General features: G+C 35.3%; 1 protein-coding gene and 2 pseudogenes across 2 annotated transcripts; 2 read left to right on the plus strand and 1 right to left on the minus strand.

Moving 5' to 3' along the window:
- Nucleotides 1-5,160: 5,160 nt before the first annotated feature.
- Nucleotides 5,161-7,836, minus strand: LOC104654822 (annotated as a pseudogene).
- Nucleotides 7,837-13,742: 5,906 nt separating this feature from the next.
- ANTXR2 (ANTXR cell adhesion molecule 2) lies at nt 13,743-171,187 on the plus strand. Of its 2 annotated transcripts, none has more exons than XM_030916282.1 (17): nt 13,743-13,858; nt 15,814-15,885; nt 17,968-18,039; nt 31,275-31,356; nt 31,830-31,937; nt 32,085-32,153; nt 32,948-33,028; nt 51,247-51,307; nt 53,714-53,812; nt 55,591-55,660; nt 68,389-68,467; nt 79,209-79,304; nt 101,112-101,156; nt 102,008-102,100; nt 107,832-107,999; nt 108,305-108,385; nt 167,939-171,187. In XM_030916282.1, exons 3-17 carry the CDS (start codon nt 17,975-17,977, stop codon nt 167,975-167,977), a joined length of 1,236 nt encoding a protein of 411 aa, XP_030772142.1. In that variant the 5' UTR covers nt 13,743-13,858; nt 15,814-15,885; nt 17,968-17,974; the 3' UTR covers nt 167,978-171,187. The 2 variants fall into 2 exon arrangements, with proteins under 2 accessions (XP_030772142.1, XP_010352424.1); XM_010354122.2 differs by lacking the exon at nt 13,743-13,858 and adding an exon at nt 13,935-14,854 and having other exon boundaries at nt 167,939-170,413.
- On the plus strand, nt 30,104-30,207 carry LOC115896303 (annotated as a pseudogene).
- Nucleotides 171,188-288,358: the final 117,171 nt, after the last annotated feature.

The following is a 288,358-nucleotide window of genomic DNA, read 5'->3' on the forward strand; positions in this document are numbered from 1 at the left end:
TGGGATACTGATAGGCAGCAAAATGACTAGAATTTAAAAACTGGGTTATGAACCAAGTGGTGTCAAGATACATCAAGGACCTATGAGAAGAATAGCTACAAGATACATTGAGATATAAAGGAAAGACCAATGTGAACTGAAGCAGTTAGGTAAGGTTTCACAAAGAATTTTCACCTTTCCAGAATCTTTAGACAGAATTTAAATACTCAAAAAAGTATTCCAGCCTTCTGCAGTAACACAGCTCAGCAAATGTTTAATAAAGCCTCTATTATATGTTTCTAGTAAATCACAATTCTTCTCCTTAAGAAATTAGTAACAGATAATAACTATCTGAAAATACTATAATGTAAATGAAACAAAAACTTTTATGGCTGAAATTGGGGGTGTGGACTGGGGATAATACCAGCAGTAATGATGAATTGAAAAAGTTACATGGAGGAAAGGGTATATGAAATAGGCCTAGAAGGTGAATAGTATTCTGTCTACATGAAATGGAACTTGAAGCCTGAAAAGCATTAAATTTTTAAAAATAAATGTTTAATTTAGGGATAATTTTAGATTTAAAAGGGTTGTAAATATACTACAGACTTCCTGCATGGGTTGTAAAAGGGTTGTAAATACACTAGAGAGTTCTTTTTGCCATTAACATCTGACATAACCATAGTGCTTTTGTTATAACTAAGAAATTAACACTGGGCCTGGCGCAGTGGCTCACACCTGTAATCCCAGCACTTTGGGAGGCCGAGGCAGGCGGATGACGAGGTCAGGAGATTGAGGTCACGGTCAAACTCCGTCTCTACTAAAAATACATAAAATTAGCCGGGTGCAGTGGAGGGCGCCTGTAGTCCCAGCTACTTGGGAGGCTGAGGCAGGAGAATGGCTTGGACCCCAGAGGCGGAACTTGCAGTGAGCTGAGATCTCACCACCGCACTCCAGCCTGGGCGACAGAATGAGACTCTGTCCATCAGTAACCGACTGGATTAAGAAAATGTGGCACATATACACCATGGAACACTATGCAGCCATAAAAAAGGATGAATTCGTGTCCTTTGTAGGGACATGGATGCAGCTGGAAACCATCATTCTCAGCAAACTATCGCAAGAACAGAAAACCAAATACCACATGTTCTCACTCATTGGTGGGAATTGAAAAATGAGATCACTTGGACACAGGAAGGGAAACATCACACACCCGGGCCTATTGTGGGGTGGGGGGAGGGAGGAGGGATAACATTAGGAGATATACCTAATGTAAATGACGAGTTAATGGGTGCAGCACACCAACATGGCACATGTATACATACGTAACAAACCTGCCATTGTGCACATGTACCCTAGAACTTGAAGTATAATAAAAAAATAAAATAAAATAAAATAATAAAATAAAATATAAAAAAAATAAAAAAAGAAATTAACACAGGTACAATGCTACTCTAATAGTATTGGCACTAGTTAATACTATTACTAAAATCACTTTATTATAATTTCACCAAACTTCCCCTAAAATAGTTTCTGTTCCACAATCAAATTTAGGAAACCACACGTTTTGTTGTCATGACTCCTTAGTCTCCTCTTCCTGTATAAATTTTGAAATGATCCTAAATTTACAGAAAAATTGCAAGAACAAAGAAATGTGTTTCCTGAATCATTTTTGAGATTGAGTTGTTGACATAATGGCCCATCATGTCCAAGTACTTCAGTGTTTTTTCGTCATAAAAAGGAATTCTTTCATGTAACCACCATATTTTTCCAGTTGTCCCAATAAAGTCCTTTAGAGCAAAATTATCCAGTCCAAAATCACATATTACATGTAATTGCCATATCACCTTGGTCTTCTTTAATATGAAACAGTTGGCCGGGCGCGGTGGCTCAAGCCTGTAATCCCAGCACTTTGGGAGGCCGAGACGGGCGGATCACGAGGTCAGGAGATCAAGACCATCCTGGCTAACACGGTGAAACCCCTGTCTCTACTAAAAAATACAAAAAACTAGCCGGGCGAGGTGGCGGGCGCCTGTAGTCCCAGCTAATGTAGTCCCAGCTACTCGGGAGGCTGAGGCAGGAGAATGGCGTAAACCCGGGAGGTGGAGCTTGCAGTGAGCTGAGAACCGGCCACTGCACTCCAGCCTGGGCGACAGAGCCTGACTCCGTCTCACAAAAAAAAAAAAAAAAAAAAAAAAAAAAAAAAAAAAAAGAAACAGTTGTTCAGTTTTTCCTTGATACATTGAAGAATACAGGTCAGTTATTTTGTAGAATGGCTTTCGGTTTGGGTATACATGATGCTTTTTCATCCATCTATAGCGGGAATATTACCAAAGTGATCTTGTATTCTTCTCATTACAACCAATCAAATAGAACATAACTTAGTTTTGTACCAATATTGGTGATGTCAATTTTGATAACATGATTAAGGTAATATCTGAGAGGCTTATCCTATGTAAAGTTACTTTTTTTCTCTTTGTCATGCATAAGTATTTTGGGGAGATAAATTATGTAGTGTTCAGTTCTATATAAAACTTTGAATTTATTCATGTATTTATTTACATCAGTATGGAATCATGGTTTTCTATTTTATCCAATATATTATAATCTGTTTCTATTACCATTAATTTTTAGAAACTTTTAATTTAGAATTAATTAGAGATTCAAAGGCAATTATGAAAAAAAAATACAGGAAGGCCCTGTGTATCCTTCATCCATTTCCCCCCGTGGGAGATCAAAACCGGGAAAGTGACATTAGTACAATTCACAAAACTTATTCAGATTTCACCAGTTTTACATGTGTGTATAGTTATCTGCAATGCTATTACTTGTGTAACTTCATGTAACCATGAAAGCAATCAAGGCACAGAACTGTTCCATTAAAATGGGTTCCCTAGAATTACCCTTTATAACCACCCCTACATCCTCTCCCCTGAAATCCAAAACCCCTGACAACCACTAATCTAACTTCAATTTCTATAATATTATTTCCAGAACACTATATGAATGGAATAATAATGTATATAACTTTGTGAGGTTAGCTTTTTATGCAGCATACTTCCCTTGAGATGGATCCCAAGTTGTTGCATGTGTCAATAATTTGTTCATTTTCATTGCTGAGGAATAGTTTATGGCATGGATGTAGCACACTTTAATCACTTACCCAGTGCTAGGGTTTGAATGCACGTGTCTTTCCAAAATTCGTATGTTGGAAATTAAATTTTAAGGTGATGGTATTAAGCGGTAGGGCCTTTGGGAAGTGATTAGGTCATGAGGGCTCTTTCCTCAGGGAAGGGATCAGTTCCCTTATAATAAGGTTTGAGGGGGCAGGTTCAGGCCTTTTTGCCCTGCTTTCTGTCATGTGAGGATGCAGCAACAGGGGCCGTCTTTGAAGCAGAGAACCCTCACCAGACGCCAGATCTGTTGGTACCTTGATCTTGGACTTCCCAGTCTTTGGAACTGTGAGGAATATATATATTTAATCAATTATCCAGTCAGTATTTTGTTATAGCAGCACAAATTAAGACACTCACTGAAGGACATTGGGTTATTTTTGGTTTAAGCATATTATAAATAAAGCTGTTATGACCATTTATATACAGGTTTTTGTGTGAACCTAAGGTTTGATTTCTCTATAATGTCCACTAATGCAATTACTGGGCCACGTGGTGAGTCCATTTTTAATTTTTAAAGGAACTGCCAAACTATTTTCCAGAACAACTGTACTATTTTGCATCCCCACTGGCAATGTATGAGATATTCAGTTTCTCTACATTCTCATCAGCATTTACTGTTATTACTGTTTTTTATTTTGGCCATTCTCACAGGCATGTAGCAGTATCTCACTGTGGTTTTAATTTGCATTTTCTTAATGGTTAACAATGTTGAATGAGTTTTATGTGTTTATTTGTCATCTGTATATCCTCCTTGGTGAAATATGTGTTTAAATATCTTGTTCATTTTCTAATTGAATTGTTTCATTTTGGTGCTCATATTATCCTAGATTTTTTGGATTGGAGCTTCTTCAAACTGACTTCTGCATCTTTCGGTCATGCCCCATCATTCTTCGAATACCTCTTACTTTCTGGGACAAGATATTCTAAGTTCATTGATTCCTGACTCACTTTGAATTTAAACATATCTTTAAGAATTCCTAGTTCACTTCAGTGGAGAGTGACATTTAAAACCAAGAAATAAGCATCAGGTATGCCCATTGCTACTGTGGTTCTCAGGCTATCTAAGTAGACAGAGCTATATATTTGCATGTACATGTACACACACACACACACATACACACACACACACATATATATACTGTGTATACTGTTTTACATATATATACATAGCAATCTCTTTGGTTTTGCTTTTTGAGGTTTCAGTTACCCACAGTCAACTTCAATCTGAAAATATTAAATAGAAAATTCCAGAAATAACAATTCATATGTTTTAAATTGCACACTGTTTTGAGTAACCTGATGAAGTTGCACACTGCCCTGCACTATCCTTCTCAGGAGGTGACTCATCCCTTTGTCTAGCATATCCACCCTGTATATACTACCCACCTGATGGTCACTCAGTAGCTGTCTTGATTACCAGTTCAAGTGTCCTGGTATAGGGACACTTGTGTTCAGGGAACCCTTGTTTTATTTTTATTACAGTAAATTGCTGTAATTATTTTATTTTATCATTAGCTGTTAATCTCTTACTATGCTTGATTTATGAATTAAACTTTATCATAGGTATGTATGTACAGGCAAAACAAGTATATACAAGGTTTGGTACTATCCATGGTTTCAGACAACCATTGGGGAACTTGAAACATATTTCCTGCAGATAAGGGGGAAGGACTACTGCATTTGCACACACACTCACATCTATATCTGTAATTATATATATGAATTCACACTTATATCTCCAGTTGCAAGCTAGCACCACAGGATTTATTCTAGATTTTTCTATTTCATTATTTACAGCTTTCTTCTCTGATGGTAACTCCCATTATCTATACTATTTTGACTTAATCCCTTGCTATTGTCTGAAAGTTTACATTTCCCCCAAATTCACATGTTGAAACCTAATTCCCAATGTCATAGTATCTGGGCTGGAGCCTTTGGGAGGATATGCAGGTGAAGCCCTCATGAATGGGATTAGTGTCCTTTTAAAAGAGGTCCCAGAGAGTTACCTTGTCCTGTCTGCCATCTGAGGACAAGATGGCTGCCCATGAACCAGGAGGAAGATCCTCATCAGATGTCAAATCTGCTCGTATCCTGATCTTGGACTTCCCAGCTTCCAGAACTGTGAGAAATAAATTTCTGTTGTTTGCGAGCCATGTAGTTTATGGTATTTTGTTAGAGCAGCCTGAATGGATGAAGGCACTTCCTGAGTGAACCAATTTCTCATCACCACTGTTGCCCTCTCCAACACAAATTCTCTCATTTTGCTTAAGTTCTGACATGAGCACCACCTTGCACTTTCACTCAGGCTCTGGCACCAGTCATGAGCTGCCTCTTCCTACCCTGTGTGGACATTCTCCTCATCTTGCTTGAATCTCTACCTGCGGCTTCAGGCTTTACATACCTTTACCCTCCATGTCGAAGCCTTTCGTCCTCTCTCTCAAGCTCTGACACGCTGCACTTGGTTGCCACCTAGGCAACCCACCTGGGCTATGACACACAACCCTGGGTGTCAGTCAGTCAGTCAGTCATTCCTTTGACAAGCTTCTCCCTATTCTGAAGCCCTCCTTACCCTGCTTATGTTTACATACCTCAGCTGGGCTCTCTCCCTGACCAGAATTCCTCTTCAAATGCTTTGGTTCTTATACCCTGTGCTCTGCTGCAACAGCCCTACTCACTCCTCTCGTGCTCTGGCATCCTGAGACGGCTTCTGCCTTCCAGTGTTGACCCTCTCTCTCCCTGTTCATTCTCTGACACCCTGTGTGGGGATGACCCCCTGCATGGAGGTCCATGTTTGGGCTCCAAATACTCCACAGTGAACTTTCCCCCATGCAGAAGTCCTCCTAATTTTGTTTTTTTGAAGTGTGGACTTTAATGTTTATTTACAGGACACTGCAAGATATGAAATTCCACATAGAAATAAGAAACCCATTCAGAGGACAAGCTTCATACAGTATGTACAGTTGGAACTGCTCAAATATAGTTTCAGTGTAAAAAGTGCTACAATAAGAAACCACATTTAAAAAGAGTTCTTAGCAGAGAGACAGTAAGACAAAATACCAAATATAGTACACAACAAATATATACCTCAGCTACATGATCTAAAAGTTAAAGGTTACAGGAGTCCCACACTGAACTTGGAAGGTATAGCCTTCAGAGTTAGTTTCTGTCACAACATTTTGATCTTCCTCTTCCTTTACTGAGAAATTCTTCTCAATTAAGCTTAACAAAGCCTTATACACAGACTCATTTTCATGGTTTTGTAGAGCTTCAATGTGTCTAAGCCTCCACATTCTTCAATCATACTAAGTTTCTGTTTCACATAGTTTCTCAGCAGCCTGAAAGATGTTTGAAATGGCATTCAGGATAACCAGAATAATCTTGGTATCTTTGGAAGTTAAGAGGTTCATCAATGGTTCTATTATGCCACCATGAATGAGGTATACAACCTGTCCAACTGTTCCACCACTGGTATAGCTGGTCACAGCACATACAGCTTGCTTCTGTGTCTTAAAATCTGCCCTAGAGAGAATGTTGTGAGGAATGGGACTAATCCATGATTCACAAATTGCTGTATCTGGTCCTGACGGACAGCTGTGATGTTTGACATTGTCCATGTAACTTCCTTCTGAATGTTAGTTTTGGGGTTGATGAGCAGGCTGGGGAAGACGGCAAGTGCTCCTGCGTTGATCACAACCTGAGTCTCTTCATCTGTACCAGTGACAATATTCCCTCTGGGTCTTAGTACAGGAGTCACAGTTGGCAATTCAGAAGCTCCTAGAAGCTTCACAAGTTGGGGCACAACTCCTGTTTTCAAGAACATGGCAATTCGTTTATTTGGACCATCAGTAAGGTAAGAAGTAGTCCAACAGGTATCTGCTAATACTTCTGGATCATCATGATGCAGGAGCCGAACTAAGGTAGGAAAAATTTGCTCAACAGCATCTAACAGGGGTGCAGGATTATTGTAGCAGCAGACGATTGAAAGTGTCCAGGTAAGATGACATAAGTAACCACATACTAAAGATGACATGTCGGGAACTGCAAGAAGAGCCAAGAGTGGGTCAACTGCACCATACTTAATAACCAAGTCTCAGAAAACTAAACCATCACCTGCAGTGTTTCCTAGAGTCTATACTGCTTGTTCACTGATGTGAGCCTGGGGAGATGCCAATAGAGAAATGAATGCTGGGATGGTACCTCCATCTACCACAGCGTTAGTTTATTCTGATGTCCCAGAAGTAATGTTTGTGAGTGCCCAAGAAGATTCAAACTGAATGGGACTACAATCAGTTCTGCCCAAGAAGGACACAAATTTTGGAATCAAACCAGCCCAGATTATGTTGTCTGTGGGGGATTGTTTTGATCTAGAAAGCAGTTTCACGGCAGCTTGAGTAGCTTGGAGCTGACTTTCCACATTATTGCGATTTGTGCTGTTGACAATGTCATCAACAGACCAATTTATAGTGCCCGGGTTTTTGAGGTTTTCCTCCAGTAGAGAAGCAGCAGCATCAGGAAATGAGCTTGCATTTCTCCTCTTCAGCATTTGGTCATCCTTCTTAGCTTTCCTCAGCTTCACATTGACTTCTATTCTGTGACACCTCATTTCTGTGCTGTCTTTTCACTTGTTCTTGAATCTGTTAAGTCAGGCAGCTGGTATATTAGTATTCTCGTTGGTAGACATGGTTATGAGACAAAGGAAGGAAAGCTACAAAGCAGGCCCAGGGTTCCACAGGAAACGATGCAGGGATCGGCGGCTGTGGGGCAGCTGCGCTCAAAGCGTCCACTTCGACTCAGCTCAAAGACAGTGCTGTTCTCCTGATCTTAATTATGGTCAGAAACCTCACCTCCTTCCCACCTCCAGGTAATCTGCTCACTGGCTTATTTCTCTACTCCTCATGCTGGGCCACCTTCCCAGGTAGACACTTTCTTCACCCTTCTCAGCCTCCAATGCTCCATGCCAGGCTGTCCTTCCCTGCACCATGGGGACACTCTCCTTTCCCTGCTTGGCTTTGGGCACATTGCTTGGACTACTTTACTGTAGCTCTGCTCCACCCTAGCATCCAGTGCTTGGCCCACCTAATGGCTTTTGACCTAAATTGTTCAGTAAAGGAATGGAAGGCAAGAGAAAGAGATAGCATTTGATACCTAGAACACAGTATCAGGGAAATGGGAGTACAATACAAGGTAAATCCAAAAGGTATACCTGTGCATAGGAGGGGAATAGTGACTCTCATGGTTTCTCTGGAGCATCAAGTATATGAAGGGACTAGACTTGTTCAGGTAAGGATACAAAGCTAAGTTGTAATGCTATCGTGGAGGGCCTTCCATTGTAAGGAAACCATATTCCAGTGCAGTAACTAGGTAGGTGATTAATATGATTGGTTTTATACTTCAGGTGATTAATTACTTTGAAGTATGGAGAAGGTATAGGACGAATAGAATACTATTAGAGTATTTCCTTTGAGAATTGCGAAACTGACCTGCACCAAGGCTAAGGTAGAGGGCATGAGAGAAGCGACGCAGTTACATGACTTTAGCATTTGAGGATGCCAATCCAAACCTGAGCTGCCTTGTGAAGGTCTGACATTGCACATGAGATAGGACTTTCATCAAACTAGCTGCCAGGTGTTTTTTTTTTTTTTTTTTTTTTTTTTTTTTTTTTTTTTTTTTTTAGATATTCTGGATGCTGTAGTTGTAAGTGCTTTAAGTTGCCTCACCTAGATTCCTCCTTCAGGGCTGAAACACTAATTTCCCCACAGCCAGGATTTTTCTGTTGACCGCTCACAACTCTCCTCATAACGGCTCCAAGCTAAAAGAAGCTGGCATTGTTTAAGGTTATGCCTTCCCCTTGTGGAGGGGAAGCCCACATTTAGTGAGTGATCCATGAGGGGAAACAAAACCCTGGCTCCCTTGTCTCACTCAATTCAGGGCAACTATGAAAGGCTATCACAGCTCCAGAGTTACCTTTGGTGGTTGGCTGAAGCCTCCTTTGGAATTCCATCATGGTTCAAGTTTCCCTCTGACAATTCCTGCTTCCCTCATCCCTTCATTGAGGCTTTGCTGCATGCCTCAATATACCTCCTGCATGCAAATCTCTGAATCTCAAGTCTGTTTCTGAGAAACTCAACTGGAGACACATTTGGTCTCAAATGCAGATGTTAGTAATCATTCTCTAACATTAGTTAGCACCCCCTATTGTCATACATAAAGATATTAATTTAGACGCAATTGCACCTTCCAAAAGCATTTCATTCACTCTCAGGAACTAGTTCAGACATTGACGAAATCTAGGTCTTTAATGACTATACCTGATAAAAGTTGAAATAAGCTTTATCACTTATAGGTAGTGAAAATTTATTTTCTTCCTCTGAATCACTGTAGACATCATATAATGAATCATTTCCCATGTGACATGAATATGAATCATTTTCAGTGTGGTACTCAACTTTCAGGAGAGTCACGTCTACAGTCGTGTATGCCATAAAAGATGTCTACTTGTAAATAATATAGATTATATAATTTTTTACACATAAAGAATACTTTTATTATTGTTGCTCATTTGCCTTTTTGTTTATTTGTTGAGGTATGGGGTGACAGAAATAAATTAGTGATAGGAGATTGAAAATACAAACTGCTTGAGAAACAGTTTGTGTTTAAAACATTACCAGATACACAGTAGGTATCAGTAAACATTTGTTAAATATAATAAAAGACCAGTAAATAAGTAATTAAATGTAATTTAACATGTAATCCATCGGAGCTCTGCAGGTAGGAAAAAAAAGGACAATGATAGGGGGTCTAGTGAAGACTTTAAATCATCAGTTGTCAATCTCAAGCTATTCTAACTGCATTAAACTGAATTTAAAATGTTTTGAGGTTCATTAGCATTTTTATTAATAAGGTGATACATTCTAACACTGAGTTAGCAGTTTGATTTAATACAAATAATAATTTCCAAAGAGTGGGAGCATTCATGGATTGTAAACCCAAATAATTCAGTGGACACACAAATAATTAGACAAAAGAGAAACACTTTAGATTTATTTACCTACATAATGCAGTATAGAGTCTCTCTTTCTCTCTCTCTCTTAAAAAATCTGCATTATTCCTCCCATTCTTGACATCAAATTGAAAGTTAAACAGGGTCCCAGCATGACTGTCATGGTACAAAAGTCAGTTTGAAACCTTACCTGGCTATTCTCCAGCTGATACAATTCCTGGAGTGCTCTCACTGATGGAGGAGAAGGGAAAGTACTGCTGTTGCTACCAGTTCTTTTTCACGGCTTGGAGAGATTTTCAAGTCTGCTTTTGCTTTCATCTTCCCTCATTATTGCTTAGGAAAAGAATGACCAACAGTTTTGCTTGCCAGGAACTATCCCAGGGACTGCCCTAATTGTAGCATGGAAAATCCCATGTCTATGGGACGGAAGACACCCCTCAGTCTGTGACAAATTAGGACAGTTGGTCGCCCCAGTAATTAATGATCTTCTAATTAATTTTTATTAAATGAAAGTGATTTGATTAGTTATTGGTCTGGGCCAGATGAGGCCATTTTTTGCTTTGCTGTAGATCTTACGCGAGCAAGCCAGTGAGATGAAACATGCTCCAGAACTGGGATGAATTCTTTACCTAAGCAAACAGATAAACAAAAGAGTGGTACTATTTTTTGGTACGTCAATATTCTCTGCTAGCCTTGTACTCAAGAAAGAAGAACTGAGTTGGGGGTACTCTCAGAAGGCCTGAGAATCTTGAGGAAGAATGAGTTTTAAATTCGAGGTATTTTGCTTTCGTTTGAGCCTAGGACAAGGTGGATTCTTAGACCAGCTTGGGAAGTCCCAGAAGATGAGCAGGCAATTAGTTAAGAAGCTAGGGATAAAGGAAACCAACAAATGTGAGTTTTAAAATACTTCCTCAGAAGGTTAGAGTAAATAGTTAGCATCATGTCTCATATTTCTTTGCCTTCTGTCTCCTTCTAACATGAACCAATTGTCACTTTTTTTTGACATACCTTTTTTTCCCCAGATTTTATTCAATAACATGCTGATGTGGCATATAATGTCTTTGATTCTGTCTTAAGATTAAAGTTGAAAATGGAAACCAATTTCAACCAGCAGTGAATAAAAATCCTTCAAACTTGAATAAGCTGTTGATAGAAATTTCCTGAAAATGTCAGCCTGTTTCAGTTCTGTTACGGAAGGTCAAGGAGACTTATGCATTCGGGTTGGACCCAAATGTGAAATGAGAGGTGGCAACACATACTTGGAGACTGGAGGGCTGCAGAAGTAATCAGAATGTTAGAACCTCAAGAAAGGATGAAACCAAGGAGGACAGAATTAAGGTGCTTTAAGGACTTTCTTAGGACTTTCTTAATTAGTCTCAGGACTAATTAAGGACTTTCTTCTAGGGCTTAATTGTCTGAAAATTATAAAGAGTGTATGTTTCCTTCTTACAAAAGTGAAAGTTATTTTCCATCTAGTTAACCCCTTGCCCCTCAGTATCTTCCTCACTCCATCAGGTAAAAAGTGGCAGATTGATGCAGTTGATAGTGGTGGAATTTCCATCCCTAAGTGACCAGTCGGCAAAGAGTGAGAAGGGATGTTAGCCACCCTCCATTCAATCTTTGACATTTGGAATGAGCATATTTTCAAAATGGAGGTCTGCCTGTATATATTGAGGTTTTCATCAATTCGTAACTCTCAGGTTAGCTGCTATAGTGATGATGGTCCAAGGTACCATTTCATTTTGCCTTTGTTAAAATAGAGATGATAAGACTGACAGAATGTACTCTCTGTCCGTAAGACATCAAATTATAAAGAAGACCTAAGACCTTTCCAGGCAAACTACCTTAAAACTACTACTTAAAAAAATAAACTATATTCTAACTGCCACAAGGGTTTTCTTTTTCTCTAGCATCTAAACAAACACTGGCCTCAAGATAACCAATATTGAAACAATTGCATCTTACTGGCTGCAAGACACTAATTAAATAATCCTCCACACCTACCCCTGTTCCACGAGCCATAACTACAGCTTTGACTGGACAAGAGACTGATTTTAATAACTTCCTCCTGATAAGAGACCACTGACCACAGACTGGTTCTGGCCGGTTTACAGAGGCTGTGGCACTGAGCACCTTCATGTCTTCTGTTTCAGCTTTTCACATACAGGGCCTAAATATAATACATTTAATTGTTAAGTTTCCACCTCAAAGTGAACATGGGACATATGAAACATGCATGTTTGCTTACTAAACATGCATGTTGCATATGTCCCATGTTCACTTTGAGGTGGAAACTTAACCCACCTGCTTCAGAAATATGCATAGCTCATGTACCCCTTGCTTCAGGAATATTCATAGTTCCTCCTATAACCTGTTGAATATGTATATTTGGCCAACTCATTCAGCATAAATTCCTGTTCTACCCTTACCTCCCTCAGAGTGCCTGCTTTTTATCTCTGCCAGAGGCTACACTTCCCAGCCTGTCAAGATGTCCAGCCTGCAGCTGTAACCCTTTATAAAAAATGAAGTTCTCCTTTCCAAATTTATGAACCTTAGGATTGTTTGTCTCCTATCACACTCAATATAAAATATCTGAATTCCTTATCTCAGTAAACAAAGCATCACATAATCTGGCCCTTGCCTATTTCTCTTACATCATCTTGCCTGCAAAGCTCCAGCCACACTGTTTTTTCTTTCCTTTTTGAATATGCTAAGCTAATGCCTATGGACCTTTGCAGTATCTTCAAATGTTTCCCCTTAGAGCTCTTGGAATGACTGGGTCTTTTTTATTAGTCACCAAGTCAGTCATTCTTTATCATCAAAATATTTTAAGTTTCTGCAAGCCACCTTTCTAATATGGACATGTTTTCCTTGCTTATGTATTTATTTCTTATTGTCTGTTTTCACTCTTCAGCCAGACTGTCAGCTTCATGAAGGCAAGGGCTTGTTATCTTGTTCTGTGCACTAACCTCCACTTCTGGAATAGTGTCTAGCAAATAATAGGCACTCAGTGAATCTTTGTTAAAGTAATTGATTTTTATCTTCAAAGAGCTGACATATCTGGTTGTATATCAAATATAATAAATGAAAAGTTAAATACATACGGCAACAAACAGAAGAGATGTATATGTAAGTACTACATAAAGCATTGATTTTGTTAAAAATGAAAAGTTAGTAGGTTCTAAAAGCCAGTTTTGACTAAGGGAGGGCGGAAGTCACGGAGGTGAGGGGAAGACAGAGGAGGGAGGGAGAGCAGAACTAGTAGACAGAGGATTTGTGCACAAACTTCAGCGCTTGCACAAGTTTTGCAAAGGAGACCTAGCTTGCCCAAAGCTGAAATTCTCCAAAACTGGAGCTTGCAGGGAATGATAGTGGGCTGAAATATTTTGAGGTACAACTTTCCACTCCCAAAGAGGCTTGCTATACCCTCCCATTCCCCACTCTGGTCTTTCTTTGGCTTGGCTTTTTTTTAGGAAAAAAAAAAAAAAAAAAAAAAAAAAAAAAAAAAAAAAAAAAAAAAAACAAAACTAAGCAGGTTTCTTTAGAAAAAAAAGAGGAAGTTCATAAAGAGTGTTTGTAGGGGGTGGGGTGGAGTGAGGAGGCCGTCACCTCCCATGGAATCCTTAGTCTTGGATTTGTAAACCACGCAAAGGGGCTGTTTTAGCACAGCTGCTAAAATAGGCCAGGCCTGCAGGATATATGGGTATGTCTAGTTTCTACAGAACTTTTGTTTTTCTAAACTCTTTCTTCCTTTTCCCAAATCTGGCAAGCGTTAGTCATCTTCAACTCGGCAGAAACCCACAAGTGTGCGTGTGTAGCTCAGAGGCTTCAGCTGGGGCCCCGCCCTCGTCCCCGGGCGCACACTGACACACGCAGCCTAGACCTGGCCCGAGCGCGCTCCTGGCCTCGGCGTGGCTTCTCTCCAGCCGGGAGTCCCAGGGCCAGCTAGCCTCCTCCCCTAAAGGGGACGGCCCGTCAGCACAGTGCCAGAGTCCAGCACCGGGAGGAAACTTTCGGAGTGCGGAGGGAGTTGGGGTTGCCGGAGGAAGGGAGCGGGAGGAGATCTCCACTCCCAGTTTGTTCTGCCGTTGCCGCGTCCCAGGGACCCCTTGTCCCGAAGCGCACGGCAGCGGGGGGACTTCAGCCCTTCGGGCAGGGTGAGCTCCAGGTCCAGGTCCGAGGCGGGCGCTGGAGGCTCGGCCCGAGGCCGGAGAGGAACTCATCTCGCGAGCTGTCGCCGTGGGCCCGCATTGTCTGCAGGAACTCTCCGGAATCGGGAGGGGGAGGACTGGATCGCGCTTCCACTGGGATTCGTCAAGAGTTCCGGCGGCAGCTGCGGCGGTGGCGGAGACTGCCTTTGTCCTCTCAGGACCTCCCTCTCTCCCTCACTCAGTCAGCTGGTGGGTCCCGTTGCCGCAGGCGCCGGCGCCTCAGCTGCTCGCCGCCCCCCACCCCAGAGTGCATCCCGAGTGACTCCCGGCACCTTTGCGACCCTCCGAGCTGAGGAGACTGCGAGCGAGAGGGAGTCTCAGGCTCCCGGCCGCAGGATGGTGGCGGAGCGGTCCCGGGCCCGCAGCCTCGGGAGCTGGCTGTTCCCCGGGCTGTGGCTCTTGGCGCTCAGCGGTCCCGGGGGGCTGCTGCGCGCCCAGGAGCAGCCCTCCTGCAGAAGAGCCTTTGATCTCTACTTCGTCCTGGACAAGTGAGTGTGCGAGGGACGTCCAGGGTCTCCTGGTGAGGGCTGCACTGGATCAGCTGGGGCTGAGGCTGAGATGCGTGTGCGCGCCCCGGGGAGTGGTGTTGGAAACCCGCGAAGGGGTGCCCTGTTGCTGTCTTCTTCCAAAGGGCTAGCGCTTCGGATCTGTGTAGGCGGAGATCAGGGGGGTGGGGGGTAGTGATTGGACCCGCGGGCTACTTGGCTCTTTGGGGAGTTAGGGTATTCACTGTTTGCCAGTCTTTGGGCCTCTTGGGAAATGGGAATGTGGCCTGTTGCGGGCCAGCTCCATCGGCCACTTAGTCCTTACCCACCTCCTCGACCCCCGCTCGTATGCAGGCTAAAGTTTGCCTGGTTTTATCCTAATCATAGCGCTTTCACTGGAGCCAGGAAAAGCCTAGGGTTAACATGCCCAATGTGGTTTGCATTTCTGCGAAGTAAGGTTTCTGTGTTTACTCTGAAGAGCTGGGTTCCACCGTAAACAATTAGCAGGCAGGTATTGCCCCCAGAAAATGAGCTGACTACCTCTTCTTCTTCCTCCTCTTCTTCTTCTTCTTCTTCTTCTTCTTCTTCTTCTTCTTCTTCTTCTTCTTCTTCTTCTTCTTCTTCTTCTTCTTCTTCTTCTTCTTCTTCTTCTTCTTCTTTCTTCTTCTTCCTCTTCCTCTTCCTCCTCCTCCTCCTCCTCCTCCTCCTCCTCCTCCTCCTCTTCCTCCTCCTCCTCCTCCTTCTTCTTCTTCTTCTTCTTTTTTTTTTCAGATGGAGTCTCGCTCTGGGGCTGACTTCTTTAACTCGGTAGCACCAAAGTTTCACCTACAGATACCCTTACTTAGCTTGACAAAGAGGCCAGGTGCCCCCATGTTCGTGACACTGAAGAAGGAACCATTTCAACATGTTTACTTTTCAGTTCCGTGTTTTGTTTCTCTGATCAGTTCAATTTCATCTTTCAGGTCTGGGAGTGTGGCAAATAACTGGATTGAAATTTACAATTTCGTCCAGCAACTTGCGGAGAGATTTGTGAGGTATCTTTCTTATTTTACTTTTCTAGGCAGTGGAGAAGTAGAGCAAAGTGTAGAATTTCCCTTTTCTGAAACCTTTTATGGGAAAAACTTTTCCTGAAATGTTACTTTTAAGTGCCTCAAGGTCGTTATTGCACACATGGTGTTATTAGGACAGCCCTTCAGTCCTTGAGGGATTATTTCATCTGGATCCCAGAACTTGGCTCAGACTCCGAGGAAGCATCTTCAAATACTATTTCAAATGTCTTTTTCTTTCCGAATTTTCATCTGTTTTGAATTTCAGTTATGCTTTCTCATAATTTATCACATTAAAAAATAAATTTTATGCGAATAGTATCCATAATATATTTTCCTTTCCACACATTTCTTAGCATTATAGAGGTCCTCATTAAAACAAACAAAAAGTGTTGGAAAACTTCAAATGAACATGTGTTAATAACCCACTACCAGAAAAGGCACTTGTGTGTGTGTTTAAAGCAACGACTTGTGTTTACACAATGTGTGGGTGTGTGGTTGGTTTAAAATTTAACTGTTCTATATATGCAATAAGCATCACCAGGAAAGACTGGTTTCCTCTCCTATAAAAAGCATTACTGGTATGAAATCCAGCTTACTCTCTTATTTAGAGGTAACTAGGAATTAGTGGCATCTTTGATTTAAAAATAACCTCAGGACACTAGGCTTTTGAGGCTTTATTTTCCTTTTTTTTTTTTTTTTTTTTAAAGAAAAAATGCAACGAGCAAACACAAGTTTATCAAGATAATGGAAAGGACATGAATAGGAACTGTATCATTAAATATTGCTTCTTTCAGTCTTGTTAGCCCAAATGTTTTCTGTAAAACAGGCTTGGATGATCAAAACATTTTGAAAGTCATGTTGCAAGTAACTTCAAACAATCTGTAGAGGCCTAGGCAATCCTTGCTTTCAGTTATTGGCAGCAGTAAAGTTATCCCTATAAAAATGTATGCCTGTCCATGTTCAATCATCAGTCCCTTGCTTAAGAAGCCAAGTTTAACACTCATTTCTGGACAGGGTCTGAGGTAAAACTGTCTAGGAAAGAAAAACAAACAAGATCCTATATCCTTAAATGTCAAAGGCAGAACAAACAGTTGTTTATAAATTTTCTAATTTAATCCTTCAACGTGCAGAGGGTGTCATGTAGATTTTGATCAAAAGCAATGAATCACATCACTACAACATTGTAAAGAAGCAAGCTCTTATCTTACTCATTGATCTGGTTTTTAAGTTGGAATTCTATAATACACAGTTGTCTGGCTCAAGCCTAGTTGCTCAGTTACTAACAATACATTGTAGGAAGTGAATAAGGGGTGACTAATGAAGAGACTGACTTTTATAACATGTAGAAGCCTTTGAGAGCATTCTAGTTTTCAGTTTATAGATTCTAGTTTCATATCTTCAGTTTTGGACCTTGTAATAGTTGCAGAGAGTATCTGAGAAGCAAGAGCCATTCTGTGAGAGAAATGCCTAAAACTTGAAAGAAATAGCTAACTGGGGTACTTGTTGCCAATGGAAAATAGGATGCTTGAGACTTAGAAAATAAAAAGTGCCTAAGCAGAAAGTGATTTATCAGTTTCTTTCACATTCTCCATGACTCTTTAAGTAGTCTTACTTCAGGATATGAGTCTTTTGTATAGACTCATATCACAGTTACGGTCATTAAGTCAAACTGGGTACTCTCCAGCCCTAAGTATTGATAACCATAATCACTTTGAAGGGCCTGGCCTCCTTAAAGGAAATGTTGTAGAACACCAAGGGAAGAGAAATTTTCTATGAAAGAATTTTACATCAGCATAGAATTTATCTTTCCAGTTAGTCTCTTTCTAAATGCAAGTCCTTATGGGTCATGGAGGAGTATGTGAGTGCTGGGAAGCACTGACTAAATCCAACATGACTTATGCAACAATGTTAAGCAGAGTTCATCTATTTACTTAGGGAATGCCATTTAAAAGAAGACTGGACCATTCAGTGAGACCAATTTTAAATAAAACTCCATAACTATACATCTGTATTGTATCAATATTTCTTTTTAAAAATGTTTTAACTGCCTCTTTTCTTATTTTGCAGCCCTGAAATGAGATTATCTTTCATTGTGTTTTCTTCTCAAGCAACTATTATTTTGCCATTAACTGGAGACAGGTTAGTGCATTATCGTTTCACTGCAGGCTTTTAGTAGAGATGAATTTTAAAGGCGTGATTGATACTTCCAAGTGGTGATTCAGGCCTCTCAGTGGAATCGAGCAGATGCACAGACAATTCAGTTCTCTAATAGAAGGGAAAGGAGGAATGAGTAATATAAAAGAGCAGTTAATCTGAAAATCAATATCATTTATAGTGGCTGTGGAATGTGCAGTGAAATCTAGATCCCTGTCTTAGTTGTATATTCACTACTTCCTACCTTCCCCGGCCTCTCTGTTACTGTAATTAGTTCTGCATTTTTCTTGTTTAGATATATTAATCAACCAGGAATTTGAAGAACATTGAGGGGGATAAAGATATGGATCCTTTTGGATAATTTCCTAGATTCAGCAGGCATCCTGGATTTCTGGTCTTTTTCTGAGGTCCACTGATGCTGAATATATTCACCTTTATAAAGGAACTTAGGATATATCAATATGTATATCAATGTAACTCTATTATCTATCTATCTATCTATCTATCTATCTATCTATCTATCTATCTATCTATCTATCTATCTATGTAATCTCCTTAGTGCTTTTTAAAAGGTGTCTTTTTCCAAACCAATGTCACAGTGTTTCATAAGACCATTTCTATGTCATTCAAACAGTGTCAATGACAAGTTAGAAATAGTCATTGACATATTTTATGTTCTTTTTATTGTTTGAGACAGAGTCTCATTCTGTTGCCCAGGCTGGAGTGCAATGGTGCTATCTTGGCTCACTGCAGCCCCCACCTGCCGGGTTCAAGCAATTCTCATCCTTCAGCCTCCCGAGTAGCCGGGATTATAGACACATGCCACCACTCCTGGCCAATTTTTATATTTTTTTAGTAGAGACGGGTTTTACCATATTGACCAGGCTGATGTTGAACTCCCGACCTCAAGAGATCTGCCTGCCTTGATCTCCCAAAGTGCTGGGATTATAGGTGTGAGCCACCACACCCCACCTCACTGACATATTTTAAAGAATGGGATCCGTAGTGTGAGGGAGCTTTCATTCTTCATTTTTATGTCTACTTTATTTAACACAGAGTATGTAAGCTAGTTTTTGGCCAATAAATTCTTGTTGAATGAATGAATGAATGAGTGGTTTCCTCTTATTTTGAAATAAAATTTCTCCGAACCGTAGTTTTAGCAAGGGAAGCTGGTATACTTTGTTTTGCATGATATGTGAATTTCTGAAAAGTTAACTGTGAAAACAGTTTTTTGTAAATTAAATTTTCCCTTGAAAAGGTCCAGAAAGATATTATGATACCTAAAGAAACTGGGGAAGAGAACTTGTTTATAATTCACTTAATTGATTTAGAAAATTATCCATATAAGATTTTAATCTTTGCGCTTTTAGTTTTCCTTTTCCTAGAGAGGAAATCTCTCTGCAGATGCTGAGTGCAGCCTAGGATCTTGTCTTCCCATTGATACTTCTCCTTTCTTTCTTTTTTTATTTTTATTTTATTTTAATTTTAAGTTCTGGGAAAAATGTGCAGGGCATGCAGGTTTGTTACATAGGTAAATGTGTGCCGTGCTGGTTTGCTGCATCTATCAACCCATCACATGCATTAGCTATTTATCCTGATGCTCTTTCTCCCCTGCAGCCCCCACAGGCCCCAGTGTGCATTGCTCCCCTCCCTGTGTTCATGTGTTCTCTTTGTTCAGCTCCCACTTACAAGAACATGCTGTGTTTGGTTTTCTGTTCATGTGTTAGTTTGCTGACGATAATGGCCCTCCTTACTTTCTTGCGTGGATGTGAATCTCATCAGGAGCCTGAGCCATGGTAGTCCACAACCCATGTATGGCAGCTTTCTATACCCAGTGATTTAACAGTTCTTGCCTTTAGGAAAATAAATTTTCTCCATTGCCTAGCTTAATTTCCAAAGAAACAGCTTTGGATCCAGCCTATCCAAAGAAAAAAAAAAAAAAAAAAAAGAACCATTTTAACATTTATGGCATTCCTATATATAGAAAAACACTTAGCACCATGCCAGACTTGTAGAAACTCTCAGTCATTGATAGCTGCAAACATTGTGCCAGGTTCTTTGCTAGACACTTTGCATACAGTTCCTCAGCACTTTGAAGATGAAGTGTAGGTCACTGGGTGACCAGATTGGTGTTGCTTAGACATGCATGGAAGAGGTTTAAATCTTTAACTTGCGTTAGTGATTCTTCTTTCATCAATGGTTGAATCTAATAGGGCAGACACCGAAATAGGTTACAGAAGAGGCCTTTCTTTCAAGAGGCAGCATAATGTTGCAGCTAAGAGTCACTAGACTGAATCTACCTGCGTGTAAATCCTGGCTTTCCAATTTACTAGCCAAATGGTTAAGGACAAGTTGCTTAACCTCTGTATGCCTCTTCTTTTTCCATCCATGTAATGATGGCAATGATGATGATGATGCTAGTAATACCTACCCCATAAAATTGTTACATGTATGAAAGTTGATGAATGTGAAGTATTTAGAACAGAGTCTCGTATGTAAGTTTTCAAGAGATAAAGGCTTTATCACTATTATTATCATCTGGAGCTAGGCAGTATACAGTATTTTAATGATCAGAGAAGAATCATGCTTACATAAAGAAAATATTGCCCTGCTTAAAAGGATTTATAATATTCCAAGAGGAATTTTAATAACACTACTTGCAAATTGTTTTATACATAGTTGGTTCCTCTGTCTCTTCCTAAATATAAAAACTTTAAGTTTTAATAAATTTCACTATTTGTGGCATTTTAATTGGTTTGGGGTGGCAGAAAATAACACTGAGAATGCTTAGGCTAGAGTTCCAGTTTTGCCACTGACTGATTTGTAAACTTGGGGCAAATTGTATACCAGTGTATCAGTTTTTATGTCCATGAAGTGCAGGACATAAAATCTGCCATGTTTTCTTAGAGTTATTGTGAAGATCAAAATAAGATAATGCATATAAAGTTACTTTGTATAGCATAGAACAACCTCCAATAAAGGACATTATTTTCTTCTTCTATATTGCTGTTTTCCTAATGTTATTTAATTAAATCAGTAACTTCTCAAGATTCTATGGTCCTCTATATTTGGATATAGGGTCACCTTTCTTCCATTACACACTTTTAAGTGTGAAGAAACAATTTGCATGTTATATGCAGATCAGTAAACAGATGTTTCCACAACTATTGTGAATCTTTGTTTCAAAGCCTAGAAGTTGGAATTCTACATACAAACTATTAATATCTTGATGTCATGAATTACCCTCACAAATAGATCAGAGTGTGTGAGGAAAGCAAAGGTTAAGCAAAGAAAACCAAAGGTTAAGCACTGCAGGTTTCACAATTTTGTTTCTAGCACTCATAATTCTTCACAATCTTGGTAAGTAAGTAGCTCTTTCATGTTTCTCAGAGTGTTGCTAAAGATTCTCAGTAGAGATGAAGCAAGATTAGAAGGTAGTAAATACATACCACAGGGCTGTGTCTTCTGTTACGCTTTCAGCATGGTATCCGGTACTATGTAAATGTGTGAATAAAGTAATAAACATGCCAAGAAATGATGTTATGCATTTTATGTACTCATAACTTAAAAACCTTATTCTTTTCAATACTTTAATTTGAAATACTCCCTTCTTTTCTCTTGCTCTCATTATTTTTACCCTCCATATGTCTGTTAGGCCATTCATCCACCTACCCACCCACCTACCTAAAGACTTGCTTATCTTATATTCAATGCATTGAGTACTGTGGAACCTGGGGTACCACAAAGATAAGTAATCTAGTGTGAGTGTGAGTAGAGGGATACACATACACATAAATAGCCCAGGGATGTATTATAGGGTTAGGTAAGAGAAAAATGCCAAGTGTTGATTCAGTATGAAAATACCCAGCCTTTCAATAGTAGAGAATTTGGAATCAAGACTAATAAAAAAGTATTTTTAGTTATTATTTTGCGTAACTGGGGATAGTGAATTAAACTCAGTTCTATATTATGCTAATACTGTAACAGAGATTTAGTTGAAAATATTTATTGAACAATTATTATGCACCAGGCAGTATGCTAAATACTTTCCATGCATTGCTTCACTTAGTCCTTGTATGAACTTCATGTAATAGATACTGTTATTACCTCAACTTCACAAATGAAGAAATCAAAACTGACAATGAAAAAGTGGCTTGTCCAAGCACACACAGTTAACAAGTTGCAAACAGTATATTGGCTATAATATAATCTTTTAAAGTTAAAGCAGATATTCCACTCTCATGCTTAAAACAATCTAATCACTTAGACTGGAAAGCCAGTGTTTCCCAAAGGCCTAAACACCCCATCCTAGTGCCCCAGCCAGTCCTCTCCTGCAACATCGTGTGGCACAGTCTAGCTCAAGTGGTCTTCTTTCCATTTCCTAAACAGACCAAGCTTGTTTCCACATTAAGACCTTTCTCTGCTGTAGATCTGCACCTAGCCGGCTCATTCTCGTCATTTAGGTTTCATCTCACATGTCACCTTTTCTGAGAAGCCTTGCCTGGCCACCAGGTCTAAAGGAACCCCACCTCTCCTCCCCAGTAATCTCTTACAATACTATATTTAGTTATCACATTTTCAAGTTGTCCTGTTAGTTAATTTATTTTTATCTTAATGACTCTAATGTAAACATGAAAGCAGGAATCCTCATTTGTCTTGTTCCCTCATGTATCCCAATACAGAGCCTGATGCTCAGGAGATGCTCAATAAATATTTGTTGAATGAGTGATTGAGCTGATACGACTTCGGAACCTTAGTTATTGGCTGCCATCACAGATTGTCTTTTTTGTGATTATACCACATAATAAATAATCTTATATTTGCTATTTTTCTTATTCCTACTCTTACAAATCAGTTATAAATATTTACAACTCCCTTTCATTACACTTGCCCCCAAATTGAAAATATCTTGTACTTGTTTGACCTGAGCACAATAATGAATTACTGGGGGAAAAAAATCTTCCATAGGCAAACTTGTAGGAAATTATAGAAAAGTCACTTAATTAATTTTGAACAATATACACATTTCTATTATTTGAATTTTTTTTCTAATTTTCTCTAATTTCTTAATTAGAATTTTTTTTTCTAATTTCTTAAAAGCTGAATTAAAATTTTACTTGTGGAAAAATTGTTCTTTATATATAGTAAGTAACTTATTAATCGCTACATTCTTTTTTGAGGAAACTTGGTAGTTTCTATAAAAGTCTAGAAGGTTCCTATCAGTAAGTCTACTTTTTGGGACTAGGTCCTACGGAAATACTAGCATTAGCATGGAAAGGTAGGGCTATATACAAAATCGGATACTGCAGCATTGTACATAATAGTGAAAAACTGTATTCAATCTAAATGCTTATCAATTGATGATACTATAAATTAGAACATATACATAGGATGGAATACTATGCAGTTATTAAGAAATCAATACATGTTTTCAAGACAATCTATAGGAGATATATTAAGTGTAAAAGCAAGTTGCAGACACTCAGTATGACTTTATTTTTATAAAATAAAAGGAAAACAAAATCCTTAACTGTTCATATGTTGGGGGGGTGTATGTGATTGAAAATGCATGAAAAGAAGTATAGAGAACATACAGCAAATTGTTAACAATGACACTGTCTTAGGTATGATATTGAAGGTGGGAAAATCCTTCACAATTTTAATTTATATATATATGTGGTTTGATTTTATTTCAACAAGAATATTATTTATAAAAAAATGCTGAAATTAATGTTACTATCTTGGAATCAAAATGGAATTCACAGGTTGGAAACAAGAAGCATTCAGGAATAGAGCATATTCAACCATTACTATGGAGAGTCCTGAGGTTTTTTGTTAATGAAAAGACCGGGATTGGACCTTGGGCGGAACAGGCATAGGAGCTACATACTAGCTATGTGACTTCTGACAAATTACTTAACCTCTTGCTGCCCAGTTCCTGGGCCAGTTAATAAGAGTGAATTATTCCTACCATACAGCAATCTTGAGATAAGGAAACGTGTATAATGCATGAGAAGGACTAACTATGGTTCTGACACATAAGAACACAATGGGTATTTATAACTTTATCAATTCACTTTTATTTCTTTGCTTCTATCACCTATCTGCAACTACCTTTCAATTTTTTCTCATTTATAGTTTTTCATTTTCCTTTTCTTATTGTTTTGATGATTAGATAGGAAGGAGGCCAAGGCTAACATGGGGTTGGGTAGTTATCAGTGGACACCATCCTTATTTTCATCATGATGTGCCAGGATTCGAATAGATGTTTAAATAAATCAAAGGGCTATGCTCAAAGTGACACTGCTAAGCAGCTAGAGCCGGGATTCACACCCAGGCCTGTTCTGAGCATGAGCGCTTCACCACCACACTGTACTCACACTCTCTAGGTTCCCCTTCTCCAGGTTTCACATTTGTCAGAATTTGTCACAACTCAAAAACATCGTCATTCTCTAAATTTATTCTATTCTTAAAAACTAATGAGGGGGTGAAAAGATGAGACAATAGTTGGGTTAGCTAAAAAAAAAATTCCATTAGGGAAGTATTTAGTCCTGTTTTGAAAAGTTTGTTTTGGCCACGCCTTGTGCTAACCCTGAGGGGTCCAGACAGGGGAGTAACTCAGATTCCAGTGATGGACATGTTAGCGGTCACTTTCACTGAAGTCCCACATTGTTTTATGAGTATGTTCTAGAAAATTAAGTACACTGTTACTCATGCCTGGGAGACAGACCTGGCATATGGAAGTGGTAAAATGTAGGGGTCGATTTTTCATGATTTAGTAAGGCAGTGAGTGGGAAAATGGAGTAAAAATATGCAAAATGCAGCAGGCCTGAACTTCAGGTGTGAACTGAGTACCACACTTTGGTAGGTGCAGGCCAAATTGGAGAACACTTCTGACAAAATTCGGATTCTACAGGGTATTTTGTAAGCAGATATTTCTGGATCTATGACTGCTACCTTGGATTCTCTGGTTTGGACTCTGGACCACAGAAACCTTGGCATACGTTGGCATTAGAATGACATGTTAAATAAACAAAAGCATATTTTTACATAAACTATGGTAAGATATGGCTAAAACCCGTTAGTTCCCAGGATTATAGAATGTATTAGTAATGTGTGTATCTTTAGAAAAATCTTTCACTCTTTGAAACCTTTAAACAATTTTTAAGTTGAGGAACTCAGTGAGAACAAATTACTTGTTAGATTTTCATCCGTTAAGCAGTATGTAGTGCAGTAGTATATAGTAACACAGTTAAATAGAGCAGATATATGTGAATGAACATATTTCTCTTAATAGAGTTTTTCTCTATTTTTCTCACTTGGGTTAATTTTGTGGTTTATTAATGGAAGGAGACAATAGAAGTATCAAAGTTTATTGAGCAGGTACTATATATTAAATATTTTACTAAATTCTTCATATGCAATATCTCAGATAAATTACAATTGTAAGTGAATTCTAAGTGAATTATAAATGATTAGTAATTTTGTATAGTCATAAATAACATCTTGAGAACATTTTTGTTTCATATTCTACTCAATCTATTAAATTTTACCCTAAAAGAAACATTTCAATTGGATGTTATGTAACTGGCTAATTATCATAAAACCCTTATGTATTACTACATTTTGTTTTGGAATTACTGTTTATTTCAAGTACATTAAGTCTCTGGCTTATAATCTATTGAGAGTAAAGAAAAGAATTTACTTAGGATATAAATACCTATGGCATTCCTGCAATTATATAAATTGGCATTTGACAACATGAGTGTGTGAGTCTTTTTGTTTTAGTGGTAGATTATTTCTTTGGTGGCTTCCAATAAAGCATAGAATACACACACACACGCATGTGTACACACACACACACATACACACTTTTTACTTTTTAAAATCTGGGGCTAGGCCTGTGATTTATTTACTTCAATCAGTAGAATGTGCAGACATGAACATGAAACTGCCAGTTTCAGTTCCAGGCTTAAGATTTATTAAGGCATGGTAGTTTCCTCTATCGTGTTCTTGGAAACCATCTGCCATGTGAAAACTTTGACTACTCTGAAACCACCATGCTAGGGAGAAGCCCAACCTAGCCATGTGGAGAAGCCATGTGGAGGAGAATCAAGACTCTGGTCAACAGTCCTAGCTGAGCTCCTAGGCAATAGCCAGTATCAGCACTGGCACCAACTTGCTAACCATGCGAAGACATTCCGCTTCTAGCCATTCCAGTGGCTCAACTGGCGGCATGTGAAGCCTGAGAACTGCTCATTCAATGCACAGTGCCATAAGAAACAATAATTTTGCTGATACCACTAATTTTGGGGTACACTAGACTCCCCTTATCTGAAGGAGATCTGTTCCAAGAACCCCAGTTGATGCCTGAAACAACAGATAGTGCCAAACCCTATATATGTGGTGATTTTTTCTATACATACCTATGATAAAACTTAAGTTATAAATTAGGCACAGTGAGAGATTAACAACCATAACTAATAACCAAATAGTACATTTATAACAATATACTGTAATGAGTCCTTACAGTGGCCCCATGGGGGAGATACTTATATTCCTATTTTATAAATGAAGAAACAAGGTTGAGCTTGGAACTAATCTCTATTCTGTCTATAAGCTCATGTGCATCTTCATCCATACCATCCCAGAAACTATTCATGGTTTAAGAGATTATCCTATTTACCCAAAACTCTTACACAGAACCAATGACTGGCAAAATAGGTAATGCAAAATGCATTCCCATAACACAAGAAAGTTTTAAAATTAGGTTAGATCCGAGGTTCTTAATCCTGGCAGCACATTAGAATACTCTGGGGAATTTTCAAAGGCCAGTGATAACCCTGACCCATCACAAACCTATGAAGTAGAATCTCTTCAAATAGAGTCCAGAAGAGTTTTCGAAAATCCCCTCAAATGATTCCAGGGTGCAGCCAGGGTGGAGAACCACAGTGCATCTATAGAGCTTTATGTGAGTGACTCCTGGACTGAGTGCGAGGAATTCTCACATCACTGTGTAGAAACACAGTGTTCACATATAACAGATGCTCAACAGATGAGTATGGACTCATTGACTGAAATCCTGAAAGAGCTTTGAAATCTGGAAAGTTAAGATGATGTGCATTGGAAAGTTCAAGTACTGTACAGGCACATTGTAGAAAGAAAAACTAGGAGATACTGAAAATAAAATTATGGCTTCCTTGTTAGTTGGTCAATTCAGGATTCTCTGCAAACTATTTTATGATACCATGATTTCAGCCTATCTTTATTTTAGTTATAATGCCATGCATACCTTCCACATCCAAAGTGTTTCAGAGAAAAGTCACTGATATAGTATAGTGCATGGCAGTTGTGGTGGCTATTTTCCCTTCCCTTCCTCACCCCTCTCCTCCCCTCTCCTTCCCTTCCCTGCTCTTCTCAGCAAAGAAATTAGGGAGATACAAACAGAGCTGAAAGTGAAAATTTCATACATTAAAAAATTAGCCAAGGCTGGACATCGTGGCTGAAGTGTGTAATTCCAGCACTTTGGAAGGTCAAGATGAGAGGATTGCCTGAGACCAGGAGTTCAAGACCAGCCTAAGCAATATAGTGAGACTGCATCTCTACAGAAAATTTAAAAGTAGCCTGGTGTGATGGTATATGCCTGTAGTCTCTGCTATTTGGGAGACTGAGGTGGGAGGGTTGCTTGAGTCCAGGGATTTGAAGTTGCAGTGAGCTATGACTGTGTCAGTGCACTCCAGCCTGGGTGACAGAGTGAAACCCTGTCTCCAATATATATAAAGCCTCTAAATGAAAGCAAGGAAAACACCATATACATATATGGTGTTTGTGTGTCTCCTCTTTCTCTTCCTCTTTTCCCCTCCAGTTGATAATGGAATTTGGTGCCCCGATTCTCAATTAAAAAAACCCCAGGGCTTTAATATAACATTTCGTTTGTTCAATTCCTGTCTCTTTCACAAAAGTATTTGAGGCTGCATAGAAATTAATAGTGTTGCAGAAAATTAATAAAATATAAAAAGAAGAGTGCTAAGATTTTGGAAAAGGGGATGAAACACTATGATAACCACAGGAACTTAACAGAATTGTGTGAATGAGTAAGAAATTTACTGTGGGCTTCCCCAGTAGTCAGTACAAGAAATAAGTTTGCATGGTTGTCAAGTGCAGAAAAGAGGAAGTACATAGCAACTACTTAGGGGTGACAAAGAAATTTCTGCTTTGAGACGTTATAGGGAATGATGCGTGTCATGACAGCAACATCCTTGACAACTGCTTCACAACAAATACAAAGTAGTTTCAATATTGCTTTTCCGTGTAGTTGAAGACGTAACTTTAAAGCCAAACTCAGTGAAGCTGATCTTCTAAGATGTTGTATTCGAGGAGTTGAACTTATCTTTATAACATAACCTTTCTTCTTCTTCTTACCATTTTAGTCATTTTCTCCCTTGCTTTCATTTAGAGGCTTTTTTTTTTTTTTTTTTGACATTACAGTGTGGATGAATGATTTCTGTTTTTAACCTACCACATTATTTTGCTCCTTGCCCGTTAACTGTTTACCAGTTGAAAAACTTAATATTTATTTTCAGTTGCTTGGGATTCTTCGAGGGTCTGAAATCTGTCTTCCCTGTATTGTTTTGGCCTTTGTTTCCTCTAAAGTGACACCTTGTTGATTGATAAGAGGCTGACAGATTTCAGGTAGTTACCCTGAAGGGAGTACAAGGCCAGGACTCACATGTGTTTTTCTTGGCTATGAAAAAGGGGCACTTTCCTCTTAGGATCATGCAGCTGGCTGCAAAAGTAATGACGGGATTAAGCAAAGCTTGGAATCTTATGGTGCAGATATAGGTACGGATAGAAAAACCACAAAGTGCTCTCTCTCTTCCAGTGTAATAAGCTAGCAGATACCTGCCTGTACCAAAAAATCCCTTGAATCCATGTTTGGCAAGTTCCTTTAGCTTAAAGTCTTGTGCTGGTGTTGTCTGGGCCTCAGCAGCAATTGTGAGCTGATTTGAACTGAATGGAGAAGTCTGTCTCATGTAAAATCTGTTTGTGTAAACTTGCATTTCACTTTTTGGCAGCAAACATTAATGCTTGAGGACACACTGCCACTCATTTCTGAGAAGCACCAAATATTTGACTTTTATCTGCATTCAGACAGAATCAATTTCAAGTTGTTTCTGTAGCTATCAAACATAAATATTTTAGATAAAACAAGCTTATGAATTACATAACTTATGCTATCATCTTTGGAATTATAATTGTTTTATGGTATATTGAAAAATTTATTGAACACTTACTTTGCAAATGGCATTATAATAAGTACAGAGCAGGGGAATACATCATAAATAAAAGACATGGTAATAGCCTAAGGTAAACTTTCAGTGTAGTTGAAAAGTGAATATTTAAATTAAGTTAAATTAGTTCATTTATTAGAAAGTTGAATGTTTTTAGGAGAGAACTTTTTTATCGTGGTAAAACATGAATATGAGTATGACTAGAAAGCTTGAGGTGACTCAGAAAAAAAGAGTGTCATGAACTTAAAGAAAGGTTCAGAATAGGTGGACTTTAAACCAAGTATTTAAAAAGACAATTAATAAGAGTTAATAGAGATGAGTGAACCAGGAAAGAGAAGGATTAGGGTCATACCTTGAACATTGTCTTCTGTTTCCTGGAAACTTTATGACATGGAAAACTTGCCTGGTGATATTTTTTATTGCGATATAAAAATACAATCAAGAAGTTACTTTTAAAGCATGTATAAGGCTCTGGTAAACGGATTATTTATTTCAATTATTTGAAACACAATATTGCCACATGACAAAATGTTTTGAATTTTTTCGACATTTTGTAACAGCATGTAATATAAACGTATACACACATATACCTATACATATAAAATGTTGTGGATGGCCCTAGTAAGTTCCTTGATGTTAAGATGATACTTCTTATACTTAATCTCCTTCATCTGTCATCCTCAGTGAGTACCCTTCATGTGTTATTTAAAATTTTATAATTCAGTTTATCATTTCAAGAATTTTAAAATGCACTTCTTATCACTTCTCAGCCTTTTGGCTAAGATCAAGTGTAGTATCCATTCTCACAAGTTTAAAAAGGCATTTTTTTTTTTTTTTTTTTTGCTTATATTGAAAAAGTCTTAAAACAGTATCTTCAGATCTTTTCTGATCTTTTAAATTGATTATAAAACAAGTTTTGAATTTAGTTTGGATAATTTTGCCACATTATTTTACTTATCTCTTAAGATAAGTGGTTTTATTTATTTTCGAGGAGGTTTCAAATCTGTATTTTAAAAACTCTAAAAATTGGGTCTTCCCTTAACTCATACACATAAAATAGCTCTTAATAATATTGTAGTCATACCCCACTTGGACAAACTCAGTTGGGATAGTGAATTAGTCATGATGAAAGAAATTATTCTATAGCTTTTAGTTGTTTTCATTCATAGTGTCTATTCCAATAATTTCGTTCATGAAAGAAATTATTCTATAGTTTTGGATTGTTTTCATTCATAGTGTCTCTTCCAAGAATTCATTACCTTCTAATTCATCCATCTATCCATGCATTCATCCATCTATCTGTCCATCAACTTATTTTTTCATTCATTCATGAAATATGTATTAAGTACCTACTGTGTTCAAGGGAATGTGCAGGTGTCTGTGTGGGTGAGAAGGTATCACAAAAGCAGATAAATCATGAGACCTGCGACTCCGGGAGACAGTAAGAAAAAATGTTAATTTCTGTAAGTAAGGGCTAAATAATGTGCTTTAGCAATTCGCAGATAACAAGGAAAATTTCCCACTTTTAGGGAGATGGAGTGAGTGTTTCAGAAATGCTTTGTCATTGAAGCTGAGCTACTCAATTCTTGTATTTTTGTGGATGAGGGAAGGTATGTTTTACTCCTTTTAGGAAAACAAGAGTGATTGAAGATATCTGATCTCAGCTCAGAAGGCCTAGAATATGCTAAGCTTTTTCAAGACATTGTTAGCACATCAGTGCCTATTTTTGGTAGATAATATACAGAAGTTATTAAATACTTACTAAAATGACAAAAAGTATAGGAAGTTGTCTGCCTTCAAAGCCCATGTTCTTTCCTCTGCTTCCTACTGAAGAAAACTTAGTTAACAATACTGCCATGTTTTCCAAGAAGTGTTTATTGTTATCTTTGCTCTTTGCTCATTTTTTCTTATGTTTAATATTACTTTCAGAGGCAAAATCAGTAAAGGCTTGGAGGATTTAAAACATGTTAATCCAGTAGGAGAGACATATATCCATGAAGGACTAAAGCTAGTAAGTTCTTTTATATTTGTAAGTATGGGAGAGAATGCTTTCTTATTCTGTGGTGAAATATGACCCTCTAGCAAAGCTCAATAACCTCATTACATATTTATCTTAAAGTTTTTAAAATGCTTTTAGTTGTTCTAGAGATGAGACAAGTAGAAAAAATTATTTACTCTGGTGATGAGAAAAACTAAGATGGCATTTTGCTTTTTAAGGAAGTTTCCATTTCCCTTGTGCTCTTGTGGTTATATTAAGATTAAGCAGTCACAGTTAAAAATCTATATAATTTAAACCCAATAGTAACTACTCTGTAATGTGAATATATGCATATTTCAAATAAAATAGTTAACACAAATTACCCTGTTTTAAAAGCTAGCCAGTAATATTTTGATTTTGTCAGACTTACAAATTCAGCTTGATGGAACATGCTGGTTAAAAGTTAAAATTAAATTGTGAGTTGGATAATTATTCTTCATTTTCAGGCGAATGAACAAATTCAGAAAGCAGGAGGCTTGAAAACCTCCAGTATCATAATTGCTCTGACAGATGGCAAGTTGGACGGTCTGGTGCCATCATATGCAGAGAAAGAGGTGAGTATTGAACTGAGACTGTTCTCTACACCCCGCTGTACATTGCTGTGTGTCTCAGAATGTATAGCTCGATATTTGAATAATTCACTTTCTCCCTCTCCCCTCTCTCTCTTTTTTTCTCTCTCTTTCCTTCCTCGATCTCCATAGGCAAAGATATCCAGGTCACTTGGGGCTAGTGTTTATTGTGTTGGTGTCCTTGATTTTGAACAAGCTCAGGTGAGTTACAAGAGATCTGCAAACTTTAATCTAAACCACATAATTGTCTTAAGGATAGTTTAACAAATTCTTTTCACTGATGACATTGTGACACTGGTCAATTGTTAAAGATTTTTTATAGAAGTGGCTGTAGGTTTTGAGTTCTACCTTAATAATGTAAGAATTTTAATAGGTTTTGTTACTGAAAATGAAAGTTTAAATCTCTCAATTGTTTGGTTTGGTAAACTAATATAAGATAAACATTTGGCCTGAAATGATACACATATTTCTTTTTAACTCAACTGATGAAATGTTATTATATATATATTATATAGTCATTCTAATGTTAGAATTTCTATTTTATTTAAAATTTGACTCTCAAGGTATGCAGGAATTTCAGAAGTCCATCTAATGGAAGTCTGATCATGTTTCTTACAAAACCATTTTTTTCTTGAGATTTGAGGGTTTATATATTTGAAAATGTTTCACTCACGAAGTTATTTTACATTTAAATTTTTGCATGAGCATGGCTTAGACTCCTGAGTCTTATGCTGTTGACAGCTATTAGAGTTCTGCACTGTTGTGAAATTGCACTTGGGGTCAACTTAAAGGTACTCTGACTGATCTCAATTCATTTTGTGGTAATACATTTAGAGTAACACTAGTATCATCACCTTCAATTCCCGGCCTTGAACACTGGTAAATTAATCCTGTGGAGTAATTTTTCAGATGAACATAACTGAAATGTAATGAAGCTTATAAATTGTTGTATGTATCAGCCATTCCTTAATCAAGTCTTCCTCTTCTTTCTAAAGCTTGAGAGAATTGCTGATTCCAAGGAGCAAGTTTTCCCTGTCAAAGGTGGATTTCAGGCTCTTAAAGGAATAATTAATTCTGTGAGTATTTCCCTGGGAGCAGGAAGGGCTCATAATTTTCTATATTTTTTTAAACTATAAGAAGTAATCTTAATATCCAGTGCAGGTGGTCATTATCTAGAGGAAAGAGGTTAAGAAAGAGATTTGTTTAGTATTGCAAAGAGTGTAATTCTAAAGATCTGAATTTTGTTTGTAACTGACATTTGGTATTAATTCTTGCATGTTGGGCTCTGTGAGACTGGGTTTGTGGTTTCAAGTTTAAGATTTTAAGTTTCAGACACGTTCACACTTTGATTATGGAGTTAACTGCCTTAATATCCTGAAAGTTTCATAGGTTTTATAGGAGAAATTTAAAATAAAAATTTGGAATGAAATGTGTGATAACTCCCTTCTCCAAATATAGTATCTGTTAATTATATCAGTCAGGCAACTTGAACTAGTGGCTATTTGACTGCATTTGTTGTTCTTTCCATTTAAATGATTAATAGTTTCACTAGAGCACATAATATTTCTGTTTGGAATTCAGTTGTGCTGTCTCTGGTGATCATTAGAATCTGGGCTATCCTAAACAGGGTTTGGGGAAGGAGAGTGATGAAATGCAAAGCAAAACTCCTGGGCTTTCATAGCTGAGGTTTATGTTTCATTTTACTGCCTTTTGCTACAAGCACTAGGAACATTTGCTATTAAGTATTTATGATATTTTGGTAAACACCATCCTAAAATGGAAGTGAATAATATATATTCTCCAAGCCAAAGCATTAAAAAAAATCTTTAGGGGAAAAATGTCAGTTTCTTCTAACATTTGGTTCTGGGATTTTAAATTTCTCTTTAGAGATCATGTTTTTTAGAAACACAAAGTAAGATTTATTGAATTTGTTTTTAGTAGCATGTAGGCTTTTAAAAAAATTAATGGAACTTTTCAGAGAAAACATAATTTGGTTCCATCACATATCCGTACGTCTTGTGGACAAACCAAATGTAAGTGCAGAATGGAACAGAGATTCAATTATTTTTGTAGTTTACATATATTGTTGTGTTTAGGTTTTCGGGAAAAATTGCAGTGTAAAAAATAGTAAATAATTTTATAGCTGAATTCAGGATAAGTAAAACTGATACAACTGTGATTTAAGTTTTAAAATACAGGATACAGTACTGACAAAGTAAAAAGGAGGATAATTTCACCCTCTAAATAAACAAATCAGTGGATTGTATTTTAAATAGAATTTTATTTTGCTCTGGGATTTGTAATGATTTTTATAGTTATACTGGGAAGGAGAAAGGACTTCTCTGGACTATTCCTTTGGAATTTATTTTTTTATATGTAAAAGGTTTAGCTCAGAATTACCCAGATGATGGATTAGGTTTCCAAAACTCTATCTTTATGGGTAATAACTATAGATTTCCCCTTCAAGGAATTAGTAGCTGAGTTCCAGAAGACATCGTATCATTGTTTTATTATGTTTGTTTGATACACTTAATTCTTCTATATTTATTAGGGAACCTTTAGAATGTCATTTCTAAGTATGGCCATTTTGCCTAAAGTTCTTGATGGACTTTAGCTTCAGTTATGTTGAAAGATTTTGCATGAAATTAGGAAAATTTGCATTATTTTAGCCACAATTTGCCAAGAAAATCTCTTGAGTGTTGTTTGGAGGGAAAACATGGGTATAGTTTTCATGTCGATACAGTTAAATTTCAGCTATGTGCTCACAAAGGGAAGAGTAAATTATTCTTAGAAAAGTCACCTTTTGGGGAAACCCTGTAGTATCTGGCAGAGTTGGCAGGTAGATAGAAGAAGCCATTACAGCCAAACCTGGTTTCATTAATGGTTGAGAGTTTTATCAATGTGATGATAGTTTGAGATTTTTGCCCACTTTGTAGAAATTAAAGGCAATGTAAGCTTTCATGTATCTTCAAGGGCAAAGATTGCTCCATCCCTCATAGTATACAAAAACTATAATTTTGCCTTAAATTTGAATTGTACTTTATAATTGCACAGTACCATCTGATTTTTAAAATATACATATTTGATCTTTAAAACCAATATAGTGTTTCTATCACAGGGTTAGGAGAGATAGAAGAGACTATACTCTGTTCTTTATGATTTATCAAGCTAATGGGTGAAATTATACTGTGGAATGTATTTATGTAAAGCTAAGTCAATAGAAGGAATAAAAAATAATTTTTTTCCAGCTAGTTGTTTTTAAAATACATCCAGTCTCATTGTCAGTGCATTAATTTGTTTGAAGTTAATCCTCGAAAAAAATCTACAACATGGTTTTCATTGTTTTGTTTGTTCTCTCTCCCCTCTAAAATCCAATGACCAAGATGGTCTGGTCCCCTTAATGTGTAAGATATCATATATTGTTAAGACATCATTTGTCTAGAATTAATTTCTTAATAGCAAAGATTAAGGAAGTTTTATTTTGGAGCCTTTCTTCATTGTGGTTAAAAATAAAGAAGAAACACTGTAGTAGTTCTGTCTTTTACAACTCAAAAATCAAGGGACTGAAAAAGGCCTTTGTTATGAATATCCTGCGTGTTAAAATTTTAATGCCTCCTTTAACATCTATTTGATTCAGAAAATCATTTTAAACATTCTGTTTTAATTTTGGGGAAAATGCATTGTTTTAGTATTGTTAGATTTCTATTCAGGCAAACAAGGTATGTAACATTTTGGGGGAATGTTGATGTAATTTCCAATCTTAGCTAGTTGCATATGAAGGTTTATAATTCAATATCTCAAGTATATGCTGGAAGAAAACATTTCTTCTTTTTCACCTTTTTTTTTTCAATGAGCTCATTCTTTCATTAGTTTTTTTACTGAGCCCTTACTATTCTTAAGGCATTGTGCTAAGGTTAGAAGAAGGGATGTAAACTTAAATAAGATATATTCTCTCTAAAGGGGCGTGAAATTAATGATTATTTGAGGTTTGGAGTGTGGCAGTCCCCTGAAAGATTTACAAAGTGTTGTGGACATTTAGAGGAGGAAAATTTCAGAGAGTCACCCTAGGGGATAAAAAATAATCTTATAACGCAATTGGTGTTGAATGCCAATGTGACTGTAGTGTAACGTGACATAAAGACAGGATAGGTTTAGTTATACGAAGTTATGGGAGGCCTTTCATTGTGAAATTTGAACTTGACTCTGACAATTGGGATAGACTTAATCAGAAACAAAGAGCACAGAACTTCAAGAACTATCTGGGCTGAGTAGCTGAGGTGTAGACTGAAGTGTGGTTCGACTAGGATCATAGAGGGTATGGGGGACAAACATTGACAGGTCTCCTGGATCCAGATTATGGAGACTTTCACATACTTGTTTTGAGAATAGGCTCTTATTTCATAAATAAGTAGGAAATTATGGAAGATTAGTTTAGAGCATGGGATTTATATAATGGCCATGCAGGTTTAGGAAGAGTACTCTTATAATAATGTACAAGATGATTTGGAAGATGATGATGTGTTATAAGTCTTTTGCCGTTATCCTGTGAGACACAGTGAAAGGAAGCCCAACGTAGTGGAGACAAAATGAAGTTGGGAGTAGGAAAACCTGGGTGTGAATTCCAACTCTGTCTCGCCAGGTAACCTGGGGTATGTCCTGTAATGTAATTTCTCTGAGTTTTAAAACCCTTAGTCAAATGGGAATAGTGATTTCCATTTCATTGTTTTGTTTTTTAAATTAAATGAGGTAACAATTGAGAATGACCTAAGTCAGAAGGGCTTGGCTTTAAAACATTTGGTAGAAAGCTAGGCATGGCAGGAAACTAACCCGGGGCTAGTGATGGGGCTCCTGATCCTTCTTTAGAGCAGTCCACTGAGAGACCTGACCCCTAGTCTACTTGAATAAAGTCTTAGGTACAAAAGGACATGGCACTGACATGTAAAAGGATCAAATTTAGCATGTGAGTCATGACAGCAAGGATTTTTAGATAGTGTAGCACACAAAGTCAAGCATGTGGATGTGCTCTGGTACTAAATCCTCAAGCCTTAGGATCAGGACCTAGCCAATAACTTGGAAACAAAATTCAGTATTCCCACGACAAAAGCTATGTAGAATTTCTGGACCCCACATTCAGAGGAGAGACACAATTCCTGTGGTGGGACTTACAGTACTAATTAGAAATTCAGAGAAGAAACTCAGTAGTCTTGAAAGAAACAATGGATCATCATAGTTCCTTAGGGATTATTCTTGGCACTGGGATCCTGTCTTTCGCAATGAAACTAGGTCAAGGATCATGAGGGAAGCACCTAATAACCTCTTTATTCTGGCAAGAATCATGTCAGGAACAGGGTGGGGCTAAACCTCCAGGTATAAAATCTTTGACTGTTGTTGAGCTGGGCTCTGAGGGACATGACAAATGTTAGCTGTCAAATGTTAGTTGTTACTATTAGTATGGGCAGTGAAACTGGAAGTAAAACGTTAAATCTGGGAAGTATTAAAATATTAGTAGGACTTGAGAGCTCACTTGCTATAGGGTTCGAGAGAGAGAGAGGAGTCAAAATTAACTTGTGCATTCTGTCCCTGACTAAGATGAATGATTGAGAATAGTTAGAGTGAAAACTGTTTTTACACAGGGGCAATCAGGTTATTGTACAAAATGGAAGAAGGCATAGGGCAGAGAGAGAAGTTGATTTGAGCTTGAAAACAAAAGCCCAGTGGGGGATATCCTTTAGGGAGTTAGAGGCCAGGTGGAATAGAAAGGTTAGAAAACCTTAGGACTGAGTCATTTTGCTTCCTCTTTTTCCTTCTCCCCGTCCATTGTCCACAGACACAAGCACATATATATTCTATTTTCCACTTTTCACTTCAGATTATCTTTAAAAACTTGGAATATTAAATTATTTTTGTGTTCTTGGAAAGGTGATTGCATGGTTTATATTTGAAAATGAGATTTTATTTGAGCTAGTAAAGGTCAGACTGAGATGTGAGTACCCTGTGGGTTGTAGTTCAATGTTTCATAATGCAGAATGTGGAAGAAAACATTAAAAGTAAAAGAAAACCACAGATTGGTGAATAATATGGAAAGAATAAAAATCAAAATTTTCTGTGCTTTCCTCCCCTTTTGTAAAAACAGGACCGTGGCATGTTTGACTATTTGGAATTATTCCCGCATTTTTTTTTTTTTTGTAAGAATACCTCAGAAAATATTAAGCAGAAAGAGATAAATCAGTTGTGAAGCATGTTTCATAAATAACCTTGGTTCAGAAGAATTGAGAACACTTCATCTTAGGTGATGGTAGTTAATGCCAGAGTTTCTAAGTTTTTAATGGGAAAGTATACAAGCAGACATAGGAAGGGAACGATCATCCATACATTTAGGACATTTAAATAAAACTCAATTAGATAGTTTCTAAAGGGAAAAGTGAAATTTCAAAAAGTAGCTTCATTCATAGTGCTGGAGATATAAGCTTCATTTCACTTTTGGAATGAAATTGTTTTCTCAGTAATTTCTGTTGTTGTTTGTTCTTAGAAAAATATCTAAAAAGAAAAGTGTCTAACACTATATTTTAATGGAATGAGAAGATATTGCAAACACATACTCTCTTAAGGCCAATCATTTTCATAGAAGAGAGTACCTAATAAACATGCTGATAATACCTTAGCTTAAGTGACTTTAGCACACCCTGCTATGAATGTTGATCACTTAGTTGTGAAAACTTCTATTTGTAAAATCATGGTTTGATGAAAAACCCAAAGTCTGAGCAACTATAAAGATACATTCATAGGAAAAACAAAACTGGTAGGCCTTACTCAAAACTGGAAAACGGATTCAGGACTCCTGTTGAAAAGGACTGGCCATAATGTAAGAATAACTGTACATCAGATTATTCTAGGCTTCTCCTTGTCCAAGGATCATTAGTGCTGAATGTAGATGAGGTGTTTCATCATAATAGCTTTCACATTAATTGTATGAAGGTTGAAACGGTATTGCCCCAACTCCTGTTTTTTCTTTTTTTTGTTTTTTGTTTTTTTTTCACCTAATGCTTAATATAGTGTTGGGTAAGTAGTCATTGCTTAATTCATAGCTTAATTCATATTTCTGAATTATAAATAAATACAATCTCTGCAAGTTTTAAAAAATATTCTTATATTTTTGTAATATAGTTATGGTATATTGGAGCATTAAAAATTAACCTCTGATTCCATATGCATTAGATAAATAAATAAAATGAATGAATAAAAATCTATGCAAGTTCTTAAAAGGGTTTTTATATTTTTCTAATGTAGTTATGGTATATTTGAACATTAGATAACTAACCTCTGATTTCATATAAATTTGATTTCATCCTCATATTTGTGTTTCACTGTATTAAGACTCTTTTGATTTCCCATGACAAGAACTCAGTTAATACTAGTTTAAGGAAAAGAAAAAAAGAATGTTACTGGCCTGTAACTAGGTGGTCCAGAGAGGGAAATTACCTCAGGTACAGCTGGATCCAGGGAATCAATCATGTTGTTAGGGTCTTCTCTCTTGGTAAGTTTTGCCTATGTTTCTGTTTGCCTCATTCCTTGTTTAGATGAATGGTGGTGAACTGTAATTGCAAAAGGAGGCTTACCTGGTCCTCAGCAACTACATTGGAAAGTGAGGGGTGTTGTCTCTGCATCAGCATATAGGGTCCCAGATAAGAACTCTAATAGATTCAGTTGAGTCATGAGCTCATTCCTGTACCAGTTCTGTTGGGGGCAAGGGAGAGAGGAAGAAGAAGGTACTATGATTCACAGCCTCACTAGGACCACATGGAGTGGAAAACAGTTTCCCAAATAGAAAGGGGCATTATTCATAGAAGTGTAGGGGTGCAAAAGTGTCCAGGGTAGGAACAAAAACATCAGTAGCGATGACAGCTCGCTATATTCAAATACATTTAAAATATTTTGACATGTATTCTAAGAAGACACCTCATTCCTTCTAAATCCCACTTGAAAATAAACACAGAAAGTTTCCTTTAAATTATTCATTTTATTAACTGATCTTATTTTGGCCTCTACTGTCCAAAGCTGTATTTGTATTTGCTTGAAAATGTTCCCCAATCATATTATTCTTTCCTTTTTTAAAAAAATGTGGTTGGGATTGTAGTTTAAGAAAATCAAATCCACTTTGAATAAATAAGTACAGCTTTGTGATAGTTTGTGAGAAAATTAAACTAAACTGATGACATTTGGCTACACAGATAAAATTAAATTCCAAATGTTAATTTCTTAATATTAACCTGTTGGACTATAAAAGGAGATGTCCTATAGAGGCTTACCTGCTCTTAAAAGCAGATTCAATTGAATGGAAGGAAATTGAAAAAGTGGAGAAAATGGTTAGTATTTGTGACCAAATGTACCATTTGGTGTACATTATAATGAGGGAAAGTGTATAATTTCTCAATTATACTTCATTTTCCCCAAATATAATAATTCTCAGTTTATTCAGAAGCATTTGTTGGGTATTGGGCTGTGTTCAAGACACTTTTCTGTGTTTTGTGTTACCAAAATGGATATGGCCCCCAGACTTTTCAGAGCTTACAATTTTTGGGATGTGTGTTTGGAAAATTAATAGAATAATTAATAAAACTTTTTTTCTATTATTGTTGCATAGGGGAACATTTAATTTGTCATCCTGGATTTCTGAAAAATCATATGCAATAAATATAGACTTAGACTGCTTGGCAGATATACTTCTTGTCTTAGTAAAACAAGAAAGTGGACAAATAGGGCTAATAAACATTATAAAATAATGTTTGCATCAGAGTGAAAATTATGCCGCGAACCAATTTCTTGAAATTCTGAAATAGTCCATTTATTATTATTTTATCTTATAAACTCAAGGCATTTTTTATAGGAAGCTTATTTATGTTCTAAGCTATAGCATTAATGGATTATTTTGAGTTTGTGGTGACCAAAGACAACAGCAACAACAACAAAACCAAAAAGTAGAGGCAGATAAACTTGTTTCCAATCACAACCTATCCATTTTTGGCACTCTTTTCTATATTGTAATGAAAGAACAAGACTACTAATATGATTTATTTTAAATATTAGAATTGTGAGATGTGGAAGAAACTAAATTTTTAAAAAAGATTTATTATATGGGGGTATGTTCATTGACAGTGTAATCAGAACTATCCATCTGTTTTGTTTGGAGCTCAGAAGAGTAAAAGACGATGATTATGATTTACCTTCTTCCACAGATCTCTTAGGGTAAAAGTTTGCTTAGAAATTTGTCATGTGTGCTTTTATTACTTGCTTACTTGCAGGGCAGAAGAGAATCCATATTTAGAAACTGGTCAGAGTGTTGTGTGCTGTATTGAACAACTGATATTTTGAAGCTCTAAGCATTTTTAAGGAATGAACTCAACCAAAACATGTGATTATAAAATAGCAATTGTTCTTAGTTGAAGCATTACCTCTTAGAGAAAAATGTATTTGCCTGGGATGTTTGAAAGCCATAGAAAAAAAAATAAAAATCACACATCTGAATATTAAAAGATAAAAAGGAAACAAGACAAAAGGATGAGAAACACGTTTCCAGTTGTTTTTGCTACTTATTTTATGCAATTAGATGTCTGATTACAAAAGTTTCATTTTGTTGGTACTTTAAAACTAATACTTTTCATATATTTTTCCCTGGTTTAAACTTGAAATCTTTTGTATTGGGGATGAATCCTGTAGTGTTTAAAGCTGCTCAATGAGTCAGAAAAATAAAACCTTGCTTTTTTAGACTTTATTACCCTTAGCAATATTTTCTGACATGCTGTGGGTCATGGAAATTGGCAGTTTCTGTCTGTTAAGGCCACACCTAGAACACTTGTAAATTATCTGTGAGGATCGGTTGCCAATGATGTTACAGATCCAAAATCAGTGTCAAAAAAATCATGGCTGAGATGAATATTTAGAAGTTTTAATAGATTTGTAAAAATTTTGGAGAAGTTTAGGTAGCATATGTGAATGTATATATAAAGAAATAATCTATTTTGGGGAGGAAAAAGCCTTACTATTTAGAGTTGATCTTAAAAAAAGTTATTACAGAGGAAATTAGTTAATGGGATTTAATACCCTTTTTCTCATTTTATATATTCTACCTAAAATAAGACTTAAAAAAAAAAAGATAACACATATCTTAAGTTTGTTTCTTATCATGTTGTTTTTGTTTTCATTATTTTTGCATCTGGTCCGATATGCCTTATAGGTACTATTAATTGCCAAAATTTGAATTTATCCAAATAATATTTTTTCATTTTGCATAACTGAAAATGTGATTTGATTAATTCAAATAGCTTCTCAGTAAGCTCTGTATCTTTTTACATGCATAATTCTTAGTGTTATATGCCCTGTTTTTTATCTTATAGTCTAATGGCCATGCTTCTTATTAAAAAGTTTTGCATTTACTTTTTAATTAAATAGAATAAACATTCATTGAGCAGCTGCTATTCATAAGATATTGTGCTATATACTTTTTATATTAGATTGAATTTTGAATATGTAGTATTATTCATTTTAAAAGTTTTTATTTCATTCTTCTGGAATGGGTTGCATTCTCTTTTCCAGATATAGTATTCTTCCTGTTGCCACTTAGAAATTAGAAAAAAAACATATGGATTTTAAAATATGTCTAGGCTTATGTTAATTGTCAGAAGTGTTTTTGTTATGGTGAAGCTGGATGGTTGATCTTCTAAGGTCTAGCTCCTAGATTTTTATCTCAAATTCAACATAAACTTCAAAGACAACATAACATTTTGATTTTATCTTCCCATCTTAATTTATTGCATGATAAATTATTATCTTGGATCGACACCAATAACAACTCTCCATAAATCCCGTATTTAAATACCAGAAGGAAAGGCCACAGCTATATCCATTGTGTATGTTTTTCAGGCCATGGTATTGCTTTTATTACTTCTTACATGTCCTACATTTGTTATTATAGCATGTGTCTATTATGTAAACATATTCAGGAACTTACAAGATCTCAATCAAGGTATGATTCCACATGAATCCTCTAAGAAAGAAGTAATTAAGTCAAGGTTCTCACAAAACTCATGCCTTCTGATGATTTCTGGTTAGTTTTGCTATGGATGTTTCCTTGATAATACTAGCAGTTTGTCTTTACCATCAGTTATTATTCAGTAGTTATAAAAACTTGATTGTAACCATATAGACAAGCAAGATAAGAAAATTCTTTGTAACCAGTTGGATTCTTGGCGTATTTGTCCCTCTGACTGAGCATTGGTTCTCAACCCCCAGCAAACCTTGCCAATTCTGATTCTAGAGTGAATTTCTGCTTCTTGTCACGTAGAAAGGAGATTTGGCCTATGGTGAAACCATGCAAACTGACTGTATTACACTAGATATAGACTTGATGCAAATTAATTTGGGACATTCCTAGAGTGTCCAGGCTTAAACACTGTTCTGATGCTTCATTCAAGTTGGGCTTCAGAGAAGAGACAACAGTAGAATCTACTTTCATCTGCTGCCAAACGTCTATAATCTCAAGGAGGCCAGCAGGCAGGGCAGTCACAGCGGACTCTTAAGGCTGGATCTGGACTTGCTGCTAACTGAAAACGAACCCAGAGGGATACATAAGCAACTTTATCTTATCCTACACTTCTCCCTTGCCAAACAGAAAAATGCCATGAAATTAGTTAGCAGTGTTCACCGAACTATTGAGAGTATTTTGCTTATGTGAATTGTAAAAATAATGCATCAAAATTTTATATGATCAGTTAGAAGCAACAGAAAATGTCATTATAATTTATAAGGAGTTAATGTTATTCTTCCATCAGCAGTTTTGTCCCAAAAACTCTGCAAAGGGAAAATACTTGGGTTTTGAGTTTCTCATGTTAATATATGACAGACTTTTTACCATACATTTTAAAGGAGGCATTCAAGACACATACATCTTAAATAGGAGAGAAGGTTTCAATGAGAAAGGATAGTGACTATTATTGCAGAGATCAAATATTTAAAACTATCTTTAGGCATTTAATTCACGGGCACAATAGGTTGGAATGTAGACTTTTTATACCAAATATCAGAATTTAGAAGTCAATATGTTTTTAAAAATTTTGTATTTGTATAAATTTTGGGGGTACAAGTGTAATTTTGTTACATGAATATTTTGCTTCAGGTTGAAGTCAGAGCTTTTAATATGGAATAAGATACATTGTACCCACTAAGTAATTTTTCACCCTTCACTCCCCTCTCTCCCCCATGCTTGTTAACTCTTTTCTATTGTATATTTTCAGCAGACTAAAAGCACAAGTCTTACAAATAGTATTGTGTATACCAATAGCTAATTTTGCCTAGACGGATTCCTCCTGGAAGTTCATAACTTTATCTTCTGCCTAACCTGTGCCCTATGAGAAGCCACCATAGGTTAAAAAGGTTTCAGATATCCCCTGATTCACAAATATAAGAGGGAAACAAACTAAGAAAGGAACAACAGAGAAACTGGTCTTATAGGTAGACCTGTTTTTCCAATGTTGGGATCCCGTTTTAGAAGATTTTCCCTCATGCTGCTCATATTTCTTGCTTTAAAATTGTTAGACTGCCTGAATTTCCATGCACAGTAATTTTTCATAGCTTAACAAACATCATTTTGAGTTTACAATATTGATTCACATATTCACATTCAATATAAAGTATGAATGAGTTCATGAGATAAGAATAGGTACATTGAAATGGAGTATTTGGGGAGATAAAGGAAACCTATATAGAGAGCATATTTAGAAAAGAAGTTACTGTGTGTGTCTAACAACCTAGGTGAGACAGTGAGGGGGAGAGGACCAAGGGCTAACATTCCATATGAAAAATTTACCCAATGTCTGCTCTATGTCCAGAAAAAGTATAGAGAAAGAAAGGAAAACACCCCCAAACTTTGGCCTCACATTTCTGAATGTCTTTTCTGTTCCCAATTCAGGTGAATTCTAAAATTTTAGAACTATGAAACCTAGATGTCATTCACATAGTTAGTGAAGAAAATGTGTTCTAATATCAAATAACAAATTTAATTTTTATAAGCAGAGTTTTGCAGTTTTCTAAGTGCTGTTGCCTTCCCAAACCAAAGTTAGGGCTTGTGGTAGCTTGTTGTTCTAGTATGACTTCTGTTGTCTTTCAGGTTCTGAACGATGCTGAGAAGTAAAAACTACGTGTTTTTATCTGTGCAAAACAAATTTGAGGTAGAAAGCATTAATACAGTAAGACAAGAAAGAAACATAATAATAAGAGAGAGGGCCCTAAGTATTTGGCTATCCTATAAGTTACAAATTCATAGAATGATTAAACATTTTAATTTATCCAAAGTCAATGGCATTAGGAATTTAAAAACAAACATACTTTCTATTACAAAGATGCATGCTTATGTTAGCACTGTTCACAATAGCAAAGGCGTGGAATCAACCCAATTGCCCATCAACGATAGACTGGATTAAGAGAATGTGGTACATATATACTGTGGAATACGCTGCAGTCATAAAAAGGAAAGAGATCATGTCCTTTGCAAGGACATGGATAGAGCTGGAAGCCATTATCCTCAGCAAACTAATGCAGGAACATAAAACCAACCACTGCACGTTCTCACTTATAAGTGGGAGCTGAACAACGAGAACACATGGACACAGGATGGGGAACAAGACACACTGGGGCCTGTTGGGAGTGGGGTGGGGAGAGGGAGAGTATTAGGAAAAATAGCGAATGCATGCTGGGCTTAATACCTAGGTGACAGATTGATGGGTGCAGCAAACCACCATGGCACATGTTGACCTATGTAACATGTTGACCTGCACATGTACCCCAGAACTTAAAAACAAATTTAAAAAAATTTGAAAAAAGGAAAAAAAATCCCAACAAATAAAAGTGAAAGCTTAATGATACACTTTTGAGGATAAGGAATAAGCCAGATTTTAGATTATTTTTGGTAGCATTACAGGAGTCCAGGCAAAACAGGCAGATACATTTCACTAGTTTGTTAAGAGTTAGATTTTGTAATGGTTAGATTATCCATCACAAACCTGGAGGGTGGTGGAAGGCGCTGGCTAGAAGAATGGGATTTGGACTCAATCAAACCTGGGGACAACATAGTTAAGAGCTAATTGTTCTAGGGCAGTTAAAAAAATCTTTCTAAGCCCCAGTTTCCTCATCTATAAAACATGGATAAAATATGTATTTATTAGACTTATGAGGATTAACTGAAAAAATTCATAAAAAGCACTTAGCATTGTTGCTGGAACATAAGTGTCCAACGAATGGTTAACGATTATCATGTTTGAAATTCTTTTGAATTTTGGACTACTGCTATTTGTACTTAATTAAGAAAATTTGACTTTTTGTCATCTATGTTAATGTTTGAGGACTTAAAACTAGGGATTAGGTAATAAGGTATTTTTTTTATTTGTAAATACTCCTTAATACTAATACTACTTTTTGAGTGAACAGATGCTTTGATAGTATACTTTTTCATGGTGATATCAAGTTCTTTGCCAATATGTATGTGTATGTGTCTATGCATGGGCATATATCCCGCAAAATATCAAATGATGAAATCTAGCATTTAGTGTGTGCATGACATAAACTACCCTAGTTTTATTAAGCACTTGTTTTATCTTTAAATTTGACCTATTGGTCTATGGTGTTGTTAGCTCTCTCTAACATCAACTAAGGCTATATTTAGTGGAAACTATTTTCTTTTACCATTGAAACATAATAAAGACAGATGACAGCGTATATTAGAGGAAAAGTCTTTACAATTTTCTCTGTTGTACATATGATGGAGTTGCAAAGTATTAAAGATAATTTGTCATTTATTGTGGATGGGACACCTGATCCAATGTTCAGTCAGTCAATAATATTATTTAATTTGGCAAAAATCAACTAGAGTGTTTAGAACGTTTCTCCTCTTTGTCAGTTGTTTAGAGATGACAGTTTTAATATAATAGACTCATTTTGGTTTATGCTATTTTTTTTTGTTTCCTTTCAATTTTTATTTTAGATTCAGGAGGTACGTGTGTAGGTTGTGCAGGTTTGTTACCTAGGTGTATTGCATGATACTGAGGTTTTGGGTACAGTCGATCCCATCACCCAGGTACTGAATATAGTACCCAATAGCTAGTTTTTCAACCCTCATCTCCCTTCCTTCCTCCTCCATCTAGTTTTCCCCAGTGTCTACTATTCCCATCTTTATGTCCATGAGTACCCAATGTTTAGCTCCCACTTATAAGTGAGAACATGCAGTCTTTGGTTTTATTTTATTGCATTAATTCACTTAGGATAATGGTCTCCAGCTGCATTGATGTTGCCTCAAAGGACTTGATTTCATCCTTTTTAATGGCTGTGTTTTATTCCATGGTATGTATGAGCCACATTTTCTTCATCCAGTCCACTGTTGAAGGGCACCTAGGTTGATTCCGTGGCTTTGGTACTGTGAATAGTGCTGGGATGAACACGCGAGTGCTTTTTGATGGAAGAATTTATTTTCTTTTGGATATGTATCCTGTAATGGGATTGCTGGGTCAAATGACAGTTCTAGGTTCTTTGAGAACTCTCCAAATGCTTTCCACAGTGGCTAAGCTAATGTTACCACTAGCAGTGTGTAAACATTCCCTTTTTTCCCACAACCTCACCAGCATTTGTTGTTTTTTTGACTTTTTAATAGTAGCCATTCTGATTGGTGTGAGATGGTATCTCATTGTGGCTTTAATTTGCACTTCTCTAATGATTAGCAACGTTGTGCATTTTTTGGTATGTTTGTTGGCCATTTGTATGTCTTCTTTTGAGAAGTGTCTGTTCACTCATTTTCGTGTCTTGAACATTTCAACTTGTATAATTACTTGGTGGGAATAGACTATTAACTTTTGTTTTTGTAAAACTGTTCAAAAAATTCATGGTGTAAACTATTTGCATTCAGACATCAAATTATTTTGATTTCTAGTTATTGCTTTCTTAATATTGGAACATGGTAAACTCTAGATGGAAAAAGACAAATTTAGAACAAATTTTACTTTCTAAAAAGGCATAAATTCTCTTCTTACTCTTCTCCCTCCTCTCTATTTTTCATTTGGAAATGATTTTGATGAAATTTGTTTCAAATTATAGATTTCTGGATTTCCAGCATTCATATTTATGGAAGAACTAGATGCTTTATCACATAAATTAACTTTATCCTGGCTCGTCTGTGTCCTAATAAGATTGTTGGTTTGTTAATAAGACATTTTTAATATCCTCATTAATTTTTGTGTTCAATGTTTATTCCATAAGCACTTATTGGTTGTACTGAAGGCACAAAACAACATGTAAGGCTCTGAATGTGCTGTATAGTATAATGCAATGTCATTACTTTCCTCAAAAAGTTTGTTTTCTAGTAGAAGAGGTGAGTTATGCACTCAAATAATATAATTTAAGGTCCAAAGAGATTTTTAAAAAATAAAACAGACTTTAGAGAGGAGCACATGCCATGGAAATTCAATTAGGTAACATTAGATTGTGACACCAATGTTATGCTTGTGCTCTGACTACTTGCTTTTCAATGAATGTGTTACCTGGGTCACTTTTCCATTCAATTATATTATTTTTAGAAAAACTTATTTGATTAAAAGGATTAATTATGAATATAAAATTAATGTAAATGTATTGTTATTAACAAATATATGCTATACTGTTTACTGCAGGATATATCTAACATTAGCTATCCTTAATCTCTGCTTAATTTAACTTGATTTCTTTAAACTCAGACTTTAATGGAACATAAATTGCTGAATCATCCTGAACCTCTTCTTTAAAATTAAAATACCTTGTAGGGGATACACAGGGCCTAGCTCCAAAGATGTAGATCATCAATAGTCCTTGAGGGTGTTTCTTCTTCAGTCTTAAGGAGATCTCCTTAGGAGATTTGCTCATTTGACCTTGCTTTCGGAACTCTCATTTATTTAGAAATGTTTTGATGGATTAGATCAAATTAAAAGACCAAGTCAACATATGCACAATTATCTTAAACATTGTGAAATCTGATTGACTTATGGTCAGTACTGGTAGAAGAGAGAAAACAAATATAATGTTACAAATTCACTGAGGTCATTCTGGATGCATATTTTTTGACATGATCTTTAGGAAATCCTTTTGTAATATTTTTATTTACTTTATTCTAAGGAATTGTAGAAAAATGGTTTCTGTTGCCAATAGATGTAATCTTTAAATGTCTCATAATATTCCTGGGTACTTGAAATACTTTTTCAGTAATGCTGATAAAGCTATGGCTAAATAATAAAGAGATTGTAAACTGAAAGATGCAATTAGTCTCCTTAATAAGATCTGTTTTAAGACAAATTCCTTCAGGACTGATAACAGACAAAATAGATTTGGGGGTTTTGTGTCTTCCTTTGACCTTTCATTTTGATGGTTCACTGTTGTCACTGTTATCTCAGATTGGCCAAAGGTGTAGCTATAATGCCCATTTTTGTTATCTGGGACATTTTCAGCTTCATATTCCTTTGCAAATCTTTTCTATTCTATTTCGTTCAAAGTCTTATTATCTGAATTATGTCCAAAGTTTTAAAGATGTTAGTGATTTGAGATACTACCCTTCCAAGAGGGCACATTAACCTTTAACAAGTGTTCTTAATTCTTGAATCCATAAAAGTGAATGTTGGTTATTGTAGATGAAGTAGCAGACCAAGAGGAGGTATTTGGGTGCAGAAAGGTCTTTGAGTGCCTATGGAATCTCTTTGGTCATTTCTGGATTTAAATAGGCCTCATCTGCAGTTTCTCAGATATAAAATTTTACAAGGTTTATTTTCTAATCACAAAATCTTCAATCACTCTGTGAAAAGTTGAGTTTATTGGAAAGTCATCTTAAAAAGTACAAATGATTCCCTCTTTTCAGAGATGTATATTCAGCAACAAAGTTCCATGATTTGACACAGTTGATTTTAGGGGCTGAGAACTTATAGTTTTGCTGTTATTAAAGAAAGCACGGAAAGCATGTCTGTTTCCTGCTACAGTCCTTACTTCCTATTCTAGTTATGAACAGGAGATGCTAGAAACTGCTGTACATCATCTGTCTTCAACCTCTGCCAGGAAAGGAATGTCAAGAAAGACATTCTAGAGATCATCTGGAATTTGTCTGACTGACAATATCGTGCAGAGCAGGTCGAAAAATAAAGACAGGATTGTTGTCCATGAAGAGCAGCTTATTTCATCATTGTTTTTCAGCTGTAGCCTTGTCCCTTGTGTGGTAGTTTCTGTTTCTCAGAACAAGCTAAGAAGAGCAGTTTTGTTCCTGTGTTCTGGGAGTGCTTGAGTACAGAGTCTGTGTTTTTGAAAAGAATATTGGCTCATATAAGGAGTCTATGCTCTGCAGTTGTAATTTTTTATGCATATAAGAGGGAATAGCACCCACAAGAATTAAGCCTGAGAAATGGAATAGAAATGCCACTGTCCAATGAAGAGAAGTGCTTTTTACATTTTATCTTTATTTTTATTTATTTATTTATTTGTTTGAAACGGAGGCTTGCTCTGTTGCCCAGGCTGGAGTGAAGTGGCATGACCTCGGCTCACTGCAACCTCCACTTCCTGTGTTAAAGCAATTCTCCTGCCTCACCCTCCCGAATAGCTGGGATTATAGGCACGAGACACCATGCCTGGCTCATTTTTTGTATTTTTAGTAGAGACGGGTTTCACCATGTTGGCCAGGCTGGTCTCGAACTCCTGACCTCAAGTGATCCCTCTGCCTCGGCCTCGCAAAGGGCTGAGATTATAGGCTTGAGCCACTGTGCCCAGTCAGAAGTGCTTTTTTGTTGATTGAGCCACCACACCCAGTCAGCAGTGCTTTTTTATTGATACCATATTGGTCTTCTTAACGGAAAACATAACGGCGTTACTAAACAGGGGGTCAGATTTGTTATCTTGTTCTTGCTTGATTGGGAAGGTCAACATAGATTTTATGGCAGCAGGAAATTTTAGTTATCTATTCATACTCAAAGGTCATCAGACTTTGAGACAATGCTTACTTTTCCTGTGCTTATCCAAATTTACTTTAATCAAATAAAGATCCTACAGTACATAATCTTAAGATATACCCTGAAATACACTGCAGAAGTTTCTTAAGAACTGGTAGCTATATACGCTATAGTTAATAGATTTTCTCTGCGATCTGTTGAAGTATGGAGAACACCTCAAGGTTATTACTAATCTTATAATTTACTTAACATTGTAATTTAGATCTATAGCTTGGTAATCTTTTTTTTTTTTTTTTCTTTTTTAGATACTAGCTCAGTCATGTACTGAAATCCTAGAATTGCAGCCCTCAAGTGTCTGTGTGGGGGGTAAGTGTTTAGAATTTAAAAATATCATGTAAGAAATTGTATTTTTTTTCTAGCTAAAATATATGATATGAAACTCATGTTGGAAAAAGAATAGCAAAATTAACTTTTTTGGCATCTTTTTTGTGTAAGAATTTTTAAATAATTCCTTGAAATATTTCTATTTTAAATTCAAATTTTTAAGATTGGAATGTTATTTTAAATAATGAGCATATTGTGTGACAGGCTTTTAGAATCTTCTGTATATTTAGTTCACGTTTGAGACCTTTCTTATGGCAAATAAAATAAAATATGAAATCGTTTCTTTTGTCTGATTATACAAACAGTCAGATATATGTAGACTTTGAGCTCCATGCTTTGATGACCTGGCCAAAGTACAGAATCTGCCAGCTCAGGGCACATAAGGAAGTGACTTATGGACGGATGGCAGGAAGGAAGCAGGTGGCTTCATCAGCTGGTGCTAAGCACATACTCAGGTTTTCACACCTCCCAGCCATCCTTGCCCAGACAGAGTGTGATTCTTTCTGGCCTATTTTATTTCTTTTTCAAGCCTGACCTACAGTTCATTTTAACCTGACTTTACTTTAAAAAGGAAAAATATTGGGTCTGTTGGGGGAGAAAATATGTTGTGTAATTTACCACAAGAGCCTCCCAGCCTGTTGTGCGTGATCTCACACTCTGCATCTTCTAGATTCCCTAATGAATGAATATGGAGATGTTTAAGGAAAGTAGTGCATCTGAACATCCCAGGGAAGGATTATCTTTCCTAAAAGTGAAGGTTAATACATTTCTAGACATAACAAAGAAAAATAAATGGAAAAATAACATTAAAATAGTAACTATTGTTTATTAAACTCCTGTTTTGTGCTGAGTGTATACTGAGTTGTTTGCATTTACAATTTTACCTAATCCTTATAACAACACCATTTGAAAGTTTTATACATCCCTGGTTTACAGATGGGGAAGCTGAGGCAGAGACAGGTTCAGTACTTGCTACTGGTAATTACCCTGTTTGACCCTTGCCTGTCTGACTTTAATGGCCATACTCTTACCGAATCACATTTTAAGTTTTATCTGAACTTTATTTTAACTTGCAAGTAAAATTCCTTTCATAACACAGTCAATGAAAAGTGGGTTGGCAGTAGTTTCTTGCATAGTTAATGACTATATTATACTTGTATTATGTTAGATATGAGAAGTTTTAGAGGATTGGTGATGTTAAATTAAAATGGAGAACAGGCCTGAAGAAGCCCCAAGCTGGCAAAAACACTTAGGCCTCATAAGTAGCCTTAACCTTACTTGATTTGCAAATATAATTGGAACTTAATTTGAACTCTTTATTGCAAATGCCTATATTAAGAAAAATAGAATTTAAGTGCAACCAATCAAAAACAACCAGCAAACTTATATAACTAGGGACTTTCCACTGGGATAGACCAAATAAGGCAACTGCGTCACTGTAACCCATCAAATATTTTCTTTGGTTTACTTCCACGTTGGTTCTATAAAAGCCTCCCCCTTGTATTCCCTTGGTAGAGCGGTCAAACCACTTCTGATTTGGATCTGTCTAATTCAAGAATCGTCTGCTCAAATAAACTATTTAAAATTTCATTTGTGCTTCAATTTACCTTCTAAACAAGTGTTAATTACTATTAAAATAGTTGATATACTATCTTGCAGCTTAGCAGTAAACATTCATTGTCAAGATATTTGATCAGTTAACTTTCATTCCAGCCTATTCTCTCACTCTCCACTCTCTAACATCTTTTGGTGCTTGCTTCTATTATAAATAATGGTACAGTAAGTTAAATAAACTTTTGTGACTGGCCATCAATTATTAGCAATCCAAAATACATCATCTTTTGATTATTTATAAATTTGAAACAGAAAATGAATCAGGATTAGTAAGGTGAAGAAGTGGTTAAAGAAGAATTCTGTATGGAACAGGCATAAAGAAAGTACTACATATGACTTTTCTAAGAACTAAAGAACATACATAATTAATTAGTTTTATTTACATTCCCAAATCTTAATACCTGAGAGTAGGGAAAAATAACTTTTTTTTTTCCCTGGTATTTTCCTAAGGATAGAAATTGAGGAAGTTTGTATAGTATCTATCTGGGAATGACTGCTAATGCTTTCATTCGCAGTCACTACTGGGAATCACTTTGTTTAGAAAATAAAATAATGCATCCCCATGTGGCAGTGAATGGTATCTTCACTACATTTACCTAGTGGGTCTAAGAAGCCAGCATGGTTGGAAATATAGAACTATGTCTTCATTGCTATTAGTTAACATTCATGAAAAAAATTATTCTATGCACCTTAATGCTTTCATTTCAGCTTGTCTTTTTTTTTGTTTTTTGATAAAGCAGTGATTAAAATGTTTATTTTTCCTTTTACTTCTAGAGGAATTTCAGATTGTCTTAAGTGGAAGAGGATTCATGCTGGGCAGTCGGAATGGCAGTGTTCTCTGCACCTACACTGTAAATGAAACATATACAAAGAGTAGGTCCCCAGTAATCTCAGTATTGTCTTAATCTCTGCAAAGCACATCAGCATCAAATGTTTTCTTTTTTTCTCTAACTAAAGCTGTGACATATTTTTTAATCAAAGAAGAAAGAAATGAAGTCTGAATGATACAAATAGTAGTGATAATTACTTAATAGTTATTTAATAATGGCAACATTTGTTTATAACTTAATAAATGCTGGACCCTGTCCTAACTATCCTCATTGAAGAGATGATGGTTTGTGGCTAAAATAATGAAATTACTTGTATGTGGTGACACAGCTAATAATGGACAGAGCTGATATTTGAACCCACTTTTCCTGACTGTACTTGGTACCTACTGTGTCAACCACATAATTTAACTGCTTCTTTTCTCAGGCTTCTTTCTTATCACACTTGCCTTAAAATCTAATTATCTTTGGCTTCTCTCCTACTTCTTCCTTTTTTTCTTTTTTTTTTGTCACTTGTATTCTTTATCTAATTTCCCAATAATTTGTTAGTTTATTGAAGATAGTCTTTCTTTGCCTTATAGATTTTTGCATCTCAGATTCTCACCCAGCATAGTGTTGGTTGATAATTTTCATATTTACTGAATTGAGTTTTAATTTTCCCTGTCCTTGACTTTTAAAAAAGCCAAGAGTAAGTTTTTATATTCATTCTGAAAAAACCCTCCCTCTTAAATAGACCTTAGTTTTATGAGCATCTTGGGTATCTATATAAACATTTTTCTTTATTAATTATTATATTGCCCTTCAAAATTTATATTGTAAGGCAGACTTTATAACTCTGTAAATTCTGGTAGAGTTATTTTTTACATTCATCTGCCATTTTGCTGTTTATCTGAGTGTAAACACTCCAATTAACACAGCTTTGGCCATACACACAGTACCTATTCAATATGTGTTTACTGAATTAAAATGGTGAGGATCTCAGCATCATAAATGTTATAATTAATTCCTCTCTTTTCTATTAAGATCACAATTTTAGTAAGGCGAAAAATTTACAAACTCTCTTCATAGTAGGTTCCACAATTGAGTAGGACAAATTATTTTATTTTTATTCAGTAGTCATTTGTATCTAAGCATTAGCTTAGCCTAGCTCCTTTTGATTGCGTATTTGAGTTCATTATAAAATAAATGTATTTCATATTTAGCTACATAAGATTAAGTTTGTTAAAGTAAATCCTCAAATAAATGAAATTGGTATTTTCCTCTTTTAGATTCTAGAAGGATCAATTTGACTAAGTAACTTTTCTGCATATTTCTAATCTAAATCATTTTTCTTGTATTTTATTAAAGTTACAAGGGCGATTTAAGTATGCGACTTTATAAAATGCATTTATTTACTGTAGACACAAATGTTTTATTAAACTTGTGAAATAAGTTCATTTTCCTTTGGACATCTAACTTTCATCTTCCTTCATCTTTTCCAAAGTGTGCCTTTAAAATAACACAGAGCATTTATTTAAACAAATCTGAGATATTTAAAAAATTTAAGATAAAATATATTTTATAGTATCTAGAATGGTATGTGAACTTAGTCTAAGTCAAAATAATCCTAACTTATGATTTACCAGAACTATATGTCAACAGAGCATATAATCTTTCTTTCCATTTTTCATTCCCTTTTACTTCTCTTTCTTTAGGTTGTTTTATGTTAATATATCTAGTATTCCACATTTGAACTCTGATTGAAGCATGCTGTTCATATTATTAATGAAACTGTGTGAGATGCATAAAAACCCTTTTTTAATTCAGTGGCATTTTATTTTCTAGGTGTAAAACCAGTAAGTGTACAGTTGAATTCTATGCTTTGTCCTGCACCTATCCTGAATAAAGCTGGAGAGTAAGTACTTAATTTAAAACCATTTTATAACATTTTTAGTAAAAACTTATTAAAAAATGGTGACATATACACTGGTCATTTTATTCTATCTTTTTTTCGATATACAGAGCATTAAAAAGTAAGCCTTGGGCAAGCCACTTAGTACTAGGAAAGTAAGTTAGTACTTCAGCTATACTCTTAGTAGGTTGAAAATGCTAAAATGTGTTTTATCTAGTTTCTTCAATACTGATTAAAAAGGCTCTATGCATATTTATCTGGATGGATTTGAGAACTATTATTAGAACCTATAAATAATCAGAGCCATAAACGTTATTTTAAACACACACACAGGTACACACACACAGTTCAAAAGTGAGATTTTCAATAATTACTATAGTATTTAATAAATATTGCTATTAAAGAGCATCAAGAACATGGCTAAAAAAAGGCACACCTTGCACTAGGAAATGCTTGTACATTTGTATTAACTTGTGCTTTGTGTTCCATTTCCGTTAAGATCTATCTTCTCATCTTCTTTTGTGTGGCCAAAAAACCACGATATCTGCTAAAAAGAAAAATATGTTTAGTTTTGATGAAGGAGTCTTATTTGAATTGTTTATACACAAAAAATTCTACTGGTAATTTAGTGTCCCCATTTGTGATTTTTTTTTTCGGTTCTATGATGAAGCAAATGATTACAAATAGTTCAAATATTCTCTAGCCCAACAGTAGAGCATGTTTAAGATAGTTAATAGCATACAGTCTTCTAGGATCTCTTTATATAGATCTGATACTGAAAGCAGGGAGAAATTACATATACAAGGCCACAATCCAAAATCTGGATTAGTATTTAGAGACTGAAGATTATATTTTCCTCTGTGGAAACTAAGAAAATCATTCTAGCATTTTTAAGCTGACTTGAACATTTATCTTTTGTGGATACTTAAGTATTCAAGATATCTATCGTACATCACTTTTGGTCATGCAAGTAAATTGGAACAGTATCAGCTTTCTATTTTAAATAGTTTCAAAGAAGCTGCACAAGATAGCTTACAAAACCAAGAGTATTATTCATTTTCTGTATCATGTAATAATTTAGCCATAGGTAAATTAAATTGACATTGGAATTTGAGGCAAGTCAGTTTCTTGTGGAGTCATCTTAACCCCAAGCACACCATAGGACTCGATGGCTTTCTGAGTAATCGTGTCTGTATTAGCCATGATGCATCTGTTGACTTAAAGTTTAGTCTTGTTTTATTGAATCTGTAATTCCAGGTTGGTCCTCCTGATTACTTCCCCAATCTATCTCCCAAACTGTATTTTCCATTTTAGCCATTGGCAGCTTCATCATTTTTGTTGTTCAGGTAAAAATCTTTTGAGTCATTATTGATTTCTTTCTCTATCTTAGACCCAGTCTATCAACAAATCTTCTCAGCTCTAATTTCAAAATTTATCCAAAATCCAATCTCTGCTTTCTATCTCTACTGCTACCATTCTAGATAAAGTAACTGTTATCTCTTGCTTAGATTATTAGTCTCTCAACTGATCTTTCTGTTTCCGTCCTTCACAAGAGTGATCTTGTTAAAACAGGTCAGTTTATGTCATCTCTTCACTTAAGATTCTTGGTGATGAGTTCTTTACCCCACTCGGAGTAAAAGTCTAATTAGTGTAATACTATACCAGGTTCTACAGGGTCTTGTCTCTCACTCCCTTTCAGACTTCATCTTCTATTTGCTGTTTCTACTCAGTTATGGTCACACTGGCCTCTTTGCTGTTCTTGACCACATCTGCGCACTCCTGCTCCTGCACTTTTATACTTCTTGTTGCCTCTGCTTGGATTGCTCCTTCCCTAATCTAGAACTGTATATGTGAACTTAGTCTAAGTAAAACAAAAAAATCCTAACTTATGATTTACCAACACTGTATGTCAATGGAGCACATAAACTCTTTCTTTAAGTCTAGTTCAAATGTCACCTTCTCAGTAAACCCTTTTCTGATCAATCTATTTAATCATGCAATCTTTCTCTTTTGAGTCCCTTTTTCATGTTTTATTTTTTCTCCAAAGCCAGTTGTTTGTCTGTTATTATGTTTCTACTTCCTGCTGGAACATGTTTTATCTTGCTTCTTGTTGTATTACTAGCACTTAACACAATGTCCGATTCATAGTAGATTTACTAAATGTTTGGTGGATAAAAGGATGAATGAATTTTTCTCAAATATTTTTGTTTGCCAGTTAACATAAAGATCTGAAAGAGGTCATTTGATTGCTGGGATCAGGTACCTGTACCAGGATGGAGGAAAATGGTCAGAATTTTATTTTGGGGGCCATACTATTTAAAGCAGCAAAAAAACAAAAAACAAAAAACAAAAAAAAAAAACCTATTTTAAATAATAGTGACTAGGTAAGGAAAGTAACTTACTTTCTTCTCTGAAGTAGTTATAAAATGCATTATGCCTTTTTTATCCCAGGCACTGATTTTGTTTTCTCTAGAATTTGCCTTTGGGCACAGTCTTCTTTTGAAGAGAATACCATCGAGGCTAGTGATAAACTTTAATTATTTGTAGATAAGGTTAAATACCCAGGAGATACATTTTTAAATCACACATAGCATAATAAATATCAGACATGACAAATCATCATTCATTTAGATTTTGACATTAATATTTCACCTACAAGCAAACTGAGAATGTTCTGGGACAGAGATGTGTCTAAAAGAATTACTTTTGCCTTTCTTTCCTGGACCAGGTACATGATACTATTGAAGCAAAGCTTTAGATTTTATTTGTTAATGTACTGGGTATTTGGGGACATCATTATTTATTTTACTTAATATGTTGCAAGTAATTTAGACCTTTCCTGTGCCTTGAATTTTCTTCAGACACTTTAGTAGGTGATGAGCTCTCTTATGAGATTGGATTGAAATCAACGCAATTGAAACAGTTTAGCCTTGTAAGGTGACTGATGCTTAATATGTTTGCCTAATTAGCTTTTGGCTAAGGATTCAAACCCATTAAGTAGCTAGTTAGTCTATGTTTCAGATAAACACATCTGGCCCAACAATGAATGAAGGTTTTTCCTGTGTGAGGGTGACAGATGTGGTGATAGTTCCCCTCATTCTCTCACTTAAATAATTAACAACATGCTGGTGAAGTAACCCTAGACGGAGAGCCTCAAAGCCAGATGCACAGTCTCAGAGCTGCATCCATGGGCATGTGCCTCATCTCATTAGCCTGCTCTCTCTGTTCTTTTCTTTTCTTTATGTTATTTCATGAATTGCACTTTGCTTGAGGATTATTCTTGTAAAAACTTAAGTCTTGTGGATTTTGGTTTAAAAGAGCGTGTGGGAGATCGAGGACTAAGACTGTAGCCGAGTAGCTAGGACATAGGTCGTCATTTGGAATTTAATGTTATGGAGTAAATGAAAGTTAAAGTTATCTGGGCAAATCCTATCCAGGTATATCATTTTGGGCATTGTTCAGTGGGTCTTTCAATAACTTCTTTTTGATAGACCTGTCTGATAAATACAGAGATTTGTATTTATTAAATTTATTTATTTGATACAGATATTTAGGCTAAGACGAACAAACTCCTAGTATTTAAACAGAAAGAATGGTCATAGTAGTGAGGTTGTTGTTTTCTATTTCTTTTGTTGAACATAGTTTACTTTTAAAATGGTTTATGATTAAACAAACTGTTTTACCAAGAAAAATCTGCAGATTATTTAGGAATTTATTTCTAAAAGTGGTTCCTTTGTGCCAAACTGTCTTCCTTAGGTTTGAATAGGATGCATTCTCTGACATTCTTTGGATGTTCCCTAATCCAGGGCACTAGCCTCACAGTTTAATGTGCAAGTATTACAAGTATTTGCAACATGGGTTTATTCTCTGACCCTTGTTCTGTGAGATATCAACAATAGCACAGCTGTTCTGCAATAGTTGAGATCTCAAACCTGCAATTTGGCAAGAAGAACAGAACAAATTGGGTAAATATACATAAACACATTGTGAAGAAAGAAAAACAGAACAGAATGAACTGGAGTCTTATCCTACAGTTTGTTTGAGGGAGATGATTTAAGGAGGCATATGGTATAGTTAAATGTGCTTTCAAAAACATTGGCCACAATCTTCTGGCAAATATGAAATAAATATCTAAATCAGATGAAACTGATAGTATTAGTTCTCTTAAAAGGCAGTGTGGGAAGACACTTGACAGAGTGTTTTGAGTAAGAAGTGGTGGGACATCACTGTATGTGGAAAATTTCAAGGAAAACTGAAGGATCATCGAGATGAACAGTGTAGCAGAGTTGAGGTTAGAGCCTGGCTTCGTAATAGAATCTTTTATTTTCTTCAACTTTCTTTTTCTGTGTTAAGCCCAATCTATTTTTCCTGGAATAAAATTGATTAACTCTATTTCTCTTTCTTGGTTAGATAAATTCTGCCGTTACTATAGTTTCTGTTCTTTCCAAAAGCATACTTACATCTGTAAGTGTATGTGTGTCTATACAATCCCTAATTCTCTTATGTTAGTAGCAGGTGATACAACCACACATTATTCCTTTTGCTTCTTGTAAGGAATGAGATTTTATTTTTTTGAAAAATCATGGATAGTAAGACATTAGTTATGTCTTTATTTGAATATAAACATTAGAATCATGATGATATGGGGTAAAGCAAAAGGCTTTCTCTGTTTCTCTACCCCACACTTCCTTGGTGGAACATTTCTCTTTTCCTTCACATGGTGCAGTTTTCAGATTATATCTATCAATGTGATAAGTTCACCTAATCTGCATTGCCTCTTCATCCTAAGTATTATATACAGTTCTGGAAATGTCTTTTAACACATGAACACATGGAGGGGTGGCTAATAAGATGTCACCACATATGGAAATGTTAAATGGATACAATTTAAAATATTGAAAAAAATACTATTCAGATGTGATGCATTAACTCTCAAGACATTGGAAGATCTGTCACATAACAGACAGATTTGACTTAGTCTTTATCGGTACAGGAGGAAAAAGGGTGGGAGTTAAGGGGAAGCAAATTTCAGATCAAAATAAAGAAGAACTTTCCAAAATTTAGAATTATTTGGTAGATGTTTGGATCATAAGATGGACACCTATATGAGGATATAGAGGATATTCCTGAAATAGGTACTTAAATCCTCTTACATATCTGCTTCTAAATTTTATATTATCAAAGCTTTTCATTATTACTAAATGTATTAGTCCATTCTTACACTGCTATAAAGAACTGCAGAGACTCAGTAATGTATAAAGGAAAGAAGTTTAATTGACTCACAGTTTTACATGACTGGGGAAGCCTGAGGAAACTTAGTTATGGCAGAAGGCTAAGGGGAAGCAAGGACCTTTTTCAAATGGTGCAGGAGAGAGAAGTGCAAGCACAGGAAAAACTGCCACTTTAAAACCATCAGATCTGGTGAGACTTGCCCACCATCATGACAACAGGATAGTGGGAACCACCCCCATAACCCAAACACCTCCTATCAGTTTCCTCCATATGGGAATTACAATTCAAGAATGAGATTTGGGTCGGGACACACAGCCACACCATATCACTAAGGCACTTGAAATTTTTGGATAAAATGCGCTAGATTTGATTGATTTAGGCACTAAATTGACTGGATGATTGTTTTTTAAGTGTCTTTTCAGAATATTATTTAAAAAACACACAGCAAATAGTAAGCGCTTATTTTTAGTGCAGTATTCAGAACAATTATAATACAGCTTTCCTGTGATGTCCAGTAAATCTCTGAATATAGCTTTTTCCTTCTGAAATCTAGAAATCTTGCTAACTGCAATTTTTGTTTTACCTATATACACATATTGAGATGTACTAAAATAAGTCATTTAATTCAAAAATCTTTTAGCCACTTTTAAAAAAGTATCCTTAGTCAAAACATTAATTTACATATAAATTCATTAGTAGACTGAAGTGCCTTTAAACTATTGATGAATATGGAATCTTATCTTCCAACTTAAAATCTTTATCATACATAAAACTATCATTTAAAAAGCACTGCAGAGCATTAAATAGTAGCACTTGATTTCAAAATATCTTGAGTCACCATAATTGTAATAACTTTTTGAGTAGTTGCCAGTTTAATTTTCAGTATATGCAAATTGAAGGTAAATCATTTATTACTTCCAGCAAATGTCTTTCACAATTTTATTTAATTTTTTCATCCTTTTTAATGGATCATAAAATAACAATCTTTTATTGGATATGCATAAAGTCAGAAGCAAATGAATACTTTGCAAATAGGTTACTGTGGATTGAAATGTCAATCATAATTCATGGAGTATAACATTTCTCAGATCAGAGTAGCTTTGACATATGGCACTGAGCCATTCTCCTGTTTTGGAACAGTCATGCATCTTTAGACATTGAATACAAGTATGTGACTATTAGGACTCAGTGAGTTTTATTTACTTAACTATATATCATAGTACTATTTAATAATTTCTCATGTGGAATGACTTTAGTACATTTGAATTTAATTTTATTACAATTAATTGTCAGTTGACATGAAAGTGTACTTTAGTCAATCTTTTTGTTACATTAAATTGTTAAGCTTTCTTCTATCCTACTTTGAAAAAACATATTTTAATGGTGGAGCAAAGCATGGATTAAGATATTTGTAAGAAATATTAAACAATGTAGAAACAATTTATAGAAAATTAAGTTGAAAGAGTTGCCATTTCCCAGCATTATCTTCCCTTACCTCCCTGTATTATCTGCACCAGGTACCACTCTTGTCTCAGAAGGTTTTCCCTTGTCTTTTGTGACTTCATATTCTCACCCTAGCTGTTTCTCCTCTTTCTCCTCAGATATCTCTTTAGACTACTTTTCTTTTTACAGTCTCTTAACTGTCAGTGTTTTTTTTTTTTTTCTTTGAGATGGAGTCTCACTGTCACCCAGGCTGGAGTGCAGTGGCGTGATCTGACTCACTGCACTTTGGGCCTCCCTGGCTTAGGTGATCCTCCTACCTCAGCCTCCCGAGTAGCTGGGGCCACAGGCATGTACCACTATGCCCTGCTAATTTTCTGTACTTTTTGTATAGACAGGGTTTTACCATGTTTCCCAGGCTGGTCTCAAACTCCTGGGCTCAAGTCAGCCACCCACCTTGGCCTCCCAAAATGTTGGGATTACAGGTGTGAGTCACAGTGCCCAGTGTCCCCTCAGTTTTTATCATGGTTGAGGATACTTGACTTATAAACTTACCCTTTCTATGTCTCCCTTTTTCTTCCTGATGAGCTCCAAATTTCCTGGCAAGATCTTTTTATTAGCTTTAAGTCTGCTGTCCAAATGTCTACTATTCAAATGTCTACAAAGTCACTTGGATTTTCTGTAGGCACCATAAACTTGGAGGTCCCAAATTAAACTCACATCCTTCTGTTCAAACTTGCTCCTTCTGTGTTCCCTATGCAAGACTGCCCACCTACTTGTGTAAGACAGAAACTTTGAGGTCATCCTTTTTTCTTCTTCCTCACCTCCTACATCCAATAAATGTCCATGTCCTTTTTATTCTGACTTCTAATATATCTCAGTTTTTGTTTTCACACTAACCTCATTGTCACTATTTTAGTTCAATTCTACTTTGGTACTTATTTCAAGTACACTGAGACTTTCTTAACTGGTCTTTCTACTTTTGAAATTTATTCTTCAGACACCTGCCTTATACTGTAACAAGAATGACATTTGTAAAACACAATTCTAACTATATTTCTACCAATCTTAAAACTCTTAAGACGAATTCCAGATGTCTAAAGATGGCATCCAGGGACTCAATGATCTTTCCTCTGCTCCCTTTTTCAACCTGGAGCCATTTCATTCTTACTCTCACCCTCTTTTGTTACTGGAGTACTGAATCACTTTTACTTCTTTGACTGTTCTGTCCCTGTCCCATTCTTGCCTTCCACCCTGTCGGAGTGCTCCATCTGCATGGACTCCTTTCTAATCTCTTTTCCTAACTTCTGATCATTCTTTAAGCTTCATCCTGTCATTGACTTCCTGCAGGAAAACTTTGCTAATGCTCTCATGCCAAGGCCAAGTCTGTTGTATCTCCCACATGACCCTCTAGAACCCCTGTGCTTAGATCTATTTTATTAATATCACATTCTTTTGTAATTGTTTATGGGGCTTCCTTTTATTTACATTGTAATTTGTATTATTTGTTCCAGCAGCCCTTTTACCAATACAGTCCAATTATCATTGCTACTATAATCAATTAATAAGTACTTGTTTAATTAGCTAGTAATAAAATAAGTGACTGATTGAGTGATTTTACTGGCAAATATTCCTAAACCAATTTGGAGTGTGATTTTAGGCCTGAGGTTTAAGCACAGAGCTCAACATAGCTATAATGTTGGATTTAATCAAGGTCATATTTTATAACAGGAAGAATATAGCATTGAAAAAAATTTTTACATGAAACTTCCTGACATTATATAGTAGGCATTTTTAAAATAATTTAGCTTACAATATTTTTATATGGCAGTAAGCAGAATAGAAATTTATTAAATTAAACAAAAGGTATCACATAATGATTTTATTGCTGCTATATACATTGCTTCTTAGCTCGGATCTAAAACGTTTATTAAAAAGTACCTTGATATTCTAAACAATCCATTAGACAAATATCAAGGTGTTAACAGTAATTTATGTAGTGCTTGTTGTGTCCCAGGCGTTGTTTGTATATTTTATGTATATTATTTTACCAAGCTCTTTTCCTCAAAACAACTTTGAAATAGGTACAATTCTCCCCATTTTACACATCGAGAAATGGAAGATTAAAAATGGAGTGATGAGGGTTCAAACTCAGGACTCCAGAGTCGCCCAAATCCCCTTTTTCAATATTATTAGATCCTTGGGGCAAATAAAAATGAACTACTCTCTTGCTTCCCATATATGTTTGCAACTAAGTAAACACAATGTTGTTTTAATACATTTTGGCCCAAAAGAAAGCCTCTGTAACTGAGAGTATGGTTTCCACTGTCAGAAACATACTAACCAGAAGTAGAAGTTATGTAAGAGTAGGAATAACAATCCATAGATGGTAACAGAAATGACAGAAAATATGACAGAAAACATTAAATATGTATAATTGAGTCTTGAGGCAAAGAAAGCTCACAGAATTTGGTTTGGATTATAGGGGGTGGTTTTCTCAACCTGTGCCAGAAGAGGAGTAGCATAGCTTTGGGCAAAGGCACTAGCTTAATGATGGTGCCAATACCATCCCAATAATTTCAAAAATGTTTTTCTAAAAGAAGCAGCAAAGTTTAGAAGCTGATGTAACTATGTTTTTCATATTTGCAAAGCTTCTGAAAAATTTTCACAGAAAACATACATATATCTATACACACACATTCATAAATATATATATTCACAAATAAATATATTGCTTTAGCATATAGTAAATGCCATTCTAGTTAACCATGAGAAATATGTGAATGTAGTAAAAGGCTGGAAGATTCAACTGAAATTCATGTTAATGAGAGAAATGTAAATATAAGACCCTAAAATATATGTGGAGGATTAAAGTAGTGTATTGTAGAAGTGAAAGCATTTTGAGTACAGAGTCAGTGAAGTCCAATATTTGGGCAAGTTACCTTTTTAAGCTTGTTTCTTCATTTACAAAATGGAGATGATGCTAGTGCTGACCTCAGTAGGTTGCTGTGAGAATTAAATGAGAAGATGAATTAATGTGCCTGGTTCTTAGTAAGAAATCAACAATTGCCTGTAATTGTGAGTGGTGTTTATGGTTACATTTTGATCACGCTGCTACTACTACTCTCAGAAAGAGGAAGATATTCTTGTTTCAGTTCCATACATCATATATCATCAAGTGGATTTCTGTATCTGTGGAGACTTAACTCAGTTTTTTTTTTTTTTTTTTTTTTTTTTTTTTTTTTTTTTACACCAGCCACATTATACTAGACTGAGATTTTCAGAGAATGCAGTTATTTTGGTCGGTTACAAGATCATATCAGCATGCATTTCTACTATAGGAAAGAGTAAACTTTGTTTTAAAATTATATCTTCTGTTCTCATTTCATTTTGTTAAGCATTAAAAGTTTGAATGTTTCCTTCATTAGAGAACTTGTTTGTTTCTGGTGAATTTTAACTGTCTGATTATAAACAACTTTAGTCAACGTCTACTGATCCCTTAAAGTTGAATCAGTAAGGTAACCTGCAAGAATAACATATTATTATGAATCAAAATTATCTTTCCAAAAAAATAAAACCATGCCAACATGTCAGATGATTCCGGCCACATGCTTTAAAGTAGAGGAATTAAGAACTAGGGAAGACAATGTTTTATTTGATTATGCTTAGTCATTAAAAAAACAAAACAAGGCAGTCATTTCTTCAGAATGAGCAATTAGGTTTAAGTTTTCTTTCTTAATATGCCACTTGGCCTTCTGTGTTGGAATAGTTCAAAAGTACAGTTAATTAGATGTAAATATCCAGAATTCTCATTATTTTCTGGATTTAGCTAAACCATTTTTTTTTTTTTTTTTGAGATAGAGTCTCGCTCTGTTGCCCAGGCTGGAGTGCAGTGGCATGATTTCGGCTCACCGCAACCTCTGCCTCCCAGGTTCAAGTGATTCTCCTGCCTCAGCCTCCCGAGTAGCTGGGATTACAGGCACGAGCCACCACTCCCGGCTGATTTTTGTATTTTTAGTAGAGACGGGTTTTCACCGTGTTAGCCAGGATGGTCTCAATCTCCTGACCTCGTGATCCACCCGCCTCAGCCTCTCAAAGTGCTGGGATTACAGACGTGAGCCATCGCGCCCAGCCTAGCTAAACCATCTTTTTAAACAACGTGCTTTGAAGTACATACTTTACAAAGAAATGTTTTAATAAAAGTATTTCTGTATTTTGATTGAATTTAGCTTTAACTTTGCCAGGAATATCCTTCCCAGTAGCTTTATTGTATGAATCCAAACCAAATAGCACATTGAGAAAAGAAACACATTAAGGACTTCGATTTCATCATTTAATCAAGCCTCTCTGGTATGATGGAAAGAGTTCAAACTTAGAATCCTAGCTTTGTTACTTTGGGTAAAGTAATTAACATTTCTGTGCCTCCTGCCCCCCACCTGTAAAACTGTGAAACTACTATTTACTTCAAGGGCTATTGTGAAGGGTTAAAATAGATAATGCCCATAAAATGCCTAGGATAGCATTTGGCACATGGTAAGAAATGAATAATATTTCTCATCTCCCCTTTCTGTCAACAGCTTGAGATTGTTTCTGGGAGTTTGTTTTTTGTTTTTGTTTTTGCTTTTGCTTTTTTTTTTTTTTTTTTTGACAGAGTCTTGCTGCGTTGCTGATGCTGGAGTGCAGTGGCTCAATCAGAGATGACTGCAGCCTCAACCTCCCAGGCTCAAGCGATCCTCCTGCCACAGCCTCCTGAGTAGTTGGGTCTATAGGCACATGCCACCATGCCCGGCTAATTATTTTTATTTTTATTTTTTTGTAGAGATGGGCATCTCACTGTTGCCGAGTCTGGTCTCAAACTCCTGGGTTCATGCAATCCTCCCACCTCAGCCTTCCAAAGTGTTGGGACTATAGGCGTGAGCCACCATGCTTGGCCTATGGATGGATGGCTTTGATTTGTTTGCAAACCAATCATATGATAATATCCTTTGTAAACTGTTTTGGAAAAGAGCTCTTTCCGTACAAACGCTCTTGTCATTTTTTTCTCCTTTGATATATCTTGTTTTAGTCATTTTTTTAAATAAAAAGTTACTAACTCTAGGCTACCTAATCCCAAATAATCAATCTAAATTAATGAAATTTTAATGATTATTACTTGTTTTAGAATATTTGCAAAATAAGAACTATATTTTAACTATAATATTTATTAGCTAGGAACAAAAATTATTATCTCTTCTTTGTACCTTCGTTGGGATAGTTTAATATCTTGGGACCATCTACAACAAATACCTGCAAATAAATCCTTCTCTCTTCTTTCTTTTCTTTGTCGCTGTCTTTCATATTCCCTTTCTTTATATTTTATTTTTGACTGGTTTATTGCTTCCAGTTTTATATTCTTAGTAGTAATACCTAGAGACAGGAAAATAGGCTAAATGGGATCTAAAGCTTTTCTTTCTTTGTAGGTTTTTGTGAATCTGAAACAACCTCGGCATTTTTCTGGATTGAGAAATTTCTTAATGTGTGTATTTCTGTTACTACTTTGTAAAGAAACAATTAAACCACTTAATAGGTTTGCCTTACTAATAAGTAAAGACTAGAACTAAGGAAGAAAAAAGCTGGCATAATTTACCAAAAGCTGTGACTCTTACTCTTTTTCTTTTTTTTCTGGAAACCGAGTCTCACTGTTGTTGGCCCAGGCTGGAGTGCAATGGCATGATCTCGGTTTACTGCAACCTCTGCCTCCCAAGTTCCAGCAATTCTTCTGCCTCGGCTTCCTGAGTAGCTGAGATTACAGGCACCTGCCACCACACCCGGCTAATTTTTGTATTTTCACTAGAGACAGGGTTTCACCATGTTGGCCATGCCAGGCGTGGTGGCTCATGCCTGTAATCCCAGGACTTTGGAAGGCCAAGGTGGGTGGATCACCTGAGGTCAGGAGTTCAAGACCCTTACTCTTTAAGTATGTTTTCTGGCTGGTTTTGAATTATGTAAGGAAATAAAAATCTCCTACTCCTCTGGTTTTAATTGTATATAAAATTATTGTTTCTTCATTTCTTTTTCAGAACTCTTGATGTTTCAGTGAGCTTTAATGGAGGAAAATCTGTCATCTCAGGCTCATTAATTGTCACAGCCACAGAATGTGTAAGTAAAAGTTTGCATAAAGATTATCTTTTAAAATTAATTCCATCCAGAAAGTAATCTGTGGACCTTGGTGCTGTTGCAGACTACGATAAAGGAGATGCAAACAATAACATTGGAGACCACTATAAGGAAAAATTTTGTATAGAATTTGTTTTGGGTGACATTGCTTTTTTTTATGTTGAGCTCCCTTTCATAGGAACTTTAAGGTAGTATACATTTGATTTTGATATTTATAGAATTCAAAAGGCATATTTAAAATCAAGATAAGGTAAGAGAATAATTTGCAAATGAAGCACTTTTTTTCTTAAAACATTAAATATAGAAATTATGCTTTCTATAGATTCCAGGTTAGATTCCAGTATCTAAGACATTTATCATGGTTTGAAATCAAATTATTGTATCTTAATATGTGACTTTATTATTTTGTTCATTTAAAATATTGGTGCTTTCTGAATAAGAAGGTTGATTTTGACAGCTTGATACTATCTTAGTTCGTAACCACATCAAATGTGTATTTTGAGATTACTGATTTGCATTGCCTAAATGCAGTATTTTGAAACATAAACTCCATTCAGTACACATTTTCTTCCTTTAATTTTGTGGATTTATAGAAAGTTTCAATATTATATTATTGAACATAGAAACAGGAAGCATTAAACAGGACTAACCACGTGGTTATTATTTCTGAGTATATTTTGTAAAATATATATAAATCAAAGCAAAAAAAAGAAAAATTCCTGCCCTCCAAAAGACCAAAATCCTAAGTCTAAACATTTTCTCACATCTCACGGTTTCATGGTTTTGTATTTTGATCTACTAATTCAGGAGACACCCTTCCAACAGAAAACAAAACAAAACAAAACAAAACAAAAACAATTCAATGTTATTTGTATAGAGGTAGTTGTATTTCTCATTGTAAGACAATGCTTCAGGTAAAAGGAATATCTTATGGACCCTTGGGTCACTTTTTAACTCCTTGGATAAGTCTTTGCCAACACCTACTTCTATATTGAAAATAGCTAGGTTTTTTGTTTTTGTGTTTGTGCTTTTTGAGGAGGGATTTTTTTTTTTTTCTCCCATTTCTAGCGCCTGCTGCATTTTGTAGGTTTTGTGGATGTTGCAGTTTGCTGGTTTTCTGGTCCCTCAGGATGTGGTTGAAATTACAAATATTTGTGGTTTGTAGTTTCTCAGTGTTTAGCTCACTGAAATGGCATTCCTTCCTCATCCGTCTTCCTATTCTACACCTCCAAACTGTCTTTTTCTTCCTTTCTTCCATGCAAGCAGGAAAACAGGTCTTTGTTCCTATCCTATAACAATGCATGATTTTCACATGCAAGGATGCTGAAGCTAAATGACTCATCTGGGATGTATAGGTTGTGTGCTTTAAGGAACACTTTCTAGGTCTTGTTCCTGAGTGAGGGTGATATGACTCAAGATGGTTTAAGAGTGGGGATATTTCAGAAAAAGGATCATTGGTGTGTCAGTGATGAAGTGAGGGGAAAGGAGCAAGCTGTAAAAGTCAAGAAAGGGTCAAGGTGATTCTCACTAAGAAGGAAGGCTTTGAGCAAAGACTTGAAGGTAAAGGAGTGAGCCCTGCAGACCATCTAAAGGAAGAGTCCTGCACACAGAGGGAGCAGCTAGAGCAAAGCCTGAGGTGACAAGTCTCTGGCAAGTTTCAAGAAGAGCAACCAGCCAGTGTGCTGGAGTGAAAGTAGTGAGGGAGAGTGGGAGCCTCTGGATAAGGAGGAGAGAGTGGCAGGAAAAGGGCAGATCTTGTAGGGTATATAGTCATTGTCAGGACCTGAGCTTTTCTTCTGAGTGAAACAGGAAGACCTTGGAAGGTGACATGATTTGATTCACTGTTTTGAAAGGATCACTCTGGCAGCTGTATGAAAACAGACTTTGCGAATGGCAGCAAACGTGGAAACATCAAGCCCAATTCTGTGGCCATTTCAGCAATGCAGGAATCCTTCCCCACCCAGGGGAGGATGGCCCTACTGGGGTGATCAAACTGGAGATGGTGAGAAAGGGTTGAATTAGAATATATTTCACAGGGGAAGTCCATGGGATCCCTAGACATGTAGGATATGAGAGAAAGAAAGAAATTAAGAATAGTTCCAAGTGTTTTTGCCTGAGCAACTATTAGGTTTATGCAAAAGCAACTGTGGTTTTGCCAAACAGAAGGATGAATTGTCTTCAGGCACAGCAGTTTCTGAACAACGAGGAGTTCAGTTGTGGTGAAGTTGAACGAGAGATGTCTATTGGACATCGCAGTGGAAATGTCAGGCCCCTGGATATGTCAGGTCTGGAGTTCTGAGAGAGGTCTGGATTGTATGTACAAACTTTGGAGCTGTTAGTTGTTGATAAATTGATGGAATAAATTAGGCAACAAAATTCCACATAATATTTACGGGAAATAATGGCTTCCAGGAACTTAGAGCAAGAAGGGAAAGAGTACCAGAGAAAGGTTTTATGGGTGTGGAGGAACTAATTCAGACAGGGCCTTGAAGGGAGACTAGGATGTCAGCAAAGAAAGAGGACAGGGAGCATATTATAGAGAAAGAGCAAATGGGGTGGGAATGTGTTGACAAAATTGAGAGGAGATGCATTTGACTGGAGTAGAAATAAGCGGAAGAAATGATTGGAAATAGAAAAATTAGACCAGATTATCAACAACCTAAAAAACTGAATTGAATTTAGAGTTCATCCTACAGGCTGTGATTCCCAAATTCTACGGTGCTGAAATGAAAAAAGGAAAGAAAATGGATTATATTTTTCATATTATTAGATTTATTTTATTTTGAAATTGTTCTTTGTCCCATTTTAATTTTAAAATATCCTTTGATTGAGGAAATATACTTAATTTGTCAGGACCGACCTCTCCCTCCTTTCTTTATCCCTTCCTTCCTTCCCTCCCTCCATCTGTCCCTCCCTCCCTCCCTCATTCCATACTTCCTTCTTTCTTTTCTCCCACCTCCCTATTCCTTCAGTCCTTTCTTCTTCCTTCCTCATATTCCTCTCCCTCCTCCTGCTTCTTCTCTTCTTTTCTCTTTTTCCTTGTATGCTGTTATTTGGCAGAATTATTAGCTGGCAAGCCTATGTGAGAAGCTTTTTTTCAGGTTTTATTGGCTTGAGAAATCACAAGGTCTGACTCCAATAAATAATAATATGGTTTTAAAGGGCTTTGGACACACATGTAATGGTGAAACATACTATTTTAGGAAGATTAAATTAGTAGTGACATGTAAGAGACAGGACAGGAAAAGAAAAACAAGGCACAGAAAAAGCTTTTAGGAAGCAAATGCTAGAATATAGGCATAAAACTTTAGTTTCTAAATTGACTGATGGTGGTAGAAATAGTCCTAGAAATAGCCATGTAAATTGTATTAATGAAGAAATACATATTATAAAGTGACTTACTGGTGGTTATGGGGGAATGTTTGATTCCAAAATATTGAATCTCGTGGGCTGGAAGAATGATGCTGCCATCGGAAACATCCAAAGCGAGAGGTGAATCTGGAGATGGGAAGAATTTTCACTGTAGACATGTTCTGTAAGTGAGGTTGGCAGTGTCAAGCGGGTACTTGTAGCTCTAGTTTCACATCTCAGTGAGTGATCAGTACTGGAAGTAAAAATTTAAGTTTTACTTTTGCTGAGGTTGTAGGAAGGGGAGGGGAAAATGGGAGAATTTAGAGTCAATGTCATTTTGAAGTGGGGAGGCATACATAGAGTCAAAGAAAAAAATGCACTGGACAAAATTAAACAGGCAAGGAAGACCTTATTCAAGACTGTTGCAAGAGGGAAGGGTGATTGAATTTAACTGTGATCAAACAAAAATTTGGAGAATTTTCAAAGCTGGGACGGTGGGAATTATAGGCCACCAGTATCTGCTAATTGACCTTACCTAAAGGAAAAGTAAACTTTCTCCTACTTTCCTAATAGGAGGTAGTGGCAAAACTTGGAGCAAAGCATCACTGATATTAGGTTTCTCCCCTTCTACAGAGACCATGTGATAGGGGCACTATCTCCCTTGATGATGTCAAAGGAGTGGCTCCCAGGGCCTTGAGAAAGAGAGTCTTACAGGGTCTGTAAAACTGCTCAAAGGAGATTTAAATACCTTTCACTTTGGGAGGCCGAGACGGGCGGATCACGAGGTCAGGAGATCGAGACCATCCTGGCTAACACGGTGAAACCCCGTCTCTACTAAAAATACAAAAAACTAGCCGGGCGAGGTGGCGGCGCCTGTAGTCCCAGCTACTCGGGAGGCTGAGGCACGAGAATGGTGTAAACCTGGGAGGCGGAGCTTGCAGTGAGCTGAGATCCGGCCACCTGCACTCCAGCCTGGGCGACAGAGCGAGACTCCGTCTCAAAAAAAAAATAAATAAATAAAAATAATAATAATAATAAATGCCTTTCAAAAGGTAGAGAAATATTTTGTGATTACAAGTTTTTATTTATTTATTTATTTATTTATTTATTTATTTATTTATTTTTTTGAGACGGAGTCTTGCTCTGTTGCTAGGCTGGAGTGCAGTGGCGCGAGCTCGGCTCACTGCAATCTCCACCTCCTGAGTTCAAGCAATTCTCCTGCCTCAGCCTCCCGAATAGCTGGGATTACAGGTGTGTGCCACCACGCCCAGTTAATTTTTGTATTTTTAGTAGAGACGGGGTTTAACCATGTTGGCCAGGATGGTCTCAATCTCCTGACCTCGTGATTTGTCTGCCTTGGCCTCCCAAAGTGCTGGGATCACAGGCGTGAGCCAATGCACCCGGTCACAAATTTTTAAAAGTAGATTCTTAAAGAAAAGGGAGATCCAAGACCCACAGTCAGAAGAAACCTGATTTGATTGAAGTTTAAAGTTTAATCAAACTGAATGAATAGGTAAGGCTGTCTTGGTCAATAGAGTAAGTGAAGAAATAAGAGAAAGAACTGCTCAAGACGTGGGAAGACCAGACACCGAATGAAGAACACAAAGGAAGTTAGAATTCCAAGGTGAAGAGAGGGCACCAGTAAGTGCCTGGGAGAGGCCAAGGTGAGCCAGGGCTGAGAAAAAGTCCGAGGGGTCACCAGTGATCTCCCTGTGTCTGCCAAGGCTGGTGACTTGAAGCCTTCTCTTCCCTGTGACTTTTATTATTCCTCTAGTTATTACAGGCTAATAAATACTGTCATTCACTTTTTCATGTTGACAGTAATTATAGGATAATTATTTTTTCTCCTTAGATTTAACCATTGCTTCGTATTTAACCTCAAATACCTGTTGCCTGTGGGAGTAATATTACCATTTCATAGATATGAAAAATGAGACTTGCGCTGATGAGATGCACCTGCTGATTTGTGCATGGAATATCTATTGAAAATAGAAAAGTATAGTGGGTAATATTATGATAAATACCTGGACCTTGGATTTAAATAATATTTAGTCTTTCGGTCATATTTGCATATCGTGAACAGGTGAAATGCAGTTAGTGATATTGCTCATTGTGAGGATAATGCTTTTTACTTGCTCAGGCATTTGAAAGCCAAACAAAGTAAAACACTATTATTCTAGTCATTGATTAGTCCTTGTTAAAATCCCACAAATAAAGAAGCTCCTCTGTCTGCTTCAGGAACATCCAGGGCTCAGTCCTGTTAAGACCCTTAGGAACTGAGCTGTGAGTTCCTGTTTGCTTCTGGGCCTTTCTTACTAGCCTTGAGATGTTGATGGCAGGGCTTGTGCTGTGCTCATTGCCCGACTGTCCTTACACGGAGCAAGTGCTCCAAAATTATTCAGTAAATGAATGATTGAAAGTAACCATATATCTAGTTTAAAATGGGGAAACTAAGTTTTAGATTTAAGAGATTTAAGATTAGAGTCTGAGGGGGGTTTGTATTTAGACAATCCTTTATCTTCATCTCTCCTCAAAAGATCTTTAAAATGGATCTCTGCTTTTTAAAACATAATGGAGGCCGGGCGCAGTGGCTCAAGCCTGTAATCCCAGCACTTTGGGAGGCCGAGACAGGCGGATCACGAAGTCAGGAGGTCGAGATCATCCTGGCTAACATGGTGAAACCCTATCTCTACTAAAAAACAACAACAACAAAAAAAATTAGCCGGGTGAGGTGGTGGACGCCTGTAATCTCAGCTACTCCGGAGGCTGAGGCAGGAGAATGGCGTGAACCCGGTAGGCGGAACTTGCAGTCAGCTGAGATCGCGCCACTGCACTCCAGCCTCGGCGACAGAGTGAGACTCCGTCTCAAAAAAAAAAAAAAAAAAAAAAAAAAAAAAAAATAATAATAATAATAATAATGGAAAGATGTCCTTTTTTTTCTCTTGAAATCACTGATCTTCAGACTCTTTTGCAATAACAATACCAAGAACCTGTTTGCTGAGCTGTGCTCAGCACTGCTGTATATGTGCTAAATCCTTTATGGCTTCATTTAACACTCACAATCCAAGAGGAGGCTGTTCAGATTATGTTAATTTTACAGATGAGAAAACTGGGGAACAGGAAGATACCTCCAATATTCAGTGCACATTTATCCAAATACATTAGAAGGTGCTTCTTCTTATGTGGCCCCACCCCTCAAAGAGGTACATGGTTTGATGAGTGTAACATCAGGTGATTTCAGTCCTTACTGTCCCTGCAAAAGGGATACTTGAAGCCTGGAGGCTGTGAAAGGTTGTTACTTGCCCAGTTTTGCAGTCTGATAAATGCTAGAATTGAGAATTGAACCCACGTCTGTCTCCCTCACCCCCTGACTGAACACTTCCACAATCTGCCATTTTAAACCAGATTCTACATTGATTTATATAGGACAAGAGTTGGCAAATTTTTCCTGTAGAAGGCCAGATAGTAAACACATACTTAAGGCTTTGGGGGCCATATGGTCTCTGTCACAACTACTTAACTCTACCATTGTAGTGCAAAAGCAGCTATAGACATTATGTAAACAAATGGCTGTGTTCAATAAAACTATGTACACTGACATTGGAATTTCTTGTAACATATTCTTCTTTTGATTTTTTTCAGCTTTATGTAATATTGTAAAAAAAAAAAAGTTATTAGCTCGCTGGGGTCTTACCAAATAGATTGGCTGGATTTGACCCTTGTGCCGTAGTTTCCTAATTCCTGATACCAAATATTCCAGAAAGAATCCAGTAAATGAAATAATCATCTGTTTCATGACTCTATTTTCTTTCCCTAACTCTAAATTCATGAAACAAAATTGTGAAGACCCATTTTCTCTGTTCTGTGTCTGTTTCATTCTAATGTGGCTGCTGCGAATTCGCTATTTTCTAGATAGATTGCAGCAATAACAACTAACGCTCTTTTGAAACTTTCCAGTGATTCCTCTTTCCCATAGTTATGTTGCAAGGGCAGGAGTCACCCTGATTTATTTTTATACCTCTATGATTCTCTTCGCTAGAATTTTAGTTATATTTGGCAGAATAAAGTTTTTTATTGTATAACTGGCTTTTAGTGAAGAAAAGGAAATTAGATGCAGATGACACGGGCCCTGAATACACCCATCCCAGACATCAGCTCAGTTAACTGGGTACAAATTCCGGCTCTCCCATTGTGTTTGTTTTGATAGCCAGAGCCACTATCAGAGCAAGAAAGATGTTAGTCATGAAAGAAAAACAGTTTCATTTTGCACAAAACTTTATAAACATATGGGGGAAAGGTGGAACACACAGAATTCAGTCTTGTAACCAGATACCGTATTGCAAACTATGGACTTAAGAGTCAGATGAAGAAGAGTATGAAACTAGATTTGATTACACATAGATCTGTATCATGAGCGAAACTGGAAGCTTCTCAGTTTGACATAGGCATGCCTCTCTTTAGAACTCAGAAAGTTCTAATAAATATTTAGACTTAATGTCACTTTTCTTGAACAAGGTAGAAATGTTCTTAGCTTGCTGGAGTCTTACAAAATAGATTGGCTGGATTTGCCCCTTGTGCCATAGTTTCCTAATTCCTGATATTAAATATTTCAGAAGGAATCCAGTAAATGAAATAATCATCAGATAGATAGATAGACAGATAGCAAGACCAGGGGGCCTTTTTTGCTTCCCCTGACCCTTTTCCCATCATGCTTGACTTAAATGTATACTAGATCTGTAGGTCTTTAGAAAATGCATAATTTATTTTTATTATTTATTTATTTATTTATTTTGAGAGGGAGTCTCCCTCTGTTGCCCAGGCTGGAGTACAGTGGTGCGATCTCGGCTTACAGCAACCTCCGCCTCCCGGGTTCACGCCATTCTCCTGCCTCAGCCTCCGGAGTAGCTGGAAATACAGGTGCCCACCACCACGCCTGGCTAATTTTTTGTATTTTTAGTAGAGATGGGGTTTCACCGTGTTAGCCAGGATAGTCTCGATCTTCTGACCTTGTGATCCACCCACCTCAGCCTTCCAAAGCCCTGGGATTACAGGAGTGATCCACTGCGCCTGGCAATTTTTAATTTTTTTAAGACAAGTCTTTGGAATCAGTTGATATGATAATATTGTAATAACGTATATTTGTATCTGGAGGTGCATAATATTTTGTCAGTGCTACTAATGAAGGCATTTTTTTAAGGGAAAAATAAAAAAATTTAAGTATCTATCAGGGCTAGCCCATCTACTTTATGTTCTGTCAGTGCAATTTTCTGATTTTCCTGTTCTTGGCACATGCATAGAAGAAACAAACTCACCACTAAATTTTTAGCAGTTTCATGGCCTCTAGTTGCATGTCCTTATTTCTGAACACGGGTGTGAATTCTAAGAAAAGGGGAAACCAAATGTTCATAGAGCCCTTTTGAAAGTTGCATAGCACAGCCAAATGGTGTGCCATTTCTATGAGTGCTGTGACTGGATCCTCATGTGGGAAAGGCCTGGTGAGAAATGTATTCCTTCTGTACATGGACAGTCAAGTTAGAGGCTGTCTTGCATAAGACCATATTTTTGAAGGTGAGATCAAGATTTATACATTTGACAATATTTCTCCCATAGGGTACCACAGTTTTCCATACGTTTCTATGACATCCTTTTTCTGTTATATTCTTGTTTGCCTAGATTTTAGAGCTTAATGTGTTTATGCCTGTGGATGGTAGCATGATTTATTCATGAATATTTAGAATTTTGTAAAGAAAGATGCACTTTGGAATGTTCTTTCTAAGAACAGGCTACTTAGGTATTTGTCTGAAAATTTCTATAAAGTATTAGTATTAATCTTTCTCTTTTGCTCTTTTTCTTTTCTTCCCTGTTTTTTTTCTCTTAAAAAACACACACACACACAAAATAAAACATTATTACTGAGGATCCTAGAGATTAGGCATTTGGGAGATATCTCTTATTCCCTTGGAAACTATCTCTACAGTGAAAGTTCAGTAAACATTCTTCTTTGTATCCATGTCTTTTGCTGTCTTTTTTCTTTAGAGTTCATTCTCTCAGTGAGTAGTTTTCTTTTCTTTTCTTTTCTTTTCTTTTCTTTTCTTTTCTTTTCTTTTCTTTTCTTTTCTTTTCTTTTCTTTTCTTTCTTTCACTCTGTCTCTCAGGCTGGAGTGCAGTGGTGCAGTCTCAGCTCACGGCAACCTCCACCTCTCAGGTTCAAGCAGTTCTCCTGCTTCAGTCTCCTTAGTAGCTGGGATTACAGGTGCCCGCCACCACGCCCAGCTAATTTTTATATTTTTAGTAGAGATGGGGTTTCACCATGTTGGCCAGGCTATTCTCGAAGTCCTGACCTCATGATCTGCCTTCCTTGGCCTCCCAAAGTGCTGGGATTACAGGCGTGAGCCATCCTGCCTGGCCTCAGTGAGTAGTTTTTAAATGCCAGACATGGGCTATACAGTGCTAAGTGGGCTAGATGTAGCCCCTGACTTCCTAGAGCTTACAATAAATCATGGTAGAAAATATAAATTAAACAATCACAAAATTCATAATTAATTGATTGCATTGCATTGTAATAAGCACTAAAGATTAAAGTATAGAGAAATATGAGTTGTTTAATCAAAGGGGCATTTATAGTCAAAGGGTCCAAGGAAGACTTCCATGAAGTGACTTAATATGAATCCTGTAAAATGAGTAGGTTGTTTTTATATGAAAGGGTTTAAGAACAGATCCCAGAGTAGGTGCCTTAAGGCTGGAGGAGCTCAGTAGTTAGGAAGGGAAAGAACACCACTGTGGTTTTTGTGTAGGTCATATTTCAGCTGCAGTGAGAGAACATCTGATATATGAATGCATGAGATTACATTCTTGCATTGATGTGTATATACCATTTCCCAACCATTGTTGGGAAACCATTGTTGGTTTGTCATCTACTTGATAATTTTTTAAATATTCATCTTATTATTTAACTACGTGCAATTAATTGTGTTTCACCATCAAAAAGTCTGGAGGATTCTACCTAAATTCTGCCTATGGATATTTATACTTTGAACCAAGATAATCCTTACATGAAAGATAGGGACCAGTCTAATCCTGATTAGTGATTTTTTCTTACATTCCTTTCAGATATATTTGTAAAGAGTCTGCAGAATTTTGAGAAAGTTTGTGTTTATTATTGTCTGTCACAACAACATAACATAAAACATAATATATATTAAATAGAAGATAAATTTGTAGAATTTCAAGAAATTAAAATAATGTGGTTAAAATCTAGTTTGACATTATACTTTCCGCATTATTTTCTGGTGTTTCCTTAAAATATATATACATTTGGAATTTGACCATAAGCTGTGCTGACTGCTTTGTTTTTGTTTTTTGCCTACTTCAGTCTAATGGGATCGCAGCCATCATTGTTATTTTGGTGTTACTGCTACTCCTGGGGATCGGTTTGATGTGGTGGTTTTGGCCCCTTTGCTGCAAAGTGGTGAGTAAGAAGGATTTGCAACTCTACTTAAAAAAAATTAGAAAGATGTAAAGTAAGGTCTGAAATGTGAATAAATGCCATGTTACTCAATAACAGCGAAGTTTCAGTTTGCAAAATGAATTTTGTCTTCACTACTATAATAAATTCTAGAAAACGTGCAGGTCAGTAAATATTTATTTAAAAAATTCATCTAAAAAGCACTTTAAAATCAGGTTTGTGGGAAGAGGGGGAGAGAAAAATAGGGGAGGTAGTTCGGATAAAGTGTATTTTCCTTCAAGTGCAAGAGAAATTCAAGAAAATTGATGTTTTATTTTGGGTTCATTGAGAGGAGCTGATAATTTGTCAGTTTTTTAAGTGCTCATTAAATTATTCATTTCCTCTTTGAAGGGTCTGCCATTTCAGGACCTTCTCTGTTTGCTACTGAAAAATATTTGTTCAGAGATTAGTCATGCACAATTGTCTGCTAAACTGCTACTTTTTGAGTAATGACGAGGAGTTTCAGTTTGTGTCATTTTTGTGTGTTTGTATAAAGCCTGTGAAAGAATATGGGTGTATATCAGTTATCTATTGCTGCTGTAACAAATTTCCACACGTGTTGATTAAAAACAACACAAATTTATTATTTAACAGCTGTCTAATCACAGCTTTCACATGAGTCTCACTGGGTTTACCTGGACTAAAAGGTGTTGGCAGGGATGCGTTTCTTTCTGAATGCTCTAGGGAAGAAGCCATTCCTTTGCCTTTTCCAGCTTCTATAGGCTACTCACATTCTTTGCCTCATACCGCCCTTTCCCCATCTGCAAAGCCAGATGTGTTGCATCTTTTCGACCTGTTTTTCTGTGGTCACATCTCCCTGTAACTCTGAACCCAGCTGGGAAAGGTCCTCCGGTTTTAAGGAACCATGGGATTAGATTGGACGCACCTAGATAATCCAGGATCATCTCTCATCTCAAGATCCTGAACCTTAATCACTTCTGCAAAATCCCTTTTGCCATCAAGATAACATATTCACAGTACCAGGTAATTAAGATATGGACATGTTGGTTGGGGGGCATCATTCTACACATTTCAAGCAATCCAATTTAGATTGTTCAGGTTTCATAGAAAAAAAAAGTATCTTAAGGAAGCCCTCTTCCAAATCATGCCTACTACTGATTTTGAGAATATTCCTTTTATTATAAGCACATTATGTAGAACTTAATATTCTGTAGCTCATGGTAATGTTTTACATAATACTGTAAGATTGCCTTTTCCTCCCCGCTCTCATGTTTGCTGACTGATTTCATCATCCTTGCAATTTCAGATGTGCTTTGTTTTAGCCCTGCATTTATTATTAGTTGTACTTCAGTTTGCTTTCGTGAGGCAACTTTACAATTCTTTATCTCAGAGCAGTTGGCCCATGGAGGAGGCATACAATTAACTCAGATAACAGTAGAGACAAGAAGCATCCTGTCTCTTTGCTGAACTAATCAGTTTCCTGCCATAGCAATTTATGCTCAGTTTCCTGTTGTAATCTTGATTATCTAGTTATGGCTATTTTAGGGTGACTAGCATTCTTGAGTATCACATTAAAAAGCAAAAAGATGCCCTAATGTAATTTGTCTTCCTTGATTTTTTAATTTAAAGTTTGCAGTGGTGCATTCCCCCCCCCCTTTTCTTTTTTATCACTTTGCAATTTCATTTAGTATTGACCAGAGGGCTCAGAAGTGTCAAAGTGTATGATTATTTTTTAATTTTTAAATTTTTTTTATTATACTTTATGTTCTAGGGTACATGTGCACAACGTGCAGGTTTGTTACATGTGTATAAATGTGCCATGTTGGTGTGCTACACCCATTAACTTGTCATTTACATTAGGTATATCTCCTAATGTTATCCCTCCCCCCATCCCCCTCCCCACAATAGGCCCCAGTGTGTGATGTTTCCCTTCCTGTGTCCAAGTGATCTCATTTTTCAATTCGCAGCTATGAGTGAGAACATGCGCTATTTGGTTTTCAGTTCTTGCGATAGTTTCCTGAGAATGATGGTTACCAGCTACATCCATGTCCCTACAAAGGACATGAACTCATCCATTCTTATGGCTGCATAGTGTTTCATGGTGTGTATGTGCCACATTTTCTTAATCCACTCTGCTATTGATGGACATCTGGGTTGATTCCAAGTCTTTGCTATTGTGAATAGTGCTGCAATAAACATACGTGTGCATGTGTCTTTATAGCAGCATGATTTATTATCCTTTGGGTATATACCCAGTAATGGGATGGCTGGGTCAAATGGTATTTCTAGTTCTGGATCCTTGAGGAATCGCCACACTGTTTTCCACAATGGTTTAACTAGTTTACAGTCCCACCAACAGTGTAAAAGTGTTTCTGTTTCTCCACATCCTCACCAGCACCTGTTGTTTCCTGCCTTTTTAATGATTGCCATTCTAATGGGTGTGAGATGGTATCTCATTGTGGTTTTGATTTGCATTCCTCTGATGGTGAGTGATGATGAGCATTTTTTCATGTGTCTGTTGGCTGCATAAATATCTTCTTTTGAGAAGTGTCTGTTCATATCCTTTGCCTACTTTTTGATGGGGTTGTTTGTATTTTTCTTGTAAATTTGTTTGAGTTCTTTGTAGGTTCTGGAAATTAGCCCTTTGTCAGATGAGTAGATTGCAAAAATTTTCTCCAATTCTTTAGGTTGCCTGTTCACTCTGATGGTAGTTTCTTTTGCTGTGCAGAAGCTCTTTAGTTTAATTAGATCCCATTTATCAATTTTTTAAAAAAGACATATGCAAAATGAAATGTGCTCAAATATAGGTTTTGACCATCATTTTGGATATCAAGGAGGGAACCAATCATCAGGTGACTAGATCAGAGACTAGGCACATGGGACTCTAAAGCCTTGGACTCTGCAGGTCTCAAATCATGGAGTTACTTTCTGCAAGGCATAAAGAGGGCCCTTTAATAGTGGAGTATCAGGATATCAGAAAGGCTTCCTATCTTCAGAAACATCCTGGATGTTTATTAATTTCCTGACCTTATTTAATAGAGGAGACCACCTTTATTTTACCCTTAGAAATATAGATTAAAAAGCAATTTGCCCTTCTAAGTTCATATAAGTATGAACTTATATTTATACCTAGGTATAAGTGAATGATAGCAAATGTTTCCTAAAGTAGATTTTAAAGCAAGAACAAAGGAGAGGTGAAATTCTGAATTCAGCCCTTGGCTAATATTGATTATCTAGTAGATGTCAGTATTGTGCTAGGAACTGGGGATACAAAAATGCTTATAATATGATATGGAAATTCACATTTTAATATGGAAACATAAAAATGTGTGCAAATAAGTGTAAATGGAAGGTAATTGAAGTCCCAGTAGAGATGTTGTAAAGAACCGTAGAAACATAAAGGAGGAAGGGTTTGCCAAGACTACAGGGAGCATTTCAGAGAAACCTGGTTGACCTGATGACCCCCAATTCAGTTCTGAGTCATGAATAAGATGTTGGCAGTTCTTGAAGCACATTTCAGATGAAGTGCATGTGGAATCATGAGTTATTCTGATTGCTTTTAGAAGTGCTAGGCTGAGACCTACTGTGCTAGGTGAATGATGGTTTGGGTTTTGGCATGAACCCATTGGGGAGGACCTCCTATGTCTTGTAATAGAAAGTCTGATCTCTTCCCAGGGATGATGAGAAGCCACTGGAGAGATTCGATCAATCTAATTACCTGAAAGAAACTTTGCTGGCTTCAAAGTAGTGCTAAAGTCTAGTCCTGACAAAAATTATTTAAGACTGTATCCAACTGAGTTCCATTAACAATGGAAATGGAAAGGCAGTGACAGATATTGCACCTTAAATACGGCCAGAACAAAGTACTTCTAACAAAGTATAGATAGCTGGAATCTTAAGCTGAAATTAAGTGAACTAGAGAAAAATGAAGACGTGATGTAAAAAGGAGATAGTGTGATGATAACCTTGTGGAAAAGGATCTTGAGTTTTCAGAGGGTATTATAGTACAATTGCAGGGTGTTTATCTTATTTTGTTCCTTTTAGATTATATATTTGTGCAATGTTGAAATTAGGATGTGACCATTTAAGTAATTCTTAGTAGTGTTAAATTATTGGGGATCAATTTGACTTTGATTATCATTCCTAGCAATGAACTTTTTAATAGAAAATGAAATTCATCTGTTTCAACATGGTGTTGGGCAAATGTCTTTTTGCTTGAATGTGTTTTAAGAACTAGTGGCAAATATTTAAATCTAATCTCTCAACTGAAACATGACTAAATAACTTAAAATGTCTCTTCTTAGGCACATTTATGGTGTGTCAGCTGTCCACCTCTGTGAGCGTCATATGCTCAGGAGCTCTTATCAATACAGAGATCATGGAAAGAAAACTCCCTGAACAGAAGTCTCAATATCTGTCACATATTCTTCATCCAGTCATTTCATATTTTATAAAATGCCAAAATATGAAATACTAAGTCATATTTTATAACATGACTGAATCATTCATCATTCAGGGTTTAAAATCTCATAGACCTCTAATCAATGAGTCAGTGATGACAATGTTACTTGTATTTTAGACAGTGATTCTCAGGTCTTTTTTTCTTTTTTCTGCCTCAAATAACAGCAAGTCTTTCAGAACAGTGGCTGCCAGGTTTCCAATGGTGGCAGTTCTCCCAGAGAGGAAGGGGATTTGGTTAGACTGAGGCAGCTCCAGAGGTTATGCAGTTTGGAAGAGCCTCTTTCAACAAAATAGATAAAGATCCCTAAAGACATCCAGGTCTTAATCCCTGGAACCTTGTAATATTACCTGATATAGCAAAAGGGACTTTGAAGATGGGATTAAATTAAACATCTTGATATTATTCAGGGTGATCTAGATGGGTCATCAATGAAATCCAAGACTTATAAAAGGGAGACAGAGGGAGATTAGACTATTGATGGAAAGAAGGCAATGTAACCATAGAGGTAGAGATTGGAGCAATGCAGCCATGAGCCAAGGAATGCTGGCAGTCACTAGAAGCTGGAAGAGGCAAGAAACAAATCCATCCCTAGAGACTTCAGGAGGAACCAGTTTTGCCAACACCTGATTTTTAACCCTGTAAGACTCACTTCAGACTCCAGACTTCCAGAAGTATTAAAAAAATGTTTATGTGGCTTTAAGACACTAAGTGTATGATAATTTGTTACAGCAGCAAGAAGAAACTTATATATCTCTTGAATGTTTCTGATATTCCCGAGTTGGGGAATTTTTGTTTCCAGACAAATGCATTACAAAAAAGAAAAGAAAACAAAAACCCTGAACTTTTTATAGGGTACAAGCAATTGCAAAATGAGAGGCAATGAAATATTCTTTAAAATATTTGCAATGGTACCAAGGCTATTAAAACCAATATGCATCCTTTAAAATTAGAATAACCCCTCTGTTTTGTAACTTTGAAGATAGTATGCATAATGCTTCATATACTGAATAGAATTTACTTACTATCTTAGAGCAACAAGGGATTTTTGGAAGAGACAGGTTTACAATTTTCGGAAGTGTCTCACGCATATATGTTATTAGAATCATTTGACGACAGAGATCCATGGACAGCTTTCTCAGGGGTGAAATGATTTGCTAGAGGAGCCAGTACAGTTTTATTCATATTCAGATATTGAACTATTGAACCCCTTAAAAGCTAGAAATTGATCTTCACTCTATGAAGGAAAGCAAAAAATTTGAACATTTGACTAATTACTGTGTCTGTGAAACTATGATATATACCTGGTTAGCTGTACCAGTTTTATATCAGGGAAAAGAAACATATCAAAGTCAGAAACATCCCTTCTATGATGTTTTATATTAAATTTTTAGCCAAAATTTTTATAACATTACCCTGTCAGGTGAGCAAATGTTACCTTTTTGGAGATATTTAAGTAAAATTATAATTAGAAAATGATTTATGTATTATTTGTTTAAAATCTCTCTCCCCTTACAGACTAATAATTTCATGAAGGCAGGTACTGTGTGTATTCTACCCATCATTGTAAACCAGGCATGTTGCATGGTGAATACTTATTATTGAACGCATCTTCTTGACCTATCCCAATTCTTAAAATTGAGAAAATTGATATTGCTTTACTTGGAAATCAAATTCAAAATAGAGTACCTTTTTTGCTGGTTATAGTAAACAATTCTGTCAATTATGGAGAAATATTGTGCTTGAGAAAATTTATGATACAATCACTCTCGATATAATTTTCGTTGACTTCATTTAAACTTTGTTCTGTATAATATATGTACAATGGGAAATGTGGCCTTTGTAATCATTTTTAGTAGGAACTAAGATACAACTACATAAGAATTTCTTAATTGTAATGAAACTCTGAAGTAGAAGCGGTTTAACTTTTGTCTAGTTGCTGCTACATATACCCCACAGGGATGTCTCACCTGAGAATCGTGAACTTATATGGAAAAAAAATACATCTTTCTTTTTCCTTCTAACTGAAATCATCATTTTTTCATTGATTAATTTTTTACCCTGCCCACAAAAATATTAACAGTTATGAAAACTGTCACCAGCAGCAACCACATGTATCCCATATCACATTTATAGTTGTTCAGATTTTTTTTTTAAGAGTCGGGTTCTCTGTCACTCAGGCTGGAGTGCAGTGGCATGATCATAGCTCACTGCAGCCTAGAACTCCTGGGCTTAAGAGATCCTCCTATCTCAGCCTCAGCCTCCCAAGTAGCAGGGAATATAGGCATACACCATTACTTGTGGCTACTGTTCAGGTATCTTTGAAATGTGTTTTACAGGCATTGCTACTTTAAAATTATGATAGTTTCTAGACCTATTATGAGTTTATTATTTAATGAGTTAATAGAGAAACATACATATTTCCATATCTCATATTTTTAAAAATAAATTTGAAAATTACATTTCAATATGATTGGGGTCCTTTAACTTAGGACCCTTTTAAATTTTAAAAGGCATTTTAACTTAGAATAATTATTATGGGAACTGGTCCATAGATTCACCAGACTGCTAAGGGCGATGTAGTAGTCCATTTTTACACTCCTATAAAGAACTGCCTGAAACTGGGTAATTTATAAGGAAAGGTTTAATTGACTTACAGTTCTGCGTAGCTGGGGAGGCCTTAGGAAACGTACAATCATGGCAGAAGGTGAAGAGGAATCAAAGACCTTCTTCAGGAAGAAGGAAAGAGAAGCCTAGTAAGAGCAGGGAAAACTGCCTCATTAAACAATCAGATCTCGTGAGAGCTCACTCACTATCATGAGAACAGCATGGGGGAAACCACCCCCATGATTCAATCAGCTCTCACCCAGGTCCCTCCCTCAACACGTGGGGATTATGGGGATCACAATTCGAGATGAGATGTGGGTGGGGACACAGAGCCAAACCTTATCAAGGGGCATATAATAAAAAAGATTAAGGAAAAACTCCTGCCATAGAAGATCTGGTCAGACAAGATGCTTTTAATATGAGAATATTTTTTAAATTTTAAATCTTTCGGTTCATACTAAAGACTGTTTTCAAGAATGACGGAGAGATGTGATGTAATTTAAATGTTGCAGATAGTGTCCTCTGTGTGTCTGGGCCTTCCATACAAAAGTATAAATCTAAACCAATGATATTTGGAGACCTTTATCTAGTAAGCCTTATAAAAAAGGAGCCTTATGTACATTTGAATATTTAGGCACTACCATTAATGAATGATAGATTGTGTTCAGTTTTCACACTGTTCCATGAAGGGAAAAGTTATCATTTTTTGTGAAGTTATGTCTTAACATCTGTTTAAGAGTCTATATCCTGTTCATTGAGTATCCTTCCTTATATCCATCCTCTATAACTTCCTTTCTTTAACAAAGCCGTCATCAGCATCCTGTCTTTTTCCCTAGGTTAAAAAGGCAGGAGGCATTAAAACAAAACTTATCCTGTTTTGAATTGTTAGTTACATCAGAAATTATGGATGTTTTCATCATTGTTTAGATTAGAGGATATTTTGAGGTAAGAGCAAATTTGTTTTACAAATCAGGATAGGAGAAATGACAGTCCTATAGTTGCATAGTTTGGGGTAACCAGACAGTTCAGATGAATTACAGATGAGGTGGCAAACAAAGGCTTTCTGGAGTATTGTCAATTAGATTGTGTTATACAGCTGCAAATAAATACCTGAATATGCTGAAAATGACAAATATTCACTTGCTTTAGTGTCCTTGGCCAATGTTCTGAGCCTCAAGGGAAAATTGCAAATTCATTTTTCTTTAGTGCATTTAAGACATTACATAAAGATCTCATAAATTTTAATTTAAAAGGCCATTTACAAATGGTCTTTTTTATATTTTTAAAGCCCAATTTGCCTATAAGTAAGTTGATCTCACGCTATGAGGATATGTCTAGCTGGAACTCTATAGAATCATTTTCTTAGCCAGGAACAGCTGTGCTGTTCTTTTCTAAATAGTAATAATGCTGTACATTGCACTTGTTTTTTATTGTCGAGGAGGGCTCCTGGTACCTTTATTGAGGTACTTAGAGAGGAGCCTGATTTCTTTTTTGGAATGCACAATAAAATAGAAGTAATTTAAATTTTAATATGCCTTCCTTACACCATTAATTAAAATGATTTATGTTTGGTTGCCTTCTTGAAATAGAGTGTGATGTTAGGTCTTACTGCTTTCATGGTGATGTTTTCCAACAGAGCATCTTTTACGAAATAGTATCAAACTCATCCTGGTCTCCGTTTATTTGCTTTAACAGAAGCACCTTTACTTAACTCCTGGCAGAATACACACTGTTCTTCTCAGTCCTCATTTAGCATTCTAAATTATATTTATTGTCCAGATTTCAGGCTACTTATTTACTTGTTCAAAGTAGAACTATTTAATCATTGATGAGTTTGTCAAGGAGGAAAAAAAAGCAGAGGATGAGATAACTTGAATTATATTTTGGTCAGGATGTTGAAGGCTAGATGTTGAAGTTAGATACTTTGTGGAATTCAGAAAAGCAGGACCTCGCAAGCAATAACATAAGAACTTTGTGTTTACGTGTGTCAAAAGAAAGGCATTTTACTTCCTCTCTGATCTTATCAAAAAGAAAAGGGAGAATGAAAGGAAGACCCCCACATATTTTAAACAAATTCTTGTAAATACTAAGAATGTTTCTCTATTGTCTAGGTCCCTAGGCACCTAGATGACATTGCTGATAAATTGGGCATTTTTTTTGTCACTGGCAAAAATCAGTTCCGAAATACTACTTGGTCTACAGTCATTGTACAATATCTTTTTTTTAATCCAAGGCAATTCAATGTTGACAGTTCTTTTCACTCTTTTCTGAATATTGGAACATATGATTGCATCAAGCTGGCTGCAGGCTCCAGTGCTGACATTTTTTAGCGCAAAGAATGCCCATATCACTCGAACATTTGAAAAGTGTTAATGAGCAGATCAAAAGGACTGTTGCCTGAAGCAGCTAACTTTTTTTTTTTTTTTTTAAGAAATCGGCTCTCTTCCAAACTGAAATCTTCATTCTAGCAGCTAAGTAGATGAGATGTAATCCTCCCTGATGATGATAATAACAAATGAAAAAAAAATTGGAGAAGAATCAAACTCTGCATATGGTTCATAAAGTGGTGAAAGTGTTTTCCAGAATCTTCAATACAGAGCTGAAGGATGCTAAGTGGAAAAAATTCTGGCAACTAGGCAATATTATGCCTTTTAAAATCTGCAAATTCTCATAAAATATGGTGCATATGAATACATTCTTTTCTGAAATGAATGTGTATTCTTGCACTATTTGATATAAGAATGGGATTCTCATGACTCTAGTTTTTAATGTATTTTTACTAACAGTAAATCTTTCTTTTCTCCTGAACTAGTTTTACTGAAATGTAGGAATGTCAGTTGAACACAGATTTTTGCCATTTTTGGCTTTTGAGCCAAATGGCTTCAGATTATTTTCACCCTTCTTTGTTACTCATGAGGTTGTGTGGCAGAGTGGAGAGAGGGAGCATTTTGAAACATCACAAGAAAACCATTTTGTTTTTCGTCCCCAAATTTTTATGTGGGTGACATTGGGCATATTAGCTAAATGTTATATCTATATAAAATGGTGATAAACTCTAACTTACATAGTTATTAGAAGTTTTAAATATAACTATCTGTGTAATTATCTATCGTCTATCTATCCATTCATTCATCCATCCATCCACCCATCCATCCATCCATCCATATATCCATCCGTCCATCCACCCATCCATCCATGCAAGTAAGTAAGAACTACTCAACAGATCACAGGCTTTTTCTTCTGCACCCTTTCCCTTTGCAAACTAAACCTTATTTTAAAAAGATGTCATATGGCAGAAGTTGAATTCAGAGTTTGGAGATAGGTGGACTTGGTCCTCGATTTGAATCCTATTTGTGTGTATTCTCTTTGTATGTATTTGGGCGAGTTATTGAAGTTAGAGCTTTCCTCTCCTTATATTTAAAATGAGGATAAACATAGTGATTACACAGAGTTAGTATGAAAATAAAAGAACTATAGAGACAGAGTATGTGGCATCTGGCAGCACCAATAAAGGGTGGTTCTTGTTAATAGTGTTAACAACACACAGATGAACCTTAGCTCTGGTTCAGTTTCTGAAGGTGCTATTATTTGTTGTGATGGTGGTTGTGTCTCTTAATTTACCAGATCAAAATTTGATTTACGTAGAGCTTTGAGGGCTTTGTTTTCATTATTAACAATGTAGAAAATATACTTGTCAGGACTTTATTTCACTTTAAATTTATAATAAGTCATGAATTATTCACACAAAAGAATAATGGCACGCTACTGAAAAGAACTCTAATGTTCTTTTCTGGAATAAGGTGAATACAATTGCATATAGACATATGGCCGTATTTAACCATGGAAAGGCACAGAGGCAAAAACCTGGTGGAAACATTGTAATATGTATTTTTTATCATTTTATAAGAACTGTCATTTTGACAAGGACCTACAGTTAATCCAATTTATTTCCCAGATGAAGAAACTTAGTATACTTCTATCTCCCGTTCTACAATTGAGTTATCTGACTTTATTGATTGAGGGAAACATTTAGTGTTTCATTTTCTTAGGGACTAGTAATATTTCCATTTCATGTAAACCTGTTTATTATTTTTGTATATTTTTCCTCAATATTTTACTTACACATTTGGAAATCAACTATAATTTTTTGTGAACATTCTCAGTTCCATCAATTTCATTTTCAGTATATTTTTAGTACCTTCAGTATCTGCTGTGTGCAGAGCACTTTATTAGGCATGATGGCATGTATAAATAAGGAGAAATGATTATCGCCATTAAGAAATTTGTAATTGTCAGTGATAATTTAAAAATTGCAAAATCAACATATAAACCCAAATTAATGAGGCATAAATGGTTCAACTGTGCAGCAACATATACTTTAAAAAGTTTTATGTCTTCTAGATGCAACAACAGGAAGTTGGTGGGCTACTCTGTGAAGGCTGGTTGGGACGTAACAGGAAAATGATCATTGTATTTGGGGGAAGCACCAGGATCATCAGGCTGGCTAGAGAGGAGGTCCATGCAGGGGGATGTTTGTAGATACATGTTAGGCCTTAACTGTGGAGGGACTGACACCATGCTGAGCCATTTTAACAATGAGAACAGAAAAACTGGCTCATGTTTATGTGCTGCAAAAGGGGCTTTGATACTTTATCTTGCAGTTTATGTTACATAAAGGATCTCCAGTGAAGAGAAGGAATGTAAAGATGTCTCCCATGATACTATGTGAGTTTGACAACAGTGGTCATATGGGGATTTTAAATTGACATTCAGTTTTCCCATATCATTGTTAAACTGGATGCTGTATGGGATAATGAATATGACATTTTAAAAAAGGAAGAGTTATGGAGAGGGATGTTGAGTAATTCTCAGGAGGATGTAATACAGAACAGGGTTGGGGATACTATTTATGTCCTCAGAAATTTATATAACAGTGCAAGATGTACATGTAATAAGAAGAGTAAATTTGAAGTCCTCACAATGAAATGAAAATGAGTTCAGATATATTATTCTCAGACTTAGTGGAATGGAAGAATGTACCTTGATCTTTTTCTAGTGAGAGAACTCCAGAGAGTACTTTATGGAAATTCACAAAACTAAGAGTGGAAGCATTACTTGTAAGGTCTTTCCAAGAAAATTTAGTAATTTATTGATTCAAATTGTGAACACTGGGACTATTAGTTTTTTTTTTTTTTTTTTTTACCAGGGAAATGATCGATTAAGCTTCTGTTAGAAAAATATTGACCTGGCTACATAGGTTAAAATGGGGAATCAGTTGGAGATAGAGAAATAAGTTAGATGTCTAATTTAACTACAAGTAGAGCATTTAGTCATTGATGCAAAAAGGGCTATGGTAATTATAACTATCAATAAATTTTGTGACTATAATTAAAATTCTTAGAATGGGGTGCTGAGAAAAGATGGGGATGCATCTCCTTTGTCTGAGCACCATTCATTTATTTCTAATGGCTCAGCCATACTTAAAATGTTATCAGTTCTAGAAACCACACTTTGAAATATTGATCAAATCAATATGTGCTAAAAAAAAAAAAATGACCAAGATAACCAGATAACTCAGAACTATCTCATGAGAAATGTTTGATATATTTAGGTTCCAGATTGGTAGACTCAATAGATATACGGTAATTATCCTAGCATTCAAAAATAGGAACTGGTCTCCTCTGAAAGAGAGAGTGCGTGTGTGTGTGTGTGTGTGTGTGTGTGTGTGTGTGTGTGTGTGTATGTATGTGTGTGTGTGGTGTATTGCCAGACTCTAGGATCAAGACTAAAGACTGGAAACTACAGAGTGGGAAATGCTTTGGCTTCATTTGGAGGAAAAACTTTCAAATGATGTGGGTTCCTTGCCAATGGACTGAATTGCTTTGTAAGGTAGTGGATTTCTCTTTATTGCAGTAATTCAAACATAGTTAGACTACAACTTGGTGGAACTTTTCAGAGTATTGAAGTTTTGATTGTGTATGCATTGGAGGAGTTGAAACAATGTTGTACTGGATACATTTAAGGTACAAAGAATCTTGAGAATATGCTTTTAGGAGTGACCAGGGAAGGGAATGAAAAGAATCCCTTCTGCCGGGCGCGGTGGCTCAAGCCTGTAATCCCAGCACTTTGGGAGGCCGAGACGGGCCGATCACGAGGTCAGGAGATCGAGACCATCCTGGCTAACATGGAAACCCCCTCTCTACTAACAAATACAAAAAACTAGCCGGGCGAGGTGGCGGGCGCCTGTAGTCCCAGCTACTCGGGAGGCTGAGGCAGGAGAATGGCGTAAACCCGGGAGGCGGAGCTTGCAGTGAGCTGAGATCGCACCACTGCACTCCAGCCTGGGCGACAGAGCGAGACTACGTCTCAAAAAAAGAAAAAAAAAAAAAGAAAAAAAAAGAAAAAGAATCGCTTCTTCCCTTGTCCTTCCCTCAGCAGTCCATCTCCTTCCTTCCCTTTCTCCTTTTTCACTCTCTCAATTTGTTTCTTCCTCTCTTCTCTCCCTTTCTTCCTGCTCCTTTTCCTCTCTTCCTAATTTCCCTTTCTTCCTTCTTCCCTCTCTTTCTTTGTCCCTTCCTCCCTCCTTTTCTCTCCCCTTCTCACTTCTTTCCTTTTCCTCTCTTCCTAACTTTCCTTACTTCCTTGAAGGTCTAATTTGTGCTAGACATTCTATTAAATACTAGAAAGGCAGTGAGGAGCAAAGCAGACATAACACTTGTTCCCATGAAACTTACTATTTCTTTGTAGATAAAATTAATAAACTTACCCTTTTTTGGTAGATAAAATAATAAACTTGGATAAATTCTAGGAGAGAATAATGCATCTGTGCATATCAAAAGAATCATATATGCTTTGGGAAAATAGGGAGAATTCATCAGGGAGAAAGGAGGGTGGGGGATATTTCAAAGAATGTATTGGGCATGGAAATGGTTTGGTAAAGTCATTAGCAGGGAGAAAAGAGATTATGGATTATGCCAACTTTTTGAGGCTGCAACTGAAAAAAGTTATTCACTTGAAAGAAACAGGGAAGATTGGAAGGAGTGTTAGTTTTTAAATGAAGATGGTTAGGTTAGCTTTGATTTTGTTATAAAATGCTAGCAGATTTGGTTTTCATTAATTGTTTTGGACATGCAAGTTCATAGTCATATGACATGCTTTCTTTTTTTATAGAAGAAATACACCTGCAGTTTGATGAACTTAACTTTATTTTGTTTTATTATTGTATTATTTAAAATCTTAATTCTCTACTGGCATTTATTTCTGGGCTAATTATAAAAAGTCATAAAGTTTTATCTTTCACGTTTACCAAAATCTACTGGAATTTTGTGATTATTGAAAAAATAAAATTGAATTAAATAAAAGAGGTAAATAGGAATAATGGCTTTTTTGTAACATTCAAAAGGAGATTCAGTCAAATTTAATTACTGTCTAGTTGTATCTGTATTTTCGTCATTATTGTCTGTGTATTTTTTCCCTGAGGTTTGAATCTAAACTAAAATTTAGATGAGGAGAATATTATACACACAGAAAATTATGGGTCAGTTCTCTAAACATTATCAATAACATCAATAAAAACCCTTTCACTATGGAAAATGTCAAATATTTATGAAGACAGAGACTAATATACATACCCACAAAAATTAAAAATTAAACAAAATTTAAAAAACTAAGATAATGAACTTCCCATTGAGTCCTCATCACTCAGCTTCAATGATTCTCAACTTATTGTCAGTTTTTTTCTTTCAATTTTTATTTTAGATTCAAGGGTACATGTACAGGTTTGTTACAGAGGTGAATTATGTGTTGCTGGTGTTTGGTGTACAAATGATTTCATCACCCTGGTAGTGAGCATAGTACCTGATGGGTAGTTTTTCGATGCTCACCTTTCTACTAGGTCCTCACTTCAAGTAGGCTATGCTGTCTGTTGCTCCCATCTTTCTGTCCATTTGTACTCAATGTGCAGCTTCCACTTATAAGAAAGAACAGGTGGTATTTGGTTTTCTGTTTCTGTGCTAATTCTCTGAGGATAATGGCCTCCAGCTGCATCCATGTTGCTGCCAATGACATGATTTCATTTTTTTAAAAAATAGCTGTTTAGTATTCACTGGTGTATCTGTATCAGTTGTTTTTTTTTTTTTTTTTTTTTTTTTTTTTTTTTTTTTTTTTTTTTTTAGCCAGTCCATCATTGATGGGCATCTAGGTTGATTCCATGTCTTTGCTATTGTGAATAGTGTTGTGATGAACATACAAGTGCCTGTGTCTTTGGTAGAATGATTTATATTCCTTTGGGAATATACCCAAAAATGGGATTGCTGGATTAAATGTAGTTCTGCTTTAAGTTCTCTGAGAAATCTTCAAACTGCTTTCCACAATGGCTGAACTAATTTATATTCTCACTAGCAGTGTATAAACATTCCCTTTTCTCTACAGCCTTGCTAACTCCTGTTTTTTTGTTTTTTGTTTTTTCCCTTTTTAATAACAGCTATTCTGATTGGTGTGAGATGGTATCTTATTGTGGTTTTGATTTGCATTTCTCTAATGATTAGCAATATTGAGCATTTTTAAAATAAGCTTGTTGGCCATGTATGTGTCTTCTTTTCAGAAGTGCCTGTTCGTGTCCCTTGCCCATTTTTTTTTTTTTTTTTTTTTTTTAATGAGGTTGTTTGTTTTTTGCTTTTTGATTTAACTTTCTTACAGATTCTGGATATTAGACCTTTATTGGATGCATAGTTTCAAATATTTTCTCCCATTCGGTAGATTATCTGTTTACTCTGTTGACACTTTCTTTTGCTGTGCAGAAGCTTTTCAGTTTAATTAGGCCCTACTTGTTTATTTTTGCTTTTGCTGCCATTGCTTTTGGAAACTTCATCATGAAATCTTTGCCAAAGCCTATATCCAGAATGGTATTTCCTAGGTTTTCTTTTAGAGTTGTAGGTTTTATATTTAAGTCTTTAATTCATTTTGAGCTGGTTTTTATGTATGGTGAAAAGAAGGGGTTTAGTTTCGATCTTCCACATATAGCTAGCCAGTTATGCCAGAATCAGTTACTGAATAGGGAGTTCTTTCCCCATTGCTTGTTATTGTCAACTTTGTTGAAGATCAGATGGTTGTAGGTGTGTGGTTTTATTTCTGGGTTATCTAACCTTTTCTATTGGTCTACAGGTCTGTTTTTGTACCAGTACCGTGCTGCTTTGGTGTACTCTAGCCTTGTGGCATAGTTTGAAGACAGGTAGTGTGATGCCTCCTGCTTTTTTCTTTTTGCTTAGAATAGCTTTGGCTATTCAGGTTCTTTTCTGGTTCCATATGAATTTTATAATAGTTTTCTCTAATTCTCTGAAAAATGATGTTGATATTTTGATAGAAATAGCATTGAATCTGTAAATTGCTTTGGGCAATATGATTATTTTAACAATATTTATTCTTCCTATTCATGAGCATAGAATGCTTTTTCATTTGTTTTTGTTATCTCTGATTACTTTCAGCAGAGTTTTGTAATTCTCATTGCATAGATCTTTTGCCTCACTGGTTAGCTGTATTCCAAGGTTTTTTTAAATTTCTTTTTCTTTTTTTGACTGTTGTAATTGAATTCTTGATTTGGCTCTCAGCATGGACATTATTGATGTACAGCTATACTACTGATTTTTGTACATTTGATTTGTAATCTGAAAGGTTAGTGAAGTTGTTTATCCGGTTCAGGAACTTTTTGAAATAATATTTAGGTTTTTCTGAATATTGAATCATATTATCAGTGAAGAGGGATAATTTCGACTTCTTATTTTCCTATTTGCATGCCTTTTATTTCTTTCTGTTACCTGATTTCTCTGGCTAGGACTTCCAGGACTACACTGAATAGAAGTGGTGAGAGTGGGCATCCTTGTCTTATTCTATTTCTTTAGAGAAATCCTTCCATCTTTTGCCTGTTTAATAATAATGTTGACTTTGGGTTTATCATAGATGGTTCTTACTATTTTGAGGTATGTTATTTGATGCCTAGTTTGTTGAGAATTTTAACATGAAGGGATGTGGAATTTTATTGAAAGTCTTTTCTGAGTCTGTTGAGATGATCATGTGGCTTTTGTTTTTAGTTCTGTTCATGTGATGAATCATATTTATTGATTTACATGTGTTGAGCCAACTTTGCATCCCAGGGATAAAGCCTGTTGGATCATGGTGGATTAACTTTTTGATACACTGCTGGATTTGGTTTGCTAGTATTTTGTTGAGGACTTTTGTGTCTATGTTCATCAGGCATATAGGTCTGAAGTTTTCTTTTTTCATTATCTCTCTGACAGATTTTGGTATCAGAATGTTGTTAGCCTTATAGAGTGAGTTATGAAGGCGTCCTTTCTCCTCAATTTTTTGGAATAGCTTCGGTAGGATTGGTACCAGGACTTCTCTATGTGTCTGGTAGAATTCAGCCACGAATCTGTCCTGTTAGGGCATTTTCTGGATTTTTTAAAATTACTGATCAAGTTTCAGAACTTGTTATTGGTATGTTCAGGATAAGTATTTCTTTGTTATTCAATAATCAAAAGTGTATAGTTTTAGGAATTACCCTTTTTTTTCTAGATTTTTTAGTTTGTGTGCATAAAGGTATTCATAATAGTGTTTGAGAGTTCTTGTATTTCTGTGGGATCTGTAATGTCCCCTTTGTCATTTCTGATTATGCTTATTTGGATCTTCTCTTTTTTCTTTATTGATCTAGTTAGTGGTTTATCAATCTTATTTTTTGAAAGAACCAAATTTTGACTTTGCTGATCTTTTTTACAGATTTCATATCTCAGTTTCCTTCAGTTCAGCTCTGATTTTGGTTTTCTTTTCTTCTGCTAGCTTTGGGGTTGGTTTACTCGTGGTTTCCTAGTTCCTCTAGGTGTGATGTTAGCTTGTTAATTTGAGATCTTTCTAACTTCTTCATGTAGGCATTTAACACCATAAACTTTTCTCTGAAAACTGCTTTAGCTGTGTCCCAGAGATTCTGGGATGTTGAATCTTTGTTTTCATTGATTTCAAAGAATTTTTAAATTTCTCCCTTAATTTCACTCTTTGCCTGAAAGTCATTTAGGAACAAGTTTGTTTAATTTCCCTGTAATTGTATGGTTTTGAGAACTCTTCTTGGTATTGATTTCTATTTCTATTGTACTGTGTTCTGAGAGTGTGATTGGTATGATTTTGTTGTTTTTAAGTTTGTTGAGAATTGCTTCATGGCCAAGCATGTGGTCGATCTTAGAATATGTGCCATACGCAGATGAGAAGAATGTATATTTTGTTGTTGTTGGGTATTCTGTTGATGTCTGTTAGGTTCGTTTGGTTAAATGTTGAGGTTAGGTCTTGAATATCTTTGTTAGTTTTCTGCTTCAGTGATCTGTCCAATACTGTCAGTGGAGTGTTGAAGTCACCCATTATTATTGTGTGGTTATCTAAACTTCTTCATAGGTCTCTAAGAACTTGTTTTATGAATCTGGGATCTCCAATTTGGGAGTGTATGTTAGAAGAATTAAGTCTTCTTGTTGACTGGAAACTTCTATCATTAAGCAATGCCCTTCTTTGTCCTTTTTGATCATTGCTGATTTAAAGTCTGTATTGTCTGAAATATGAATTGCAACCCCTCTTACTTTTTGTTGTTGTTGTTTTCTGTTTGCTTGAAAGATCTTTCTCTATTCCTTTCTTTCAGCATATATATGTAATTTATGTGAGATGAGTTTCTTGAATATAGCATATAGTTGGGTTTTGCTTCTTTATCCAACCTGCCACTCTGTACCTTTTAAGTTGGACACTTAACCCATTTATCTTCAAGGTCAATATTGATATGTGAAGATTTGATCTTGTCATGTTGTTAGCTAGTTTTTATATAGACTTGATTATATAGTTGCTTTATAGTGCCAATGTGATATGTACATAAGTGTGTTTTTGTGGTGGCAGGTCTTACATTTCCATGTTTAGTGCTCCTTTTAGGACCTCTTATAAACATATTTGATAGTAATGGATTCCCTTAGAATTTTCTTGTTTGAAAAGGATTATATTTCCCCTTCACTTGGGAAGCTTGGTTTGGTTGGATTTGAAATTCTTGGTTGAAGTTTCTTTTCTTTCAAGTTGCTGAATATAGGCCCCCAATCTCTTTTGATTTGTAAACTTTCTGCTGAGAGGTTCACTGTTGGCCTGATGGGATTCCCTTTGTACTTAACCTGGCTCTTCTCTGTAACTGCCTTTAACATTTCTTTCCTTTGTGTTGAACCTGGAGGATCTGATGACTAGATATCTTATCTTTCCCAGTATATTTTAAAGAGTCTCTAAAATTCCTGAATATGCATGCCTACCTGTGTAGTGAGGTTGGGAAAATTTGTGTGGACAATATCTTCAAATATATTTTCCAAGTTGCTTGTTCTCTGTCTCTTTCAGAAATGCCAGTGAGTCATAGGTTTGATCTCATCACATAATCCCGTATTTCCTGGAGGTTTGTTTTTTCATTTTAAAAAATTCTTAATTTTTTTTTCTGGCTGCATTGATTCAAAGGAGCAGTCTTTGAGTTTTGAGATTCTTTCCCAGCTTGGTCTATTTTGTTATTAATGCTTCTAATTGCGTTATAAAAGTCCTATAGCAAATTTTTGATTTTCAGAAGTTCAATTTTTTTTTCATAAAATGACTATGTCATTTTCCAGCTCTTGGATAATTTTATTAGTTTCCTTGGATTGGGTTTCAGTCTTCTTCTGTATCTCACTGGGCTTCCTTGCCATCCAGATTCTGATTCTGTATCTGTCATTTCAGACATTTCAATCTGGTTAAGAACCATTTCTGGGAAGTTATTGAGGTAGTATGTGGAGGTAAGAAGACACTCTGGCTTTTAGAGTTGCCAGAATTCTTGTGCTGATTCTTTCTCATCTGTGTTCGCTGATTTTGCTTTACTTTTTGAAATTGCTGTCCTTTGGATGAAGCTATTTGCTTTTATATTCTTTGATGTTTTGAGGGTTTGAAGGCAGTATAAGTTGTATTTAGTTGATTGACTTCATTTCTGGATGCTTTCAGGAGCCAAGGCTCAGCTTAGCACTCCTGAGCTTCATGCCAATGCCTGGGGGACTGGGACTGGGCATGTGGCTTTGTTCTTTGACCTCTCGAGGTCAAGCACTTTCTGCACTGGAAGGGCTGAGTTGTTCCCAGACTGCTGACAAAACACTCTGATGGGGGCTGTTGGCAAAAGTGCTCCAGTGGTGGGGGCAGGGTACCACAGGAGAATGCCTTGAAGGAGGAGGTCACCAGAGAGTGGACACTAGTGGGGTGATGGTGTGAGGTGCAGACAAGTGAGAACCAACAGGGCAGCGGGGAACCACTGGTGTGTGTGCAGCGGTGGAACATTATTGTCAATCTTACTTCATCTGTGTCTGTATCCAATTCCCAACGCCCAAATTATTTTGATGAAAATATCAAAATCATATCATTTCACCTGGAAATATTTGTACATACCTTTAAAAGACAAGCAGTCTTTAAATATATATCCATGATCATAGTAACATGCTACACATTAAAAATAATCCTTTGATGAGGAAAAAATGGAACCACATTTTCAAAGTTGCTATTGTTTTAAACCTTTGAAAATTTAACAGCATAGTTGAAACATTTGATATCAGATGACATCAAGCTGGAACATTTTCAGTTTTGCCTCTTAGTATAGAGACTTTGATGTGTACCTGAAGTGGCTGAAGACATTGACACTTGGTCAAAGATTTTTCCATCATGATGGTGTGAATATCCAGATAGCCCAATACCAGTAAAGGTCATTTCAACTTAAGCCTTAGGTTCCATTCTATTCACGAGAAGAATTAACTGTATTGGGGGCTGAGGCAGGTGGATCACCTGAGGTCAGGAATTTGAGACCAGCCTGGCCAACATGGTGAAACCCCGTCTTTACCAAAAATACAAAAAAATTAGCCAGACTTGATGGTGGGTGCCTGTAATCCCAGCTACTCCAGATGCTGAGACAGGAGAATCACTTGAACCCGGGAGGTGGAGGTTGCAGTGAGCTGAGGTCACACCATTGCACTCCAGCCTGGGCAACAAGAGTGAAACTCCGTCTCAAAAAAAAAAAAAAAAAAAAAAAAAAAAAAAAAAAAAAAAAAGAATTAACTATAAAAGATTTCATGAGTAACGCATCACAGGAAAGGAATCTTGGCTAAGAAGTTGATGTGTTACAAGTAGCTTCAAGCAACAGTTTGTATCCTTACAGGCTGTTAGGAGACTCTCAGTTGGCGTCTCATTGTGGTCAGGTGCCAGTTTGGCTGGAGTCATCTGGAAGCTCGGTGTGCCTGGGTGTCCAAGATGGACTTTTCTCTTATATGTACCATATCTCCTCTCGAATGGCTGAAATAGCTGGGGATCAGCTGGTGTCTCCCTGTCACCACCCAGCCTAGATTAGTTTGGGTTTCCTCACAGCTTGATGGTCTTGGGTTAGATTTCTGACCTGACAGCAGTGTTCCTCAACAGTGAGTGTTCCATGGATGTCAGGGAAACTTAAGTTGTTTTGACCTGGCCTCAGAAGTCACATAATACGTTTTCTACCTTTTTCTGTTGGCCGAAAGCTAGTTATAGGCAATCCAAGATTCAAAGAGAGGGGCATAAATATTGGGGTGGCAAGGTTCATTGGGGGACTTCTTTGCACCTACCACAGTATTTTATGAATCTGATTGTTTTTACACATTTCATTTACTATTTCCCCCCATGCCATAGAAATTTTTATATTTGATTTTTTTTGACAGGTTATCAAGGATCCTCCACCACCACCACCCCCTGCACCAAAAGAGGTAAGTGAGTGCCTAAAAAACTGATATGGCTGTTTGTTTTTTCCCATATGCAGATACGTTATCCAAATTCAATTAATTTTGTCTGTTAGATAACTATGATACCTATGTACTGACTTTTTAATTTATAAAAATCAGTGGTTATTTTTCATCCTCTTATGATTTATTTCATATGCTAGAGGAATGGGACCTTCATACATTGCTAGATATAAACTGACCATTGGAATCAATAGTACATAAAGATTTAATATACTTTTTATACTACTATATCAATAGTTCTGATGTCACTTAGGTTATTTACAAAAAAGATCCAAGCTGACAGTTGAAAGATCCTATTACTTTCTTCAAAATTCTTGGTGCTTTTATATTATTCTGTTAGCCAGAATCATGTTAGGAACATGAAATAAGGAATGTGCTGGTGTTGAATATTTTCAAAAATTCTCAACTGCCTATCTTTTCAGTTTAAATTTCATAGCGTCCAAACCTACACATACATTGATGCTTTAATGACTGTTAAAATGCTGTCCTAATTTTAATATTTTATCTTTCTAAATATGAAGTGGTGAAAGATTTGAAATACCAAATGATTCCCATAGTTAAAGAGCAACTTCTAGTTACCTAGGGATGATGTAAGAGAGATTTTTAACATTTGAGGAGGGAAAGGAGTTCTCATATCCTGTAGAACTCCACTCAAAATTTATGCATGTAAGTGTAAATACATCCACATGTTCTATATATAGTTTTTTTCCATAGTAATGGAATAATTCAGAAAAATATTTAAATATGAGCCAGTTCTGACTAAACAGTATTTTAAGAAATTAATTAAAAACTATTTATAAAACATATTTCCACAGGAGGAAGAAGAACCTTTGCCTACTAAGAAGTGGCCAACTGTGGATGCCTCCTATTATGGTGGTCGAGGGGTTGGAGGAATTAAAAGAATGGAGGTTGGTATCTTAAAAAAAATAGAAGCTGCTAATCTGGGGTATGTATTCCTAGGACTATTAAGCAATGGAAACTGTACTTTTCACAATTCAATATTATAATATCATCTGTTTGTGCTTAACACTGGGTCTTTTCTGGATACATTTTTTTTCTATGGAATCATCCTAGCCACTGCAAAACTGGCCTAGAAGAACTGGCTTCCTTAGTCAAAGGATTGCATTGATAAGACCTCTGAATTCTAAGGGACAAAACAAAACTAGGGTTTTTCTTATTTTGGAAAAAATTACGTCATAGAATGTCAACTTTGAAGAAGCCAGCCACTTCAAGTTGCAACAATGTTCTTCTTTGTAAAGATCCAATAGTAATCTACTATTTGAGAAGAAAATGTTAAAATATTCAATAGCATGGATCTGACCTTATCACAAATACAGAGAAAGCACATTTAATACTTTGTCAGTTGCCACTTATGAACTATTGTAATTGATATTATATATCATTTATAGAATGCATTGAACTTTCGGACTAGCCCAAAGTGTTGATTAACATTGAACTTTAATATTATACCTTAAAAATCAAATAAGGTTTTCTTATCACCATGAACTATTTTTTCAAAGTGATATATTATTTAGTAATAAGCAATTATTAACAGCACTGAGGTCTTAACAGCAGTATAAACAGGCCTGCATCCCATCCCAAGGAGCAATTCAAGGAATTTTTTTCATGAACACATTGACTTTATTATAAAATCCTGGCATTCCTTCCTTATTAGTTATAATTTTCCTTTCCGATTAGAATGTGTTTTATGCATTTTACCATTGTTGCACATGTTTCTTATTGTCATATCTGCTTTGCGCCAGCAAAACTTGATAACCTAATGAACAACCCCACAATTAATGCAGTTTTCTCCTTTTATACACTACAATAAAATTCAGATTCCCGAGGCAAGTTTCCCTTTTCAGAATAAATTTTGCTCTTCTTCAGAAAAAAGCCCAGACATACTGAACATGGTTGCCATTCCCAAAGTGTTTATATAGGTCATCTGACAGTGATTCTTACTTTTCTGGACCACATTAGATCTTGAAACAATGGACATTTTCCCTGAGAGCCTGCCCTTTATTGTTGAAATATGCTCTGAGACAGATACCTCATTGCCAATTATCCATGGTTAAAGGCAATTGCTAGATTCAGTTAAGTTGGTCTTTGGAGAAGTTATTGCATGTGTTTTTGTATGCTAGAAACTGAGAATCGCAAACAATATAAGAGAACATGGCTAGGCAAGTTCTTGTTGTTTAACATGGAAGGTTATTTTCCTTTCTTACTTTTGTTGTGTCATTCTAGACGTGGAAGGGTGGGAAGAAAGTATATAGGATGTTCCCATATGTATAAAACATACACTTTTAAATAAAGCTGTTACAATCAAATATCCAAATATGATCTGTAACAACTTATTTTTAGTTGATTTCACCTCATTCCAAAATGTGTGTGTAAAAAGATCTGTATAACAGGGGAAAAAAAGACTTGATAGGATATACCAAAAATGTGAGTAGGTTTCTCTGGATGGAAAAATTTTCAATCTATGCTATATATTTACTTATTTTTTAAATGTATTTGAGCATGTAGTAGTTCATATTCAGAATAATAAGCTTAATACCATTTTGAAATTCACTCATGTAAAATACTGCATGATAATAAAGTAAGGATATTAGTATGTGAGCCTTAATTGAATAAATACTATTCTTGCTTTAAAAAACTAGGAATATGTCAGATTTTTGTTAGTTCAATATTCCAGTGTTCCAAAGATTGAGGTCTCTTTCTAAAGGAAAGGAAATGTGTGAGTGAGATCCTGAGTGGGTCCTGAGTTAAAAGGAACATTATTGGTTTATATTTATGACAGCCAAGAGCACACACACATCCCTAACTAAGCGATAGTTCAAGTTTCAAGAGTTATTAACTCTTAATATGTGAAATTATGTTGCCCACCCATCCTTTTCAGTTGAACAAAGTCTGTGACCAGAAACCTCAGCCAACTTGTAATAAATCTGGGTCCATTTTAGTTTTGGATAATTCTGACTACCTTGCATGAAGTATTCCATCAATAAGATGGAAATAAGAATGAGAATGAAGAAAAAAATGGAAAAGCAAGTGTGGATGTTACAAAGGGGAAACACAATACAGGTTGAGAGTCCCTTACCTGAAATGACTGGAGCTAAAAGTGTTTTAGATTTTGGATTTTTTTCGGATTTCAGGATATTTGCACATACTTAATGTGATATCTTGGGGAGGGGACCCAAGTTTAAACATGCAAGTTATTTTTGTTTGATATATACCTTATACACATAAGAGGAATATGTTTGACATACTCCTTATATACACATAAGAAGAATATGTGTATAAGGTGTATGTCAAACATAAATGAATTTAAAATATGCAATAAATACACAAACATAATGCACAAGCATAAATGCGTGTTATGCTTATATATTTTGTAAACAAAATATACAAACATAAATTAATTTTAAAATAGCACAATGTTTTAAAACAATTTTGTGCGTGAAACAAAGTGTTGACTGTGACCCAACAGATGAGGTCAGGTGTGGAGTTTTCCTCTTATGCTGCTAAGTGGCACTCCGAGGGTTTCAGGTTTTAGAGCATTTTGAATTTTAGATTTTTGAACTATACGCAACCTGTGTATAAAAATACACAATAACAATTGAACTGAGAATTAAGCATCATCAAACATTTTCAAACATGAATTTATTTAAATGTGGAGAGGGAAAACAGAAAACCACAATGTTTCATTTATCTGCTTATTTGTTAAGAAATCTGGAGTGGATGATGGGGAGTTCTCATTATGTTGCTCTGGCTGGTCTTGAACCCCTGAGCTCAAGCGATTCTCTCGATTCTCTCATGTAGCTGGGGCTACAGGCAGGTGTCGCCGTGCAAACAAAATTTGTTTTAAGAGCATGCTCATTCAAACCTGGAAGGTACTTCTCTCTCTCTCTCTTTTTTTTTTTTTTTTTAAAAAAAAGCTCTTAAACTAGGAAAAGTAAAGGAATTATAGAAATTATGAGCACATGTGAATTACAGAACACATTTTTATAGCTAAGGTTATTTTAAGCCAGTATAGGGATTTTTACCTAGAATATTTTTTCTTCCTTCTTCTTTAAATTAAATATTTAAACACTATGGTAATGGGAATTTTTAGAAAGCTGGAACTGAGATGATATTAATAACAGCTGTTAGCACAACTGATCCACAATACCTAATGACTTCAAATGTGTGTTTCTGCCAATTCAGTGTGAAACTGTTTTTGTTTCTTTTCTCGATTCTGAAATTGCTCCTCAATGATATAACCTCCTAGTCATCCAAATATGCTCTGGAAATTATGGAATTTTATTGCTTATAATGAAAGCCAAGTGGAGTTGGAAGAATTTAGCTATCAAGCTTACACTTATTTTTTTTTCCATAATAAAGCCCGATATATTAATTCTGCCAAGGCTTCCTTTAGCAGTCTATTCTTGTTATTCTTTTGTCCTTTTTAACTGTCTCAATGTGGTCAAACTAAAATATTAAAATTTATGCATACATACACATATACATATATATGTTTATTTAATTGCTTTTAAGAGTTTGAAAACTCAAATAATTTCTGGTTTCAGACTTCGAGTAAGTGAGAATTGTTTGTGGTGGTAATGATGTTAATGATGATTAAATAGCTCCTTCATGAACTAAAACTAATGAATTTATTTAATGAATCTTCTTTAGACCTCAGCAACTACATTTCTCAAGTACAGTCATTTGATAGTCTAGTACCTAGAAATGCCACGTTGGGTCAGAACTCTAGTTTAACTAGCTTCATATTTTTTTTTTTTTAATCTGAGAATAGTGCCAGTGAAACTAATAGTGCCAGAAAGAAGAATATGATTATCATGACCTTTGCAATATCAACTGTGAAACATAGGCGAGGGAGCTGTCTATGCTAAAGCCTATCATTTCTGAACAGATCTAAAGTGTATCTACCTCTCTTTCTACCCTGAATGACTTCTCTAAGTTAGGACATTTGTGTCTTTACTTAATTGTGTATCTTCTTTTTTTCCTTAAAATTGAGCCTGTCCAACTACAAGGATATGTGTCCTGATTTTAGAGTTTTTAATACAATTTAGCTGTATCTAAAGATTTTATAAGTGTTAGTTTATCTAGGTGATGACACTGTGTTTGGAAAGAGAAGGTCATTTCTCCGGAAAGAAAGCCAACTATCTAGCTCTAAAGGTTTAATGGTGTTTAAAACAATTTTAACAACCTCATAAAAAACATTCTAGTATCATTGATCACACTGAAAGATATAGATACATTTTAATGACTCAACAGGGCCCACTTGAAATTGAAAGCCCATTCTAAAATTGTAGTAAAAAAAGGTAAAAACACCTAAGTAAGCCTTATCAAAAAGACTGAATAGTTCTTTCCGTGGATAGTAATCTTCTCTATCCCTGCCCACTAATTCAGATCATTAAAATGCTTTAGGAAGTCTTAGGATTTTTTTTCTTTTTAGAAATCACTTAACTCTGGTGTGTCATAGTGTGCCCTGGGTAGGTCTTAGTATAGGTTTTCAGAGCTTCATTTCTCTGACCTTGCCCATCTTTGGTGATGTCCTTGGTTTTTGTAGGACTTTCCACTACTCCTGGTTGGACAAGCTCTTCTCCAGGGACTGCATCCTATTTACATACCCAGTTTGATTCAAATTTAGCTCTTAATTTCTCCCTATTGAAAAGTAAAGCAATCATTTGATCGTATGGTTTTTCAATGTCAAGATTTTTCAGAGGAGGAAATTTGCTATAATTTGTGGAATTCTCTACTGTTCCTGAACTTTTCTTTTCAAAGCAGTCTTTTCAGATTTGTCCTTCTCAATGAAAAAATCATATGCCACATAACCATACTCGGATGAGCTTGGGAACTAAAGGCTGAATACTACATTACAAAATAGAACTAAAAAGTAAAGAAAACTCATATATAATTATTTTACTTTCAAAAACTAAATGTTCAGATCATACTTTTTGCCTTAAACAAATGTGATGAAAAATTTGGCAGAAGCAACTCTTTTGTATAAAATAAATTTGTAAAATTCAAACCCATTTGAAACTTATTAACCCATTTCAATTCATGTTCAAATCCCTGCCCCGTCACTTACTAGCTGTTTGGCTTTGGGCACATCACTTAACCTCCTTGTGCCTCATCTGGAAAGAATAAAATGTAGTCTCTATTCACTGCATTTTTGTATGGATTAAATGCAGACTGACACATAGTAATCACTCAGTAAATGCTAACTATCATCATTTTCATGTATTTCTTCCAGTGTCATCACTACATATGGGTATGTGTTTAGCTAGCAGGGGAGAAAAACCAAATTAGAGAACAGGATTACACACTGTCATGCATTTCATATGTAAACCACAAATGGACTCTTTATTTAAAACTATGGAAAAATGGTTGCTTCAAATTTAGTTGGCTTCAGATTTTTACAAAGGGTCTTTTTGTCTTTTTGAATCTTAGTATTAAATACAGTAAGGAGTGGTGAGAAACCTATTCAGCCTCAGAAAAGGGGAAATTAGGAATTAGGATACCTGCTCATCTTCTTTTTTACTCTGAGATGTGAACTAAAGGACCATAGGCTCAATAAGAACCTGTTCCTCTAGGATACTTTATGTCTTATAACAGTACTCTCCTTTTGTTTTGTAGGTTCGTTGGGGTGATAAAGGATCTACTGAGGAAGGTGCAAGGCTAGAGAAAGCCAAAAATGCTGTGGTGAAGATTCCTGAAGAAACAGAGGAACCCATCAGGCCTAGACCACCGCGACCCAAACCCACACACCAGCCTCCTCAGACAAAATGGTACACGCCAATTAAGGTACGTGTCCAAATTTTGTGTAATTTAACTCAAAACTTCTGGAGACATTGAAACGTTTTTAGTACCACGTCTCGCCAACTACTTGAAAGAGGGTAGATCAAATTGCAGACATTCATTGTACACTCTTAGCAGCTGAATACTTTCTTGGCAATAAGAACCTCCAGGTTTTTATTACTTACTAGTTTACCTTATGAAAGAAATGAGGGTAAAGAAGATTTTATTTTCGTCGTTTTACATCTTCATGTATTCAGTACATAGAGATTGAGTACAGTCTCTGGGAATTCACAAGTCTCATTTTCCCTCAGGGTCGTCTTGATGCTCTCTGGGCTTTGCTGAGGCGGCAGTATGACCGGGTTTCTTTGATGCGACCTCAGGAAGGAGATGAGGTTTGTATATGGGAATGTATTGAGAAAGAGCTAACTGCTTGGGTCAGTATAATGAAGGCAGGGAAATAGTAATAAAAAATGATTTTAAAGCCCTATTGAACTTGAGGAAGGAAATCCTGTCAAGTGTAGATTTCTATTACATAGAGTTTTCTATAAAGTACCTGTTGTTAGAATGCATCTTCAAACTACATTTTTATACCATTCCTTTTTCAAGTAATTCTTTACAATACTGGTCATTTGTACACATACTTTAATAAGCACAATCATTGCATCAGCCCTTGACTTTGAAGACATAATGTTCCAACAGACTGGAATTTAGTAGCTGAAGTCCTTCTCTAGCATTTAGTAGCATTTAGTAGCAATAAGGCCTAGGGCAAAGGCCTCAGAATCTGTTTTATAGGTATAAGTATGTTCCCTGCCTTCAACAGTTGATGTAATCGAATTTCTTGACTATTATGTAAAAGTGGCTTTAAAGTTATAAAGCATTATAAAAATCTGTGATAGTGATAAACATACACACACATACACACATATGTATATGTATATATTTTTCCCCATCAGGGAAGTCTGTCTGAAGCTATATTTTTGTTTGGAAATGTGGCTACAATTCCTCTAGTTCTGTAATTTCTGTAATATACTAGTACTATTTTCCACTGTATTGATGTAACAAAAATTGATTAAAACCTTTTCATGTGTAACAATGGATAGGTTTTGTTCAGAGACAGTACAGTTCATAACAGTAGTGATGCAGGGCAGGTGAGCCCCAAAATTGAAGCTCAGCCTGGGAGAGTTCTTAACTTCACCTAAGAAGGAATCTGATGCAGGGCAAGAGGGTTCCCAAATTGGAGCTTAGCCCCGGAAGTTTCCTGGCTTCATCCAGAAAAGAATTCAAGGATGAGCCAGAGGTGTTGGCAACTTTTGTTGAAGCGACAGTGCATAGCAGCAGCGGAGGTACTACTCCTTGCAGAGCAGGGCTACCCTATAGGCAGTGTGCCCAGAGGAGCAGCTCAGAAGCAGTTCTGTAGTCATATTGATATCCACTTTTAATTATATGATAATTAAGGGGTGGATCATGCAGACATTTCTAGAAAAGGTGTGACAACTTCTGGGTCATTGGGTCGTTGTCATGGAAAGTGGTGGTAACTTCTGGGTGTTGCCATGGCAATGGCAAACTGACATGGCACCCTTGTCAGTGTGTCTTATGGGAAAGTGTTTTCGCCCTGTCCCTGTTTTAGTTAATCATCAGTTAGGTCTGGTGTCCAAGCCTCACCTCCAGAATCCAGTGCTGCCTCCTACCTCAGTAGAATTGTTTCATTGTGTGTCAACATGATCATTCCTCTGTTTTAACAAGGGAATAAACTTCATGAGCTTCAGCTTGAGAGGATTTTTTAAAAATCCAATTTGAGAAAATTTATTCCTGGAATTTTCCCAACAGATCATCCTTTACTGTTTGCTAAGACTGTAAGTAGAGAGAACTAGTTGGTTTATGAAGCATCCTCTTTCATTATCCAATCACAGTGGTTCTTCATAAAAAGTTTTCGCATAATGACATTTGTATCTTTTAAAATTCATCTGTGATCCAGAGTTCTGTTCTGGAACAACATGTACTAACTCTTCTTCCTCTTCTACATGCTACACTTTAACTTCACGTATTTTAAAATTGTTTTCTTGCATCATCTTAGTTTTTATTCCCCAGGTTAGACACTAGTTTATTTGTTCAATAATTTTCACCTTATTAAGTGCTGGGTATTGAGCTAACATTGAATGTATACTAGCCAACAAAAACAGACAGTGGTCTCAGCTCTCTTGCTAATACTTTATATTTTCTTTTAACTGTCATGATTGCAACTTAGTTTATAGTCTTTCATTATTCCCATTAATTTTGATTCAATTCAATAATTTTTGGATTATAAATATGTACAAGCAATGACATCAGGTGGTATCGAAGAGTAGAAACAAACAGCAGCCTCTGCCCTTAAGAAACCTAAACTTTGTTTGGGAAACAAGACATGTGCAAAAATAAGATTTATTCTGGAATGTGTTCTGGGTACTCTTGAGTGAATAGAAAAATAAAAACTAGCTCTCCCTAAGGAGAGATTAGGGAAAGCTTCTTCAAAAATATAGGTGCTCTGCCTTTGAATATAGATAGGAAATAGCTAGAATGAACATTTCCTTAGATGTGGCATCATGAGCAAAGTCACTGAGGCAGTGATTCGTGGTTTGCTAGATAATCTGGGATTCAGAAGTGAAAACCAGAAGGTTCACTGGGAATAGAAAAGAAGAAATATGTGAGTTTCGATAAATTGGTATGTTTAGTTTTTAAAATGATGCATTATAGTCATTCATTCAACAAATATTTACGTAGTGCCTAACATATATCAGGTACTCTGTTAGATACCAAATGGATTTAACATTCTTCTTAAATTATAATGCTGTAATGTTTCAAATGTTGCTCCAGCAGGTTCAGTTATTTATTTTTTCATGTTTGAAGAATAATGCTTCCCTTTCCATTATTTTGACCAAGATTTTCTTCCTTTTTCTTTTCTTTTCTTTTTTCAATCGATATGGTCACACTTTTGTCTAAGATAAGTCCAAAGCCTTTTTTCTAACTCTTGAGGTCATATTATTTCAAAATTCAGGATTTTTCTGATTTTAGGAATATGATATAGTCTATGTATCAAATATTATGTAAAGCATCATTCCCTAATCATATTATTCAGACATTTTGCTATTATATTTTAATATATATGAATTATAAAATTCATTGCTTCCAGATGAATTTTGGTGGCAAAAGTAGGATAAAACTTTCAGCTTTGAAAGATTCTGAACCTCAGAGGTTCAGAATACAGTTGACGTTTATTATGTGAGGTTAACTAAAACCCCACTTTTTCTACTCTACATCTATGCTATTTATGCCTTTTGAAAAATTTGTTTTTACTTAAGTGCAGGACTTCAGGCTTAGTAAACATCAGTTGTTGATTCAATTAATTGATTTGTTTTTTTATCAGATACATATTATGATTCTATGTGTGCCTGATGCAGTCTGAGTTAATCTTTTATCGTCATACCTATTCTTTTTAGCTTTAGTGCTTCTGATGTTTTCTTACCTGCAAATTTTTATTTCAAGCCAATGTTGAAACCTCAGTGTGGCATCCCATGAGAGCCCTTCCTCACAGATGGATGCTGCACAGTTAAGTGACATTACTATGTTAAAGCTAGGAACCTACCCAACAGTACAAATTCAGTTTACTACATGATTTACAAGGATATTTAATAAATTTTGTTAAATTCCTTGCTGAATTTAAGGTATAAGTATATCTGTCTATTCACCCATCCAACCAAACCCAACCACACATTCTTCACTCAAGAAAATCAGGTAAGCTTGGCATGATTTGCTGTTTTGCCTTTATGTTTCTTGCTAGTTTTTCTTTATAATATTTATTATTTTGTTTTAGACTGAGGTTTTATGTCAAGTCTGTAGTTATCAGCATACGACCTTTACCTTTTAGACAACTTGAGAAATCTTCGCCCCTCCCCAACATTTTTATTCCCCAGCTTTCCATTTTCAACGTTTCACAAAAAATTATTAAGCATATCTGAATGTGTCCAGGTGTGGTGGCTCACACCTGTAATCCCAGCACTTTGGGAGGCCAAGACAGGTGAATCACTTGAGGCCAGGAGTTGGAGACTAGCCTGGCCAACATGGTGAAACCTTGTCTCTACCAAAATATATAAAAATTAGCCAGGCGTGGTGGGGCACACCTGTAGTCCCAGCTACTCAGGAGGCTGAGGTAGAAGAATCACTTGAACCCAGGAGGTGAAGGTTGCAATAGTGAGCTGAGATCGCACCATTGCACTCCAGCCTGGGCAACAGAGGGACACCCTGTCTCAAAAAAAAAAAAAAAAAAAAAAAAAAAAAATCTGAATTTATGTCAACTCCACATCATCAACCAGGTCTTCTTTATTTCATAAAATTGACTCCCATTTAAATTCCCTATCCCACACACATATAAACCTTAACCTACATCTTTCCAGAGATTAGATCATAAAAATACACAGCAAGAATTATTCCACTACTTTAGTGAAATAGCTTTCTGTACATTATTAGGATAATTGAAGGGCCCAATATTTTTTAAGTTTACAGTATGTATTAAGAAACCATACTGTTTTGATTTCACTGTCTCTAAAATGCTATCATACCTCCCTTCCTCCCCACCTCCCTTCTTTCCTTCCTTCCTTCCTTCCTTCTTTTTTCTCTGTTTCTTCTTAAATACATTTATTTCCACTATGCTTTCACTTTGTTTTGACAATTTCTTATACTAGTTTATACATTTTTATATGTTAATTTTCCGCTGGCTTCTTGTGAACAAATGAAGCCTTCAGTTGCCCTATTCTTATAATCACCAGCACAGTAAATATCTTTATTGACAAAGGCAACTGTTTGACTCTGTGATACTTATGCCAAAAAGAATCTGCAGCAATCATAGGGCACTTAATCATGGTAAATATTTCAGTGAATTTTAAGTCTCTAAAATAATGCAAACATAAAAATATTATCCAAAAGGTAATATTTAATTATTTGTTTAAATAAAATTATATTTGCATGGGGCAGTGATGTAATCTGTATTGAGACTCTAATATCCTACAAATTATATTTCTATTTTGTAGAAAGAGCACATAGTATTTCTTAAATTTCAGTTCTTTTTTGCTTTAGAGTATCTTTCATTTGGGAACTTACAGTAATTTACCTATTCAGAAAATAATGACCCAGAGGCAGGAAGAATATCAGGAATTCAGAGTATATTTGGCACAGCTAATTTTGATGCATGACATTAAAATAGGATGATCTGCTTTGGTAATGCTTTATGCATGAGAAGACATCTATAGCTCACCATTACCTTCTACTTACTGTGGTTAGTTGGTAAAAAATTAAAGTTACTAAACCTTATGGTTTTTACCAATTTAGTTTATATAGATGTGGTTTATCTCATGGAATTACAGGGACTAAAGAAAATTAAAATTTAGGGAACTACAATGCCCAAGTGGTAGTATCCTCTACTTCTCTGGCTGTTCTTTGAATAACTGCCTATCCATCTACATTTATATTTGCTTGAAGAAAGGAGAAAATGAATTGACCTCAGAGTAGTGTGTGTATGTGTGTGTGGCTGTGTCTGTCTAAGTCCTAGCATAATCGTTCATTGAATGAGAAAAATTAGTCCTGGAGTTCTTTTGTTAGCTTTAAATAATCACACACACCTACGATTGGGCTCTAAACAAGGGTGAAATCCTATTATTTGCAAACTTATATCCCTAATGTCAATCACAATCTGATTACATGAAAAACATTGAGCTTAGACCAATTCATGAAAGATTTTATATTTTTAAGAGATGTCCATTGCCCTTTGAAAATGTATATCACTTTTATATCAACAAATCTATCTTCTCAACAAATTATCTGATATTAGGAATATTAGGAAATTTGTAAATAACATTGTATCAGCTTGGATTAGATACACTGATTCCTTCTAAAAGAATTGTCTCTGCATAGCAAAAAGTTCACTGGAACAAATGTTATTGTCTGTTAAAGTCAATTCTTTTAAAAATAAACTTTCTTACCAACATATAAATTGGTGAATATATTTTGCAAATAATTTTATTTTCCTGTGTTTTCTGTGCTCATAATGGTTTGTGTGTGTATATATGCATAATATTTACTTTTGATTATGCTTCTTATGAAGTATTTGTACCGGTATACAAGTTCCATGTATGTGATTATAAAGGAATTTGTACACTTTAGAAATCAGGAAGACTAAACAATTTTTTAAGTTAGAAATGAATGTAGCTTGATGTGTATTGTCAAGAAGTAAATGAGAATCCTTTCTCATATCTGATTTTTAAAGGAAGTAAAGTGACTAAAAAAAGGCAAAACAAACTTCATGCCACTTGAGAGACAATAAAACAGTGGTTTTCAGGTTGTGGCTAATGGTTCTAAGTAACACTACCTCTGCCTAGTCAACAGCATGTTTTCTACCTAGGAAAACAATCTTGTCATTTATTTATAATTGTTTACTGCAGATTCTGCCTCTTGAGACTCAGGTTTAGTTGTATAAACAAATCAGCGTTCCTAGAATTCAACCCAGAATCACGCACATTTACTATGTAAGCCCCGTCACGGTGAATTTCTAGCCAAATGCGCCCCTTTTATGGCTGGGAGGTCGCACCGGGCTAGTTTGCGGAAGAATTCACTGCTGAATTGAAGTCCTTGATCAAGTAATTGAAGTTCAGGCATAAAGTATCAAAGCGGGCGAGCAGTCTCCCGCTCGGGCCCTCTCTCGCGCTCTCTTCCGCGCGTCAGCTCCCGCTGAGGTGGCGGGGTCCGTGGGCCGCACGCCGGGCCCGGGCTTTGATTGCGGCGGGAAGTCCTCCGAGTCATGAATGTTTCAGCGCGGCGCGCGAGGTGAGGGCCGCGCGTCCAGGTGTAAGCTAGCAGGTTGTCGCTGACATCTGTTTGCAGCGGCGGCAGCGGCCTCCCCAGCCCGCAGCGAGCAGCCGGACTGTCAGCGGAGGTAGTTGAGAGCGGCAGAACGGTTTTGGTCTCAACTCGCTGCCTGGAGGACTGAAACACCAAAGGTAGGAATGGGGGTGGACACAGCTGCGCTCCTAAACTTGCCTTAGGCACAAATAAGAGATCTAATATAGTTTGACTCCGTTGCGGTGGGGAGACGAGGACAGAAAACCACTTCAGAGACAACTTAACGCTGCAACATCTGCCGCCAAGTTTCCAGGGAGTGACAGGGGACAGCAGGTACAGATCGAAGTCTCCACATAAACAACCTGCATTAAGCCGTGGACTCTTTTGAAGGGCCTCCATCAAACATGCCGGAGTCCGCAGCAGGAGTTTGTTTGGTTTTCAAAGCAGTGTTTTGTTTTTCGCAGTAACAAGGTAATTTATAAATGATGCATTACCATGCGTTCTCCTTTTTGATTTGAAAAGAGAGAGTTAGAGAAGCAGAAAGGCAAAGAAAGAAGAAAGCGCAGCGCTAGTTTTGGAGTAGTTCCACAAACCAATTAAATCTCCAAGGAGCTTCTTGGCTGTAATCGAGGTTATGTTAACCTTCAGAAGGCAGTCCCTCCTTCACCAGCAAGCAGACATAAAAGTGTGTATACAGCAGTTGAAGAATCCTAGTAACACTCGTCAAGTACATCCACCATTTGTTTTTAAACTTGTAAGGTTTCTTTTTACACGGAGATGAAATTGAATTAGACTTTTTGCAGATGGATGTAATTTTTTAGTAAAACAAAATTTACAAAATTATATTGACTTTAATTGATTCCTGTTCATAAAGACTTCTTTCCTATAGTTGCATATAAAAAAATAAAATGTTAAGTCAGAAGTAAGCAAACATTTTCTTTTTGGGCGATTCTCCTCCTCTACTACCTACATTCAGCCAGATACCAAATGTTCGAGAATTTGTTGACTTTTCAATGGAAATACTACAAAAACTCCTTAATTTTGCACACGTAAATATGGCATAATGGAATTAGTTAAAATATTAGCCTGATACGAAAGAGATGCTGGGAATGGTAAGACAATAAAGATTCTATAGTAACGTAAACTATTATCATTTGTATAATTTAGGCTCCCTTTCTTGAGAAAAAGGAGAGCTGCTGACTCAAAAGTATCCTTTGGAGAGGGAAGTAGCCAGGGAGCAATGGCCTCAGGGCAGATGGTAGTATGTGGCAAAGTTTTTATGTCTTGTTGAAATAAGCAGCATAAATATTTTTCAGTATATTGAGAGGACTTTTGTCAGTTATGCAGATAATTTCATTTTTTTGAAGTGATTGATGGCGGTTGCTTTCTCAAGAATATTCAGTCTGTCAGAACACTGTCTCAATCCTCCAATTTTTTAAGTCTACAGCAAAACCCACAAAAATATCAGAGAAGATAGGTTGCACAGGTCACTTAAAAGGAACCAGAGAAGACTGATAACCTCAAAGGCAAAGGCTTTGGGTTCTACCTCTTGTTTACATCTCTAGTTAGACTTACGTTCGTGCCTTTCAGTTCTGCTTCTGAATTTTCAGGCTCACACTAGCCTTGCCCTTTTTAATGGTAGCTTCTTAAGTGATTCCAACCTTCTCAAGGATGGCTCTGTACTCCATTATGTTTACAAATCACCCAGTGCTTAGCACTCTTAAACCACGTCATCTTCAAGTAGAATAAGCATCTGGATAGTAGGGATTCTGCATCATACTGCCATTATGTTCCCATCACAGTTGCGAAGTGTAACCACTAGTGGGTCTTTCAGAGCAGATTGAAACCTTCACTCAATTGATTTGATGCTTCAAATGTCTTCAGTGCTTAGAATTATGCTCCTAATGACTGCATTCTTTAAAAAAAAATCATTAAAATATATTTACATTGATAGCCTGGGCCAGTCAATATTATTACCCCATAGATCATTGTTTTTAAAAAAGGACTACGTTCTTAGATTTAGTTTTTAGTTTCCATCCAAATATTTTGTGCCATATAGCTGAACTTTGTAACAGATTTTAGGGGCTTTAGAAAAAAAAAAAAAAACCTTTATTGTAGCCTAATTGAGTCAGTCCTATCATACATAAAATGCCCATGTATTTTTATTCACTTCCTTCTACATGTTAAAGTGACAGAGTAGAAAATATAAAATGTTTAAAAAACTCTAAACCTTTTATTTGTGTAAGGTCTGAAATTTGTTATAGTTTTTTTAGGGCAATTCTGATGCAACAAAGCTGGAAAATAATACCACTAGACTTTTCCGTTCTTTATATTATCTTTAATTATTATTGTCTTTGGCCTTTACCTTTCAGGGCATCTTTAAAATACCATCATATTCCATTTAAATTAATGGAAGTAATTGACTTAAGTTTTTGCATATTTGAAAGATAAATTTTTACTAGAAAAATCCATCTCATGAACATGCCATTGTTACTACTATCCCACCGACTGTTTTAGGAGTGTGTGCATATAGCATGTTTATAACTATGTCTATATTCTTACAGAACATATTTGCTCACTGTGTATATCATCAACTGTATCAGTGGAAAATAAATTCGTGAAATAGAATGCTTGTTGATAACATTTCTTAGTTTCAATAAAATAATCTCTTAATTTGGTATGTAAATTGGCAAAGGTGTTGACTCAGTCTGGTTTCCTGAAAAATGCAGAATATGCAAAATTGAATCATTTAAATTACCCCCAAATTTATTTTTTTTCAAAGAACCTATAAACAGAACTTGGGTACTTTGTTGTCTCCCCTCCCCAATAGGCATTATTAGCTATTTAGTGGAATCATATACATTTTATGTATTAATTTCCAAGTTTAGATAAATATTTATCTTGATTAAAATTCATCAGCAACTTTTTGATAAACAAGAAACAAAAAATGATTAGTGTAAATACCACTTCTCAATGCACTGATTTTAGAAATGTAACTTCTTTCCATCATCATCAGTGAGCTTTGGCACTCTGAAGGAATACTGTTCGCTGCGTGTGGGGCTCACACCTGCAATCCCAGCACTTTGGGAGGCAGAGATGAGAGAATCCCTTGAGTCCAAGAGTTTGAGACCAGCCTGGGCAACATAGGGAGACCCCATCTCTACAAAAATTACAAACAAAATATTAGCCTGACAGAGTGGAACATGCCTGTAGTACCAGCTACTTGGGTGGCTGAGGTGGGAGGATTGCTTGAGCCAGGGATGTCAAGGCTGCAGTAAGCCATGATCACACTATTGCACTCCAGCCTGGGTGACAGAGCAAGATCCTATCTGAAAAAAAAAGAAGAATATTTTTGAAATGTCTTGGTGGTCCAGGACTAAACACATTATTTTCTGAGGCTCAACATATGGCTATGATGTAGAATACCTTGAAGACATCAATTAACATCATCCAACGGGGAGCAGAAATGTCAACGCAGATACAATTTTAACCTTTTTTCCCCCTGTTTTTTGGTTACTTTGTGTATGGTTTTTATATACTTTTTATCACAGAGGCTTAAATATGTATTTAAATAAATTACTATAATTTCTAATAATTTACAAAAATCTACATGATTCTACATGCGTTAAATACTCATTTTTAAATTTAGAACTCAGAAGACCCAGTCCGAGGGGGAATAAAGTGCATTTTTTTGTAGACAGTTTGTTGCATTATGATGGTGCCTTTATGTCTACCAGAACCTCATTTATAAGTTTCGTTTAAGGAAAGCTTTATAACTCAGTTAAGGAAATTGGCTTGAGTAGGAAGCTTTTATTGCCTCTTTATTCCTAAAAATGTACTTATAAATGCCTTTTAAACTTTGCTAAATATCTTTCATTTTTATTTATAAATAAAACACTAGGATTTGTATAACATAGAAAATAATATATAGTAGTATGCAATAGTAATAATTATATTCTCTAAGTAATTTCTTTAAAAATTTTTCCATATCATTTTTATTTATATTTTCCACTAATTGTACTCTGAATCAAATTCCAACCTCACACATTTAAGAATTTTGAAACTGATATAATTTTGAGGTATAAAATAAATAATAATTTATTTTTCAAACTTTGCAAATAACAAAAAAAAAAGAGAAGGAAACAGAAAATAAGGATAAATGAAAGAATACCCGTGGACATTTGTTTACCATTTTATTTTTTCTGACTTTGGGTTAACACTTTCTTAATTTCAAATAATTGCAAGATTTTTTTCTCCTTATGCTTTTAAAAAACTTATAAAGTTGGGATAGTTTCTACAAACTCATTGCCATTTCACAATAATTTCATTCTCTGATATACATCATCTCTTTCTCCTTAAAGAGCTGAAAAGTGAAAAGCTTGGAAAATGTGGCAGAAAGATACTTCAGGTTCCCATAATGCTTCTTAGTAAGCAGGTTAGTATACGGAAAATAATACACAATATATATATTAAATTTCATAATCATATCCAGTACTAATCATACTTTTGTTTTGAATCATATTAGAGTTTTCTAATTTTTTTTAAATCAAGCACTTTTGTTTCCTAGAACCATTTCCTGACATGAATGATTTCTTAATAGTTAATTATGAATTCACTGTATTTTATTTAAATAGCTTTAAGGCCAAACCTAGTGCAGATTGGTGAGACACACACACACAGATACAAGCACATACGACCATCTCAAATATTAGTTGCCTAAAAGAGTTAGTAAGTCTGTAAAACATTTCAATAAAACATTCAAATAGCATGTTTACATACATAGCATACAGATAAATTTCTGGAGTAGAGGAATTACTCTCCCATTATCTTTCTCTAATTCTTTCATTTCTCTCCCTTGTCTGACTTCCTAACATTGATTGAGACTTCCACTGCTTTGTCCTCCTCATTAGAGACATCGTTAGACATCATTCTTTTTTTTTTTTTTTTAATTATACTTTAAGTTCTAGGGTACATGTGCATAACGTGCAGGTTTGTTACATATGTATACTTGTGCCATGTTGGTGTGCTGCACCCATCAACTCGTCAGCACCCATCAATTCATCATTTATATCATGTATAACTCCCAATGCAATCCCTCCCCCCTCCCCCCTCCCCATGATAGGCCCCAGTGTGTTCTTAGACAATGCGACCTTCCCTCCTGAATTCCACTTGCGTGTCTCTGAGAGCTTATATGAATTTTCCGCTTCGACGCCCTGTTGTCACTACATTGTCTGTGTTTTACGGGACTTAGCCATTTTCCTCATGTATGTTTTTCAGATTGTAGTTATACAACTTTTCTTTCAATCATTTGCTCTATCCCTCACCAGATGTATCTAAACTCAGGCCCGCTAGACTGAAGCACACTACTGTGGTTCCCACAGCTCTGTGAGCAGGGTCAAGATTTTAACTTTCTAATTCTGGTTACAGTGTCCTATGCCATCAGATAACATAATTACCCTGTAATATGCATGAGATATTGATTTGAGGGACAGAATTTTGTATATTAGAGTTCCTCTTAGTTTTATTATAATTAAGAGTATAAATTATACATGAATGAATATGTGCATTAGATCCTAGTGATTCATAAGAGGTATATCATTTGAATTTTGTAGAATTTAAACATTTCTGTTATCTTTACTTATTATTTTACTACTTACAAAATTAAGCTACTGAGAAAATTAAGACAGAACAATTCTCAAATTTAACAAGTTTGAATTATTATTTACAAAAATATGGCTGAGAATGCTGATACATAAAAATGTTATTTATATGGGGCTAAAGTTAGTCATTTTGGATGATTAATTTTTAAATTATAATTAAATCTATTGAACATTTTCTGAATTATAAAAACACAACACAACCATTTTCCTTTAGGCTAAATTTTGAACCAATGAAGGCTTTTGATTTTTATTGTCTTTTTCAGAATTTTTTTTTGCTTGCAGTTGCATTTTTTTCACTTTTTAAAAACAGATTTGATCTTTATGTCACATTCTATTTAAGAAAAATTTTCAGTGATCGGAATTCTTGTGAGATCTGTATTTGTCCTAGCCAAATCATATATTTTAATGTTAATTAATCTTTTGCATAATCATTTATGGTGCTGGCCTATATATGGCTTATGTTAACGCTGAGTGCCTTATTAGTCCAGTTTACAGAAATGCTGGCTCTTCTCAACAAACAGTGAGAAGAGAATTTAATTCAGTTACTACTCTCCAGAAGAGGTGGGATGGTTTTAACTGTCCTCTGAATCCAGATTTATGAACTAGTCTTATGCTCTTAACTAGATTAGTTCCTTTTCCATTAACTGCTTAAAGTAGGACAGCTGTCTGAGCTGTTCGTTGTAAATTTGCCGATATCTACTTCCTTAGTCTCAGATACAAAAAGCAGCAGATAACAGGATCAAAGTTTCAGGACCTTTGATTTTCACAGCCTGAAATGAGCATAGAGGGGCTCATGAACGGGAGATTGGAAAAATGTGAGGAAGTGTTACATTGGAGAAAAGGGGATGACTGTTGTCATTAATCTTAATTAATTGCTAAGAGTTTTAAATCTGAGTTATTAATACTGATGTTAAGCTCTTAATACACTTTTCATGCTCTGGCATCAGATGCTCTTTTATGAGATAAGAAGTTTAGATAGGAGAGAAGTGTGTGTGTGTGTGTGTGTGTGTGTGTGTGTGTGTGTGTGATAAAATATTTTCATTTACATATTTCAAATATTTCCTTGGGTTAATATTCAGAACTTCACCTTTTGACAGTTACTGTAGGGTAGTTAGGAATGACAGACAAGTATCAATAAATTCAAATAAAATCCCTAGGTACAGCACCAGCAGTAAATCTGAATAATATTACTTTCGTGTTTACCAGCATACAAAATACTTCACTGAAGAGGAAATATCAGATTATGAGTTGATATAGAAGGAGAAAGAATCAAGAGCTAGAAAAGGAGAAAGAAAAGAAAAAGAAAAAAAGATGAAGAATAGGGAAGAGATATTATTTTAATTAATAATTTGCAGGCAGTAGGAAAATGAAGTGTTATTTAAATAATAAACTATAAATTATGTTTTTAAGATTGTATATTTCACTATTGCTGCCCTGAGCACTTGGAAGTAAACAGATTGAAACTTGAAATGACTAAACAGTCTTTTCTTAAAATTTTGTTTTCCTTCCCTTCCTCTCCCTGTTGCTGTTCCACTAATGTTTGTCTAGTTAATACCTTTTTATCATTAAGTCTATATTATTACTCTATGATATTTTTCAATGTAAAATTGCAACTCACCATATCGTTTATGAAAATTTTGACTACAAAAAAATGTCTTGTAACCCCTCAAGGGGAAATATTTAAAAAACAGATAAGGCTCAAAACTTCAAAAATATATTTGGAAAAAATAAAAAGAAAAGGTCTGTAATGAAAATATAGAGCACACTGAATTATTTTAGTTTTTACACATATATCTTACCTCTAATGACAGTGAAGTAAATTTCAGTAGTAAAGTGTAATCAGTAGCTTAGATATTCTTAAGTTTTCTACAAATTTAAAATCACAAATTTGGCTTTGAGATACAGTATACTTTTTGCAGCAGTGTTTTCTTCCTTTAATGATTATCTTTAAATGTAAGTAGGAAAACATACAAATGAAATAGTGTTCATTTGTTTCATTTGTCAACCAATTTATTTTGTACCTATTAATTAATTATCAAAGATGCAAAAATCTGCAGGTGTTAAGGATTTAGATTTTAATTTGTAGTCTGTGAATAATAACAGCTTTGAATTGGATAATAATGTGATGCAAAAGAAGTTAGAATTAGACTCTTGGAGGGTTCTCAAATTTGTAAAAGGAACGGAAATAATGTGTTTTCCTGAGTAACTTAGCCCTATGTCAATGTTTCTGCCTGTGTAGACAGCCTTTCATTGTGGGCTCCAAAAGGAATCACATAAAAATTATGATATAGCAGATCATATTATATGTGATGTAACAGGTCAAATTGGTGAATTTGGTGGATTGTCAAGTGATCAAGTGGATTCTTAGGTGAAAGAACACTTTTTTCCTAATACAAATCCACTCTGTTTTTTAGAACACAAATTTATGTTCATTAACTGAAAAACAGGGATTATTGGCTTCAGCTGTTTTTCTTGATTTGCAGGCGTCTCCTTCCTTGCTTCTCGGGAATAGAAGCTTGGGTTTCCAGTACTTCCAATGTTTCTATGAGTGTGTGTGTGTGTGTGTGCACGCGCGCATGCACGCGTGCACATACATATACTTGTGTGCGTGGTGATGTTTATGTGTCTGATGGGAGGTGGTAAGGTATTGTAGTTGTTGAGGGAACTCATAATTTCAGGAGAGGAGAGTACACTTTATTTTTATAGGGAAGGTTCAGAACTCCAAGTCAGCTAACACTGAACACCTACTATGTCTTATGTATATTTAATTATGTTATCACATTTTTGTCCTATATGTGCTGAGTTCGGTGTCATATTGTTCTCATTTAACAGATGAAGAATTTGAGATCTAGAGATGTTTGGTGAATTTCCCAAGGGTACATTGCCGAACGTAACAGAATCTAGATTGAGAGTCAGGTTTTAAAATCCAGTGAGTGCTCGTTATTCCATGCTGTCATTTTACAGTGCAGCACTTGATTCCTCTACCTATTCAGGTAATAACTGAATGACTTAGGGCAATTATACATGTAGGAGGCACTTTTAAAATGTCAGTTTTGAACCTGATGCTTCTGGTGCCTAGGTTATCAACTTTGTATCTATGTTTTTACTGATAAGTTACTTTGGCGTATATTCAGAATGCATGCGTATTACTCTACAATACACATATATAATATACATTTAATTATATAGGCATCTATAAATAATATTTAATATTTAGAAGTGGCATTAAATTCTACAGCAAGTTTATACAGAATAAGGAATTTGTACATCACAAGGAAGCTTAGAAGTTGTGTAATTCAACCCCTTCGTATACTGCAACTGGCATTCCCACTTCAGTTCTCTCCAAGAGGGACAAGTGTGTTCAAAAGCACAAGAGGGATGAACTAACTTATATATTCCAGGAATTGCACATTGCTTTTCAAACTGTAGCAGGAGACTGGGAGCTGAGAAAGTGAGTTATGCAAGAGATTAGGAGCTGGGAAAGTGAGTTATATGAAGGAGGAAAAATTAGAGCCATTCCTATAGCCCTTGGTGGCATATTGGAAAGAACACTGCATTGGGGGTCAGGGGACCTGGGATCTCAATACTGTTACTTCTCAGCTTCAGTCTGGCACAAATTTTCTAATCCTTCTGGTCCTCTGTTTTCTCATTTGTGTATAGAAAAATAAATGATCAAAAAGATCCCTTTGAATTCTAGCAGTCTTATTTTTTAATTTCAACCAACCCACCTCTATGAAAATGGGATTTTTCCTATGCTCAAAAGGGTATCCCCAAAACCCTGTACATTGCCCTCAGAGAGTAGGCCTTAACAATATTTGAACAGAATAATTCATGCAGGTGGAAATTCTCGCTTATTGTTTAGAATATGTTTAAATTAATTCACACTTTTTAAAGTAAATAGACATTTCATGAGCCCAGCAATAATGAATAAATATATAAACATTTTACAAGTTACTATAAGACTAAAAAATGGCATATATTCTGCATAGTATTTGAAGACATGCTCAAGTGACTATAAAAACACTATGATTCTAGATCCATAATGGATATCTTGCTACTAGTTACACTTGAAAATAACTTGAAAATAACTGCATATGAAAGAGAGTAAGGGAAATACAGGTTTTAAGAGATCTGTATATGTATTTAAATTTTATGCCAGTTTCCTGTCTTTATAAAATTTGCCTATTTCTCACTGATTTTCTTCTTTCAAAATAAGAAGAGATCAATGTGTGATATTAGATTATCTCCATTGTCATTTTGATATGCTGTATTTTGCTGCCTTGTGTTACAATTGTAAAATAATTTAAACACAAGCTATCATTTTATTTAATACTGTTATAAGCAAATGAGTACTAATGTGTTCTTGTCATTAAATATATATGGATACGTGGAGCTGTTCTCCCATTGGGTCACATTGAAATTGATTTTCCAACTTGACCTAACAATAATGGACAAATGTTAAATGAAAATCGATTACTTTTACTTAAATCAGCTAAAAACACTCATTTTATTAAGTGGTCTTTTTACCTACAGCTAACTAGATGACAAATAACACTTGTCTAGCCTCTGACCTCCAGCCTCTGACCTCCGGTCTGGCTTCTGAATGCATTTAAAAAACCTCTCAGTACAGATCATGATTTTTTTCTTATATGACATATTCTTTATTAATTAGATGAAAGTATATTTCAGATATTTTTTATAAATAGAACAAAATCCTGAATTAATATTATTTCAATCACAAATTCATTCTTTTTTAAATCTGGGGTCTTGCTCTCATCCAGGCTGGAGTCCAGTGGCACAGTCTTGGCTCATTGCAGCCTTGAACTCCTGGGCTCAAGTGATCCTCCTACCTTAGCCTCCTGAGTAGCTGGAACTACAGATGCCTGTCACTGGGCCCAGTTTTTAATTACAAACTTTTAAGCCCTTAATATTTCAAATATTTCAAACACGTATCATGTTACGCTAATTCTCAAAACAACTCACAGTAAAATATTTATATTGCCATTTTAAAAATAAGGAAACTGAGACTTTAAAATGCCAAGTAAGTCCAGACATGGTGGCTCATACCTGTAATCTCAGCACTTTAGGAGGCCAAGGTGGGAGGACTACTTGAGACCAAGAGATTGAGGCTGCAGTGACCCTGCACTTCAGCCTGGGCAGTGGAGCAAGACCTTGTCTCAAAAACAAACAACAACAACTATATAGAGATCTCAAGTTAACAGATTCATGCAGGTCGGTAGGTAATAAGTGGTATTAACTCTAATGTTAAATATGTTAATGAAAAATTTAATTCACGTAAATTTTGCTTTATGTTTCAAAATTTATTGGTCAGTTTTACAGAAAATGCACAGCAGTTTAGAGTTTAGTGTTTTAGTTATATTAATAAGTTACAAGCCCCAGGTGTTGAACTGGGAAAAATTTAACAATAAAATTAAATTGAAAAGGCCAACATATAAATGGGAAGTACTAGTGAAGTATTTTCATAACACAGGAATCACTAGTGAATATTTAAATATGATATATACAATACATAAATATTTAGTATCTTAGTTATATTATTGTAAATTTGGGATCAGAAAATTATTTGTGGATTGATTTTTAAGCACCTACAGATAGTGTCCAGAGGCCAATACTTAAGAATAATTGTAAAGTAGTATACTTTACTTACAAAAATGAAATATAATTAGCGGTAGAAAGTAAATCAACATGTTAGTCTTAATATTAAAATATTAAAATTGATTGTCATTTCTAACCTGTAAAATCAAAGCAAAAGGAGTTCTATCTGGAGGCTAAGATTATGACACAATCTCAAATTATATATTTCAAATATCAAAGCTCTCAGATTTACTATGGAAAAGGCATCATTTTTAGTTTAGGATACTGTTGGCGCAGTCATAATTTATTATTTATAATTCCCTCTTAAAATCTAGTTTTCAGAATCTTCATCATTTTAGACTTCCATTAAATTTACTTTGAATTTACTGTTTATTTCCCAGATCATTCTGAGAGCTTGAGCTCTTATTTTGATCTATGGGACAACTGATTTCACTTACCAAATTTATTATTTGATCTGTCTGAAAATAGTGTGCCCAAAATCATCTTACAAAAATTCAACCCTGAAATGGTTTTTAAAGTATTAATATCTTTTCAGGTACGTTAGTGACAACTGAGGCAAACGGGCTGCCAGCCATTTTTTTAATGAGAAATCCTTAGTGTGTGAGTACTGGGAACTGAGGGTTGAGCATCTGAAGGTCGGCCTCCTCTTCAATGTGCCTGCCTTCAACACTAGGTCCTGTGGTAGACACCTCAGTCCTTTCGTTCCTTATTTCACATGGAGGGGCCAAGGGTTCCCCATGATACAGCTGTCATAGAACTTGTTATTTTGATGAGTCATCTTGAAAGATCTTCATGTTGTGGCATGCTAATATTATATAATATTTTGCTGAGAAAAAAATGTTTTATCAAATTATAAGAAATAGTAGGTCTCCTTTATTCCCAGGGCATCATTCTTTGTATTCCCTGTTGTATAAAATAATAATGTTACTGTTATTAATAGTAATGACAAGATAGTTTTTATAACTGAAGGCATAAGAAAAATATCCATATAAACTACATTTTAAGACTTTTTATGCTCTTTATAGCAAACAGTTTTTCTAATCATTTATAAACATTTACTGCTTTGTTTCTGAAATCTTAGAAATAATAAGTGAAATTTTGGATTAATTAATAGTATTAATGAAAATACAATATATTCTCTATAAGATTACAGATGAATATTAAAACTGAAATTGTAAGTGCTATAATTTTTGGTTTTGGCACGTTGGAACATTTAACATATGAGCATTTAAACATTTGTGACTTTTCTAAATTTTTGGTGAAAATATTTTCTAGTAAGATTAGACAAAGGAAAATAAGCTACAAGTTATCAACAGGTTCTCAAGAGAAAAAATTTTTTTCTTTAAAAAATCTACTGAGTACTAGATAATCCTTACCTGCTAGGAATTTGTCATGGTCTAGATGGAGTGGGGGATAAAGTAAAACCTCAAAAATTATAACCCAAAGCAGAGCAAGCAAAATGCAATTAACAAATAAAAGCAGAAGATAAAGCCAGTTGTATAGTCAAGATGGATTCTGATTTCTAAATAGAATCTAATGAGAATCTAATCTAATTAGAATTATATATTATATATAATATATAACATATTATATAAAAATATATATTTTTATATAATATGTTATATATTATATTATATTATTATATTATATATTATATATACATATTATATAATATGTATATATTATGTATATATGTATATATAATATGTATAATTTATATAGGATATAAAATATGATATATGTCATATATAAATATATATTTATATATAAACAGCAAATAGTTTACATTTGAAAACTCCACAATTATAATTCCACATCAAATAATTTTGCTGGTTTGAAAAAATTTGCTAGAATTCAACATGATAGGCATAAAATAAAATAAAATAAAGTAAAATTAGCCATTTTTTTCCTTAGTACTCACTATTTTCAGGCAGTCTTTGAAACCCCAAAATATTTAATACATAGTTAACCACAAGTTTGTAATTACTTAAAGGGGCAAGAATCTACATATACAATGTAAAATAATGAAATATTTAAACATCAATTCAAGGCAGTAACAGAAGAGATTACACAAAAGTGATGCCTAATTAATTTCTAAATGAATTGTCTAGACATTAATTGCTATTTGAGTTATTAAGGAAGAATACTTCAGACCAAGAGGTAAGGTGAGGTTTTATAGAAGAGAGAGTTGAGTTAATCTTGAAGAATTTGTAGAGATAGATAAAGTAGGCACATTTACATTTGTTCTGGGACAGTGATTCAATTATTTTCTTCAGCAACTTCTGAGCTATAGGTGGGGAAATAATAGAGAATAAATCTAAGTCCTGTTTAGTTTTTTTTGTTGTTGTTGCTTTTTCTTTTTAGATAGAGTCTCTCTCTGTCCCCCAGGCTGGAATGCAGTGGCGGTATCTCGGCTTACTGCAACCTCCGTCTCCCAGGTCCAAGCAGTTCTCCTGCCTCAGCCTCCTGAGTACCTGGGATTACAGCTGCCACTATGCCTGGCTAATTTTTGTATTTTTAGTAGAGGCAGGGTTTCACCATGTTGGCCAGGCTGGTTTCAAACTCCTGACCATGAGTAATCCCCTTCCCTCAGCCTCCCAAAGTGCTGGGATTATAGGCATGAACCAGCCACCACGCCCAGCAGTGTCCTGTTCAGTTCTGGAGAATCTAGTATGTTAGACTAGCACTTAGCTATGAATGTCCAACAAATATTTATTGCTGTTTCTCAACTTTAAAATTTTAAATAAATCTGTGTCCCATCAGACAAAAATATTTTATTGAATTTTGTTTTCTTATTTTGTACTAAGACTTCATGAAAACAAGCTGGGTTTTTTGTTTGTTTTGTTTTGTTTTCCTATAAGTATTATCTTGGTGACAGACAGTATACTCTTGGAAGGAGTGAAGGTAAGAGCAGAAGGCAACTGGGCTAATGCGGGAACCACCCTGTTAGGGCCCCCATGAGACAGTAGCACTCCATCAGAATGGGACAATCTGAGTTGAAAGGGGGCTGCTAACAGGACTTGATTACTATGTGGAGCTAGGTGTGTAGCAGAGAAGAGAGGGAGAGGATAGAGAACCTGAGGCTGGTGCCACGGAGTTGAGCTTGAAAGAAAATATTGGAAATGCTCAGTAGAAAGTTAGGAATACTGGATTTGGCAGGAACATCAGGCTTGGACGTGCAAACTGAAGAGGCTCTTTTGATAATTGAAACTGTAGACTGTTTAAGGAACTGAGGATCAGTCTGGTCTACTTTAGTAGTGGATATTTTCTCTCTCATGCTCTCTCATGGGTCAAAAATGGCATCTATTTTTTTTTTTTTTTTAAGTTTGAAATAGCATCTTGACCTCTTCTTGGCATAATGTTATTTTCCAATCTTTGCCATTTTTGATAACATGGAATGTACAAAAACTGAAGTATCAGAATAATCCACAATGGGAGTGGAGAGGGAAGAGAATAAATAGTAGCTTTGGTTCGGAATGTTTTGAAGCTATTAACTTGCAGCAGCTATTTTCATAGCTTCTTTCTTTCAAGAGATATACTTTTGTAGCCACTGGAGATGTGGCCCTTTTTCTTCCAAAAATGATGAAGGGTTTTGTAAATCGACAAGGGTAATAACTAAGAGATGAGGGTCTACAGGGTCTTATGGGCCATGGTATCTGAAAAATTGGTGTTAAATAATGACATTTGTGAGGAATAGCACAAATAGTAACTATTAAATTCTTAAGTAGACTGCAGAAAGAATATGAGTAGAGATGATAAAGTACTTTTGGGCTGTGTTTCTTCAACTTTTTTAGGATTGATTATTCAGTGGTTTTAGGATGACTAGTTTAAAAGAAGTGAACAGATATTGAACAAAATAATAAATATCGAGTCAGAAATTTTTAGAAATGGAAGTTTTCTAATAGTTTTATAGATTTTATTATTCAAAGACAATAACACTGATATGATAGCAGTTCTTGCCCCTTAATCATAAATTTCAAATATAATAATCAGTTATATACTTTATTTTTAAAATATTGGATGATAATATAGTATTTGTAAACTGATGGATTTGCAGCAAACGTTTGCAAGAATGAAATTTATTTACTAACAGAAAGTAATTTTAGGCAAGATTTGATCAACTTGTTCAGGGCGGAACTTGGCTTAGGAGAAAACTGAAATTTATTCCATACCTTCTATATGCCAGCTATTTTACATTCCTTTTCTTATTTAATCCTCATATGAAGTAGGCTTTCTACTATGTACATTGGAGGTTAAAAAAGGTTAAACAGCTGGTAAGTTGTGACATTTAAACTCAGAGCTTCCTGACATCAAAGCTTCACTTACATTGGAGTTAGAAACTTAAAAAGATGATCTACTAAGAAATAAATTCTTGGGGCATTGAAGACACTGAGATTTTGAGAATACATTTCTGTAAGCAATACTTATCATCTACATTTTTTTTTTTTTTTTTTTTTTTTTTGAGGCAGAGTCTCACTCTGTCGCCAGGGCTGGAGTGCAGTGGCCTGATCTCAGCTCACTGCAAGCTCCGCCTCCCGGGTTTACGCCATTCTCCTGCCTCAGCCTCCCGAGTAGCTGGGACTACAGGCGCCCGCCACTTCGCCCGGCTAGTTTTTGTATTTTTAGTAGAGACGGGGTTTCAGCGTGTTAGCCAGGATGGTCTCGATCTCCTGACCTCGTGATCCGCCCGTCTCGGCCTCCCAAAGTGCTGGAATTACAGGCTTGAGCCACCGCGCCTGGCCCATCTACATTTTTTTAACCTGCCATATTGATGTGTACTTTTCCAGGAAGACCTCCATAGCGATAAGGATTATGACAGTATGGTCACCCACCTGGGACAGTGACAGCTGCTGCAGCTGAATCCAGTCCTTGTCATCATTAAAGACCTGCATTTGACACTTTATCCTAGCCATCCTTGTTTAGTGTACAGTCTCTTGCATTGGAATAATTACTACCCGTCACCCTCTATTTAACAGATAACTCTTAGTCATCCCAGACATGTAAGCGTCATGTCATAATGTGCCAAACCCATGTTATCTGTGTGTTCTCATCCTGTTTGTGGGTACTTGTGTCCTCTCTCTTTCCTTTTTTATAATGTTCAAATACATTTTATACCTAAATTGATGAATCTTCATTCTGCCGCTCATATTAAAAGGATTTTTCTTCTTAGTTTTGTAATAATAGCCAGACATTTATTAAGAAGTAATATTTTCTGAACATAAAGTATGGCCACTGGATTTAGAGTCTCTTTATCCCGTTAAAAATATTGGAGAGCTAAAGGAGAAATCAGAGAAAGGAATAATAGTGCTGACTCAAAGAAATGATGATGATGAAATTCAAAGTGTATAAATCATGTGCAGAGTGTATTATAATGCCTACATTAAAAACTTTGCTTTAATTCAAAGATCTAGGTTACTTACGGAGACTTCTCTCTGTTTCTCTGTTTCGGTTTCTCCTCCTCCTTTCCCTCCTCCTCCCCTTCCTTCTCCTTCTTTGCATTTAGTTTGAAAGAGAGATAGGAGAGACAGGCAGGGAATTCACTAAGTTACTAAAGTGGAAATGGAAGAAACCTCCATCGTGGTTTGAATCACGAATTTAAGTCATCATAGTAGTGTATATTTATTGAATGGGTTTAGAAATTCTTTGTCTCAGAGATTGAAGGTTGAAACTTATTTTTAGATTTGTATAATCTTTGTTTTCCTTAAAACCCTATTCATAGGCATCTGTTATGGTTTATTTTACTTAGAAGAGTTAATCTAAAATGTGCTTCTGAATTTCTGTGTATCTTAATTTGACACTTTAAGAAAACAAAATAAGTCATGCCTGAAATTTGGAGTAACACATGTGTTGTATTTATTATGCGACTTCAGCTTTATTTTCAAAAGTTCAGATTCAAATGTCAGCTTTTTAATTTACCTGCTTGTTGGTTTTGATTGAGTTCTAATCTGAGTCACCTTTTAACACCATTTTCCAACCAAGTCCTCCTATCTGAACCACAGAACAGAGAAGGTAATTTGAGGGGGTATTTTCCCAATTCTCCAAAGGGTGCCACATAACTAGCATAAGGCTTTAATGAGAAGTTAGTTTTTAATATTTAACAGACGGCTTTGAGCACTCAGTCCTAATGTACTCATGGAATCCTGGTTAAGAAAAGCTAATAGTTTAAAAAATAATTCCATCTTACATATTTTTTTGCCACTATTTCTATCATTAATTGAGAAAAAGTTTTGGTTTTGCAAGCTAGAAGTGAGTACAGTCAACTAGCAATTTATTGTATTACTCGATGAAAAGGAGATTTCTATGAAGCTAAAATTAATTTCTCAAATGCATACCTTCTGGATAAAGTATAATTTTATAACAGTAATGAAAAGGTAGGGCCAAAATCTGTTTTTACATGGGCTTATTCAAATCTATATTTGTGAAATTAAGTTTATGAATACGTTATGTTTGGGAAGAAGTCTTTTCCAGAGTTTTATAGTATTTACTGACAAAGTACTTACAAGTGGATACTAATTATTATGCATGTCTATACATTTTTGCAATAAGTTGTGCTATCACTCAAAAATGACCTTGCTAGGTGAGGGGGAAGGCAAGAGAGACATATAGTGCCTCTTGAGAGCAAGTGGAGTGATGCGTATCAGGAGACGACACTAAAGATTTATTGTCTGTGGCAAAGGAAACACAGGTCTCTGCTTATGCAGTAAGTGTTTTTGACATCACCCACAGTAAAGGGTGATTGGAAGCTATAGGTCAGAAAATGTTCCGCTGGGACAAAATAAAAAACTTTTTTTTTTTTAACATTATGAGTTTGTCTTGCTGTTTCATCTTTGTGGCACTTAAAATGTGAATGATAGTCTTGCCAAACCAATCCTTGTTGTGAATAGGACCTTGCTACCCAAGTAATCAGATTTATTTCACTGAACTAACATGCAAGAACAGATTCAGTTATAAGAGGAGGTAGCAATACAAAGCAGGATAATTACTTTTTTCTTTCAATTTCATATTTTGCTTATGAAAACTTTCTTTCCTGTTGACATGAGCTAGCTTAAAAACTGATAAATGGTTCATTTAGCATGAAATTCGAAGGAAAAACTATTCTAATGGGAAGAACTGAAGAACTGGGAGTAGCTTCTCTTAATGCTCTTAAAACAGCTTCATCTGACTGAGAAGTGAGGACTTTGATTCATTTAATACAACTGAGTTCTTATTTGCTTCTGGCCAAAAGAAGCAGGTAGCTTTAACACAGAAGAGATTAAGAGCAATTTGTATTATTACCTACATGGGCATTTAAATCTTTAGTAAGAAAAGCTAAAGCATGGTTTCCCTTTTGTTTTGTATGGTATCTAGAGCCTAAGGTTTTAGGATTAGTACCCTTAGTTCATAGGATATAAACTATATGGTATATATTTTTCTCTAACTTTAGGTAACAGCAACCATTCTAAACAAATAAATGTCTCCAATTAAAAACAAAAACAGGGAGAATTTGTTGATTCATCACCTATTCGTTTTTTTCTTATAAATGTATTTTTTTGAAAATGTTTTGATTTTCTCGATTTGATACAATATAACTGTAGTGGGTACTATGATGTGCTACCAGATAACCCTGCAGGATGGAGACACTCATTCCCTCAGCTGCCGGAAGGATTGGCTACTGACAATTTTGCAGTTAAGCTCCTCTTCAGGAAATTCCCCTCCACCCAAGATTACAGCCCCTGCCTGGGGCTGCCCATATTCAATGAGTGACTGATGTGAGATTGCAATGGTTGGCCTCCTGCCCTAATTAAGAATAGCATGAAAGGCCATTCCAGCTTCAGAGTTTACCTGGGATTGACTGAGACCTCTGTTACAAATGTGACACCATACAAATTCTCCTTTTGCCCAGTCGTGCTGCATTTCACAGAAACAGGGGTTGTTTCTGAAAACTTACCCCATGAAACCTCTCACACACAAACCTTCCTCTTAGAGTTTGTTTGCAGAGGTCCATGACATAACTTAGTAACCCATGTTACTATCTTGCCGTATCTAGATTCCAATTCCTGAATGTACTTTTTACTAACCTTGTGCCTTGAAGCAAATTTTCAGTCTTTCTAAACTTTCTTTTCTTCTTTTAAATATTTTAAATGGGGATTGTTATATATAACAACACTTACCTCATATGGTTGTTTGAAGATTAAATGAGATAATAAAGCATAAAGTTTAGTGACTAAAACTTGGAAGGTTTTTAATAAATATTTGTTATTGTTAGTTTTACCATGCTTACAGTTATAATTCCAAAATTTGTATCTCTATTTCTCACTTTTACCTTCATCTTACATTTTGCCATTTTACATCTTCTACTTTGAAAAAAACTTTCTTTGCTTTCAACTTTTTTTAAAAAAAAATTAGGATCATTATGCAGTGAGCACATCTAGGGCATATATTTATTTGTAGGAACAAATATGTTAAAGTAGGACCTATTGTGATGGCTAAAATACGTTTGATTTAGATTCTAGTTCGTTTAATTTAGACTTTTCTGACTCTGTGGGGCTCCTTTATCCATTCTCATCATATCAGAGGTGGGATGACTAAATCTTCTAGAGAAAGATGTCAAATGAATACTATAAAAGAATTCTGAATGGCTGTGATACCAAGGTATCTAATAAAAACTACATATTTTGGTTTCAACTTGTGTTGGAACTCTCAAGTCAGAAAATACAAAATTTCTTTCTCAGCTTTATTTTATGTTGTGTAAACCCCCTGCTTTATTTTTTGTGAAGTTTAGATATGTTAATACCTGTGAAGCACTTAAAAGATTGCCTGGCATAGAGTAAATGCATAAGAATTATTTTAGCCATTAATAACAATACACAAACAGTCAGTGAATTTCTTCTAATAAAATGATGTAAGATGAATGATGGTTGAAATGAAAATCTGAAAGCTGAAATTGGAATGGGAATTTTAAAGGATAAGATTATTCCAGGATTAAGTTAACTATTGTTAAATAACAAATGTTGAGGCATGTTCCTAAAAAAGAGATTTCCATACTAGACTTTTGTACATATTGCTTAACCTACTTAGTGTTCTTCTATTGGTCAATAAATTGCTGCATATTTGCTTTCTCACCATTGCCTTCAGTGAACCATTTTTTTATATAAGAAATGTGGCAGAAAGGAAAAGGCACATCATACTCATTAGTTAAATAACTCTAGGTATAGAAGAGTCTATCTCCAATAAAGCTGTTTGAAATCAACCCCAGATCTTGAGTTAAATAATTTGGGTAGTATTTTTAAAAACATGAATTTTTCTGTTTCAAATGCATTTATGCTTGATTTTAGAAAACTTAGAGTAGAAAATTGTGGTGTCATTAAACAATTACAAAACAACTCTGTAATTTGAATTAAATTTCTTTATCTTCCTGTTTGCAGGAGTCACTTTGTATGCTGAAAGCTCAAACTCTAGGGAGAAAACATTGGGCTAGAAAGGAGATTCAAAAGGGCAGAAGAGTCTGCCAGCAGTGGTGGACATGCTTAACGTATTTAAAAGATTAATGGGCTATTGAAATTAAAATTGCCAACACAAAGCATGTTGTACCAAACTCAGAAATGTATGTGCACCAACCATATGGGTTACAGCTTAGGCCAATGGCTTACTTTTATATTGTGACAGGCATAGTATAGGCAATTTTTTTTTTTAATTGTGAAGGCTGAAAAAAATACCTTTTATTTGTCTCACAAATAAGAAATACACACTTAAGTATAACAACTCATGTTCACATTTTTCCCCCAAGCAGTGCAGTACATCATGTTTTTGGTGTGGTGCCAGAATATGATACTGTAAAAATCTGAACATTTTTCTCCTACCACAGCAGTTTAAAATGGTCTTGTGATTTAATGATTTTTAATGAGTATAACAGTAGTAATTATTCCTACATATAATACAATATATTAGTCACAATGGATAACAAAGTAGCAATACTTAAGGTAATGTGTTACTTTTTCAGCATTATTTAAATTTTTCTGTAGGGGCTGAATTAGTTATAGAGAGCTTGGCATGAAAATGCAGAAGCATTTAGAGTACATTTAATGGGCTTGAATTCTAGAGCTCTCTCCTCTTTTCTGCCTTTCTGTCACTGTTCTGTGCTTCACAAAGATATCCTCTAGAGGAAAATATTTAGTAATTTGTATGAGCAGCACTACCAATGACATTAGGCTTTGCAAAGCCTCTGGCAGGTTTTAATTAGCTTGATTCAAACTCAGAAATGAATGACACTCTGCCTTCGGACTTAGCAAGAGAACTTGCCATTTTGTTCAGTGTCCTCCTTCCCTTTAGGCCATCTTCATCTAAATGGTCAATAACTATGTTTATGATCAAACTCATGTTAACTTTTGCAAAGAGTTGAAATATCCAATTCCTAGAAATGAGGATTGGATAGGGCAGTCATTTATGATTAAAAACTAGATAAAGCAGTAACCTGACATCAAATATCATTTATTGTTTTTGCTTAAAAGCAATCAATTATTTAGTCTTCTTAGGGGGTTTTAAAAACACTAGCACAGTGCTGGGTACATAACTGATGCTCAATATGTACTTAAACTTTCAAGTTGTTACCTTGTTAGTGACATATAACATCTTATGATTTATTTATTTCTAGTTTAGCTAATGGAACACATCTGTTTGAGTATGACACTATACCCTGATAGGCAGTACCTCTCTCAGGGTAGATACAAGTTGCAAATTAGAGTTGGGAAAAAGTGGCCCAAGCAAGTGGCACAAAAAGTCACTTGCAGATAAAAAGTTTTCTGTGAGTATGTAACAGTGAAACTTTCAATGAAGATAATGTCCAAATGCAGTTAATCAGAAATCAGCCAAACTAGCCTAAACATTTATGGATATTGCAAAGATTCTTCCAAAAGTTTTTTTCTTCTGCCCAGTTTTGTGCTGTTTTAGATGAGTGTATGTAATTAAGTTTCAAGGAACTTAGTTGAGCCAAATGTGAATCTTTTGAGGTTTTCCTATTACTAACAATTGCTTCATTAAGAGTATGAAATAGGCACCTGGTTTTTTTTTAATGCTACTGTTGAGAATACAGTGATTGATTCCTATTTATAACTGAATTAAAAGCTTAATTAAGTTAGTGAGGGTTTTAAAACTGTATAAAGTTAAGGCTAATGTATTTATTAAAAGTAAAAAATTATCAATACATTTTTTCTTCTTTGCAACAAAGATTAAAAAGAAAAAATGCTTTAAAATGGTTGAATGAATACATAATCAATTATCCATTGCTTGCTGACTTTCTGCCTAGCATTATGCAAGTGATAGAAAACAAAAGAAAATATAAGTATAGTTTTTACCATTGTATAGTACAATGGTAAAGTGTAGTACCATTGTACTAGGTGGGAATGATTATAAGTACAAAAAGGTGATTATAACCCATAGTGCAATGAATAATCAGAACTCAAAGTGAATTAGTTTAAATATTGTGCAATAATTTTTGAATTAATTGTTTTCTAATTATTTCATGTGTTAGTCTTTTCTTCTTCCCTTTTAGGTTTAATAAATGATTTTTATTCCTTTTGCATTATTTCCCAGTCCCTGAGACCAACTCGAATACTGTCGAAATATTTCACTAATTTCTCCCATCAGCAATTATACCTAAGCTTTTATGAGAACATAAATTATTTTAAAAGAAAAGGAAACTTTTGTAGAATTAGAAAAATGTGAGAATATTTTGATTGTTCATTTAGGTTTTAGTTGTGAGATGAAGGAGAAAACTTGTGTAGGAAGTATCTAAGCAAAGTTCTAAAGCAGTGCAACCAGTTTTAGTGCTAGGTTGTGAAGGAGAATAGTAATGGTTTTGAAAGAGAGTAGCAAGCTCTGATGACAGAAGATCTGAAAATAAGACAGTTAAATAGCATTATGTCATTTAAAAATTTATCTGAAAAGAGATCGATTAAATATTCTACAAATAAGAATGCCCCTGTAACTAATTATATCATTTGTAGTACTTGTGTAATAGTGATGATTAAAACATCTGAACCCTTTTAAAAAGTGGTATTGTAGTGATAGTAAAAATAATGTGTAGTTACTCTCTGCATTGAGAACTACGAATAATATCTCGAGATTAGAATATATGACCCCTGGCTAGAGGTTGTACACTTGCTAAATCCTAATTAATTCCATGTCCTTACAACTTTGGAATGGAATCATAGTTTAAGGTGCTGTTTTTTGTTTGGAACAAGCATTTATTGTTTCAGAAGAGAGATTCCACTAGGAGTAGAGTCATCCCCTCAGAGTACATCAGCCCAAGTGTCACTCTTTAATACAGCTGTGCAACAGCTGGACCACAATAGAAATGTACTATATTTTACTGCAATGAATGTGAAATATCAATGTTCCTTCCAAACACAAGTAGCCAGCGTACACACAAATGGGCACAGCTAACTGTTGCTAATTCATCTTAGATTTCCAAGTCCTTTGATTTAAGTATAGACGTGTTTTAAAATTTCTTCACATTACAATATCTGTATCCAAAATAAATAAGACTTTCTTCTCACTATCCCACATGCCTTAGCCATGCAATTATATTAATAAATGTCAGTGTACTATCTTGCACTTTGCTTCCTCTTATTAATGTTTTGACTCAGGCTTCACCCTGCTCCTTCTGACATTTTCTCCAGTTTTATGGCCCCCTTTGTTTCCCGTTCAGCTGGACTTTGAGCTCCTCCTTTGATGTTCAGTATTTTTCTCTAGACAATCTGGCCCCAAGTCTTTTGTCACTAATTTATTTTCACATTTGTGATCCATGATATAACCCCACAGGCTTTATATAATTTCAAGAATGCTGTTTATAGTTGAGCAAATTATGACCTGCATAAAGATGGAAACTGAGGGAGTAATGGAGAGAGTGGGGGTGGGGGGACTGCTGAAATCCAGCCTGGAGGAAAGGGTGCTTTTTCTAATTGGCCAATGGTAGTGTCTTAAAAAAAAAAAAAAAAAAAAAAAAAAAACAGTGGGGAGGCAGTGACATGTAATTTTTAAACTCTCCACCTTGGTAGAAATCATGTACTTTAATTTTAAGGGCATGTTACAAACCTATCTAAAATTTCTTAGCTAAGGCCAGCACTATTCAGTTATTTTCTTAACAGAAGGCCCAAAGTCAGTTCCTGAAAGCAGACAAGATCTCTTTCCAATGACTGATGTGTATCCTTCATGAAAGAACTGCTGGGTAGACAGATTTTTTTTTTTTTTTTTTTGAAACTTGACTACTTGGAAGAGTTTTTTGTCCTAACATATATTTTAAAGTTTTATTTAAAACAAGTCTATGTATTAAATTATTTTCCAGTTCAGATGTCTTAGAAATAGTACCAATGCATGGCATTTCTTTAATGTTTATCATATATCAGGCATTAAGCTTCATGCATATTCTCATAATTCTCCTAGCACCCCTCTGGTAAGCTGCTATTACTTTCCACATTTTATAAATGAGGAAAATAAGGCAAAAACATCAAAAAAGTCTTAAATGATAGGTTTTATTTTGTTTTTTAGACAGCATCTTGCTCAGTCACCCAGGCTGGAGTACAGTGGCATGATCTTGGCTCGTTGCAACCTCTGCCTCCCAGGTTCAATGATTCCCATGCCTCAGCCTCCCAAGTAGCCTCTCAAGTAGCAGGGATTACAGGCATATGCCACCATGGCAGGCTAATTTTTGTATTTTAGTATGCAGGGTTTTGCCATATTGGCCAGGCTGCTCTTGAACTCCTGGCCTCAAGTGATTTGCCTGCATTGCCCCCACAAAGTGCTGGGATTATAGGCATAAGCCACCGCATAGGGCTAGATTTGGTTTTAAAAGACAACCTGCATTCTTGACAATTCCTGTCATCCTATTCAAAAGCACTGATGGTCATTTACTGATACTCTTGTCACAGAAACTATTTTATTGCATTTTACATACACATTTTTATATGCTACAGCTTATATCTCAGAAGAAAACTCAGAATTATGAATGGCTATTCATAGTTTCTAACAATAGAAACAATTGGCTGGGCACGGTGGCTCATGCCTGTAATCCCAGCACTTTGGGAGGCCAAGGCGGACGGATCATGAGATTGGGAGATCGAGACCATCTGGCTAACACGGTGAAACCCCGTCTCTACTAAAAATGCAAAAACAAAATTACCTGGGTGTAGTGTCGGGCGCCTGTAGTCCCAGCTGTTTGGGAGGCTAAGGCGGGAGAATGGTGTGAACCCGGGAGGCAGAGCTTGCAGTGAGCCGAGATCACCCCCTGAACTACAGGCTGGGTGCCAGAGTGAGACTCCCTCTCAAAAGAAAAACAAAACAAAACAAAACCCAAACCAATATCTTTCTTCCAACAATATGATTCAGTGGTGATTACAATGGATAAAAGGTAACTTCAGATTTTTTTCTGTGGAATGAGATGGGGTAAAACATACAGATAACTAAAGTGGTATTTTTTTCTTTTTAAAATACAAAACAAATACTATATAAAAGACAAATTGCAAAAGTTTCCGAAGGACAGAGAAGAAATAATTGGCACCTGATCTTTCCTGTGAACCTGTTTTTTGAACAGAACCTGTTTTTTAAAACATAGTTGAATCCATACAATATAAATACTGATTTCTGTGCTACTTTTAAATTATGTCATTATTGGTTTTTATATTATGTGGTTTTCATGATAGCAGTCACCTAACATCTTACCAGATTTACTATAGTCCACTTAACAGTCCTCTGTGTTCGGATATTTAATAGTTTTTCACGGTAGGAGGGCACCATTATAATGAATGCAGAAATGATTACTTTTATTTTAAGTGAAGATATTGTTAAGGAGAAAATAAATAGGTTTGTGATGGAAAATTTGGAAGGAATATCTTTTTCCTAGAAAAATGTATCACTCCTTTTTATGCCACTAAGGAGTGATGAGCCACTTAAATAATTATGCAAGGGAATCCTTTCTCCAGTGTGGTTGCTACCCTCCTGCAATGCCTCCTTCACTAATCTTCTAGTTCTCTGTAGATTGAATCACATGCTTTTTTTTTCTTTTCTTTCTTTCTTTTTTTGAGACAGAATTTGGCTCTTGTTGCCCAGGCTGGAGTGCAATGGCATGCTCTCGGCTCACTGCAACCTCCGCTTCTCAGGTTCAAGCGATTCTCCTGCCTCAGCCTTCCGAGTAGCTGGGATTACAGGCACCCGCCATCATTCCCAGCTAATTTTTGTATTTTTGGTAGAGACGGGGTTTCACCATGTTGACTAGGCTGGTCTGGAACTCCTGATCTCAGGCGATCCACCAGCCTCGGCCTCCCAAAGTGCTGGGATTATAGGCGTGAGCCACTGCTCCCGGCCATCACATTCTAAATTTTTAACTCTTTTCTCTTCTTACTGCCACTCTTCAGGAAACAAACTTTACCATGGGATAGATACAGGCAAGATTATGAACCAGAATTAATGTTATTAATATTTTGCTTGTATTTAAAATTTAACAAAACATGCATGTTTAAGGCCTTGGTTTGTGGTGGGCATTTCAATTAGAGTATGGTAATATGACTTGGTCAAAAAAAAGAAAGAGAAAATATTATCCTCAGGATAACATATCAGCAGTATACAATAAATTCAAATGTGTATTAGTGTTATTTAACATGTAAGCATATATTATTTATGAGTGCCTTTATTCATCCCTTTATTTTCTTTAATATTCATTTAATTGACAATTTATTACCAGGCACTGTGAGAGATCAGTGAACAAGATACATCAAGTCTCTCTTTTTGTCGGGTTTACCTCTAGCTCAAGAGGCAGATAAAAAAATTCAGAATACCCATGGAATTTGAAGTAATTTGAAGAGTGATATGAATGAGAGTATCTGTAGGAGGCGTATTTTGGTACATTAATGGGCAAATAATGATATCAGGTAGCAAGTACTATAGAGAAAAAAAATAAGGAAATAAAGAATGGTCGGGCAGAGTCAGTAGCTATTCAGATATACATGAATACTTGAGTGTGTTCTGACAGTTGCACAAATCAAATTATCCACATTTAGTATTATTTGTAAGGATCTATCATTTATCTGAATACCATCTAAATTTATGCATTTGTGGCAAATAAATTAAATATGCTCATTTGCTTGAGAATTTCTATTGTTGATCTGGGAACAGACAGTGAGCTCTCACAGTTGCAGCTTTAACCTTGCCAATCACAGACTTCCTGTAAGTGCACTGCGTTATTTGGAATCTTTTTGGGGTTGGCGTTGGCATTCTTTTACTAGATTACATTTATGCATTAGTGCCATCTGTGCCTGCTGCACCTTCTGTGAGTTAGCCCTGGCCAAATGACTGGCATTTATCTGGAAGTTGGAGTTGGGGGGTGGTGGTTGGGGAGAGAGAGAGAGAAGAAGCAGCGAGGAAATCCTAGAACATTTTACTCACTGTTGGCACAAGTGGAATTTAGGAAAGAAGACACATTGGTAAGCAAAAAATATTTGCAGCTGGTGTCCCTGACTTAAACCCTTATAGAGCTAACTCTATTCATTTGCTCTTTCTTAAAAAATAAAATATAATACCTATTTATTTTTAGGCAGTGATATGCAAAGGAAGCTAAAACCAAACATTTAAATAAGGAAGTAAAACAAAGCACATTTGCAAGATTTTCAAGTTGAGCAAAATTATGTACACAATTTGAATATGTGTGCATTTATATGACAAATATGCTTAATGTGAGGTTTGGTTTAGGTGATTAGATTTGGTAGACCACTTGAATTGAACTTTGTTTGATAAATGTGCTGAAATGTAGACTTAATAATATTACAATTCTATTTAGGAAAATGATGGCTATATTCAACATATAATCAGGATACTGAATTATTCTGTAGAATCTTTCTGGGATTATATCATTTTAAATTGTATTGTAAAATAGATCAACAGCTCTCATATCTATAATACACTCTAGAGCTGTAAGTGGAAATACATAGATAAATAATTCTCCAGTCAGTAAAAATAGATGTTGAAAAGTTTCAGCTCGTTTACACTATATCTATTTTTATCTTATACCTACTTTTAGTATGCTTGATTATCTGGTTTCCATACTGCTTCCAAATTAGAGGCAGGGAAATAGAATTGGGGCAGAGGGGCTGTTAAAGGTGGGTACTACACGTTAGTGGGAGGTAATAGTTGTAAGGAAAAGAAGGAGAGAATGAGAGGACAGATACGCGACTCGGACAAGCACTGCAATATGGGGTCATTCAGTGCAAGAAGAGACAGCTTCTTATTCCCCAGTGTGCCTTGACGGCACTGATGGACCACATCCTGATAATCAATGTTCATAATTATAAAACTTTATCTTCAGTATGAAAGCATGTGCAGACAACACATTTTAGGAAGATGGAAATGTGAGTATGTTCTTGAAAAGAATTCCATCCAAAATGAAAAATATATACTTTTAGAGCTTAATGTAGTTAATCCGCAGCTTTCCTTGTGTACTAGCTTGTGTTGTACTGTAGGTTTTAGGGATCAGAGTTCACTTTCTATAGTCTAAAATAGGTAAGGTCTCTCTTATATAAGTTTTCCTAATATATCTCATATTCGTCTTCATAATACATTTCGGATTTAAATTATAATGTATTTAATTTCTGTATTCCCACTGGATATATGTTTAATAAAGGTAGGCTTTTCTTCCTGTTTTTATTTGATAATATTTTATTATCTCTAATGTAGTTTTAAAAGATCTATACAAATATCCAAGACAGAATTTCATTAGTGCTGTGGTGATTATGATTATGGGTGTTGGAGCTGATTCTTCTGTGTGCAAATCCTGGACCTGCCATTTACTTGCTTGGAAGATTTGAGTACATGACTTGCCCACTCTGAGCATCAGTTCCCTCATCTATAAATTCAGTATAATAGTACTTGTCACAGGACCGTTGTAGTGATTAAATGGTTTCAGAGCTTATAAAGCATTTAGAGAAGCACTTGGGGTATAAAAAGGACTACATTGTGTGATGGTTATTCATTATTATTATTGCTGTTGTTGTCAGAAAATTATTATATACATGTAGAACTTAGAAGGTTGTAGTTCAAATTATACTTTAAAAGATGTTTGTAACTGGTTTCCCTGCTTTACCTTTTTTATTTTTATTTTTATTTTATTTTTTGTATATTTACATATATGTCAGTTTGAAAAGGTCTTCAGAATCACAACGGTATTTGTTCTGTTACCTGTAGGGGGAAAGATGCCATAATGTAAAATGCCTAGGGTCCTGTCTCAGCTGAGAATCTTGTCCTTAGCAGCCACATTAAGAACAGCTAGCCACAACTTCATTCTTTCTCTTCTTTCACTGACAACACTCAGAATCTTTCCTTCTTTTTTTTTTATACTGAGTCTTGCTCTGTCGCCCAGGCTGGAGTGCAGTGGCACAATTTCAGCTCACTGCAACCTCCGCCTCCTGGGTTAAAGCAATTCTCTGCCTTAGCTTCCAGAGTAGCTGGGATTACAGGTATCCACCACCACGCCCGGCTAATTTTTGTATTTTTAGTAGAGATGGGGTTTTGCTATCTTGGCCAGGCTGGTCTTGAACTCCTGACCTAGTGATTCACCTGCCTTGTCCTCCCAAAGTGCTAGGATTACAGGGGTGAGCCACTGTGCCCGCCCCTCCGCCCCCCTCCCCCGCTTCCCCCGTCTCCCCCGCCTCCCCCGTCTCCCCCGTCTCCCCCGCCTCCCCCGTCTCCCCCGCCTCCGCCGTCTCCCCCGCCTCCCCCGCGTCCCCCGCGTCCCCCGCGCCTTTTTTTTTTTTTTTTTGGTGGTCAAGTCTGTGAGCCCAGTAGTGGTTATCTATTTCCACCAGAAATTGTAAGCAATAGACAGGGAGACTTGTATTAGAGCCAACTTAAACGACTGAGAGGAGGGCCAGTGAGAAAACAGCAATTCTTTTGTCCTGCACTCTAAATCATTAGGATAATCATACCCTGAATTGCTTCTTCTCTAATTATTACATAGAGCTAAGATTTTGTTGGACTCTGTTAAGCATTGTCTTGGGATTAGGATAATAATGTTTCTAAAATATAATTTTGAGTTATACTTGAGTTTTGAAATGTCAGGTATTTTCTTGGCTTTATGCCTTACAAATACATATATACAAAGCACTAATTTCTTTGTACATGCCCTAATTAGTTTTGTTAGATTAAAATGAATCGACTGCATGATAAATAACTATAACTATATTTGTAGATAACCATGTATTAGTAATTTATGAAAAAAGATTATCATAACTTTTAAAAGAATTTAGTAAATGTTTTTTATTTAAACACAAGTCTTTCATACTATTCTTAACTTATTATTGCCATGTAGATTTTTAAAAATTTGTATATATCTGGAATGTACCTTATTACTCCATTTTATGAATTATGATAATTTTTCAGTTGATTTTAAAATACTATAAATAATGACAATATTTTTACTGTGGTAAAATATGTATAACATAAGACTTACCATTTGAATAATTTTAAAATATATGATTCAGTAGCATTAAGTACATTCACAATTGTTGTGCATCTGTCACTGCTATCCATATCTCTTTTTCATTATCCCAGACTGAAACTGCCTACCCATTAAACAATAATTCCCAATTCTTTTCTTCCCCTAATTCTTAGTAACCACTATTTTATTCTGTTTCTATGAATTTGAATGTTTTAGACAACACATATAAGTGGGATCATACAATATTTGTCCTTTTGTGTCTGGCTTATTTCACCTGCCATAGTGCCTTATGGTTCATTCATGTTGTAATATGTGTCTAAATTTCATTCCTTTTTCAGACTGAATAATACTTCATTGTATGTATATGACACAGCTTATACATATTAGTCGTTGGAGAGACACTTGAATTGTTTCTACTTTTTGGCAGTTATGAGTAATGCTTCTATGAATATGGGTGTACAAATACCTGTTTGAGTCCCTGCTTTCAGCTCTTTTAGGTATATACCCAGAAGTGGGATTACTGGATCATGTAGTAATTCTATGTTTAATTTTTTGAGGAACTACCATTCTGTTTTCCACAATGGCTACACCATTTTACATTTCCACTAGCAATGCATGGGATTTCAATCTTTCCACATTCCTGCCAACAGTTGTTATTTTCTTTTTGTTCTTGTTCTTTTGAATAGCAACCATCCTAACAGGTGCGAAGTATGATAATGGCAGTTCTTTTCAGCTTCTACTTTTTTCTATCTGTAAACAGGTAATATGCATTTTTAAAATTGTATTTTATTGCATATATTTAAGGTATACAACGTAATGTTTTAATATACACATACAGACAGTCCTTCTTATCTGTGGGTTCCACATTCTCAGATTCAGTCAACCATGGATTGAAAATATTTGGGAAAACTAAATAATACTATAATAATAAAAATAATACAAATTTCTAAAATATAGTATAAAGTATTTGCATAGCATTTACATTGTATTAGACACTATAAATGATCTAGAGATTAAAGTGTACAGGAGTATGTAAGTAGGTTATATGCAAATACTATGCGATTTTTATATGAGGGACTTGAGCATCTGCAGATTTTGATATCTGCCATGTGGATCTTGGAACCAATCCCTTGTGGATACTGAGGAACAACTGTATATAATGAAATGATTAATACAGCAAAACACATCAACATATCCATCACCTTCCATAGTTACTGTGCACACATGAGTGCATGTGCGTGTGTGGTAGGAGCTCCTAAAATCCACTCTCTTTGCTAATTTCCAGTATATAATACAGTATTTTAACTCTTTTTTGTTGTTTAGATATGTGAAATAAATAGTACAGTATTTTTTTCTATGTCTGTTTTTGTTCGCTTACTACAGTGTCCTTCAGATTCATCTGTTGTCGTAAATGGCAGTACCTCCTTTTTTTAAGGCTGAATAATATATATATTTATATATAGGAATAATATATAATAATATATAGAAATATATATTCCTATATATTTATATATGGGAATAATATATATTCCTATATATTTATATATGGGAATAATATATATTCCTATATATATGCCACAATTTATCCATTTATCTGCTGATGGATACTTATATTTTTTTCCATATGTTGGCTACTTTGAATAAGACTGTAATCAACATCAGAATGCTGATACCCATACAGTTACTGTGCATACCCAGCGCAGGCATTTTTGCTTGGCATAGGAATACAAAGATAAAAGACTTAGATAATAAGTTATAGTAACTTCACAGCAGATTTCCTACATAAGAAATGTAGTTGGACTTCTTAGTGTATTTAAAAATACCTACAGATGTGATATGTTCAACTGTTTCCACATTTGATGAAATAGATTTTTTAAAATAATAGTTACTTTAATATGCAAGTCTTTACAAATCTTTATAAATTTTCATTTTTCTTTCTAAGCTTAAAATCAGATTTCTTTACTTGCTTTGATATGGCAATCATCTTCCTCCTCATTCCACCCATGTAAGCTAACACAACCTGCTAGATGGAAACTTTGACCTGTGGTTTGGGAAATGGTAGGATTAGAGCTAGAGTCTTCTGACATCAACTTAGGCACGTTCCTATCTCTTTGATAGCATGATATAACAAACTTTTTTATAGAAATGGTTGTGATTGCTATGTTTTGGTAAATTGAATACTATGGTTAACTAAATTCCTTCAAAAACATACACAAGAACATATGAACCAAATATAGGGTTTTAATTCTTAAAGATATTGGATACACATTCTTATTTAAAAGTATTTATGATTTATTGAACATAAACTAATCACTTAATTAATTCAGCAGAAACTTAATAATCTAGAAAGTTTGCCATAGCCATTATTTTGAATATCAATTTTGATGTACAATTATCCCAAGGTAAAGAGCATAGGACATTGAAGTCATTGTTTAAGGATATACTGATTGATGGTTAGATATTTTCTCAGTCCACTTTCTTAGATATAGTTTGTCTTTTTCTCATGGATATGAAAAGCAACCAAAGAAAAATGCTTTAAAAATTCTTCGTGTCTGAAGAACAGCTGAATGTCATTAAAATTTTATTTGTCAGACTTCAGTTGCTTAAAACTTACCTTGTTCATAGACACCACCTCTGTGGTAATGCAATTAAATAGATAGATGAACGTTGTTACACTGATAGTACTCAGTGGTTACTGGTAATTAATTTATTCACTGACTGATTTGTAAAGGTGTTATTTTTAATGTCACTCAATAAGATATGACCCCAGTCATACAAAGAGAATGACTCTCTTGATATAACCTTTTAAAAACTGGAAATAAATTTTGTAGAACCTGAACAATGACAAACCAACTGTGGAAAATGTAGGTCCTGAAAATTAGTATTATTACAGCAAAGAGATTGTTTTTGTTAATTTTGAGTCTCAATAACCTGCCCGGTTGAAGGTTACTATAAAGTAATATATTTACATGGTGTTAGCATTTGAAACAGTATTTGTGCCTGGAATTCAAATTTGCTTTTTCTTATTTCCATATGCTCTGTTTTAAACATATGTTAAATTGTATATTTAAAAATAGAAGTACCCAAGAAACCCACATAAATTTTTTTTATTATTAAAGGCTTTAATGCCATCATCATTCAAATAAAGAAAGAAAGAAAGAGAAAGAAAGAAAGAAAGAAAGAAAGAAAGAAAGAAAGAAAGAAAGAGAGAGAGAGAGAGAGAGAGAGAGAGAGAGAAAGAAAGAAAGAAAGAAAGAAAGAAAGAAAGAAAGAAAGAAAGAAAGAAAGAAAGAAAGAAAGAAGGAAAGAAAGAGTGACTATAATTTAAGTCTGTAAAACAGACTTCTAATAGCACCGAATAGAACGAACAGCTGGCTTGCTTTTTGCAAGGTGCATTGATGTTGTCAGAAGAAACTAAATAAAAATGCTGATACAGTTGTCCAGGTTTGGGGTTTGCCAGCACAAGAATATTTTATTCATTCAGCCTTCTCTAAGTTCAAAAGATTGGTGTTGACTTTGATGAAAAAATACAATGATATGTATTTAGAATGACCCATCTTTCACGTTTACATCTAAAAAATGTGCTTCTGTGGTTGGATTTTTCTCAGGGATGCCATTCAAACCAAATGTTACATTGTCATCTCATATAGCTTTTCTATCTGTAATGATAGGATGTTAGGTGAGAGTATGACAGTTCAGCACAATTTTTATTATGGTATTGTACTGATGCATGAATACTAGGAGCTTTTTTGTTTGTTTCAGTCACCAAAGATGTATTTTCAAGTGAAAAGATTTTGAAATAGAATTTTAGTTGTTCACTTAAAAATTATAGCAGAGGCTAAATTTAAAGGAAGTAAGCTTTGTGAACACTAGATTTTTTGTAGTTGCAGTTTTCTATATTTTCATGTTCCTAATGCTAAAGAATCTCTGTGTTCTAGTCCTGCCATGGAGTTAATAATTTTTCTAATAATCTCTTGCCAAAAGAAGAACAACTCTGATAATGCATTAGAGATTAAAAACTTTTTCATGAACTTTAGAAGTGCTATAGTAATTGAAATTGGTTTATCCAGTTATGTTTCATTTCTATTTATTTATTTATTTTAGACACAGGGTTTCGCTCCATCACCCAGGCTGTAGTGCAGTGGTGTGATCATAGCTCACTGCAGCCTCAGACTTCTGGTTTCAAGCAGTCCTCCTGGCTAGGCCTCCCAAAATTCTGGAATTACAAGCTTGAGTCACTTTGCACCTGGCCTTTTTCATTATTTTAAAGAATGTTTTTAACTCTTTAAAAATTCCAAATCTTTACTTGTTGATGAAGTACCCAGTACTTAAACTTTTGCACTCGTCAGCAAATGCTATCAATTTTGAGAGCGTTTAAAAAAATATGTATTTGGGCATGAACATAGAGATGGAAATAACAGACACTGAGGACTCCAAAAGAAGAGAGGGAGAGAGGAGGGAAAAGGTTGGAAAAACTACCTGTTGAGTACTATGTTCACTATTTGGTGATGGGTTCACTAGAAGCCCAAACTCCAGCATTATGCAATACACCCATATAACAAACCTGCACATGTATTCCCCAAATCTACAATTAAAACAATATATGTGTGTGTTTTTGGAAATCTTCATGAATTATGCTTTCTTTTCCAAATTTAATAATGTTAATAATCCATAAATGCAGAAGGATTCCTCCTTGATGCATGACTTGGTGTCTGGAGTTGTATCAACACAGATAGAGACAGCGCATGTGCTCTGCCACTTGTGTGAAGAAAAACCATGCCTCTTCTTCAAATATTTATTTATTTGACAGGGAATAACAGAGGCATAAAGGAAAATAAATACCTATGAAATCAGTTAACTGTGCACTGATATAAAGACTTTCACTACTTCATGATACGTGTACATGTGGTAATGACCACTTTTGCTTGTCAAAGTGTGTGTTGTATTTCGGTCTAAGACTCACAGTGGCCTTAGAATATATATTTCATCCCCATCTTTTCTGTCTCTTGGTAGCTTCAGCATGAAACAGACCCCACTTCCTATCATCTGCTTTCTCCTTGGAACTGATGCCAAGGTCAGCCCCTCTCTGATGCCTACTTGTTCCTGGTTTAGAACACTTGCATCCTGCAGTTCAGCCACTTCCCTATTAATTACTGGGCTACACATACAGGAAGCAGGACATCTAGGCCTACTTGAATACTCACGTGACTACATAAGCCAGGAAGACTTTTGCCTGTGGAATGTTTACCACTATTGTTTCGTTACACGTCAGTTAGCAAAAACTGAAATATTTTATAGTTTCGTGTTTGTATTTCTAGACAAGTCGACCATTGTATTTTGTTTTATGGCTTGCTAGTCATTGTGTTATTGCACTGAAACTTTCAATATTCATACAGATGCAATATCAATTATATGCTTTAGATAGCTATTGACTACCTACATCAAATTTAATATTTCAAGCCCAGTAGTGATCGAATATTCAGCTAATATTTTTAAGCACTCATCCTATAGGATGAGCACTGTTTTAAGCACTTGTAAAATGATAGTGAAAAAGAAACAGGGAGCTTACAATCTGGGAAAAGAAGATGGATGTTAAACAAATTAGATTTGTTACAAAAATTAGAAGTGTTATTAACACTGAATCAACTTTGCTGTTATCCAAAGTCTAATTATATTATTTGATTTATCTAAGATAATAGGTTAATTATATTCTTTTTGTTTTAGAAAGCCATTTTGGCTTATAATTTTTTGCAACTAACCTTATATTTGTATCTCTGTCTCTATATGTCTGTGTTACCTATGTATCTGCATGAGCTCTAGACCCAATATTTGACTTGTAGGTAGATCTAAATTTCAATTTCATGTTCTTGGATTTATGTTGAGTTATTACCTGTATATGTCTTCAGCATTCTTTAGTTCACTGGATCAAGAAGCAAACTGTTCTTTGTACATAAAGGTAACTTAATACATATTCGTTTTTAGTCAATTAGTATTTTGAAACACTATCATAATTATGTCTCTACTTATTTGAATGTATCTGTATGCTTGTATGTGTTAAATGTTTAAACTTTGGAAGCTTACATTTTTCATTTCAATGGGATTAATTATATCTCTAGAGATGGTTTAATATTTCCATAATTATTTTAAGACTTACTCATGTTAGTTGATATAAGTTGTTTAGACTAGGAATGCCTGTATTCATTAAGGACAAAATTGATGTGTGTGTAGTGTCTTTACAAACTGTGAGCAAGGAATGACCATTAAATGCCATTGTATATTCATTGATCAGTGAAATGACATCTGGGTCACAGTGGCATCTATGTTTACAATATAAATCCCTGTGGCTATGAATGAAAGACTTGTTTAGACTTGCATCTGCACATAAAAGCAGGGATTTCATGCTGTTATCAGCCTAATTTTAGTGTATACAATTTCAAGTTTCCTAGAAGTTTTGCTCTGCATGGTATAAGTTTAGCAGGAAATGTCATTTGTCTGCTGCTCTAGCAGTTTAGAATGTGGAAGTATAGTGTGCAGAGTTTTAATCCACATTACTTTTTTTGTTGTTTTTTTGAGACGGAGTCTTGCTCTGTTGCCCAGGCTGGAGTACAGTGGTGCGATCTCGGCTCACTGCAAGCTCCGCCTCCCGGGTTCACGCCATTCTCCTGCCTCAGCCTCCTGAGTAGCTGGGACTACAGGTGCCCGCCACCACGCCCAGCTAATTTTTTTTCTATTTTTAGTAAAGATGGGGTTTCACCGTGTTAGCCAGGATGGTCTCGATCTCCTGACCTCGTGATCTGCCCACCTCGGCCTCCCAAAGTGCTGGGATTACAGGCATGAGCCACTGCGCCCAGCCCATATTACTTTTATGTTATTAAAACATATACATCATTTTATGTCATATATCTGTAATAACTATTCAAAATTAAATAGTGATTTGGGATTTATTACATCTTATTATTAGATGTAATAAATGACCTAAGTGGTTGTTTAAATTTGTTTTTCTGAAATATAATAAAAATACCTAAGGCATAAATCAATTGTCCAAAAATTGAATATATGTACACACCTCTTCAATTAGAAATAAATATGTGGAATGTGTTCACTAAACACTTGCTGTGGTGAAAAAAAAAAAAAAAACAGCATCACAGTAACTAGGTTTTCAGTTAAAGATTTAGGCAGATTTTTAATAAAAAATTTTTATTTGTAAGCTTTCAGAAAGTAATTCATAATTGCCCTTCAAAATAAAGCTTTAAAAACTATACATTTCTACAAAGTCTTATCCATAAAGTATCAGTTCAGAAACTTAAAGTGAAGTTTCTTAATATTTGTACTAAATCAGTTAGTCTCAAATTGCATAGGAATTTAGCTGTTTGGCAAAATGACCCAAAGAGCTATGGACATTTTTAAGTAGAGACAGCTAATGAAAATCTATATGAATCCAGTAGAGGCTTTTAGTTATCAAATTTTTGACTAGGACAATATACATTGTTTTAGAGCCCCAAAAGTGAGGGTTTAATTCTTAGAAACCTAACTAAGGTAGGAATAAATCATTGCATCACTAGAGCCATATACATTAGGAAAATCTCAATAAATATTTTTCAGTGTTGATATGTAAACATTTAGAATTTCTCTTTAAATGTGCCAAGAGCAACTTGATAATGCAAATGAATTATCTTAATGCCTAATTTTCTAAGAAGAAATACATGAGTTGCACGTAAACTTTTTGCTGTGGTGTTAACAAGTGAGGTTAAAAATTTTGCTTGAGAAATACTCTAGTAAAAAATTACTATTTTCATACTAACATTCTTCCACTCTAAGCAAACTAATTTATTCTATTTCCCACCTGGTAGTGATGTAATATGCCTTTCATTTGGATTTTTTTCTAAATGCATGATTCAAATACAGATTTTGTTTGCAATTAGCCATTTGACAGAAAGATTGTAGTTTGGATTCTTTAGTCTGATTTTGTCTGATGGGTGTTTTTTGCTTGTTTTGTGCTTTGTACATGTGAATCTTAAGAATTTGAAACATAAGTCACTTATCTTACCTCCATCTGCAGTAAAAGAGATGAGAATGGATCTAGATGTTAATTTTGTATAATTAGTAATGTGCTTTAGATAAAGAAGATTTATAAGTGACTACTACCTGACTTTGTATAGTAAGATCTCTGCCTTCTGTTTGACCTCATCTTCTACTTTCTCCATTGCTCGCTGTGCTCCTGCCACGTTATCTGTTTGCCTTTTCCACAGATATGACAAAGACATTTTTCTCCACAGCCTTTGCGCTTGATGGTTTCTCTACCACCTATATACTTTTTATAAAATTGCAACTTCTCCAGCACTCATCCCCAACACATGTATACATTGATATTCTGTACCCTCTGATTCAGATTCGCCTTTTAATTTTGGCATAGATTATTCATAGGTGGTGCTATGTACTTTATATTGCATCACATAAGATGTTACATGTTTAATGATACCAAGATTGATCAGAGGAGGCAGGTAGTAAAAGCCTGATCCATCATTTTGATTGCTATATATTTTTGACATGAAGCCATTAGTCTGATTAATTTCTTTTATTTTGGCATAATACGTCCCAGACGCATCTTTTACATTTTCTATTCCAAAACTGGAATCAATGATTCAACTCCAAGGAGTCCTAGATTTGTTTTTAGTAGATAATGGTATTAAGAGAAAACATTTTGAGTACTAGGGGTGCTCGTTTTTACTGTCATTGCTTTTAGGCCTTTTCAGCAGGCAGAACTAGGAAATACAGTAGTTTTGGGGGAAAAAAATGGTGAGATAATAGTGTATTTACAATTGCAGCTTAGCATTAAAGGATTTTACTGAATGTTTTTGAATTTATACTTACATCTCTTTTCTCCAACATGAAAAATCTTAGTCTTAACAATATTAATGTAATTACTTATCTGCCCTATCATTTATATATATTATATGTATTAGGATTCTCTAGAGGGACAGAACTAATAGGATAGATGTATATATAAAAGGTAGTTTATTAAGGAGTATTGACTGACATGAACACAAGGTAAGGTCCCACAGTAGGCCATCTGCAAACTGAGGAGCAAAGAAGCCAGCCCAAGTCCCAAAACCTCAAAAGTGGAGAAGCTGACAGTGCAGCCTTCAGTTTGTGGTCAAAGGTTCAAGAGTCCAAAAGCTGAAGAACTTGGAGTCTGATGTTCAAGGGCAGGAAGCATCCAGCATGGGAGAAAGATGTAGGCCAGAAGACTAAGCCAGTCTAGTCTTTCCATGTCCTTCTGCCTGCTTTTACTCTGACCGTGCTGGCAGCTGATTAGATGGTGCCAACCCAGATTGAGGGTAGGTCTGCCTTTCCAAGTCCACTGACCCAAATGTTAATCTCCTTTGGCAACACCTTTGAAGACACACCCAGGAACAATACTTTGTATCCTTCAATCCAATTAAGTTGACACTCAATATTAACCATCACATTATATAAGTATGAATTAATAATAAATATCAGTAAAATTAAGACTGGTGAATTAAGTGAAACATTTATTTGCTTCTCTGTTTATCCTTAGGTCATATTCTCATGTTGCTATACAGGCAAAATACTGCATTAAGTCACTTGAAATATTTATTTTCCATATGTGGTCTTGTGTCCAGTTTATTTGTTCCAGTTCTTAAGTTTACTGTATTTGATTTCTATTTGCCATATCCATTCTTTTTTCTTCTGTTGCTCCTTTTCATCTTTTAGATTAACATCAATTTTTTTTCTTCTATGTCCTATCTCCTGTTATCTTTATAGCCATTTCTCTGTCTTGTTTTTCATTGATTGCTCTGGAAATAACAATATGCTTTAACTTTCAGTATAACATCAAATAATATTAAAGTAGTTAAAGAACAATATGCAAACATTGCAGGGGTATAATTTCCATTTTTTTCTTTCTGTTCCTTATTCTCTTGTCATGTATTCTACTACTACATATGTTATGAATTCATTATCTTATTATTTATTCCTTTAAGTAATAGTGTCATAAACATTTATTTTCTTTATTTATGTTACTTGTATATTTAGTCACATATTTACTGTTCTGTTTCTGTATTTCTTCCTGCAAACCTGAGCTTCCATCCCCATGGTGTCTTTTTTCTTCAGTCTCAAGAACTTTTTCCATTTGTTAAAAGCTATTGTGGATAAATGATCTCAGATTTTGTTTGTCTGAGAATGTCTTTATTTTTCTCACATTTTTAAAGAGTATTTTCTCTGAATGTTGACATTTTACTTGACATTTTTCCCCATTTACTATTTTAGAGAGTTCCATAGCCTCCTGTCCTCCATTGTTTCTAATAAAAAGTCAACTGTCATGCTTATCACCATTCTCTATATCTTATTGTGGGGAAGGGGAAAGGGAAAAAGTTATGCTTTCATGATATTCTTGGTTTTCAGAAGTTTAACTCTATATTCCCTGCGTTTCTATGTATTTATCCTTCTCGGGGTTAACTGAGTTTCTTTGATCTGTAAGTTTGTGTCTTCCATCAATTCTAGGAAGTTCTGGGCATTTATTTTTTAAGTCAATTTTTGGCCCCACTTTTTGTCCTCTCCTTATGGGACGCATTACTTATATGACAAACCATTGGATATTGTCCCATAGGGCTCAGATTCTCCTTAGTTATTTTTTTCTTTATTTTTTAATTTGAACATTATCTATTCTCCTACCTTCAAATTCAGTGAGTGTTTCTTCTGCTGTGTCCATTCTACTTTAACACCAAATACATTCTATATTTCTGATATAGTATATTTTCTCTTTAGTTTTGGTATCCTGTTATTACAATTTCTTATTTATAGTTTCCATTTCTTCTGATGTTCCCAATATCTTTATGCACTGTTATCTACCTTTTTTGTCAAATCTTTTAATATTTTTATCATAGCTATTTCAAGTCCATGTCTATTAACTGCAACATCTAAACCATCTGTAGATTTGCCTATATTATCTGTGTTTTCATTGACTATGAGTCATACTTTTATGCTTCTTTGTGTGTACTGCAATTTGTAATTTTATGCTAGATATTGGGAATTAAAAAAGAGACCCATCTAGGTAACATTTACCCTTAGAAAAGTACATACCACCTCCTTTGTCATGTTGCTAATCTGTAGTTAAGTTTTACTTTTACTTATTTTTAGTTTACTAGTAGCTTTCATGAATTTGAGGATAGGATTAAGGATTTCCCTTCAGTAGAGAGTGATCTCTCTCTCTCTTTTTCCATTATAGTTCATCTGCAAGCTTCTAAAGTTGCAGCGGAGGTCTCTTTTCTCTCTAACTGCCACAATTCCCTTACCTGGCCAAAATTTCTGTACCTTGGAAGACCCATTTTCAAACTGATTTTTCTGCCTGCAGACTTGGACTGGCCAACGACTTGCAATCTGAAAGGGCCCCATCAGTTTTGGTGGGATATTTCTCAGTTTTGCTTCCAGGTTTCAGCAGGCTGCTACCTTGTGGTTGGGGAAGGCTCTGGGTCCCTCAGGGCTATGTATTTTTTTCTTTCCTCTTGCCATGTTCCAAACCTTCAGTGGGCTGCTTCTATTCCCTTGGGGAAGGCTCCATGTGCCTTTGGAGAAGGAAATATTTCTCTACCTTCTTGTCTTTCTCCCAGCCTTCAGTTGACTACTTTTTTGCTCCCAAGGAAAGTCTCAGATACTGTGATAGGACCTCTCCACACCAGCTTTCCTGCCATGTTCTATGCTTTTGGCAGGCCTCTGCCTTGCACTTAGTGAAGGTTATTTTAATTTGTTGGAATTTCTTTTTATTGTTTAACTGTTTTTCAAAAGTCAAACATTTACATGTTTGTATTTAATAGCATATAACAAGATATATTGAAATTTATCTCATTTACATTCTTATTCAGTCTACTCTGTACCTCCCACCTGTTGCTAACCAATTTTATTTTCAAATGAATTATTTTTTCTTCCTCTTTAAAAAGTAAGCATATATTAATGCCAGTGTATTTTTCTTTTTTTGTAATATAAAAGATGCTATAGTGTGTATACTATATGCTCCTTCATTTTAACCCCCTTCAGAAATCCTGTCCATCACTCCATGATGGTATATAGAAATTTTCCTCATTCTTTCTAACAGATGTATATTATTTATAGCATTCCATTTTCTATCTGTATCTTAGTTTATTCAGCTTGTCTCTTACTGATGGACATTTGGATCATTTTCAATCTTTTGTTAACACCAGTAATGCTACAATATGCATATATTGCTTTCTGTTTTTTATTGCTTTAAGATTGTATTATGAATTTTTTTTACTATTGATTTAAGATCTATGAAATGATCTGTATTCTAATTGAGATTAGAAAGCAGAAAATAATTTCTACATGATCTGTTATGTGCCTCACAAAATAAATGTTAAGCAACTAAAAAAGTATACAGAATTCTGTCCTGATTATGTCTATATCTCTTTATTAATACTTTTGGGGCTTCTACCTCCCGTTTTGACTTATTAGCAGGCACAGAAGAAGGTATTTCTGGCCGGGTGCGGTGACTCACGTCTGTAATCCCAGCACTTTGGGAGGCCAAGGCGGGTGGATCACAAGGTCAGGAGATCGAGACCATGGTGAAAACCTGTCTCTACTAAAAATACAAAAAATTAGCTGGGTGCAGTGGTGAGTGCCTGTAGTCCCAGCTACTCGGGAGGCTGAGGCAAGAGAATGGCGTGAACCCTGGAGGCAGAGCTTGCAGTGAGCTGAGATCACTCCACTGCACTCCAGCCTGGGCGACAGAGACTCCATCACAAAAAAAAAAAAAAGAAAGAAAGAAAGAAAGAAAAAAAGAAAAGAAGGTATTTCCAACAAAGATTTTTATAGATATCTATATCTACATCTAGATATGTATCTTACTTGCAATTAATAATTTGGAAGCATCTATTTCATCTTATGAGGTGTGATTTAGGTGTATCATTAACTGCCAACTGTATGCCTGAATTTTAACAAATATTTAAAAACATAGATATTTGCAAAATAAATATTGACCGTATGTATACAGTCACTAAAATTTTGCAGGTGCCATGACAGTTTAAAGAGATTGAACAAAAAACATTTAAAGGTAAATTTTTCAGCCAAACTCAGAACTTCTCTTCATGACATCTACTGAATATCCATATGGTGCGTGGTCTCTACTGTAAGATTGGACATTTATAGGTTGAGCTTCCATTAGAAAAGAGTATGTGGAACTTATATTTCAGCTCAAAATTTTGCAGTTTTATTTAGAGCAAAGGATAGCACAGATTCTTTATATATATATATATGTGTGTGTGTATATATATATATATATATATATAGAGAGAGAGAGAGAGAGAGAGAGAGAGAGATGTGATACTATATGCCTTTTCTTCAGTCCTGTATCTCCATTTGCTATAGAAAATCTCTGCTCAAAATGCCTATTGTGTTCTCGAGTCTCTACTTATATCAGTGATTTCCTGGACCTCTTGATTTGTCTCTGTGTCTATGTGTATGGGTGCTTTGTATACAATTTTAAATTTGAAACACTCTTTACTGTTGTACGGAACATGAAGGTTTAGTAAGCTTTTTTAAGAAGTGATGTATAAATAAATCAACTATCTGTGTTTGAAAAGTCTAAAGTGCAGTTGTTTGCTTCAGCTTGTCAATGGATATTTATGAGGTGAGCATAATACTATAACAGTTATAGCAGTGAAATACATCCTGTGCATATAGCTAGTAAAGGAGCTCACAAGCGTTAATGCCAGTGGAATTTTAATGCTCAAGAGATGGGAGACATGGCACTTGCTCTGGTTAATGCTGCTATTACCAGCTACGGTGAAAATGAGACAGTGAAGTCAGTTTTAAATATTGCAGTGGAGTTGGGGTCTCTATACCTAGGCAACAGCAAATATGTCAGTTCCTACTTTTGTCATATTTTCACTTCTTGGTTTATTTAACTGCAGAGTAGTAATGCAATATCAGACATTTTTTTTTCAGGGCATCTCCTTTCCTTTCTTACTTACTATGAGGCTCATGAGAAGGTTTTGTCAGCAATGATTTCTGGGAAAATGTCAATAAGCTTCTCACTCTAAGATATACTAATCATTGCCTGAAAATTATTTGAGTGAAGTTAAAGGTTCTGATTATGAGTGTAACATTTATTATGAGCAGACTTTTGTTTGTGTCATATCCTTGGTACATTCTGTTTCTTCTTATACAGAAGAAAAGTTTGTAACAGAATAAAGCTTCCACACAGAACTGTAGTCTTTGTGATGAATTGAAACTGTTAATACATTCCAATTTGTAAAGAATTGTATTGTGCTTACTTTGGCCTAGCATGCAAAGAAAATGAAGTTTTCAGTCTTTAGACAGATGTATTATCATAGAAGAACTTTGGGATTATGTGAAGAATAGTACAGTTTCACCATGCTTGCTTCTATAAACTTCAAGTTCATATGAATTTTTCAACTTAGTTCAGGTTAAGTTCAAATTAATGATAATTTGACATCATCTATCCACAGAGTACCTCATTAAACCCTAAGAGAATAAGAAAAAGCAACATAGAAAGCATATGGTCTTTTTGCATAAGGTACAGGTTTAGGCAGTTCTTTATTGGAGGATTGTAGAGGTTAAGAGGGGTTCAGATATTCTCCAGGACTGAGAAGGTTAAGAATCAAGAAAGAAACCTTTATTAGTTGGCATTTGCTTGTACCTAGTCTACTTCTAAAGAAGTATTGAGAAAAAAAAATACAGTCAAACCTCAGAAGAATAAAAATAGGGAAATAATAATAAGCCAATGTCAAGATATAGTTATAACAGAAAATGTACACTAAGGCTAGCAATTGCTTTTAGGACATCTTATAAATCTGAGCTTCCTAAAAGCCAAGACATAAAGAGAAAGAGGTTAAGTTGTATAGTTGCCATTATATATTAAAAGGGAAACATATGAGCTTACCAGAATTGGCAAACTTTTTCCTAGCTCTAAACACCAAGGAGAATTGTTCCCTTAATATCAGTATCCTTAATAGCAATTTTCCAAAATAATAATTCTCTTCATATGACCAGAATTCATAGGGCTCTTCATATAACCAAAGAGAGAGAGAATGCTATATTGTTTATGTGGATCTATGAGATCTAAAGAAAAGAAATCAAGTCTATATATACAGATAGTTTACTAGTGATCTGACTTGACACAGGTGTGAAAATATCTGGACTATTAGTTATCAAACTACATTTTTAGCACAGACAAAAATCTTATACTGAATTGCAATTTTAAAAGATAGATGAGAGTGGAGCATTAGATTTGAGAGGCCTGCAGTTGTGCCTGCTTGTTCCCTTCTCATGCACTGCCCAGCCACAGTGACCTCTGAGGCACCTTGCAGAAAAGCCACAGGACTTCATGGATTACACAATGAAAAAACCATCGACCTAGAGAAATAAATGGCTAGCATTCCACTTAGAGTCAACTGAGAGTAGTTTTGCCAACTGATAGGGAGAGAAAGGATTCTAACATTATTACAGATAAATACCTGAGGTATAAATATTCTATAATGTTAATTGCATAGAGAAATTATATGCCCTAGATATTGGGTATGTGGTTAAAAGTTTGATGTGGTGTGAAAATTAAAGAGCGTCCCTTATATTTATTTCAATGTAATGAACTCCAGCATGCACAGGGCATAAGGTAGGTTGTACCTGTGTGCTGACGTGCACTTATACACATACACACAAAAACATTTTTAACAATTAGCCAGTTGTGACCTTGCCAAATGCTTTAACGGGCATTTTATTGAAACTCTTATAATTTTGTGTGATAAGAAGAAAATGCTGACGGTAGATTATAAAATTTATTAATAAATTTTCTACCATATAAATGTGCTCTGAAGTCAAATTGCATTACAGTGGGTACACCAGGATAGTAATTGTAAAATACAACCCAAAGATGAGTAAAAGAGTTAACTTATGGGCACATACAGTGCTGAAAAGCTTTGGCATAGCTGGAAGTTGGTGGTGATTTCAGTGAGTGAGTAGTTAGTAAGTTCTTGGGCTGACTTTTAAAAACATAAATATAGATGTTAAAAAATGATTGCATGTTTGCTGAATGAATTCACTCTGAAAACTAATGTTATGTTTTAAGTTAGCAAATATTTGAATATGCAGAAAAGGTAAAACATAGTAATGCAAGAAGTCATATGCTGTCCCATTACCTGCAGCATGCTGGTGTATTGTCTATTAAAGTCTCTGCATAATTACAATCATATCATATTTTTAGTTACCATTTTTTCATCTTTAGAAAGTTTCCTTATTTTAATGGCTACATAATAAAGTAAAATAGATGAATCTGAATTTATTCAACTAGTCTCTGATTGTTGGGCAGAAATAAATACAAATTGAGTATATTTTTGACTATATAAAAATCCTATAGTAAATATTTGAAATCTCAGTCTAGCTATTTTATTAGGTTAGATTCCTAAAGTGAAATTACTGAGTCAAAGATGTAAGTTTTTAAATACCATTTTTTCTATACTTTGCTTATCATATAGTTTTTGACAATTTTAATTTCCACTAGTAATGCACAAGAGTTCTTTTCTTGCCACAGAAACTCACTAATTATGTAACATTTTCAATGTAAGTTTACATAAAACAGTATTCTTTAGAAGGGAGGCAGTTTTATTTCTTTAAAGTCGTAATTTCTATTAGGCAAATAAAATGTTGCCATAAAAAGATCATAATTTAATGATTCAATTATTAATATATAAATGCACTTCTTATATGCTATACTATATATATAATATATAAATTTTAAGTTGGTAAACATACCCAGAGTAATCTTATTTAGATTAATTTGCCTAATTCTGTAATATATAGAGAAAGGTCAACTACAACATAATATCTGAATAACTATGATTTCTAAATTAATGTACTTTAAATGTAATTTGCTGTAGCATAAAGTCAGTGATAAAATTATCTTTATTCTGCCAAACCTTAATTTTTATAAATATTTAATAAATTCTACTTCTAAATTTTTATGTCATGCAAAATTAATAAATTCAACAATGATTTTATTGAATCCAAAGAGTATTATATTCCCAAACCAAAATAAGGTAATATATTTATAGTTCATTTTAAACTAACGCAAATACTAATTTAATTCAATTTTATTTTGACTAAATGTTGTTAAAGTTTATGATTCAGTGATTTATAAGGCATGATATCAAATTCAAATTGGTTGTATTGATTGCCTAATTGAGTAAGTAGTGTGGGTGCTACCTAAAGCATTACAATAATAGTATATTTAGATTTTACTCATGATTTACATGCATGATTAGGGCATGATTTTAAATCAAGAAAATTGTTTAGAAAGAATATTTAATTAAATTTTCAGAAAATAGAGAAAATTAATATTTTCTTCATAATAATAACATATATTGCATGTTATATTATTCTCTAAACACTTATGGCACCTGAGTTCCAGTTTATCGAATTACTTTGTGAAATACAGGCATAATATTATACATTCATTCATTTTAACTCTTGCTCGTGGAAATCTTATGTTCCTCTATTTTGGCATATTAAAATGTTAGGATGGTTTATTTTAGAGACTGTGTAATCCTGTCACCTGATACTAGTATTAGCCTCTATATAGAGAATAAAGTATTAAAATTATAATAAATATAGGTCTATATGTATTCTTCTATATATTCAGCTTAAATTTAATAGTTTCTTATTAAACCATTTAGTTAACTTGTTATTTTTAGCACTTGTATTAGTTGTTATAAAAGTGAAATAGTCTCAGAAAAAAGAAACATCAGGGACTTTCCATTCTGTACAGTTCTTTGACGAGTTGCATGTTCAAGCTATTGTATATTGCTTTGTTTCCTACCTTGATAACATACCTTTATTGTGTAGGCATTATAAGCATGAGGATATGACAGACTTGTAAGCCTTGTCATATTCCATTTCCTGCAAATAAAAATTGTTCTGCAGTGTTCTGGCATTGACTTCTTGCTGTAATATAAATGGCAGCCCAACATCCATGACCTTAAACATAATTAGCATTATCACTAATGTGTGCTTTGTAAGCTAGTATTGGGGATAGTTGAAGGACGATGCTATCTAATCATGGTCACTTACAACCGGGATGCATTGCCTTGCTTTTAGAATTTTCTGGTAAGCGGATGGCAGCAGCCAATATGAAATAATTGCCTGGAAGTAAGAATCCTGATGGAATAATGAATAAAATATTTCCCTCTAGCCAAAAGTTTCCATTTTTCTTGATTCTTCTTTCTTACCTTTTCCGCTTTTGTGCTACTCTCATGTATTTTCTCCATATTTTCTTCTCTCCTTTTCCACTGTTTTTCTCCTTGGTAATCCTCTTTCTCTCCCTCAGATTCATACTTATTCTATCTTCTCATTTTTGAGATCTGGCTCCACCACCAGTGGAGGTCTATGTGATTGTGAACTCATTCATTCTTCATCCATCCATTCACTTGTTTCTAAGTACGAAATTATTGAGTCTGCTCTATATTAGACCTATGCAATGACATCATAGAGGGAATATGGATAATAATATGTTTTTTGTTTGTTTGTTTTTCTTTTTTCTTTTTTTTTTGAGACAGAGTCTCACTCCATCACTAGGCTGGAGTGCAGTGGTGTGATCTCGGTTCACTGCAACCTCCGCCTCCTGAGTTCAAGCGATTCTCCTGCCTCAGCCTCTGGAGTAGCTGGGACTACAGGCAGGCACTACCACGCCCAGCTAATTTTTGTTTTTTAGTAGAGATAGGGTTTCACCATGTTCGCCAGGATGGTCTGGATCTCTTGACCTCGTGATCCACCCACCTTGGCCTCCCAAAGTGTTGGGATTACAGGCGTGAGCCACCACACCCAGCCAACAATGTGTGTTTTTACTGAGAGTTTGCTGTATGTCAGGCACTTTTTTCAGTGCTTCATACAGCTTAACAAATTTAGTCTTTACAACAGCCTTAACAATAGGCTCATTTTTTAATCTTCATTTTACTGATAAAGGAACTGAGGTACACAGTAGTTAAATAAGTCACCCACGGTCACACAGTTGAAGTGGCAGAGGCTAGAAGACATACTCCATCTTTAGATTGCTGAGATTTAACCACTGTTATCTTTCCTTTTAGATATTTGAGCACACTATTATGGCATGATGTAGTACAGCTATAGTGGAGATGCAGTGGGATCTTTGGGATAAGGAGCCCCATAACTGGGAAAACTGGGAAATGCTTAACAGTGACTCTTGAACAGATTTCCTGAAGTCACCTCCTTTTAAATTTTTGAAAAATAAAATCACACCCAGACATTATCAACTGTTGATAAAAGTAAAAAGCACTGAGTCCATGATCAGAAGGGGAGAAGAGCATTTGCTTGTTTTTGTTAACGGGTGTGTGTTAAAACATGTAGGTGTGTATTGAATTTAATAGGTTTTTCTTTATTTTTTTTGGTGCTTAAATCTAGAGACATTTGGCAGCTGATAATTGATACTTAATACCAAGCTTTGGAAGAGTTGTAATAAGGACCTCAGAGTCAAAATCAACAGAGTTTTCTTCCTTCAAGTTTCCATATCTTTAATTAAACCACATCAAATGAAATAAATAATTGAGTTCTGGAGTAATTTAGGTATTAAAGTGAATTTGAGAATTTGAGTAGATTGTGAATCTCACTTGTTAAACTATCCAATTGCTTAAAGTAAATGAATAATCTACTAACCATTACTAGTCATTACACACTAAAGTTAATATGGCATATAGAAAAGAAGTGGTCACAGAAGAATCCTTGTATCTATATCCATTTAATAAGTGATAAAACACAAGTGAAAATAGAGATTGATAATCAATTATTTTTCAAAATTGTACAGAAGAGAGAAAACTATTACTTTTTGATCTACAAATACACAAGAAAAATGTCATTAATTTTTATCTTTGCTGTCATAATATCATTCCTCATATTTTTGTTCAATTCTGGAAAATTGCCAGAATATTTTAAATGTTCATCACTGTTGAATTTGCATAGTTCAAATCTATTTCTCATTGAATATGTGTACTACTGTGTTTTAGAAGCACTGCTTTTCTTTTGGCTGAATTATTTGTGTATGATGTCATTTTCCTACCTGTCCCTCTTGAAAAAGTATTTCTAACCATGAAACCTGATGTGTGTGAACATAACACTTTTATTGTTTTATTGTGTTTTGGCAACATACATAGCTCCCTTAGCTAATCTAGAGAACAGCACCTCTTCACTTAATATGCACTCTAAAAATCTTGTTTGAAAGTTCTAGGTAACACAAAAATACAGTCTGAGTACATGACCTATGACCTGTATCAGTAAGGAATTTTTACCTCATTTTAATCTGATCCTCTATCTGCTTTTTTCCTACTTCCTTTTGCACTGATGTGATTTGTAGACATTAACGCAGAGTAAGTAATAAAAATTGGCAATTGTAGTAATAATGCTGCCTCCAAAAGTATTTAAAAGACAGATAAAGTGATGAATGTTTGTCTTTTAGAAAAAATAAATGGAAACTCCTAGCTCTGCTTTGTTTTTATGCTTTTCTGTTTCTTCATTAATTTCTGAAATTTTCAAATTTATTAAGCAGTCGTTTTTGAGAGTAAAATGGACAAAAATTCTGCTTTTATATTCCAACCATTCTTTTTCAACAATGTTTTGTTGCCTTTGAATTTTATCATGTTTTGGATATTAAAAACAAACTTACATTTAGAGGGAAATAAAGAGACACTCTAAAATCTAAAACACTTTGAGAGCAGCTATTGTAAGAAATACAGAAATCTCAATAGGGTGATAATCCTGACCCTAACGTAGAAAGCACTATGCTAGCTTTTGGCTGGTTGAGGAATCTGGGAATGATTTAGGTGGTACAGTGGATCAGTAGTATCATACCAAAGAGAGAAAAGGAAAGTATCTTTTATCACTCATTGGAAACCTTGTTTTCAAATATTTCCTGGATTATTTACAATACACATGGAACAGTGTGTCCACACAACTTTCATAGAAGTGTTAAGAAATTAGAATGGCAAATCCTCTTTGGAAATGTGTAAGTGCAAATAGTCACCATTTGAAATGAACACATGATGGTGGTGTGCAGTGGTGAGAAATGGTCAGTAACAATGGACATGATTTTGCAAAAACCCTTCATGAAATGGAGTTACAAAGAGATGACAATCCCTTTTCTGGGATTCCTCATCCTCAGTCTCTTACTGCTTACTAAATGTGATCTTCATGTATGCATTTTAGGAGCACCAGCTTGCATAAGAGAATATTTTCATTTTAATTCATTACATAAAGAAGTATATCGGGTTGTGTCTTTGATATTTTTATGGCCTTGATAGTAATGCTGTATTTTAGATAATAGTAACAAAGTTGTATTTCCATAATTTTTTCCATATTAATTATACCATACCATCTCACAGGTGAACTTACTGTGGAAAAGATCTGAATGAACCCTATCTCTACTAAAAAACAAAAATTAGCTGGGCGTGGTAATGCCTGCCTGTAGTCCCAGCTACTCCAGAGGCTGAGGCAGGAGAATCGCTTGAACTCAGGAGGCGGAGGTTGCAGTGAACCGAGATCACACCACTGCACTCCAGCCTAGTGATGGAGTGAGACTCTGTCTCAAAAAAACAAAAAAGAAAAACGAACAAACAAAAAACATATTATTATTATCCATATTCCCTCTATGATGTCATTGCATAGGTCTAATATAGAGCAGACTCAATAATTTCGTACTTAGAAACAAGTGAATGGATGGATGAAGAATGAATGAGTTCACAATCACATAGACCTCCACTGGTGGTGGAGCCAGATCTCAAAAATGAGAAGATAGAATAAGTATGAATCTGAGGGAGAGAAAGAGGATTACCAAGGAGAAAAACAGTGGAAAAGGAGAGAAGAAAATATGGAGAAAATACATGAGAGTAGCACAAAAGCGGAAAAGGTAAGAAAGAAGAATCAAGAAAAATGGAAACTTTTGGCTAGAGGGAAATATTTTATTCATTATTCCATCAGGATTCTTACTTCCAGGCAATTATTTCATATTGGCTGCTGCCATCCGCTTACCAGAAAATTCTAAAAACAAGGCAATGCATCCCGGTTGTAAGTGACCTTCAGCTATCCCCAATACTAGCTTACAAAGCACACATTAGTGATAATGCTAATTATGTTTAAGGTCATGGATTAAACCAAGAAAAAAAAATTATGACTTCATGTCTCATGTTAACATTACTTTCCTTGGGTAATCGTTTATTATATCATGGTAGGAAAACTAGATGTTCTCATGCTTTTTTAATAATGGCTTCAATATTTCAATATGGACTTCTTTCTTTCCTCAGGGCCGGTGCATAAACTTCTCCCGAGTTCCATCTCAGTAAAACGGAAGCAGGAAGACCAAGACGGTACGAAGATGGCACATTTTCACATAGCTGATTTTCAACCAAATGGAAAAATTCAAGTGCATTTCAGAAGCTTTTGGAAGAGCAGCTTAATTCCTCTCAGTCAGGAAATGTTTTCTCTGCCTTCTGCTTTGCTTGCACCAAACATTTCCAAACATTTGTTCTGCCATCTACATGGGAGGTGATGAAACTCAGTGGTAACTCATGATTTATGACATTGAAAATAAAGAGGAACACTGACCTGCAGACTATGGTTTGTACAAGAAAGTTTGTTTGAATGTGTAGAAGAGGAAAAAGCAACAACAGCAACAACATGAAGGTGATACCAAAACAACTGGCCATGATGGAAGATAGTAGTTTTTTTACATGGAAACATGGCACTTGTGTTTTTATGTGGCAAGATCTTTATCCATAGGCAGAGTATACAATTTCCCACCAGGCTAAGCAAATAAAGAAGTCCATTGCCTTATAGCTATGTCAGATCACAGAATCCTTCCAAGTCCCCTATCACAGTGTGCCTTACGGGAAGTTTCTGACTGGAAAATCTTGTCATTCTAACACTGAAAAGTGCACACGCATGACAAAATGTAGACAAGATGCCTCAAGGTATTGGTAGCAAGCAAGATTTTGCCCTTTAGTTTTCGAAGACACCTTTCTGTCGTTATGCACTCGGGACAAGAAAATTAATAGAGCGTTATTCCACAGAAAGACAGCCTCTAGCCAGAGATCTTGAGTGGAGTGCAAGGGCCTCGTGCTTTGCAAACTTGTCCCTGTAACTGGTAGATTCCTCCTTTTCCTGTGTTTAGGATTTAGTAGTGCATAAAGCATGAATAGCCATAAACATACCTAGAAGTTTGTTTTGCTTTTAATTTAAAGGAAGCAGTAACCACAAAGCTTCCGCTCAGGGTTTTTTCTTTCGTCAAGTCTCCAAGGGCTCTTCAGCGTCACAAGCCAGCAACTCTCTTTGCATGAAAATTTCAAAGTTTAATTAATATAATTAAAAGCAACAGCAAGCAGCAGCCTGTGAAGATTTTGCTCATCTTTTTTATGCCTTTTGACATTGAATGACCTATTACTGTATGCGCATTACTTGGATTTTGAGGGGCACTCTACCTTGGTTATGATTCAGTAGAGGAAAAAGACCTCCTTTCTTCAATTTACAAATTAAATCTTCAGGAGGATCGCCATCACAAAACATTGACGATGTATGTATTATAATTTTTTAGAAAAACCACCATTGTGTCATGTTGACGATGCCAAATTATGTTAGCGTGAGCAGAAACACTGAGGGGGAGGAAAGCAGCAGCTGAAGAAAAAAGCTCAAATGATCTAGTCACTTTCGATACTGTACTTCAGATGCGAAATGGATATTCGACTGGAAACCTGACAAAGTGCGCCTGCTTTGATGTGAACTGGTATAGACAATGACCAGTGGCTGGGTCAGTGGGATGTCTCTCTGCGAGCACAAAGGCTTATCAAATGACACTAAAAATAAGTTCAACAACCATCACATTGGAAGGGAGAAGGCGAACATTTCATGTTTGGCGGGCATGCCAGTGCACAAGATGGAAAGAGCGATGGGAGCATCCTGGTATAATTACCCCCATTGTGCTCTTAATGGAAATTTCAAAGGATGGGAGTATTCTGTTACTTGGTGTCCAGGTTTGTGGCACTGTTCCAAGAGGCCTTACACACACACACAAATATATAATTTTCTATACATATATATCCTCTAGCTTGAAACTTTTGCTCAAGTTTATTTATGTCACTGGCTGGCTGGATCCAAAGTCATGTGTCCACACATTCATAAATAAAAATTTTACCTATGCCTGTGCTACCATTTCTTTAAACTCACATAAAGCTAATGCCTTCTTGGGTTGAATATGCAGTTGTTCTGCTTAGTTTCAGGGTTGGATTTCTACTCAGTTCCAAAATGTCCCTCATGTTCACAGATGATACTATTGGCAGTAGCTGCATATGCAAGTATAACTTGGAAGCCTGATATAGTATACCCAACCCTTTCTGCAATGAGTTATTATATCCCTTTGTTCTGCATGTGCATCTGGAACAAGACCTAATAATGCAGCTTCCTTAAATGGGCTCTTCATTTCTGATGAGTGCACACCAATTGCTATTTTAATATCATTGAGAATACTACAGAAGCTAAAGCTATCTTTCTTTGGTAACTACTTTAAATTTCTCTAGAATTATGTAGCATACTTACATGTTGCTGCGTGAACAATGTAAATTAACCTCTGCCTTTAAATGGAAAAATAACTTCCTATAGATTATTATACAGCTACTATCAAGAGCTCTTAATGAAGAGGAAGTGGCAATGGTCTATATGTAGACTGAAAAAGTACCATTAATAAAGTTCAAAGACTGATGGAATTTCATTGCCCTTAAAGATATGAACCAGATCTATTTTATGCTTTTCTCCAATTATACTAACTAGCAGTTGAAAACAATTTGTTTTAAAGAGTGTTATTTTCTTACCAAAAGACCAGATCAAAAATCCCTATACTTTTCAACCAAAAAAGATTAAAATAAAGCCATTTCTATAATTTTAATGACATTTTATATTTTATATAGAGAAATAGCTTCTGTTTGATTTTCTGGACATCATGTCAGTCAATATCTACTTTCTGTGTAAAAATGAATAAGTCTTACACATAAACCATTCGTGTTGCATAAGGTTGCAAAAACAATTAAGTGGGAAATGACTCCTAACTTATGTGTCTACTCTGCCTAGAAAGAAAGTTTTGAAGGCATCTATATATATTTCATAACAATGTCTGTTCTTTATGGATTTGATCCATAAATATTTATCTATCTGAAAACTTTGATACTTGGAATGTTTTCCTTAGAGCATTTGGTGCTCCAAGAAAAAACATTTGGTGCTAAGAGTTGCAGCACTGATGCCTTTCCCCAAGTTAATTCTATCTTAAAAATTTATATTTCCTTCCCAATGAGATGCAGAGTAAAATTTGAGACCCTCCATTGACTAGGGAGCAGCATCTGTCATCTATGGTTAATTACTATTTTGACAAAAATATAGAAGGTTTAAACCCCCATGTATTTCAGATTGTTAGAGAAAGAAGAAGGTTGCTTATATTTCCCTTGAACTTTATTCTAACCATTTAAATAATAAATTGTTCAATATTTGTTATAGTAAATCCTTACTAGATATAAGATTTGGGTGTTTCTGTGAACTTAACTTTATTATCTAAGTATCACTAACCATTGTTTACTGCTTAGAGGCAGATACATTTATTTATTTTTAAATTGAAACGAATTCTATATTGTGGATAATTAGGTGTTTAAAACATTTTGATAGACCAGCTTATGTATGTTATTTTTGAAATTTAAGAAGGCAGAATGTAATCAGGTCACATTTACAAGTATAAGGAATTATAACTTCTTACTCCATACATATATTGTATGTTGGTTAGCTTTTACTAGCATTTTCTATAGCATCACATTACTTTAGAAAGTTTTTGAGAGTTTCATTATTACTGGAAAAGTTTGGTGGGTATATGTACACAGGAAAGAAATATATGCATCATTTCAATATGAAAGGAAATACATAATCTAGAAACAGAATAACTCTTGATACATCTGTTACATGGTTAAGGAAAGAAACAGGCAGGTGAGGCTGGAGAACCGTTGTCTATTTGTAGGAAATAAAGTCAGTGTGGACACACGTTCTAGTTTCAGAGTTAAATTAATATTGTGCTTAGTGAATTTCTATGACATATTTATGAGAACACTTTAGTGTATTTCCACTCCTACCAGAATTTAATTCAGTCGATTGGATAAAAGAAAGACTTATTTTATTTTATTTTTTTGAAAATCCATAATGTAGGAGGTCCTGTGCTGGTTTTTTATTGTATTTTATTTTTGTGCTCTCCTGCCAAAAGAAAAGGCTGATAAGTAAGTACACAGTACAACATGTAAATTTATATAAAAATATGCTTGTTTAGATTGCTCTACAATAACTATATTAAGGTAAATTTGTGTGTGTGTGTGTGTGTGTGTGTGTGTGTGTGTGTGTGTGTGTGACAGAGAGAGAGAAAGATAAACAGAAGGAGAGTTGAAACTCAATGTGTTTTCAAAAAGAGCCTTAGCTTAGGGATCAGGTGACAGAGAGGTCCTAGACCATAGACCCAGCCATCAACTAGCTTGCTGATGTTGAACAGATCAACTCTCAACCATAGACTGAAGATGGAATGAAGATATCAAAAGTTCCTTTCAGCACTGACTAGATTTTTTTTATTTTATTTCATTTTATTTTATTTTATTTTATTTTATTTTATTTTATTTTATTTTGAAACAGTCTCGCTCTGTCACCCAGGCTGGAGTTCAGTGGCATGGTCTGAGCTGACTGTAACCTCCTCTTCCTGGGTTCAGGTGATTCTCATCCCTCAGCCTCCTGAGTAGCTGGAATTACAGGCACACACCACACCCAGCTAACTTTTGCATTTTTAGTAGAAATGCGGTTTCACTATGTTGCTCAGGCTGGTCTCAAACCCCTGGCTTCAAGTGGTCCTCCTGCCTCAGCCTCCCGAGTGCTGTGATTACAGGCATGAGCTACTGCACCAGGGCTCTGACTACATTTCTGTTAATAAGGTTAGGTTGGAGGTTTTAGTATTTATGTATCTCATATTTATATCAATATGACTGGCTTCTTTATATGTAGTGTGTGGTAATATTAGCTCTGGAAACTGTCAGTTGGAAAAAAAAAAAACCTTGAACTATAGTATATGTTGATAATTAGCCATAATAATATCTTAGTTAATTTCTTACAACTAAAATTTGTCGAAGAAGCAACTTAAAGCTTATATCTGATGAAATCTTTAAAAAGTTGGGTAAAACATTGGGAAATGTATCCATGTATTTCACTCTGGTTTCGTACGTTTAGCAAGAGAAGCACAGAAATTGTTATGAGATATTTATGCTACCAGTTTTAATAATTGGGATACTTTCTATACCGCAGAAAGAAAAATTACTAAACCCTGCTCTTTTCAGTCAAAATTGGAAAAAAAAAAAGTCTTAATTGACAGTTACTATGCCTGTGCTGCCCATAGCAAGTATTCAGTGGAAAATACTGAGTAATTTGAACACAGCTTAGAATCCATAGTATGTTACAATTGCTCGCCTTTCACAAAGTTTGCGTTGTCTTAATGTAGAAGGATACTGTGATCTAAGAATTCAAAAATTTAAAGAGTGGACCCTAAATAGGGTTTCCTAACTGCCATGAAGTTATTTGTATCTTGGATGAATTATATTTACAACATTGTAAATGTCAGTGGGTGGTCCAAAATAAATTGTTAAAGTTATTAAAATGTACATTTAAGTAGGTTTCAGTTTGACTAGAAATAATTGGCAAGAAGGCAAGAACTAATCTTCTAGAGCAGTGGTCCCATCCCCCAGGTCACGGACTGGTACTGGTCCCTGGTCTGTTAGGAACTAGGCCACACAGCAGGAGATGAGTGGGAAGCAAGTGAAACTTCATGTGTATTTACAGCCACTCCCCATGGCTCACATTACCACCTGAGCTGTGTTCCTTGTGAGAACAGCAGCAACATTAGATTCTCAAGGAATGCAAAACCCATTGGAACTGTGTGTGTGAGGGATCTAGGTTGCCCATTTCTTATGAGAATCTAATGCCTGATGATCTGTTGTTGTCTTCCACCACCCCCAGATGGGACCGTCTAGTTGGAGGAAAACAAGCTCAGGCTCCCACTGATTCTACATTACAGTGAGTTGTATAATTATTTCATTATCTGTTACGATGTAATAATAATAGAAATAAAGCGCACAATAAATGTAATCCACTTGAATTATCCTGAAACCATTCCCACCCCCCACCCCTGTCCATGAAAAAATTGTCTTCCATGAAACTGGCCTCTGGTACCAAAAATATTGGGTACAGTTGTTCTAGGGTGTAGACTATGAAAAAGATATGCATTGTCTCCATGAACTAAAAGACAAGGTGATTTTAAACAATTTAGATGCCAAACAAAGAAACTGAAAGCTTCCAAAGTCATAAATGATAGAGAAAGGAAATTGTTACATCATGTGCCAAATTAGAAGCAAATCTAAACTTCTTAGCATGCTTATGTACTCCACCATCTGATTTGTATAAGTAATTGGGGAAAGAAAAACTCACAATATAAAACAAGTTTGACTAGTTCTAGCAGATGACACCTGTAAATAGAATTTTTACTAGTTGAAATTCTGATGCGAAATGAAGCCATTATTATTATCACAATAAAGTGTTCTTTTTAGTTCTATTTTTAATATCCTCTAGTTCTGAAAGTCTCTGTTAATTAAACAGCAATGACAGACCTGCATCTTCTGTAAATACTTTGTTTGTGTGAGGCTGTCACATGGAAAGAAAGATTATATTTTAAACAATATGTTCAAGTGTAAAAATTCTTCAACAAATTCTTAATGTTTTAAAAAATGGGGAAAAATTTTAGTAGTTTTAACATCTTGGAATTCTTCATAATAAGCTAGGTATCTCAGAAAGTTTGAAAGGATTTTAAATAATTGTTTTAAAGAATATCAAAGACTAAATTATGGCTTGGAATATTCAGTGTACTTTTTGTCATTTTGAGAGGTAGTGATATGATTACAATAACAATACTAAGTAAAAAAGAAAATTACAATGACATTATTGGTTGCTCAGCATCTCTGTATTACTGTCAACACTGAAAAAGCTCTGAGGTGGTGAATTTATAGTTAAATCAATGATTTTTTAAAATTCTAATTCAAAATGATAGAGAAAAGTCAATCTATAATTTATTTAAAAACTATAACATTTATTGAGCTGGCAGAGTAAAAATAGCATACTCCTCAAATTATTCCTTTAAAATCGTAAATAAAACAGAAGGTATCACTTTGCCTTAAAATATTTTCCTTAACTTCAAAAATCAGTCTGATAAATCTCAATTCAGGGTCATTACTGCATATGTTTATCATTTCTAACTTTTCAAGAACACTTTGAACATCAATTAAATTGAGATGAGAGGGCTTGTATTAGTTTCCTCTTGCTGCTGTAACAAATTACCACAAACAGTTGCTTAACACAACACAAATGTATTCTCTTACAGTTCTGGAGATCAGAACTCCAAAATCTGTTTCAATTAGGTAAAGTTAAGGTTTCAGGAGGACTAGCTCTTTCTAGAGGTTTAGAGTGAAGAACTTGTTTCTTTGCCTGAAGTAGCTTCTAGTGGCTGCCAGTATTCCTCAGCCTGTGGCCCCTTCCTTCATCCTCAAAGCCTAGCACTCCAAGCTCTGCTTCAGTCATTACATCCCCTGTTGTGGCTGCTCTTCTGCCTCCCTCTTATAAGGACCACTGTGACCACATTGGACCAAATTGGATTATCCTAGATAATCTTTCTGTGTCAAAACCTGTAACATAATCATGCCTGAAGAGTCCTTTTTGCTGTAGAAGGTAACAGTCAACAGCTTCTGGGGATTAGGATGTAGACATCTTGAGGGTCCATTGTTCAGCCCATGACAAAGCTTATAATCGTTTTCATTTTATTGAATATTTACTTGTATCTGACACCATAAGAAGATATACAAAATGAATTCAGCTTTCTACTTTAGAACCTTACCTATCCAAATTTCTTGTTACACTGTTTTTTTTTTTCTTTTTTAGTAACTCCATTTGTCTCCTTTCTACTGCTTTATATTTTACTTGTGATTTTTCTCAGAAAGGGAAAAATGCCAGGGAATAAATACTTGGAAGATTTTTGCCAGATGAAAAACTTCGTCCAAAACTGAGAAACACATGTCGGGTTATTGTTGCCTCTGGAGCATTTACTTGGCCTATCTGCACATGCCCAGAAGTTAACCTAGAGTCAGTCCCTGTAGGATTTTCTTCTGTCATACTGAAAATCTACTTAGAAGGTATTGAAACATCACTAGCGACAAAGAACAAAAAGAAGTTGATATTCTAATGTTAACATCGGTAATAGACTATGAGTCTTAGAAAGCTTTCCCCACCTGCTAATTGTTTTTTCCAGAATAATAGTAATAATAAAAAGTGAAAGGAGAGTGATTTTAAAGTCAATAAAACTAGGCCGAGTGTGGTGCCTCATGCCTGTAATCCCAGCCCTTTGGGATACCAAAGCTGGTGGATTGCCTGAGGTCAGGAGTTTGAAACCAGCCTGCTCAACATGGTGAAACCCCGTCTCTACTAAAAATACAAAAGTTACCCAGGCGTGGTGGTGGGCATCTGTTATCCCAACTACCTGGGAGACGGAGGCAGGAGAATCGTTTGAACCCGGGAGTTGGAGGCTGCAGTGTGATGAGATATGCCACTGCATTCCAACCTGGGTGACAAGAGTGAGACTCTGTCTCATAAAACAAATACAATAAAAATAAATAAATTCAATAAAACTAACACCCATTTTAAATATTTTTCAGGTAGTAATCTCAAAGAAGACATCAATAAAATTGAGAAACTCTAAAATGAAAGAAGTAAAGGGACCAGATTCTCCCAGTAGATTTTCCCTAAAACATAACATTATGTGCCATGCACCTTGAGTTCTTAGAAAGAAATTATTGTATACAGACAATAGGAATAGTTTCCACATCTCTCATATTTTTGTACGTTATATAGCTACACACGCACACACAGACACTCCTTTCTAAGTACAATTACATTTGAAAATGCTATGAATGACCCATAACATGAACTTTCATGCACTTTGTGATCCTAAGGCTATTCCTGATTATTCATGTGAAGAAATTTGACACCTGTAAATAATGAGTTCATAACATGTTTAGAGAAAACCAGGCAAATTGCTTGATAACATTAATAACATTTTATAATTTTCCAAAGTGTTTTTACGTATTTTTTGTTGTTTTTATTTAACAAATATATACCAGATGCACATGATGTATACAGTGCTAATTTGGCCAAACTCTAAGCAAATTTTGTGATAAATTGCATTATAAGGGTATGGGTGGGGGAAGAAAGGACCTTCTCTTGATACTCAGTAAAAAAGTCTTGTAGCATGAATCCTGATTTGCCCATTTAAAAACAAACCTTGATCACATAAAATGAGATTTAATGCTAAATGAGGCCTGTTTTATACAGGCATCCCTAGATAAACTCTGTGCGGCTGAGAGTTTCTCATTTTGCTGCCACACAATTTTCAGTGTACATTAACAGCCTTCCCATGAAATCAAAATGCTTTTAAATCATTCTATTTGTTGCAAAACATTACTTTGGTCTATGTACAGAGAAGTTAAGCCACATAAAAATTTAATATCCCCTAAGGGTAAACAAAACAAAACAAAATACCATAAAAATGATGAGGTTAAGAAGGGTTACATGATTCCTAGCAAAAAGGGGGGGTTCCTAGGAAATTATTTTCAGGGCTAGCTGAAGGAACTTTTGATAGAGATCATTGCTTTATCACAATCGCAGAAGCAGTTAACATTGGACAAGAAAGAGAAGAAAACCCAAGACAGTGAAAGGATAATTAAGAGTCTTAGTTTTAATTTCCAAGGATGATATGGTGATGTGATTATTTCACAATGGAAAATTGAAGAGATAGATTTATATTTTGCTGTTTTACCTTGTGATAAGCAACTGTCCCAGGTATTTATTCCATTTTAACATCAACATGTGCTCCTCATTTTACCAATTGATCCACACAAAGCAGGTAAAGAAAAATGTTGCTTTGGATGATACCAGGCACTTCAACTTTACAGCCCTCTACAGCTCTCTAATTTTCTGATAGCCCCTGGACAATAGTATGAATGATGTGTCTGAGGTAGAGTCCTGGAAGTTAGCTGTGCCCAATAACCAGAAGTGAAAAACCCTTCCAAATAAGCAAAAGATGATAGGTCAGGGAGTCTGGTTTTATTGCTGATAGAAAGGAGCCAAAAACCAACCAAGAAGGTCAGCAGTCATGCAGCAATTATACCAGGGATAAAGACCAACAGTAAGAACAAAGCAGTGAGAAAGGAAACTGCCTTGAATTTGAGAATTTATCAGCTTAATTAATGAATATTGGCAGATGCCTATCTTGTGCCAGTCTCTGCAGTAGACAATGGGAAACTGCAGCAAGAAAGATAACTATATTCAACAATCTTGTCTGCAAGTGAAGACAGACACTGATAAGATGCAAGTGTCATTAGTTCTGTAAAGTGGAAATTTAGAAGTGTGATGAGAACATGTCATAGGAAGGCGCTAGCCTGGCTGGAGTCTTTAGAGAAGGCAGTGAAATGTTTGCTGAAAGTTTTCAGCAAAAGGGAAAATGAGTACATGTTTTCTTTCTTTCCTTCCTTCCTTCCTTCCTTTTCCTTCCTTCCTTCCTTTTCCTCCCTCCCTCCCTTCCCTCCCTCCCTCCCTCCCTCCTTCTTTCCTTCCTTCCTTCCTTCCTTCCTTTCTTCCTTCCTTCCTTCCTTCCTTCCTTCCTTCCTTCCTTCCTTCCTTCCTTCCTTCCTTCCTTCCTTCCTTCCTTCCTTCCTTCCTTTTCCTTCCTTTCCTACTTACTTAGCAACACACCTGGCAGAATGCCTGGCAAATAATAGGCTCTTAATAAATATATTGATGAACTGGAAAATTATTTTTCAGACTTACGGTTTCTGCAAGAGAAAGTAGTCCCATTCTTACTAGGTCCTCCCTCTTACAATGATAAAATGTTGTTGTCAGACATAACCCAACAACAAAAACAAAAGAAGCCTCTGAAATGTGTCAATACTGCTTAAGGTCCTCAGACATGAGGAACAATATGAAGGTGAATCCTGGGTTTCTTTATTGTTCCACATATTTCAGACAGGGTACTGCAGAGACCTCCATCAGGGAATGTCAACAGGCACAGACACTAGCATCTCCCTTGAGACAGAACCTATCTTGATGGGTGCAAAGCATAAGTAGGTGTATCTTGTCACCTGCTGTCCACCTTGAAACATGAATTAAACAACAGAGTTTGGCAGAGTGGATTAAAAAAAGATTCCCTAACAATATACTATCCACAAGAAACTCACTACAAATAGAATAACATAGATTTCAAATAAAAGATGAAAAAAGATGTACTATACAAATATAAATTTTTAAAAAACCAAAAGTGATGATTCTAATAATCAGATAAAATCATCTTCAGGACAAAGAATATTGCTAGAGACAAAAAGAGATATTATATAATGATAAAAGAGTCAATCTTCCAAAAAGATATAACATCCTAAACATAAACATGCCAAAAAAAAAAAAAAAAAAAGTAGAGCCTCAAAATACATGAAGCAAAAATTGACAGAGCTGGATAGAGGAGAAATAAATAAATCCACAATTACAGCTCAACGCTCAAATATACAAATCCCACCAATTGATAGAACTGCTAGATAGAAAAATCATAAGACTATAAAACTGAACAACACAACCAACAGTATTTAATTAACATATATATAGCATTAACTACCAAATAGCAACAGAATATACATTTTTTTCACATGCCCATAGAACATTCATTGAAGCAGATCATTTCCTAAGAGGCTGCATTATCCCACATAGTTTGATATGCAGGGAGGGAAATATGTAGCACTAAATTCTTACATTAGATAAAAGGAATAGTCTCAAATCAATACATTCCTACCTCTGAAAACTAGGACAAAAAGAGTAAAATAAACTAAAAACAAGTAGAAGAGAGAAAGTGGTAAAAATAGTAACAGAAAGCAATGGAATTGAAAACAGAAAAACAATAGAGAAAAATAAATGAAGCAAACAGCCGACTCTTCAAAAGAATCAACAAAATTGATAAACCTCTTGCAAGACTGATAAAGATTTTTTAAAAAGACAACAATCATCAATGTTGGAAACAAGATAGATGATGTCACTGGAGATTCTTCAGCCATTGAAAAAGGATAATCAGAGAACATAATGAACTGCTTTCCTTGTAAATTTCTTAATGACAAGCAATGGACCAATTCTTCAAAAACCAGAAACTACCAAAACTCAACTAAGATGAAACAGAGAATCTGAATAATCAATAACCATTAAAGAAATTGAATTTTAATTACCCCAACACCAAAAATCCAGTTCTACACCCTTTCACTGGTGAATGCTATCAAACATTTAATAAGGAATTGACACCAATTTTCACAATCTGTTCCATTAGAAAAGAAAGGAAGTAATTTCCAATTCATTTTATGAGGCTACAGAACCAGACCAAAAATGTACTTAAAAAAGACACACAAAAAGTAAACTATACCATTATCGCTCATAAACTTAAGTGATAAAGTGTAAACAAAATAATACATGTTGGACCCATCTATGTATGAAAAAACTATATGCCATACAAAATAGTAGTTGTTTCAGATGTGCAAGGGCCTATCAACATTAAAAAATTAATGTAATCCACCATATCAACGGGCAAAAGAAGAAAAACTATATGCTCATGTCAATTGATGCAAATAAAGCATTTAGCCAAATCCAATATTTATTACTGATGAAAACTCTCAGCAAATTAGGATCAAAGGGTAACTTTCTGAACTTCACAAAAGAGAATCACAAAAAAAACTATAGCTAATATCATACTTAATGGTGAAAGACTGAATGTCTTCTTAAAATCAGAGACAAGGTAAGAATGTCTACTGTCAGGCATTTTTATTATTCAGCATAGTCTCAGCAAGAAAAATAAACAAAAGACATACACATTGGGAAGGCAGAAATAAAACTGTCCATACTTAAGAAGACACAATTGTCAATGTAGAAAATCTTAAAGATTCTATAAAAATACTCCTAAAGCTGATGAGTAAATTCACAGGATAAGTAGCTTCACAGCATACAAGATGATTATACAAAAATCAATTGCATTTGTATATGTTAACAATAAAAATACGGAAACAGGAATTTGAAACACTATATTATTTACAATTAATTCAATAAAATGATATACTTAGGTATAAAATTAACAAAATATGCACAGGCTTCGTGTATTAAAATTTACATAATACTAATGAAAGAAATTAAAGTCCTGAAAAATGGAGACACATGTTATTGAACTGGAAGACTCAATATAGTAAAGATGTCAGTTCTCCCCACATTAATCTATGGGCTTAATACTATTCCTATCAAAATTCTAGAAAGGCTTTTTTGTGTGCATACAAAACCTTACCTAAAATTATATGCAAAACCCAGGCCCTAGAGTAACTAAAACAATTCTGAAAAAGAAGGATAAAGTGAGAGGAGTTATTCTATCCAATATTAAGCCCTATTAGCTTCAGTAATCAAGATAATGTGGTTTTGGAAGAAAGATAGATACACAAAGGAATGAAACAGAATACAGAACTCAGAAACAGGCCTACAAGTATGCCTGGCTCATTTTTGACAAAGGTACAAAAGCAATGAAATACAGGAAGGAGATTATTTTCAATAAGTGGTAATAGAACAACTGACCTTTTTGCTTTGTGAAAGACCCTGTTAAGAAGATGAAAAAACAAGCTACACACTGGCAGAAAATATTTACAAAATTCACATCTGACAAAGAACTATTATCTAGAATATATAAATAACTCTTAAAAGTTACCAGTAAAGCAACAACAAAATCCCCACAACAAAGAAACTGTCCAACTATAAAATGGACAAAAAACACAGACATTTTGGTAAAGAGGATACAGAGAGGGCAAATAAGCATGTGAAAAGACATTCAACCTCATTATTCATTATGGAAATGCAAATTAGAACTACAATGAGATGTTATTACACACCTATCAGAATGGTTAAACTATAAAGTAGTAACAACATCAAATGCTGATGAGGATGTAGAAAAACTAGATTACTCATACATTGTGTGGTGTAAATGTAAAATGGTAAGGCTCCTCTGGGAAACATTTTGGCAGTGTTATAAAACAAAGCAGGTAATTACTATAAGGCCTGAAAATTGCACAATTGAGCATTTATCCCAGATAAATCAAAATAAATGTTCATAGCAGCTTGACTTGTAGTTGTCAGTATCTGAAAACAACTTAGATATCTTTCAGCTGGTGAATTTTTAAACAATCTGTAGTATAGTCTTATTTGGAATACATCTCAGTAACAGTAAAGGAATGAACTATTGATACACACAGTAACTTGGATGAATCTCCAGTGAATTATATTGAGTGAAAAATGTCAATCCCAAAATGTTACATACTGCACAACAAAATGATAGAAATGAAAAAGTTGTTGCCAAGGTTAAGGGACCAAGTAAAGAGAGGAAGACAGGTGAGGCTATAAAATGTCAAAAGGAGAGATCCTTGAAACAATAATATTTTCTCTCTATTGTGACTGTCCTAGTGCTGACATCCTAGTTGTAATATTGTACTATTCAAAAACTATGGCTTTAGAAGATGTTAACATTAGATGCCTGATATAGGATATACAGACTCCCTCTATTATTTATGTATGAATATACAATTATCTCAAAATGAAAAGGTAAAAGAAACTCAAAAAATGATACTTCTAATGTTAAATAAACATTCTAGTAAGTTGTAATGATATATTGCGTAGAAGACTAAATTTCATAGAATTATTTTTATTTTCAGTTTTTTTTTTTTTTTTTTTTTTTTTTTTTTTTTTTTTTTTTTTTTTTTTGAGGCGGAGTCTCACTCTGTCGCCCAGGCTGGAGTGCAGTGGCCGGATCTCAGCTCACTGCAAGCTCCGCCTCCCGGGTTCACGCCATTCTCCTGCCTCAGCTTCCCAAGTAGCTGGGACTACAGGCGCTCGCCACCTCGCCCGGCTAGTTTTTGTATTTTTAGTAGAGACGGGGTTTCACCGTGTTAGCCAGGATGGTCTCGATCTCCTGACCTCGTGATCCGCCCGTCTCGGCCTCCCAAAGTGCTGGGATTACAGGCTTGAGCCACCGCGCCCGGCCTATTTTCAGTTTTATACTATTTTTCACTTTAAAATATTGTTTTAAAATGTATTATACAGTAATTTTGACATTTTTGGTGAGCATGTATGTGTGAAGTTCTATGACTCATATTTATAGATTTGTATAAACACTACTACAGTCAGAATACAGAATAGTACCACCCCCACAAAAGACCCCTTTTAGTCACAAACCCCTTTCCAAACCTGATAGGCTCTCCATTATTATAGCTTTGCCATTGTGAGAATGAAAAATAAATCGAATTATATATTAATATTATGGAAACTTTTGAGACTGACTTCTTTCACTCATCCAAGTTGCAGCATATATAAATAGTCGATGTTATTTATTACTGAATAGTATTCCACTGTAGGGATATGCCACAATTTATCTATTCACCTGTTGATGTACATATGTGTTGTTTTCAGTTTTTAGCAATTATGAATAGAGCTGCTATGAACATTTGTATACAAGCCTTTGTATGTTTAAGTTGTGTGAACATATGCATCTTGCTTGAGTAAATAGGAATGGGACAATGATAGGTGCATTTTAACTTTTTAACAACTGCCACAGTGTCCCCCAAAGGGATTGTAGCATTTTGTATTTCAAACATTTTTGTTTGTTTCTGACTTGTAGCCCTTCAGTGACTCCAGTTTGTCCATAGGTTAAGAAATTCAAAGACTTTACCATGGCAGGTGTGTCAGTCAAGTTCTTTGTAGCATTCGATACAAATGAATTATATAAATAACCCAAAAGCCAGCACTTCCTGAGCCTGCTTTTTTGACCTGGGTGACTGAGCCTAGCAAAATCATATGAAAGGACATGAAAGGCACAGATACAGAGGAAAGATCAGAAAGTGAGGAATAAAATACCAGGTTGAGGAAGCAAACATATGTAGGAAATATTTGAAGTCAGATCTCTAACCAAAAATTTTTTAAGTAGATCAGTCTGATACAGACACTGCTGTTGCCACAAGCAAACACATAGGCTGTGACTTCCACCTAGATTTGTAAGGAGATGCAATTCCTGAATTATATGATTGGAACGCAAATGTTATACAACCAAAACTGATGAAATATTTGCCGGAACATATAATGTTTTTTGTAGTCTAAAGTCTAGCTCTCTGTCAACCTTGTCACTTATGATCTACATCCAAATCACACAATTAGGTATGTTTGAAATTGCTGCAACATTCAAGTGGCTTCATTACTTTTATTATTTTCACAACATGACTGATGTTGCTGTTTCTCTTTTTTTTCCATGAATTATAGCACAAGGGGTTAAGCTTTCCTTTGCAAAAGAGTTAATTAACACCTGTGTGTGTGTGCATGTGTGAGTGTGTGTATGTGTGAACATTATTTTGGACTACTTGAACTTGTTAGTTTGATTCAACATTAAAAGGCCTCAAGGCCACAGCTATAATGAGATCCACATTTTGGAGTTTACATTGGTATAGTAATACATTTCATGCCGTTGTTCTGTAATTTGCCTAATCAAATAAAATGAGATCAAGCATTACATTGGAATGGTCCAAACTGCCCATTCATACAAAGTTACATTTAGCTAATCACATAAGAAATTACTCCTTTCCCAGGGATTTGTTTGCGTTTGTAAGCTAGTTAGAAGGCTGAATTTAATCAGTGTATTCTATTCCTCTATTAATATCTGCTGAGCCCTTGAGATATAGCCAGAGGGGCTGATAAACTAAATTTTCAATTTTATTTAATTTTAATTAATTTTAATTTAAATAACCATATCCTGTGACTAGTGTCTACTGTATTGGACAGCACAGGTATAAAGGTCCATAAAGTCACTTCATTCATATATACACTTAGTCACTAAAACTATAATTTGTATTTGTAACAAACCCATAGCCAATATCATACTGAATGGGCAAAAATTGGAAACATTCCCTTTGAAAACCGGCACAAGACAAGGATGCCCTCTCTTACCACTCCTATTCAACATTGTATTGGAGGTTCTGGCCAGGGCAATCAGGCAAGAGAAAGAAATAGAGGGTATTCAGTTAGGAAAAGAGGAAGGCAAATTGTCTCTGTTTCCAGATGATATGATTGTATATTTAGAAAACCCCATCATCTCAGCCCAAAAACTCCTTAAGCTGATAAGCAACTTCAGCAAAGTCTCAGGGTACAAAATCAATGTGCAAAGATCACAAGCATTCCTATACACCAATAACAGACAAACAGAGAACCAAATCATGAGTGAACTCCCATTCACAATTGCTACAAAGAGAATAAAATACCTAGGAATACAACTCACAAGGGATATGAAGGACCCCTTCAAGGAGAACTACAAACCACTGCTCAAGGAAATAAGAGAGGACACAAACAAATGGAAAAATATTCCATGCTCACGGATAGGAAGAATCAATATTGTGAAAATGGCCATAGTGCCCAAGGTAATTTATAGATTCAATGCTATCCCCATCAAGCTACCATTGACTTTCTTCAAAGAATTGGAAAAAAAACTACTTTAAATTTCATATGGAACCAAAAAAGAGCCCACATAGCCAAGACAATCCTAAGTAAAAAGAACAAAACTGGAGGCATCACACTATCTGACTTCAAACTACACTACAAGGCTACAGTAACCAAAACAACATGGTATTCATACCAAAACACATATATAGACCAATGGAACAGAGGCCTCAGAAATAACACCACACATCTACAACCATCTGATCTTTGAAAAGCCTGATAAAAACAAGAAATGAGGAAAGGATTCCCTATTTAATAAATGGTGTTGGAAAAACTGGCTAGTCATATGCAGGAAGCTGAAACTGGATCCCTTCCATACACCTTATACAAAAATTAACTGAAGATGGATTAAATACTTAAGTGTAATACCTGAAACCATAAAAACCCTCGATGAAAACGTAGGAAATACCATTCAGGACATAGGCGTGGGCAAAGACTTCATGACTAAAACACCAAAAGCAATGGCAACAAAAGTCAAAATTGACAAATGAGATCTAATTAAACTAAAGAGCTTCTGCACAGCAAAAGAAACTATCATCAGAGTGAACAGGCAACCTACAGAATGGGAGAAAATTTTTGCAATCTATCCATCTGACCAAGGGCTAATATCCAGAATCTACAAAGAACTTAAACAAATTTACAAGAAAAAAAAACAACCCCATCAAAAAGTGAGCGAAGGACATGAACAGACACTTCTCGAAAGAGGACATTTATACAGTCAACAAACATACCCAAAAAAAACCTCAACATCATTGGTCATTAGAGAAATGCAAATCAAAACCACAGTGAGATACCATCTCACACCAGTTAGAATGGTGATTATTAAAAATCAGGAAGCAACAGATGTGGAGAAATAGGAACGCTTTTACACTGTTGGTAGGAGTGTAGGTTAGTTCAACCATTATGGAAGACAGTTTGGCAATTCCTCAAGGATCTAGAATTAGAAATACCATTTGACCCAGCAATCCCATTACTGGGTATATACCCAAAGGATTATAAATCATTCTACTATAAAGACACATGCACATGTATGTTTATTGCAGCACTGTTCATAATAGCAAAGACTTGAAACCCACCCAACTGCCCATCAGTGATAGACTGGATAAAGAAAATGTGGTACATATACACTGTGGACTACTATGCAGCCATGAAAAAGGCTGAGTTCATATCCTTTGCAGGGACATGGATAAAGCTGGAAACCATCATTCTCAGCAAACTATCACAAGAACAGAAAACCAAACACCGCATGTTCTCACTCATAAGTGGGAGTTGAACAATGAGAACACATGGACACAGGGAAGGGAACATCACACACCAGGGCCTGTTGAGGGGTTGAGGGCTAGGAGAGAGACAGCATTAGGAGAAATACCTAATGTAGATAATGGGTTGATGGGTGCAGCAAACCACCATGGCACATGTATATCCATGTAACAAACCTGCACGTTCTGCACATGTACCCCAGAACTTAAAATATAACAAAAATAAACTATAACTTAGGGGAAACCTATAGTGTTCCCAGGCATAGATTCTGGAGATTCAAACTTCCAAAGAGTCTGATGGTAAAGAAAAGAAAGTGAGAGGTGTGCACAGGATGTTACAGGAGAATGAACAAATACCAAGTAGGTGTTGAGAAAAGACTTCTTGAGAAAGATAGTACTTGAAATGAGGCTTCGTGAGTAAAGAATAAAGAAAGAAAAGAGTAGATGAAAAGGCATATGTAAGGTTAATGAGGCAAAAGAGAGCATTGTTCATTTAGGAGGAAATCATGGAGGTACAGAGTAGCTGAAATCTTATACAAAAATTAACTGAAATTTGAAGTAAGGAAAATGTCTTGAAATGAGCTTAGAAAGTCAGTCAAAGATCTCAATGTCATGGTTAACATTTTCCCCCCAATCTGAGGTATACAGAACATATTTATTAGATCATTGGCTAATAAGATTTTATTGTTTTGTATTTGTTTATTTTTTACGTGAAAGTGATATAACTGGATATTAAGGTAAGAAAGATTATAACATGCAGTGTGGAGAATATGTTGAAGGGTGCAAAATTGGTAGGAAAGTCAATTATTGCAATCATCTTATCCTAAAATGGCAGCAGAGATAGAAAGTAAAATGGATTGTAAAAATGTATATTGTAAAATTAGAATCAACAATATTTGGTGATCGATTACCTGTATAAGATGAAGAGAGTCAGAAAATCAAGACATTTCATAGATTTCTGACTCTGGCAAATTTAGCTTGCAAAGACTGGGAATGCCATTCATTAATGTGGAAAATGAAAGTATGTCTGAGAAAACTAACTTCTAGAAAATTCATGTTCCCACTTCCATAGTATGAAGTTGTAGGTAGGAAACAGAAAGTGTTACACTTCAACTTCTATTGTGTTAAGTGACTAAAAATTGCAGGCGTATCTATTAGAGCAGCTAATTGTGTTCTAACTTACTTGTTAATGTTCCATTTTTATAGTAACAATTACCCCATATAATACCTAATTACCTGAAAAGTTATTGGCTTAATACAATAAACATTTATTATCTCATAGCATCTATTGAGTCAGACATTTGGAAGTGACTTGGCTTGGTGGTACTGGCTTAGGATATCTCATAAGGTTGCCGTCATGTGAAGGCTTTACAGGGGCTATGAAATCACTTTTGAGATGATTCGCTCACATGGCTATTGGCAGAAGGCCTCAGTTTCTTGACACGTGAATCTTTTGATAGAGTTCCCTTAGTGTCTTCATGACATAGGAGGTTCCTTTCCCCAAAGCAAGTGAGAGAGAGAGAGAGAGAAAGAGAGAGAGAACACTTTTTACAATCTTCAGCTTGGAAGTTATGCGTCATCACTTTCACCACACCATATTTGTTAGAGGGGAGTCACTAACTCTAGCTTACACTCAAGGAGACGGAATTAGGCTCCACCTTTTGAAGGAGAGTGTGTCAAAGAATTTGTGGACATATTTTGGAACTACTACCTTAATATAGGAGAAATGTGAGCCTGTCTACTACAGCAGTAAACTTTGCTCTAACACAGGAAAAAAATGTGCTTAGTTCTGGTCCCACTAGTTTGCCTGTGAAATATGTAAGTGGCAATTTTCAGTAGGCTATTATATGCATAGTTTTATACCTCAGGAGAGATGTTGCTTGAAGCCGTAAGAATGAATGAAATCACTCAAAGAAAATTTGGAGGGTGGACAAAGAGCACCAAGAACAGAACCTGGAGAGCTATCTATGTTAACAGGATATTAGCGAAATTTTTTTTTTTTTTTTTTTTTTTTTTTTTGAGATGGAGTCTCGCTCTGTCGCCCAGGCTGGAGTGCACTGGCCAGATCTCAGCTCACTGCAAGCTCTGCCTCCTGGGTTCACGCCATTCTCCTGCCTCAGCCTCCTGAGTAGCTGGGACTACAGGCGCCCGCCACCTCGCCTGGCTAGTTTTTTTTTTTTTGTATTTTTTAGTAGAGACGGGGTTTCACCGTATTAGCCAGGATGGTTTCGATCTCCTGACCTCGTGATCCGCCCGTCTCGGCCTCCCAAAATGCTGGGATTACAGGCTTGAGCCACCGCGCCCGGCCGCGAAATATTTTAAAAATTATATTTCAAAAATGTGTGAGGAGAACCAAGAGAGAATGATGCACACAAGTCAAAGGATCAGAATATTTTGAAAAAGGCATCAATAATACTGATGTCAGGTTATAAGCTACTTCTGGAGAGGAAAATAATGGAGAAATAATGGGGATTTTTTTTAGGTATTTCTTATTTTTTTTAAATAAGCTAAAGTTCAAGCAAACATGGCAAAATGTCAATATTTGTTTTACCTGAATAGTAGGCAAAGAGTATCTTTTAAATCACTTGTGTATTTGTATTTATTTGAAATACTTATTAATTCAGAGAAACTTAACAACTTTGCGGAATCCTGCAGAAGGTCAAGTAGGGTGAATGCTGAAAAATGTCCATGTGATTTAGTAATAAAGTGGTCTCTAAGGACCTAACAGAAATAGTTTCAGTGAACTGAAGCTAGATTGATAGAAGCTGGATTGCAGTAGGCTAAGAAGTTAAATGGAAGGCTGGCTAAAAAGGTCAGCAATGGGACTTTGTTGGATAAAAAGAACTTATTATGCTTTTGTTATTACTTCCTTTCAAAACAAGGTTACTTAAATTATTAATATTTATAGATGAAGGGGGAGAAAAGTTAGTAGAGAGGGAAGGCATGCAATGGTAGAATAAGACCCCCAGAGGGGCAGGACAAGATGCAGAGAGCAGATAGATGTCCTGATGCCCTGCCATGGGGCATGGACCTTTCGATTTCTTTTTGTATAGTGGGGGAAAATGAGGCCTGATACATGGCTTTAATGGCTTTAATTTCAGCTTTCTAAGACCAAATCCTATAAATTGATGACCAAGTGAAATAGTCAAGTAAGTCACATATTATTTGGCTGACCACACGCACACATGTATGCACACACAAAAGCATCCTCTCTGTGTAACATAAACACCAATAACCACCTTTAAAGGCTAAGGCTGAGTGCATCTGTCTTTTCTCTTTATCTGGTGAATTCTTCAAGGGCGAGGACAGTGTCCCTTTATGCTCTGCCAGCCGTCCCTGGCACATTGTGAGCACTCAATAAATAATAATTAATCCAGTCCCTTAATAAATAGTCATCCATTTGTCAATGAATAATAATTAATGATAAAAAAATTTCTGAAAAGAGTGGCAAAAATTGAAAAAAGTTACAAATGTAATATATCTGTTTGTACCTAATTAAATGCAATTTTGTGGAAGATATACTTAGAACTTGAGCTCTATGAACTTGATATGGTATTTAATGCCTTACATTTTAGGACACTTATTCTTTTAGCTCATATTTTCACCAGTGTCTCAGTCAGATTCACATATATTTATATAAAATTTCATTACACACATGTGGGTACATACATGTATATATAGCTATATACCTGTGTATGGATATATATATGTGTGTATATATGTATATATATATGTGTGTATACATATATATGTCTATATATACACATATTTGTATATGCATAAACATATTTTTCCATCCACCGCTATATATCACTGACCCTAGGCAAGTCAGTGAGACACTATGTTTACTATTCACGTTTGTGTGTGTGGCAAGGGAGGAATCCCCTCTACTTTGTACCACCATCCACACTGTGGTGCTTTATTTGTGCCATAGTGATTAAGACACAGACTCTGGATTTATGTTCCCTGGATTTAAATCCCAGTTCTACTATTTCTTAATTGTACCACTTTGGACAAATTGTTTAATACTATCTTTCAGTTTCCTCATCTGTAAACCTGTGATAATAACAATGATTACCCTCTGGGTGTCTACCTCAGAGGTGTGTTGGGAAGATAATTTAAATTTACATACATACAGCTCTTAGGCACATGACTGACATAAAGTATGTACTCTATGTGTTAGCTAATATCATTACTATCAGATTACTATTTAGCTAATCTCATATGCTGATTTGCAATGAGATGTTAATAGCTCAATGAATTACTTTCTTACTTTAATCAGGATCTTTGATACTTTCTCTGAAAACGTTCTTCACAGTTTGAAATACTCGTGTTGGAAATACAGTTAAATAGGGATCCTTTTGGTGCTACTCAAATTATAATATATTTACATACTCTTGCTACTCATTTCAGATGGCAAGTGAAAAATAAATTCATCCAGTCATTTGTTTCCAAATACCTAGCTTTTTCATTTAATGGATAAGACAACGCATATATTTATTTTGCACTGTTTACTTTTAGGTTGTACAAACATAGTTATTAGAAAATTAAACCAACTTTCAGGCTGGGCGTGGTGGCTCATGCCTGTAATCCCAGCACTTTGGGAGGCCCAGGTGGGTGGATCACTTGAGGTCAGGAGTTCCAGACTAGCCTGGCCAACATGGTGAAATCCTGTATCTACTAAAAATACAAAAATTAGCCAGGTGTGGTGGCAGGCACCCATAATCACAGCTACTCAGGAGGCTGTGGCAGGAGAATGGCTTAAACCTGGGAGGTGGAGGTTATAGTGAGCCAAGATTGAGCCACTGCACTCCAGCCTGGACAACAGATAAAGATTCTGTCTCAAAAAACAAATGAAAAACCCAACACCAAACAAACAAAAACAAAAGAAAATTAAACTAACTTTCAGAAGTTAATATGGTAAACAGAGGACATTAAAAATCACGTGAAATGTTGTAAATCAATCTAAGTTGATATGACCACAATCATCTGCTAAATTTCCAGTTTGTTTTTCATTTGAAAGTCTTATCTGAGACTCTGAACTTACTTCTTCTTTCTCCTCCATTCTTGCAGCTGAAACTAAACATTATTTATTTTATTCAGGATTTAGTATGTGCCTCCCAAAACACCTACTGAATGCCTGAAATTCTGGAGTTGATTTCATAGAGCAACTGAAAAGAGTGAACACCACATTAGAAAAACATTCATGTAATTCAGACAATGCTTTTATTGATGAGAACAATTTTGCTAAAGCATAAAAGCTTTTTAAAAATAGGATAATGTAAGAAATAGATGTAATAAAAGGAATGAGCCCTTTAGATGACAACGGGGTGATAATAAGCACTTGATGCCATGCTTATGAGTTATTTTGTTATTTTAGCCTAATGGCCTGGAAGGTCCTTTAAATCACCTGGGTGGATATAAATTATATGAGAATAATAGAGTAGATGGTTGTTTCCATTTGACTTTAAAATAAACTTCAAAGTCAAAGAACTTTTTCTATTATGTTGAATTGTTGAATTATGTACTTTTGAAAGACATTGTTTTCATATGCAAAATGTTTTTCTAACACGTTACAAATTTTTCTTACTCAAAATGTAAAAACATGAAAATAAATACCTTAACTCATCCAGGAGAACTGGCTGAGAAGTCCTCTTAGGGAATAACTAGTCAGCTCTGCCCCTGTAAAACTCACCTTTGTTCCCAATGCCTGAGCCATCACTGAAGATTAAAGACAGCATTCAAGGAGGGCTATTTCTCATACTTTACCTGCTCATTAAATGCTAAGATAGTTTTTTACTCAATTATACATCTGCCAATGAAAATAGTGAGCAAAGACAACATCAAGGCCATGTTTTCATTGCGATCATTGTTCCCTAGTGAATTACAAGGTTGTGAGTCTCCTACAACAATTTATATTGACCTAGGCTTCATAAATCTGGTACAGTAGACTGAGTTGCTGAGCTATATGTTGTGATGATGTCTTTCTACTAACAACATTAATCACTTGCTCAAGAGGAAGCAGCAGTTCAAGAATGTTCTATCTCATGCTCCTGTCAGAAAGGACATCTTAAATGGAGTGCTTAAGTGTTTACCTTTTCCATTAGAGGTTTCTTTACTGAGCCTTCTCAATAGGTTTTCAAACTCTAAACTATCATTTACACCTTATTAGACAATGTGAAAATGACTAATGAAAGTGCAAATAATTGGATGTTTCATGAGAAATATACTGTATAAGCCACAAGTTCTAAAGATGGAGATAAAATTAAAAGGACATTAGATGCATTTGCACATGAAAAATTTATTTTTCCATATATAGATTCACTTAAAGTTACAGATGTGATTGAGATAAAATGATTTTTTTTTGTTTTTCATTGTGATAGACTATTTATAACTCATTTTTAAATGAATAATTTTCTCCATAAGGAAGTACTAAAGTTAAATGGAAACCAGCCAACACATCTGTCTCTGAAGTGTTCCAAGGCAAAGATATTAATGAGTTGGGTAGGTTATGCATCTGACCACCAACATTTGATGTAGAAAACTGGAGGACTATGACTAATGCAGGAAATAATACAGGAAATTATGTTATTTAGCACTATATTACATTATAGATTAAAACAAAACAAAAAATTAGGCTAGTAAGAATGAAATAAAATAAATGAGATTGTTTTAGGTATCACATACTACAGTTATACCATGTCTTCCCACGGTTTTAAAGGATAAACAGAAGCATAAATAATTTTTACTAAAAAATTACTTAAATGATTTTATGCCCTTTTCCAATCTGATTTTTCATTTGCCCTCCTATAACAGTTACTAGGTAACTCTTAGGGGATGTTTAATTTGGTTTATATACAAATAAATTTGTAAACAATTCTTGACTATTTTAAAAAATAAGATAGATTTTGTTGATCACTGTTGGCTAGCCCACAGAACATTTCTTTCTATTCTTTCGATCATTTTCTTAAACTGCCATGAAGTACAAAGTAGGGGCTCCGAGATTGCTGGGATTACATTTGTGAGCTACCATGCCCAGCCAGTTTTAATTCTTCATTAAGGGCAAACATGATGGCATTTGATTGGGAAGGAACAAAGAGAAGAGTTCTGAGAATTTATATTTAGTCTTACCAGTGAAGAGCATGTCTTACACTTTCAGTAAATGTTCCCATCCTTTTTTCTATCATTTTTCATAATTTTAGAAAATCATTTAAACAAGAGTTTAATTGTATACAATTTATCAGACTGATTTCTTTCACATAGCTGGCAGTTTTGATTATTGTTGATAATATTGACTTGCCAGCTATACTGAGTCTGAAAATAGGATGGTCGATTAAATTGACTTATTAAAATATATTAAATGATTTACCAGCCCTTTGTACAAAGGACTAAAGCTTTAGTCTTATTTCTGCCACTAACTGGAAGCTTGTAAAGCCATGAATTCTCTTAGCTTCATCTGTATGATAAAGGCCATTTTTAATGCTACAGTTTCATGATGGATATAGAACCAGATTGCTGAGAGATTTGTTCACTGCTTGTTAAGTCATCTTTAAACCATCTGTACCTGAACTACATTTTGCTTACAATAAAATTAAAATGAATTATTGAGTAATAAAGACATTTAAAGAAATGTTGGATAATACAATTCAAAGCACTAAAAACAATACCAATGCTAATATTATTTTGTACAAATGTAATGCAATATGATAGTAAAACCACTGTATCAATAATATTTCCTTATTTATATTGTAAAAGAATACTCACAAGTCATAAAAGTACAAAAAATGTGAAGAAGAAAAAAGTCCCTCATAATCTTAAAGACCTTACTTAATGTTATTATTTTGGAATGCTTACTCCTATCTTTTCTTGTTCAGACACTTTGTAATGAATATAAGTTTTCAACATGGCTGTTTGTGGAATCCTAATCTATGTTGAAGCATTATGAACTCTTCTTGCACACATACAAATAATTTAAATCACACAAAATATTTGAAAAGGTTATTTCAGAGAGCAGGTCTTTGACAATTTTTCTCCTCCTCGATTGTAAGCCTGGTTATTTCACAAGGCTAAGATCAAGGTCCTTCAATATGGAAATATCAGCTGGTCTCTGGAACATTCAGAGAGAAATTAAACAGTTAAGTGGAAGGATTGAAGTTGCAATAGGCATTTTGAAATTTTCATGTAGAAGATTTTAGACTCTTTTCTATAGGTGGAACTTAGAAAACAAAAAATTAAAGAAACTACTTCAAGCAATAGCATGGCAATTACCATAATATCAAACACTTGAGTTAATCCATCTTCAAAAAGGTAATCCAATTAGAAAGTGAAGAAAAAGTTTATTTAGGGGCCGGGCGCGGTGTCTCAAGCCTGTAATCCCAGCACTTTGAGAGGCTGAGACGGGCGGATCACGAGGTCAGGAGATCTAGACCATCCTGGCTAATACGGTGAAACCCTGTCTCTACTTAAAATACAAAAAACTAGGCGGGCGACGAGGCGGGCGCCTGTAGTCCCAGCTACTTGGGAGGCTGAGGCAGGAGAATGGCGTAAACCCGGGAGGCGGAGCTTGCAGTGAGCTGAGATCTGGCCACTGCACTCCAGCCTGGGTGGCAGAGCAAGACTCCTTCTCAAAAAAAAAAAAAAAAAAGAAAAAAGAAAGAAAAAGTTTATTTAAGTACTTGAGCCACACTCTTCCTGAATCTTCTTACAATATCACCCAGGTGCTAAAGAGTTTTAAATCTTTACCTCCATTGTGGTCTCTCTTCTCACTCCAGGATAGTGCATCCAATTGCCCCTGAACCAATCATCTGGGTGGCTCACAGTTACCCCCTGTTCAGTATATCCAAAACTGAACCTAGAAAACTTTGCTCAAGCCAGAAAACAAGGGAAATTTCTCTTCAAACTCTAAATTCAATCAATAACTAAATTGTGCCACTGTACTATTTAAACATCTCTTCACTGATTTTGCTTCTCTCATTTCCATAGTGCCTCTCTGCTTTCAAATCACTGTCATCTCTCACCCAAATATGCTATAGTAGTCTCCTGGCTGACCCCCTGGTTTTCTTCTTTCTCTCCAATCCACTTTGCAGTAAGGCAGAGGCAGGGAGTGAAACTAAATGAAACGGATTTAGACTCATCCTTGATAAACATCTTTAAGCATTTTCTGAGTCTAAATAACTGAAAGTGGATTGCAGTCGCTCTCATGAACTAGTTCCTGCTTTTCTCCTCAGCACCATCTCTCAAAACTTTTAGCCTTAAACTGAAAGCCCCAAACTAATTGCAATACTATGCTTCAATGCAACACACTTCTCTCTTTTTTCATCTCTGCACATGTTTTTGCCCTTGCTTGAATATTATGTTCCACCTTTTGCCTGGCTAATTTCTACTCATCTTTTAATATCATCCCTCAAATTTTCTCCTGAATATAGCCTTCAGTGGACCCCAAGTCTTGGCCAGATACTCCTTTCTATGTGCTACCAAAACAACTGCTTCATCAGAGAACTTGCATTGGGATTTCTGGCTGCTTGTTTGGCATAAGGGTCAGAATTGTGTCTTTCTAGCCACTGTGCCACACACCTATATTTTCCAGATTTCTCCCAGTTCTACCATCTATGCACTTTGTCTCCATCCAGCTGGACTGTCCACGGTTTCATGAAACTTGCCTTACTGTCTTTCCTTTCTCTATTACTTTCCCTTGAAATTACTCACATTTACCTAAATCTTACTTGCTCTTCAAAGTCCAGTTCATTTGTCCCACATTCATGAACACTTCCCTGGTTTAAAAGTGCAGAACTCCTCAGAGCCTCTGTTACAATTGTGTGGCACACACTGGCCTTGTATGTTAAATGCCTTTTTGCCTGTCTGCTTCTCTTCCTTATAGTACACAGATAGAAACCATATAGTATATTTCTGTTACCCTTACATTCCACTAGTTAGCATCAGTACCTGAAAATAAGTATTCATTAGTCTCCAGACTTAGAAATTCACATGCCAGATGTACTAACCCTTGCCTTGGTATCTCTCTTCCTAACATAAGTCTTCTCTCTCTTTGCTCTGAAATCCATCTATTGTTTTCCAGATTTTCCTCCTAAAAGAGACATTTCAAACCTTTCATCTTCCAGGGAGTCTTCTTAAACTCATCTGTCAGATTCTGATTCTTCTCCCATCCTTCTTTTCCTGTATGTTTCCTTAGTATTTTATTTCTTTTTGATATTACTTTGTGAATGATGGGGTGTAATTTTGGTTGTTTTTGGGTAATTTCAAGGAGATTTACTTCATCTCTTAAAGTAATCTCATAAACTCTATAGTTGCTGTTTAATAGAACTCTGGGCTATGATAGAAATAATCTATATCTGCGCTATCCAGCAGAATACTGACTAGACACATGTAGTTATTGAGCACTGGAAAAGTGGCTAGTGGAAGTGAGAAAAAATGCAATTTTAAAAATTTGTATTAAGTTAAATATAAATAGCTACATGTGGCCAGTCGTTACTATATTGAACAATGCATTTCTCAATCCTGGAGACAGCGTGTTTTAAATTACTTCTCTTCCTTAATGTGTCCAGTATCTAACAGAAAACAATGCCTTGTAATTATAAGGTATTTTATAAGTAATATATGAAATATTATTGAATACACAGCCCTACTCAAGTTTTGAAATCACTTTGATATAGGCTGGGCAAATATTTTTATACCTATTTTTGAAATGGTAACCAGAATGGTAGTAACTTATTTAAGATCATATGGAAACCACTGGCAGATTTTTATCTGCCCCTCTTTCCATCTTCTGTTATCCTAATTCTTACATTATTATCCTTTCCTTTTTAATGTCGTTTTGACACTCAATACAGTCTATCAATAAACTGAATTCTTACAGTAAGAAACTTATTTATATCACATAATTTTCATTCATTATTTATTTATTTACTCAGCAAATAGTTATTGAGCCCTAATAATGAGACAAGCATGCTAGATGCTAGCAATAAAATGGTAAATGTATGAATCTCTGATCTGAAGGGGCTAATTGTGTGAATGTGATTGGGGGGTGGTAACAAATATTAAATAAATAAATACTCATTGCATTAGTCCATTCTCACACTGCTATGAAGAAATACCTGAGACTGAATAACTTATAAAGAAAAGAGGTTTAATTGACTCACAGTTCCCCTAGCTGGGGAGGCCGCAGAAAACTTACAATCATGGCAGAAGGCACCTCTTCACAAGGCAGCAGGAGAGAGAATGAGTCAGCACAGGAAAAACTACCATTTATAAAACCATTAGATCGTATGAGAATTCACTAACTATCATGACAACAGCATGGGGGAACACACGTCCATAATCTAATCACTTCCCACCAGTTCTCTCCCTAAATTGGGGATTACAATTTAACATGAGATTTGGATAGGGACACTAAGCCTAACCATATCACACATATAGAGAAGTAAATGGTTACAAATGTGGACAAATGGTGTGAAGATAATAAACTGGGGGTAAGGTAGAGAGTAACTGGGAAGACTCTTTGAGATAGGTTTTCAGAAGACAGTTCCCAGAGAAGGTCACATGTGAATTTAGATCTAAAGGACATGACTTACAGGATGGAAAGACCTGGAAGAGAATTCTAGGCAGAAGGAATAGCAAGTTCTAAGGCTAGGAGGGATTTGATGAGCTTAAGGAACAAAAGGGAGGCTCATGTGGCTGCAGCACGGTGAATAGGATAGGAAGCTGTATTAGCTTGGGCTGCCATAATGAAATACTATAGACCAGGTTGCTTAGAAATAAGAATTGTATTTTTTCACTCTTCTGGAGGCTGGGTGTCTGAGATCAGGGTAGCAGCATGGTTAGGTTCTGTTGAGGTCTCTCTTCTGGGTTGTAGACTTCCAGCTTCTCACTGTATCCTCATGTGGCCTTTTGTTGGTATGTGTCTGTGGAGAGAGAAAAGGAGAGATCTCCTTCTCTTCTGCTTTATATAAAGCCACCAATTTTATGGGATTAGGGTCATACCCTTATGAACCTCATTTAGCCTTAATTACCTCCTAAAAGCCCTCTCTCCAAATATAGCCACCTCGAGGATGAAGATTTCAATATATGAATTTATAGCAGGGGTATATGAAAAGATAAGGTTAGAAAAAAGAGTGGGCTGTATCATGCAGCACCTGGTAAGGAATTTGGATTTTATTTAGAGAGAAAAGAAAAAAACATATAAAAATAGGAAAATCTCAAGTGTTAACCTAGCTTTCTTTCAGCTCGTAGAAAATGTATTCATTCAGGGTCCATTTATGAAACTCCCATGTAAGAGAGACATTATGCTCTACTCTAAGATTATAAGGATAAATCAATCATAGATTTTACCACAGAGGAGTTCACAACTGAGGAAGCATGGAATTGAAAAATAAACTCAGGAGGGAAGACAATGTTTTTGATGAAGGGTGTTGAAGCAACTTTGACTCCTGTCTCACAGCATATACAAAAAGTGAATCAGAGATAATCATAGACCTAACTGTAAAATCTAAAACTACAAAGCTTATAGATATAACCACAGGGGAATATCGTCATGGCCTGGGGGTGGGCACAGAGTTTTTAGACAGGACAAACATGTATAATATAATGTATTACTTGTTATTTAAATATACAATACAATTCAATACATTGGATTAGTACAAAATTAACTGCAGGTTTTGCCATTGAAAGTAATGACAAAAACAGCAATTAATTTTGCATCAACCTAATACAATATAGTACAATGTGCATTACAATTATGATACAAAATAATGCAATATGGTCCACAAAAGCAAGTAAATGAATTCTCCACAAGAAAGATACATGAATGGTCAATAAGCACATGAGAAATGCTCAACATCATTAGTCATCAGGGAAATATGATTTAAAAGAGGTACCACCATACACCCACTAGACTGTTAAAATAAAAATGACTGGCTTATATGAGGTATCTAAAATAGCTTTGAAAAACATTTCAGTAGATCCTAATAAAGTTAAACATATACTTATTCTATAGTCCATCAATTTCACTCCTAGGTATTTACCCAACATTGAAAGCAAGAGTCCACTAAAAATTTGTGCACACATTCCCACAGTAGCTTTTTTCACAATGGCCAATAATGGGAAGCAATCAAATGTCCATCAACAGAAGGATAGACACCAAGTTGTATTATATTCACTTGATGGAAAAATACTCAGTAATAAAACTCCTGATACATTCAACATCATAGATGAATAACAAAAATATGCTGAACTGATGAAAATAGGCATAAAAGTACAGATGGTATCATTGTATTTATAAGACGTTCAAGTATAATAAAAACTAATCTATAGGGATAAAAGCTAAAAAAAAAGTTTTAGGGAGTGATAAGGGTTAGGAAGTATTGATTGGAAAGAGATCTTTCAAATGGTAAAGAAAATCTCTATCTTGATTTAGTGTTGGTTACACAGATGTTCTATTGTTAGAATTCTTAAAACTCTTACATGTAAGCTCTGTACATTTTACTATTCATAAGATATATAAATAAAAAATATATTTACTAGTAAAATGTGATGAGGAGCATAAAGGGGGAAATGCAAAAATAAGGAGTAATTATGCCTTATAGTCTGACTGAAATGTTAAAGGGATCAGAATTGAAGTCTGTAATTTAATCTGACTCACTTGGGAGCCCATGTTTGGCCCAGACACAGAGGACTGGACTCTAATGACAACAGTATTTCACACTACCAAGAGCATGGACCTAGCTCAGTGACTGGATACTTCTTACTTTTCCAGTCCAAACAATTACCCAATAACTGTCAGAAAATTCTGACCTTAAGACTGAAATCTGTGATGAGGCATGATTCCCCCCATTGGTAGAACACATTGCCTTCATTAGGCCTAAAGTTCGAAATCTGCTAGAAGGGTGGGGAATCTTCAATTCTGGAGCTCATTTCTGTTGTTTTTCTGTTGCAGCCTGGGAATGCTAAACTTTAGGCCACAGGGCAAGCCTCATCTGTTTAGCCTCATTATCAAGGGAAGGGCAGTTCAGCTTTATAGTCTCTCAGGGAAGGGTGGAGATGCAATTCTTTCATGCTTTACTTGTTGATTGTAAATACAGGCCAGTGGTTCAATGCTAGTTATAAATTCAAAATCAAATGTAACAAATTACAATGAATAAGTCCAAGACAACAGATTGAGTATAGTTTTTTGAGAGAGGTGCAGGGAAATAAAGAAAGATGAGGCCTACACAGACCTGGATAAATATTAGAATAAGCACTATCTTCTTGATATCCATTTACATTTCTTTTTAAGGCCACTTTATATCTCCCTGTGCTTTGGGCATGCTTCCTCTTTGTCTCCTGAAATACTCATACCTGCTGCATTTCTGCTGTTAAGAGCTCAATTTACTGAGCCCAAATATTAGCACATTACCGCTATGATATTACTGAACTTATATAATAAGTTACGGTATATGTACCATTATTATTTCTTATTTACAGATGAAGAAGCAAAGGCACAGAAAAGGTAGGTTCCTTGTTCAAAATTATACAACAGACAAGATTTGAATTTAATAATCTAATCATGGGAGGCTTGACCATCAAGCTAAGCTAATTGTCATCTCCCTGCTCATGATGGGAGGCTTATCCATCAAGCTAAGCTAATTGTCATCTCCCCACTCATGCCCCTTTCTTTTCCTTAAGCACCAACTTTGTAACCCTTTGCATATGGTGTCTAGTATAAGCCTTGCAATGACTTTGAGAGGTAGGACTTCAAATCTCTATTTTATGGATTTAGAAACATCCAAAGCACTAAGGTTGAAAGTGTTTGTTAACTTGCCCTAGATTTTGCAGCTAGAAAGTGGCAATGATGCCTACATTAGAACCCTTATCCGCCACCATGGCTATGAGTCTTTCAACCTAAAAGACAATCAGCATAGAATGTATTCCAGGGCTGTTTGTGTTGAAATAAAATTTCAGGCATCTGAGGAAGTTATTTGGGAAGATGGTTTAGGCTGAAGACTCCTCAGATGACATTACAAAGTGGCCACTATTCCTCTTCTTGTGAGGCTACTGCTGTGCACACGGAGTCTATGCAATGAAGAATTGGACCTACCACTCCTTCTACTTTCTCCCATGCACATTGTCCGGTAATCGGTAATCACTGTCTGCTTGACATATGGTGATAGTTATCTAAACTTAGCATTTTACATCTGATTGCCTGGCTAATTTATAACATCACCACATCACCACTAAATTCATTTGGAGATCCTCTAAATGTGGTTCTTCTTTAATCTGACCTAGACAGTTCAAACAAGGTGGCTCATTGACTACAGTACCATCAGTCTTCAGAAACTGCTATATGAAAGGAGTTTTTAAATGTATCTTTGGAATCCATTCCGGTATATGATTTACCTAATTTGGTTTTACTGAAGCTAATTTTAAAATAGTTTGCATTTTTTGAGAAAATAAATGTACATGAGGAGAACCCAGAAGTGAGTTGGAAGTCAAGAGAGAGCCAGGTAGTGCAGATATCATTGAGACAGTGTGGAATTAACACATACTGTGTATATGTTTTTCAAAATCTTGAGATTTCATTACTCCTTTTCTAGTCAATATAACATTTTAACTTTCTGGAGCCCTCATTTTTCTTATTTTTAAAAATCAAGACAATGAGCCTGTTGATGTCTTAGTTCTTTTCCTGCAAAACATTTTATGCTTTCTATACTATAATATACTGTGCCTACATATTTTGAGGTTTTGAAATATATAGAACTGTGGTTTCATCATTTCATTCATTCATCTGATATTCATTTCACAAATATTTACTGAGAACCTACTAAATGACAGGCACTGTGCTGGTTTGGGGATTGAAGAGGACAAAGTCCCTGCCCTCAGAGAGATCTATACATAGAATTGAATAACACTGTAGAGATGGCTAATAAAAATCTCACAGGTGACAAACTTCCTGGAGATGACAGATCACAATTGCTCTTGCTTTTATTACAAAATATACAAAAGGTCTCTTTACTTTGCAAGCCAACAAACACAAGTCTCTTCTCTAGCAGTGCTCTTACCTTTTGTGTGACTCCTTGAAACTGGGAAGGTTTTTGTTTTTCTTTTTTTCTTCTTCTGCCTTTTTTTTTTTTTTTTTTTTTTTTTTTTGGTACATAAAAGAATAATATAGAAGACAACCCATAGCCAGTTTGTATTCCCTGCTGTCCTTCCAAAGCTTCATAGCCCAAAATAAAGGTGCTGCGGAGGTGGAGAACCCAATTTCCATTCTAAGTTTCACACAGTGGGTTTCAGTCAATTAAAATTTCTGTTCCTAAGATACTGTTGCTTATGGAGGCAAGTTGCACCCACATTTTTTGGAAACAATGATCTTGGTCTAGAGGAACCTTTCTGTCCCTAATACCTGTTGAGACCTCAGAGATTCTGTTCCGTTGCTGAGGGAATGTCATAAAGCCAGTTTTATCTCCTTTCCCAGGCATCAACTTCCCCTATTACCTGGGTTTTGAGTATAAGCAACACAACAAACATCTTGGGTGGGGTGGGGGCAGGGGAGTGGACAACATGTTTCTTGTTCTTTTTATCCTTACTAATACATTGGAACTAAGCCATCTGGCTGCCTTTTGGGTAAATCCATTTTATAACAAGATTTTTTTTTTTGGTGATTCAGTAATTAAACCCCTTTGGATAGAGTTCAATATGGACCTGCCTTATGCTGAATTTCGCTTTGGAGCAAATTGTTAGTCACAGGTGCCAGTGAATGTATAAAGGAGAATGGGGAATCTCTAACTAGTTTTTGAAAACTGGTCATCTCTCAGAGTTTTCTTTGACCTTGGGTACACTTTTCTTCAGAGGTGAATAAGGTGAAAATGTGCTCAGAATTGCCCTCTAGTCTAGCATTGTTAAGATTGTTTTCTGCTATCTTTACCTAAAATTCAATCTCCGAGGTTGAAATGTTAACAGTAAGAGTCCTAATGTTGTTACTCATGACTAAAGTATAGGCAAACACCTCCATAGATCTATTCATTCATTCATTCAGTAAACATGTGCTACATGCTAAGTTAAGGGTTCAGAAATCACCAGAGAAGCTTGTGAGCTCAGCATCATCGTAAGAGACTTAATATTCATTCTAATGAATCTTAAGATTCATTAGAGACTTAATATTTCTTATTGTCATTGTTATGTTGGGGCTTCAAACATTAAATGTGGATTGTTTTATTATTATCTTTGGGATATTTTTCTAAGAACAATTCACTTATTTTGAGCAACTTACCTTTCTATCCCTTTACTCAAAAAAGTATAAATCAATACAAAAATGTGGTTAAAAATCAAGTAATCAGTCATGTTTTTCTTGCAATGTTATGGAAAAAATTTTAGCTTCCAACCTAGTGGTGCTTCCAATTTATTTTGCCATGAATCATGGAAAGTTAATAGTCAGTTTGGGAATTTTCATCTGGTCACGAATTCATATGAAAATCTCTCTTTAAAAACATCATCGATTTGGACTCTCACTCTTAGAAAATATTTTTAAAAGAATTTATATTTTTAGAGCATTTTAAGTTCACAGCAAAATGAAGAGGAAAGTACAGAGATTTCTCATATATTCCCTGTCCCAATGCAAGCATGGCCTTCCCCTTTGTCAACAACCCCACTAAAGTGGTACGTATGTTACAACTGATGAACCTACATTAACACATCATTGCCACACAAGGTCTATAATTTACACTAGGGTTCACTTTTGCTGTTGTACATTCTGTGGGTTTTGACAAATGTATTATGATATGTATCCATCATTATAGTATCACGGAGTTTTTTGCCCTCCTCTGAAAATCTGCTATGCTCTGCCTATTTACTCCCGCAACACCCTGGTAACACTGATATTGCTAGTGTTTCCACAGTTTTGCCTTTTTCAGAATGTCATATAGTTGGAATTATAGAATATGTAGCCTTCAGATTGACTTTTTTTCATTAGTAATATCCATTTAAGTTTTCTTCATGGCTTTTCATGACTTGATAACTCATTTTATCTTATCACTCAACAATATTCTATTGTCTGAATATACCAAAGTTTATTTTTCCATTCACCTTCTGTAGGGTATCTTGGTTGCTTCTAAGTTTTGGCCATTATGAATAAAGCTGGTGTAGACATTCTTCTGCAGGTTTCTGTGTGGACATAAGTTTTCACCTTTCTGGGGGTAAATACAAAGGAGCACAGTAGTTGGATTATTTGGTAAGAATATGTTTAGTTTTGTAAGAAACAGCCAAACTATCTTCCAAAGTGGCTGAACTATTTTGCATTCCCACCAACAACGAATGAGAGTTCTTGTTGCTCCACATCCTCACCAGCATTTGGTGTTGTCATTCTGGATTTTGTCCATTCTGATAGGTATGTAGTGCTATCTCATTGTTAAGATTGCTGTCTGCTATTTTTACCTAAAATCCAACCTCCTACAGGTGAAATGTTGACAGTTCTCTTTTGCATTTCTCTAGTGACATATAATGTGGATCATCTTTACATATGCTCATTTGCCATCTACTTTGATGAGGTGTCTGTTAAGATCTTAGGCCCATTTTGAATCAATTTGTTTTATTATTGTTGAGTTTTAAAAGTTCTTTGAATATTTTGGACAACAGTTTTTTGTTAGATATGTCTTTTACAAATATGTTCTTCCAGTCTGTGGCTTATATTCTCATTCTTTTACATTGTCTTTTACAAAGTAGTTTTTTAAAAAAAAATTTTAATGAAGTTCAGCTTATCAATCATTTCTTTCATAGGTCTTGCCATGGTGTGTTATCTAAAAAGTCATTGTCATGCTCAAGGTGATCTAGACTTTCTCCCATGTTGTCTTCTAGGAGTTTCGTAATTTTGCATTTTACATTTAGGTCTATGTCCATTTTGAGTTAATTTTTGTGAAGGATACAAGGTCTGTGTCTATATTCACTTTTTGTGGATGTCCAGTTGTTCCAGCACCGTTTGTTCAAAACACTATCTTTGCTTTATTATATTAACTTTGTTCCTTTGTCAAAGATCAGTTAATTGTATTTATGTGAGTCTATTTCTAGACTCTGTATTCCATTTCTTTGATCTATTTGTCTATTTTCTCACCAATATCACACTATTACAGTAATTCTTAAAGTCTGGTAGTATCAGTCCTCCAACTTTGTTTTTCTCCTTCAATGTTGCATTGGCTATTCTGAATCTTTTGCCTCTCCATATAAAATTTGGAATCGGTTTGTTGATATCTGTAAAAACTTGCTAGGATTTTGATTGGGATTGCATTGAAGCTATAGATCAAGTTGGGAGACTTTCTAGTTATTTTCCTGTCTTCATCCTTTCTTCCTTGTAACCACTTTCTAATTGGTCAGATGAACCATCTCTCAACATGCCTAAGTGTTTTCTTAGCCATGATCTAGTTACAATGTCATTTATATCAGCAGCGCTGAGGGCTTGTTTGACAAGGAAAGCAACCCCCTGTGTCAGTTAATTGGGTAATAATTCACTTTTATATCAAGTTAAATTGTTTGAATCTTTTAAATTGATAATGAGCTTGGAACTTCTCCTTAGGCACAAGAATAGCTTGCTTTGGGAGGAGTAGGCTATTTGCATTCTGGCGTTGTCCTTGCTTAGGCATAGATATGCTTTCTTTTTTGAGCTTGTATGAATGGTTACTGCAGGCTAGCCTCTTTTAGTGGAGACAAAATGCTCTCAAATTCCTGAGAATTCACCAGATGGTACCAGACGTCAGAATGTAAGTGGTGACTTTCACCTCTTAAGTGGATGCTGTGTCGACTGACATAAACCACATCTCCGTGATGAAATAGCTGATGTTTGTAGAGAGGAAAATGCTATATGGCTTATGTGCTGTATGGCTAAGATATTGACTCTGCAAAGACTAATGGGATAACTTAATGGATTTGGGGCATAAGACCCATTGTTTGAGTTACATTTGGGGTCACACTTGGGAAGATGTTTTTCCTGTTCTCAATGAGTTTTTTAAAATCTGCTCATACGATTATAATTTATTTAAAAATTTTCTTTAAGCAATCTTTGTTGTGAGATTTTTAAGGCATCTTTGGATATACCTTTAAAATATTTTATCTCATTTCACACTCTTAAATTTGACTTTAGAGTATATAATGTTTTCTCCCAAATTATACCATGGTGTAAGGCTTTGAGGTATGGATTATCAGCAGAATTCTTGGTGAATACAGTTTTGGAGATTCTTAGTCTCTTGGCAGCAAGAAAAAGCTTTCTGCAATTTATTAACAGAAACTGAGTAAAAAGACAAATAATTCTTTCATTTTCCTCCCATCTTAAACTTTTCATAGGGGTAAATTGAGTTAGTTTTGTATAAATGTATTAGTCAGCTTCGGTTGGCATAACAAAATGTTCTAGACTTGGTGGCTTAAACAACAAAAATTTATTTCTCATAGTTTGAGGCTGGACATCTGAGATTAGGTGACTTGCATGCTTGGGTTCTGGTGAGACCTCTCTTCCTGGCTTTTGGATGGCCAGCTTCTCATTGCATCCTCACATGGTGAGAGAGAGAGCTCTGGTCTAGCTTTCTCTTCTTATAAGGACACTAATTCCATCATGAGTCCCCACCCTTATGGCCTCATCTAAATCTAAGTACCTCCCAAAGGGTCCCCCTCCAAATACTGTCACATTTGGGTTTAGGACTTTGATACATGAATTTTAGGGGACATATATGTTCAGTCCATAATAATAAATGAGAGCTTCTCTCATTTTAAATATGAATGTGTCATATTTCAGTGTTTTTTCTTGTTATTGGAAGAGAATAATCACGAGACATACATTTGTTCAATGTTATATCAAATCTCCCCTTTGATACTTATTTAGACTTTTTCTTAACAACAGGCCATTTTATCCTTTCCAATAGGGATGACATGGCTAAAGCAGGAAGCTTTTATTTTCTTCACCTCAATCAAAGATCCCTATCGAATTTCTTTTTTACTGTTTTTCTTTTAAACAAAACTTAAAATACTGTATTTTACAAATGGGCGAAGAAAGAGAGAAACTATTGCCTATCCTTTCAGTATGAAAGAGCGGAAATAACATAATACCGAGAGTCTGCATAATAGTATCTAGTTTTAAAGTATTTCAGAAACACAAAAGTTAGGAGAGAAAAAAGGTCCCAACAAGCAGGCAGGTGACTGTACAAGAAAAGAAGCTTTCTAATGGCTTTTCTGAACACTTGAATTACTGCATAAACACACCCTTAATATGGCCATAACAAACAGCAGGGAATGACTTAATGATCAAATATTAAATAACAAAGAAAAAAAATTAAGCTACAGGTGTTACATGGTGAAGCCCTGAACCATGGAGCAAAGTTCAGCCAAGTAATTTTAGCAGTTCTGCACGATTTTTAAATCTCTCAATTGAATTAAAATCTTTCTATGAAAAAGAAATGTTATTTTTAAAAACTGCATTATTCAGATGTATTTTACCTGTAATATTAGAAATTATTTCTAGTTGGTTGATAATCATCCATTAAATAATAATAATAATAATAATAATAATTATTATTATTATTATTATTATTTTTGAGACGGAGTCTTGCTGTCGCCCAGGTTGGAGTGCAGTGGCACGATTTCTGTTCACTGCAAGCTCCGCCTCCCGGGTTCCCGCCATTCTCCTGCCTCAGCCTCCCAAGTAGCTGGGACTACAGGCGCCAGCCAGCGTACCTGACTAATTTTTTGTATTTTTAGTAGAGACGGGGTTTCACCGTGTTAGCCAGGATGGTCTCGACTTCCTGACCTCATGGTCCGCCCACCTCGGCCTCCCAAAATGCTGGGATTACAGGCGTGAGCTGCTGTGCCTGGCCCATTAAATTATTTTTAACAAACTTTCACTGAGTGCCTACTCTGTGTAAAGCCCCATGCTAGGCACCATGGATGCAAAGATGTCTCACAGTTTATAGTCTAGTAGTAGAGATGGATGGTAACTTTGCAGTTACAGTACAGGATGACAAGCTCTGTGTTGGAAGGAAGAAAAGATGCTTTGTAAGAAGGGCTACCTAAACCCACCTGGAAGACTTTCAGAGGGAGCTAATATTGAGGCCACATGAGACTAATTTGGAAAATGGAGTGGGTAGAAGAGTCCTTCTAGGGAAAGGAAGAAGCACATGAAAAAGTGCTTGGCTCAACCAGTACTTTTTAGTTGAGTATAACTGGTACATAGCAAGTGCAAAGACTAGGCAGATAGATAATATTATGGGCCGGGCATGGTGGCTCACACCTGTAATCCCAGCACTTTGGGAGGCCGAGGTGGGCGGATCACAAGGTCAGGAGATCGAGACCATCCTGGTTCACATGGTGAAACCCCATCTCTACTGAAAAAAAATACAAAAAAAATTAGCCACGCATGGTGGCGGGCACCTGTAGTTCCAGCTACTTGGGAGGCTGAGGCCGGAGAATGGTGTGAACCTGGGAAGTGGAGCTTGCAGTGAGCCGAGATTGCGCCACTACACTCCAGTCTGGGTGACAGAGAGAGACTCCGTCTCAAAAAAATAAAAATAAATAAAAAAAAAATTATGATGAGGAGCCTTACCTAAAGTCACTGTGAGTGAAGCCATTGTAGGGTTTAGAAAAATCAAAGTCGTAGCAGTGTGGCAGGTAGGTTAAAGGTGATTACAAGTACATATAGGAAGACCAGTTAAAAGGTCTTTATAGTAAACAAAGAAAGAACTAATAAGTTTCCAAAGGTAGTCAGAGTTGACATAGATAAGTGTCACAAATGTGAGAAACATTTTAGCAGTAGAATTAATTGAGATTGATGACAAATTTGATAAGAGATGAGAGAGTAAAGGAAGGTGAGATGTCAAAGATGACATTTAGGTCTATGTTTTCAATGATGCCTATAGGTGCTGCCATTCACCTAAATAGAGTAGTCTGGGAAGAGACAAAGATTGGTAGGAAAAATGATGGGTTCAGTTTGAGTTGCATTCCATTTACAGTGTCTTTTTAGGCATTCAAGTGGAAATTCTCACAGGTAGTTTTATATAAAGGTAGTTACATATAAAGCTCTAGAGATGAGGAGGGAGACCTTGGCAACATATGTATATTTGGGAATTATTGCATACTTGATAGTAATTGACACCATTAGCATGAATAGATTATCCAGAAGGACTGGCCAAAGGATAAACTTGTAGCATGATTATCTCTCAAGAAGCAGGTAGAGAAAGAGTGGATAATAAATGACACTGTGAAGAAATAGCTGGTGAAGTGTGGGGCTGGTTTCCTGAAGTCAAGGGAATTTAAAGAAAGAACCTAGGTTACAGAGGCAATTGCTGCAGCACAGCAAAGCAAGTTAAACATTGGAAAGTGGAAAGGGTGATAATATAAATTATCATCTAAAATAGAATAGATTTGAGAATGCAAATGATTGTTATTAATAATTGTGATAGGACAACAGGTATAAACGAGGAGTCCTCCAGGCAAACCAGAATAGATAGTCATTCTATATTTAGAAGAATTATTTCAGTGAAGCGGTAGAGGCAGTGGCTGTAGATAGCAATAGTTAAGGAGGAAAGTGAATGATAAGAAATTAAAGTCCTTGGGTATAGACAATTTTTTGAATTAGGTAATTTTTGAAGGGGAGAGACTGAGTGGTAGTTAGAGATGGATAGAGGGGAGAGGGTTAAGAGAGAATGTCTTTCCTGACAGAGACTTGAACAATCTTGTAGGTGAGAGATGTCAATGGAGAGGGCGAAGTCCAGAAATTTACAATAAGAAAGAATAAAATGAACAACTTCTGGATGGGAGGGTGAGGGGATAGCAGGACTAGTTCCAGAAAGGGGAATAAAATCCATTTTTTTTTTTAAAGAGACAGGAGAAAAAATAAACAGAAAGCAAATATAGCAAATATGTGGGTGGGTGGGTGTGAAATTGGGCAAGTTTTCACCTTATTGTCTCTGTTTTCTCTGTAAAATGTGAGAGTAAGACTTTTGCTGAGAGTAAAGAATGAGATTAATGGATAGGGAATTTGAGAAAAGTGGGTAAAATAGGAATGGTTAGTCTGGATAGTAAGAGACAAGCTGAGTAGGAACACACAACAAGATTTTTAAGCTAATATTAAGGGTTAGTTTGACATCATTAACTTGCAGTGACACAGATCTGCTCAGCTTTACGTTTTATTCCCACTTCTGCCATTTTAGATGGTAGTGACTGGTATTGGCCAGATTGAGGTTATGGTAGGCAGACGCAGCAGGAGGAGACAAAAGAATTGAGGACTAGTCAAAGGGGCGATTCAGTGCTGTGTTATTGTCCACATGAGAAATGGGAACAAGAGGAAACTGATGAATGGATAAGAATAGAAAGGTGAGTAAATTCTAAGTCTCACTGAAGTTAGGAAAGAAGGATGTTAACAGTAGAAATGAGATAGCTAGAGGTACAGGAATCTGTATTCAAAACAGTGGATAAGACTTTAAGATTTCAGAACTTTGATAGCTCTGGGTGTGATCTCTATCAGCAAACCCATTTATCTTACCTCCATCTGATATTTTATTCCTTCCATGGGCTTGCTGCGGGATCCTGTGTCTTATTGTCCTCTTGGCTTTCTTGACTTTATGGTTTGACTCTAATTCTTTCTCTATTAGCCCTGGAAACATCTTTGTTGGAGACAAGTAGCTCACTTCTCCAAGACTTGCTCTAATACCTTTAGAATGTGCATGACTCATGGGGAAGCTAGGAAAATCACTTCCAAACCTTTTACCACTAATTCTGGCCCGGCCTGCAATTTCCTCCTGCTGTGATCTTTTTGCTTTCTCACTTTAAAAATCCAGACCACAAACCGTTCTTGCTCACCTAAATAACTTTCCATGCAAGTCATTAAAATTCACTTTGATTTTGCCAAATGGAGGAAGAAACTTGGATCCTTTCACTGTGGGAAACTGCCTTGATGCCACTAGTTCTCTCATTTCCCCCCCATCCATCAGTGAACTTTTTAGCCTTCTCAAAGCTTTGCTCCAATGCATAGGATTTAGGATTGTGGGGATTTCCAAATAATATAAATATTCAACATGAATATTTTAAATTAAGGCATGAGACATTTTTCCTAACTGAGCATAGCCATGAACCTCTCATGTCTGTTCCTCTGTGTCACTTTGTAGCACTGAATACAGTAGCCCTCCTAAAAGTCCAGACAGTGCACAGGTCTTGACATGATGAGGTGACAATGTTGCTATGGTGAATTTGCAGCTGGCCAAATAGTCACTGGTTGATTTTACCCAGTAGGAGTTTTTGCAAAAATTTCTTTGGTGAGAGTGAAATCAAACTCCTATTTTTTTTCTCCTCTGCAAGCTGTAATTTAGAAGGATTAATAAGTACTTTTAGATTAATTAACTCCGAAGGGAAAATGGGAGAAAAGTGAGGAAGGTTGTTGGCAGAAGTCATTGCTGGAATCCTTCTGAAGCGAGTACTCACATCACTTGCAAAGACAAAAGACTAGCAGACAACGAAGTTAAACTTGGCCTGTCTCTCATATGATGGATGCTGAGAGTACCGGCTCAGGGAAATTTAAATTCTGTCATATGCATATTGAATTATGTGGTCATGGCTTTGTTTGGTACTAACCAGCTTTAATCAAATAAGAAAGTGCTTGATAGAATAAGACTATAATGCCCTGAAAACTTGAAAAATTATTGGTGCTATGTTGTTGTTCTAAAGACCACTGTGATATTAAGCAAAATGAGAGGTAAAATTTTACCTATTTTCTTTCTGCCACTTGAATTGTTTATTCAGGGTCCTCATAGTTATAAATATTAAATAATCTGTGAAAAAATCAGAATCCATGCCAGGCCTGTGTGATCATACCTGTCACTGCTCTACTTACTTAGGCATAAATGCAGTCTAGCATTAAAGATCCTTCAAAAAAATGTTTTCCCAATAGTTAAAAGATAAGCTCAAATAAATGAACACTCATACATATGCCAAAATTGATGAGTAGATACATATTTCAGTAGGTAGTTACTAGCTTTCCGTGTATGAGTAAACATATGGGAGAAATTTAAAACACTAAAGTAGTCTCAATGAAAGCATGGTATCCTATATATTAGCTTTTCAAAAATGTCTAATGAAGGAAGGAAACGATGAATGAATGTCCTTGTTCCTCTTAGAGTGCTGGGACATGGTTTTGCCTGAGAACCTCCTGTGAATTTTATATTTTACTACACATTACATCCATCTTAGACTTATACATATAAGACATAAGGCATATCTTATGTCTTACATGTATAATAATCTAAGTGGTACAAAAAATAACGAAATATTTTCTTCCCCAAATTTTTGAGACAGATGGATTTTCCAGAAAGATGTGTTTAGTTTTTATCCTGTGGTTTTGTGTACCACCTGGCACACTAGAGTGTTGCTCTAATTCAGTGAGTTGTAACTCTGGGTGAACAGTGGAAATACTAGGGTACCTTTTAAAAATGCTAATGTCCAGGACTCACTGAAGACAAATTAATCTGAATCTCTGTGGGTGGCATTGATACTTTTTATTATCTTCCCAGATGATTCTAACGTGCATCCGGGAATGAAAACCATTGCTGTAGCTGGATACTTACTTTAGTTTGAGAAACATAGATGAGGTTATATTAGGCATCAGCTATTATTGTACTTGTCTTCACATCTTATCTCTTTTTGAAATGTCCAAATTATTTCACTGGGACCGTAGAATAGTTGTTGGTACAATGGTAATCTGACTCAGAGAAATGTAAACTTGGTCCACCCTGAAACACAAGCATGGTGTGTAGCTACATCAGATCCTGAATCAGCAGCATACCAGCTATTGATTCTAAAGCTGAGAAACAGAACTCCTATTTCTTAATATCTTGGACATTATTTTTCTCCATGGTAACTTCTTACAAATAAAGAATGTTTTAATTTGACAAAATCCAAATCGTTGATTTGGGGAAGTACTTAATAATTACAATTTTATCAGTTTAAATTTAAAAACCCTACCAAATTCTTCCACAATATTTTCAGGATTTGCTGAAAGATGACATCCCCCTTGCCTTAATCATGTGCCAGATTACTCGTAAACCTGGACCATATGCCACTGCAATTTGCTGATGGGCCCAAGCTGTTTTGGTAGATAAAAAATCCAAAGGGATTAGAATGGCTCAGTCCTCACTGTGAACAGAGCAACGGCACAGGGCAGCTGTATGCTCTCTTCTCTCTCCTTTGTCCACACAGCACCTCTATTTTCTCAATTTAGGTCATTGATAACCCAGACCTGAAGTTTCATATCAATGCCCACAAAAATGTATTTTGCTCTAAATAAGGCCTTTCTTTAGACACTTAGACAGAAACCAAATGTCAGAGACACACACGTCATGCAAGGGATGGAATATATATTTTTGTTTGTAAAAGTAGTAAATGTTTCCCCAGTTTTGGCTTCAGGATGATCCTGGGGTGAAAAACACTTTTAAATTGATGAGTGACGTAAAGAATCTTTTTCCCTTACTTGACTCCTGTTTTCTGCTCAGCACAGTTAGTGGTGCTATTCTCTGTCACCAGTGTTTACATGACTACAAAGTTTTTTGTTGTTGTTTATAATAAAATGAACCTCTGTGACACTTGACTTGAAATGAGAATCAGATAGTTGATTAAATTATTAAAATTTAAAATAACCCTTGGGAAAATGTAATTTTCTGGAAGACGTTTTCCCATACTCCTACTTTTCCTTTCTAGTACAAGGAGACTTTCCACAAATAAGGAAGTCATTGTGATTTATTTCTTGTGTCTCGAGATCCATTTTCCTGATAGCAGCTATTCATTTTAAATGTCTGATATGGTTTCTTTAAATATAAAGCAATAAAACATATTGCTTTGAAGTATTCTAGTTATTCATACTGCTAAGATTGCTTTATACAAATACCAAACAGTGGGAAAATGCTAATTATTCAGAATTCTATGTTACTATCGAATAATTTGCACATTGCACAGTTATGTGTAGGTCTTGGAGGCTAGAATAATTGAAGTTTATAGTTGGAACCATTTTAGAAGTTCATCAAACCACATTTGAATTATCTCTGTGTTATCCTCCTGCTCAATTCAAGAATAGTCTCTAAATTTTCCTAAAAATCTTATTGGAAACTTCTAGTGATGAGGAATGCAAGAGAAGCATTCTTATTGTTGAGTTTGAGCCTTCCTTCCTATAACTTTCTTTCAATAGTTCTGCCTTTGAGAGCTCAGCAGAATAATTTTAATTTTGTTTTTATTCATAATAACCCCTCAAATACTTGTTTGAGAGGCACACCTCTAGACTCACAAATTTAACAGCCATGATGGCCAATTTTATAAACGAACTTGCCACTCACTCTATACAGGGAACAATTTGTCACTTAGAGGCCAAACCACATTATCACAAATGGGCCAATATCCATATATGTGTCCCAAATCGTTGTTCAGTCATTAATGACTAAAAGTATCTTCCCAGCAGTTAAAAAGGGATTGTGTTCTCTTGTGAATCCTGCTTATTCTCTTTTTATTGAACATACAGTATGGCTTACTTAAAAGACATAGTATCGCGTCGTAAAAAGGAACTCATATACCTTTCACATTCCCCATGGTGGAGAGTTCTTTCTTAATCGTACATTAAATGCTTATATTGTCTCTTAGTCAAGCTTCTTTTGTTGAAGTTGACATAAACATAAGAAATAAAGGGATTATTACTATTATTTTGTATTAACAGGACTCCAGTACAAGACTGACAGGATTCAAGCAGTGTAACCAAGATTTCTCTGGGTCTCTTATCTCTCTTGGTCTCATTTACTTTCACTCCAGATAAGCTTTCTTCATGTTGCAAATGATATGGTCATAAGCAGCCTCCTTGAGTTCACTGTCATCCCATTTCAGTGACCTTATGGGAATGGAAGAGTTCCTGTAAGCCCTTGCATAAAAAATTACACATATATATACTATGGCCATAGGATGTGATACCATGATTGATGAAGTCAGAATCACACACCCAGGTTGCACCCAGTCCCAGTAACTGGCTTCTTCTCTGGTGTCTCCATCCCTTTTGTCCTCTTCTGCCCCCATCTAAATGCCATAAACGCTGCCTTGGCTTCCTGCTCATTTCAGCAGTTTACTTTTCTGTATCTTTTTTCTTGTAGTACGATTCTTACGAAAATGAGTAATTGTGTCTTAACTTTTCTGAAACTTAGTTCAACAACTATAAAGTGAGATAACAATACCTGTAAGTACTGTTTCATAGTAAATTGTTGAATGAATATAAGTTCTCACTTTTCCTTATATTAGGAAAAAGTTTTAAAGAAGGTAAATATATTGACATGGAAAGTGAAATGGTATGATTAAATGTGCACATAATTAATGTGAATGCTGTGAGCTTAAAATTTGAACTTTCCCAGTGATTTTTGGAATCTTTAAGTTGGAAAAATATATTTTTGAACTTATGATGCTTCTACTTTTGATTTCTGTCCCTAAAATGACCTAAAAGTTGAATATATTTATGAATACATATATATTTAAATTCAGAGATCAATTATATCATTACACCCACAAAAATATTTTTTTATTTGGAAAGATTTATGGCAGACTCATTTATGATGATTAGAAAAGAAAACACAGAATTTATGATGCATGATCTGAGTTACACAAAATTTTTTCAGCTACCAATGTAAAAGATTCCAAAGGATCTTTTTGTTAGATAAGCTTAGCATTGCCAAGCTGTACAGATATATCTATTTAGTTTTGATAGTTAAATAAAGTACCATTATTATTTTTTAAATGTTAAAACATCTTAAGCAATTCTTATAAATGATGTGGGAAGTGTGAAATCACAAATGTTTTTACTCATTAGAGATGACCTTTTATAGTTTCATTACTTATGAGTTATCAGGCAGCCTGCAACTTGTAAAAATAATTTTCATATCATATTCCTAAATATTATGTATTTTCTCTTTATTTTTGAAAACATGTAAATATACAAATGCACATATTGAGACAGATTTTTAAAACTATTTTGTTGGTTATACCAAATTGTTAAAATAGAGTTTTAAAATTCATTTGTTATTGACATCCCAACCACGGCATAAGTGAACATGCTATCAAAATTATTTATGTTCTTGCTTCTTCACAAGAAGGGTCACCTTTGCAGAGGCATAACAAACTGGCAGGTTGGGGTATAGAGAAACATCAATAATGTCAAATACTTTTTTTGCTTGTATACTGAAAGTATAGCAAATTGAACATATATATATATTTTTCAACCAATGGGCTAGGTCAAAGGGAAATCTGTTTCAAAACTGTTTCCACACAATCACTTCAAAGAAGTGCATAGAGGTAGTGTTTTCAATAGTTTGTAAGACCTAGGCTGGCTTTTGGTATGAAAAATTCTGTTGTGTCCATTGTAATCTGTTGTAGGGTATGGCCTACCTCACATATTCTTAAGTTACATTTTTACTCCAGTCATGGTGGCAGGAACCAGTGGTGTGCAGTTGTAACCTGATAGGACTACACAGTAATATCTGTGCCTGCACGGAGTAGGTTGAGACAGAAAAGTTAGCTAATACCAAGTGCTATGGAGGAAAGTAAGACAAGGAAGAGGAAGAAGAGCACTAGTGTGGAGAGGGGGTGGGTGCAATTTTCAAAAATGTGATTAGTAAAGACCTAATTAGGAATGTAATATTGCAACAAAGACCTCAAGGGAGAGAGAGAGTAAGCCTCTCTGAGGGAAAGAGCCTTCCAGGCATGGAAACAGTACAAAAGCTCTGATGCAGAAGTATGTCTGGGATGTTCATGAACCCAAAGGAAGCCAGTGCTCCTTCTGTAAGAGAGTTAGCCAGAGAGACAGAAGAGCAGGAAATGAGGTGAGTGAGAAAATGGAGCCAGGATATAGAAAGTCTTGCAGGCCTTTCTAAGGATGATGGCTTAGACTCTGATGAGACAGGAAGTCAATGGAAAATTTTGCAAGAAGGACTGACATGATCTAGTTGATGTGTTGGGACTAGACTGGAAGGTATGTGGACTTGTGAAAGTACAGAACAAAAGTATAGACAAAGTTCTTCCTAATTATTCTTGCAATAATTCAGTCAAGAGATAATAGTGGCTTTGTAAAAGGTGGAAGCAATAGATGGAAGAAGATGGGGTGAGAATCTAGATATATTTAGCAGGTAGAACCAATAGGATTTGCTAGCAGGCAAGATGTGAGGCAACTGACAGAGAGAGGAGTGAAGGATAACTTCAAAGTTCTAATTGAGGATTGAGAAGGAACAAGTTGCTATTAACTGAGACTGAGAAGGCTTTGACAATTGGTAGGTTTGGGGATAAAATAAGTTTGAGATACCTGTTAGACATCAAAATGAAAATATAAATTAGGCAATAGGCTAAGTATATGTGTCTGGAGTTCAGAAGAGTTCCTGGAATGAATTGTAAGCTTGGGGAATCATCATCATGGAGATGGTACTTAAAGTCAAAAAACTGGATGAATCCTAGAGGTAGTATGTGTATGGGGAAAAGAGAAGAGGTCTGAGGACTGAGCTTTGGGTCACTTCATTGTGTAAAGGTTGAGGAGGTAAGGAGAAACTTGCAAAACAGCCAAAGGAGAAGTGGATATTGAGGTGGAGAATAACTGAGAGAATGTGAAATCTTGGAAGCCAGATGAAAAGAATTTGAACAGTGTCAAACACTGAAGAGGGGATGTGAGATGAATGTTGAAAATTAACCATCGAAGTTAGCAATGTGGAGGACATTGGTGACCCTGAAGACCAATCTCAGTAGAATGGTATGGGAAAAAGTCAGAAGGAGTTCAAGAGTTAGGGAAAAGAAAATTAAAAACTGTGGTTTCCAGCTTCATCCATGTCTCTACAAAGGACATGAACTCATCTGTTTTTATGGCTGCATAGTATTCCACGGTGTATATGGGCCAAATTTTCTTAATCCAGTCTGTAATTGACGGACATTTGGGTTGGTTCCAAATGTTTGCTATTATGAATAGTGCCACAATAAATATATGTGTGCATCTGTCTTTATAGCAGCATTATTTATAATCTTTGGGTATATACCCAGTAATGGGAAGGCTGGGTTAAATGGTATTTCTAGTTCTAGATCCTTGAGGAATCGCCACACTGTCTTCCACCATGATTGAACTAGTTTACAGTCCCACCAACAGTGTAAAAGTGTTCCTATTTTTCTACGTCCTCTCCAGCACCTGCTGTTTCCTGACATTTTAATGATCGACATTCTAACTGGTGTAATCCTTTCCCCATTTCTTATGAGATTGTGGTTTTGATTTGCATTTCTCTGATAGCCAGTGATGATGAGCATTTTTTCATGTGTCTGTTGCCTCATAAATGTCTTCTTTTGAGCAGTGTCTGTTCATATCCTTCACCCACTTTTTGATGTGGTTGTTTTCTTTTCTCTTGTAAATTTGTTTGAGTTCTTTGTAGATTCTGGATATTAGCCCTTTGTCAGATGAGTAGATTGCAAAAAGTTTCTCCTATTTTGTAGGATGCCTGTTCACTCTGATGGTAGTTTCTTTTGCTGTGCAGAAGCTCTTTAGATTAATTAGATCCCATTTGTCAGTTTTGGCTTTTGCTGCCATTGCTTTTGGTGTTTTAGACATGAAGTACTTGCCCATGCCTATGTCCTGAATGGTATTGCCTAGGTTTTCTTCTAGGGTTTTTATGGTTTTAGGTCTAACATTTAAGTTTTTAATCCATCTTGAATTAATTTTTGTATAAGGTGTAAGGAAGGGATCCAGTTTTAGCTTTCTACATATGGCTAGCCAGTTTTCAAAGCACCATTTATTAAATAGGGAATCCTTTCCCCATTTCTTGTTTTTGTCAGGTTTGTCAAAGACCAGATGGGTGTAGATGTGTGGTATTATTTCTGAGGGCTGTGTTCTGTTCCGTTGCTCTATATCTCTGTTTTGGTACCAGTACCATGCTGTTCTGGTTACTGTAGCCTTGTAGTATAGTTTGAAGTCAGGTAGTGTGATGCCTCCAGCTTTGTTCTTTTGACTTAGGATTGTCTTGGCAATGTGGGCTCTTTTTTGGTTCCATATGAACTTTAAAGTAGTTTTTTCCAATTCTGTTAAGAAAGTCATTGATAACTTAATGGAGATGGCATTGAATTCATAAATTACCTTGGGCAGCATGGCCATTTTCATGATATTGATTATTCCTATCCATGAGCATGGAATGTTGTTCCATTTGTTTGTGTCTTCTTTTGTTTCATTGAGCAGTGGTTTGTAGTTCTCCTTGAAGAGGTCCTTCACATCCCTTTTAAGTTGGATTCCTAGATATTTTATTCTCTTTGAAGCAATTGGGAATGGGAGGTCACTCATGATTTGGCTCTCTGTTTGTCTGTTATTGGTGTCTAAGAATGCTTGTGATTTTTGCACATCGATTTTGTATGCTGAGACTTTGCTGAAGTTGCTTATCAGCTTAAGGAGATTTGGGGCTGAGACGATGAGGTTTTCTAAATATACAATCATGTCATCTGCAAACAGGGACAATTTGACTTCCTCTTTTCCTAATTGAATACCCTTTATTTCTTTCTCCTGCCTGATTGCCCTGGCCAGAACTTCCAACAGTATATTGAATAGGAGTTGTGAGAGAGGTCATCTCTGCCTTGTGCCAGTTTTCAAAGGGAATGCTCCCAGTTTTTGCCCATCCAGTATGGTATTGGGTGTGGGTTTGTCATAAATAGCTCTTATTATTTTGAGATACATTCCATCAATACTGAATTTATTGAGCATTTTTAGTATGAAGGGCTGTTGAATTTTGTCAAAGGCCTTTTCTGCTTCTATTGAGATAATCGTGTGATTTTTGTCTTTGGTTCTGTTTATATGCTGGATTACGTTTATTGGTTTGCATATGTTGAACCAGCCTTGCATCCCAGGGATGAAGCCCACTTGATCATGGTGAATAAGCTTTTTGATGTGCTGCTGGATTTGGTTTGCCAGTATATTATTGAGGATTTTTGCATCGATGTTCATCAGGGATATTGATCTAAAATTATCTTAATTCTGAGTAAACTATCGCAAGGACAGAAAACCAAATATCGCATGTTCTCACTCATAGGTGGGAATGGAACAATGAGGACACTTGGACACAGGATGGGGAATATCACACACCAGGACCTGTCGTGGGGTTGGGGGAAGGATAGCATTAGGAGATATACCTAATGTAAATGGCGAGTTAATGGGTGCAGCACACCAACATGGCACATGTATACATATGTAACAAACCTGCACGTTGTGTACATGTATCCTAGAACTTAAAGTATAATAATAATAATAATAAAAGGTTAAATATCTCCACACACACAAAAAGAAAATTAAAAACTGTGAACACAAACAACTTGTAAAGGAAAGACCAGAGTGGAGAAACAGCTGTAAGGGGGCTCAGGAGGTCAAGAGAATTCTTCTGCTAATATTGGAGAGATAAAAATATGCATGTACACTGTTAGAAACTATTTGGTACAGAGGGAAAACTGTGATGCAGAAGAAGAGAAAGAACTGATGGAGCTATGTACTTCAGTAGGCAAGAGGTCATACAATCCAGGGTACAAGGGACCTTTGATAGGAGCAATTTGTACAAAATTTCAGGATGACAGGAATCTAGGAGGAATGTATGGGCATGGAGGCAGAGAGGTGGTTAGATGTGGTGATGCAAGCTTGTGGGAGCTGTCTCTTCATTGTTTTTATGTCCCTTGTGAAATAAGAAGCAAGATTAACAGCCAAAGTAAAGATGGGAGAGGTGGTGCTGATATGCGAGGATGGAGAAGGAAGTTAGAAATGGTCCTCTAGAAATGTGGGAGAGTGAATAGACTCAGGAAATGAATGTGGTTTCTGAGCAACACTAGGGGCCCATTTGACAGTGGGGCATATACATTTAAGTTGGGTACTTTTTTCCAGCCATGTTCAGCTGAGTGTAAGTGCAGAGTAATCAGAGTGGAACGTAATCCAGCTTAGGTTTTTGCAGCTTAAAATTATAAAATGAGAGAGGTGCAAGAGAACTGAGTTGTGCACAAAAGAGTGATTTTCATGATAATTGTGGTTTTATATTAGATAGATACATGTTTTTGTTCAAATGAATTCTCTCATCTGATGTTAGGCTTTCAATTGGAGATATCACATCTTATTCGTCTAACTATGAAATCCCAGAATCCTATTTGTATATTTGCCCCCTTGTTATCCAAATACACTGAATCACTAAGCAGCAGCTGCCTTATCATGCCTGTCTTCATCAGTTTCACTGCCACAGAAGGTAAATATAGGACCTGACAATGCATGGTGGAAACAGTGCAGGGTAAGGTGAGAAAAGCAGTCTAGGGTCACAATATGAGGGTTCTGGAATTCTGGGTTAAAGAACAGCATTTTTAATTAAATGGGGGAGCCCAGGGACTTCTTACATGGTGACAGTCTTCCCAAAGTGAGCAATCCTAGAGAACCAGAAGAAGGGGCATAGCCTTTTATGATCTAACAAAGAAATCTGGGTTAAAGAGTAATATTCTTAATTACACAAGACAGCATTGATTCTCTTTGATATGATTTGGCTATGTCTCCACCCAAATTTTACCTTGAATTGTAATAATCCTCATATGTCAAGGGTGGGGCCAGGTGGAGATAATTGAATTATGGGGGCAGTTTCCTCCTTACTCTTCTCGTGGTAGTGAATAAGTCTCATGAGATCTGATGGTTTTATAAATGGGAATCCCCCTGCACAAGCTGTCTTGCCTGCCACCATGTAAGACGCACCTTTGCTTCTCCTTCGCCTTCCACCATGATTGTGAGGCCTCCCCAGTCATGTGGAACTCTGAGCCCATTAAATCTCTCTCCTTTATAAATTACCCAGTCTTGTGTATGTCTTTATTAGCAGCATGAAAATAGACTAATATACTCTTTCAATAAAGTGAATCTTAGTAACACACATGCTTTAGAAAAATTAATTTTCAAATTAAATGATATTGGGGAGAGATCAGAGGTATGGATAAAAACAGAAGGTATGGATAAAAACAGAATTTGTTCAAGAGAGAAGATAATACTAGCTAGAAATAGAGTAGTAGCATGAAAATGGAGAGAGGGTGACTGATGAAAAGATATTGAAGAGAAATAAGATTCTTGACAGCTAGCTGAAGGTAAGTATGAGGGAGAGGAAGGAAGTTAAAACTGTCTCTCTGCATGATTGCCATACTTTGCTCATGAATTCCTGGTCAGGAATTTTTGGAAGGGCTTAGCTAGGTAGTTGCTTTGAGTCTCTCATCCAGAGGCAGTCAGATGAGGACTGGGGCTGCAGTTACCTGAAGACAAAGTTGGGATAGACATCAAAGATAGTTCAACTAGATGCTGGCTGCTGGCTGCTGCTGGGAACTCAATTAGGATGGTTGCCTTTACAGACTATGTACAGTGTTTCTTGGATGGTTGGACTTCTTCCATGGCAGCAGGCTTCCCCAGAGTGATCGCCCCATGAGAACCAGAAGGAGGCTTCAAAGCCTTTTCTTACCTAGCCTCAGAAGTGACACAGCCTCATTTCCATAATACTCCATTGGTCAGACCAGTTGTAAGCCCTCCTAGATTCAATGGAAGGAGATTATAGACCACCAAATTCTTGGGAGAAGTATCAAAGAACTTTCAGTCATTTAGAAAGGAATGTCCCTCCTGCAGTAAAATGGGAATAGCGTATTACACTTGTCCATTTTGCTCTTTCCCCCAAGTGAATATTAACTAATTAATTATACCTAATTAATACTTTCATCCTGAAAACCTTAAATCTTGACTCTGCAAATTACTAGCCGTGTGAACTTGGAAAAATTATACAATATATCTATACCTCAGTTTTCTTCTCTGGAAAATGGGAATACAGTAGTGTCTACCTCATAATATTGTTGTGAGGATTAAATGAGATAGTCTTTATAAAGTCCTTAATTCGTCTTTTGGTAAGCACTCAGTACATATGAGCTGTTAGTTTTTGATGAGCATGGTCAAGCAGATTCAAATAGAGAGATTCTAATGGAATGTTATCACCATTATTTATTAAGCACTAAGTATGAGTAAGGATTCCATGAATGCTAAAACGTATTCCCCAATCTTCCAATAATCCTTCAGGGTTGTGTTTTTATTGCTGATTTACAAATGAGAAAACTGGGTCTCAAAAACATTACACAGCTCCCTTTATATTACACAACTAGTAAACCTACACAGTGGAAACTTGAAATTATCAAGGAATGCATTAATGGTTTTGCAAAAACCTTTACTCTAAAGAGGGATCAGCAAACTCCAGCCTACTGCCTGTTTTTGTAAATAAATTGTATCAGCACACAGCCACGCCCATTTGTTTACATATTTTCTATGGCTGCTTTTACACTTCAACAGCAGTGTTGAATAATTGCAACAGGAACTTTATGGCCTACAAAGCCTAAAATATTTGCTATCTGGACTTTTATGGGAAAGAGTTTGCTAACTTCTGCTCTAAAACATGAAAAAAAGTGTCCTAAGTGGAAGTTTTTGAATTGATTGTGGCCTTTGCTGAGTAAACTGAACCACATAACATGTAATGGAAATCTCTAATATTTACAGAGTTATATGTATAAAAAGGCCAAATTTCTCAGTGAAATCAGAGAGCAAATCTTACCCTTCATTCCCTACCTCCAGAGATGTTCCCTAAGACAAGACAAAAATACATGAACTGCACCCAGATTTAAACATTAATTTTGGGATGTTTGCCAGACCAGATGGTTAGAAAAGCTAAGTACCATTGATTTATTTCTTACCCTTTAGAAAGCAACGTTAGAGACAACGGACCTTATCAGAACAAATGAGAATAAACAACAGAATGCAGATCAGAGGAGAATTAAGAACAAATGCTATTGGATTTTATTATGCTATAATTAATTTTGTATGTAGAAAAAGCACTAATTATTAGCAAATTATAAACTGCATCAACCAAGCTTTAATGTTGCATGTTACATTGTGACTATAATTTGCAGTACCCTGAGAATGTTCTCTTCTTGCAAATGCAATTAATCATCTATCAAATATATTTTTAGTATTTAGTAAATGTTAGAAGCTTGGAAAACAGAGATTAATAACACTTGATCTCTGCAAACATTATTGCCATACAGTAATGATTTCCATTGTAAAGGTGTGAGAGTGGCTTTTACATTCTCTTGGATCAGAGATCCTACTGAGAATATGATCAAAGCTGAAAATCCTATTTCCAGGAAAAAAAAAAAAAGTATGCACTGGTACTTACCAAGAAAATATTACATACAATTTCAAGAGGGTTTAGATTTCCTGCAGGTCATTCATGGAATCCATACAGGCTTAACCTCATTTTTAGAATCTTTGTGGTAGAGCATGGGCACAAATGAAAGAGTGAGGCAGTGTATATGTATTTAGAGTGTGTGTGTGTGTGTGTGTGTGAGAGACAGAGAGAGAGAGTTGGGAAGGGAGATAAAGCTTCAGAAAGAAGTTGCGTCTTAGCTTCTTCTGCAGGAGATGAAGATGGAAAAATATTTTCTAGGTAGAAGGACTGGCTTATGTAAAAGTAATGAGATGTGATTTGGCAGGGGAATTCAGCAAATCAAGGCAGTTTAGTGTGAATGACACAACTTCAGAGTGAAAGAATAAAGCTTTGGAAGAAGAGGCTGGAAAGAGGCTAGAGATTGGATCACAGAAGTTTCTGAATATTACATCAGAATAATGGTCTTTTATTCTTGATAGATCATACAACCCTAAAGGTGATGCACACTGTAATACATGCCATTCACGAGAGAAGATTTAAGGCCATATATTTGTTTCAGCCTGGTTGTTTGTTATTTATTTTCTCTTTTCTGTGTTTCTTTTTTTTAAAATTACGTGCTAATAAACAAAGATCCTTATGTGTAACATATGATAGAATTTGATTTAATTTTGTAGCAATCCTGATGAGTAGATTTTATTTTACCTGTTCTACCAGCAGGAAAACTGAGACCTATAGAGGTAACTAACAGGATCAAGCCCACATAGCTAAAAGTGACAGAGCTGAGAATTAAATATCTTCTGTTTGTCTGACTCTAGGTTCTATACCTTTTCCCCTGGGCTAAGATACTGAGCCTAATTTTTTTTTTTCCATAAAAATTACTGATGATCTCTGGCTAACGTGGAACGCTACCTTAGAGCCAGTCAGATTATTAATTAAAATTTTTAAAAAATCCAATAATTTTGAAGGGAATAGGATTTGTTTCTCTTTTCAGTGATCCCTTTACCCTTACCAGCCCTTATTTAGTTTTTTTTTTTTGTGGTAAAGAAAAAGTTGGAGGTAGGCTTATAGCTGGGGTTTAACTGAGCAAACTGGACAGACTGGAAAGGCTAAGACCTAGATTACAAGGTGCTAGGAATTTTTTTCCATCACAAATTCTAAGCAACAGACAAAATTGCAGTGCAATAGAGGGACAATAACTTAAGAATTTAAAAAAATGTTTTAAGGCTTCTCCTACAGGAGTGAAAATATATAATTACGTAACCACAATGTGAAGAAGGCATTGATGGCCAAGGAATAGCAAAACTTGAAATAGTTGCAAATACAGTCTTCTCCAGTATCAAGTATGGCTTGGAAGTCTCTCTCTTAGCTTTGCTTTTTGGCATAATCGATTATTTTTACATGGCCTTCCCAACATTTGAACCTAGTTAGTTCATCAGTTCTTATTGAAACTACATGACAATTAAATACCACAGATTTTGTGATGATAGTACAAGGAGGAAGGGGCAATGCACAAGTTAATTTTAGTTGGGATAAGATTTAGAACACTGTCATGAGCAACATCAGGCTGAGGCATGGCACAAGACATGACACTAACATTAGATGAGTGCCACTTAAGGATATTCAAAATCTAATAGAAAAGGAAAAGACGATGATTGAAAGCGTCAAAAGGGAAGAGGCCTCAGTGGATGAATCTGGCTTGGTCTGTAATTGTGCTCAGGGCCTGCTCTGATTATAATACAATAAAACTTATCACTTGGTAAAATAATTCATAATGAAGCTCATGGAATCATACTGACAAGAAAGGAGGGAAACATCAAATACACCTCCTCATGTGCCATAAATGACAGGAAGAACATCTGGAACAGAACATGCTGGGTGCTGTTTGTCTGTGTGCCCTCTTCTGTGGAGGAGAACCTCTAATCCTGTTAACTTAGAGCCAGGCAAACCACAGCTCTGTTTACATGGAAGTTGCTGTGACCTTCCCGGCATGCTTTCCTGTCAGCTGGATCCCAAGCATAGGCCCCTTTCACAGCCTTGCATCATCTTCTCGGAACACAGCCATGTGGAGAGGGAACAGCTGGGAAGGGATGGCTGAAAAAATCCCCAAGGATTCTACAGAGGGTCTGGTAATCCTCTTTTTACCAAGTAAACTTAAGGATCCTGAGGTTACTTTTATAAAATACAATGGCAATGTGAGGAGAAAGAAAAAACCAACAACAAATTGCAAGTTTGAGTGATATGACCATATTGCAGGGCAAAACACTTTTGTAAACAAGGCTTAAAGTTTTGTATATTTTTTAACATTTGGTTATGAGATGATACACATGTTTACCAAAGCCTAAGAACAGATGCTCTTGATACAACAATAGGGCATAAAGTCCTGCAGAAAATACATACATTCCCATTGTGTTTTCATCATTGAAATCTATATTTTAAGGGTTCTTTCAATGGTTCAGTGTCATTCTTCACATTGTGACTCATTTTTTAAAAATCTCATTTTTTAAAAAAATGACCCTTTAGAACTATTGATGTGTCCATAATACAAAATGAAAGTATGTTTCAGTTGTTATCATTTAATTTTATCTTATTCCTCTATATTGAAATAACCAATTACTAATGCATATCTCAGAAATACATGAGATAATTTTTTCCCCTCTACTTTGACTCTTTAAATGAATTTCATTGCTGCTTTATAATTGACAAGCTGGGTGTTATTGTGAAAATTTTTAATCTCTCTGTGCCTGATCATTGCACCTACAAAATGGAGATGATATCAGAGTCTACTTCATACAGTTGTTTAATAATTAAATAGAATAATATACGTAAAATACTTAGCAAAGTGCTTGTGACGTAGAAAGTCCTCAGTAAGTTCTACCTATAATAATCTTTATCATCATCATAATTCATTCAGATGAATATCATTTAAATAATGATAGCCTCTCTTCTAGTGGGTCAAGAATACACACATTTTAAAATAAATTTTATGTTTATGATAGCATTTAGCTTCTGTTATTAATTTCACAGTTATCACTACTATCTAGTTTGAGAACACAAAAAATGTCAGCACCCTCCAAATTTAGTTAGTAAGGGAGTTATAGATAATGAGGAGTTTTTGGAAAACTTATTTCAAATTCTAAAAATGTTCAGGTTTAACTTTCAGGCATGATAATATTTGAATTGTGACAAATCTGAAAATCTCAATAACTAAAGTTTGTTGATAATCGTATCTGCAATCATATACTTCATCTAACCATTAAAACTAATATGTCAACACAGAGTTTTGAGGCTTTAAAATTTGTTTATTCAAAGAAAACCTGGAAGCATGTATGCCATGTGAAATGCTCAAAAAAAAGTGCCAAGCAAAGGAAGTTGAAAACAATGTTTGTGAACTCCAAATTCATCTTCTTTGCTGTTTTAGGGGACCAGATTCTCAACCTTTTTGAGAAATGCTCAGAGATGAGTGGAAAGTGTTTTGAAATCAGAAATGACATGTGTCAGTATTTATCTGCCATAGCAGGGAGACTTCCCTTTGTGTAAAGGGCAGCCAAGCATTGTCTTTGGCTCTTCATGCACGCATCCCAATGACATAAATGGGAGGGTCAAGTTGAAATCTTTCCAGACTTGGATACATCATGTGTTGAATTCTTTAGATCTAGATATTATGATAATTTCCAGGCTTAGAATTAGATGTGATGAGAATTAAATGGCCTCAGTTACTTTTCTAAAAGTTTCAAACATAACTTAATTGGGCCAACTCCTGATGTAATAAACAAGGAAAGTTTCCTACATCCCTGTGTGGAAGTATACTGCATCAACATGATTAATATTTTCATGTTCCAGAAATTCTTTTATTTTGGCTTACTGTGACCTTAGATTCCCTAATAGTCACTTGTTTACTTGTTTACACATTTTTTTCTATTTTAAATTATTTTATTTTATTTTTGTGTGTACATAGTAGGTGTATATATTTATGGAGTACATGGATGTTTTGATACAGGCATGCAATGTACAACAGACATATCATGAAGAATGGGGCATTCATCCCCTCAAGTATTTACCCTTTGTTTTCTATCAAGTGAAATAATCCAGTCATAACATTCATTTGTTTTAGACATCCTCTGAAAGCAGTTTCTAAGACGAAGCTTCTATAGAGGCAGTTTATTTATGAAGCAGTCTTGGAAAGCAAGAAGTGGTGAAAGATTGAATAGGAAAGAGGAAAAACAAATGCAATAATGCATTACTGAGTCCGCCACACCAGCAGTGCCCAGTTCTGTGGGTCACTGTGAAGCGCTTTATGGTATGCGCTTTAGAATTGGTCCAAAAGGAGTAGAGAAGATATCCATCCTTTAGCTTCTGTGTCCCATTGGTCAAGGAACACCTCACTGACATTTACTCCCTTGCACTTCTGAATGATGCATAAGTTCTTGCAGAATGTCCATGCAGGCACATCAAAACCAAGCATAACCACCAAACAAACAAACCCCAGTTGGAATTGAGAGATATTTAGCCCAGGCCTGAGTCAAGTGCTGTCAGGTTGCACTTTTGGGAGTCTAATTGAAACCTTCAAAGAACTGATCAACACCGCAGTCCTGGAGTAGGCTATAAAGAAGATTCTAGGTAGAGCCCAAGAGGTATCATTTCTTTTACCTACAGTTTATCTTTTTCACCTCTCAGTGATTCTTATTCCCTCCAGTCCATCACAGAATCTTTTTCAAGATAGTGGCCAAACTTGCAAGGATTTAATAACAGAGTTGAGCTAATAGTAGAGTTGAATGAACTACAGTACTCACTAGTCATAGCTAGTCCTAAAGCCATGATCAATATTTTCTCTCTTCCACCATCCATTTTGAATTTTCCTTATATTTGTCCAGTGGCTGGTCTAATTGTATGCCTCGTGGAGAGATCCCAGAACTAAGGGTTTGAAGCCCTAGTTTCCTTGCCCTTGCTGGACTGTGGTCGCTGCAGTTGCTGATTCTGTTATTACTGAGTGTAGAAGCTCCAAAAGACAACCCAGTGAGTCTCTTCCTTTCCAGATATATTCTTGCATGACCTCAATGTGTAACAGCAATTCTAATTCCTCATGGAAATCAAGGTCAATTATTATCCCCGGCATAGTTAACTCTTTGTCTGCTGATCCTCCAGCATCATGAGCTCAACATGACCAGTGATAGTCATAGCTTCAAACATGGTAGAACTCTTAAAGTGATACACTGATGGAAGCATTCCATCCTAGGAAGTAGGACTTCTAATACAACCTAAAATGGCAGTGACCGGAAGCATACATTCTGAAAGTGAGTCACTGAGAGTTGTGGTGAAAATCACCAACCCCACTTCTACCTTTGGTTTCCAAACCTGTGTACATTTTCTACTGGGGATACAGGAATTGCAATGGGCTATTGATTCAGAGTACAAGCCACATTCTAGGGGACTGCATCTCAACCTCACAAGATGTTATCCCCGAGCTGTTGTCTTTGCAAAGCCTCTTAACAGGATATCCTATTGTTTCATCAGACTAACGGCTTCTGGGTGATGAGGTGTCTAATAGGTCCAATGGATTCTGTGGATATATACACATTCTTACATCTCCTTTGCTGTTAGTGTCTACTAGTGTGAGGCAATGTTGTATGTAATACCATATTAAAGGTTCAGCTAAATAATAGTAGTGTTGGAAAAATTTTCTGTAGGTATGAAATGAAAACCCACATTCCAATTGAAATTACACAGTTGGACGGTCTCCTCAGGGATGGTGTCACATTGCTGCTAGTGTCAAGGCATTCCATAGTGGCAGCAACTAGATCATTTATGGTAAGCAAAAGCTCATGTTATTTAGTCCTCTATCCACCTTTAGTCCTGTATCTCATTATGTCGGGGTTATCCTGTATCCTTGAGTCAATAGCCATTTCATTCATGACTCATTGTGTTAGCACCACTGTGGCTGAGTAAATAACAAGGTTGACACCTAAGGGAGGGGTCATCTTGTCCAGTTGGTTGTTGGTTTCCTATTCTGTTGTGAATGCTCTCCAGTGGGCATTAGTGCAAGACATGATATTTGCATATTTGTATACTTTGTGCCCACTTCCAGTATTTTATCTATTTCCTTCTGTTGCAGACTTCTATGCCTCTGATCTTTGATTATTGTTCCTTCAGGTGCAGGAGTCAATGCCTGAATTAGGACAAGAGGCCCAGACTTTTACACCTCTTCAAGTGCTAGCTTTTAAGTGAGCCATCTTTGATACCAAGTCCAGTTGGGCTTTCAGATGATTGCAGTCCCAGCTGACATCTGAGTACAACCATTTCAGAGCCCCATAGAGTAAATGGTCTAGCCAAGTCCTCGCCTAACAAATGAGGAGCAAAGTAAAGTGTTTGCTTCCATAGGTTTGGGGTAATTTGTTAGGCACCAATAAAAACTAGAATTAGTTACCATGTGCCAAGTACTCTGCTCCATCTCCATGCATTATCTCAGTCAACTTCCTTACTCCTGACAACACTGAAAAGTAAGTGTTATTTTCATGTTAGAGATGAGGAAAGTGAGCTTTGAAGAGGTTAACATTCTTGCAATTCCATGCAGCTAAGAAGAGAAAGAGTTGAAATTCAAATCTAGTCTAACCGTTAACTGAGAAATAAGATTAAAAGAAAGAAATGTATAGAGTAATGCACACTCTTTAAGCAGGAAAAAAATTGGCAACATACATGATATTAATTGATTTAGAAATACCCATATTCAATAAAATAATTACAACATTTTCTAGAGTTCAGCATGTGCAGGCTGGAAGTGAAAAATTTGGCTGAGAGGGCCCTAGTGAAAAACAAATTTAACTATTGCCATATGAATGTTGTTGCCTGAATAGTGTTGATGCCAAATTGCTGAGCAAAAGGTATTGGAAATAATCTGTAACAATTTTTGTAAAGATGTTTTGGCATGAAAATGAGGAGCCATTTTATTTTGAAATACTGAAACGCATGAGTGAAAACATAATTAGTATCTATAAAAAGTAAATAAGCATAGTGCTTTGCTTTAAGTGACCTTTGATGAATTCTAGTTCTTTCGTTCTTTATATATTTTTTTCTTTCTGAAACAGTGTCTCACTCTGTTGCACAGGCTGGAGTACGGTGGCACATGATAGCTCACTTCAACCTCTGCCTCCTGAGTTCAAGCTATTCTCCTGCCTCAGCTCCCAAGTAGCTGGGATTACAGGCACATGCCACCACACCTGGATAATTTTTGTATTTTTAGTAGAGAAGGGGTTTCACCATATTGGCCAAGGTGGTCTTGAACTCCTGACCTCAAGTGATCTACCTGCCTCAGCCTCCCAAAATGCTGGGATTACAGACATGATTCACCATGCCTGGCCAAATTCTAGTTCTTTAATATGCCATTACCTATTTAATCTAACCCCAAAAAGGAGGAATCAGTTTCTTTGCTTATCATAGTTTATAGGTCTACTTTATTATGCTTTATAGGTTTATTGTCAAAACAGAAATATCAAATTTCTTCAGCGGTTCTTTCCTATGTCCTTCTATATAATATTTGGTACTTAGGGAATATTTGGTACTTAGGTTGGATGTTTAGGGTAAATTTATTAGGATTTGATTTGTTTGACCCATGGTTGTCAAATATGAGAGTGCATAGAGTCATCTTGGGATGCATAAAAAAAACCGTAATTCCTGAGCCACATTGCCAGAGATTCTGATGGAAAGGCTACAGGTTGAGGCCCAGAGGTCTACTTGTAGGGAAGACTCTTAGAATTTCTTTTGCATATGGCCTGAGTATCACATTTGGACAAACATTGTCCTAGGTGTTATGCCAGTAATTTCATTAACTGCCATCAGATTATAGGATGCCATTCACCATAAACTGCCAAATGTGTAGAGGTCATACATTTAAAGGTATATGCTTTCTAAAAGAAATCGAAAAAACAAAAACAAAAAGTTACTCTACCTTAAAAAATATTCAAAATAAATTAAATCCCTAAAGTATATATAAAATGATTATTATAACTATATGGAATATTACTTAAAATACAGTTATATTAGGAGTTAAAGTTGTGCAACAATCAGCACAGAAGGTTTTCATTATAATATGGATTATATTTAGGTATGATTACATATTAATATGTAGTATATTACCTATAATATGTCATAATTATATAGAAAATATAGCAGCTATATTACTATATATTAAGTAAAATAATTATTATTTAGTTTAACTTTGCTATCAGCTTAAAATTGTATGAAAACTTGCAAATACAGGTAATAAAAATTAGTCAAGGTTTAAGCGATTACCTAGTACTCACAAGCTGGCTATTTATTTATGTGTTCTCAATTGCCTAGAAGTATCAAAAGTCAATATAAAGTCTATGTATGTTTTTATTGCCTTAATAGCTCTTGGACTTGATTTGTCTTTACCTATGCATCCTTGTCTTTCAGGCTTTCCCTCCAGTAATTCTACATAGAATTTCCCTTCATCATCTGTGAAAGAGTTATGTCTTATCTCAAAATGATCACCACCTGAAATGAAAAATAGAAAGGATGGAGTCCTAAATTTTTCCCTCAAGAATTCAATTTTGTATTAATTCAGCAACTAATCTATTAAGTAATCTTTATTAGTAGACAGTCCCTCAATACTAAGAATATAAAACAAAACAGAACATCTGCTCTCTAGAATACCTGTTAAAATAGTCCTCTGCACCTCAAAATCTTGAGTAAATTATCACAATGTTTTTTTGAAGTAATCAGTTTCCTCTTGTATCTTCTGTTGCTATTAAATGAACTAGTATAATACATTAACAGAAGAGGCTTTGAAGTCTGCATTTTTAAGAACTCTATTCAAATCTCCCAGCAATGACTTGTACTGTAGAATAAAAACAACTTTCTCATCTATAAACAATTTTCTCATCTATACAATTAAAAAAATAATGTTTCATTCACAAAGATTTTTTGTCAATGTAATTCAAAGACTAATATATACATCTATATCTATCTATCTATCTATCTATCTATCTATCTATCTATCTATCTATCTATATTTTTTGAGAGTCCCACTCTTTTGCCCAGGCTGGAGTGCAGTGGTGCTACCTCAGCTCACTGCAACCTCCGCCTCCTGGGCTTAATGAAAAATATACAGAAAGGAAAGAAATATTAATTTTAAAAATCTTCTAAATCTTGGTAAAAGCAGTAAGAGCTTGTGGTATTTGAACCAAGACACACTCCCCGCTTTGCCCTTGCACGTCAGCAAGATGCAAACTCCACTCCAGGTTTGTACAGCTAATAACACAGGGTTGCCTCTAATCCTTGCTCCAAGTCAGAGTGCTATTCTCCTAGGAAGGGCAGGACATTAGCATTTCTTATCCTGTTTCTAGCTACTTGTTCTGAGGTTAAATTCTGTGTAAGTATACTTTAGCGATGAGAGCTCCTTCCTTCCCACCTCCACAACCTCAAACACCCCATGCGTGGAACAGAGACTTTTTAACTCCTTGGGCGTAACTCCACTAGAATATTGGAGCTTGTCTTTCCCTTGGCTTGTAAGCTAGAGATTCCAGGCTAAGAGAGGCAAGCTGAGAATACCTGAAGCTACTGCCTGTGCCCTTCTATTTAGTATTCAGCTTCCAAAACAGTGGAACTGCTACTCAGAGAGAGAAATGCACATTATCCCTATGCCCAGGTCCAGAACCATGACTCACATATTTTGCCCAGGGTGGGAGAATCAGGCTATAAAAACAATCGGAATCTCTTCCCAAGAAAACTGACTTCATTTGCAACACAGTGTGGAAAATTTTAAGCCTAAGTGTGATCTCAAAAAAGCGGGGATTGTAGTGACAGGCAATTGGGAGAAAAGTGGTAGATTCTTTGGGGATATAAGCTAAAATGTTGACGGGCTAGTTTGTCAGACAGAGCCACAGAAAGAGACAGCATGGAGGAACACTTTGTAGGCCAGACCAAATTTCAAACACTACCTCTGAAGCTATTCCTTCAAAGAAGTCTGCATCTGACTGGATCAGTCTGCTGAGAAATTCATACTCCAGCACATTGCTGAAAACAATAGAGCAATAATCTGGCAATTACTGGGCTTAACAGCTGGGTGTGGTCAGGAAAAGAGTCAAAGAGATATCTGTCAAAACTACTGTCATTCCAGTGTGATCATAAACTCTTTAGGCCAAAAATCAGCATTAGAAGCTTCCTGAAGCAGGAAGGGGTGTGGTAGGTAATATACTTCACTAAAATAATTCAGTCGGTCACTAAACAAATAAAAATCATTAACAATTTCAAGCCCTGGAGGGGATGAACAAATACCCAGAATTGCTATATTATCTATATTGTGATTTGCAACAAAAGTTACGAGACCTACAAAGAAAAAAGAACATATGATTCGTATACTGGAAAAACACCTCACATACTATAAACTACCTGTGTAAATGGCCAGATATCAGGTTTGACAAAGATTTCTAAATACCCATTATAAATATATTCAAAGAAAACAATGATAAAATAGGTAGAAAGGTGTGATGATAATGTTGCAAGACATAGAGAATATAGAGATAGAATTTTTTTAAAAAGAAACAAATGGAAATTATGGATTTGAAAACTTAATTACTGAAATAAAAAATTCACTAGAAAGGCTGAACACTATATTTGAACAAGCAGAAGAAAGGATTAGCAGTATCAAAAATAGATTGATAAAAATTATGCAATCTGAAAAACAGAAAGAAAAGAACAAAAAGAGTACTTGAAGAAACAATAGCTAAAATATTGCCAAAGTTTTTGGAAAACATTAATTTATGCATCTAGGAAGCTCAACAAATTTCAAGTAGGATAAATGCGAAGAGATTCACAGAAAAGTCATAGTGAAAATGCTGAAAGCCAAAGGCAAGGACAAAAATCTTGAAAGCACCAAGAGAAAAATGACTCATTATTTACAAGGGAACTTCAAGAAGATTAAAGGTAAATTCTCATCAGAAACAATGGAGGCCACAGATGGGAAGGGAAGTAAAGAAGGGATGGATAACACAATCAAAGCACTCAGAGGAAAAAAGAAAGCTTTTAACCAAGAATCCTATGCACAGCAAAACTATCAAAATTGAAACAGGAAAATGACATGAAAAGATAAACAAAAAGTGGACTGATTTGTTGTTAGTAGACCTACCTTACAAGAAACACCTAGGAAAACTTTTTAGGCTAAAAGCAAGTGACCTCATTTTTCTTTTCTTTGATTTCTATTTTTTTTTTTTTTACCATAATATCTCACAAAACAGCCAAATATACTCCTGTAAAGACAGAAGGCAAAAGTAATGCTAGTTCTGTGAATTTTCTCTGCTCATATAAATCCATAAGCTTCTACCAACAGACAGAAAGAAGCTCAGTGAGAAGTCTGACCTCATTATTTGAATCCACACAGACAAACAAAGAGTACCCGAAAAGGTAATTATGTGATCACAAGAGTATAAACACATATTTATTCTCTTAACTGATTTAAAAGCAACTGGATGAAACAAAATAAAATGTGTACAATGAATATAGAAATGTAATACATTTGCCAATAACAGCACAAAAGAAGTGGGTGGAAACACAGCTCAATTAGGCTATGAAAGTGACTCCATATGGTAACTCAAATCTACAAAAACAAATAGATCCAGAAATGATAAATAAAAAGACTAGTATAACAAAAGTTATAAATATATACTTGCTCTCCTCTCCTTTAATGGCTTCTTTAAAATGCTTAAATTGTATTGAGTAATAATTATACTCATGAAATGTTGAACTTGAGACATTTATAGAATGAAATACGTATAACAATATTATTACAAAAGAGGAAAGAAAATTGTGCTACAAGAATAACATTTCTATATCATATTGAAATTAAGTTAATGTAAATCTGAAGCTAATTCAAATAAATTAAGATATACATGGAACAAACACTAGGGAAATAACACAGTATGTGTAGTAAAAAATCATTTAAAAATAGTATGCTACATAAGAAAATATTCATTTAATGCAAAGAACATAGTAAAGATGAAATAGAGGAGCAAAAACAGTACAAAACCGAAAACAAAAATTAAAATGACAGATGTAAACCCAACTATAGTGATAATAACATTAAATGTAAATGGATTAAATAATCCTATCAAAATGCATAGATTGTCAAACTGGATTTTAAAAACTAAGATCCAACTTTATGTTCTCTACAGGAGACACACTTTAGATTCAAAGATACAAATATATTGAAAGTAAAAGGATGGAAAAAGATGTCATGCAAAGAGCAACCGCAAGAAAGCTACAGTGCCTGTAGTAATATCAGACACAATTGATTTTAAAACAAAAAATATTGCTAGAGATAAAGAGTGAAATTTTATAATAAGAAAAGTGTCAATAAATCAGAAGACTATAATAATTATAAATTCATTATCCACCTAACAAGGCACCAAAATACATAAAGCAAAAACTGATAGACATGAAGGAAGGCCCGGTGTGGTGGCTCATGCCTGTAATCCTAGCACTTTGGGAGGCCAAGGCTGGAGGATCCTTGAGCTCAGGAGTTCGAGAAAAGCCTGGATAACATAGTGAGACCTTGTCTCTACTAAAAATAAAATTACATTTTAAAAAGAAATGAAGGAAAAATAAATGATTGTGTAATATTAACAATCTCAATATCCCAGTTTCAATAAAGGATAGAATAGGCAGAGGATCAACCAGAAAATATAAAAGTAAAATGAAAATATAAACTGAGTAAGCTTAAAGACATATATAGAATACTGCACCCAACAGCAGAATATATATTCTTTACGAATAACATGTAGATCATTATCCAGTGTAGGTCATATGCTAGACCATATTATTAAACAAAACTTTAATAAATCTTAAAAGATAGGGATAAAACAACATATGTTCTTTGACCACAATGGAATGAAACAAAATGGGCAAACTCATACTTATGGGAACTCTAAACAACATGTGTCTTATTAGCCAATATGTCAAAGAAGAAAACATAGAGAAATTAGAACATATTTGAGATAAGTGAAAATGAAGAAATAACCCACGAAAGCTCAGGAGAGACAGTAGAGCAGTGCTTAGAAGGAATTTATAGCTGTAACTGTCTGTGGCAAAACAGAAAAACAGGTCCAAACCAACAACCTAAACTTTCACCTTAAGACACTGATAAAAAAGAGGAAATTAAGCCTAATGCCAGAAGAAGGAAGAAAATAATAATAATTGAAGTGGAAATTAATAAAATAGAAATACAGTAGAAAAAACCTGTAAAACCAAGAGCCAGTTACTTGAAAATACCAATAATGTTGACAAACTTTATCAAGATTTCTCAAGAAAAAAGAGACTAAGAGAAGATTGAAATTACTATAATCAGATTTGAGAGGGGACACTACCATCAACTCTACAGAAATAAAAAGGATTATAAAGAAATACTATAGAATATTGCATGCTAATAAATTAGACAACTTAGATAAAAAGGAACACATTCTTAGAAAGACACAAATTGTGAAGACTGACTCAAGAAGAAATAGACAATCTCAACAGACCTTTAAGTGAAGTGATTGAATTAGCAATCTAAAAAGTACCCACAAAGAAAGGCCTAGTCTCAAATTGCTTCACCAATGGATTCTACAAAATATTTAAAAATTTATACCAAATCTTCACATACTCTTTCAAAAAATAAAGTACCAGGGAACACTTTTCTATTCATTTTGTGATGCCAGCATGATACTGACACCAAAACCAGAAAGAGACATAAAAAGCAAAATAAATTACAGACCGGTTTCTTTTTGAATATGGACACAAAAATTCTCAACATACTACCAACAGCCTACATCCAGCAACATATAAAATAAACTATACACGATAACTAAGTGTGATTTATCTCAAGAATATAAGTTGGTTTAATATCCTCAAATCAATTAATGTAATATATACCATATCAATTGAATAAAAAATGAGGCAAAAGTTAATCTTAATAGACTACATAAAAGCATCTGACAAAATTCAACATCTTTTATAATAATAACACTGAACAAACTAGGAATAGAAAGAAACTTCTTCAGCATGATATACGGCATGCTGTATAGTGCACATACAAAAACCCACAGTCAATATTACATGTAAGGGTGAAAGAATGGATGCTTTCCCCTTCAGGTAAGGGACTAAACAAGACTTCTATTCTCACAACTTCTAGTCAACATTGTGCTAGAGATTATAGCTAGGGCCATAGAAAAGAAAAAAAAAATAATAAAAGCCATCTAGATTGAAAAGAAAAAAGTAACCTCTATTCAGAGATAAAATTATCTTGTATAAAAAGATGCTAAAAAATCCACCAAAAAAGATAAAAACTCTTTTAGAACTAATAAATGACTTCATCATAGTTTTAGGGTAGAAAATTAACATACAAAAATATATTTTGATATGCTTGTGATGAACATTCAAAAAATAAAATTAAGGAAAGTCTATCTGTGATAACATCAAAGAGAATAAAATATTTAATAATTAAATAAAATAACAAAACATATGCTCTGAAAACTATAAAACAGTATCAAATTAAATTAAATATCTAAATCAATGGAATAACATTTCATGTTCCTAAACTAGAAGACCTTATATTATTAAAATGGCAATACTCCTGGTTACGAGCTGAAATGTGTTTCTGGCCCACCTTCCCACCAAATTTGTATGTTGAAGTCCTAGATCCCAGTACACTAGAATGTTACTGTGTTTGGTTATAGGGCCTTTAAAGAGGTAATTAAGTAAAAAGTCATACAGGTGGGCCCTAATCCAATATGACTAGTGTCCTTATAAAAAGAAGACATTAAGACATGAATGCTCACAGAAGGAAGACCATGTGAAGACAGGGAGAACATAGCCATCTACAAGCCAATAGGAGAGGCTGCAGAATCCAAAATATACTAAGAATCTAAGCACATCTTGATCTTGAACACCTGGCCTTCAGAAATGTGGGAAAAGAATTTCTATTATTTAAACCACCCAGTCTGCAGTACTTTGTTATGGCAGTCATATTGAACTAACATAACTCCCTAAATTTATCTACAGATTCAAAGCAATCCGTATCACAATCTCATTTGGCTTCTTTGTAGAAACTGTCAAGCTGATTCTAAAATTCTTGTGGAATTACAAAGAACCCAGAATAGTAAAACAATGCTGCAAAAGAACAAAATAGGATTCACCACTTCTCCATTTCAAAACTTGCTATAAAGCAACAGTAATCAACATATTATGCTACTAGCATAAAGGTAGGCATAAAGATTAACACAATGTAATTGAGAGTCTAGAAATACATTCATGTGCCTATACTCTAGTTTTTAACCAGGATGCCAAGGCCATACAATGGAGGAAAGAACAGTTTCTTCAAGAAATACTGCTGGGACAACTAGATAGTCACATGAGAAAGAACGACGTTGGACCCTTACCTCACACCATATATACTAATTCACTCAAAATGAACGAAAGACTTCAATGTAAGAGCTAAAAATTTAAAACTCTTAGAAAAAAATAGGGATAAATCTTCATGGCCTTGAATTTGGTACTGAGTTCTAGGTATGCAAATAACAATAAAAGAGATAAACGGCTTCATCAAAATTAAAAAAGTTTGTCTTCCAAAGGACACCATCATGAAAGTGAAAAAATAATCTACAGAAGAAGAAAAAACAATTTGCAAATCATATATCTAATTAGGCATTTGTATCAATAATACATGGAAATAGACCAATGGAACAGAATGAAAGCCCAGAAATAAAGTCAAATACTTATAGCCAACTGATCTTTGACAAAACAAACAAAAACATAAAGTGGGGAAAGGACATCCTATTCAACAAATGGTGCTGAAATTATTGGCAAGCCACATGTAGAAAAATGAAACTGGATCCTCATCTTTTACCTTATACAAAAATCAACTCAAGATGGATTAAAGACTTAAATGTAAGACCTGAAATCATAAAAATTCTAAAAGATAACATGGGAAAAATCCTTCTAGACATTGGCCTAGGCAAAGAGTGCATGACTAAGAACCCAAAAGCAAATGCAACAAAAAACAAAGATAAGTAGATGAGACTTAATTAAGCTAAAAAGCTTCTGCACAGCAAAAGAAATAATCAGTAGAGTCAATAGACAACCCACAGAGTGGGAGAAAATCTTCATAATCCATATATTTGACAAAGGACTAATATACAGAATCTACAAAGAACTCAAATAAATCAGCAAGAAAAAAGCAAGCAATCTTATTAAAAAGTGGGTGAAGAACATGAATAGACAATTCCCAAAAGAAGGTACATAAATGGCCAACAAGCGTATGGAAAAAGTGCTCAACATCACTAATTATCAGGGAAATGCAAATCAAAACAACAATGCAATAATACCACCTCATTCCTGCAAGAATGGCCATAATGAAAGAATAAAAAAATAATAGATGTTGGCACGGATGTGGTGAAAAGGGAACACTTTTACACTGTTGGTAGGAATGTAAAGTAGTACAAATACTGTGAAAAACATTGTGGAGATTCCTTAAAGAACTAAAAGTAGATCTACCATTTGAGCCAGTAATCCTTCTACATCCAGAGGGAAAAAAAGTCGTTATATGAAAAAGATACTTATACATGCATGTTTATATTAGCACAATTTGCAATTTTGAATACATAGAACCAGCCCAAACACCCATCAAGCAACAAGCAGATAAAAAAAAGTGTTATAAATATACCATGGACTACTACTCAGCCATTAAAAGGCACAAAATAATGGCATTTGCAGCAAACTTGATTGAGTTGGAGACCGTTACTGTAAGTGAAGTAACTCAGGAATACCCAACAAAACATTGTATGTCCTCACTCATAATTGGGAACTAAGCTATGAGGACAAAAAGGCCTAAGAATGAAACAATGCACTTTGGGGACTTGGAGGAAAGGGTGAGAGGGGACCAAGAGATAAAAGACTACACATTGGGTACAGTGTACACTGCTTGGGTGATGGGTGCACCAAATCTCAGAAATCACCACTAAAGAACTTATTCATGTTATCAAACACCACCTGTTTCCCAGAAACCTGCTCAAATAAAAAACAAATTAAAAAAAGAATATATGAAGAAGGTTTAGAATTCAATAATAAAAGGCAATCTGATTAAAAAACAGGCAAAGAATCTGAATAGACATTTTGCCAAAGAAGATATAAAAATAGTTAGTAGGCACATGGAAGGATACTTGGCATCATTAGTCATAAAGAAAATGCAGACCAAAATCAGAGTGAGACACTACTTGACACCCAACAAGATGGCTATAAGTTTTAAAATTCAGGTAATAACAAGTATTGAGAAGGATATGGATAAATTGACGTCCTCATACTCTGCTGGTAGGAATATAAAATAGGGCAACCACCTTGGAAAATACTCTGACAGATCCTCAAGTGGGTTAAATACAGAGTTATACCATATGATATATGGTATAACTCTGTGTTATATACTATATAACATATGGTAACTCTATGTTTAACCCACTATATATACTACTACTAAGTATATATCCAAGACAAATAGAAACATATGTCAAAGAAACACAACAAAAACTTGTACCAAATATTTATAGCAGCATTATTTATTTATAGTAGCCATAAGGTTTAAACGATGTCTATCAACTAATAAAGTGTGGGATAGTCATATAATGGAATATTATTCAGTCATACAAAATAATAAAGTAGTGATATATGCCATAACATGGATGAAACTTAAAACATGCTAAATAAAAGATGCCAGTCACTAAAGAGCATGTATTATATGATTCCATTTATATGAAATGTCAAGAATAGGTAAACCTATAGAGGCAGAAAGTAGATTGGTAGTTGCTTATGGCTGGAAGACCTGGAAAAATATCTAAGAGTTACAAGATTTCTTTTGGCCCATGCAGTGGCTCATGCCTGTAATCCCAGCATTTTGGGAGGCTGAGGTGGGCTGATCACGAGGTCAGGAGATTGAGACCACCATCCTGGCTAACACAGTGAAACCCCATCTCTACTAAAAATACAAAAAATTAGCCGGGCGTGGTGGTGGGAGCCTGTCGTCCCAGTTACTCGGGAGGCTGAGGCAGGAGAATGGCGTGAACCCAGGAGGTGGAGCTTGCAGTGAACCGAGATTGCGCCACTGCACTCCAGCCTGTTGACAGAGCGAGACTCCATTTCAAAAAAAAAAAAAAAGGAAAGAAAGATTTCTTTTGTAGGTAAAAGTATTCTAAAATTCACTGTGGTGATGGTTTCACGTATCTTTAAATATACTAGAAACTATTGCATTTCCCACTTTAAATGGATGTATTGTATAGCATATTAATTTTATATCTCAATAAAGCTGTTTTTTAAAAAAGAAAAAAGATAACATAGGTAAATTTCTTAAAAAATAATTTTGTTGTCTATTTCCAGTAATATTTCCTTGCAGCCTTTGGAAGCAGATCCTGATACAGGTGGTTTATTTGCTGTCATAGGGATACTGTATAGGGACAATACTAGATAGACAAAGTCAAGTTTTCTTCAGATCCTCTCTCCAAGCTTATTTATCATCCCTATTTTTCCTTTTTCCTGCTCCAAAAAGAATGCTTGTTTCTTCCTTTCATTTACAGATTAGAAAAAATTGTCAGTGGATGAAAACTGTTGATGATTTCTATAATCTGTCCTTGCCAAAGGCAGTACTGATGTTACATACTCTGTTTCTCATTCTCTCCTGGCTTACAAACTATTTCCTGCTGTAGTATGCTTTTCTGATGCAGAATTAGGAGGAAAATAACAGAAAAAGGACAAGAGGCATGAGTCTGCAATCACCAAGGGACCCATTCACCTAGTTTCCCAGAAAGAGTGAAGCCAGGGAGAGTTTGTAGCTGTATTATGTAAGAAAAGAGGAATTTAAAAAGTATGGTGATAGAATTCCATCATGATATGCAATCAATTTAAATAAAAAGCTTGAGAACTTATTTTGAAATTAACTTTTGTTTGCTGATTTGATCTTTTGATTAATACCTTTCTGAGCTATTCTTTTTCAAGGAAAATATGTGTCCAGCAGACTCTCTACTAGCTTTTTGTACGCCTGCTTCAAGTCTTTTCTGTTTTTTTTTTTTTCATACTGTATTTTGGACATTTAACCAGTTGGTTCAAGTAGTACTTTTTCTTTTCAGATAAATAATGTTAACTTAAATCCTAGCCAAAAAAGAGACAGTGAGAAATAGAAAGAGTAATTGAGTGAGAAATCTGTGTTGTAGTACAGTTTTTACATAAATATCCTGGTGTCTTTGGACTATCTGCTCAAATTCTTTGAGTATCAAGCTTCTTACCTGTTATCTGAGAACAATTTGGTCAGGGGTTGCCTGAATAGACCTCAGCAGGTATATGAACAACCAGAAATTTTATGCACAATTGTCTCAGGACATCTATTTATTTATTTTTTTTTAAATTAACTAACTTTTAAATTAATGTATAAAAATTAAACATATTTATCAAGTACAACATGTTTTGAAATATGAATCCATTGTGAAATGGCTCAGTTGAGCTAGTGTACATATGTCTTACCTCATATAGTTATTATTTTACAAAGAGTACCCTTAAAATCTATATTTTGGCAAGTTTCAAGAATACACTATATTGCTAGTAACTATAGTCACCAAGTTGTACAAGAGGTCTCTTGAATTTATTCCTTCTGACTAAAATTTTGTATCTTTGGACCAACATCTTTCCAACCCACTCCCCCGACCTAGAGTTCCTGGTCACCACCATTCTCTTCTCTGCTTCTATGTGTTAAACTTTTAAAATCATATAAAGAGTTCAATCTACATGTGAGTGAGATCATACAGTACTTGCCTTTCTGTGCCAGCCTTGCATATGGTTTGTTTTTATCAAGAAAGAGACTGTATAACTTTCAAATGATTTTCCAGTAGGAAAATGAGTTTCTTAAAAAGGCCAAAAAAACAAAAACCCTCTGAACCAAGTGTTCTAAGGTCTCTTTTAATTGTAAAATCATAGCACCATTTACTAAACTACATTTTTTTCAGTCTTGAATATTGTAAACTTGCTTACCTCTTGCCACATAAACTGTGATTATTTCTCAATTTATGCAATGTTGAGTTGACTATAAAAGAACTGGTTAAAAAATTACAAACTTCTTGTTGGAATCTCCTATTACTTATTTCTGCCTGTACACTCCTTCATTCACAAAGGATTTGTAATTGCTTGTGTACTGGTATCAAAAAAGAAGTACTATTTAGTTCTGTTTTTTCAGTTGTGTGTATCTGTACACAGTGAAAGAGTCATAATAGATCATTCAATTTAGCCCTGAATGTGGAAAATAAGGAAATGAAAACAAACTGGCCATTTCACTGACTTACGTAAGACCACACTGGGATCAGTTCTCATTCCACCAATCTTTCTGGTCCATCTAGGGCCTTGTTTTTCATTCTGCTCACAGTTTATAGTTCTATCTTACACTTGGATAGTCATTAACTATATTGTCAGAGAAAGTAGAAGACAGTTGGAAATATGATCATATGATTCACTTTCAGTAGTGGGATGATATGAGAAAAAAAGATTCATTTCAAAAGCATTTGTGCTGGTATAGCTTTGACGTTGTTTCATATCTGATGATGTGGTTATTTAAATGAATCTTCTCTACCGACTGATACCCAGATGATATTTGTTAAGCCAGAAAGCACAGACTGCGATTTTAGTCACAATTGAACTATAATTCCTATCTGTAGTGTCTTAACTAACACTTTTTCTACAGATGTTTGGGATGTGACTCTACACAAAATAGGGAAAGTAGAAAGGTCATTGTATGTGTAATGGTATTACATTGGTGGAAAAGTAATTGCAGTTTTTGTCATTGTTTAATGTTATACCTTATATTCATTACCTTATAGTCATTGCTATACCTTATATGCCATTTCTTAATGGCAAAAACTGCAATTACTTTTGCACCAATTTAAATGCAGAGAACACACTTTTTTTTTCCCCTTCATGTCTGTGGTTTAGTAAAAATTACCTCAAAGTTTGAAGACCTTTATTTTTCCCAGGTAAAATCTAGCCAGATTGGGTGAGTTGTGCAGAAAACTAAACCCATTTCTCCGGTGAGACATTGTGGGAAAATATACTGTTTGAACCCTGTTTATAGGGAACAAGGGAGTGTTTTCCAGATGATTGTTTCTGATATAAGCAAGAAGCATTCATAAAAAAAAATCCACATACATAAGTAACTTTTATATGACCAGTTGTGGAAGGACATAGAAAATTTAAAATACTCCTGGAGGCTTAAAAAGGCATATCAGTCAGTGTCCTGTCAGGAAAAATAAAATAAAACAATTTTTTAAGACTTTCAAACAGAAAAAATTCAATACAAGGAGTTGATAGATGACATGGAAGAACTGAAAAGCTTAAGGTTGAGGCAAGTCAGAGATTAGCCACAGCCAGAAACCCTTACCTTCTTAATGGATAGATAAATCACAAGAAGAGATGTTATCACCAGAACCCAGAAACTGGGACATCTGGTGAGAGGTAGAGCCATGGTACAGACTGCCTGGCAGGAGCTACAACCATGGATAAAACACAATTGCTGCAGGAATAGCCACTGCAGGCAGAAATATGCCAGCTTCTCTCCTCCTCCCTCTTTCTAATTTTCTGTTAATTTCTCCCATTGATAAACGTATTAGAAAGCCAGAGAGTAGAAAGCCTCAGGAATGTAGACCAATATAAAAGAGGACAGAGCAGGGAAAGGCTGGTGAATGAGTCTGAGAGCAGATAGGCAGAAGGCAAATACTGGAAGACCTATGTGTAGAAACAATGCCAAATGCTAAAATATTAGATGGAAACATCAGAAAACATGTAATCAGGTGCTCAAAATTATACAGATGGAAACTAAAGCAGAAGTTAAGACATGAGAGATGTCTCAGGTTGGAAAGGATATGGGTGCAGAAATCAAGAAAGTGGAGATGAGACAGAACTTGTGACTTGATTTGACCAGGAGAGAAAGCAGGGAGATATTAGAGGTTAGAGATATAGCATAAGAAAAGGCAAACATAAAAATTATCCTAAAGTATGAGGTGAGGATGGAGAAAGAAGGAAGTAAGTGGGATGTCTTTCAAGAAGAACCGAAAAATAATTCCTTCCTCTCATCTTCCTTCTTCCATCCTTAATTCCTTTCTCCACTAAATCAACAAATGTTGATTGAAAACCTTCTATTTGCCTGGTACCAATAAGTAGCCTGTAGAAGGTACAGAATGTACAGTGGTAAACAAAAATGTCTATCTCTTGGCCTCAGAGAGTTTACAGTTTAGATGTAGCCAAGAAATAGAAAAGAAATAAAAAATAATCAGTAACAAACAAATAATGTAATTTCAAATTGTGAAAAGGGTATAGAGGAAACCAACAGGGTGAAGTCAAACAGAATAATATTCAGTAGTCAAAAGGAGACCAGGGCTTTGACCCCTCATCTATAAAATGTTAATATTTTGGTCATATTTCCTGGTACTGTAAAAAGTGATTCATTGCAGATTTTCGACCAAGGAAGTGACAAGAAAAATGATATTTTTTGTTTTTCTGATTGGCTTCCTGGACTCAGTATATTAGGTGGCCAGTAATATAAACAAAAAGTGAGTTTAGATTGTCAGAAGTTGTGTCACAGGGAGAAAACAAGTACCTGAAATATCTTAAGACTTAATGACAAACTTGAAACTAAGTTTAACCCTTTTCCTCTTTAGAAAAAAAAAAAGTGCAACTCACTGCCGGTGCTCATTTAATTTTACATAAACACACTCTTTGAGGTTGAAACAAATCTGATAGCTTTTCGATGTGAAAATGAAATATAAAAACTGATCTTAGAGTTATTTCTAAATAGAACTAACATCAAAATCGTCTCAATCATCAGAATTGTCTATTTTGGAAAAATAAGATTCTTGAAATGAATCTTCTGGCAACAGTTGTTTGGGAACGATATTAACATCACACACCTCCAAAAGAAATCTTGTAACTCTTAGTTATCCTTCCAGCCCCCCATCCCAAGCCCTAAGCAACTACTCATCTACTTTCTGTCTCTGTAGGTTTGCCTATTCTTGCCATTTTATATAAACTGAATCATATAATTCATGTTCTTTAGTGAATGACTTCTTTTACTTAGCATAATGTTTTTAAGATTCATCCATGTTATAGCGTGTATTAGTACTTTATCATTTTTTATGGCTGAATAATATTCCACATGGATTTCCTCCACTTTATCAGTTGATAGATATTGTTTCAACTATATGGCTGCTATAAATGTTTGAAACAAGTTATGTTTTTATTGTTGGATATATATTTAGGAGTAGAATAACTGGGTCATATGGCAACCTATGTTTAACCCACTTGAGGATCTGTTGGACTGTTATCCAAGCTGGTTGCCCTATTTTATATTGCCACCAGCAGTGTATGAAGGTACTAATTTCTTCACATTTTAACAGCAATTGAGAATTACTATGTTTTGTAAATGGAAAGACCACTATTAAAAACATAATGCTATAAATAGAATGATGCCTTTTGTTTCCAAAGTTGATATACTAGAACAATGTAAAAATAATAATAAAAGTGAGATATTTCATGGCAAAATTATCACAAGGTAAATACTGTAGCCACAAGCACCACCAGTGAGTATTTTCGGGACAAACAGGAAAAGGACCAAGAAGAAAAAGTTTAATAAATTTAACCTGAGAGGCCAGAATAATAGTAATGCCACTAATAAAGGAAGAGAAATTGGGAAAAGAGGCTATAGCGGAAAACAATCATTTTTGAACACAATCTTAAAAATGATGTCTATTGAAGACAACTGTTGACTTAGAAAAGTGATGCAACTGATTCTGATGTGATGGATCCATTCACAAAGTTAATAAGGAGAAGCTGGACATAGTCAGGGTATTCTTAAACACTGAAGTTACATAATATCATACTTTCAGAGCAATGACAGACAAAATAAAAGATTGGATTGTTTTCATTCAATATGATAATTTATTATTTTTAAAATTTTTGTAATCTTATCACAACTTCCACTGAAACCTGAGAAGTATGTTACTAGATTCTCAGAGATTATTCCTGGAACACAGCAATACTCAAACTCTTTATTGATGATTGATTATTTGAATTGTGCAGATATCTGGGAAGGTGAAGATACTTTTCAGAAACATTTGGGCACTGAGTCTTTCTTTCCCTGGATGATATGTGGCCTTGTAGATGCTGAACTTGATACAAAATCAATAAGAAATGTAATCTGTTAACATTTATTTAAATAAAAGTACATAGATTAGGAAACTGTTGCAGATACTGTTAGTATTCAACCCATCTCTCGTCGGGTTTCTTTGCCGTTGTCATGTAAGCCCCCAGTCAGCTTTCATTCTAACAGCCAACACCTGTGTCTCTTGGTAGGTGGATGCTTTCAAACTTTCAGATTCCATTTTTCTACATGCATGGAGATCTAAAATTGCCTAGGAATTCACTCCACTACCTCATCACAGGGTGCTGTGTAAGCAATGTTTGGTCAGAGATGAATAACTCAATCTTCTTGCCATTTGACTTTGGAGAACTGACAAATGACCCACATTTTCTCCAGAGCTTCCCTATGGGATTAAAAATATTTTCTTTAAAATTTTATTGTGGTAAGAACACTTAACATGACATCCACCCTCTTATCAAATTTTTAAGTGTAAAATGTATTATTGTTGCTTCACATAGGATTGATCTGAGTCCTGCATGAAACATAGCATGACTCGGCACCCATACCTGGCCTCTTTTCCTTCCTGATCTCATTTTCCTACTTCCCTAAACAATTTTTCCTGGGAACATTTCCTACTAAAACACTTTCACATGAATCCTCATTTCAGAGCCTAAAACCAACCCAAGTCAGAAGGTTTATTAGTTTTTTATTTGCTGCTGTAATAGACTTAAAATAATAACACAAATTTATTAACTTGTAGATCTGAAGGCCAATATGGGTTAAAACCATGTCACTGGACTAAAACCAAAGTGTTTCAGAGGTGCATTCCTCTTACAGGACTCTGGGAGAAAGTGTGTTTCCTTACTTTTTCCAGGTTCCCAAGGCCATCCATGTTTCTTAGTTCATCACCCCTTTTCTCCATCTTCAAAACCAGCAAACAGTAGATTTCACAACACATCACTCTGACTTCCTCTTCTGCCTCCCTCTTTCACTTTAAAGGCCCTTCATGATTACATTGAGCCTACCTGGATAATCCAGGCCAATCTCCTTATCTTCAATCAGCTGATGAACAACTTTAATTCTATCTGAAACCTACTGCTCCTTTGCCAGGATACTTAACATAGTCACAAGTTCTGGGGATGAGGACATAGACATATTTGGGGCTGAGGACTCCTAATTCTGCCTATAGCAGTTGATAAACCCCAAATATAAAAGGCTTGTCATACTGCAAATTAGATTAATTTCTCATATCAGACATTATCCTATTCTGGAAATGTGTTAGTTTCTGCCTTTTTAGGGAATTACAGGCCTAGGAAAATTCACATCAAGAGAAGTTATATGTGTTTCTAACTGGCTCCTGTTAATTATTTGTGTCTTTGGCTAATGAAATCAGGAGTTTGATCTGTTTATATTTGGGGAGAGTGGAGAAATCTCTGCTTGCCAATCCACAACCAACACAAAAGACAAGAAATTCAGCAATAACTTTTTCAACTTGGAAATTAAGGATTAAAAGCAGGAGCAGTGTTCTTTGCTAATGGGAACTAGAACTAGATGTACCATATGACCCAGCCATCCCACTACTGGGTATATACCCAAAGGATTATAAATTATTCTACTACAAAGACACATGCACACGTATGTTTATTGCGGCACTATTCACAATAGCAAAGACTTAGAATCAACCCAAATGTCCATCTGTGACAGACTGGATTAAGAAAATGTGGCACATATACACCATGGAATACTATGCAGCCATAAAAAAGGATGAGTTTGCGTCCTTTGTAGGGACATGGATGCAGCTGGAAACCATCATTCTTAGCAAACTATCACAAGAAGAGAAAACCAAACACCGCATGTTCTCACTCATAGGTGGGAACTGAACAATGAGATCACTTGGACTCGGGAAGGGGAACATCACACACTGGGGCCTATCATGGGGAGGGGGGAGGAGGGAGGGATTGCATTCGGGAGTTATACATGATATAAATGATGGGTGCTGATGAGTTGATGGGTGCAGCACACCAACATGGCATAAGTATACATATGTAACAAACTTGCACGTTATGCACATGTACCCTAGAACTTAAAGTATAATAAAAAAAAAAAAAAAAGAATTCCATTTTGATCCCAGTATTCAAGAAGAGAGTGAGTGTTATTGTTAAGGATATTGCTATAAGAATTAAAAGTATGATGGGGATTAGACTAGAGTGTGTCTAAGATAAATTCTGCGGTATGTTTTATTATTGCAATTATATCAACACAAGGAAGATTGGCAGAGATTTGGAAACGGTCTTTATATCACAGTATAACTCAGCCAAGTCACCATTAGCAAGGCAGTTACTGGAGACTGTATCTGCAGCAGAAGCTGCCCACATTCTGACCAAAGAAATAATAAAAAACAAATTGGAGAAGGATGGAATTCTGAGTCACCTTGCAAAGGAAGCTTTTACATGTCCAGGGATGTTTGGAAAACTCTCCTTGGGGTACACAAGTAAGGTGCACAAAGCCATGAATTAAGTGCTCATGTGAAAAAAGAGTTTAGAAGCCAGAAGAAGATGGATGTTTAAATATGCTTATGCTATTTTATTTGAAGCCAAAAAAGGAGACACTAGAATTGTTTGTCATATCTGAACTGTTGCTGAGAAACTAAGAAAGGTATTTCCAAAGTAGGATGCCAGCTAACGCTGAAAAACCTTGGAGGCTGCTTGCCAAGACTGTAAACTCCATTTGTCACAGAGCCTGTGTAGTACAGAGTTTCTTCTAAATTTATCTTCTCCATTTGTTTTTGTCATAGAATTATAAACAATGTGAGGTTAGACACATGAAATTGCTATATGTGTTGCTTCTTTTAGCTCTGTTAGAAGCAGCTTTGTTTAATATCAACTACACTGTTAAAATCTAGGAGGACTCAGAGTCCATTAGATCCTAAACTTTTGAGCGTTAGGGATGATGTCTTTCTCTTTTATGTATGCTCTAAATTGCCCCACTTATTGGTTATTTCGTACTGGGTATTAAGTATTAGCTCAGACTTGTGGGAAAATGAATGAATGAAGAAAATGAATGATTTATTGACTAAAAATTCAATATAGAGGTGTTTCTTCAGTTTTGTAAAATACTATATTGAGCAAACATGGTAAAATATAACCATATACAATTGTTGGTATTTTAATATTTTTAGTCTATAGAAATGACAATGTCTAGTTGGTAGGTCAACTGTCTTCCGTCCCTCCACATATCATATTCAAAATAAATGATACTTATTAGGTCCCTATTAAGGACTAGGTATTCAGATATATGTTTTTCTGTGTCATCTTATTTAATCCTTAAAACAACCCTGTAATAGACAAAATTCTAAAATGTCCTCCAAGATTTCCACTTTCTGGTGTACATTTTGATACATTGTCCCTAGGACTGTGAATCTCATAGATTTTTTTAAATTCTTGTAATTAGATAATGTTTTATGGCATAATTTTTAAAAAGATAGATTATCTGAGTGAGCCTGACCTAATCTCATGACCCTTTTAAATCTGGCTGTAGAGGTCAGACACAGAAGAAGTCAGAGATTTGAAGCATGAGAGAGATTTGATGTGAGACAGACCCTCTGTTGCTGGCTTTGCAGATGGAAGGGCCACGTGGCAAGAAACCATGGGCAGCTTCTGGATGTTAAGGGTGGTTGTAAGCCAATATCCAGCAGAAAAGCAGGGGTCTCAGTTCTACAACAAAAAGCAATTCTTCCAATAGTGCTTTAAAGAGGGCCCTGAGCCACAGATGAGAATCCTAGACCCAGCTGACACCTAGATTTCAGCCCCGTGAGACCCTAAGCAGATAAACCAGTCATGATGTTCCCCCAGCCTGTGATCTATAGAAACTGAGAGATGTTTAATCTGTGTTGTCTTATACCCCTAAGCTTATGATATTGGTTACACAGGAACAGAAAATAAACATAAACTGCTATGGTTTGAATGTTGCTTCCTCCAAAACTTCTGGTAAAATTTGTCATTGTAACAGTAGTAAGAGGTGGGACCTTTGAGAGGTGATTGGGCCATGAGGGCTCCACCCTCAAGGGTGGGATCAGCATTGGTATAAAAGGGTGAGCCTGGCCTTCTCTTGCTCTCTGGCTCTCTGGTGTGCTTTCTTGGCCCTTCTTCTTGCTCTTTGCTGTGGGATGATGCAGCAAGAAGGGCCTTGCAAGATGCTGGAAACTTGATCCTGGACTTCCCCACCTCCAGAATTGTATTATTAGAAATAAATTTCTTGTTCCCTATAAATTATCCTGTCTCAGGTACTCCGTTATAGCAGCATGAGTAGACTAAGACAGGAAATTTGTACCAGAGAATAGAGGTGTTGCTGTAACAAATACCTGACAATGTGGAAGCAGCTGTGGAACTGAGTGATGAGTAGAGGCTGAAAGAATTTGGAAGGGCAGGTGAGAAAAAAAGTCTATATTACTATGAATGGAGCAGGCAGAGTGATTCTGATGAGAGCTCAGAAGAGGAGAGCTATGGCGAAAGTCTGAAACTTCTTCAAGATTACTTAAATGGTTGTAATCCAAATATTGGTGGAAATATGGGCAATAAAGGCCATTCTGATGAGATCTCAGACGAAAATGAGGAACAAGGTTTTGGAAATTGGAGGAAAGGCCGTTCTTGTTATAGTGTCCAAGAACTTGGCTGAACTGTTACCAGTCCCCTAGGACTTTATGAAAGGTGGAATTTCAAAGCAGTGTGCTAGGCTATCTGTCAGAGGAAATATCTAAGCAGCAACGCATTTAGGGTGCTGTGTGGCTTCTTTTAATCACATATAGGAGAATGAGAGAGGAGAGAAAGGGTTTAAAGACAAATTTATAATTAAAAAGAAAACAGAATGTAGGGATTGGAAGAATTCTCATCCTAGCCCTGTGGTATAGAGTGAAAGAGAATTTTCAGGAGAGGAAACCAAGGATGTGGCCAAGCAACCATTGGACAAGAAGATTAGCATGGACAGAATGAAGTGAGAGGCTATGGATCAAGACAATGGAAGAATGATCCTAAAGCCACTTAGGAGATTCTCCCAACAGAGGCCCAGAGTGCTGAAGCCTGGGGGAGGGAAATATGTCAAGACGAAGGCCTAGAGTACCCTCAGGACCTTGGGGCTCACTGCACAGGGCTGCCTCAAGTCTCAACTCCCTGCATTCCAGGGCAGCCCTTCTCAGCTGCGTCAGCCATGGCTCAAACAGGCCCTGAATTTGATTCAACTGAAACTCCAGAAGGTACAAGCCATAAACCTTGGCAGTCAATGTGGTGCTAACTCTGCAAGCACATCAATTCCAAGAGCTGGTGGGACATGAGTTTCTTCACCTAGATTTCAAAGGATGTCATAGATAGACTGGCAGCCCTAACAGACTTGTCATAGGAGCAGAGCTACTGCAGAGAGTACCCACTAGGGCAATTCCTGGTGGAGCCATGGGGACAGGGCCATCTTCAAGATCCTAGAACTGTAGAGCTACCAGCATACAATACCAGCCTGGAAGAGCTGCAGGCATGGGATTTCAACCTGTAGAAGCTGCTGCATGGACTAAGCCCCACAAAGCAAAGGACCAAGTCTGCCTGAGGCCTTGCGGTTCCAACTCCTGTGTAAGTGTGCTGGAAGACAGGACATGAAGTCAAATATTATGCTCAAGCTTTACCACTTAGTATTGTTTGCCCTGTTGAGTTTTGAACTTGCTTTAGACCAGTTACTGCTTTATTCTTTCCTGTTTCTCCCTTTTGGAATGAAAATTGTCTGTCCTATGCCTGTCCCACCATTGTATTTTGTGGTTTGTAGCAACGTTCAGAGTTCATGTAATTCTTCCTTATTTATATTTTCTTTTTTGAGTAAACGGCTTATCAAGAACAACTTTTGATCGACCGTTTTTTTCTTGTAAGTCATATTATGCAATTTTGTGAGATGTTGCTATGTTTCCTATGGCTCTCCAGAACTAAGAAAAGCAGCATATAGCAAGATAGCCGAATAGACTCTGTATTATCAAACAATGTGTGTGTGTGCACATGTGTGTGTAGTATCATTCTGACATCAAAACCTATGCGGTTTGCTTAGACATTCATTATTTTTTAAAACACGTTTTACTGTTGTATTCCTTTTGGCAGGTAATGGTCATATTTTATATAAACCATGTAGTTAAGATAAATCATAAGAAGACTTTTGAAGTTACTCACAGAAATATTGTATTTAGAATTTTCACAATTATCATTATGGAAAAGAATTGTCTGTGGTTTTTTTTCTATTCATATCCTTTTCAGTTAAGTATAAAAATTATCTGAGACTCATAAAATAATGTGCCTTTTTTCTAATTTCTGAAATAATTTGAGTACCTTCTTTTTTCTTAAAATTTTGGGATAATTTACTGGAGAACAATCTGAATTAAGTACTTTCTAATGAAAACATTTTAAACAATGAATTCAGTTTCTTTAATACATTTAGCATTATTAATATTATCAATTTCTTTTGGGGTCAAAATTAATCCTTTGCTTTTCTCAGGAATTTGTTTATTTTAACTATACTGTCAAACTTGTTGGTATAAACTAGTTTTACTATAATGTCTTCTTTCTAAGTTATATCTAGGATTTCACTGTTGTATATTCTTTCATCACTGTTACTGGTAGTTTGTTTTTTCCCTTTACTTTTTGGGCACTCCTGTTAACATTTTATCAATTTAATTAATCTTTTGTAAGAACTACCTACTAAATTTGTTGATTTGTCCCTACCATAGTTATTTCCCCTATTTCATTGATTTCTGCTTTTCTGATTTTATTTTTCCTTCCTTTTACGTTTTTTTTTTTAGTTTGATTTGCTCTCCTTTTCCCAGCTTCTTAAGGTGAAATATTAGGTCATTGATTTAGACCTTTCTTCCTTTTAAATCTAAGCATTTAAAGTAATATATTTTCATGACTTTAGCTGCAGCCAACAAATTCTGATATTTTCTAATTAAAATATTTTCTAACTTTCTAATTTTTTTGCTATTTCTTTTTTGACCCGGGGTAACTTAGAAATGTGTTGTTTCTATCTGTGCTTCTCTAGGAATCATTGTAAGCAATCTCTTATTTAATTTTACTGTATTAATAAAAATCACTCTGAAAGATTTTAGGTTTTTTGACATTTTTTGAAATTTTTATCTTGACTTAGCATATGGTCTATCTTAGTGACCATCTCCTGTGCACTAAAAGAGAGCAAATATACTCTGCTTGTTGGGTTAAATGCAAGTAAAGTAAGGTGTTTGATAGTAGTAGTCAAATTTTCTCTAGGCTTTTTGAGTTTTTCACTACTTGTTCTGTCAATTGCTGACAGATTGGTGTTAGAGTTGCTGTGAAGCTATGCTCAAGTATTTCTTCCTTTAGTTCTGTTTTTCTCCCATGTATTCTGAAGTTCTGTTATTAGGTGCACATATATCTGTGATTTTTATGTCCTCTTGATGATTTGACTGTTCTACCATAAAATATGTTCTCTTTATCTCTAATAAAATTCTGTAAAGTCAATTTTTATACTAACATAGGCATGCCAATTTTGTAATGCCCATTGTCTTCATGGTATGCGTTTTCATATTTATTTATATCTATTTGTCTCTTAAGATATGTCATTTATGGAAAACTTACAGTTACATCTTACTTTTTATCCAGTCTGACAATTTCTAACATTTAAAGGGAGTGTTCAACCATTTTGCATATAGTGTAATCAGTTCATTTAGTTGAAATTAAGTCTACCATTTTGCTATTTTCTTTTTATTTGTTCTTTCAGTTTTTTGTTCTGTCTACTTTACCTTCTTTAAGGGTAACCACTTTTTAATATTGCATTTCAATTTCTCTATTGCCTTTTTAGTATAATTTTTGCAGTATAGTTTTAGTACTTGATTAGGAACTCACATTATAAATCATTAATACAGTTAATGTTTTACCACATAACATAAAACATGAAACTTTGCAATAGTATAGCTCCATTTGCCATCCCATCCTTTGTGTTATTACCAAATATCTTAACATAAATATGCATTATAACCCCTGAAATGTAATGTTGTCATTTTTGCATTAGTCATATTTTTTAATTGGTAAAAGAAAAATACATGTAATAATCAGTCCCAGTGTTCCTTATTTATTTCTGTAATTCTGAGTTTTCATTTGGTGTCACATGCCTTCAGTCGAAAGAACTTTCAGCGTATCTTGCTAAAATTCTCCAAGTTTTCATTTTTCTAGAATGTCTATATTATGCTTTCATTTTTTGAAAAAAAATAGAAATGAACATCAAATTATTTCAGTACTTTAAAGATTTTACTTTATTGTCTTCTGGCCTCTGTTATTCCTGATGAGAAGTCTGCTATCATTTCCATTATTGCTTTTCTGTAGGTAATTTGTTGTTTTTCTCTGGTTACTTTAAGTATTTTTTCTTTTTCTGTATTTTTTATTAGACTGCTTGGTTTCATTCAGCTTTCTACATCTGTAAGTTTATGTTTTTTACCATATATTTTTGAAAATTGCTAGTATTTAAAAATAATTTTTCCTGATCCACTCTCATCTTCTGAGGCTATGTTACATTTATAATTGATTTCTTGATATTGTCTTGAAGGTCACTGAGACATGCTTTTCCCAGTCCTTCTAATTTTCAGATTGAATATTTTCTATTGGTCTATCATTAATTTTACTGGGGCTATTCCCAAGCTGCTCTTAAGCCTAATCAGTGAATTTAAAATTTCAGATATTTATTTAGAATCCAATTTTTAACTTGCTTTTTAAAAAATAGTCTCTAGTTCTCTGTTGAGGTAGTCCATCCATTAATTTATTGTGACTTTGTTTTACTTGGTCTTAGGCAATATTTGTAGTAATTATTTTAAATTCCTATATACTAGTTCTGACATCTGGGTCATCTAAGGTTCGGTTTCAATTGGCTGATTTTTCTCTTTATTATGTGAACATTTTTCTGTTTTTTTTTTTAAGGTTTCATAATGTTTATATTATACTAGACATTTTAGGTAATATATTGTAGAGACTCTAGATTTTGTTACCTTCCTCTGAAGAGTACTGTTTCAGTTCTAGCAGGTAGTTAACTGGGCTTGACTCAAACTTTCAGCTTTGTCTCTCCTTCCCAGAAGCAATTAAATTTCTACTTGGTTCTTTAAGATTTCCAGCAGTGTTTCCTTCTGCTCTCTTTGGAGTCAGTCCATTTATTTGCAACTTTGAGTTAACCAAAGATTTAATCAGAATTTATAGACTAATTTTTATATTTTCTTTTCTGAAATTTTGTGGCAGCCCTAAATTTGGTCCTCTGATTCTTAAAGACTATGAGTTTTTGTTTAGGTTTTAGATTCTTTATGTTATTAGAACTGGGAAATGCCCTCAGTTAAAAAGCTGTGTTAAATGTATATATGGCAGTGCAGTTCTTTTTTCTTTTAAGATTCCACTTTCTTCCAGCTTTTGCCTATTTCTAGTCACTCCAGTAGCTCAAAATGTTGTTGTTATTGTTTATAAATATTTTTTATAACTATTTTACATGGAAAGAGTTAATTCAATACAAGGCATTCCTTTATCACCAGAAGTAGGATCTCTATAAGATCTCTTTAAATGTCATTTTATGTGATTTTTTCTATCTTATCTATCACTTCCTACATTTGTATTTTGTGGTTGTGTTTTGTGGTTGTTGTGTTTAAAGTGTTTTTCTTCTCTCAATGTATTTGTTTTTCTCTTACAATTTGTCTTCAAGGTCTGTTGGTTCCAACTCAACCTCTTGATTTTGAGTAATTTCATCTTCAAAAAAAAAATGTAGTTTTTATTTTTAAAAATACAACACCTACAAAGAACTATTCTTATAGTTTTTTTCCTGTTTCCTTGTGTATTTATTCTTACATCTTTCATCTGTATTTTCCTCGTGTTCTGATTCTTCTTTATTTATCCTCTTGCCTGCCTAAAGAGTTTCATACTAATTGGATTGTCATTATTACTTTCAATGAAGCTATTTGTTGAAGAATCACTTGGGGAGGAATAGAAACAGTAAAATGAGCCAGTTAGCATCTTCTTGGAATTGCTGTTGCAAGTATCCTCAATAAGTCTATTTTCCTTTGTCCTGGGGGCAACTTTCCAGTCCTTGTTATTGTTGTTAATGTAAGAGGTTTATTGAAGACAGCTTTTTAGGTCACAGCTTTCTGTGCTACTATCACTTTGTACTTTTCTTCCTTGATCTGCTAACACAATGAACACACAACGTAGTGATCAGCACAGTTTCCCCTTCAGCTCCATGTTCATTTGTATTTTGTGATCTCAGAAAAGTTTTCTACAAGGGTTTTATCCATTCTCTCATGTGATACAGATATATTCCTAGTTCTTGTCTGTACAATCAAAGGATATTCATATAGGCCATTTAAGACAATGCTTCTTAATTTTAAGAAAAGTCAGCTGGGTGTGGTGGCTCATGCCTATAATCCCAGAACTTTGGGAGGCCAAGCCAGGTAGATCATCAGGTCAGGATTTCGAGACCAGCCTGACCAACATGGTGAAACCCTGTCTCTACTAAAAATACAAAAAAAAAAAAAAAAAAAAAAAAAAATTTAGCTGGGTGTGGTGGCATGCACCTATAATCCTGTAATCCCAGCTACTCCGGATTCTGAGGCAGGAGAATCGCTTGAACCTGGGAGGCAGAGGTTGCAGTGAGCTGATATTGCATCACTGTACTACTCCAGCCTGGGTGACAGAGCAAGACTCTGTCTCAAAAAAAAAAAAAAAAAAAAGAAAAAGAAAAAAGAAAAGTCTGAGAAAGAAACAGGTCAAATTTCATCTTTGCCTATATATTTCATATACCTGATATATAGTATATAATTATATATATAATTATACATATACATAATTTTTCATGAGTTTCAAAGAAAAATAATAAGAAAATAGACCTTTATTCTCCTATATTTAACTAACAGTCCAACCAGTACTTTTTAGAACTTTCAATTTATATTGCACCATTTTAGATAAAGGTGATAAAAATACTGTGATGTGAAAGATTCATGCTTTCTTTTCTCCCAGGTGTTTTAGGATTTCTTGACTCCTCCAGTACAAATTTTAGGGTATGTAAAGTAAAACCTTCAACTCAAGCTGCACTTTTTCATGAAGATAGCCTAGTAAAGAGATTAATACCATGTTTTGAAGTTAGACAGATCTGGGTGAAAGTTATATCTGTTGAATTATAATTCAGAAAATTGCTTAAATTCCCTAAATCCTAATTTCCATTTCTGTATGTTGGTGATAAAAACACCTACCTCACACAGATGTGGTAAGGATTAACTGAAATAACAGAGAGTGAACAATTGGTACAGAGTTATTGCTGAATAACAGTAGCAATTATGATGATTAATCTAAAGCTATTTGGTTGAGTCAAATTATGATACTAATTGTCATAAAGTTTTTTTGAAGAATTCTGCCCTCCATAATCTTCCAGTGGAATAATATGTATAACTATGCCCCCACAAATAAAATACTTAGTTGGAGAAACAGGAAAATGTTTAACAATGTTGATATGTGCTAGGATCTTGGTGTCTGAGGGTTAGGCTTGCTGGGAGGAAAGTTTTGCTCATGGAAGTTTGTGCCAGCTGGTGGCATGTTATCTTTTGTCTTGACTATACCCTGACCTTTCAGCTTTATAACTTCCAAATGTTTATGGAATGAGAACTGCCCTTTTAAAATTGACACAGTGATTAAAATTGAAAATGAGAGCTGAGAGTGTTCTCTAATAAATAGACTGGATCTGAGCATACATCTGTCCAGCAAAAATCTTCTAACCAAGCCGGCACACATTTCTTTGCTTGTATCAAAAAAGTGAAGGTGACATTTATACCATTTAATAATTTTTCTCTCCATCTGTTTATTCAGTGGTGAGATTTAAGTTGGCAAATGCTACACTCACATTGATTCTACTCCTAGCTATCTCTCAAATATTCAACTAAACGAATATTTAGATGGATGCTTCTAAAGCTTTGTTGAACACATAGAAATTTCAATTCATAGGAAAAATGAAAATATACTTCTCTTCTTTCAAGAAGAGAACTATAATCAAAGCAGAATGTTACCCTCCTCTAGCAGTTCATCTTGCCAACAGACTTGACAATTCTATCAAAGTCCCTTTTAACAGTTCCTTTAACGGTTTTTTCCTTTTAGCTATTTTCTACACTTTCAATCATTCATATATATCTATATCTATATCTATCTATCTATCTATCTATCTATCTATCTATCTATCTATCATCTATCTAATCTATCTATCATCTATAACTCACTGTTCTCAGTGACTAATGGGGAAGAAAACTGAAAGACGAGTAAAACAGTCATAGTATGCCAACTTGACACTTTTCAAAGAACATAGATTCATAGGAAAGATTTAATAGCCACAAAATATTTTTATTCAAATATGATTGAAATCAAGTCACAAATATGAACTGAATAGAGAGTTTCATTTGTTTTCTTCCTCAATCTGTTTTCCTCTGCATACATTTTAATCACAGTGACCTTCTTGTTCCTTGGACAAGCTAAGGGAGTTATTTTTTATTAGTTTCAGGACCTTTTTCACTAGCTGATCCCTTTACTTGGAATACTTAGTCTCAATATTTTTGTATGAATTCCTTTTCAACTCAATTCAACCCTTCCAGGGGGCTTTCCTGCCCATTACGCTTTAACCCACTGCCCTATTTTCTTCAGAGCTCTTAACTCTATGTAAAATTGTTTTATTTGTCTTTTAAAATATCTTCTTTCTTTAGAATGTAATCCGCATAATAGTAGGGACTTGTGTTTTTCCGCTATCTTCCTGTGTGTAGAAAAGTGCCTGGAATATAGTAGGTGCTCCATAAATAGTTTTCAAGTAGACAAATAAATGAGTAAATGAATAATATTTGCCACCCAGATTTTAGATTTCTGCTAAGCTTTATTGAAGTTTGAGTCCACCACCTTTTGTTTTAAGCTGAGATCTAAAAGCTAACCACCTTAAATCATGATGACCAAACTTAACTTACGCGTGCTTTGCTCTTCTGGTAGATAGAGGGTGGCTTCTTTGATGTCAACAACCTAAATCTTCTACTTGTCCTTCCACTAAGTCCTGTATTTAAATTTGAAGGTTACATATACATTTTCTTATTTGCATAGAAAAGAACATTAATAACACTGAGTTAAATAAATGTGACTCACTGTTCACTTTCAAGTTGTTCTAATTGACTCCCTCCTTTGGGAGATAAAATGATTGTGACATCTGAATATGCCAATTTAAAATATTCAAGCATCTAAATATTTGAGTAACCATAACAATAGTTTTTCTATCATTCAGGTATTTACAAAAATTCAGAGAAGATGAAAAATTATCTTTGCTATATAAATGTACATTCTTATTGAAGCATGACATCATTTTTTATACATTAAGAAAGGATACTACAATCTGCAGGATGTAAGGGAAGGAATCCTAAAAACCAGCCAGTCCAACTACTCTTCCAAATGCTTGTATTCTCTACACAAGATGTCTTCTAAGTGATTGTCTTGTGCTGTGAGTCTATATCTGAACACCTTCATTAGTAGTGCCTACATGATGAAAGATGATCATTTCCATCTTTAGGCAATTTTAAGTGTGAAAAATGAGTGCTCTCACATTAAGCAGTAAGTATTTTTCTGAAGTGTCTTTCAATTGTTCCATTTATATTCAATTGTACATACTGAGCAATTTTATTTCCAAATACCAAAATAATTTTCCTTTTAGTATTTATATTGTGAAAATAATACAGGCTCATAATAAAGATGTAATGATGTAAAAGTATATAAAATAAAAAGTATCACTTTTTAACTCCATCCCCTTAGCTCTAATCTGCAGAAGTGGCCACTATCGAAATTTTATTAGAGATCCTGTGAGAAATTCTCACCTAAAAACATGTGTATCTGCTGACATAAAGCACAAGTTGGAACATAAAATACACACTATTTTGGCTTATTTGAAATTTTACAACTGATTTATGTTTTTCTATAAAATGTATCTATGTACTTTATTCTCTTTTGTAGTTTCAGGGTGTTCCATTAGAGAAATCCTGGTTGATTTAAGTTTACATGAGTGTTTGAGAATATGTGTAGAGTAAGTGTTTTAAAAAGGAATTATTTGGTCTCTCTTTTATTTCTGAGCAAACATTTTACTTTCTTAAAAAAATTCTTTGTTCTAAAAAGGCAACACAAGTTTTCTTCCCAGTTTCTCCTCTTTGATAGTAAAAATCATGAAACACTGGCAGCTCCAGTGAAAGCAAATAACAAAGAAAAAGAAAAAAGCATGTAATAACTATGACTGAGATTAAACTTCTTTCAGTTTTAGGAGAACAAGATGAGATTTTCAATACTGTCTTTAATTAGTGCCTTTGAACCCAGCTTAAGCGTACGTGAGCATGTGTACGCACACATGCACAAACACTATTTTTCACATATAGCAAGTTTTTATAGTAAAAGTGTGAGATTAATTGTTGAAGTGGCATAATTTTCTTTTATTGAATTTCAAAGATAAACTTCTAGAAGTACATCTACTTACATAATTTTTCTATAGTAAGTTTTAAGAACCTTTTTATTTTAAAATAAGTTTAGACTTACAGAATACTTGCAAATACAGTACAGAGTTAATGCATAGCTTTACCCAGATTTCAACAGTGTTAATAATTTACAAAATCATAGTACAATTATCAAAACCAGGAAGTTAACATTGGGATGATACTGTTAGCTGAGCTACAGACCTGTTCAAATTTCAGTTTTCCATGCACACACACACACACACACACACACGTATATGCATTCCATAATCCAGGTAGGATTCTACCTTGCATTTAGTTGTTATGACTCCTTAGTTTTTTCTCATCTGTGACAGTTTTTCAGTCTTTCCTTATCTGTCACTACTGTGACACTTTTCATGAGTACCGCCCACTTATTTTATAGAATGTCTTTCAATTTGGGTTTGTCTGATGTTTCCCCTCATTAGAATGAGGTAGTATATTTTGGAAAGAAAACAACAGAAGTAATGTCTTTTTCACTGCATCATAACGAGAGGAAAAAGATTTTCCCATGTGTGAATTATCACTAGTGGTGTAAACCTCTACTACATGACGAAGGTGATGTTTGCTAGGTTTCTTAAGTATAAAGTTACTATTTTCCTTTTTTAATAAACAAATATCTTGAGGGAGATATTTTGGGACTTTGCGAATATTCTATTTCTCTGCCAGCTTTCACTCATTTATTCACTGATGGATCTTGGTTGGAATAATTATTAACTGTCATGTGTACCTAATGATGAATTTATGTTCCTTCATTCCTCCTCTGGTAAGAAAGGGCTAATACTTCTCCATTTATTTATTTGCTCAATTATTTATTCATATCTATATAGACCCATGGATATTTATTTTATACTCTGTGTTATAACTAAATGCTACTAATAATTATTTTGTTTCTCATTGTTCCAAATTTGGCTATTGGGAGTTCCTTAGTTTGGCTTCTGTATCTTTTTGACATGTTTCCATCTTTTGTGCAATCTCTGTCTTGCTTTTGGTGCTATAAAATGTTCCAGGTTCATCTTACAGTTCTTCTGCCCCAGCCCTGGGATCGTTGATTTTTCCAAGAAGCTCTAGTTTCCTTTGTTAGAGAATAGTATTTAGAAACCTAGATTTAAGTACTAGCTATAGTCATTGCTTTAGGAGTATGATTGCTCCTAGGTTCTTTCAGTAGACAGAAAAAAGAAATATAAATACAACAACTCACATATTATATATACAAACCTATTTGATTTCCTGCATCTATCTGAATACATATTAAAAAATCATGAGTTCACACTGATGCTTTCTATCCATTTAAACTCTACAAGGTTCATATTAGATCTCACTTTTTACTTATATATAAACTGTTTCTCAAACAGAAAAATCCCCATCAATATATGCAACATATTCACTGTTAAATTTACACACACATGCACACAAGGATTGTATATAAATACACACACACTATGTATGTATACACACTATACATATGTATAAACACACACTACCTCATTTATACAGTGGGTATGTCTGTACATACACACATACACGGATTAAGTTATATAGAAGTATATGAAGTAGTTTATCTTATACAAAATATATTAAATCATAAATATACACATATATATATATAGTAGTTTCATGATTTTTAACCTACATCCCTATAGGTTCACTTTTTATTGTTCATATTCCCTTTTGGGTTCAGTATATAATTTAATTAAAATTTTACCAAACAAGTTTGGATCCACTTACAGTCTCACGAACATTATTGAAGAATTTATTTTCCTGCACATCCACAAATCCTGTGCATTAACTGAAAAATTTTTTTGGCAATGTAATGTGTAAAAATTAGAATCCTTTTGTGTTTTATATTGCTTTTATTTACAAGTAAGATTAGGTATATTTTCCTGAATTCATAACAAATTTGTACTTTTTATGAACTTATTCCTTATGCCATTGGCCATTTTAAAAAATGAGTTTCAGAATACAAAATCAATGTGCAAAAATCACAAACATTCCTATATATCAACAATAGATAAGCAGAGAGCCAAATCATGAATGAACTCCCGTTCACAGTTGCTACAAAGAGAATAAAATATCTAGGAATACAGCTAACAAGGGAAGTGAAGGACCTCTTCAAGGAGAACTACAAACCACTGCTCAAGGAAATCAGAGGACACAAACAAATACAAAAACATTGCATGTTCATGGATAGAAAAAAATCAATATTGTGAAAATGGCCATACTGTTCAAAGTAATTTATACATTCAATGCTATTCCCATTAAACTACCATTGACATTCTTCACAGAATTAGAGAAACCTACTTTAAAATTCATATGGAAAGAAAAAAGAGCCCATATAGCCAAGACAGTCCTAAGCAAAAAGAACAAAGCTAGAGGCATCACTCTACCATGACTTCAAACGATACTACAAGACTACAGTAAGCAAAACAGCATGGTACAAGTTCAAAAACAGACACATAGACCAATGGAACAGAATAGAGATCTCAGAAATTAGACTACAATGTGCAACCATTTGATCTTTGACAAACGTGAAAGAACAAGCAATGAGGAAAGGATTCCCTATTTAATAAGTGATTCTGGGAAAACTGGCTAGCCACATTGAGAAAATTAAAACTGGACCTCTTCCTTACACCATATACAAAAATTATCTCAAGATGGATTAAAGAGTTAAATGTAAAACTCAAAACTATAAAACCCTAGAAGAAAATCTAGGCAGTACCATTCAGGACATGAGCATGGGCAAACATTTCAAAAGCAATTGTGACAAAAGCAAAAATTAACATATGAGATCTAATTAAATTAAAGATCTTCTGCACAAAAAAGAAACTATTATCAGCATGAACACACAACCTACAGAGTGGGGGAAAATTTTTGCAATCTATCCATCTGACAAAGGTCTAACATCCAGAAGCAACAAGAAATTGAAACAAAGTTAGAATTAAAAAAAAACAAGCAACCCCATTAAAAAGTGGGTAAGGGACATGAACAGACACTTCCCAAAAGAAGACATTCATGCAGCTAGCAAATATATGAAAAAAAAGAGCAACATCACTGATCATTAGAGAAATACAAATCAAAACTACAATGAGGTAGCATCTAACTCCAGGCAGAATGGCAATTACTAAAAAGTCAAAACACAACAGAGGCTGGTGAGGTCATGGAGAAATAGGAATACTTTTATGCTGTTGGTGAGAATGTAAATTAGTTCCACCATTGTGGAAGACAGTGTGGCTATTCTTCAAATATTTATAACCAGAAATATCATTTGGCCCAACAATCCCATTACTGGGTATATACCCAAAGGAATATAAATCATTCCATTATAAAGATACATGCATGCATATGTTCATTGCAGCACTATTCACAATATCAAAGACATGGAATCGACCAAATTGCCCATCAGTGATAGACTGGATAAAGAAAATGTGGTACATATACACCATGGAATACTACACAGCCATAAAAAAGAATGAGATCTTGTCCTTTGCAGGGACATGGATGGAACTGGAAGTCATTGTTCTCAGCAAATTAATGTAGAAACAGGAAACCAAATACTGCATGTTCTCACTCATAAGTGGGAGCTGAACAATGAGAACACAACGCAGGGAGGGGAACAACACACACTGGCAGGGTGGGCAGGGGAGGCAGAGCATCAGAATAAATAGCTAATGCATGTGGGACTGAATATGTAAGTGATGGGTTGATAGGTGCAGCAAATCACTGCGACACACGTTTACCTGTGTGACAAACCTGCAAGTCCTGCACATGTATCCTGGAACTTAAAATAAAATAATATTAAAATTTAAAAAAGAATTGTTAGTGGATTTTTAGCTGCTTTTTTTTCCTACAGTAAATAAGGAAATGAGCCTTTCTTTCTCTTGTATATGTCACAAAAAAGTCCTCAACTATTCACTTATTTTTTTGAGTATTGAAATTCATCGTTTTTATGTGTACATTTTGATAAATTAATAGAAAGAAACACATAGAACATTTTAATTGCCCCTTTATTTTTTATTAAATTTAGAGCCTTATGAAACCTTTCAATTTACCAATGTATTCTGGTCAGAGACTTGGGTTTACGTTGTTTATAAAAATTTTTTCTACCATAGGATTATTTCTAAAACTTTTCTTATGCTTTCTTCCAGAACTTTTATGATTTGTTTTTATATGAAAATCATTGCTTTTTAAAATGTATATCTATGTGTTGGATAAGATAAGGATTTTGATGTGTTGAACAAAATACAAATCTAGCATTATTTCTTTTTTTCTTTCTTCCTCCTTCTTAAAATGACTGCTTAGTTTCCCAGCATTGCTAAGGAAACGGCCCATCTTTTCTCCACTGATTTGAAATGCCATGTTCATCATATAACAATATATCTATGTTTGAGTCTAATTCTGACAGTCTCTTCTGTTTCAGTGATCTGACTGTCCATGAGCCAATTCCAAAATAATAGCATTAGAATATATTTTCACATCTAGTAGTTTTGGTTTCTCTTTCTCATACACATTCCTTTAGGATTCTTTGCTTGCTTGTTTGTTTTTCAGAATTTTCCTGGCAAATCTTACAGCCTATTTCTTATTAGGAACTTTAAAATTGGTTTGTCAGGTTAAAATTATTCTGCTCATATTTTTATCAGTATGATATCAACTTTCTAGATTAATTTAGAGAGAAATGACACCTTTAAATATTGAAAATTCCTATCCAAGAAAAAGGTGTGTATTTCAGTTTATCATACTCTTTTTTCCTGGACCTCAATAATATTTTACCTGCTTTTTTATAATGGTAAGTTTGAAACATAAGAAAAAAGACAGCAATTAACATAATACATTTCTATGTTCCCACCACTCAGCTTCAAAAAATATTAATCTGTGGCAAAGTTTCTTTTCATCCGTGCACCTCCCTTCAGGTCATAATAGAGGAACATTGCAGAGAAATGGCATTTCAATATTAAATGATTAGCATGCATGCCTAAAAGATAAGGACTTAAAAAATAATAATATTGTCATTCCTAAAGTTAATGATTCTTTCATATCATCAATTATTCTTTATTGTTGAGATCTCCCTAATTATCTCTAGACATTAGGAAAAGAATATATTTTAAAAAGCAATTATTTCTATACAAAAGTAAATTATAAAAATTCTAGAAGAAAATTTAGAAATAACTCTATGGTAGAAAAATTTTATATAAACCAGACATAAACCCAAGTCTCTGACCAATTTTAATTATAATTGATTTTTCAAATCAACATTTAAACAAAGTCCACACATTGTATTTGCTTAGTAATGTCTTTTATGTCTCTCCTTCAGTAATAATTGTAGTGAGATACACTTTATATTACAAAATTCAACCTTTTAGAGTGTATAATTCAGTGTTTCTTAGTATAATCATGGTGTTGTTAAATTATCACCACTCTAATTTTAGAATGTTTTCATCACCATACAAAGAAACTTTGTATTCATTAGCAATCATTCTCTACTCTGTTCTTCCCCACACCCTTGGAAGCAACTAATTTGCATTTTGTCTTTTAAGACTTTTTAAACTATAAGTTTTTAATCTCAATTTTCCTCTTACTATCTATTGCTACAGTAAACTGAGTTATTTACCCTATAGATTTTCCTCATTCTTAATGGAGTTATTCATATACTCCTCTGTCTCTGTATGAGCTAGAGACATAGCTTTAGGTGTTTTTCTTCATTGTCGTTGTTGTTTGTTTTGCAAGAAAACTTTATAGGTGATTTTTTCATTTCCTATTATGTAATATCAGTAGGTCCCAAATATCTCATAATCTCCCACTTCTTATTTTAAAATTAAATGGTGAGTTTGGTTATTGTCACCCTGATTTATATATTGTAAGACACTCATTGCCATTCACATAATGATGACTCTATCCTAGATTAGTTATGATATTCAGATTTTTGACATGGTGATACTACATGAAACTGTCATCCCCTGTTAATTTATTGGATGAAAGTTTTCTACATTGAAATTGCCCTCATCAATTAGATGATTAATGAGTACAATTTTAAAAATGCATGATACATTCTTAATTCTGCCATTTTTGGGGTCACTTTTCAGAGTAATTAGTTGATTTCTTCACATAATCCAAAAATGAATGATGGGCATTACATCTTTCCCATTAAGTATTGTTAGAAATTTATGAATGTTAATACTGTATATTGATGTATGTTGATCCGTTGTAGATAGGACACTCTTTCATGTTGAGTTGTCTATCTGAAGACTGTCTTTGACCAGTTGTCCATCTGAGGGAACCGTTTTAAGTTAGACTCTTTTTTTTTTTTTTTTGAATTAACTTGAGTAGGTTTCAATAGCTTCCTTGCTTGCTGTAAGACAATTAGGCTTATTTTGTATATTTTTTGCCACAGAGCTGGAATTAGCCATTTCTTCAAAGAGTTCTGTTCTTTTATTTTTTTGTAAGAAATTATATTAAGAGACCTTAGTAGGCTCTCTAAGAATGATCAATCATTGCTTTGGGGTTGGTCATTGTTTCTAAGCCTTTTCAGTGGACATAGCTAGAAAATATGTATTTCAAAAACCATGAGTTCATTCTAACAGTTTCTATAAAAATTTTTTTGTACATTGACCTTGAGATTTTTGAGATTTCTGTGTAGATGTTCATGTTGCTTTGAAAAGAGATAGTTTTAATTCTTTCTACACCTTGATCTATGTGATTTTTCTTGCCTTATTACACTGGCCAGAATTTTGGTAAAGTGTTGAATATGAATGATAAGAGGCTATCCTTGTCTTCTTCCTAATTTTAGGAAAAAAATGTTCAAACTTTCACTACTTATATAATGTGAGTTTTAGTTTTTTGTTGATGTTCTTTTCAAGTTCAGGAAGTTTTCTTCTAGTCTTCATTTGCTAAATATTTCATCATCAATGAGTCCTATTTCTCTACTAAATTGAGATTATCATATAGTTTCCTAAAAAGCCGGTTAATATGATTACATTCATAAGTTGATATTCAATTATTAATTCCACTATGCATTCTTAGAAAAACCCCACTTGGTAAAGATATATCATCCTATTAATATATTACTGGATTTTATAAGTCATAATTTAGATGAGGATTTTTTTAATCTATGTTAGTAAGGAGAATTAATCTGTGTTTTTCTTGTAATGTCTTTGTTATATTTTAGTATCAGAGTAATGCTGGCCCTATGAAATGAGTTTAAGAGTGGTCTCTTTTCTGAAAGCTTTTGTATTGAGTTGATATTATTTATTCTGAAATGTTCAGTAAATGTCAACAATAGAGCCATTTTGATCTAAGGCTCTGTTGTAGGAAGATTTTATCTGAAAATTTAATTTCTTTACTATATAGGAATCTAATCAGTTATTTATTTCTTTTTGAGTGAGTTTTGGAAGTTTGTCTTTCAGGAAATTTGGTATAAAGGTAGTGCATAATATTCCTTTATCATGCTATTCCTAATAGTAGAATCTGTGGTAATGTTTCCTTTCATTCCCAATACTGGTAAATTGTGTCTTTTCACTATTTCTTGATCAGGTATATTATAGTTCCATCATTTTAAATAATCTTTACAAAGAACTAACTTTTAATGTCATTGACTTTCTCTATTGTTTGTCAATTTTCTATTATATGATTTCTATTCTTATGTTTATTAATTTCTTTCTTTACTTTTAATTTACCTTTTTCCCCTAGTTTCTTAAATGAAACTTAGAAATTTGCGTGTGCATATGTGTGTGAATGTTTCCTGGGGCCACTTTAAGTAACCTGAAAGAGTTGCTTCCTTTTGGGTTTTGCTTTTATATTTGGTAAGACAGGAACAGACCTGCACTTAGGGCTAATTTTCCCCACAGTGAAACAGGAATCTTCTGAGTATTTTGTCAGATATCACATAAGTTACGAAAATTGTTATTTTGGCTGGTGGGAATGGAACTATTACTGACCATTTACATATATGGGGGTTGCTCGCCTTAATGCTTTCCAGTTCTTTCCTTAGCTTTGTTTTCTCTCATTTTTGCACTGACCAGTACTTAGCTGAAAACGCTAGAGAGACCCTCTGCAGATTTTCAGTTATCTTTCTATGTAACTATCTACTCTCTGATAGTCTACTCCAAGGACTCTGCCTACCTAGGTTTCTTGGGACTCTCAGCTCAGTCTCTTTAACTCAATGAATCTATCAGACTCTAACCTTTCTGTGCAAACTTATTTTCCCTGAGGACACTCTCTGCAGACAATAAGTTGTGGCAACTATAGTGGCTATCACATTTATTTGCTTTCTCTAAGGGATCATTGTCATTCATTTTCTGTATTTAATATCTTGATAACCTTGTGGCATATACTGTATTCAGTTTTTTAGATGTTTCATGAAGGAAGATAAATCCATTCCTAGTTACTCCATCTTGACTGTAATAAAAGTCTACCTTTGTTAGGTTTTGGTAATAATAATATTCTGGCATTATAAAAAATTGTAAGATTATCTTCTCTATAATTTGCAACAGTTTAAAGTGTGTTTGTATTTTTACTAATGAAAAGTTTGATAAGATTTGATAAAATATTCTTCATCATGGCTTGGGGGGCGGTGGCTCACACCTGTAATCCTAGCATTCTAGGAGACAAGGGTGGGTGGATTGCTTTAACTCGGGAGTTAGATACCATCCTGGGCAACATGGTGAAACCCCATCTCTACTAAAAATACAAAAATGCCTATAGTCCCAGCTTGTTGGGAGGCTGAGGCAGGAGAACCACTTGAGTATGGGAGGTTGAGGCTGCAGTGAACCAAGATGACACCACTGCACTCCAGCCTGGGGGACAATGTGAGACCTTATCTCAAAAAAAAAAAAAAAAAAAAAAAAAAAAAAAAAAAAAAAAAAAAAAAAAAGAAAAGAAAAGAAAAGAAAAAGAAGAAGACAGAAAGAAAAATTCTTCATCAGTGTCTCTTTGGAATAACTCTGGCTATTCTCTCAGTGCCTTCCACAAGTAGCTATTTTTTCTGGAACTAATTTTTTAAATTTATATTTCCCTAGCTAATCATCAACTTCTTTAAGAATTTTAAATTTACAATCCCACCAACAGTGTAAAAGTGTTCCTATTTCTCAACATCCTCTCCAGCACCCTATTATTTCCTGACTTTTTAATGATCACCATTCTAACTGGCGTGAGATGGTATCTCATTGTGGTTTTGATTTGCCTTTCTCTGATGGACAATGACGATGAGCATTTTTTCATGTGTCTGTTGGCTGCGTAAATGTCTTCTTTTGAGAAGTGTCTGTTCATATCCTTTGCCCACTTTTTGATGGGGTTGTTTGCTTTTTTCTTGTAAATTTGTTTATGTTCCTTGTAGATTCTGGATATTAGCCCTTTGTCAGATGAGTAGATTGCAAAAAGTTTCTCCCATTCTGTAGGCTGCCTCTTCACTCTGATGGTAGTTTCTTTTGCTGTGCACAAACTCTTTAGTTTAATTAGATCCCATTTGTCAATTTTGGCTTTTGTTGCCATTGCTTTTGGTGTTTTAGACATGAAGCACTTGCCCATCCCTATGTCCTGCATGATATTGCCTAGGTTTTCTTCTAGGGTTTTTATGGTTTTAGGTCTAACATTTAAGTCTTTAATTCATCTTGAATTAATTTTTGTATAAGGCGTAAGGAAGGGATCCAGTTTTAGCTTTCTACATATGGCTAGCCAGTTTTCAAAGCACCATTTATTAAATAGGGAATCCTTTCCCCATTTCTTGTTTTTGTCAGGTTTGTCAAAGACCAGATGGGTGTAGATGTGTGGTATTATTTCTTAGGGCTGTGTTCTGTTCCGTTGCTCTATATCTCTGTTTTGGTACCAGTACCATGCTGTTTTGGTTACTGTAGCCTTGTAGTATAGTTTGAAGTCAGGTAGTGTGATGCCTCCAGCTTTGTTCTTTTGGCTTAGGATTGTCTTGGCAATGCGGGCTCTTTTTTGGTTCCATATGAACTTTAAAGTAGTTTTTTCCAATTCTGTTAAGAAAGTCATTGATAACTTAATGGAGATGGCATTGAATTCATAAATTACCTTGGGCAGCATGGCCATTTTCATGATATTGATTCTTCCTATCCATGAGCATGGAATGTTGTTCCATTTGTTTGTGTCCTCTTTTGTTTCATTGAGCAGTGGTTTGTAGTTCTCCTTGAAGAGGTCCTTCACATCCCTTGTAAGTTTGATTCCTAGGTATTTTATTCTCTTTGAAGCAATTGTGAATGGGAGTTCACTCATGATTTGGCCCTCTGTCTGTTATTGGTGTATAGGAATGCTTGTGATTTTCACACATTGATTTTGTATCCTGAGACTTTGCTGAAGTCGCTTATCAGCTTAAGGAGATTTGGGGCTGAGACGATGGGTTTTTCTAAATATATAATCCTGTCATCTGCAAACAGGGACAACTTAACTTCCTCTTTTTGTAATTGAATACCCTTTATTTCTTTCTTCTTCCTGATTGCCCTGGCCAGAACTTCCAACACTATGTTGAATAGGAGTGGTGAGAGAGGGCATCCCTGCCTTGTGCCAGTTTTCAAAGGGAATGCTTCCAGTTTTTGCCCATTCAGTATGATATTGACTATGGGTTTGTCATAAATAGCTCTTATTATTTTGAGATATGTCCCATCAATACCTAGTTTATTGAGCATTTTTAGCATGAAGAGCTGTTGAATTTTGTCGAAGGCCTTTTCTGCATCTATTGAGATAATCATGTGATTTTTGTCTTTGGTTCTGTTTATATGCTGGATTACATTTGTTGATTTGCATATGTTGAACCAGCCTTGCATCACAGGGATGAAGCCTACTTGATCATGGTGGATAAGCTTTTTGATGTGCTGCTGAATTCGTTTTGCCAGTATTTTATTAAGGATTTTTGCACTGATGTTCATCAGGGATATTGGTCTAAAATTTTCTTCTTTTGTTGTGTCTCTTCCAGGCTTTGTTATCAGGATGATGCTGGCCTCATAAAATGAGTTAGGGAGGATTCCCTCTTTTTCTATTGATTGGAATAGTTTCAGAAGGAATGGCACCAGCTCCTCTGTGTACATCTGGTAGACTTCTGCTGTGAATCCATCTGGTCGTGGACTTTTTTGGTTCGTAGGCTATTAATTATTTCCTCAATTTCAGAGCCTGTTATTGGTTTATTCAGCAATTCAACTTCTTCCTGGTTTAGTCTTGGGAGGGTGCATATGTCCAGGAATTTATCCATTTCTTCTAGATTTTCTAGTTTATTTGTGTAGAGGTCTTTATAGTATTCTCTGATGGTAGTTTGTATTTCTGTGGGATCAGTGGTGATATCCCCTTTATCATTTTTTATTGTGTCTATTTGATTCTTCTCTCTTTTCTTCTTTATTAGTCTTGCTAGTGGTCTATCAATTTTGTTGATTTTTTCAAAAAACCAGCTTCTGTATCCCATTACTAGGTATATACCCAAAGGATTGTAAATCATGCTGCTATAAAGACACATACACATATATGTTTATTGTGGCTCTATTCACAATAGCAAAGACTTGAAACCAACCCTAATGTCCATCAATGATAGACTGGATTAAGAAAATGTGGCACATATACACCATGGAATACTATGCAACCTTAAAAAGGATGATTTCATGTCCTTTGTAGGGACATGGATAAAGCTGGAAACCATCATTCTGGGCAAATTATCGCAAGGACAGAAAACCAAATACCGTATGTTCTCACTCATAGGAGGGAATTGAACAATGAGAACACTTGGACATAGGGTGGGAAACATCACACACCAGGGCCTATCATGGGGTGGGAGGAGTGGGGAGGGATATCATTAGGAGATATACCTAACGCAAATGACGAGTTAGTGGGTGCAGCACACTAACATGGCACATGTATACATATGTAACAAAACTGCACATTGTACACATGTACCCTGGAACTTAAAGTATAATAATAATAATAAAAAAAGAAGAAATCAGAAGAGTGGCTACTTTAGGAGGGAAAGAGAACTGTGATCTTTAAAGGATGCCTGGACGGTTTTGGGGTGCTAGCGATGTTGTATTTGTTGACCTGCATTATAATTATGCATGTATTTGCTTTAGGACAATTTGTTAAATTGTTCATGTACGTTTATGTACTTTTCTGTTAGCATATTTATAGTTTATAATAAAAATATTTTTTAAATTGCCAAAAAGAATTTTAAATTTAATTGCATAGGATTAAGCAAAGCATTTTATTTATCTTCTTTTAATTTTCTCTGTACCCGAATTCATTTCTCTGTTCTCATGACCATTGTGTGATTTCATGCTTTCTCATTTTCATATTTTATCTTTTCTAAGAACAAACTCTGTTCTAATAGTATAGTCATTAAGAGTAAAGGCTTTGGAGTCAAACTGCCTGTTTTCAAATATCAGTTCCACTGTGGCATGACCTTGCATAAGTTATTAAAACCTACGTGATTTGGTTTTCTCATTTATAAAATGGAAATAATAATAGTTGTCTACTTTATTCAGTAATCAATAAGATTAAAAATTTTAATAAATGATTTACATACTTAACACCTGAATAGGCAGTATATGTGTTTGATGTTATTATTGTTCTAGTTCATACTTTTCTGGATTTTGTTTTTGTTGTTAATGGCTTTTTTCTGTTTTGCTTTTGTTTAGTCCTGTTTTTTTTTCTTTAGCTTCATTCAAATACATTTTTTTTCCCTTTAAAAAGTGTTTTAAAATTTTAAGTAGTTTCTTAGTGTTTTTAATGTTATAAAATTTCCTATGGAAACTATATTAATCATATACCATAGCTTCTGACATATATGTTATAGTTACAGATTTTTGGCATCTTATACTTGTTCTTTCACCAGTTTTAGTTTAAAATAATTTTATTTCCCAACTTTTAAAAGTTTTGGTTTGTTTTCTATTTTTATTATTGATTTCTTGTCTCATGATCACAACATGGATTATTTGCTATATAACAATTTGACTCATATTAGTATTTTTATTGGAACTAATATATGTCAGTTTTGAAAAGTGTTGTTCACTTAAAGGAAAATTGTATGTCTTTATGGAAATGTATCATCTTTGTTTATGAAAGATATGAGAACAATCTTTCTCTTAATTCTCTTTTTTAATTTTTTCTGCATAGATTTATAAATTATTCTTTACTTTCCCAAGATACATTTTGGTTTTGATTATTCCCTATAATTTTTTTCCTGAAACAAGAATTGCTAATTTTTACTTTGCATTTGCGTGTCCTAGATTGATGTATTCAGTTTTCTCGGTTTCTTTAGAACCACCAATTATAAACATGTGGCTCTTCTTTGTATGATTTCTATAACTTTTTTTGTTTTACCTCAATCATTTCTAGTCATTTGCTGTGAGTTATTTAATATTGCTGTGTGTTCAGGTATATTTATATTCTGCATATGAGTGGGTATTTTTAACAGTATATGTTTGTCTTTTTGATATCTGTAATTAGGGTTTCATTTTCTGTAGTTATTGCCTTTTTTCATTTTTCCTTGCTAATTTTTATATTCCATCTGTTTTCCTATTGTAATTTCATTGATTGTTTTGTCTTGTTGCATATTGAAAATTTTCCATGTTTAATATTTATGAAAGTTTAAAAGTCAGATATCCTTTTACCCAGAAGTTCTTCTGCTAGGAATTTACCAATGAGTACTCTTAAAAAAAGCTCCCATGATATATGCATGGAAATACTCATTGAAGATGTTTATAATAGAAAAAAATTGAAAACACCAAAGTCTTTTAGTAACAGAGTATTTAACTTGATTGTGGAATACATTGTTGTTTAAAGGAATTAGGTAGACCTATATATACAAAAAAGAAAAATTTCTAAGATATAATAATAAGTGAAAAAGGCAAGGTACAAAAAAATTATGTATAGTAATATATCTTTATGTAATTTTTAATAAAAATAAACGAAGAGATTGGTAGATAGATATATGCATAAGTTGTTTTTAAAAGAAATCACAGAAAACTCTTAGAATTAGTTGTGGAAGTGGTGATTGAGGCAATAGAAAAAGTACTTTTTTTTTTTTACTTAAATGTTCTAAGTATGATCTTAACTTTATCAAGATATTGAGAAGGGTGAATTTATAGTCACTTTTTGTTTTTATAATTCTTTGAGTTAAGAAAGACCCAATCATGTCATAAGAATGGAAAATTCTTATTGGATATCTACTTAGATATGAAGAAGATTTCTTTGTGACTACTGCTTACCTTTGAATTATGGCTATTCTATTTAGCAATATGACAGCAGTTGTAATCAGTACTTGGTTAAAAAGATGTACAAACGGAAAGCTTCCATGTAGTTATGCTGTCTCACAATGCCTTCACACTCTCTCTGCCATGTACCCTGTGACCACTGTGTCTTCTTTTGGAATTTGATATAAGTGGCCTAGAGAAAAGCCCTGCAATGCCATAGGTTTTGCTTCATTATATTTTAAATTCAGATTTAGTGTTTGTATTAGTTTGCTGGGGTTGACATAACAAAATATCACGAACTAGATGGCTTAAACAACAGAAGTTAATTTATCACAGTTTAGGAGACTGAAATCCAATATCAAGGTGTCCGCAGCTTTGGTTTTTCCCAAGGCACATCTCTTTGGCTTTCAGATTGCCACCTTCATTCTGATTCCTCACACGGCCTTCCTCCTGTGTATGTGCATCCTTGGTGTCTTTCTTCTTCTAAGAACACCAGTCAGATGGGATTAAAGCCCCACCGGTGACCTCATTTAACCTCAATTGCATTCTTAAATAGCCACTTTCCAAATATAGTCACATTGGAGGTTAGATTTTCAACATAGAATTTTGGCAGGGGGTGGGAGGACACAATTCAGCTCACAACAATGTGGATTTATCTTTGGTTGACTTTGATCCACAGTCAAAACTGGCTGCACTCATGACGTGTCCTTCCACTCTGGCACTCTGCCTCTGCTAGGGTTGTCATGTCTCCCCAGTTCCTCATTCTGCCCTCTTCCTCTGCTTCTCTGTAATGTGAAATAGCTATGGTGATACTCCCACACTTTTCACTTCTCCTGACATTCTTATTATGGGAATAATCACTAGTTGAGCTCCTTGGACTTGGCTAATCATAGGGAGACAGTATGATGTGAAAGATTGATAGGTGCTGACATCCTCTCACAAAGCTTTCTTAATTTGGTATGAATTCCATTGGCTTTGGCAGCTCTCGTTCATAGTTTCTGATTTATTTGTGCCTTCTATGTTTTATTGCAGAATAAATTTTCTGCTCTGTTTTTCATTTTCTTTGGTTTTAGGTGGCATCAAGAGGAGTGGGGTGAAATACCTTCATTTTGTCATTACATTCAATTTCAGATAAATATTCAGGATTATTATTATTATGAGAGTTCTAAAGAGACAACTGCGGATATTGTATACTGAAAAATCTTTAGTCTTTCCTTAAAATATTTGTTTGTACTAAATATAATAATAACTATATTAATAGCCACCAACATTTATTGAGCGTTTACTGTGTGCCAGGTGTAATAGTGCCTACAAGGTAAACTAATCTGTTCCTTAAAACCACTCTGAAACAGGGACAACAGCATTACATTTTACAAATGTAATGATACTTATTTAGGACACGCAAATTGTAAATGCTGGAGCTGGAAATAAATGCCTATTCTCAGCCACTATGTTGTAGAGATTATCTTTGAATGAAAAGAAGCAAAGACAAAGAAATAAATGCAAAAGAAAAACAGCAACAACAATAACAAAACACATCTCAGCATTTTATTATACTGTATTCTTCCTGATAATTGCATTTCTAATAACATCCTCGAAATATATGTTAACTCACCTTATGCATGTACCCATAGAGTAAAACAAATACATACTTGTTATGGCTATTATTAGATAATTTTCATTGGCAGAAGGAACATATTGCCTGTACTGTGAGTAGTCTATTTGTTTTATAGTTATTTACTTCTTTATACATCAAATCTACTCTACATAGGAAATAAAGCCTTGGCACTGCTCAGTTTACACTAATATAGCCAATACAGATGGATGCAATTTTCTCTCCATGCTCAAATATCTATTAACATGGAGAAAATCTGGATTATCTGGTACTGAATGTGCAAAAATGACTTTAGCATTCTGCAGTGGGTGATTGAATACATCCTTGGATCAGACTATCAAGTTTTAATTGAACTGCAAATCCAAGGATAATCATAATAGAACTCCATTCCAACACAGGACAAAAATATTTTAAGCTTTAGTTAATGAACAGAGGCAAATGGTAACTTCTGTTTATGTTATGGCATCTTTTGATGATAGTGACTAAAAAATATGTAATTTTAATTAAAATTAAATTAAAAAATTAAAATTAACAGTTGCATAGTAGTAACTATATAGTAGCCATTTCATTTGTCAATAAATGAGTAAATTGTAACAACAAAATATTTTAAAATAACTTAAGTCTTTATCTGTATTTTAAGTCCTTCAGAGCTGGATTGGCCGGGCATGAAGTCTTGCACCTGTAATCTCAGCAGTTTGGGAAGCCAAGATGGGAGGATCACTTGGTGCCAGGAATATGAAACTAGCCTGAGAAATATAGCAAGACCCCAGCTTTACAAAAAATAAAATAAAAATTAGTTGAGAGTAGTGGTGCATGGCTGTGGTCCCAGCTACTCGGGAGGCTGAGGAGGGATCACTTGAGCCCAGGTGTTGCAGGTGCATGAACCATGATCATGCCACTGCACCCCAGCCTCGGTGACAGAGAAAAACCCCATCTCTTAAAAAAAAGCTAGGAGACAAAGAGAGAGAGAGAGAGAGAGAGAGAGAGAGAGAGAGAGAGAAGGCAGTCTAACAATATTAACACAGTATTAGGTTTCTAGTGGTAGCTAAATACATGTTTTATTTGCATGTAGGAATGGTTACTTTTTGGAGGAAATAGATTAATAGATGTGTTAGTTCATTCTGCATTGCTATAAAGGAGTACCTGAGACTGGGCAATTTATAAAGAAAAGAAGTTTATCTGGCTTATGGTTCTGCAGGCTGTATACAAAGCATAGTGCTGGCACCTGCTTGCGGTGAGGTCTTCAAGAATCTTCACTGATTGCAGAAGGCAAAGAGGAACCAGTGTGTGACATGGTGAGAGTGGGAGTAAGGGAGAGAGAGGGAGGAGGTGCCAGACTTTTAAATAACCAGATTTGCAGAAACTCATAGTGTGAGAACATACTCATTACCGTGAGGACAGCACCAAGCCATTAATGAGAGATTCTCCCCCATGACCCGAACACCTCCCACGAGGCCCACCTCCAACATTGGAGGTCATATTTCAACATAGGATTTGGAGGGGACAAAACATTTAAGCCATATCAATAGATAAGGTATATTAGATTCCATTCATTGTAAAGGTCATATCAACTGATTTTTTAAAAAGAAGGTTTGCTTACTGAAATGGAGAACATATACTAGTTAGTACTGCAGCTGCCACTGTCAATACTTTATCTGGTATATTGCATGAACTAATTGGCTTAGAATTACCAAAATTAAGACACACTCATATTCACTGAACATTGACTGAATCTCTGATAAGATTTGATAGCTGTGATGTTTATTTCTGAAATATTTATAAAAGTGATATTACTTTAAAATTCACATTTGCAAATGCATAAAAACTAAAGAGAAAAATAATTGAGCAAATCACTAAGACAAAATTATAGAGATGGTGAAGAGATTAGTGGTTGTTAGGATTTTGAGATGAGAAGAAAGAGAGAGGAAGTATGGCTATAAACATTAGCATGAAGATTTCATTGTAATGGGATAGCGCTGTATCTTCATGTTTATTGCACAGATCTACACATGTAATAAAATGACACAGAGCTATGTATACAGATTATAACAAATATCAATTTTCTGGGTGTGATATTGTTCTGTAGTTACCTAAGAAATGGGAAGAACTGAGTGAATGATACATAGAATCTCTCTGTACTATTTTTGCAACTTCTTGTAAACCTATAATTATTCCAGAGTAAAAGTAGAAAAAATGATCAGAGTTAACTGACTTATAAAATAGTTATATTTTTCCATCAGGATTTACATTTAAATGTTTTCTACAGTCCTAGTTTGAATGATGCTATTTACAAGCTGTACAGATTTCCGTTATTGGCAAGCAGTTGCAGGTGCCACATCAGCTCATCAAATGCATCATGTACTCTTGTTTCTAAGTGGTGAACACATGGCATTCAATGATATTTTTCTTTGGAGGGCAGAATTTTTCAAGTGTTTTGGTTGAAACACTGTTGTGACACTTGCTTGTTTCTACCTTTATTGCAAGTATGGTCTTATGTATTTCACCAGTACAATAAAAAATGTGAAGTATTGGAGTTGTCTTCATTTTTTAGTTTCTCTGTAATGTCAAGTGTTCTTTGAAACAATATATCAATATTCTGTTATCCACAGATTCTTTCCTGTGTTTATATATATTACACAGAGAGGAATGGTGTAGAACCTCCTCACGATATATAAATAATGCTGCAAGACATATCACTGGCATCTTAGTATGTATGTATAAAAGTGTACAAGAAAGATGTAAGAATTCTATTGTCCTGCTTGTCCTGCCTGTCTCTGTCAATGCTAGGAAGCCTCAACAGGAAAAAAAAAAAAAAAAAAAAAAAAAAAAAAAACCTATCTCTTTTCAATTTGCATTTTGCTGAAAACCAGTGAAACTGAGTATTTTCATGTTTATTTCCACTAGTGTTACTTATTGTATAAATTGTCTCTTTGTAGTGATTTACTTGTTTTTTCTATGTAGATAATAGTTGTTTCCTGTTTGATTTAAAGAGTTGCTTTTATCTAATTATACAGAACTTTTATTGTGTATGTTGCAAATATTCCTCCTTAAGGTATCTTCAGTGGCAGGAGAATAAATATAGTGTGTTTACGGAAAAGAAGAAGGAGAGAAAGAAAGAAAAAGAAAGAAGAAAAGAAGAAAGAAAGAAATAAAGAAAGAAAGAAAGAAATAAAGAAAGAAGATAAAAGAAGAGAGAGAGAGAGAGAGAAGAGAGAGAGATGGAGGGAGGGAGGGAAGGGGAGGGCGGGAGGGGGGAGGAAGAAGGAATGAAGGAAGGAAGGAAGGAATGAGAGAGAGGAAAGCAAAAAGACAAACCCACACGAAGACAAGAAGAAAAGACAGAGAACAAGGCAACCCATCTACTACTCTCAATAAAGCCAGTACGTACGCTCCCCTACGACCGCCCAGCTCCCATAGACGCTCACTGCAATCACCGCCACCGCCCTACAAGCAAGAAAACGCGCCCCGCCAAAGAAAGGAAAGGAGAGGCAGGCAAGTCTAATGTATCGGATGTGCAGAGAATTGAAGAGTTAGCAGAAGTGGAAAAAACTATCAGAGATATAGAAATATGTAGGCTATGTGAAGGACTTTAGTTTTTATCCTGGCAATAAGAAGTCATTGACATGTTTTAGGTTGGGCTTGCGGATGGGAAGAAGTGTGGAGATGATAGTGGTGCTGTAATTAAAGTTTATTATAAAATTCAAAATAATCTATCTGAATCTCTTAGCAAAGAAATATGAAACAAAGTAAGTATTCAACAAACATCTGTCATTCATTGTTAATATAATGATTATTATTAACATTCCTGTCAAAAGGACACTGAAGTCTGGTGAACCTAAATGACTCTTCCAAGCTTTAAGAATCACAGATAGCTGTTTCTAGGCTACATCTCATTCTCATTCTAATATCTGGAATGTGAGTATTTCTAAAGCAGGCAATTCATGAGCTCACAACACAAACCCAGCAAGAGGAGTGATCTTGTTACAGACCAAAACATTAGGAGTATTAACAATAAAATTTGAATCATGCAATTAAATTTAATCACGCCATTGGGTCACTCTCATGAGATTCATAGCAAGTACATGTGATTAATGTATTGGAGGTCAAAAGACCCAGTTACAATAGCATTTACAAAGAGTAGGTTTTGGGAAACAATATTATCTTCAGTATAAAGTTAGTCTGCAAGAATTTACAAGTGCCATTTTTCAAAATTAAATAATCTGCAAGCATCATGTTCACAAACATGCATGTACTTTGTGAGCCCTCAATAAGTAGTAGCTGACTGACTGACAGATAAACACCACCATAAACAGATAAATACTTCTAAGTGAATAGTTGCCATATATTTAAAGAGGCAGTATCAGGTCTATGTGTATAAACTGAAGATTAAATATATGAGAAACATAGCAAAAATGTAATAGTAAAAATGTTTTTCTAAATTGTGAGTTCTCCAAATAGTAAATAAAGTCCAGTAATTATTAAAGTATTCCAAATAAAAGTTTTATTAAGTAACTTTACCCCACAAAATGAGTGTTCTTCAAGGATTATAAACAAATGAATTTTTATAATTTCAAATCTTTAACCTGCCCATCAATTATTATTTTTTTCTTTATTTCTTCTAAAAAAAAAAAAACCAACAAGATACATGTGCAGAAAGTTCAGGTATGTTACATAGGTATACGTGTGCCACAGTGCTGCACCTACAGACCCATCCTCTAAGTTCCCTCCCCTCAAACTACCCCCAACAGTCCCTGGTGTGTGTTGCTCCCCTCTCTATGTCCATGTGTTCTCAATGTTCAACTGGCACTTATGAGTGAGAACATGTGGTGTTTGGTTTTCTGTTCCTGTGTTAGTTTGCTGAGGATGATGGCTTCCAGCTTCATCCATGTTCCTGAAAAGGAGATGATCTCATTCCTTTTTATGGCTGCATAGTATTCCATGGTGTATATGTATCACATTTTCTTTATCTAGTCTATCATTGATGGGCATTTGGGTTGGTTCCATGTCTTTGCTATTGTAAATAGTGATGCAATAAACATATGTGTGCATGAGTCTTTATGGTAGAATGATTTATATTCCTTTGGATAGATACCCAGTAATGGGGTTGCTGGGCCAAATGGTATTTCTGGTTCTAGATCCTTGAGGAATTGCCATACTGTCTTCCACAATGGTTGAACTAATTTACATTTCCGACAGCAGTGTAAAAGCACTCCTATTTCTCCACAACCTTGCCATCATCTATTGTTTTCCTGACTTTTTAATAATTGCCATTCTGACTGGTATGAGATGGTATCTCATTGTGGTTTTGATTTGCATTTCTCTGACGATCAGTGATGAGCTTTTTAATATATGTTTGTTAGTTGCATAAATGTCTTCTTTTGAGGAGTGTCTATATCCTTTGCCCATTTTCTGATGGGGTTGTTTGCTTTTTTCTTGTAAATATGTTTAAGTTCCTTGCAAATTCTGGACATTAGACTTTTTTCAGATAGATAGATTGAAAAAATTTTCTCCCATTCTGTAGGTTGCCTGTTCACTCTGATTATAGTTTATTTTGCTGTGAAGAAGCTCTTTAGTTTAATTGGATCCCATTTGGTAATTTTGGTTTCTGTTGCAATTGCTTTTGGGATTTTTGTCATGAAGTCTTTGCCCATGCCTATGTCCTAAACTGTATTGGGTTTTACATTTGGGTCTTTAATCCATCTTGAGTTAATTTTCGTATAAGTTGTAAGGAAGTGTTCCAGTTTCAGTTTTCTGCATATGGCTAGCCAGTTTTCAGAGCACCATTTACTGAATAGGAGATCCGTTGCCCATTTCTTGTTTTTGTCAGGTTTGTCAAAAATCAGATGGTTGTAGATGTGTGGTATTATTTCTGAGGGCTCTGTTCTGCTCCATTGGTCTATACATTTGTTTTGGTACAAGTATCATGCTGTTTCAGTTACTGTAGCCCTGTAGTATAGTTTGAAGTCAGGCAGCGTGATGCCTCCAGCTTTGTTCTTTTTGTTTAGGATTGTCTTGGCTATATGGGGTCTTCTTTGATTCTATATGAAATTTAAAATAGTTTTTCCTAATTCTGTGAAGAATGTTAATGTTAGTTTGAAGGGAATAGCATTGAATATACAAATTACTTTGGGCAGTATGGCCATTTTCACAATATTGATTCTTCCAAGACATAAGGATGGACTGTTTTTCCATTTGTGTTTTCTATTATTTCCTTGAGCAGTGATTTGTAGTTCTCCTTGAAGAGATCCTTCACATCCCTTGTTAACTGTATTCCTAGGTATTTTATTCTCTCTGTAGCAATTGCGAATGGGAGTTCATTCATGATTTGGCTTGCTGCTTGCCAATTGTTGGTGTAAAGGAATGCTTGATTTTTGCACATTGATTTTGAATCCTGAGACTTTGCTGAAGTTGCTTATCAGTTCAAGAAGTTTTGGGGCTGAGATGATGGCGTTTTTAAAATATAAAATCACGTTGTCTACAAACAGAGGCAACTTGATTTCCTCTTTTCCTATTTCAATACCCTTTATTTCTTTCTCTTGCCTGATTGCCCTGGTAAGAACTTCCAGTATGTTGAATAGGAGTGGTGAGAGATGGCATCCTTGTCTTGTACCAGTTTTCAAAGGGAATGCATCCAGCTTTTTCTATTCAATATGATATTGACTGTGGATTTGTCATAAATAGCTCTTATTATGTTGAGATATGTTCGATCAATACCTAGTTTATTGAGTTTTTAACATGAAAGGATGTTGAATTTTATCAAAGGCCTTTTCTGCATCTATTGAGACAATCATGTGGTTTTTGTCTCTGGTTCTGTTTATGTGATGGACTACATTTATTGATTAGCGTATATTGAACCAGGCTTGCATCCCAGGGATGAAACCAATTTGATCATGGTGGATTAGCTTTTTGATGTGCTGCTTGGTTCAGTTTGACAGTCTTTTATTGAGGATTTTTGCATCGACGCTCAACAGTGATATTGGTCTAAAGTTTTCTATTTTTGTTGTGTCTCTTCTCAGTTTTGGTATCAGGATGAAAGGCATCATGATGACAGGATCAAATTCACACATAACAATACTAACTTTAAATGTAAATAATCTAAGTCCCCCAATTAAAATACACAGACAGGTAAATTGAATAAGGAGTCAAGACCTATTGGTGTGCTGTATTCAGGACACCCATCTTATGTGCAAAGGCACACACAAGCTCAAAATAAAGGGATGGAGGAAAATTTACCAAGCAAATGGAAAGCAAAAAAAGCAGGGGTTGCAATCCTAGTTTCTGACAGAACAGGTTTTAAACTAAAAAGACAAAAAAACACAAAGACGCGTTATGCAATGATAAAAGGAACAATTCAACAAGAAGAGCTTTCAGTTATAAATATCTATGCACCCAATACAGGAGCACCCAGATCCATAAAGCAAGTTCTTAGAGGCCTACAAAGATACTTAGACTCCCACACAATAATAGTGGGTGACCTTAACACTCCACTGTCAGCATTAGACAGATCACTGAGACAGAAAACTAGCAAGGATATCCAGGGCTTGAACTCAGCTCTGGATTAAATGGACCTAGTAGACGTCTACAGAACTCTCAACCCTAAATCAACAGAATATATATTCTGCTCAGTACCACATGGCACTTATTCTAAAATCATCCACATAATTGGAAGTAAAACATTCCTCAGCAAATACAAAAGAAAGGAAATCATAACAGTCTCCCAGGCCACAGTATAATCAAATTAGAACTCAGGATTAAGAAACTCACTCAAAACCACACAACTTCATGGAAATGCAACAACTTGCTGCTGAATGACTTCTGAGTAAATAATGAAATTAAAGTAGAAATTAAGAAGTTCTTTGAAACCAATAGGAACAAAGAGACAACATACCAGAATCTCTGGGACACAGCTAAAGCAGTGTTAAGCAGGACATTTTTAGCACTACATGCCCACATCGGAAAGCTGAAAAGATCTCAAATCTACACCCTAACATCACAATTAAAAGAGTTAGAGAGGCAAGAGCAAACTAATCCAAAAGCTATCAGAAGACAAGAAATAACTAAGATCAGAGAAGAATTGAAGGAGGTAGAGACATGAAAAACTCTCCAAAAAATCAATGAATCCAGGAGCTGTTTTTTTTTTTTAATAACAAAATAGATAGACTGTTAGCTAGACCAATGAAGGAGAAGAGAGAAAAGAATCTAATACACACAATAAAAAATGATAAAGGGAATATCACCACTGACCTCACAGAAATACAAACTACCATCAGAGAATACTATTAACACCTATATGCAAATAGGAGAAATGGATACATTCCTGAATGCATACAGCCTCCCAAGACTAACCCAGGAAGAAGTGGAATACCTGAATAAACCAATAACAAGCTCTGAATTTGAAGCAGTAATTAATAGCCTACCAACCAAAAAAGCCAAACACCAGGCAGATTAACAGCTGAATTTGACCAGAAATACAAAGAGGAGCTGGTACTATTCCTTCTGAAACTATTCAAAACAATTGAAAAGGGGGCACTCTGTCTTAATTCATCATAAAATGACTTAGCCATCAGTTACTTTTTAAATAATGACGACAGTGACCTTGCAAATATTTGTGATATTTCTTGAGAGGGGGCATATAAGGAAACAGCCTAGACAACCGATTTGATTTAAAAAAAAAAGGGCAAACCATATGAATAGACTTTTCTCAAAAGAAGACATACAAATGGTCACCAAGTATATGAAAAAAATGCTCATCCTCACCAATCATCAGGAAAAAGCAAATCAAAACTACAATAAGATATCATCTGACTCTCATTAGAATGGAAATCATCGAAAAGAAAAAGTAACAAATCCTTCAAAGGATTTGGAGAAAAGGGAACTCATACACGATTGGTAGGACTATAAATTAGTACAGCCATTATGGAAAAGAGTATGGAGGTATCTAAAGAAAAGTAAAAATAGAA

This window comes from Rhinopithecus roxellana, chromosome 2, assembly GCF_007565055.1.
Source record: "Rhinopithecus roxellana isolate Shanxi Qingling chromosome 2, ASM756505v1, whole genome shotgun sequence".
Taxonomy (NCBI): Eukaryota; Metazoa; Chordata; class Mammalia; order Primates; family Cercopithecidae; genus Rhinopithecus; species Rhinopithecus roxellana.

What these genes read in the sequence shown, in the direction of transcription:
- ANTXR2 (XM_010354122.2), top strand. Translation starts at nt 14,703, where the DNA reads ATGGTGGCGGAGCGGTCCCGGGCCCGCAGCCTCGGGAGCTGGCTGTTC. An exon ending in TTGATTTTGAACAAGCTCAG is followed by an intron (nt 32,154 to 32,947) that starts GTGAGTTACAAG and finishes TTCTTTCTAAAG; the next exon opens with CTTGAGAGAATTGCTGATTC. An exon ending in GGCCCCTTTGCTGCAAAGTG is followed by an intron (nt 79,305 to 101,111) that starts GTGAGTAAGAAG and finishes TTTTTTTGACAG; the next exon opens with GTTATCAAGGATCCTCCACC.